This window comes from Desmodus rotundus, chromosome 1, assembly GCF_022682495.2.
Source record: "Desmodus rotundus isolate HL8 chromosome 1, HLdesRot8A.1, whole genome shotgun sequence".
Classification (NCBI taxonomy): Eukaryota; Metazoa; Chordata; class Mammalia; order Chiroptera; family Phyllostomidae; genus Desmodus; species Desmodus rotundus.
The window spans coordinates 169,606,063-169,894,420 of record NC_071387.1 but is presented as its reverse complement, the minus strand read 5'-3'; the positions used below and the strand labels follow the sequence as shown (position 1 = coordinate 169,894,420).

General features: G+C 38.8%; 10 protein-coding genes, 1 non-coding gene and 2 pseudogenes across 32 annotated transcripts; 9 read left to right on the top strand and 4 right to left on the bottom strand.

Moving 5' to 3' along the window:
- Positions 1 to 35,677: 35,677 nt before the first annotated feature.
- On the top strand, positions 35,678 to 71,236 carry SLC30A5 (solute carrier family 30 member 5). Its single transcript, XM_053913066.2, has 16 exons — positions 35,678 to 36,051; positions 42,225 to 42,347; positions 43,453 to 43,519; positions 48,444 to 48,529; positions 51,427 to 51,514; positions 58,223 to 58,310; positions 59,412 to 59,488; positions 59,731 to 59,901; positions 60,410 to 60,698; positions 60,870 to 61,078; positions 61,789 to 61,946; positions 62,764 to 62,893; positions 65,955 to 66,156; positions 66,825 to 67,051; positions 68,594 to 68,722; positions 69,555 to 71,236. Exons 1-16 carry the CDS (start codon positions 35,960 to 35,962, stop codon positions 69,723 to 69,725), a joined length of 2,307 nt encoding a protein of 768 aa, XP_053769041.1. The 5' UTR covers positions 35,678 to 35,959; the 3' UTR covers positions 69,726 to 71,236.
- LOC112321236 (small nucleolar RNA SNORD115) lies at positions 52,592 to 52,663 on the top strand (annotated as a pseudogene).
- LOC112321204 (U2 spliceosomal RNA) lies at positions 64,654 to 64,834 on the top strand (annotated as a pseudogene).
- Positions 71,237 to 86,233: 14,997 nt separating the features above from the next.
- Positions 86,234 to 93,119, top strand: CCNB1 (cyclin B1). Its single transcript, XM_024578517.3, has 9 exons — positions 86,234 to 86,391; positions 87,001 to 87,171; positions 87,268 to 87,438; positions 89,297 to 89,479; positions 90,997 to 91,155; positions 91,362 to 91,598; positions 91,872 to 92,012; positions 92,602 to 92,712; positions 92,889 to 93,119. The coding sequence occupies exons 1-9, from the start codon at positions 86,371 to 86,373 to the stop codon at positions 92,994 to 92,996; spliced, it is 1,302 nt and encodes a 433-aa protein (XP_024434285.2). The 5' UTR covers positions 86,234 to 86,370; the 3' UTR covers positions 92,997 to 93,119.
- Positions 93,120 to 98,120: 5,001 nt separating this feature from the next.
- On the top strand, positions 98,121 to 115,350 carry CENPH (centromere protein H). The gene is made up of 9 exons (XM_024578598.4): positions 98,121 to 98,322; positions 100,563 to 100,618; positions 105,625 to 105,673; positions 106,064 to 106,138; positions 107,649 to 107,705; positions 109,590 to 109,653; positions 110,215 to 110,266; positions 111,690 to 111,853; positions 113,861 to 115,350. Exons 1-9 carry the CDS (start codon positions 98,201 to 98,203, stop codon positions 113,951 to 113,953), a joined length of 732 nt encoding a protein of 243 aa, XP_024434366.1. The 5' UTR covers positions 98,121 to 98,200; the 3' UTR covers positions 113,954 to 115,350.
- On the bottom strand, positions 107,103 to 107,203 carry LOC112321243 (small nucleolar RNA SNORA13). The gene has a single exon (XR_002976518.1). It is a non-coding gene; the product is annotated as a small nucleolar RNA SNORA13 (small nucleolar RNA).
- A 6,810-nt stretch (positions 115,351 to 122,160) lies between the features above and the next one.
- Positions 122,161 to 130,992, top strand: KGD4 (alpha-ketoglutarate dehydrogenase subunit 4). The gene is made up of 4 exons (XM_024578527.3): positions 122,161 to 122,277; positions 126,128 to 126,191; positions 127,590 to 127,777; positions 130,728 to 130,992. The coding sequence occupies exons 1-4, from the start codon at positions 122,236 to 122,238 to the stop codon at positions 130,743 to 130,745; spliced, it is 312 nt and encodes a 103-aa protein (XP_024434295.2). The 5' UTR covers positions 122,161 to 122,235; the 3' UTR covers positions 130,746 to 130,992.
- A 4,375-nt stretch (positions 130,993 to 135,367) lies between these two features.
- On the top strand, positions 135,368 to 157,459 carry CDK7 (cyclin dependent kinase 7). 5 transcript variants are annotated; one of them, XM_024578498.3, is made up of 12 exons: positions 135,368 to 135,550; positions 135,875 to 135,934; positions 139,022 to 139,055; positions 139,883 to 139,950; positions 140,704 to 140,772; positions 143,299 to 143,409; positions 144,483 to 144,601; positions 146,728 to 146,827; positions 149,378 to 149,464; positions 150,492 to 150,641; positions 154,051 to 154,198; positions 155,598 to 157,459. In XM_024578498.3, exons 1-12 carry the CDS (start codon positions 135,485 to 135,487, stop codon positions 155,723 to 155,725), a joined length of 1,140 nt encoding a protein of 379 aa, XP_024434266.3. In that variant the 5' UTR covers positions 135,368 to 135,484; the 3' UTR covers positions 155,726 to 157,459. The 5 variants fall into 5 exon arrangements, with proteins under 5 accessions (XP_024434266.3, XP_024434267.1, XP_053769018.1 ...); XM_024578499.3 differs by lacking the exon at positions 155,598 to 157,459 and adding an exon at positions 154,637 to 154,829; XM_053913043.2 differs by lacking the exon at positions 139,883 to 139,950 and having other exon boundaries at positions 135,369 to 135,550.
- A 1,901-nt stretch (positions 157,460 to 159,360) lies between these two features.
- Positions 159,361 to 193,722, bottom strand: CCDC125 (coiled-coil domain containing 125). Of its 6 annotated transcripts, none has more exons than XM_071219603.1 (14): positions 191,878 to 193,463; positions 190,930 to 191,125; positions 189,889 to 189,932; positions 186,002 to 186,348; positions 183,274 to 183,332; positions 181,753 to 181,839; positions 180,415 to 180,492; positions 179,618 to 179,703; positions 173,465 to 173,547; positions 170,812 to 170,927; positions 169,932 to 170,039; positions 168,173 to 168,347; positions 162,384 to 162,514; positions 159,361 to 161,342 (listed from the first exon to the last, which is right to left on the bottom strand). In XM_071219603.1, exons 4-14 carry the CDS (start codon positions 186,306 to 186,308, stop codon positions 161,052 to 161,054), a joined length of 1,521 nt encoding a protein of 506 aa, XP_071075704.1. In that variant the 5' UTR covers positions 186,309 to 186,348; positions 189,889 to 189,932; positions 190,930 to 191,125; positions 191,878 to 193,463; the 3' UTR covers positions 159,361 to 161,051. The 6 variants fall into 6 exon arrangements, with proteins under 6 accessions (XP_071075704.1, XP_053769011.1, XP_053769003.1 ...); XM_053913036.1 differs by having other exon boundaries at positions 191,043 to 191,125; XM_053913028.2 differs by having other exon boundaries at positions 189,889 to 191,125; positions 191,878 to 193,462.
- Positions 193,723 to 201,819: 8,097 nt separating this feature from the next.
- On the bottom strand, positions 201,820 to 216,293 carry AK6 (adenylate kinase 6). 2 transcript variants are annotated; one of them, XM_024578491.3, is made up of 5 exons: positions 216,176 to 216,293; positions 214,214 to 214,306; positions 204,734 to 204,792; positions 204,481 to 204,626; positions 201,820 to 202,121 (listed from the first exon to the last, which is right to left on the bottom strand). In XM_024578491.3, the coding sequence occupies exons 1-5, from the start codon at positions 216,198 to 216,200 to the stop codon at positions 201,929 to 201,931; spliced, it is 516 nt and encodes a 171-aa protein (XP_024434259.1). In that variant the 5' UTR covers positions 216,201 to 216,293; the 3' UTR covers positions 201,820 to 201,928. The 2 variants fall into 2 exon arrangements, with proteins under 2 accessions (XP_024434259.1, XP_024434258.1); XM_024578490.4 differs by lacking the exon at positions 216,176 to 216,293 and adding an exon at positions 215,996 to 216,128.
- TAF9 (TATA-box binding protein associated factor 9) lies at positions 212,144 to 216,041 on the bottom strand. 2 transcript variants are annotated; one of them, XM_024578489.3, is made up of 3 exons: positions 215,996 to 216,041; positions 214,214 to 214,306; positions 212,144 to 213,183 (listed from the first exon to the last, which is right to left on the bottom strand). In XM_024578489.3, exon 3 carries the CDS (start codon positions 213,164 to 213,166, stop codon positions 212,372 to 212,374), a length of 795 nt encoding a protein of 264 aa, XP_024434257.2. In that variant the 5' UTR covers positions 213,167 to 213,183; positions 214,214 to 214,306; positions 215,996 to 216,041; the 3' UTR covers positions 212,144 to 212,371. The 2 variants fall into 2 exon arrangements, with proteins under 2 accessions (XP_024434257.2, XP_053768984.1); XM_053913009.1 differs by lacking the exon at positions 215,996 to 216,041 and adding an exon at positions 215,699 to 215,744.
- Positions 216,217 to 248,226, top strand: RAD17 (RAD17 checkpoint clamp loader component). 7 transcript variants are annotated; one of them, XM_045186247.2, is made up of 17 exons: positions 216,217 to 216,343; positions 217,832 to 217,935; positions 219,615 to 219,872; positions 220,346 to 220,429; positions 222,235 to 222,394; positions 224,173 to 224,309; positions 224,766 to 224,818; positions 224,903 to 225,028; positions 225,119 to 225,188; positions 231,263 to 231,374; positions 231,751 to 231,936; positions 235,787 to 235,872; positions 235,990 to 236,136; positions 237,643 to 237,792; positions 239,473 to 239,593; positions 245,940 to 245,997; positions 247,474 to 248,226. In XM_045186247.2, the coding sequence occupies exons 2-17, from the start codon at positions 217,894 to 217,896 to the stop codon at positions 247,736 to 247,738; spliced, it is 2,055 nt and encodes a 684-aa protein (XP_045042182.2). In that variant the 5' UTR covers positions 216,217 to 216,343; positions 217,832 to 217,893; the 3' UTR covers positions 247,739 to 248,226. The 7 variants fall into 7 exon arrangements, with proteins under 7 accessions (XP_045042182.2, XP_053768953.1, XP_045042183.2 ...); XM_053912978.1 differs by lacking the exon at positions 216,217 to 216,343 and adding an exon at positions 216,350 to 216,468; XM_045186248.2 differs by lacking the exon at positions 216,217 to 216,343 and adding an exon at positions 216,350 to 216,517.
- Positions 248,227 to 248,536: 310 nt separating this feature from the next.
- On the top strand, positions 248,537 to 271,788 carry MARVELD2 (MARVEL domain containing 2). Of its 5 annotated transcripts, XM_024578548.4 has the most exons (8): positions 248,537 to 249,011; positions 252,409 to 253,075; positions 253,343 to 253,566; positions 254,752 to 254,787; positions 262,054 to 262,202; positions 262,447 to 262,618; positions 267,974 to 268,024; positions 268,846 to 271,788. In XM_024578548.4, exons 2-8 carry the CDS (start codon positions 252,424 to 252,426, stop codon positions 268,966 to 268,968), a joined length of 1,407 nt encoding a protein of 468 aa, XP_024434316.1. In that variant the 5' UTR covers positions 248,537 to 249,011; positions 252,409 to 252,423; the 3' UTR covers positions 268,969 to 271,788. The 5 variants fall into 5 exon arrangements, with proteins under 5 accessions (XP_024434316.1, XP_024434314.1, XP_024434315.1 ...); XM_024578546.4 differs by having other exon boundaries at positions 252,409 to 253,566; XM_053912958.2 differs by lacking the exon at positions 248,537 to 249,011 and adding an exon at positions 249,071 to 249,399 and having other exon boundaries at positions 252,409 to 253,566.
- Positions 271,789 to 288,358: the final 16,570 nt, after the last annotated feature.

The following is a 288,358-nucleotide window of genomic DNA, read 5'->3' as shown; positions in this document are numbered from 1 at the left end:
ACTCTGTGATCATGACTCCTCCACAGTGGCCATGGAATGGGTGACACCTGCTCTGTTAACATCCATGTGACAGGTGCCCACCTGGCAGGGTCCTCATCTATGAAACTATAACAATTAAGCAGCTCATTGTATGGGCTGGTTTTAAATAATGTTTTTGCCAGTAAAGTTATCTTCAGTATTCAGAGATCAAAGGGAAGCTCCCCAGTGGGATGGGCAGCTAAGTGCTGGATGTAAAGCTGCCAAACCATCAGGCCCAAGGGAGGTGCTCTGAGAAGACCATTTCCTAAAAACTCAGCGTTTAAAATGACACATCTTGACATCCCATTCCCAGAACCCAGCACCTCACCTCCTAGGGGTTTCATTGGTTGAAATAAACAATGAGCTCTCGATTCTAGGTGATGTTAGCAAAAACCCTACTCCCCAGATCTGGCCCTCTACCAAATACACAAGAGCAGAGGTATAAGCTATTTTATGTCTTACTCACCCTTCTATTTGCTGTTGCCCAGCATATAAGCTCCTGAGATTTTATAGTGTGATTAGTATTGAGAAATTTAGGCTAGCAGTGATCTTCAACCCCAGAACATTAAAATCACTTAGAGAGGTTTGTTTTGTTTTGTTTTTAATATGAATATTTAGACCCCTTTCCCAAAAGTTTTTATTTAACTGGTCTGGTGGGGGATGGGTGTTCCCATCAGTCCTTTTTAAATCAATCCCCAGGTGATCCTAACATGAGGCCAGGATAAGACCCACTGGGCTGAGGGAATACAGTGTTTCCAAAGGGTTTGGGGTAGCAGGGTGTGCCTCAGATTCACTTGCTTTACATTCCCAATTTTTTTAGCCAAGAATTCCTAACCAAGGGGAAGTCTACCCACAATAGCAGTAAATGCTGTGTATTCTGATCTGGCTTTTCTCTTTGCCTTATACAGCTTGCAGCTGGGACAGACATTCCCCAAGCAAGCCAGGGTTCTACCAAAGGAAATAAAAAACAAGCTCTTGCCAAATGAGTGTCCCTTTAAACCTGGGGCTTATTTACATCACCATATCAGAACCTACACTAATAATCCATGTACCCCCATCTAGGGGAATGTGTTCCAATGCCAAGCTCTTCCAGTTCTACAATATACTGTTCGTCAGCAAAGCCACAGCTTCCCACAACTTGGAAAGTGGAGAAAGTAGAGTCAATGTCCATATGTTCCTGAATATTAAACTTTCTCCAGCATTCAAAAAAGTCTGTCTCTCCATGAAGTTTAAAAGAATTATATCCATTTTTCCTAAGCACTATCTCAGCTTGTAGTAAATTATCTGGCTTCTGTGGCCATCAATTTTCATTTTTTCAAATTTGGCAATAATAATCCTCACTATAACCTATTGCATATATTTAGCCCTTACAATATATCAGGCACTACATTAGGCACTATAAATATAGTATCTCTAATGCACAGGACAACTCTGGGGAAAAAAAAAAAAAGCACTATTTTCCCAAGTTCTCAGATGAGAGACCTCATATCTAGTAACTGTTAGAGGTGGGATTCAAATTCAGGTCTGTCTGGCTCCAAAAATAATAATCTTTGCACAATGCTCTACTGCTTGGAAAGTCAGTAACTGTAACAAAACAATAAAAATAGGTATTTGTATAGCAAAGAGCAGAATTTCCCCAATGTTCCCTCCTAACGCCCTGAACCATTGAAAGGCATCCTTAAGCCCCAGCTTCCACATCCCTAACTATGTTTAAGAAAAGTCTTTAGAACTTCCAACTCCTATGAGAATGGGAATACTTCCTAATTAACTCGTGTGTTGTGTTGTAAGGTCATTTCTAACCCATGCATAATCAGATCCTATAGATGTTTAATCAGTATGGCTGGTAGAATCGGAACCAGAAAGTCCAAGAAACAAATGGACAGCTTTTTGAGTCAACTAGAAAAGACTTTCTAACAAGGCAAGCAAGTTCTTATGCAGGTCAGGCTCCTTAAGAAAAAAGAGACTTTGGGCAAACTCCAGGAATATTTATTTAACCACATTTGAAGCACAACAGGGAAGAAAAAGGGCACATGCCTTCGGTCCCTGCCCTCACAAACTTTCAGTCTAATGGTGGAGAGACAAGTATTAATCAAAGAATCCCACAAGCATGATCGTGTGAAAAGTACTATGAAGGAAAAGCACAGGGTTCTTTGACAGTGCATAGACTACAGGGCCTGGTCTAATTGGGGATGGAAAGAAGTCATGTGCAGTGAAGAAAGGCTACCCTGAGAAATTTTTATTTTCCCAGCAAGAGGTTACTGTTCCCAAGTTAGCTGCTGGCATGTCCTAGGTTATGAAACAATGACAGCTAGACGTGTTCTACTCTCCAATCTTCATCTTCAAAGCCACCAACCAAGCCCATGAGATAATGGATATGAGCCATTAAAATTGTAGGCACCTACCACCTCACACCTGTTAGAGTGGCCATCATCAAAAAGACAAGAGATAAATGTTGGCAGGGATGTGGAGATAAAGAAACCCTTGTGCATTGTTGGCGTAGCTATTATGGAAAACAGTGTGTAAAATCCTCAAAAAAAAAAAAATAGAATTACCACACGATCCAGTAATTCCACTTGTGGTAATATGTTGAAAGGAAATTAAAACACCCTGGCTGGTGTAGCTCAGTGGATTGAGCGCGGACTGCAAGCCAAAGTGTCGCCGGTTCGATTCCCAGTCAGGACACATGCCTGGGTTGCAGGTCAGGTCCCCCCAGTATAGGGTGCACGAGAAGCAACCACACATTGACCAACCACACATTGACGTTTATTTCCCTCTCTTTCTCATCTCCTCTCTCCCTGAAGATGAATAAATAAAATCTTTAAAAAAAAAAAGGAAATTAAAACAATAACTCAAAAACATATCTGACCTCCATGTTCATTGCAGCATTATTCACAATAGCCAAGACATGGAAATAATCTAAGAATTTAAGTATCCATTGATGGATCAATGGATAAAAAAAAAGTTGTGGTATATATAATTGTGATGTATACATATATATTTCAGTGATAAATAATGAGGAAATACTACCATTTGCAACAACATGGATGGACCTTGAAGACATTATGCTAAGTGAAATGTCAGAGAGAGAAAGACAAATACTGTGTGATCTCATTTATATAAGAAATCTGAAAAAAAAAAAAAAACCTTGTAGAAAAAGAGATCAGACTTGTGATTACCAGAGGCAGATGATGGGGGAAGGTGAAATTGGAGGAATGTAGTCAAAACATACAAACTTTCAGTCATGAGATAAATAAGTACTGGGGATATAACATACTGCATGACGACTGTAGTTAACATTGCTGTATGATATACAGATACATAGAAAAATTGTGAAGCGAGTAAATTGTAAGAGTTCTCATCATAAGGAAATTTTTTCTTTTCTTTTTATTGTACCTATATAAGATGATTAATGTTAGCCAAACTTATTATAGTAATCATTTCACAACCTATGTAAATCAAACCATCATTTTTAGTCCTTAAACTTATATAGTGATGCATAACAATTATTTCTCAATAAAACTGGTGGGGGAGGTGGAGTTATAGCACCTGCTGACTCTCCTGGGTGCCTTATTTTCCAGGGTTTGCATTTCCAAATTTTAGGCCTAACATCATGGCTTCCTTTTCCCGCCCACAATGTTCTTCTCTTCCCCACTCTTTACACCTAGACTAACAACTATACATCCATGAGGCAATGATAATTCTCCTATATCTTCAAAGAGAAGGAAATGAAGAAATTATGATCCTTGCCAGCCTTTTTAAATTAGAAAAAAAACAGTTCCCCTCAGTGCCTTACAGGCCAAATAAATTAATGACCGGTCTGTAATGTTTGGTCAGCTACATTCTCCCAAGGTTGTCTGAAGGGCGTCAGGCAGAGCAGGACTGTAATAGACAAGCTCCTACCTTACTCATTATAGGTTGGTCATGCAAAAGATGGTAGAATGTTGTAGTCTGAATATGAGTATTTGGATCCGAACAGAGTTGGCCCTTCTGTTTGAGACCATTTGGTCTTAAAGGACTCTCCCCACTTCTCTGATATTAGTAGGCAGCGGCTGTGTCTTGCCATCCCCTCCAGAGTCAGGAAAGGCTATTATCTATCTCCTGGATTTAGTGAATCAAATAGAAGTCTGATTTCTTTTCTGATAAAAGAGATGATGCAAATTAGAGTTTTATCTTGCATGGAGGAGTGACAAAGTAGGAAAATGAATCCTACTTGATTACTATCTTCCATCATTCTGATTTTATAATTACTGAATAGAATCAATCAGCTTTCAATTGTTACCTTGGTGAAAGATTAAAACTTCATTACTTGTCCTACATATTTCACACTTTAGCAAATTTTAATAAACTGAACGCAAGAGAAATGGTTATACTATCTTTCATGATATTGGGATGCTAATGATATTTCTATTGATTTTAATTCACATTTGTTGGTCAAAAAGAGTCAGATTCCAATGAGGCATGGAATTATATAATCAACACTAACAAATGAAGACCACTGAACACTAAAATGGCCCAAATGAAATCATTAATCAAAAATATAAAATAATTGCTAAAAAAGCTAGGGAGGTCTTATCTTCCTAATGAACATTTTTTATGGTATATTGATTCATTTGTAACTCTTGCACATTAGTGATTTCTCCATTAGAATATTTTAAGTAAGCATATAAAAACACTTTGAAAAAACAAAATTGGAAGAGGACCAAGTTATCAATAGAGGTGGTCATAGATCCTCTCCTTAAAAGGTGAGAAAGCTCCTGAAGATCAGAGAAACACACAACTCTTCCTTAAACCACTTGAGTTTGAGAAATTCTTCACTCAGTGGTGGGAAAGACCATACAGAGTTATCAATAACATCAAACAGAATGATATTTAAAGGTGAAGCTTTTGTAGTTAGACATCATCGCTTCAAATAGCTTTGTCTACTGCTTCACTGAACCTTAGTCCCCTCATCTGCAAAATAAGGATTAATAATAGTATTCACTTCACAGTGCCGGTCTCAGGATGAAATGAGAAAATCTATATAGAGCATATTTCAGCATACTCCAGTCAAACTTCATTTCCATGGTCAAAAACACTATTAAACTTTATATAGGCAAAGACTTTATTTTAATTCTCCCAAATTTTCTGTCAAAATTTTTTCTTACTTATTCTCTCTAGTTAACAAATTGGACCAAGCCTCCTAGGATGGTTAAACATCTGGGAGGGCATGGTATCTAGAGTTCAGATTTTTAGGAGGTAAAAAGTAAGGGATCAAGAAGAGGCAAGAAAGCACAGGCTCTTAAATGTTCTGCAATCTAAACCTCTTCCCCCACAGCCCAAGTCCTTAATAGACCTGTAAAAATCATGATAAATGTCCTCAGTGGGATTCAATTTCTTGTAAAAGCTAGAAAAGGCAATGTTTTGTTCCAAAAGGCTGTAGAAAGTTAAATACAGATGGCTCTGGGAAAACATGCAAATGGAGAGTAGGGAGCCCAGCCTCATAAGAACACGGACATGCAGAGACTCATGGGAAGAGTGCTAGATATGCCTGAACCAAGAGGTGGGAGGTGAAGAAATGAAAACAGAGGTCCCAGGTGATACCACTGGGGAATCCAATATCAAACCAACTCTTCAAAGTGCCATTTTCTCAAGGTGTTTCAATGGACTTCCTTTCCATTCGAGCTTTGCAAGAACCTCATGACACCCGTTCAACATACTACTCTTCAACTTCCAGTTAAATTCATTCTGCCACCATTTTTAATCAGATTTTTATTATCCCACATTTTACTTTAAGGCTATTTGAAATTTTAAAACAAGGCGATATTGAGATTTCTTGTTACCAAAGCACTAGGTCAAGGCACCCCTCACATTTCATTAGCTGTGGGGAAAATGATACAGGCCACCCATGCCTTCACTACAATGATGACAACAGCAGCGGCTATAGTTTATGGAGTGCTCACTATGAACCAGGCATCGTACCAACTGCTTTATTTTGCACTAATGTACTGAACCTTTACAACAGCCCAATGAAGTAGACTCTCTTATTACAGATGAAGAGGCTGAAGTTGAGAGGTCACTTGACCTAAGTCATAAAGTTGATGATAAAACCAGAATTAGTTCATTCTTTCAGCAGCGATTTTTTAGGCCAAAATATATCCAAAAAAGCTACAATTTGTTTAATCTAGATAAAAGAAAGGTATGGTTATATTTTTAAGTATACAGGGTGGGGCAAAAGTAGGTTTACAGTTGTTTGCAAGGAAAATAATACAATAATCAGTCCTGGCCGGTGTGGCTCAGTTGATTGGAGCATCATCCCATAGCCTAAAAGTTGCAGGTTTGATTACAGTCAGAGCACATGCCTGGGCTGTGTGTTCATTCCCCAGTCCGGGTGAGTATGGGCGGAAACCAGTCAGTGCTTCTCTTTCACACTGATGTTCCTCTCTCTCCTTTCCCTTTTTTTTTTTAAGCAATAAAAAAGTGTCCTTGCATGAGGATTAATTTTTTTAATACAATAACTAATAAATAATAATACAAGAATAAACCCTGTGTTTCACATACTCACAACTGTAAACTACTTTTGCCCCATACAGTATTTATTCACAAGAGCTGTGAAAGCAAACTGAGAGCAATCACAAATAAATGGAGAGCTTTACTTCAAGGACCTTGTGGCAGTTTTTATTTTTCAAAACTAACCACAGCGATAACTCTCATCCTACATGCCCTCAGTGTGACTTTAACTCTCCTCAAGATATGAAGGTCTAGTTTCCCTCCATTGATCCCTAGTAGGACTTCTGACTAATGGTGGAACTGACACTATGTACTTCCAAGACAAGTTCATAAAAGGGTCACAGCTTCTGCCTGGTCCTGTTGGGATGCTTGCTCTTGGAACTCAGCCACCAGGCTATGGAGAAGTCCAAGTATGAAGAAGCCAGCTCTCAATGTTCCAGCCAAGGTTCCAGCTGAGATCTCAGCCAACAGTCAGCATCAACCCATAGACATGTGAGTGAAAGAGGCTTTGGGTGATTTCAGACCTTCATCAAGCTGAACCCTAATCTCCAAATCTTCCCAGCTGAGGGCCCAGACATGATGGAGCAGAAATAAGCTGTGCCCACTCTGCTGATTATACCCTTTCTGAACTCCTGACCTACGATATCCATTAACATAATGAAACAGTTACTGTTTTACAGCAAGTTTGGAGTGCAGTGATATGTAGCAATAGTAACTGGAAGAGCTTTCTACAAATATCATTGGTGTTTGCTAATTAAGCACCAAAGCACAAGAAATATAATATTGCAGGAGACCTGCAGAGTCATGTGAACCTCTTTCTCAAGTTTAGCCAAATTAGTCTTAAATTGTCCCAAAGAGAAAAACCTCTAAACTAAAGCTCCTGAAATATTCATTAAAATGATCACAGCAGATATTACATTAAGACAAGGAAAAGACTTCACATATGATATTAAATGGAAAGAAAACAAAATGTCAATTTTTATATGTTATTATTATCCTAGCTAGAGATTATTTATGAAAAAGAAAAAAGTTGGAACTTGGGGCAGGCATAATGGCTCCTGCAAAGGAGGGTGGCAAGAAGAAGGCCTTTCTGCCATCAGCAAGGTAGTGACCAGAGAAAACATCATCAACATTCACAAGTGCATCCATGGAGTGGATTTCAAGAAGCATGTCCCTCGGGCACTCAAAGAGATCCGGAAATTTGCCAGAAGGAGATGGGAACTACAGATGTGTGCATTGACACCAGGTTCAACAAAGCTGTCTGGGCTAAAGGAATAAGAAATGTCCCATACTGTATCTGGGTGTGGTTGTCCAGAAAATATAATGAGGATGAAGATTCACCAAACAAGCTCTATACATTAGCCACCTATGTACCTGTCACCACTTTCAAAAATCTGCAAACAGTTAATGGGAATGAGAACTAATGGCTTATTGTCAAATGAAGTTATAAAACTGCAGGAAAAAAAGAAAGAAAGAAAAAGTCTGAAAGGCAGTGTAGAAACATTAAAATAATTGATCTGGTATTGTGGTAAAATCTCCTAAGAACTCATTCACATAGCTGTAAACACTTCCTTAGTTACATAATCTGTGTGTCTCACTCTTCTTTCCTATGACATGGGAATAATAATAGTATTTATTTCATAGAGATCTTATAAAAATAAATGAGAGCCCTGGCTGGTGTGGCTCAGAGGACCGAGTGTTAGCCTGAGAACCAAAGGGTCACCAGTTTGATTCCCAGTCTGGGCACATGCCTGAGTTGCCAACCAGGTCCCCAGTAGGGGGTGTGCAAGAGGCCACCACACATTGATGTTTCTCTCCCTCTCTTTCTCCCTCCATTCCCCTCTCTCAAAAAATAAATAAATAAGTCTTTAATAAAATAAAAAATAATAATTTTTATAAATGAATGAGGTAAAGTCTGAAATAGCACCTGACACATGGAGATTAGCAAACATTATCTCTTTGTTATTATCTAATTCAACTCCTGATAATGTAGATTAGATGATCTCTGTTAATACTGCCTTTGATTCTCAAACCCTCCCAGTAATAAACACAAGAGGACTAGACTTCTTTGTCCCAGTGTCAACTAAGGAAAGGAGCTGAGTCTCTCAGTCTCCATTAACTTATATGTACAACGAAGATTATGCCTAGTTTTCTGAGTTCTTATGAAAATCAGCTGATGTAATACATTAGCAGAGTCTGGTCAAAATCCTGAACAAATGCCATTTGTCTATCTTTTCATCATACCAATTGTATTGGTTTGCTAGGTCAGCTATAACAAAGTACCACACACTGAGTGGTTTAAACAAGAGAAGTTCATCATCTCACAGTTCCAGAGATTAGAAGTCTGAGACCGAGGTGTCAGCGGGGTCAGCTCTTTTTGGCTACCTGTGAGGAAGAATCTATTCCGGACCTCTTCCCCGGCTCCTACTGGTCTGCAGGCAATCTTTGGCATTCCTTGACTTGCAGACATATCACCCTGATCTCTGCCTTGATGTGTGCATATGCTGTTCTCCCAGTGCACATAGCTGTATCCAAACTTCCCCTTTTTATAAGGACACTAGTCATATTGCATTGGGACCCACCCTAATGACTTCATTTTAACTTGATTAGCTCTGTAAAAACCAATCTCCAAATGAGGTCACATTCTGACACCAGGGGTCAGGGCTTCAACATATAAATTGGAGTGGGGGACACAATTCCACCCATAAGATCAATGAAGAGATGAAGATCCAACGCAGGTAGTCCATTCATTTAGGGAAAGCAGGACATAAATCCAGCAGACAATGACAACTTGCTCAATGTGTATACAAAGTAATGTGCAAAAACACTTCTTTTGAAATCCCAGACTAAGGCAGCTCTGGCTGGGCCCTTTTATGAGCCTCAAACTCAAGCCAGGTTCATAAATCTTTGAAGAAAACCCAAGCCAATTTTGGAGTTTCTGACAAGATCCAGAGGCTAAATGGATCAGACAGAATTCCACTTGGTATTTAGGGTTATTGAGTCTAACTTGAAACTTAATGCAAATTCATAGAATACAAACTCCCTACAAACTGAATAGAAGCAAAGAGTAAGGGCTCATGAGCCATCTGGAATGCACACGCTCAGTGTTGAGGTTTTCCATCTCAATAAGTGGGGGTGGGAGGGAAAGTCCAGGTTGGCAAGGTCTCACCATCACCAACACTATAATATTTGCCTCTCATGTGAATGTGAATTATTTCAAAAAGTGTGATACACATATAACAATAAAGTCTCAGTTTTGAGCAAAATTTGAAACAATGTGAATCTCCTTAGATGTAAAAATTTGTCAAAACTTGCAAAATTTCAAGATGGGCAAACTGAATGACTTGCAAACTGTATTTTTGTTAATGCCATAGGACAGTGTTACCTAACTGGTTAACAGAAATGCCTGCCATCTTTGATCAGCAGGCACCATTTCACCTGTACCTCCAGACTCACACCAGTGATTTTAGTACCCATTGTGCGCACTTTAAATTTGACAGCTATTAATAATTAAAATCATTTGAATAGTCAGTCTATAACAATGTCATCCAGGTGTTCATTTAAGTGATCACTCTACTACTGAACAATACACTGGAAAATACACTGGAACTGGAAGTTAGATGCGATAAAAAGCAATGGACAAAGTCCAGATACCAACCTCAATACAGTCTTTGTTAAATTAGGAGAGAATACTATGTAAAAGATAGAAGGCTAAGAAAATAAAAAGCAGTTAAAGCAAAAATAGTCTGCAATAGGTGTAGGATTTTATATTTTGAGAATAAATCCCCTCTACTTTACAATTATTCTTATGGGAAAATTAGCCTCAAATTGTAAAGTGTTGAATTATGCAATGCTTTCAGAAACATATCTCTTGCCCTGGCTGATGTGGCTCAGTGGAGTGAGCACCAGCCTGTGAACTAAAGGGTCACGGTTTGATTCCCAGTCAGGACACATGCCTGGGTTGTGAGTCAGGTCAGGCCCCCAGTAGGGGGTGCGAGAGAGGCAAACACACATTGATGTTTCTCTCCCTCTCTTTCTCCTTCCCTTCCCCTCTCTCTAAAAATAAATAAATAAAATATTTTTTTTAAAAAGAAACCTGTTTCTTGAATTATAGCCACCATCTTGTACTTCCTTCACAATGTTATTGAAACACAATTTCTATACCATGAATTTCACTCCTCCTAAGTATACAATTCATTGATTTCTAGTAAATTTATTGGATTGTGTCACTATCACCATAACCTAATTTTAGAGCATTTTTATCACCCCAATAAGATTTCTCATACCACAATTAATCCCCACTCCTCCCACCAGCCCCAGAAAACCAGTAATCTACTTTTTGTCTTCTTAGAGTTGACTTCTCTGGACATTTCATGCAAATGGAATTATATAATGTGTGGTCCTTTGTGTCTGGCTTCTTTCACTTAGCATGATGCTTTTGAGGAGCATCCATGTTTTAGAATGTATAGGTATTTTATTCCTCTTTGTTGCTCAGTAGCATTTCATTGTGTGGAGTCTGTTGTTTGGGAGCTTAAGTTTAGATGGCCCAAAGGTATGGCTGCTTCCTAGTGTGTGTACCAGATGTAACTATGAATTTCGGTGATAGATAGCACCGAAATATGGTCACCAACACCCCCTCCACTCCCTATGCACTCTCTTTACACTGAGAGGTGGGGTCTCTTTCCCCTCCTTATCCCCGTTGAATCTGGGCTGGCCCTGTCACTTGTCTTGTCCAATATATGTAGCAGCAGTGACATCCTGAGACTTCTCCGCCCAGTTAAGAGAATGATCAGCTTCTGCTTCCTCCACTTGGAAGCCAACCATCTTGCTGTAAAGAAGTTAGGGCTGGACTACTAGACAATGAGATGTCACAAGGAGAAAGGCCTTCTCTTAGTGTTCCAGCCTCAGGCAGGCTCCCAGCTGAATGCAGCTGTGTGAGTTACTGAAGTTACACCACATGGAGCTGAGAAACCACCCAGCTCAGCCAAAGCAACCCATATGATCATGAGAAATAAGAAATTATTTTCATTTTAAGCCTCTCAGTTTGAGAGAGATTTGTTATTCAGCTATAGATAGCTGAAACATGATTTAACCAAAGTCTTTTCTTTGGCTGTCTGTGGTACACTGAAGGGTTTTATGTCCATCAACCTGCTTCCAGCTATATGCTGAAACCTTGGGACAAAATTTTTAAATGCTCTGAAAAGAATCTCCTGGAAACCTTTATAGATTTATGGATTCTCCATCCTCCCCCTCACTCCCTCACCATGATGGATAAAGAATCTGTATCCAGCTGTTCCCATAACAGTGTATAAGTTAATTTAATAATCTCACCAGGAAAGCTATTTCAATAACTCAATTAAATACATCTTCTGAATTTTGATTAAAGGAAAATCAACATGATAAACACTGTGCATAAGGACACAAAAACTATCATAATATAATCCTTATCTTGAAAAAGTTTAGAATACCGTTACCAAAAAATCATGTGAATATTAAATTAATATGTAATCAGCCTGCTCTCCAGGTTGCACAACACCAGGGGGCACCATTCATGTAGAAAATAATGGGAACAAAGTCTCCCTGGAGTTACTTAACTGACTGCCCTGAAGATCCAAAACTAGGTAATTTTAACATATACAGTGTTATGTTTCAGTTATATGTCAGTAAAGCTGGGGGAGGGAAATGCCCCCTTTACCTGTGGAAGGCCGTCCCTGCCCCTTCTCCATGCTTTCAGTCTGGAGTCATTGTCTGCAGCCGAGCTAATCAGAGGACCTCATCCTTCTGGCCACAGTGATTGGTTCTGGGCTGAACACATGACCCAATCTGAGTCAATGAGACACAATCTAGACTTTTCCTAGTTCTGTAAGAAACAGGTACTCTTTTTTTCTACTGGATTTAGAGTTGAAGATGCAAGCTTGGAGCTGTTAACAACAATCCTGCCACTTCACAGGGAAACCCTGTCTTAGAAGCAAACCACGTATTAAGAAAACAGAACTGGGAGTTGTCAAGAGAAATTGGGCCCTCTGGTATCAATTGATACAATTGAGCATCTCTTTCAGGGCACAGTGAAAACTACTTCCTGCCTTGGACTTTTCAGTTCTGAGGAGAGAGGAGGGAGAAAAGGAGAGAGAGAACTTATATTATTTAAGCCAGTTTGAGTTGAAACTTCTGTCAATTTTAACACATCTTAGAAGTGGATTTTTAATCAGTAAAATGAGGATAAAAGTTGCAAACAAACTTAGGTGGCATCTGAGTATTTTGGAAAGTATAAAGCCTATTCAAATATATATTTCTACTTTTTCTTTTCTGCTCTTGCTGAGTTTCTTGCATAGTAATACTTTTAAGAACAAAATACTATAGCAAAAGAACATTTTCATTACCAGTTACTCCTGTTCTGTGTTCGGGGACTTCTGATCCCATCTACTCCATAGAATTTTTCAAATCATAGAATTCCTTGAAACCAGATTAGCAAAGTCCTGTTTCAATGAACCATTTGTTCCCTAAGCCAGGAAAATAGTTTCTGTAAATAAAATCCTATATTAAAAATGATGTTTGCAAAAGCATCATTTTACCTGTGATCATATGCAAACGTGCTTTGGAAATGAAATTGCCTTCTTAATTTTTGGTTAATGTGTAGTAAATTTTCACTGCTACCAATCAGTTAAGGTTTAAGTTTTTCCTGGTTTCTTGATCTTGAGACTTGCTGCTCAAAAAAGACACAGCCAAGTGGGGGGTCAAAAATGAAAGCTCTTTGGTTTTTATTAAAATAGCATAAGATTTCTTTTCAATAATCAATTTCTCATATTACTTCTGTAATTCTCTTGTTCCTTCATTTCAGTTTCCCCCTCCTTTTCATGCCTCTTTACTCTGGCTTTGAAATTTGATTCTTTGATTTGATCCATCTGCAATATTTATCCCTCATAGCCATTATCAATGTCTTTGCAGAAATTCATCTGATGCCTGTGAACATTAGAAGACAGGGAGATGCTAGGCGTTTTGGTTGCAGCCTAAAAGATTAGCTAACAAAAGCAATATTTGATATGCAAATTCTATCTTGATAAAGCTGTTACTCAAAAAGAAAACAAACCAAAACAATGACGTCATACTGATCCAGCCCCTCTAGAACTAACAAAGTCACAGACTGACCTCCCCAGAAACAAACTGCATCCAGGGTTCATCAGCATGAGGACGATGACACACCTCTTGTGCCTAAATAAAACCCCCGAAACCTTCCTGCAAGTGTTACCAGCAAGGCATGTGGAATCACAGTGAGTGGATTCAACTGATAAAGGTATTTTATCTGCCAGCATTTAAATGTGCCCTTTAAAGACTAAAATCAACTCCAGCATCCCTATTCATACTCTGGTGGTGCACACGTGTATATATAGCAAACCAGCCATTAGGAAAGAAGCTTGGCATCTTTCCACATAATCCAAAAAGGTGGCACATTATGATGTGGTAATTGAATCAAAACCTTCCATAAGAAAAAATATATTATGAACTCTATATATTCAAAACTGCCCTCTTTCTAAATTTTATTTTCCATTTTTTATGTTTTACCCCACCTTGCCAGTGTGCTCTCCTTGTAATTCATTCTCTAGCTAAGCTGAATGCTTAGGGTGGCAGATATGACAGAAAAAAGATGATGTCACCCTTTAGCCAAATCGCACTGTTATTACAGAACCGCATGTACTCTCCTCATTCATTTATCTTTGCTGACATTGCTCCACAGGAAGATTTTCCAGGGCAGCTGTGAGCTCCCTTGGCAACAAAAGTGGTGGAGAGTGTACATTCATTTTAAAATCCCAAGAGGTAGAATTTAGTAAATCTTGACTTTTTAGAAATGTATTATGAATAAGGAGACATCAAATGCCTTAAACCTGTTCTGATTAAAAAGCTCAAAGAATCTTGAGCATGAAAAAAACCCCAACATTTATTCTCATTACAGAAATATTTTCTTCATTTAAAGGCATGCGTTTGACCCACAAAAATATCATGCAGATTAAAGTAATGTATTTTGCAAGTATATGCATATATGCTAAGAAATGACTTTACACTTTAGTTATCCTTTGATTAAGAGTTGGGCAAAAATTTGTAAAAGGTAATTATGCAGGCTTCCATCCAAGAAGGTAAAAACAGCTTCAGAATCAAATGCAGTAGGAAGGTAAAAAGGGACTTTTTGAAGAGAAAAACAGGTAATCAAAGAAATGGTATTAAAAGCAACCTGGGAAATGAGAGTAAAAAGAAAACCCAGGAAAAATCAGTTTCATTTGAGGGATACTTTCTCCCATATCCATCCATCCTCTTTCTTTCTTCCCTGGTTCTTTCAAGTAGTAAGTAACTTTTAATATATACCTTAAATTGTGTCTATATATTTATATATAATATGTATATTATATATATATACATATTCCATGCACATAGAGAAAATTCCAATGGTACAAAAGAATATACAAAGACTAGAAAATCTCTCTCCCACTCCTGACCTGGCCCTCTAGTATCCACTTCGCCCTCACCCACCCAGGCAAGCACTCATCACTTTCTTGTATCACTTTATTTTTATGAGTGTACCATGGCCCCTTGGCTACCTGATGAAGCCTATGGATGCTCCTCTCAGAATAATGCTTGAAAACATGCAAAATAAAACACAAAGAATTACAAAGAAAACCAATTGTATTCACATACGGTTCTGTCCATGAAGCCTTTAGTGATCCATGGACTCCAGCATAAGAACCTCTGCTCTTATAGTTCCCATGCATGCGCAAGCACATACATGTGCATGCACACACATGTGCACTTCTATCCTTTCCCACAAATGGAAGCATGCCTTCTGCAGCAGGTGCTGCTGGAGCTCTACCCAGATCTCCTGCACAGCCAGTGCACCCACCCCCAGCTGTTGGGGGTGCTGGCTAATAATGGCTCACAGTAGCCCCCTTCTACAGAGAACCCTTATTGCCACTATCCAATCAGGTGGCACACTGCAGCCAACACAGGGGTACAAAATGATGGATGACTCTGTGGTGCAATTCACACTCCAGAGCTGCCAGTGGGATCAGACGAAAGCAAACGTCCACTGAGACCATCCCCTTGCTAGCTCTTCCCTCTCTCCCCTGCTCCTGGGAGCAATCTCTCCCAAAAGCACAGGAACCCCCGTCTCAGTCTTTGCTTCCAGAAGTACTGATGTAAGACACTTAACCATCCCTTACCTTCACTTTTCCACTTATTGATTTCTTGGAAAAGATTCCATATCTAGACATATGGAGCTGTTACATTCTTTTAACAGCCTAAACTCTTCCATTAAATGTATTTACCATCATTAATTGAGCACAGTCATTTCCAATAGATCCTCTCTGAAAACTTAAAAATCTAATTTTTACCCATTTAAATATTATTACTGCCTTACCACATTTTAAGTATCTAGTTAGTTGCTGAGGAGGTTTTCTTCAACCTCATTAGCTTCAAGACTTTAGTACCTTGCTACATATCTTAAAGCAATTTATCTTTAAATGTGACAGACTATCAAAAGATGCAGCTGCCGCCTTGCCCACAGCCTAAGCCTGTTAACACCAGATCAAGAACCAACCTCGGTTCTAAACAGGAGGAAAACAAGGACTTGCAAATGCTAAACGTGGGCCCTCAATTCACTACTGGGCCTCACCGTTTGCCTCCCTCCCTGCTGGTGAGAAGAGTAGATGTGACTCTTGATTCTAACAGGAGACAGCTGGAGCTCCTGCTCTCTCACACTCCCCTTCCAACAGCAAGCGCGTACGTATTTCCAAAGACAGCACAGCCTAAACCCCAAGGGGAAGGGAAGCCTGCTCCTCTCTGTCCTCCCCCTCAAGTTGAAAGGTGGTTTCACCCCACAAGGTAACTGCGTTTGAAGCTGACCCCGCACCTTTTGAGGAGCCTTCTTCTGGACGAGAATTTGCTGCAATCAGTTCCACCTCCCCAGGATTGAAACCAGAACTCACTTTTCCCACCTAGAAGCTGCTCACAGTGTACATAATGACAACCCGTGATCTGTAGAGCAATGCCAAGAAGCAAGCGTTGCTCAGAATCCATTTTCTAGCCAAGAAGGAAGTGATGGAGAGACCTGGGATCGCCACGCTGGCGCGTGCAGTAGGGCCTCTGCTGAATCCGTTTAGCGGGGTTAAATTCTGTACGAGTGTAAAAATTAAGACCCGATAATTTACTTCGTATTCATTTGTCTTTCTCTCATAGGCTCCACCCTCCCCCAACCATAAAAAGATGCTCAATTTCACTCAAAATCAGAGAAATGCAAAACAAATTAAGGTAAATATTGTTTTCTATCAGACTGGTGAAGATGAAAGGGTTCAATGAACTCTGTTGGGGAGAACATGGGCGAGGGAGAATGCTGCCAGTGGGAGAATAAACCAGTATAATCTCTACAAAGACAACTGGACCACTATCAAGTGCGAAATGCAAAACCCTTGGCCCGGCAATTTCCCGAATGGGAATCTGTCCTGTAGATCTGAGGCAAGCACAATTTCTCTTTAAAGGACCAGACAGTAAATATTTTAGGCATCCGGGACATATATCACTGTTGCAACTACTCAGCTCTGCTGCTTTAGCATAAAAACAGCCACAGAAAATATGTAAACAAGTGGGCATAGCTGTGTTCTAATAAAACTTTATTTACAAAAACAAAGGGCAGGTTTAATTTAGCCCACAAGCTATATAGTTTACCAACCCCTGCTAGGTAGCCTAGCACATATGTACAAAAACTTATGCTGTTCACTGTATTCTTCACAGCAGTATCCTAAGACTGGAAACCACCTGATATACAAAAAGAGAGGACAGGCTAAGTAAAATGTGACATATCCATTCAATGGAGTACTTGCAGCCACTAAAAAGGAGGAAGCACCTCTATGTGCACTAATAAGGGTTGACATCCAAAATACATCAAATTTTTTTAATGCAAGGTACAGAACAGGGGAAAGTATGTTTCCATTTTTTATTAAAAATTTGTCTATGTATATGTATGTATGTTATCTAAGCATAGTACATATCTGAAGAAGGAGAACTAGATGGCTAGCAGACAGGCACATGAGGGAGACTTTTTTCACCCTATGCCCTTTTGTACCCCCTTGAATTTTATACCATGTGCTTTACTGATGAAGAACAAGTAAACACCATTTGACTTTTTAATGCATGTGATTTTTTAGTGGTGCATTGGATCAGCAAGTATAGACAGACAAAGTGTGGTTCCGGACAGCTGACCTAGCTAATTCCAAAGTCCCCTCCCATGGCCAGAGACTGCATTGTGTCCATCAAAAACCATCATTGTGGGAATCAGGAGACCTGGCTTCGAGTCCAGCCTCTGCTTCCAACTCACTATGCTGCCCTGGGCCATTCACCTCATCTCTCTGATCATCCCTTTCCTCTTCTGAAAAATGGAATTGATAGTGCTTTTGAGTTATGTTATCTAAAATAATATTACTGTTGCCTGACCAGGTGGCTCAGTTGGTTGGAACATCATCCCATATACCAAAAGGTTGTAGGCCCAATTCCCAGTCAGGACATGTACCTAGGTTGTGGTCAGACCCCCAGTTGGAGCATGATCAGGAAGCAACTTATTGATGTTTCTCTCTCACATCAATGTCTCTCTCTCTCTCTCTCCATTCTTCTCTAAAATCAATAACCATATCCTCAGGTGACGATTAAAAATAATAATAGTAATAATAATACTGATATTGGGGAAATTTGTTAATGTCTCTGAGCCTCTTTCCTCAACTGGAAAATCAAAAAGTTAGACAAAAAGAGCCTTTCAGATTTCAATTGCATGATTTCATTCACAAAATTTTCATTTACAAAAGTTTAGGCAAAATCATGAACTTGGCAAGCCAGTGAGGATCCCTTTTTGTCTATCTCAAGAGAGTGACCTCCAAGTCCAAAAAGAAAATAAGATATATGTTTGCACTTAGAAATCCAGTCCAAACTGGAGTGGAAAAGGGCTGCCTTCTTCCAAGGTCGCCACATTTTCTTGGTCAGGTCAACCCACCAGCAGTTGTCAGCAAGCAACTTTTTTTTTCTTTTTCTTTTCTTTTCTTTTTTCTTTCTTTTTTTTTTTTTTTTGAGCTGCCACTGGGTATAGAACAGGCCCTGTTGGGGGATAAAAAGTAGTAAACGTCACTTATCAAGAGGATACACTAATAGTATCAAATAATAGACTTGTCAGGGCTGACAGGACAAAGAAATGGAAGGATCTAGGTCAAGGAGGGCAATGCAGGAGGGCCTCCTGTCCCATCCTGACTTCTGGCCTCTGCTAAGAGCCATCAGTTGTATTGTTTCAGGAACTCCAGGGAGATGACAGGATGGTGACAAGGAAGAGCAGTGTTGCACTATCGTCCTATTTCTGAGAATTTCTGGTTATTGTTAAACAAAAGTTTGGAGAAGTTAAACCGACAGGAAATCACACACATGTTGAGTTATAAGGTGGCAAATGTTGTGAAATCCGTTTTCAGAAAAGGCCAACTGGGTGAGAGTGTGCTGAGGTGATAAGGAGCAGAGCTCTCAACACCATCTCAGCCAGTGGAAGACTCTTTCCTTTCCTTTCCTTCCTCATTTCCATGAGATTGGGAGCAACTACCCAGATGCTTTGAAAAGAATGTCACAAAGACTCTTCATGTCTGGGGCTCTAAAGAATGTTTTACTCTGGAGTAAACCATTTTTGCCCTTTTAGTCTTAGCACCAAGGCAGCCAGTCTAATCTAAGAGGTTTTAACAAATCACAGACTTTCCCCAGAAATGCAGAGAGCATGGTAGGGGATACATCCCAAAAAATGATGGGCGGGGACAAAGGAAAGGGAATATGGTGCAGAGAAAAAGGAGGGTAGGACTTCAAATGTGAATTAGAGAATTGCACTTTCTCATTGAGAGGTAGACCCTATAGTGTGCTTGCTTTCAACTTTACCAAATAGTACTAAATTATTTTTCAAAGTGGTCACACCAACGTATCCTCACACCCACTCCACACAGGATATTATATGACCTTTTTTTCATTTTTTGCCATTCTAATACATATGAAGTGCTTTCTTGTTTTAGTTGCAATTTCTAGTTACTAATGAGGTTATGCACCTTTTTATATGCATTTGTAACCTGTGACTTTACCCATTTTTCTACTTGTTTTGGTTTGTTTCACATAGATTTGTAGGAGTCTCATATATCTGGGATGAGTGTGTGTGTGTGTGTGTATTCTTGAAAATATATATATATTCTGAGAAATATATAGTTGTATATGTAGCTGAGCAGATTTTTTATCTTTTTTATTTTTTACCCAAGAATTTGGAAACAAAAATATCAGTAATCAGTTCTATAATGTAAAATTTAATTAATGGGTTTCTTATGAGAAAATAATCTCACTTGATTTTCTGATCTAAAAAATTTATAAAATATTTTATATCTTTGAGTATGATGCAAAAAAACAAAAACTCTACAAAGGGCCAGTTCCTAGGATGTCCAAAATATTTCATCATAGGATCCAATAAAATCTGATACAACAGAAGAAATTTCTCACAGCGTTGTTTTAAACTTTCTATATCAGCCAAAACAAAATCAGAAAACCAATGGTACACTCAAGTTAGGAAAATCTGAGGGACTGATTACAAAGGGTGCGTGGATACTGAGAAGCCATGAGAGATAGCAGTGGTGAGGCTATCTCTGCCCTCCAAGTGTAGGGGAAGGAGAGCTGGCCAGAACGGAACTTAGGAGAGAGTAGTATGGAGTGGGCTACCTAGACAAGAGCAGTGACCTTCTGTTGAGAGACACAGCAGCCTGTGGCAACCTTCCAGGAAAGAACCATGGAAATAAATACCCCTCCCCCATGTTCCGCTCTCCCTCCCTCCCATCTCCTGCAGAAAGCCAGAGAACATAGGTGTCTTCGATGTAATCCATGCTGGACAGCCCCGCAGGGCAAAGAATGGTATGAAGAAAGGTGGAGAATGGGTGTCGAGGGGCACACTGAAGAAATCCAACACCCTTGCACAGCCAAATCACGTCGGATTCTACCCCATGTGTGTGAGAGTCAGATAACCTAATGAAGCTATGAGGAATTTTGAAACATTTTCCTTCATTCCTGCATATGAGTTTAAATCATGAGTTGCTAAGCTGAGATATCCACTTGAAACCCTGTACAAGGCATAGGCTACAACCAATAAAAAGTCATTTAATAAAAATCAGAAATGTTAAATAACTCAGAATTTCCTGTAAACCTAGGTGCTCTACTTGTTCTTTTTACTTAAATGTTCAGGATAACTTTTTGAAATTATATAGGAGTAATAAGAATGAGGTGAAAGACTGATAATAGAGGCAGATACATAGTTCATGGAACACGTCGTCTCCTATTTTCCATCTTCCATCTCTGCCAAGGAGAAAGATGATTGGACAGAAAATAGTAGAACACTCATTCAGATAAGAGACCTAAAAATCCAAACTGGGGGAGAGATTACAAAAGAGCCCCTGGGTTCACTACATCAGTGCCAACCTCCTGGTCCCGACAAACTCCATCCCTGCCTACTACTGGAAGGACTTGGTAATAAAAAGAGCTTCTATTTATTATCGAAAATTGATCTCAGAAACTGAGGCAGGAATGGACAAGCAATTCTCAGACAGGTTTTCAAACATCACTTTAGGCAGAAAGAGAATAACAGAGAGTACTTAAATATGCCTAGGAGTCAGGAAGGACAAGTCATGATTTAATGAACTAACAGCACTTCCCTTCTTATCCACACTCTGCCAGACTGGTAAATCAGAGGAAGCTGTCAACACTCTGCTGCAGCATTTGATCCCAGCAGCTGACAGAGACTCTCACATTGTGAACAAGATCACGAAGATAGATGCTAATTATGAATCAGTGTCAGCCCAGAGTCTCCAATGCCCCGGGATTCTGTCTTCAGAGTTGTCCTGTTCACTGAGTAAGTATCTGAGTGTACAGCTGGCTTGCTTTTCCATTTCTCTAATGGCTAGGAGAGGTAGCCAATATATTGAATGGCAGAGTGAAGATCCAAAGGTCACAACAAAAATCTTAATTAAAATAAATGTAAAACCCTACACTTACTACCTCTCCCAAAATCTACTGCAATGACAGTAGATAAGTTTTTCTTTAAACAAAAGTGTAAGTCCACAAGAACGAGGGGAATGAGTAGTTAGGAAATGTGCACAATAATTTGAAAGATGGAAAGCAAAGAGTAACTAATTTGGCAGGACCCACCACCAAAGTGCCTGCAAAGAGGGATGCCAATAAGAATTAAACCAATTCACCTGGAAGCATCCTGGAAAGGCCTAAGATTAGGAGGCCCAGATTCTGCAGAAGGGAGTGGTGAAGTATGCAGTGAAAAGCTGACATCTGTGAAAATATTAATAGAACGAATTGCTGAGTGAGAGTGTGTTTCCATTCAGTGAAGAGGTTCAACAGAAGTTATACAAATGCTAATCAAATGGCATAAGAGAGGTTCAAGCATTGAGTAGAAACTTGGCTCAATGACTTTTAAAGTCCCACCATCTCTGAAATCCTATGATTCTAATCACCGAACTCAAAAAGACTTCGGTAACTTCTGCATGTAGTTCCTACAGGCTTCCTATAGGTGGCGCTGTGGTACAAGGCGAGCCTCTGCAAAGGGAGGGCTACTCCTACCTGATTCTCCTGGGCTATACTCAAGTGTCAATGGTAACACGTAATAACGAGAATGTTTCTGAATTATTAAAATAAGAAACCTGAACCCATAGATTCAGAACATCTAGGTACAGTAGTTCTAATGACGCATGAGCCTTTGTATGCATTAATTTGTCATCCTTCTCAGTTCTGGCCTTCTGTTTTACTCATATCTCAGCTGTGACCCTTCAGTGTATCTGTCATTCCTGGACAGCAAATGAGTCATTTGCCAAAGCAACTGCTCCTTCACATCCCAGGCGTCCTGCCTCATTATGCATATGCTTTACCCCAGGGCTTGTGAAAGCATGGAGCCTTATCTTCCTTGAGTTTAATAATAATAATAATAATAATAATAATAATAATAAAATGAGAACAAAACAACTTTTTCCCTGCACAACTTTAGGCCAGTATCTCAGATATGATTGTCTCTAGCTCTAAGGAGATTTGTATTTTGCTTCTTAAAAGCTATTACTTGATATCTAGCTCTTCCTGACAAATTTTGCCATTCACCAAGGAAGGCCTGTATCAAGTCCATAGATTCAGATAACTCTGCTTTCAATTCCAGGAAAACTTTCTAACATTAGGAATCTATAAAACTGTCAAATCCGCCCACTTTTTGCATAACTTCCCTCTTTCAACACACTGATTTTTTTCCCTAATGCTATTAGTCCACCCAAAAACTTGGGTGCCTTTTTTTATGCTGAGTTTGGTCTAATTGACAAAAAATTGTGAGTTGAATGGGGAAAAAACCCATACTCCTTCTTCCAGTGTCTAGATTTTCAATAGTAATGGCATACTTGTGCCTGATTCCAAGTACATATCCTAACTTGGTTCATTATATGCTGTTAAAGAGCAAAAAAATCAACTGAGTAAATTTACTAAACAATTCATGACTCAGGATAGCTCTAGTAGGGTCCAATAACTTGCATTCTTGACAAATCTCCAGGTGATTCTGAAGGTTTTGACTTTGAGATCACATTTTGAAAACAACTGCTTTAGCTCTAGGTTGATGGTCCTTAGATAAGATAATAAGTTACATGATTTAGAATATAGCATCTATGAATAAGGAACTTTCCAGTTCCATTATTCCCCACAGCAAGAGGCCCTGGGCACAAAATGTTTAATATGGGATGTGAGCAGGCAAGCCATACCCTGATATTTTTCCTGTCTAACCTTTTTCGAAGTGAGGTTCAACAGCATGCACTGAGAGCCTACCATGTGCCCAGACTTCAATGTACTAAGCCCTGAAGATACAAAACCAGGTAATTTTACTTGTAATAATCAAGAATTCAACTAAATGATTTTAATAGCTTGTGAAAATCAAGGAATACATTTTGGTTCTCTTTTGAATATAAAGACACAGTAAAAGAAAACTACAGAAATTCTCAAAATTCTCCATTCAAATCATACTGTGGTGGAAACAGAAGAGTGAGAGGTACATAAGCAAGAAGAGCATATCTAAAAAAATTAATATAAAAGAATTAGTTACAAACTACTCAGAATTTCTAACTCTGAATAAACCAAAAGGTATTATGATGAAACACACTAGGCTCTGTGCTTTCAAAACCCAGCTGTATACAAAGGAGTAAAGTTGAGTTTACCTGAAAAGGAGGAGGTATTCAGCAGATCTGTAAAAGACAGGGAAAAGCCAAATACAGGGTCCGGCACAAGTAACATCCCTTTTTATTACAAAATCATAAGCTTGTAATTGTATAACATAACAATATCACACTCAAGCACACCATATGACATTTTAGGTGAAATGTTCTAATTAAAACTATAAACTGTTACCCTACCAACCACACTCAAGCAGGCCTTACATCTGCCGGACCTTGTATATCATGGCTTTAGAAAAGGTGACATATAACCAGCCTGTGAAGGGGGTTCTGTGATGAATAGCATGCACTACTTTTCCTTGACTGGAGAACCCCAGAAGAAAGGGCTAAAGTCTGCTCTTTCCCTCTTCATCCCAGGTTGCAGCACTCTGCCTTCCCTTTTCTGGCTTTGGCCTCATGCTCTGCCCAAATTCACAGTGGATTGTGTTGTATTATATCGTCCTCTAGTGGTTTCAAAAATGTCTTATCTTCCTTTCCTAAAGGCAGTATTCATCAGAGGGCCGCACAAACAGGTGGTGCTTAACATCTGTCTGTTAAGTGGACTGGAATGAATGACAGAGATGATATGGGATAATTGTGACTAGACAAGGTGACCCAGCTCAGCTTGCCTGGGAGAATGGGTAGTTATCTTAGGCTCAGCCTCCTTAGGCCATCACTGAATTTCCTTTTAAGCAGGTAATGCAATCCAGGTTGCCGTTGCTTCTTGTACAGTTTCAGGAAATCCAATGTAACGTTTTTGGGTACCATACCCTGGGAGTGCAAAAGTTCTAAAAATGATAACTACAGGTTCTCTATTGACAAGGACAAACACAGTGGGTTGAAGTGTTTAAAGTTGGTCTCTTTTCTGGAGTATTGTATGTAGTCACAATCTCAGTCATGTCCGAAACAGGAACACCTCACGTACTGAGTAAGAAAACTGTGTAAGCTTATGGTTCATTATCTTTCTTTTGTATTAGCTTAGTCTATTGTGTGATGGGGTTTGGGGTATTTTTTCTTCTATGGATCCATTCAACAAGTTTTTGTTGCTTCTGCTGTGTGCAAGGTACCTCAATGGTCAGTTTGGGAAAGGGTCGGGGTAGAGGGTGGAGGTGCAAATGAGGCATACCTATACTCTCAAAGTGCTCGCCAGGTAGGGAGAAACCAGAATACACACAGTTTTTTAAAATACCTGAATGTAGAAAAAAAAAGTGTAAATGCTACAGAAACATGTATAGTGAAAATCAAACCTCCTTCATCTTTCTTTGACTTTGTTGCTTCTTTCTGTTGCTTTCTTTGACTCACTGTTGCTTCTTTCCTTTCATCCTTTCAGACAGGTTCTCCATATACACATAAATCAATAAATCCTTATTTCCTTTTTGCACAAAAAGGAAGCATAAAACAACACATTGTTCTGCCTCTTGTATTTCATTAACTACAAGTAGAACTACCTCATTTAACTGCATAGTATTTCATTAAATGAATATACCATTATTTATCAGGAGTAATGTCACTAGCTGTGTAACACTACGCAAGTTATTTAAACTTTCTGTGCCTTAGTTTCCTTATCAGTACAGAAAGGACAATAATAGTACTAATTCATAGAGTTGTTGTGAGGATTGAATTGTTACATTAAAAGTTGCTTAAAAGAGTGCTTTAGACCCTATAAAAGCTAAATAAATATTTTTATTATTATTAGCAAATATTACAGTCTTTTGCTAACAATTGTTGCTACACTTAATATCCCTATAATTATGTCTTTGCACAGCTGTGCAATGTATAGGTTAAATTCCTAGATCATGTACATATTAAATTTTGATAGATTTTGCCAAGTTGCCCTTGGAAGAGTCAATATGAATTTATAATCCTACCAACAATACAAGAATCCCTGTTTCCTCACACGCCTGACCACAGTCTATTATGAATTTTATCAGACATATAATTAAATAGGTGACATTAACTTTTGTGGGTAGATGTGTCAAGAACTGTGAAGAGACTGAGATTTTCCCCTGCTTGCAAGCTCACAACTAGCCTGCCACGGTTTCCTGGAAGCTGACAGAAGGCCCAAGATGCCTGGCTCAGAGACAAAGGACTTTGTCTGTCATTAGGCAGCGTGAACCTCATGCTTGTGTTACTTTGCCTTCTCTCCCCCACCCCCAAATCAGGCATCCCATGATGATGGCAACCCAAGTACAATAGATGCTAAGCATGCAATTGAGTTTAAGAGACTCCAGTCTTTTAAAGAGGCTGCTGACAAACCTGCCCGACCTTTGTTATAGAGGGAGGCATTATACAGAGAGAGACCTAGCCTTTCCCATGGATAACCAGCAACCACCAAGACAGCAGAAGACAGTAGCCCCGAACTGATTAATGGTCATGCGGTCCGGACCTCTGCAGGCTAAACATAACATCTTGACCTAAGTTATGTTCCACCTGAGCCCTAAAGTAGGATGACCTTGGGCTACTTTCCCATGAAACCAGACAAAGGGACGTAAGAAAGGACCTCAGAGCTGTCCTCAAGATGTGAAGCAATGATTCATTACCTTTACCTCGCCTCCAACCCAATCACCTCTCAGCATGACCCCAGCCCCTACCCATGATGTCCTGTGATTTTGCCCTGTATAATCTGCAACCTACCAACCATCAGAGAGCTCGGGCTTTTGAGAATCAGTTTCCCATTCTCCTGGGTGGCACCATCCATAATAAAATGGCCAATATTTCTCCACTGCAATCCTTGGTGTCTAGAGTTTGGCTCTGCTAGCTCTAGGTGGACAAACTTTCTGTTCTATAACATGATGAGTCTGGTGTAGCTTTCTCCATTGAGGTGCAACATGTTAGATGATTTTTATGAGCATTGTACTGCTCCTCAGTCTGAAATAAAATACATTTATGAAATCTATGAGCCACTTATTGTTATTCAAGGTTTAGTACCATTTTACCAGTACCATTCAGTGTTCTTAATTACAAACGATCTTCATTCTGACTACTTCATGCAGAAATGTATTAAGAGAATTCACAGAATCTCTTGGAAGACAGAGAGTCCCACTCTGAAGCTAGACAGTCAGAAACAAGGCCCAAACACACAATGGAGGGAGGTCACTCTGCCCAAAACACAGTTGCCACCACCACTTGGCACCAGTGATGCTTAGGAATGGACACCAGAAGCTTGGCCACTGCTATTTCCAAAGTCCTCGCTGCCTCCTTCACACTAGAAAATCAGTGTCCCCACTTGCTGCCTCCTTAGCTGAAGTCACATCTGGATATGGCTGATTGGTGAAACCCAGGTCATACCTCAGAACTCTAGCTACAAGGAGGTCTGGGAATGTGAGCTTTCTGGTTTCAGCCTTGAGAAGGTAGAAAACATAATGCGGGAAATGATCAAAATATATGCAGCCTTGTAGTGACACTGTCAGTAAGTCCTTTGCCCAAATCCCCTTGGATCCATTTCCTATTTTTACCCATGCCAGGAGCACTACTAACAGCCGGCATCTTCTTCTCTTTGTCACAGAACTTCTCCCAAATATCCAAATTCCCTTCTGCTATGTTCTGAATGTTTGTGCCCCCTCCAAGATTCATGTTGTTGAGATCCTACCCTCCAAAATGATGGTATTAAGTGACAGGCCTTAGGAAGATCACCAGGTCATGCAGACAGAGCCCTCATGATGGGGATTAGTGCCCTTATAAAAGAAGACCCCAGAAAGCTAGCTTTCCCCTTCTGCCATGTGAAGACAGCAAAGAGGTGCCATCTAAGAACCAGAAAGCAGGTCTTCACCAGACACCAAATCTGCCAGCACCTTGATCTTAGACTTCCCAGCCTCCAGAGTTGTGAGAAATAAATGTGTATTTTTTATAAGCCACCAGTTCACAGGACTTTTTTATAGCAGCTCAGATGGACTAAGACACCTTGCTACCCCCTTACTTGTCTTTCTTTCCTACCCCATTTTTCCACTCTCTTACCAGTTTTTCATGGGAACATTTACTAATAAATCACTTTCACACAAATCCTCATTTCAGAGTTTGCTTCTGGGAAACACAAGTATCTAGAACTGGACCTAGCACATAGTAAGCACTTGATAAATATTCATTGGAAGGAAGGAAGCCAGCACTCAACTGCCACCCATGACAATGTCCACCATACTCTCTGATCCAGATGCCTGAGGTGGCTTAAAAAACGGGTCCTCCCCATCTGGTTCACTTACATCATTGGAATCAATTGTTATTTATGCAATCAGGAAGAAAGTCACAAAAAAATTGACACTGAAGTGCACTTTGCCCAAATACAGGGTAACCTTGCCTTACTAGTTACATAATAGATAATATAACCCTTTGGGGGTTGAACTCTGTAACAGAAAATAATGCCAACCTTGAAAGTGTTTTCTAAAAATTAAACAAGAGAATTCCTGGTACATAGTGGCCTCCCCAAAAAGGTAGTTCCTTTTCTTGCTCCTTCCAGCTGCCTGAAAGCTAAGTTGAGAGAAAATGTTTCATCTCCATACTTGTCACTGGATGCAAATGAGTCAAAACTAGATTTTTAAAAATTAATAACTGGGCATCAGGAGAAGGTTCATCCAGCACAGACCAGTATGATTTGGCAGTGCTGAAGAGAAAAGGATGGCCCACGTAGTCAGGAGATTGGATATATACAAGAGGACTAAACAAGTAAGTCAATACATTGAGGATAATGGGAGTCAGGTGTCTCACTATCAGAGCAGAGAGGTAAACATACAGAAAGGGGAAAGGCTAGGATAAAACATTAAGGTTGGATTATAATTGGGAGTATCAACATGAACTCCTAGTTTCTGCCAGATAAATGATAAATAGAAAGATGTATCTATGTATCTAATATACATACATACGCATACACACTTCGATGTGTATTTGTGTACAGACACAATTCCTAACTCTGTCCAGTGATGGGTCAAAGAAGTAGTGAGAACACCAGCAGCAATGAGCACACCCAACATCCCACACCTGGTACACAGCAGCTCCTTGGAGAAATGGCTAATTCCAGAGAAAAGGAAGGGAAAGTATATAATGAATCTGGAACATCTTGTACCAAAAACAGGGACATTCTCAAAGAATGATAAAGATATGTCAAAATGACACAGGAGCCAGCCATGATGCTCCCACTGGCTAAATCTGGAAGAATTTGGGGCATCAGAATAATGACAGCAATTGATTACATTCCACTGAATAAAATAGGAACATATGAGCTCATACTGATACAAATAAGTAGATAAATAAATCAAGAGACAGGAAAGTTTTACCTGACAGTAAAAGGTCAACTAATAAATGTAAAAGGGATGATTACCATTTGGAAACCTTTACAGTAGTAATTGTTTTGGTCAACATGCAGAATAGGAGAACCAAGATGGCGGCGTAGGTAGACACACTGCGCCTCCTCGCACAACCAGAACTGACAGAGAATCGAACAGCAAGGGGGACCAACACCAAGGAAACAGAAAATAATCATTCATCCAGACTGGTAGGAGGGGCAGAGACGGCACTGGGGTGGAGAGGACTCGCGTGGCTGTGGCGGGACTGAGACTGGCGGAGTGTGGGACAAATGGCGCAGGCAGTCCGAGCACTAGCAGACCCTGCGGCCCCACATTTGCACAGATAAACCCAGAGGGCCGGACTCAGAGTGGCGGAGAGTGGGGCAGGCAGAGTGGCAGGTAGCACCTTGCGGCACCACATTCGCCCAGCCCACAGATAAACCGGACGAACGGCGGGCAGAGAAGCAGACCGCTGCGCAACCTAGGGCTCCAGCTCGGGGAAATAAAGCCTCAAACCTCTGATTGAAAGCGCCCCTGGGGGTTGGGGCAGCAGGAGAGATTCCCAGCCTCACAGGAGAGGTTGTTGGAGAGACCCACAGGGGCCTAGAGTGTGCACAGGCCCACTTACTCAGGAACCAGCACCAGAGGGGCCCAGTTTGATTGTGGGTAGCGGAGTAAAAGACTGAAATCCGGAGGAGAGTGAAGCGGGCGCCATTGCTCCCTCTCGGCCCCTCCCCCACATACAGCGTCACAGCGCTGCAACCAGCATTACCCCGCCCTGGGAACACCTAAGGCTCCGCCCCTTAAAGTAACAGACGCGCCAAGACAAACAAAAAAAAAAAATGGCCCAAATGACAGAACACTTCAAAGCTCCTGAAAAAATACAACTAAGCGACGAAGAGATAGCCAACCTATCGGATGCACAGTTCAAAGCACTGGTTATCAATATGCTCACAGACTTGGTTGAATCTGTTCGAAAAACAGATGAAAAAATGAAGCCTATGCTAAGAGAAACAAAGGAAAATGTACAGGGAACCAATAGTGATGAGAAAGAAACTGGGACTCAAATCAATGGTATGGACCAGAAGGAAGAAACAAACATCCAACCAGAAAAGAATGAAAAAACAAGAACTTGGAAAAATGAGGAGAGGCTTAGGAACCTCCAGGACACCTTGAAACGTTCCAACATCCGAATAATAGGGGTGCCAGAAGGAGAAGAGGAAGAACAAAAAACTGAAAACTTATTTGAACAAATAATGGAGAACTTCCCCGATCTGGCAAAGGAAATAGACTTCCGGGAAGTCCAGGAAGCTCAGAGAGTCCCAAAGAAGCTGGACCCAAGGAGGAACACAACAAGGCACATCATAATTACATTACCCAAGATTAAACACAAGGACCTACATCCAAGATTACTGTATCCAGCAAAGCTATCATTTAGAATGGAAGGGAGGATAAAGTGCTTCTCAGATAAGGTCAAGTTGAAGAGGCTCATCATCACCAAGCCCTTATTATATGAAATGTTAAAGGGAGTTACCTAAGAAAAAGAAGATCACAAAATAGGAACAGTAAAAATGACAGCAAACTCACAGTTATTAACGACCATACATAAAACAAAAACGAGAGCAAACTTGGCAAACAACTAGAACATGAGGGTTGTCAATAAGGGAGTGGGAGCGGGAGAGGGGGGTAAAGGTAGAGAGAATAAGTAGCATAGATGATAGGTAGAAAATAGACAGGGGGAGGGTAAAAATAGTGTAGGAAATGTAGAAGCCAAAGAACTTATAAGTATGACCCATGGACATGAACTATGGGGGGGGAATGTGGGAGGGAGGGGGGTGGGCAGGATGGAGTGGAGTGGGGGGGAAATGGGACAACTGTAATAGCATAATCAATAAATATATTAAAAAAAAACATGCAGAATAGATACTAACATAAATGAGTTAAAGTTTAATCGCAAAAGAATCTTTAGTATCTTTAGAATCTCAAAGTATCTCTAGATAAAATACTTATTCATTAACATTAGATTAGAAAATCTGGTAGACGTTATCTTACCAAATGATAAAAGTTAACTTCACCAGTAATGAAACAAATCAGCATCATGTGCCTTCTGATGTGATGCACTGAAAGGAACAGAGATTCACTTCTGTGATATTCCTGCCAAAAATGCATATCCTAAATTCAACAATGAGGAAACATCAGACAAATCCAAACTGATGAACATTCTGCAAAAACTGTCCCGTCCTCTGCAAATATGTCAACATTGTGAAAAAAGGAGAGACCTAGAAAAAAGAAATCCAACAAGACACGACAATTAAATGCAATGCATCATCCTAGACTGGATCCTGGAACTACACAAGGTCTGACTGGAAAAAGTCCAACCATTGTTAATGTAACGAGAACGGTTTGGGCAACATCGATGTAACCTGGCAGCCAGGGAGAGTGGACTGGAATGTGCATGTGTTCTGTGCTCCACATGCATCTGTGCATGGAAAATAAGCTGAGCAATGTTTTTTATTTGAAGATAAGCAGAACTATTGAAGGCGATGAGAGTGACTGTAACCCAGAGAACAAAAGGCAGCCTGATGTGAGATGAAGCTAAAAAGATAAGTTGCAGCAATCCCATATGGGATGCTGTTGGCCATGTTAATGATTTGAGTTTGCCTTAAGCATAACGGAGAGCCACTGGAAGGCTACAGGGTGGCGCACGGAGCATTGTAAGATCTGCATTTGGAAAATATCACTATTACTGTGGTGCATGTGAAAAACAGATTAGAGGACTTCGGCCAAGATGGAGGCATGGGTAGATGTACCGTACCTCCACACACAACCAAAACAAGGACAACAACATTTTAAAACCAAAAAACAACCAGAGATGACAGAAAATCGAACTGTATAGAAGTCCGACAACCAAGGAAATAAAGAAACACTCATCCAGACTGGTAGGAGGGACAGAGACGGGCAGCTGGGCGGAGAGGACTCACGGCAAGGTGGTGGCTGGCAGACCCAGCAAGGTGGTGCATTGTGGAGCCAGGGGGGCAAAGCTGCAGCTGGCCTGCAAGGCAGCAGCTGGTGGACAGGGCGACAGACCTCGCAACCCAGAGTTCCAGCACAGGGAAATAAAGCCTCAAACCATTGATTGAAAACACCTGTGGGGGTTGAAGCATCAGCAGGAGAAACTCCCAGCCTCACAGGAGAGTTCATTGGAGAGACCCACAGGGGCCTAGAACGTACACAAACTCACCCACTCGGGAACCAGCACCAGAGGGGCCCAATTTGATTGTGGGTAGCGGAGGGAGTGACTAAAATCCGGCAGAAAGTGGAGAAAGCACCATTACTCCCTCTCAGACCCCTCCCCCACATACAGCATCACAGAGCAGCGACCAGTGTTACCCCACCCTGGTGAATACTAAGGCTCTGCCCCTTTACGTAATAGGCGCGCCAAGACAAACAAAAAATGGCCCAAATGGAAAAACAGATCAAAGCTCCAGAAAAAATACAACTAAGCAAAGAAGAGATAGACAACCTATCAGATGCACAGTTCAAAACACTGGTAATCAGGAAGCTCACAGAATTGGTTGAATTTGGTCACAAATTAGATGAAAAAAATGAAGGCTATGCTAAGAGAAACAAAGGAAAATGTACAGGGAACCAATAGTGACGGGAAGGAAACTGGAACTTAAATCAACAGTGTGGACCAGAAGGAAGAAAGAAACATCCAACCAGAAAAGAATGAAGAAACAAGAATTCGGAAAAATGAGGAGAGGCTTAGGAACCTCCAGGACATCTTGAAACGTTCCAACATCCGAATTATAGGGGTGCCAGAAGGCGAAGAGGAAGAGCAACAAATTGAAAACTTATTTGAACAAATAATGAAGGAGAACTTCCCTAATCTGGGAAAGGAAATAGACTTCCAGGAAGTCCAGGAAGCTCAGAGAGTCCCAAAGAAGCTGGACCCAAGGAAGAGCACACCAAGGCACATCATCATTACATTAGCCAAGATGAAACAGAAGGAGAGAATCTTAGAAGCAACAAGAGAAAAGGACACAGTCACCTACAAGGGAGTTCCCATAAGACTGTCACCTGATTTCTCCAAAGAGACCTTACAGGCAAGAAGGGGCTGCAAAGAAGTATTCCAAGTCATGAAAGGCAAGGACCTACATCCAAGATTGCTCTATCCAGCAAAGCTTTCATTTAGAATGGAAGGGCAGACAAAGTGCTTCTCAGATAAGGTCAAGTTAAAGGAGGTCATCATCACCAAGCCCTTATTATATGAAATGTTAAAGGGATTTATCTAAGAAAAAGAAGATAAAAAATAGGGACAGTAAAAATGACAGCAAACTCACAGTTATTAACAACTACACCTAAAACAAAAACAAAAGCAAACAACTGGAACAGGAAGAGAACCATAGAGATGGAGATCACATGGAGGGTTGTCAATAGGGGAGTGGGAGGGAAAGAGGAGGGAAAGGTAGGTAGTAAATAGACAGAGGGAGGGTAAGAATAATATGGGAAATGTAGAAGCCAAAGAACTTATAAGTATGACCCATGGACATGAACTATAGTGGGGGAATGTGGGAGGGAGGGGGTGTGCAGGATGGAGTGGAGTGAAGGGGGAGAAATGGGACAACTGTAATAGCATAATCAACAAAATATATTTTTTTAATTTTAAAAATATAAAATAAAAAGGTGCAATAAATAAATACTTCTTTCCAAAAAAAAAAAAAAACAACAGATTAGAGAAGGAAAAGAGTGAACTTGGAAAACCTAGTAAGGAGGTTTCTGTAGTGGTCTAAACAAAAGATGATAGTAACCTAGACTTTATGGTAGTGATGGAGGAGGAAAATTTTGGATTGATTTAAGAAATATTGAGAAGGTAAAAAATTGACATGACTTGGTAATGGGCTGGATATAAAGCATAAGAGGAGGTGTTAAGGATGATGCCTAAGTTTTTGGTTTGCTTAACTGAATGAGTGGTGCCAAACAATGAGGTAGAGAGTATTTGAAGAGGATCAGGTTTAGGGGAAGATCATACATATACTTTTGGACATAAAGAACTTGAGCTTCCTTTGAGACAAGAAAATGTGGAGTACTGGAAACCAAGGAAAGACAATGCTTCAAGAAAAAGGGAGAGATCAACTATGTTGAAAGCTATAGAGAGATGAGGTAACATACTGAAGAAAAATATCCATGAGAGAGCTGCTTCAGAGGGGTGATGACTGCAGAAGCTAAGCTGGAATAGGTTGAAAAATAAGAGTAAAGAAAATGGAGACACTTTTCCTTTCACCAGCCCCCCCCCCAAAAAAAACCCCACCACAGTTGTAGGAAACCAGGAAATGTACTTATGTCAGCCTAAACAACAAGTGTAATGATTCTAACCAAATCAGAAATATTGAATTAATTCAAGCTCCGCCTGGGATGAAATTTAACTTCAATTTATACATGTCATTTTATCTTATGCTCTGTAGAACTAGGAATGGAATTAGCTCTAGAAAAACATAATTATTAGTTGTTGCCACTGTCATTCTGGTTGGAATATAAGAATTCTACAAAGAAATAGCTACCCCAAAAAAATGCTACAAAAAAAGTCACTTGGACACAGTGAAGCAAGAACGTCACTCTTTGGTTGGCTTCACTTGCCCCATCCCTCTCTGGACCAATGAGTATCACCTGGTGCCGGCAAAAGATATGAACATTTTTGTGCAAAATCAATAAACAAATAATACTATAAAACATTCTGAATTTAAAACCTCAATATAGCTGAGGAGTATTGTATATTTGAGCTCTCATTTGCCTCAAATAGAAAAATACACATCTTTTGCTTTTAAAGGTCAGACCTTCCCGTGTGTCCTACACATAGGATTTGTCTTCCCACAACATCTTTCTCCCATACCCAGAATCAATCCGAGTTCCAGGTCAGGTTCTATCATTGAGTCTTTTCTGGTTATATCCACATCACGCCTTATTTGGGAAACGTCAGCATTTGCTCCTTTAACATGAAACGTTGCCGACCAGGCCCACTCTAAAATTGCTAAATATTTTCCAGAATAGATTATGAAGCTCCAGTAGGTAGAGACTATGATTCCTCATTCTTTTTTGTTATTAAGACTCTTTATTTATATTCAAATTAAGGACAGTACTGTAAACTATTCATTATTTACACTGCTCCAAATCCCATTTTCTTTTCCAAATCCCAGTCCTCCAATTTCCTGAGTAAAAATAATTTATTGATTACTATATACCACTCACTGCTATACCATTAACACATATCCTCCCAAGAAAACTAAGATACAGATATTACTATTTCCATTTTACAGATAAGAAAATTGAGGTACAGAAAGTACCAAGTGACACAAATATTATTAAGTGGCAGGGTTGGGAGTCAAACCAAGACAGTCACAGGAAACCACGTTCCTAACTTTTTAGCACCAGAAAAAATCCCTTTGCTCCACAAGAATCCGCCGGCCTCCCGAAGGCCCACAGGCGGCGCTGCAGGGACAGGTAAGCGCGCCGGCGGGGTCGGTGGGCGAGGCGGATAGGAAACGGGGACGCGATTCGTCCCCCCGCAGTGGGAGGAGCCTCAGGCTCCGCAGAGGAGGCGAAAGTTCTGTTGTACGCAGGCGCGGCGCTGAGCACTCCCCCGGGAGTGAGGGCTGCTGGGCCCGATGACGTGTCCTGGCAACGTCCGCTCCGGTGCGCCTCCCGGGAACCCCGGGCCTCCGGAACTACCCGCGGCCTAGTCCCGACGTGGTTGTGCTTGTGAGCTGCTTCCGGGGGCGGCGGCGGCGGTCGGGCCTGCGGGGAACCCCAGCGGCCACTGTCATGGGAGAGTGACACGCCTGCGCCCGCGGTTCCGCGGCAGCGACCAGAAATGAGGAGGCCCCGCGGCAGGAGCAGCGGCGGCGGCTCCTGAGCCCCGGAATGGAGGAGAAATACGGAGGGGACGTGCTATCCGGCCCCGGCGGCGGCGGCGGCGGCAGCGGCCTCGGGCCGGTGGACGTGCCCAGCGCTCGGTAAGGGATTGATCCGCCTCCGCCTCCAGAGCCTCTCTCCCGACGTCTGCGCTCGCGGCCTCGCTCCCTCGCGGACCTGGACGGCGGCTGCCCCGGACTCCACCCGGGCGCGCGCGGGGACCGGCGTCCCTCTCGGCCCCTGGCAGCCCGGGACGCCCTCCTTGGTGGGGCGCGCGCCCTGGAGCCTCCGTCCTCGCTCGCTCGCTTCCAGGCTGCTCCTGGCTTCCGTTGGCTCCTCCGTTCGCGCTGCAGAATGAATGCTCTAAAACCCGGGAAGGTCCCGCTGGAACCGCCGGCTTTCAGGGCAGACCGTTAACCTTGGCACTGCCAAGCTCACGTGAGAGGTTTAAGGGGCGCGTTGGGGAGGCAACCCATTGATGCGTCTCTCTTCCTCCCTTACTCTCTGTAAAATCAATAAGCATGTCCTCGGGTGATGATAAAAAATATATTTATTGGACTATGGACAGTAGATTAAAGCATCATATTAAAGTTCTGGAGCTGGTAACCGACTTCGTAAGAGAAAGTCTATATGCTTAGTTCAGTTCACCTGAGAGGTTTTTCTGATTGAAGAGAAGTATTCCTGTTGGCTCTTTCTCCCTAAAATAGTAGTTCAGGGACTGCTTAACCCTTCTGACCTCTTCCTGCGTCAATTAGGGGAAGTCGTCACCTGTCTTCAGGCGAGCAAACCAGAGGACAGACCGAGGAACTGCGGTGTTCAGGTTAACTCCGCCCATCAAGAATCCAGCCGGTCATCTAGTCTTCTTTTCCTTCCTCGGATTGTTTTGTTAAATAAGAAATGTGTGCTCATTGTCCAGAAAGTTCAAACACTACAGAAATTCCGAGTAAAGAGCGCAAATTCCTCTTTAACCTCCAGCCAGTTGTCAGTGGACCTGGTACTGTCCTTTACTAGGCAATACCCCCATTGTCTCCCCCGCTCCAAGAGGTCAGTACAGCGACCACTTTCGAGTGTGCCCTTGACCTGCCCTGAGTTCTGAGGTGGTGTCAGAGATGCATGAAATATAGCCCAACAATTTGGCTGGAACTGGATTTCATTGCCTTCATTTTTTAATGAGGTTAAGGTTTCTCTTTCTTGAATACTTCCTTTGAGACTTAAGGGTTGTTTTGATAAATACTTTAAATATCGTATAAATAGCATTACTAACAACTAATTTGTGTGTGAATAAGAAAGAACACAGAATGCTGGAACAGACTTTAAATCAATTGCATTTTTGTAGTACAAATTTAATTTTCTCATCTACTTTGAGTAACTCATTGTAAATGACATACTGGATATTTACTGCGACATGACAATTAAGTGCAATAGGCAATTCTGGTCTGGATTTGGTGCTAGAGGGAGAAAATGCTGTAAAGGACAGTCTAGGTCAACTGACAAAACTGGACTATGGGCCTGGCCTGGTGGCTCAGTGGGTTAGAGCGTCATCCCATGCACAAAAGGTGTCAGGTTTGATTCCCGATCAGGACCACACCTCGGTGGCGGGCTCCTTCCCCTGTGGGGGTGCATTGGGAAGGCAACCCGTTGATGTTTCTCTCTTCCTCCCTTACCCTCTCTGTAAAATCAATAAGAATGTCCTCGGATGAAGATAAAAAACTGTATTTTTTGGACTATGGACAGTAAATTAAAAGTATCATTAAAGTTCCTGGAGCTGGTAACTGATGATTTTATAAGAGAATGTCTGTATGCTTAGAAAATACAGGTATTTAAGGGTAAAGGAGCATAATGTATGTACCTTAAATAAATAGTTCAGAAAAAAATTAAGTCTGTGTGTATTTAGAGAGAGATAAGGCAAATGGGACAATACATTAACAATTAGGGAATCTAGGTAAAGGGTATACTATTCCTGCAACTTTTCTGTAAACCTGAGGTTATTTTTGAATAAACAGTTTAAAATTATTATTTGCTCAAGAGCTTATTGTCTTAGATAGATGTGAGAAACAGTCCTTTGCTATCTTATTTGCATTATTTACTTAGCAGAACTGCCCTTCTATTGTAATTCATTGCACAATCCAATTCAACTCAGGACTGGTTGAATTTTTAATAGATTCCAGGTTGCAAGAGTTTTCCTTTATAAAGACTAAAAATCAATACTGCTTACAATCTGCAACAAAAGCTAATTGGAAAATCTTTTACTTGTGGATTTTTTATACATGAATTCACACATATGAATTGTTTTAAATGTTTCTGGTTTGGCATCTCTAATCCTCTGTAGAAAAAGGCAGAGGGTGACAGCCAGCATTTGTTGAGCTACTCTCATGTTCCAAATGCTTTGAGTATAGCATCTTACTTAACCTTTACCACAGAGCCACATACTAAATAGCAGTAATCTTGCTTCACAGATCATGAAACTAAGAATTGGAAAACTTAGGTAAGTTTCCCACAGTCACACACCTAATACCTGAACTGGGAGTCATTTATCCCAAACTCATGCATAGTACCTTCTGCATAATAAACACTTGAATATTTATTGAATTAATTGTATTTGAATTACATGGGGAAGGTTGGGGGTTTGGGTTTTTTTTTTTTTTTTTAATTTTTATTTTAGAGAGAGGAAGAAAGAGAAACATCAATCGTGCCCCAATTGGGGACTGAACCTGCAACCCAGGCATGTGTCCTGACTGGGAGTCGAACCGAAGACATTTCAGTTTGCATGATGATACCCAACCAACTGAGCCACACCAGCCGGGGCTCTTTGTTTGTTTGTTTTTTAAACTAGACAACTGAGCTGTTTCAAGTGGGCAAAGCCCAAGAAACAGGTTTGAACCCAAACCCAAATTTCAGTAATTCCAGGTTTACAGAGACCAGTGATAACCTTTGATGAGAGAGTTAATAGAAAATAAGGATTTTTAAGTTGGATTGAGGTGGATTAAGTTGGATTAAGGTGGATTGGTTCCCATCAGTTGCCCAGAGAGTTAATAAGTGGCTCAAGGGCCACTGCTCCTGTTCAAGAGCCTCCCTTTTCTCCCCCGCCCATTCCTTTTAGTAAATTAAGTTATTCATTGTTTCCCTCTGCAGTATGAACTAGGAATGTCTAGTTAGTGGTGTGTGTATGGTTACTTAGCCTTAGCTAGCATATCATTTTCAGCCCAATAGGAAGACTTCATTAATTGAGACTTTAAAAGTCAAAGTATCACCTTGACTGGTGTGGCTCAGTGGATTGAGCACTGGCCTGTGAACGAAAGGGTAGCTGGTTGGATTCCCAATCAGGTCACATGCCTGGTTTGTGGGTCAGGTCCCCTGTAGGGGATGCACAAAAAGCAACCACACATTGATGTTTCTCTCCCTCTCTCTCCCCCTCCCTCTCTCCCGCTCTGTGGACAAATAAATAAATAAAATCTTTTTTAAAAAAAATCAAAGTATCCAACTTTTGAAATTAAAAAGTAAATTTTCTAATTTAATATAGTAACAAAAGATCTTCAATATACATTATGTTAAAAGTCACATAACAATATCAAAATGTATACAATGTGAGTACATCCAAAGTATGTGTGTCCGTTCATAGAGACACAAAAGAAAAGCTTTGGAAGGATGTATATACCCAGTTAGTTACCAATGAGAGGAAATTGGGAATTATTTTATTTAAAACTTTGTAACAACTAGCTGCTTAGGAATTACTTTTGTAATCTCTTTCTTTTTAATTAAAAAGAGAATAAAGAAAATTGATGTCAGAAAGATTATTTTTTAGAGAGGGAGAGAAACATCAGTGTGTGGTTGCCTCTCGTGCGCCCCCTACTGGGGACCTGGCCTGCAACTCAGGCATGTGCCTTGACTGGTTCGCAGGCCCATGCTCAACCACTGAGCCACACCAGCCAGGCCTTGCTCCCATCTTGTTAAAACAAGTATAGTAAATATAATTTACCATTTCCTTAGTGACTTCTGGTCATATTGAACATAATCTGGTAAACTGGTCTTAAATACATCATTTCTTCAGTGGCTACTTTCTGGTGCTAGAGTTTTGCATATGCTGCTCTCTGTACTTTGAAACACCCTTTCCTTTTCCTTGCTTCAGAATTTCTAGTTAGTCCTTGTGTACACACTTACACATCTCAAACTTTAAAGGAAATCTTTGTTTTCCTAGTTAACAGTTACATAGTTGCTCCCATATCTAGTCCTTTAACACTGTTACTTACTTGGGCCACATAAATATTTCTTTTCCTGCCTATCTTTCTAAGACCTCAAGTCCTTGAGGACGGGGTCTCCTTAATGTATCTAATATCATATCTTGAATAGCACCTAGAAATGTGTTTAGTTGTAAGTAACCAAACTAAGAAAGCTTTAAACAGATAGGGACATATCCTTACATCAAAGAAACCAGGGTTTCCTGGTTTTGTTCAGCCTCTCAGTGGTACCATCTGGGACCAGATTCTTTACCTTTGCTCTCTGCCATCCTAAGTAGGGCTTTCATATTCAGGCTTGTAAAGTGTATAACATTTTTTAGATAACATTTTTTAGATAAGTTTTAGACAAAAGCCCTCCCTTGAAGGTAGGGGGACAAAGGGTGAAGGAAGTCGTTCTAGCTATATCTTGCCCTTTATCAGGAAGACGGAAGGCTATACCTGAAGGCATTCTGTCAGGCTTCCCTTGGGTCTCATTGGCCACATATGGTATCTAGCAGATAGTAAAGTATGCAAGGAATATTTGAAGAATGGCTAAATAGTCCCATGAGGGAAGTACAAGGCTCTTGGTGACATAAGATTTCCCAGACCGTTGTGATTTTTTAATGTACCTTTATTTTTCCTGGTCTATTTTTTCTTCCCTACCTCGTCGACAGTGTTGTTGTTCCCTGTATCCGTGTTTCTATACTGCTGCCTTATTTTTACACCTAGTCAGGAGCTTAAGGAGGTTTTGAGCTTTCCTCTACTTGATTTCATTCTTTTCTTTAGTTTGAATTTATGGCTGAGTTGCTGGTACTTCAAATTGCCAGAAGCTTGACAGCCTCTTATGTACTAACTTACTGTACAATATACAGGGTCCAGCAGAAGTAAGGCCTGCTTAAGTGTGGTTGGCAGGGTACTAATATGGTTGTAATAATTTATCGTTTTAATTTGAACATTTCACCTAACATGTCATATGGTGTGCTTGAGCATAATATTGTTATATTACAGAATTACATGCTTATGATTTTGTATAAAGATTTTGTAATAAAAAAGTGTTATTTGTGCTGGACCCTATATATTATTGTACTATATGTTACAGTATCACATAAGTATAATTGTAGACTTATTCTTTCATTTGGTAAATATTTGCTGCCACGACCAGTGTAGAGTGGGGGTTCCTGAGTGGGTCAGTGGGAGATGAAGAAAAGACACAGATAGTTTAAGGAAAAATGGGGACCAGGTGGGACATTGTCCTCTGATGGAGAGACAATGAGCCCTGAACATGGTTTTAGTGTTTATTTTATAGGGGTTGGTTAGATAAAGCTGAAGGACCTTTTACAAACCCATGGAGACGCTGCAGGCACAGATTGTTCCGTTCCCAGGCTATCTAACCGATAAATATGTCTTCTGCAAAAGTTACAGCACATTCAGCTGAAGCTTGCGGTTATCTATCTCCTGTTTAACCCCCTTAGGTTCCAGCTGTATGACGCCAGCCTTCACCGTCCTCCACAATTTGCTGAACACATTATGTCAGTCCCTGTGTTAGAAGCTGAATAAACAAAGGACTGCTAGCTCAACTGTTATTTGTATTGGCTAATTATGAATTGCTACCATGACCAGAGTATTTAATTAGCATTAATATAGTTAATTTACTTACATCTGTCTATATGACCTTTCTCTAGTTTAAATGGGCCAATATCTAAATCTTAGATTTTAATATACATTTTGTCTTTTGTATTTAAGATGATTTTATTCTTCATGTGGGACAATGTGCATGTGTAATTGGGAACAGTTTAGAAGATGGGAACCTTCAAAGCCTTTTGGGTGAACTTTGATTTTCTATGTGACATACTAAAAAGAGCATACTTGAGAGACATGGCCTTGACCCTAGCTAATTCTGTGGACTTCAACTTGCCTTGTTTGGGTTTGCTTCATTTTTGGTTTATGAATATTTATGGTTTGTATAATGACCCCACTACTTACATAATAAGAAAAAAAAGATTACAGAATTTCTTGTGATTTCAGTGATACCAAAACTTGTTTCTGCTTTTATTTTTCAGGTTAACAAAATACATTGTGTTACTGTGTTTCACTAAATTTTTGAAGGCAGTAGGACTTTTTGAATCATATGATCTCCTAAAAGCAGTTCACATTGTTCAGTTCATTTTTATATTAAAACTTGGGTGAGTGTGCATGGTTCTTTTTTTCTTACTGTTTTTTATTTCTTTGAAAATCCTTTTTAAACTGAGTATCTTTAGGAAATTTTACATAGAATATTAGAATATTCAATGTTAGCAGTACAAAGTGGTTGATTTTTTTAAAAGGGAAAAAAATTGTATTCTAATAGTTTGCCAAAACATAGATTTTACCTTAATTTGTGTTAATGAGGTTTTTACAAATTTCTGGTTTAATTGAAGACAGCTAGATTCTCATTCTGCTAAAGCAACAATCTGTTACAGTATCTCACATCAACTAGCCTCTGGAAAGCTCCATTGCACATGCCAGAGGGAATAAGAAGCAAGCAAATAATGTCTTAGTTTTTTTATAAAAATAGTTATGGCCTCACAGACTCCCGAAAAGGGTCACAGGGACTCTAGGGATTCCCAGGTCATAACCACTGGTGTAGTCCAACCTTCTGGCAGACACAGAATATTACCGGAGACTTGTCTTAGCAGGGACATTCCCTATTTTCTAAGTTAAACCATGCTGAGTTATGTTCACTGCATGTTGCCCTCATAGTACAGCACGCTCATATGGTATAAATTTTATATTATTCTTCATATAATAAGAAATTCTCTCCAAATAGAGAGTCTCTGGACCTTGACATTGATAGTGATCATCTTCTGTGTTAACAAAAATCTGTTAAAGTGCTGGGAAGTGTAATTTTAGTAATAATTATGGAAAGTGATACTTGACTAGGAAATTTTAAGCACTATTTGCATGCATTTTTATATAACTATTTTGGGAGTGTGAAAGGTGAGAACATATAATCAGTACTTTATTCATTTCTATTATTTCAAGATTTGTTATTACTAAATATCAGAGAAGATTAAGATTATTTTCTTTGGTATTTCAAAGTATAAAAAAAAATTGAGACTCCTTTTCTTTCATGGCTTGTGAACTGTTCAGAAGGCAATTACAAAAGAAGAGGTCCCAAAGTGTTCTCTAGTATAATTTCTTTAGAGGTTAACACTTTCAAGTGCTATTATTTTTGTCTAAATAAGTGTCTTTACTTAAATACACCTTGTATATAAGTTTGATTTAATATTAATTTTTCAATATTCACAGGACTGCATTTCTTATGGTTTTGTTTCAAAAGCCATTTTCTTCTGGAAAAAGTATTACCAAACACCAGGTGAGTTTTTAGCAAAGAGTTTTTTTCCTAGGTGCTTCCCATTTAGTGAGCCAGATGGTAGTCCTCTTTCCTTGATCAGGGTTATGTAACAAATAATTTACGTGCAAAGCAGAACATTTCCAGATTAGCTTGTCTATTCAGAATTTCAGCTTCAAGAATGAACTGTAGGAGACTTCTGGTCAAGATGGAGGTGTAAGTAGACATGCTTTGCCTTCTTGCACAACCACAGAGAGAATTACAACTAAACCTCAAAACAACACCCATAACTGTCAGAAAATCAAACTGTATGGAAGTCCAACAACTATGGATATAAAGAAGCCAAATGCATCCATACGGGTAGGAGGAGCAGAGATGCAGAGAGTCAGGGAGACACAATGTGGCATGGAGAGACAGCAGTGGAAGGGGTGTTCCCTCATTCATGTGTGGTGGATAAAAATTGGAAGGGATACCTTGGGAGTGAGCAATCCCAGCAAGACTGCATAGCCCAGGATTCCAGTGCCAGGAAGATAAATCCCTATAACTTCTGGCTGTAAAAATCAGTAGGAGTTGGGGCAGTGAAAGAAACTGCTGGATTTTCAGGAGACTCTGCTTAAAGGGCCCACACGGTCTTAGAATGTACACACACCCACCCACTCTGGGATTTGGCACCAGGGCAATAGTTGGAAGGGCTCCAGTAGTGTAGGGGGAGTGGATGAAGTGACTGGAAACAGGGTGAGTACTGGGCAAACCTCCAGAAGCCAGGCAGTGGCACTCTCCCCTCTCCAAAGCCTCCCCCCACACAGAGCCACAAAGCAGTGATACGGGTTGTCCCACCCTGGCAGTTACCTAAGGCTTTGCCCCAAACAATTTACAGATGCCTTTTCTGAACAGGCTACTAAGACAGTGAGTCAAAGCAGCTCTACCTAATACATAGACAAACACAGGGAGGCTGTCAAATTGAGGAGACAAAAAATATGTCCTAAATGAACAGAATAAAACCCCAGAAAAAGAACTAAGTGAAATGGAACTAACCAACCCATCAGATGCAGAGTTCAAAACACTGGTGGTCAGGATGCTCAAAGAAGTCATTGAGTGCAGCAACAACACAAAGGAAGAAATGAAGGTTACACTAAGTGAAATAAAGAAAAATCTAGAGGGAACCAACAGTGAAGGGCACAAAGCCAGATTCAAATCAATGATTTGCAATATAAGAAAGAAATAAGCATTTCACCAGAACAGCAAGAAGAAACAAAAATTCAAAAAAACAAGGATAGTATAAGAAGCCTCTGGGACATTTCCAAATGTACCAACATCCAATTCATCAGGAAGCCAAAAGGAGGAGAAAAAGAGAAAGAAATTGAAAACTTATTTGAAAAAATAATGAAAGAAAACTTCCCTAATTTGGTGAAGGAAATAAACATACAAGTCCAGGAAGCACAGAGATTCCCAAACAAGTTGGAGCCAAAGGGGGCCACACCAAGACATGTCATAATTTAAAATACCAAAGGTTAAAGATAAAGAGAGAATCTTAAAAGCAGCAAGAGAAAAGCAGAGTTAACTCCAGAGGAGTTCCCATAAGACTCTCAGCTGATTTCTCAAAAGAAGCTTTGCAGGCAAAAGGGGCTGGAAAGAAGTATTCAACGTGATGGAAAGTGAGCACGTACATCCAAGATTACTCTGTCTAGCAAAACTATCATTTAGAATGGAAGGTCAGATAAAGTGCTTCACAGACAAGGTGAAGCAAAAGGAGTTCATCATCACAAAATCATTGCCACATGAAATGTTAAAGGGACTTATTTAAGAAAAAGAAGATCAAAACTAAGAACATCAAAATGACAACAAATTCACCACTATCAACAACTGAATCTGAAACAAAAACAAAAACTTGGGGACTTAACAGCCAAGATGGAGGCATAGGTAGATATTTGCTTCCTCACACAACCAAAGGAAGGGCAACAAATTTAAACATAAAAAGCAACCAGAACTGCCAGGAAATCAAACTGTATGGAAGTCCAACAACCAAGAAGTTAAAGAAGAAACGTTCCTCCAGACTGATAGGAGGGACAGGGACGAGCAGCCAGAGTGGAGGGGACATGTGGCAAGCCAGCAGCTGTAGGATGGGGAGGGCAAGGCAGCAGCTGGTGAAGTGGGCGGTCCCACATTCACATGTGGATAAGCCAGGAGGAACAACTGGGGAGCAAGACAGACCATGCAACCCAGGGTTCCAGTGCAAGGAAACTAAAGCCTCAAAACCTCTGGCTGTAAAAACCTGTGGGGGTTGCAGTGGCAGGAGAAATGACCAGCCTCACAGGGGAGTTCACTGGAGAGACCCACAGGGTCCTAAAACATAAACAAATTCACCCACCTGGGGAATCAGCACCAGAAGGTCCCAATTTGCTTGTGGCTAGTGGGGGAAGTGACTGAAAGCCAGTCGAGAGCCATGCAAGCTGCACTGTTCCCTCTCTGACCCTTCCCTCCTTATACAGCACCACAATTGCCCAGCCCCGGCAAATACCTAAAGCTCTGCCCCTTAAAATGTAACAGGTGCGCCAAGACAAAGAAAAGTGGCCCAAATGAAAGAAGAGATCAAAACTCCAGAAAAAGAACTAAGAGATGAGATAGACAACCTATCAGATGTAGAGTTCAAAACACTGGTAATCAGGATGCTTGCAGAAATGATTGAGTACGGATGCAAAATAGAGGAAGAAGTGAAGGCTATGCAAAGTGAAATATAGGAAAATATACAGGGAGCCAACAGTGACAGAAAGGAAACTGGGACTCAAATCAATGATTTGGAACAAAAGGAAGAAATAAACATTCAACCAGAACAGAATGAAGAAATAGGAATTCAAAAAAAATGAGGAAAGGCTTAGGAACCTCTGGGTCAACTTGCAATGTTCCAACATCCAAACCATAGGGGTGCCCAAATGAGAAGAGGAAGAGCAAGAAATTGAAAATTTACTTGAAAAAATAAGGAACACTTCCCAGTCTGGTGAAGGAAATGGTCTTCCAGGAAGTCCAGGAATCTCACAGAGTCCCAAAGAAATTGGATCCAAGCAAGAACACACCAAGACACATCATAATCATATTCTGCAAAATTAAAGATAAGGAGAGAATCTTAAAAACATTGGTAGGTACAAAATAGACAGGGGGAGGTTAAAAATAGTATAGGAAATGGGGAAGCCAAAGAACTTACATGTACGATCCATGGACATGAACTAAGGGGGAGGAATGCTGGTGGGAGGGTGCAGGGCAGAGGGGGACAAAGGGGAGAAAAAAATGGGACGACTGTAATAGTGTAATCTATAAAATATACTTGAAAAAACTAAGCAAACAATCAGAACAGGAACAGAATCGTAGATATGAAGATCATTTGGAGGATTATCAGCTGGGAGAGGGAAGGGGGAGAATGGGTGAAAAGGTACAGGGATTAAGAAGTATAATTGGTAGGTACAAAATAGACGGAGATGTTAAGAATAGAATAGGAAATGGAGACACCAAAGAACTTACATGCACGATTCATAAACATGAACTAAGGTGGAATTTGCTGGAGGGAAGAGCAGTACTTTGCAGAGAGGGGCAAAGAGAAAAAAAATTGGGACAACTGTAATAACATAATCAAAATAATTTTTTTTGAAAAAATGAACTATAAAGCGCTAAGATAATGGGATGTTTACAAATGCAAAAGAGGGTAGAAAATTTTTAAAGCATGCATATAATTATTTTCTTTAGTACAGGATCCTTATTCTGAAAGATTTACAAATCAGACATGTAGACATGCATGCCCCAGAGTGTAATACAAATGTCATCGGGAGGCAGATAGAGCATAGGGGTTAAAAATGAGGCCTCTGGAGTCAGATAAATTCATTTAGTGTCCTACTTACTAAATCTTTTTTTGAGCAATAATGTTCTCATCTGTTAAATGGAGATAATAATACCTCCTTTCCTTAGGAATAAATGAATTAATACATCTAAAGTTCTTAAAATAGTGCCTGGTATATAGTGAGTATGCAATACATATAATAGTAGCTGTCACCCTCATCATCATTATCATTATTATTTTTAGGTATCTGAGGTTCAAGATGCATACCGGAAATGTCCTTCATTCTGTGTAATCTTCTAACATCATCACCTGTTTGGATAGCAGCTATACTCTACTAGATGTTTGCTTTATGCCATAACTTGGAAACCTGTGCTGTTATTTTGTATTAGAATGACAAATTTAAGTACAATACCTCTGTTTTAGAGGCCAAAGACATTTTTAAAAGTATGATTAATATTTTGAACACCATCTCAACTTTTTTTCCTCTCTTTTCAAATAATTCAAGCACTAAATATTCCTGATGGAAAAGAATTTAAAGACCAGTCCTGGCCAGGTAGCTCAGTTTATTAGAGTGTTGTCCGGATGCACCAAAGTTGCAGGTTCAATCCCCAGTTAGCACACATACAAGAAACAACCAATAAATAAGTGGAACAACAAATTGATTCTCTCTCTCTCTCTCTCTCTCTCTCTCTCTCTCTCTCTCTCTCTCTCCCCCTCTCCCTCTCCCTCTCCCTCTCCCTCTCCCTCCCTCCCTCCCTACCCCATTCCTCTCTCAAGTCAATAATTTTTTTTTAATTTTTAAAGAATTTAAAGACTAAGACGTTAAATGTCCCTAGCAAACTAGTGAGAAACTAATGGAGGGAAAAAACAAAATTGTACTGTATAGAAAAAGATTTCAAGAGTTAACATACAGGAATACAGAAAGTGGAAAACAGAATGCTGCCTTGCAAATGCAAATTCAGTCAAGGGATCTTAACACTTTCTGTTTAATTTAAAAATATGTAATTATTTAGCCTCTAAAATTTTGTTACCATTATTTTCTTATGTGTATTATTTAAGATTTTCAGATATTTAGCAAAACATACATGACTGAAATTTTTAATATTTTGTTTTCATTTATAGTGGATCAAAATATTTAAACATGCAGTTGCTGGGTGTATCATTTCACTCTTGTGGTTTTTTGGCCTCACTCTTTGTGGACCACTAAGGTAAATAAAAATGCATGTTTTGAATGTTTGTTTATATTTCTTTTTAATATTAGTTTTGTTCCATTAGATTTTATGTCAGATATTTGTGTCAAATTATGTACAAATGCTTCTGTGATTTCCATAGCATTGGGTACAGCTCAACAAATTATATATAAATATATTGAGTACCTGTTTAGTTTGTAGGCTGATTTTTTGGTGAATGCCATTAACATATTATTCATGATCTGCAATAGATATTTCACTAGTTAGAATCCAGACAGTTTCAGAAAATATTTGGCATAAGTGGATTTTTTTTAATTTTTCATGGGTGATCCTTTTCAGCAGCTGATTTTAGTAATTAAAAGCTCTGAAGTGGTAAATAAAATCAACCAATAAGGAAGAGAGCAAAATCTTTAAAAACTTGTTTTAACACAAACTCTGAAAGTATTTTAGTGCCCACAGAAAATTCTTAAAAGATACGGTTGTAAACAAATGTCTTGGGAGTAGTGTGTCAATACTGAGATTAAAGATGAAGTAACTCTTATTTCATATTCCTCTAGATCAATATAGAGTAACCTTTTTATGTAAAGGGGCCAGTTTGGGGGGAAAGTGCTTAATTACAGGCCACTTAATAAGAATTGTAACATGGGCAACTGCATAAGCATTATTTTAATATTTCTCCATCTCTAAAGGGTTTTAGTTGTTGAATAAAAGCATAAGAAAAAGTACCTTGCCATTAATGAGGGGGAATATGAGGATGAGATGTAAGGAGTAAGGTGAAGGGTGTTCAAAAGAATCTGGCTTGGAAGAGTGGCATGACAGAGTAGAAAGTGATAGGTGGGAAATGCTTTGCGAAAAGTCCTTTCCCCTCTCCCAGCCAATAGAACTTCTGGGTTTGGGTCCCTTTGGGTTGTTCACACTAAACTTTGTCAGATGCGTAGTGTGCATAAATTTAATTGTCACATTCCTGTCCATGACAACACTGCATTCTGGAGTGGTGAGAAAGCTGGCTGCAATTTCTCAGCTTGGGGAGCACTTTTTCAGTTTATGCTTGAGTATGATTGGTGGTATTGCGTGTCTTCTCTAATTTTTTAAATTTCTTACTCATTATGTTTTTGTCTATACATTACTAAATCACTGTCCCTATGTGTTAGGATAGGGAAGGAAGGGGAAAAATTCTTAAATTCTACTTCTGCCCTTACAACCCCTCACACCAGTAGCTCCTCTGCCAGCACTGCCCCTCTCATTCTTTTACTGAAACCATCACACAATTTCTTGATTTAAGACTGCTTTGGTGTTTCATAGGCTGTCTTCATTTAGTACTATTCTACTGATATATTTATTTTCTTAAATTTTAATCTCTCAAATATTAATAGGACTAAAATTATCATTGTGTTATGTTCTCCTTACAGGTTTTAGGGTAAAGAGGAAAAAATGAAAAAATTTTAATAAGCAGCTGAAAATCTGTTACTATTTAAATCTTGCAGGCTCCCTTTGGCTGGTGATAATGTTTCTTAATTTTTTTTTAATTTATACTTATAAAAGAGTAAATAAAAATAAATATGTTCAAATAATAAAATAGCCCTTGCTGGTGAGGCTCAGTGGCTTGAGTGCTGGCCTGTAAATTGAAAGGTCGCCAGTCCAATTCCCAGTCAGGGCACAAGCCTGGGTTGGGGGCATGCAAGAGGCAACCAGTCTATGTTCCTCCCTCTCTCTTTCTTCCTCCCTTCCCCCCCATCTAAAATTAAATAAATCTAAATAATAATAAAATGAACATTCATCTATTTAACCCCCAAGCCCCAAAATAAAACCTCACCAGTCAGTACCTTTGAAGCTTCCTGATTGTATCCCCCCCTCCTCTTACCATTGGATGTAGTAACCAGCATTTTAAACTTTGGTTTTTATCCTCTTGATTTTCTTCATAGTGTTACCATATATGTACGTATTTCTTTTATTTAATGTTTAACTTTGCAAGCTTTTTACTTTATATAAATCCACTGCATGTATTTTTTATGGCATACCTTTTACATTCACTGTTACGCTTGAGATTTGCCCATTTTGATGCACATAGCTTGTGTGTGTCTGTGTGTGTGATTCATTCATTTTTATGGCAATTTTTTGAAATATAATTCACATACCATAAAATTCCCTTTTTGTTTTAGTCCATTGGGCCGCTGTAACCAAATACCATAGATTGTCTCATAAACGACACATTTATTTCTCAGTTATGGAGGCTGAGAAATTCAAGATCAAGGTCAGGCAGATTCAGTGTCTACTGATGGACTGCTTCCTGGTTCATAGACAGCTCTCTTTTTGCTGTAACCTCACATGGTGGAAGGAGCAAGGGAGCTCTCTTTTATAAGGACACTAATCCCATTCATGAGGGCTCTACCTTCATGACCTAAGCCCTCCCAAAGGCCCACCTCCAGGTACATTAGGGGTCAGATTCAACATATCATTGGGCAGTGGGAGGACCACACAGACATTTAGGCTATAACACTTTTAAAGTGTACAATTCTGTGCTTCTTAATATATTCATGGAATTTCATTCATTCTTACTGTTGTATAATAGTCCACTAAATCAATATATTCTAATTTATATCATCCACTGTCTTATCAGTGGGCAGATTATTTCAGTTTTATACTTATAAGACACTTGTATCTTACAAGTATTTCCTGGTTCACAAATACAAGAAATCTGTAAGTAGTATTGTTTGTTATTTGTAGTTTCGGTCTTTCTAAGATAGGTAGGTAGGTAGGTAGGTAGATAGATCGATCTCAACATATTTTCCAGAGCAGTTTACCTATTTATTTTTCTCATGAAATAAAGGAGAAATGTTTCTTTCCTTTTACTGTAGTTGAATTAATGCTTTTTGATAAGATCAGACTTCATGAATGATAATGTTTTATTTTTGTAGGACTTTGCTGCTATTTGAACACAGTGATATTGTTGTCGTCTCACTACTCAGTGTTTTGTTCACTGGTTCTGGAGGAGGACCAGCAAAGGTAGTATTTTCCATTATTGGCTACTCGAAAATTGAAAATATGCATGTGAAATGTTATCCAAAGCAATAAAATAGTATAGTATCTTTTATCATATGAAAGAATGCAGGGGCTTTTTCTACTAATTTTTAATTTTTCCTACAACTTTTTTGTTTTTTACTTTTTGACATCATTTTATATTCCTAGGCAGCTGCATAAATAGTGGAGTGGTCTTAGTGCCCTTCACTCAGTTTCAGTAGCAACTTCTTACCCAACTCAATTGAACCATCAAAACCAGGAAATTGACATTGGTACAATCCATAGACTTTATTCAGATTTCACCAATTTTAAATACGCCCGTTTGTGTGCACGTGTGTGTGTGTTTATGCACAGTCATGTAACCACCAGCAAAATCAAGATACAAAACATCTCCCTCATGCTGTACCTGAACCCGTTAACCACCTCATTTTTAATCCCCTTACATCATTTTTAGAAAATACCTAACAACTTATTATATTTAAAATCTCATGAACATTTTTTTGATGAATATCTATACAACATTTTGCCAACTAGGTATCCCTATTCATCTTAAATAATTTAAGTGTTATCCCTCTTTTGGTAAATGAGTCATCAATCTAATTCCAAACTCTTACGACGACAGTGTTTTTATTTACAAAATTAAATGTTTCCTGTGCATGGTGCATTATTCTAGGTATAGGGGAAAGGAAAAATAAAGACAGATAAAGTACAGTAGTCCTTTAGACTTTCAGACTGAGTAGTGGAGACAGATGAATAAAATAAAGTAAACAAAACAACATGCCAAGTAGAACAGAGTGAAAGACTGGATTTCACATTGGATCATTAGTACTAAAGCATATGGCACTATTTAAGCTTTTCCCCCTCACTCATAGAGTACTCCAAAATAAACATCAAGTGAATTGAAGAATTTGGTGGAAAATATTTATAAAAACATAGTATAAAATATAGATGGAGAAAAATATAATAAAGATTAAATAAAAATTAAAAATTAATTTAAAAGATACATATATATAAGTAAAACTAATCTATGGGCAGAGAAGAACTTTCTAAGCATAAAAGCAGTGGAAAAAAAAAACAGTCCTGAAGAGAGATGATGACTTAAAAATCATACTCAGTAGGATTAGGCTGAGGCCAAAAAAAAATCACAAAGTCACTTTGTAAGGTATATAAATGTCTAATCACTGTGTTATACACCTGAAACTAATATAATACTTTATGCCAACTGTAATTGAAAAATAAATTGAAAAAAAAAATTTTTTTAAATCATGAAGGGAAAATTCAATACATTGGACTTCATGATGATTACAAGCTTCTGTATGACAGAATTCATTGTGCAAACAACAAACTAATAGCAACAAATTGCCACACATAAAAGCTTTACATTTCATTAAAATATAAATCCATTAAGAGAAACAATTAAAATCTTCAATAGAAATGAGCCAACAGGGAAAAAACGTTCACAAAAGAAGTACAAAGGACTGAAGACATTTTGAAAAAACATACTTTGCCACCTACCTAGCTGCATGGGTCAGTTGGTTGAGTGTCCGTGCACAAAAAGGTTGTTGGTTTGGTTTTCTCCCAGGTTGGGGTGAGTGCAGGAGGTAACCAATCGATGTTTCTGTCTCTCTAAAAAATTAGAATGTGTCCTTGGGTGAGAATAAAACAACAACAAAAACTTTTGCTATACCAATAATCAGAAATGAGAGTATAGATTTTGCATATCCTCTCATTAGTGTCAATGATGAACCTCAGCATTTATCCAGGTATCTACGTTTTTTTCCTTTGGTTATGACTAAAGAACTACAAAACTCTCACTTGCCCTCTTTGTTAATAAAAGATTAGATTATAGTGTCCATATTTGAGTGATGTTGATGTTGCCATATCCTGATTCAATGAAAATTACAAAATTTTAAATTGTGTGGTTTATATATACTGACTTTTGTCAAAATATCTACCAAAATAATTGAGTAATGAATAGAATAGGATCCTCACTTTTCGTTTTAAATTTTTATTTAATGGAAGTATCTAGTATTATACCTATAAATTTGTAAATATAGAATGTATAATAATGCTATTTACATTGTTTTTGTACTCCAAATTCTGAAGTATTTGCATGAACTAAGCTAATATGTCCTTTCTACAATGTTCTTTTGTCAAAATCCTTCCCCTGGAATGAGAACATAAAAAGTTTATCAGCTTTTAAGTGCCTTACACCTTTCCTAGATACTAGAAATAACTTTGCTAATTTTCTTTTTTTCCCCCCCGTACACCAAAAGAAATTTTATTGAAGTATAGATTACTGGTTATTTAAAAATACATGGGAAAAGACAAAAATACAAAGAAATTATCATACAACTGATTTCTAAAGTCAATATTCTTGAAATACAAAACAGTGATCATTACCCCCAAAAGTCAGTTTATTGAAACATTGATTTTTAAGTTGGTCTATAACTCTTTTACTCAATTTTGTTTACAAATGTTACTGGGTTTTTTCAGTTTCTCCCCATAATCAGAATTTTGGTTTTTGGACATATTTATTTCTCAAAGTTGTATATATTTATTTCTTGTAATTGCAGCAACTATGGGAAGTTTCTCTAAGTCACAGGAATTCAGTATGGTTGCTGCTTTGGAAATAGTTACCATATTGGGTTATCTACACAAAGACTCATGTATTGAAAGTCAAAATACTATTGGGTAAAGTATGAAGATTGAGAGCAGGAGGACTAAGAAAAGATGCTATTATCTCTTACTGCAGATATGCTTAAAAAAAAAGCCTCCATTATTTACTTTGGTCAGTATGTACTATTTATGTACTATTATGCCTCCATTATGTACTATTGCTAGAAAAGCAGTTGCTGCCAGACCACAGGTTGGCTATATGGTTATCCATTTTACATTTACTTTTCTGAAGAGTGGCAGACTTTAAAAATTAGATTGCTCAATCAAAGAAGCAGAGACTTTTAAATTACCATATACTTTAACTGTGTAAAATAAATTATTTTCTGAAATAGTTTAGCAGCCTTGTGTCTGCAAAGGCATCAAAACCCACTTTGTTTCAAAATTAGAAGGCTGACTCAGAGACTGTTTGTAAGATGCCTAGCTGTCTTCTATCACCAAGCAGTCATGAAAGTGGATCTTCATAAACTCAGTAACTTTATAAATGTAAAAATAATCTTATCCATCAACATACAATGTTGAGCCAACAAAATGAAAAAAAGTACATTCATAAAGTAGAAATTGGTTTTTATAGAAAAAGATGGTACATATATCCTTTTATGTAACACAAGAGGAATATATATGTAGTAAAAGCAATCTACAATAAACTTGTAAAGAGGTGATTTTGATTTACGTATAAGTCAGCTTAAACTAACCAGACTGAATGATTGGAAAGTTTCTTCTAAAATAAAGCCCATTTGTTATAAGCTAAGGTGGTCTTAATTTCTTACAAATCTCCTATTTTCTTGGATTTATCTACTACACCCTCACTTTATAGCCATTTAATTTATAAGCTGGGCCTTCCCAGTCTGCCCATAAAGCCTTGTCAGAAATATACCAGATGCATTAAACACAGGCATCCTCTACTAAAAATCTGCACTTCAAAACAGCATATGACAAACCAGCAATAGGCTCTCCAATGTAAATACCTCTCATTTCAAACCATCAGAGAAACAGTGCAGTTTACTAACCACTCCTTCATTACAGGCAACTCAGTAGCTATAAAAGGTTTTCTTTAGTTTCAAAACCTGTCGATACTTGTTAATTCCAAAGATCCAAACACCATGTAGCTGTGGCATTTTGGGAATTAGCACTCAGGAGAGAAGCTGTGTTTAGGATGAAGTGAGTTTGATCATAGTTCGTATAGAAACTTGCCAGAAAAAATAGCATTATTGGAGAAATTGTGAAAAACTTCCATGAAGATGTAAACTGTACTCAATAATTAAGTTGTTCCCAATGAGTGAGGAGCCTGCCTTGCTTTTCCCTGGTCAGTAGTCTCAAAAGGTGTTTCTTTTACAGCATGCAAAAACATATACATACCCAGATTATGTATAACATTTCTTAAGTTCCAAACAACAGGAACACTGAAGAAGGGAATACTAAATAAGACAATATGGAGACTTCGGCCAAGATGGAGGTGTAGATAGACACACTGTGCCTCCTCGCACAACCAAAAGAAGGACAAAAACAACTTAAAAACAAAAAACAACCACAACTGACAGGAAATTGAACTGTTTGGAAGTCCAACAACCAGGGAGATAAAGAAGAAACATTCATCCAGACCGGTAGGAGGGGCAGAGACGGGCAGACGGGGCAGAGAGGACTCGTGGCAAGGCAGCAGCTGGAGGACCAGGTGATGTGGTGGATTGTGGAGCCGGGTGGGCAAAGCTGCAGCTGGCTGGCGAGGCAGCAGCCGGTAGACAGGGTGACAGACCCTGCAACCCAAAGTTCCAATACACGGAAATAGTCTCAAACCACTGACTGAAAACACCTGTGGGGGTTGAGACAGCAGCAGGAGAAACTCCCAGCCTCACAGGAGAGTTCATTGGAGAGACCCACAGGGGCCTAGAACATGCACAAGCCCACCCACTCGGGAAGCAGCACCAGAAGGGCCCAATTTGATTGTGGGTAGCGGAGGGAGTGACCGAAAACTGGCAGTGTGGAGCAAGCACCATTGCTCCCTCTCAGACCCCTCCCCCACATACAGCATCACAGAGCAGTGACCAGCGTTACCCTACCCTGGTGAATACTAAGGTTCTGCCCCTTTACATAACAGGCACACCAAGACAAAAAAATGGCCCAAATGAAAAAACAGATCAAAGCTCCAGAAAAAATACAACTAAGCAACAAAGAGATAGCCAACCTATCAGATACACAGTTCAAAACACTGGTAGTCAGGAAGCTCACAAAATTGGTTGAATTTGGTTGCAAATTAGATGAAAAAATGAAGGCTATACTGAGAGAAACAAAGGCAAATGTACAGGGAACCAATAGTGACGGGAAGGAAACTAGAACTCAAATCAACAGTGTGGACCAGAAGGAAGAAAGAAACATCCAACCAGAAAAGAATGAAGAAACAAGAATTCAAAAAAATGAGGAGAGGCTTAGGAACCTCCAGGACAACTTTAAACATTCCAACATCCAAATTATAAGGGTACCAGAAGGAGAAGAGGAAGAGCAACAAATTGAAAACTTATTTGAACAAATAATGAAGGAGAACTTCCCTAATCTGGGAAAGGAAATAGACTTCCAGGAAGTCCAGGAAGCTCAGAGAGTCCCAAAGAAGCTGGACCCAAGAAGGAACACACCAAGGCACATCATAATTACATTCCCCAAGATGAAACAGAAGGAGAGAATCTTAGAAGCAACAAGAGAAAAGGACACAGTCACCTACAAGGGAGTTCCCATAAGACTGTCAGCTGATTTCTCCAAAGAGACCTTACAGGCAAGAAGGGGCTGCAAAGAAGTATTCCAAGTCATGAAAGGCAAGGACCTACATCCAAGATTGCTCTATCCAGCAAAGCTTTCATTTAGAATGGAAGGGAAGATATAAAGTGCTTCTCAGATAAGGTCAAGTTAAAGGAGTTCATCATCACCAAGCTCTTATTATATGAAATGTTAAAGGGATTTATCTAAGAAAAAGAAGATAAAAAATATGAACAGTAAAATGACAGCAAACTCACAGTTATTAACAACTACACCTAAAACAAAAACAAAAGCAAACTAAGCAAACAACTAGAACAGGAACAGAATCACAGAAATGGAGATCCCATGGAGGGTTATTAACAGGGGAGGGGGAGAGAGGGGGAAAGGTACGGAAAATAAGTAGCATAAATGGTAGGTAGAAAATAGACAGGGAGAGGGTAAGAGTAGTACAGGAAATGTAGAAGCCAAAGGACTTCTATGTATGACCCATGGACATGAACTATAGTGGGGGAATGTGGGAGGGAGGGGGTGTGCAGGATGGAGTGGAGTGAAGGGGGAGAAATGGGACAACTGTAATAGCATAATCAATAAAATATATTTTTAAAAAGACAGTATGAAGCAAGCCAACTCCCAATGACACTCTCCCAATGTCAGCCACATACCCCAAGATTTGGACTCACCTCGCTGTAGGCAACCCCAACATTCATGTTTGTTCCAATGCCCCCACTCTGGGCAGCTGACTCAGAGGAAGACCCACTTGGTAGCCACGGTGTCTCCTCAAGACCAAATCACTTTGCTAATTGTCTTGACATGCCCTCTTAATTTTTTTCCCTGGAAGAGTGATAACTAGGATATTATTGTAAATTAATTGTCCTTTCTACCACTTACATGTTGTAGAATAAAATAAGTTCTTATTAATTATTCTTTACCTACTTGGGCTTTTCAACCAGAAGCACAGTAACATTAGCAAAGATAATTCTGTAAACAATAACCGTGTGTGCATGGTAGCAACATGGCTAGCCATATTATGAAGTAGGCAATGGAAGTTGTCATTATTATGTGTCTCAAATACCCTTAAAATATCCTGCAGAATTTATTAAAGCTCTTTTATCTTAGTGTTAATACTGCAAAGTTATATTGTAAGGGCTCTAATGTCATGTTGTTTTACTTTAAATGTTTATTTGCAAAAAAAAATTTCATCATTTGTATAATCGTAGTTCTAGAAATCAATTCTTGAAAAAGCCGTTCTTAGATTATTCTCTTCATTTTCAGACAAGAGGAGCCGCTTTTTTCATTATTGCTGTGATCTGCCTATTGCTTTTCGACAATGATGATCTCATGGCTAAAATGGCTGAACACCGTATCCTTTTGCAGTAGATCAGAGTTATCCAGTCTTGTAGAAAAATAAAAGAAGACTAGTAGAATGGGAAATGGAGTGACTGAACTAAACTGTCAGAAATTTAGGAACAGTAAAAGTATTTTAGGTATCCTCATCCAAAAAAAATTATTTGCTACTCAACAAAATCAATCTATTTGTTCCCTTGTAATTTATATGATTGTTTTAGAAGTCAGTGGCAGTTATTAATATAAACTTTTTTGAGATTAAATGAAAAATATTTGGTGTATTTTTGCCAGAAAAAAAAGCTCAAATTCCTTAATTTCCTATTCACTCTCTTGCTCTAAATCATTATTTCCAACTAAGCCCCTACTCTTCTCTTACGTAAACCCAACTTTTGAGTCAAATGTGTCTATTTATTTTTCTCTACAGATACAACTTGTTCTTTCTTATCATACCTCTTTCATTGCCCACTCCATCCAGCAGATGCAGAACAACATTTTTGCCCACTCTTCAAAGACTTCTTAGTTATCTCATTTAAATTTACTTTGTTAAAATGAAAGAGGGTGCCATGACTTTGAAGAACTACAGATTGCTTTTGAAAACTCCAGAATAGCTGGAAAACTCCAGCTATTCTCTCCTCCCCCAACCCCTGCACACACATCCTCTCATTTTTTTTTTGCTTGTGTTGCTGGGGATTATGTGGTCAATGACTTAGAAACAGATTTAGGACTGATTTTAAATGTCATTCTAAAAGAACAACCTTAATTCCATTTGATAGAGGTGGTCCAAGGAGGGTCCTTGCGCTTGTCCCTTTGTTCTGTAGGTATCCTCGTATGTCTTTTAGAGGTTAAGTACTAAAATTTAACAACTATATCTTAAGCACTATTATAATTGTTTTGGAGACAACAAAAGGAATGCAGACCATCCAACTTATTAATCGTATCACAAAATTAAATTTTAAATTGTTCTGTTTTTAAGGAAAACTTTATTGAGGGTAGTTAGGTTTTGGGCCCCCACACTAGTCTGTAGCCAATCTAAAATAATGTGCCAGATATTCCAGGAGAACTTCAGGGTTCAATGAATTAATACTTGCTATTTTTTCCTTGACTGCAACTCACTTAGCTGAAGGACGGCATGACAGTGCTCTAACTCACATGCTTTACACAGCCATTGCCTTCTTGGGTGTGGCCGATCACAAGGTACGTTCTTGTCTTTGTTGCTAATGTAATCAAAAGATTCTGAAAAGTTACAGCAACTATAACTATAAAAGTATGTTTAGGATAAGTTACCAGTAATTTACAGTACTGCCTGCCATTTAAGTAGTTCAGGAATTTGGCATATGGAAAAACATACTAGTTCACTTCTTCAAGTATTGTATATTTAAGGATTGAATATTGGGCTTTGTATATTTCTAATGAGACTTATCTAATTTTACTCATAGGGTGGAGTATTGTTGCTAGTACTGGCTTTGTGTTGTAAAGTGGGTTTTCATACAGCTTCCAGAAAGCTCTCTATAGATGTTGGTGGAGCCAAACGTCTTCAAGCTTTATCCCATCTTGTTTCTGTGCTTCTCTTGTGCCCTTGGGTCATTGTTCTTTCTGTGACAACTGAGGTAAGTAAGAAAGATTAGGATTTATTGGTAATAAGAAAAATGAATTGCTATTATAAATTTTAGTTTGGTACATTGTATTTTATTTCAATTTGAGGTTGCAAGTGGCTTAAATTATCTTTGCTTTTTTTCTTTGTAGTTTTTGATAATTTTTTAAAGTTAGTTGTATTGTTTATAGAAAAATCATATCAAGTACCATTACATTTATATATCCTTCCTCTGCCTAAGACTCAAAGGAATCAGTTGAAATAATTTATTATCTACTATGTGTTAGGCACAAGGATTATGGATCACCTAGTATTTATAAAATTATTAAACCATGCTTTTGTTTTTCATACTTTTGGGGAATATTGGGGAAATGTGCCAATATCTTATAGCTCTTATATTTTGGCGTTTTACAAATTGTATTGAATCATGAGAATATTTGTTTATATGTAACTTAAACATCTTAAAAGATATGAACTTTATACCTATATGATTTTGACAAAAAAATTTTTTTTTTAATTTTTAGAGTAAAGTCGAGTCTTGGTTTTCTCTTATTATGCCTTTCACTACGGTTATCTTCTTTGTCATGATCCTGGATTTCTATGTCGATTCCATTTGTTCAGTCAAAATGGAAGTTTCCAAATGTGCCCGCTATGGATCCTTCCCCATTTTTATTAGTGCTCTACTTTTTGGAAATTTTTGGACACATCCAATAACAGACCAGCTGCGGTCTATGAACAGAGCAGCGCACCAGGAGAGCACTGAACACGTCCTGTCTGGAGGAGTGGTAGTGAGCGCAGTGTTCTTCATTTTGTGTAAGCGTTTTTCTCCTTAGCAAATTTCTTCTTATGCATTCTGATGTTTACATCATTTACTTGATTTGGGAATTTGTTCAGTGCTTATATTCAGTGCTGACAGATACCGTGTTGGTTTCGGTAGCTAAACTTTTAAACTTTTGTAATATTCTTTTTTTTCTGTCTTTTTAGCTGCTAACATCTTATCATCTCCCTCTAAGAGAGGACAGAAAGGTACCCTAATTGGATATTCTCCCGAAGGAACACCCCTTTATAACTTCATGGGTGATGCTTTTCAGCATAGCTCCCAGTCGATCCCTAGGTTTATTAAGGAATCACTAAAACAAATTCTTGAGGAGAATGACTCTAGGCAGATCTTTTACTTCTTGTGTTTGAATCTGGTAAGATTTTTAAATATTATGGCATATCTTAAAAGCTTAATCTTTTAATTTTGACAGTTATAATTTTAGTAATTCCCAAATTTCTGGTAATTACAAAGGGGCTAAAATTACATTTTCTCTAAGTCATAGAAAGATTACAGTACCATATTCAGACTACTTAAACAAACAATTTTTTTTATTTTTATTGATTTGAGAGAGAGAGAGATGGGGGAGAGAGGGACAGGGAGACAGACATCGATTTGTTGTTCCACTTATTTATGCATTCACTGGCTGATAATTGTATGTGCCCTGACTGGGAATTGAACCAGCAACCTTGGCATACCGGGACAGCGCTCTAACCAAATGAGCTACCCAGCAAGGGCTTAAGCAAACAATTTTTGAAGCATTAGAAACATTGGCTTAGTGTGGTGTTTCAAATCAATAAATATAGTAGCTTCAAAAGATTTTAACTGTCTCCTTTTAAATAATTTATGAGATGGACATGTCTGAATAGCCTGGTTTCTTAAAATTTATATGAAATGCAGTTTTAATAGAAGTGCCAGTTAAATAACTAAGGAGGCAGTTATATATTCAAGTGAGGATTGGGTATAATTATGGTTATAATTTGGGCTAATTGGGTTAAAATCCTCATGACTAAATCTGGTAAGTCTCTCTTGAAATAGTATTTCCCAACACACTCCCTTATTTTTTTTCTTTTTAACATATTTTAGCTTTTTACCTTTGTGGAATTATTCTATGGAGTGTTGACCAACAGTCTGGGTCTGATCTCAGATGGATTTCACATGCTCTTTGACTGCTCTGCTTTAGTCATGGGTCTTTTTGCTGCTCTGATGAGTAGATGGAAAGCAACTCGGATTTTCTCGTATGGGTAGGTACACTGACTGTTGTCAAGGTGAGGTAGTACAGTGAAAAAGTCTTAGGTCCAGATCCCATCCTAGAGAATAAAATTTTATTGTTCTTAATGCAAATAGTTTTTCAGTTTTATTTTTCTTTCATTGAACTAGATATGAAGAAATAAACTAAATATTGAATAAATACTGATTGACAGTAAACTTAAGATTTTACTCCCTGACAAATCCCTCTTTATAGGCAGAGAGCAAAAATTAGTTAAATATTGAGCTGTTTGCTCAACCTGTTTCTTGGAATGGAATGTCCATGATCATTCACAGAGTATTCAAAAATGAAGGGGCTGTGCATGAAATATCCTTTCATTAAGTGAATAATTCAGTTTAACAAATATTAGAATCCCCTATTCATACAAGATATTTTGATAAGACCTACTCTAAATAGATTAATAAATTCAGCTCTTATTTTCAACTGTTTATATTTGAAAGATCATTGAGTGAAAAATACAAATTATTCTGGTATAAAGCAGATTCTATCAGACATACAGAGCACATTAAGGGCTTAAAGGAGAAATAACTTTTTGCTAAGAAATTAGAAAAGATGCGTGTAAAAGAAGGAACACTTATATACTGATAAATATATAAAATTTAAACAAACAGATATAAGTCCAGAAAGTACTTTGGAACATGTTAGTATGATGTTAAAGATCTTGGTAATTTTCTATCTTGCTATTTATGTATTGAAAATCTGGACTTGTTTCCTAATTTGTAAAGTCATAATGTTACACTTTTAAAATAGTTATCATTTTCCTTTTCTAAAAATATATTCTACATTTTTAGGTATGGCCGAATAGAAATTCTCTCTGGATTTATTAATGGACTTTTTCTAATGGTAATAGCCTTTTTTGTGTTTATGGAGTCAGTGGCTAGATTAATTGATCCTCCGGAATTAGACACACACATGCTAACAGTAAGTCTTTATTTTTCTATTTGAATTTCTGAATGCAGTCATACAGTTTTTTTCATGCTAAAGTATTACTAGTTGTACTTATTTATCTATGAAGGTTTTATTTCACTTTTTATTTAAATCAACATAACTTCCTGTTTTGGTATTTACCCTGCTGACTCTTAGAAATGCTTTCTCCCCCTCAGGCTGTGATGGGGCTCTGGGAGCCTGGCCAGTCCTTAGCAAATACACCATTCCCTGGTAAACACCCTGCTTCTCTTCCCTCCACTGCCTTAAGAAAGACCCAACTCTTTTGGCCCCACCCCCTGGGCTGCTGAGATAACTCTTCTGGGCCCCACCCCGCTCCAGTCCACCTTTCTCTTCTCTTCTTTCCACCCTCCAGGGCCCAGAAGCTTCGCTGGTAATTGGGTATAATTTTTTAATGTAATTTCTTTTTTTCTGACTTAAAATTAATCCTTTAACATTTCAGTAAGCAAAACATTAGATAGCATTCTAAAACACAAGATTTCTTTCTTATTCCTGTCTCAGAAACAGACTTATTAAATGTTTTTGTTTGAAGGTGAGTTCTTAAATACTTAATCAAATTTGTTAGAAATGGAATCAGAAAAATATTATTTTTAAGGCTTTACTCCATAGATTATAGTACTGCTATGGCAACTTTTAATGTTCTGCCTATTCCTTCAGACCTACCTTTACAGTTGCTGTTTCTTGTAGTTGGCCTGCCCTTCCCTTAATTCTAAAATTCAACCTCCCTCAAGATTTTGCTTACATGTCTCTTCTGGTGGCATACTTTCCCTTAATCTCTCTTTCCTCCTCAGAGTTTGTTAGATTTCCCTTTCTCAACATTCCCATTGTAGCTTGTGAATTCCTCCTTTAGCAACATTGAGTTATAATTTGTTTAATTTGTCGTTCTTCCACAATTAAGTTGTAAGTGAAGTGTCTTCAGGACCTGAATTGTGCATCATTAACTCTTTACGTGCTAGCACCTGGCTTGTAGGAACTCAGCAATTAATGGATGAATGACTCAGAGCTGTTATGAGTCTTGCTGGCGGAAGTATATATTAGTAAAATGTTTTTGGATTACAGTTTGAAAATTATTTTGCATTTTAAATGCTCGTATCTTTGACCTTTAATATTTAATACAGAAAAATTCACACAAGTGTGTAGAGGTTCATGATTCATTATACCATTGTTTATAATGGTGGTGGGGGGGAACAATGGCCACCAATGAAAGAACTAGTTTTAAAATTTTTTCATTCATAGAATACTATGCACGTATTAAAAAGAATGAGGTATACCTATAAATACTGGTGTGAAAAATACTTCCAAGATGTACTAAGTGAAAAAAATTACAAAACAGTATTAAAATGTAGTTCTATCCTTGGTTTAAAAAGGTGTGTATATATGTACATTAGTATGTTCATAGAAAATGTACCATTCTCTTAGGAGTAACTAACTTTTGGTGGTATAATTTATTGGGGGCTTTCATTTTCTATATTATTTTTATGATAAATTATATAAAGATGAAATAAGTATTTCCCAGTAGAAAATAAGTATTTATGAAGTGATAGGATCTCTTTAAGCAGTGTTTGGTTACATTCAAAATCCATTAACCTTCTTTATGCTCATAAAGCTAACTGAAATTTTTTAATCTGCTAGACAAATGGTCTGAGTCACAGGAAGATGTAAATAAATAAGCTCCTTCATATGTGTTTACTAAAGTAAATCCCTTCTCTTACTACCTTTGAAAATTAATTAAAATAATCACTTCTCCGCCTTTTGGCTCAGGTCAAGTATAGTATCTGTTCTTGTCAATTTCATATCTGATACGTCCTCTATCTGAGGACATTATATTAAATGGATTTTTGAAGCTGGGAGATGGAATAACATCCACTCTGCTTATCGGCCCGGTGTTGCAGTACTTCTGGGAATGGTGCACCAGAAAAAAAAGAAAGAAAAATAATTAAAATTATCTGTCCCCCTTATTTCAGGGGTAGGGAGAGAAATAGCCATTGCTTGCCTCTCAGGCCCCCAACCAGGGACCTAGCCTGCAGCCCAGGTATGTGCCCTGACCAGGAATTGAACTGGCAACCTTTTGGTTTACAGAACAACACCCAGCCCCATGAACCATACTAGTCAGGGCTATATGTTCTTTTTCTAAAACAAATGGACTTCTCTAAAGGAGAAACCGTAGACATCTGTAAATTAAGTAACACCCTGAGCAATTCAAAATCATTTTGTAAGAGGATAATCAAGGGTAAACAACCTAATTTATCCTTTGGAGTGTTATGTGGCATCATCAGATTAAGATAATTACATTCACTGTGTTTAAAAAAAAAAAAAAAGAGTTCTGGCTGGTATGACTCAGTGGATTGAGTGCCAGCCTGCAAACCAAAGGGTCGCTAGTTCGATCCCCAGTCAGGGCACATGCCTGGGTTGCAGGCCAGGTGCTCAGTGGGGGTGCGTGAGAAACAACCACACATTGTGTTTCTCTCCCTCTCTTTCTCCCACCCTTCCCCTCTAAAAATAAATGAATAAAATCTTTTAAATAAATAAATAGAGATTGCTATTAATGTTTGCTTTTTCATTGTACCTGTTTTTTACTTTGGGAAATTTTACTATAAGATTCACTGTACTATATTTATTTGGAATCCACCAGTTAGTAAATTATAATCATGACTTTATAAACTATTGAAATTTACCTAGTAATATAAACAAGATTCCTGGTATAACATATACTTGCTCTAGTAAGTAGTATTTTCATACTTTTTTTCAATAAAAGAAAACATATCATTTAGGTATTCATAAGTCATGAAACAAGTACATATTCTTAATCACTTAATTAAAACAATTCCAAATCCTTCTACTTGTCAGTACTTTGGTCTCTTTAAAAATATTCTAAATTTTTTTTAAGTGTGGATTTACTTAACTTACTGAGGTTTTACTATGAGTACTTTTAAAACTGTAAACAGAAAAACATACATAGCTGTACACTAACTTTTAAGTAACAAATTTATTTTTTTAAATTACAAATTTAAAGGTTTTCTTTTCTCCCTTTCTCTAGCCAGTCTCAGTCGGAGGACTAATAGTAAACCTTATTGGTATCTGTGCCTTTAGCCATGCCCATAACCATACCCATGGAGCTTCTCAAGGAAGCTGTCACTCATCTGATCACAGCCATTCACACCACATGCATGCACATGGTGACCATGGGCATGGTCATAGCCACGGATCTGCAGGCGGAGGCATGAATGCTAACATGAGGGGTGAGTCCTTGCCAAATATTGGCATACCTTTCAACCATGTTGTGAACTGACACTGTTTATTTAGATTAAGTATTGGGCTTCCGGTATAATTTTATTTTGGAAAAACAATCTGTAGCTAAGAAAAGGGGTATGAAATAATCTGCTGTGGAAAATGCTCATGTTTATTCATAAATGTAAATTGCTGTAATTATAGAGTCCTTTTCATCGTGACAGTCACATAAATATTATTTGCAAGAGAAACACTGAGTATGCCATTATGAACTTTCATTACAAAAGAACCAGGAGATTTTTATTGTGCTGTAAAAAAAAAAATGGGGGAAATATTTATCACTTACTACATTGAATTATTTATCCTCAGTGTTTAATATAAGTATTTGGGTAATGTTAGGGTTTGGCTCATGTACAATTTCTAGGAAGCCTCCCCAGATAAACCACACCATCATAAAACCCACCACACTGTTGTATAGTGGCCCACATCCTTACCTTTTTACCACTCACTCGGCTGTGAATTATTTGAGGATGGTGACAATGTTTTAGTCATTTTGAAGTACCAGCCCCTAGCAGAGTGACGGGTACCTAGTAGGGACCCAGTAATATTTACAGAATGGATAAAATAACTAAATTAGATGTAAATTAGTTTTTAATGTTTTTATATATTTTACTTCTAGGTGTGTTTCTACATGTTTTGGCAGACACACTGGGCAGTATTGGTGTGATCGTATCCACAATTCTCATAGAGCAGTTTGGATGGTTCATTGCTGATCCTCTCTGTTCTCTTTTTATTGCTATATTAATATTTCTCAGTGTTGTTCCATTGATTAAAGATGCCTGTCAGGTTCTACTTCTAAGACTGCCACCAGAATATGAAAAAGAATTACATCTTGCCTTAGAAAAGGTACTGTGTGTAATTTCTTCACTATTTTTTTCCTTTTAAAATAGCATTTGAATTAAGTTGACCTAACAAGAAATGTGCAAGATATGAATGAAGAACATACAGTTTATTTATGGCATTATTTAAAGGTCATAAAATAGGGACTGGATAGATTGAGAAAGATATTTTCCTGGATGGGAAACTGTATTGTGAAGATGCTGGTTTTCTTTCATTTAAATCCCAGTGTAGTCGTCTCTCATTTGGACTTTGTTTTTGTTTGGGGGGAGGATAGGTCATCCAGTATTACTTGGAAGCTTATTTGAAAGAGTTAATGCTTGAGAATAAACAAAAAAATGCATAAATTTACAGCATTAACTAATTAATTAAAAGGATCCTATCCTGTGATTATTAAGTTACAAAATTAACTAACAGAACTAATGGTTTTGTTCTTGCACAAGAATAAACACACAGATTAATTCTGATTTTTAAAATCAGAAACAGGCCCAGGAACTTATGAACTTCAGTATATACCAAAGATGACAATTCAGATCAGTGGGGGAAAAAAGGGTTGACCTAATTAACATTTCTACCTGGTGGAAAAGAAGAGCTGTATATATCTATACCACACTGTATAAAGATATATTTCCAGCCCTGACCAGTATGTGACTCAGTTGGTTAAACAGGCAATTCATAGTTTTTTCTATGAATTAGAAAAATAGAATGTTTTTCAGCTTGTAGTTTGCCTGATCATATTAAAGCAATTAGGATCTGCTGATGAAAAGTTAGCATGTAAAATATTTAAGGTATAGCACCTTAACCCACTCTTTTCATAAATATGTTTTTTTCATCTTCTCATAATTAGTGAATATACATCTTACTAAAAAAAAGTTTTTCATTTTAAAATAATATCTGTCTATTATGGAAAATACTGAAATATAGTACAAAAAAGGAGGATCTCATATAATTCTACCACCTAGAAAGAAACACTTTTTAAAAGTAATTTTTCTATATAAAAATAGGTTAAAAATAAAAGTGGCAATTACAAAAAATAAATATTTTGCACTGATTTTTAAATTTTCCTCATTCAATTATGTCATGTTGATAAATATTCTAATACATTTTTAATGACAATGGGTAGTCTTTATTTAACCAGCCCTCAATTGTTGATCATAGAAGATATCTTTCAAATGTGTAGTAACAAACAGTATGCCAATGTATATACCAGTTTAAAGAAAACCATGTAGTTTATTGAACATATCCACTGTTCAGAGTAGGCAGAGTGCATCTTATGTAGGTGAAGACTGATGTGCAACTATTAGTTACAAAGACACCTGTACTTCCTATTCAGAGTTACCTTCCTTGACATTATTACTAAATCAAAATATTTTTGGCACCCTTACCTTAAGCTAGTTGACTCTCCTGTTCCTTTCTCACTTCTGGGCTCTCCTTGTTATTTTTTTTTTTTTAATTAGCTTAGTAGTGGTTCCTGGACCAAAAACATTGCTTTGTTTTAAGTAAGTTATAGCCTTTAAGTCTATTTATATTACCTCTCCTTTTATTTGACAGATACAGAAAATTGAAGGATTAATATCATACCGAGACCCTCATTTTTGGCGTCATTCTGCCAGTATTGTGGCAGGAACAATTCATATACAGGTGACAGCTGACGTGCTGGAACAAAGAATAGTACAGCAGGTAATAATCTTTTTTTATAGTAATTTCATTGAGGTAATTCATGCACAAAATGCATACATTATAACTTATACAGTTCAATAGTAATTTAACTGTTTGAAAATGTCAGTTTTTCAGCTAAGGATAACGTAACATTTCTTTCCATCTAGGTTTTTTTTATATCCAAAACTGGTTAAAATAAAATCAGCTTTTAGTATTTAGAGGATCAGCTTAAGTTAATGTAAAATAAAATTTATTTATGATCCACCTTGATTCATTCCCAGTAGATTATCAAGAAATAAATTATTATAAAAGTAGTCCTATATTTATAATAAGAATGTTGGTAGGATATATGCGTATGCTGTGGTTGGAGATAGGAATCAAAACAGTCCCTGTATCCCTGTCCTAGACATTTTGCAATGGAAACAGTAGCTATTTTCCTATACTACTTTGAATGTGAGATCAGAATTTACTGGTTGTCTAAAATCGTATCTAACATTTGGCCATATAAGTAATAAACACTATTTTGAGGATTTATCTCTGACTCTCTGTAGCTATAAAACAATGGGATATCAACCCCAGCTGGTGTGGCTTAGAGGATTGAGTGCCTGCCTTCAAACCAAAGAGTTGCCAGTCAATTCCCACCCAGGGCACATGCCTGGGTTGCAGGCCAGGTCCCCTGTAGGGGCACATGAGAGACAACCACACATTGACGTTTCTCTCCCTCTCTTTCTCCCTCCCTTCCTCTAAAAATAAAATAAATAAAATCTTTTTTAAAAAATAGGTATCAGTTATTTAAGACATGTATTAAACGCATTAATCTAAATGCTTTAAAATATATGGATTTTTATAACAGGTTACAGGAATACTTAAAGATGCTGGAGTAAACAATTTAACAATTCAAGTGGAAAAAGAAGCGTACTTTCAACATATGTCTGGCCTAAGTACTGGATTTCATGATGTCTTGGCTATGACAAAACAAATGGAGTCCATGAAATACTACAAAGATGGTACTTACATCATGTGAAATAGCCCAGGAGTGTGAACAATGGAGATTAAATGACTGAGTATTTATAATGTTGCCAGAAGGAATAAAATTGCACACAGTTGTACAGAAACGTTTTGCCATATTTGAAAAAAAAATGTTTAATGTTCCCTACTATTGGATCAAGGAATCTTTCTTAAAGGAAATTTAAATACAGAATGAAGCATTCATTGTTCAAGGAAAATCATCATTTGAATTATGTGTATAATAAGAATTTGAGTGAACATGATATATCACATCATCTTTGAAAATGAACATATAATGATGGAATCACGTGAAGACCAAAATTACTTCTGTGTTTACTTTTCTGTCAGAAAGCATCTCCATTGTAAATAATGTAATTACATGTTTATTACAAAGACCCAGATGAAAAATTTTTAGTCAATTTTTTGCATAGCCCTAGATAAAATAGGAATGAAAGTTCTATATTTATGGATTTTCTGTAAATAAAACTGATTTCTAATTATAACTTAAATTCATTAAGTAAAATCTGTATTGCCACTTTAAATGTAAAGTAAATTATTTGGGAAAACCAACCACTGGTGTGAGACAAGCAGTGAGAATAGAAAAGTATAATATTACAGTTTTTCGTGTATTACAAAAACCAACCACTGTGTAAAATAAATTTTTTTACTTTTGGTAATAGTTTCAAATGAATAATTACTTTATTAGGGTAAAGAACTTATACTAAGTTTTGTCCATGTTATTCATTCACCTGTCTTCTGCTTCTAAAGTAGAATATTCCATTTCTTATTATGCATCTGGCATTCCTAATTGCTTACCAAGCTGGTATCCAAGCAATGCTAGGCTTTTCATCTTTCATTTAGCTCCATATGTTGTAGAATAGCCAGTTGAGAGAATCACAAATAATTAACAACTCAGAGTTGAATTTTCTGCCTACGGATGTAATTTTTTTTTTAATTTCTGGTAAAGGTAAATATATAAGAAATATCAAAGCATAGGTAGTTTATTTTAAATTTTTAATAAGTAAATCTTGTCCATCAACACTTGGGCATCATGAAATCAAAATACTCTAACTATTTTCTATAGTTAATATCTAATTTATATTTTTAATTTCCAATTTAAGCTAAATGTACAGTCTGAAAAGACTGTATGATAGATATGTAGTAATATATGCAGTTTTATAAACACCAAAGAATGTTGTCCAAAAGAAACTTGAATACCTGTCTATTTATAAAGAATCTGAATATTTTTCATTCGTATAGTACAAATTTTGATAAGGGGGATGAATTAATTTTACAAAGACCCAGATGAAAAATTTAAGTACTATAATAGTATGGGTACTATTATCTATAACATAATGGCAAATGTGTACTGTAAATCATATTTTTGTCTTAATAATTTCAATATACAAGAGGTTTAGAAATTTCTTATAAGTTATTTGGATATTCCTTGTCTTCTCTTTATACAGTATCTGGTCCAGAATCTTCAATACATATTAAAATTTTTTCAGTGATGGGAAAATAATTACATATTGATGTTTCAGTGCAATTTTTATACATTAAAAAAATGTTTAAGTAGATAGGTACAGTGAATACTGCACCATTATTAAAATTATTATTTCCCTTAGAAGGCATATAAACAGCAAGAAAATATAAAATTGACTGAGAGAAAAGGTAGAGGCTGAAGGTTAAGGGGGTGCAGGTGGAAAGTAGGTAAACTCCCAATTTTGAGAAGCACCTGGGTACTGGTTCCAGCACATACAAATCATGTGACTCTAAGCAAATCAACTTCTCTGGGTATCTTTATTCTCATACATAAAAGAATAAAATCTCAAATTCACAGGGTTATGAAGAGCATGAATTGAAAGTTGAACAGGGCTAAATAAAGTTACAGAATTATTAATATTTTAAACTTCAGAGGTAGCTTTTATTTTCTTTTTTTCCTATTGAAATCAGCATCTAAGAAATTAATTAGATACTAAGTGACTAATCAAGCATAAAATAATACCCAAAACAGCAGTCTATTCATAGTTTGTTTGCCTTAAGAAGGATAGTGGTGGTTGCTTGACACACCTATTAATTTCTCTCCCTTTTCTTTCTTTTCAATTATTTTTTTCCCTTATTACCAGTTTAGGTGCTCACAATTTCCACTTAGAATAAACTTTACATCTTTTATGATATGGATTTATTGTTCCTATTACATAATGATCAAACTTTAAGATTTTCTAATTACCACAGAAAAATAATGAAGCTATAAATAATTAAATATCACTAAAGGATTCTGGTTTTACTTTAAATTTAGATTATGATTCTCCCCTAAAATACCCACTATATTAATGCAGAGATGCATGTTTACTAGTTAATGGGCACATGGTGAAAATCAAGAGTAAATGACAAAATCCTCTGAAGTCTGTCACTCAGATACACAGTTCTATCTAAAAATTACTACACTTGTTCCCTGGCTGGTGTGGCTCAATGGACTGATCACCAGCCTGTGAACCAAGGGGTTGCTGGTTCAATTCCCAATCGGGGCACATGCCTGGGTTGCAGGACAGGTCCCCGGTAGGGTACACGCAAGAGGCAACCACACATTAATGTTTCTCTCCCTCTTTCTCTAAAAAATATTATTATTATTATTATTATTATTATTATTATTATTACACTTGTCAGTTTCTAGTATACCCTTCTAGATATTTTGTGAATATCCAAGCAAATACATGTATGTATTATTTTTTACTTAGAAATTATTCCATAGTTGAAACATTAAAAAAATCCTTATTCTTTTTCTTAGCTGTAAAGTATTGATGGATTTTTTAAGGTTGATTCCACTATTTTGTTACTATAATGCTGATACAAATAGCCTTGTACACACATTTTGCATATGTGCAAATATGTGGAATAAACTCCAACAAGCAGCATTTCAGAAGCAAAGGGTTTAGAGCAGGGGCGTCAAACTCATTTTCACCAAGGGCCACATTAGCCTTGGGGTTGCCTTCAAAGGTCCGAAATACTTTTAGAACTGTATAAATGTAACTTCTCCTTAACTGTTAAGGAATTGAAGTTACATTCGGCCCTTCAAAGACCACTGTGAGGCTAACATGGCCCCCGGTGGAAATGAGTTTGACACCCCTGGTTTAGAGCATTTATAAATCTGAAAAATATTGCTAAATGCACTCCATAGAGATTTGTCCCAGTTTGTCATCCATCAGCACTGTTAGATGTCTTAAAATAGAAATTTTATGGCAAACACTTCTTATGGCCTTAATTTGTATGAAGGTTAGATATGCAAAGAGATTACATATAGATGCCAAACTAAGTTCATTTTAAAACCACTAACATTTATTTCACTTTTGGAGTGATTTTTCAGAGGTAAAATGTTCTAGTAAATTATAAATCAATTAAAAAAGTAAAGTTGGATTTTTTCATCTTTTTTTTTACATGTTCTTTCTACCCACAGCCCAGTTTGACAAAGATGGTTATTATATTTTGTTCATATACAAACAGTGTCTTGTTACATTTTTTTCTTTTGTGATGTTTTTAGAGGTATACTAACATACAATAAAATACACAGATTTGAAGTGCCCAGTTCAGCCCTGGCTGTTGTGGCTCAGTGGATTGAGTGCTGGCCTGCGAACCAAAAGGTTACAGGTTTGATTCCCAGTGTAGTGCACATACTTGGCTTGCAAGCCAGGTCCCTGGTGGGGAGAGCATGAGAGGCAACCACACATCGATGTTTCCCTCTTCCCCCCCTTCGCTCTAAACAATCTTTATTTAAAAAAATAAATAAAGTGCTCAGTTCAGTGAAGTGGTGAAGGTGTGAAGCAACTACAACTCAACACAGTGCTAGTTTGGCAAGTTAAATGTAACATCCACCCATGACCTAGCAGTTCTACTCCCAAGAAAAGTGTGTCCAGGCGGGGAGGGGACAATGGGGGAAAGGGTTTTCAGGAACTACTATAAAGGACACATGGGCAAAAGCAAGGGAGGGCGGGAGGTTTGGCTGGGGTGGGGGGAGTGGTAGGAGGTGGGGAAGTGCAGACAACTGTAATTGAAGAACAATAAAATAATTTTTTAAAAAAGAAAAAGCGTGTCCATAAAAGACTTGTACAAGAATGTATGTGTTCACAAGAGGCAAAAACTGGAAAAAACCCAAATGTCCATCAGGCGAATGGGTAAATTGTGGTGTATTCATAATGGAATACTGCTCAGCAATTTTTTTAGATTTCTGTTACAATATATGTTAATCTCAAAAACATTGTTAAGTGAAAGGCACAGCAGTTCATACTGTATGATTCCATGTATATATAGTCCAAGAACAGAGACTATAGATAGAGCACAGAAAGTCATTTTTTAAATTTTCTGTTGCTGTCATAACTACCACAAATTTAGTGGCTTAACACAAACTTAGAGTTCTGCAGGTCAGAAGTCCAGTATGGGTCTCCCTAGGCTAAAATCAAGGTGCTGCAGGGCTGGGGAGAATCCATTTTCTTGTTCATTCAGGTTGGTTAAATTCAGTCCTTGTGGTTGTAGGCCCGAGGTCCCTGTTTCTTTACTGGTGTTCCCAGTTTATAGTGGCCACCTGCAGTCTTTGGGTTGTGGCAACGCCCCCCCCCCCTTCCTCTGTCTTCAAAGCCAGGAACTGTGGGTGATAGGCTTCTCCTGCTTCAGATCGCACCTGCCTCTTCTTCCACTGTTGCATCTTTCACCAACCACCTCTTTCGCCTTCTTCCTCTACATTCAAGGACTCATGTAGCTACAGTGGACCCACACAGGCAATCAGGATAATTCCTATTTTAAGGTCTTCAAAGTCCCTTTTGCCATGTAACTTAGTCACAGGTCTGTTCATGTTCACAGGTCTGGGCATTAGGACAAGGACATCTGCTGAAAACATGGTTGCTTGGGGAGATGGAGTTTCTTGAAAAGGGGTAGAGGGAATCTTTTTGGAGTGATGGAAATGTTCTAAATCAGGTGGTTGCACAGGTGTATACAGCTGTCAAAATATTTATTTAACTTCTATATTTTAAGTGTCTTTTCAAAGTGTTTTTAGTTTGCTAGTATTTATTTAGTAGGTACTATGTGCTAGGCACTATATTAAGCACTTTACATAATCATCTCATGCTTTTTTCTCCTTGTTCTGGTGTTATCACATATTAAGTTTACTTTAACATCTATATCAATAATGCACACTAGATTTTTTTTCAGGTGTATATTGTTCCTCTTCCTATGGCTCTTTTTCAATTCAATTTAAAGACCAAACGGGTTTTCCCCTACAACAAAGTACAGTACATACATAGATCTGTCAATATTCACACAGTTATAGAAAGGCCATTTAAGGAAATACTACAATTCAATAGTTAATTTGTTTTTAAGCATTCAATAAATTTGTTCACATTGTACAAACATTTCTTGAAGGCCTTTATTCCAAGACACTGTATTAGGAGCTAGGAATGAAATCATCAATAAAACGAGGTCCTGCCCTAATGGAGCTTACTTTCTAGTGGAGGAGATAGGCTAATATGTAAAAATGTCAGATTGTGATAAGTATTATGAAGAAAATAATTTAATGAACCCTCACCATGTGTCAAATAAGCACTGTTCTAAGCAATAAATGTGTATAATTATTATCACATTGATGGATTTTCAAAGTCTTGGGAATTCCCTTAACCTTTCTCCTGTGTTGGAACTACTGTTTTTTAGATCCCACGCCTTCCTCTTTCTTAATTTTAATTTTTGTTATGGGAGATTACAAACTCCAATAACTACTAATACAGGGTACATAGGAGATAATTTTTTAGATTTTGTAAATCTAAAATGCTTTTATTCTACTACATGGTGGTTTGATGGTTTAGCTGGGTACAAAATTATAGGTTGAAAATCATTTTCCCACATAATCTTGTAGCTTTCAACATTGCTGTTGAAAGTCCAATTTGAACCTGATTCTAGATCCTTTGTATGCTATCTGTTTGGGTTCCTTATAGGGTCATCTTTTTATTCTTAATGTTATATGCCAGCACACTGTGCCATGGGATAAGTCTTTGCTCACTTATTATGCGGAGCACTCAGACATGAATTCATGAAATTCACATCCTTCAGCTCTGGGAAATTTGGTTTTGTTTTGTTTTGTTTTGTATTATTTCTGTAATAATTTCCTTCCTCCATTTTCACTAGTCTCCTTTTTCCTCTTTATTTTTTTATACTTTTTTTATTTTCAATTACAGCTGACATACAGTATTAGTTTCAGTTGTACAAGATAGTGACTAGGCATTTATATAACTTACAAAGTAATTACCCAATAAATCTGTTACGCATCTGACACCATATGTAGTTATTAAAATATTATTGACTATATTCCCTATTCTGTACTATCCATCTCCATATTTTTATAACTGGCAATTTGTATATCTTACTCCCTTCCTCTTTCACTCTTCCTCTCAACTCCCCTCCCATTTAGCAACTATCAATTTGTTCTCTGATTCTGTAAGTTTGTTCCAGTTTGGTTTGTCCATTTACTTTGTTTTTTAGATGCCACTTATAAGTGAAATCATATGGTATTTGTCTTTCTCTATCTGACTTACTTCACTTAGCATAATACCCTTTACATTATTCCTGTTGTCACAAATGGCAAGATTTCATTCTTCTTATCACTGAGTAATGTTCCATTGTGTATTTGTACATATACACATCTTCTTAATCCACTTGTCTATCAATAAAAGATAGACACATAGGCTGCTTCCATGTCTTAGCTATTGTAAATCATCCTGCAATGAACATAAGGATACATATTTATTTTTGAATTAGTGTTTTGGGTTTCTTCAGATAAATACCCAGAAGTGGAAGTGCTGGGTCCTTCTTTATTTCTTATTATAGTTTTTTAAGTCTTTTTTTTTAATTTTTATTTATTGATTTTAGAGAGGATGAGGAAGGGGGAAAGAGAGAAGAGAGACAGAGAAACATTGATTTGTTGTTCCGCTCATTTATGCATTCATTGGTTGCTTCTGACCAGGGATTGGATTGGCAACCTTGGTGTATCAGGATGACACTCTAGCCAACTAGGCTGCCCAGCCAGGGCTAAAGTCTTTTGTCTGATGCCTGGGTATTGCTATCCCAGCTTTTTTTTGTTAGCATTTGCATGAAATATCTTTTTCTATTCCTTTTCTTTCAGTCCATGTGTGGCTCTCTAGCTGAAGTGAGTCTCTTGTCAGCAACATATGCATGGGTCTTCTTTTCTTACTCATTCAACTACCCTATGTCTGATTGGAGCATTTAATCCATTTATATTAAAGTGATTATTATAGGTATGTAGTTATTGCTATTTTATTATTCATATTGTACTTTTGATTTTTTTTTCTTAAAGAAGTCCCTTCAACATTTATTGTAATACTGGTTTGGTTGTGATGAACTCCTTTAGATTTTTCTTGTCTGGGATCTGGTCTTTTGTTCTGGAACTCCTATTAAGTTACATGTAGACCTTGTGGAATGATCCTCTAATTTTCTTCTTTTCCATAGTCCCATCTCTTGTCAGTTAGCCATTTTTATGGGAAATATTTTTAAATTTTTCTTCCAAACATGTTACTGCATTTTTAAATTGTTGCTATCATATTTTTTCCTTCTTTTTTAATTGAATTTATTGGGATGACATTGGTTAATAAAATTATATAGGTTTCAGGTGTACAATTCTACAATACATCATCTGTGTGTTTTGTGTTCACCACCCTAAGTCAAATCTCCTTCCATCGCCACTTAACCCTGCTTTGCCCTCATCTATCTCACCCTACCCCGCTTTCCTCTGGTAATCGCCATACTGTTGTCTGTGCCTATGAGGTTTTCTCCCTCCCTCCCTCCCTCCCTCCCTCCCTCCCTCCCTCCCTCCCTCCCTCCCTCCCTCCCTCCCTCCCTCCCTCCCTCCCTTCTCTTTTTCTTTCTTTTTTTAAGATTTTATTTATTTCTTTATTTTTAGAGAGAGGGGAAAGGAGGGAGAGAGAGAGAGGGAGAGAAACACCAATGTGTGCATGCGCCCCGACCAGGAATCAAACCATCAACCCTTTTGTTCGCAGGCTGGCACTCAAACCACCAAGCCACATCAGCCAGGCTTCTTTTTCTTCTTCCTTTCTTTCTCTTCTTTCTTTCATTCTCTTCCTTCCCTCCTTCCTTTCTTCCTTCCTTCCTTTCTTTTTGCTTGATCATTATCTTCACCCTTTTCACCCAGCCCCCAACTTCCCTCCTCTGACAGGCATCAGTCCATTCTCTATCTATGAATCTGTTTCTATTTTATTTATTAGTTTATTTTGTTCATTAGATTCCACATATAAATGAAATCATGTGGTACTAGTCTTTCTCTGGCTGGTTTATTTCCCTTAGCATAATATTCTCCAGGTCCAACCATGCTGTCACACAAGGTAAGATTTCCTTTTTTATGGCTGAGCAGTACTCCATTGTGTAAATATACCACAGCTTTTTTATCCACTCATCTACTAATGAGCACTTAGGCTGCTTCCAAATCTTAGTTATTGCTACAATGAACAAGGTGTGTATATATTCTTTCTAATAAGTGTTTCAGGTTTCTTTGGATGAACTGCTAGAAGTGGAATCTCTGGGTCATAAGGCAGTTTCGTATTTAATTTTTTGAGGTGACTCCATACTGCTTTCCACAGAGGCTGCACCAGTCCGCATTCCCACCAACAGTGTAAAAGAGTTCCCTTTTCTCCATATCCTTGCCAGCACTTGTTTGTTGATTTATTGATGATAGTCATTCTGACAGGTGTGAGATGGTATCTCATTGTGGTTTTAATTTGCTTTCTCTGATGATTAGTGACATCGAGCATCTTTTCATATGTCTATTGGCCATCTGTATATCCTCTTTGGAGAAGTGTCTACTCAGGTCCTTAGCCCATTCTTTTAATTGGATGTTTTGTTTTTTGGTGTTGAGTTGTATAGCTCTTTTTTTTTTTTCTTCATTGATTTCAGAGACAGAGGAAGGGAGAGAGAGAAGAAAGAGACATTAATGTGGGAGAGAAACATCGATTAGTTGCCTTGATACATGCCCTGATTGGGGACTGAATCCACAACGTAGGTATGTGCCCTGAGTGAGGATCGACTCTACAACCTTTCTGGTCCATGGGAGGGCCAATCAACTTAGCCACCTGGCCACAGCTGTTGTATAAGTTTTTAATAAATTTTGGATATCAACCCCTTATTTGATGTATCATTAGTGAATAGGTTTCTCTTGTTCAGTAGATTGTCTTTTCATTTGGTTTCCTTTGCTGTGCAGAAACTTTTTTGTTTTGATGCAATCCCATTTGTTTATTTTTTCTTTTGTTTCCCTTGCCTGAGGAGATACATCAGAAAAAATATTGCTACAAGAAATGTCTGAGATTTTGCCCTAGCTATTGCTGCTCAGCAGATTGAGTGCCGGCCTGCAAACCAAAAGGTCGCCAGTTCGATTCCTAGTCAGGGCACATGCCTGGGTTGCGGGCCAGGTCCCCAGTTGGAGCCATTCAAGAGGCAACTGATCAACGTATATCTCACACATCAACATTTCTCTCACCTTCTCCCTCCCTTCCCCTCTCTCTAAAAGTAAATAAGTAAAATCTTAAAAAAAAAAAAAAAGAAAGAAAAGGAAGAAAGAAAAGAAATGCCAGAGATTTTACTGCCCATGTTTTCTCATAAGATTTTTATGGTCGCAAGTCTTACATTCAAGTCCTTAATCCATTTTGACTTTATTCCTTTGTTTGGTGTAAGAAAGTGATCTACTTTCTTTTTTATTTCACAGGTATCTGTCCAGTTTTCCCAATACAATTTATTGAATTGTATTCCCAATATAATTTATTGAATAGACGATCTTTACCCCATTGTATGTTCTTGCCTCCTTTGTTAAATATTAATTGACCATAAAGGCATAGGCTCACTTCTGGGCTCTCTATTCTATTCCATTGATCTATATGTTTTTGTGCCAGTACTTTTGATTACTATGGCCTTGTAGTATAGTTTGATATCAGGTAGTGTGGTTTCTCCAACTTTGTTCTTTCTCAAGATTGCTGTGGCTATTTGGGGGTATTTTGTGGTTCCATATAGGTTTTAGGAATATTTCTTCTAGTTCTGTGAAATATGCTATTGGTATAAAGACTGTTTTACTTCTTCCTTTCCAATTTGGATACCTTTTATGTCTTCTTCTTATCTGGTTGCTGTGACTAGGACTTCCAGTACTATGTTGAATGAGGGAGGTAAAAGTGGACATCCCTGTCTTGTTCCCGATCTTAAGAGGAAAGCTTGCAGTTTTTGCCCATTGAGTGTGATGCTGGCAGTGGGTTTATCATTACAGCCTTTATTATGTCTAGGTATGTTCCATCTATTCCGACTTTGTTGAGAGTTTTTACCATAAATGACTGCTGGGCTTTATCAAAAGCTTTTTCTGCATCTATTGATATGATCATGTGCTTTTTTCCCTTCATTTTGTTTATGTGGTATATCACATTTATTGATTTGCAGATATCGTATCAACCCTGTATCCCCAGAACAAATTCCACTTGGTCATGGTGTACGATCTTTGTAATGTATTGCTGGATCTGGTTTGCTACATTTTATTGAGGATTTTAGCTCCTACGTTGATCAGGGATATTGACCTATAATTTTCTTTCTTTGCAGTGACTTTATCTGGTTTTGGAACTAGGATAATGCTGGCCTCATAAAAAAGAATTTGGGAGTCTTCCCTCGTCTTAAATTTTTTGGAGTAGTTTGAGAAGGATAGGAATGTTTTGTAAAGTTCACTTGTGAAGCCATCTGGTCCAGGACTTTTGTTAGGAGTTTTTGGATTACTGCTTCAATTTCATTAGGTATAATTTGTCTATTCACATTTTCTGATTCTTTCTGATTCAGTTTTGAAAGATTGTATGTTTCTAGAAATTTATCCATTTCATCCAGATTGTCCAATTGGTTGGCATACAGTTCGTAATATTTGCTTATAATCCTTCGCATTTCTTTGGTGTCAGTTGTTACTTCTATTTCTGATTTTATTTATTTGGGTCTTCTCTCTTTTTTTCTTGATGAGACTGGTTAAAGGTTTGTCAATCTTGTTTATTGTTTCAAAGAACCAGCTCTTGGTTCCATTTATTTTTTTGTAGTTCTTTTTCACTCTGCTTCATTTATTTCTGCTCAGATCTTTATTATGTCCTTTCTCCTACTCACTTTGGGCTTTGTTTGTTGGGTTTTTTCCTAGTTCCTTTAAGTGTAAAGTTAGATTGTTTATTTGAGATGTTTCTCGTGGTAGACCTGTAATGCTATGAATTTCCCTCAGGACTGCTTTTGCTGTCTCCTATAGATTTGGGGTTATTGTGTCCTCATTTTCATTTCTTTCAACATATCTTTTGATTTATTCCTTGATCTCATTGTTAACATATTCATTGTTTAATGTTATTAAGCCTCCATGTATTTTTTAGTTTTTTTCTTGTAATTGATTTTTACTTTCATACCCTTACTGTCAGAGAAGACGCTTGATATGATTTCAAACTCCTTAAATTTATTGAGACTTTTATTGTGTCCTAACGTGTTGTCTATCCTAGAAAATGTTTCATGTGCACTTGAAAAGAAGTTGTATTCTGCTTTGGATGACATTTTCTGAAGATATCAATTAAATCCATCTGGTCCAGTGTGTTATTTAAGGCTGTGCTATCACAGTTTTAATTTCCCAGATATCTTTTTAAAACTTGCTTGTGGGTGCATTATCTCTTATTTCTCTGATGATATAAATAACTATTATTTTTATTTCTTGGCTTCCTTCTCCTTGAATTGCCTATTCACTTGGAATTTCTCTGTTTGTGTAGGCCTGTTTCTTTCAAGTCAGAGATTTCCTCAGATGCCTGGTGTTCTTTGGCTGGCTGTTAATAGTTAAGAGTAGGACATTCAAATATTGATTAGAAGCTCTGTGTCAGTACGCAAGCATGTCAAGTGGTGAGCAAAACTTTAAGGGTGACCCAGTCATTTTTTAGCCACCCTTCCTAACCATCAATATATTTAAGACTTTTCTCTTGCACTCGTCCATTTGCCAGCGAATCATGCTTTTATCTCATTTATGAGGGTATAAATACAGCTTCCTGCATTTAGGGGACTGAGTGGAAGAAGGGAACTAAAGGTATCGCCATTTGGTATGAAGAATTTCACTTCATGTCCATATGCTTTCCTGGCATCTGAAATCCAGAGTTCCTTTAGTTCAGCCTCTCTAAAACATAAACCTCCAGTCATCTGCCAGGAACAGGAAGAGGTTGCACTCTCACTGTGCTCAGGTTTGCAGGAGGGAATCAACCAACCCTGTTTTCAGCTCCACTTATACCACCGATTTTATGTGCTCCTGGTACCTCCAATTCCTGCAACCTGGTGAAGTCTATAGCATGAATCGGTTTGCTTCTTGGCTTTCCACTGCCAGCTTAAATTGCAACTGTCTTAGTCTGGTTCCATTACCACTCTTCCAGGTGCTTTCCTATTTCCAAAATAGTGTCATTATTGCTCTTCCCCCATCTTTGAGAATTTATGAGTTTTTAAAAATAATCCCCTTGGTATCTTCAGGAAGCAACAAAGAAATGTATATGTATATTCAATCTGCCATGCTAAACCACTGTTTCTCCTCTGTGAAGCACTGCCTCCTCTTCTCACCTACCACTATTTGGTCTCCTACCTCTCTGGTGCTCTTGCCCAGTTTTCTTCACTGGCTTCTCCCCGTCTGTTCAATCTTTAAATGTGGAGGGCCCTGGAACTTGCTCCTGGACATCTACTCTTCTTTACATTCCTTCTCCAGATGACCTCACTTGTGTCAGGATTTATCTACAGCAAGGGAGACTTTACTTCTGCCTAATGGACCTCTCCTTTTTATATCTCTGAGCATTTCAAATGTAGCAGAGTTCTTTTTTTAAATGTATTGATTTTTTTAGAGAGAGACATCGATTTGTTGTTACATTATTTATGCATTCATTGGTTGCTTCTTGTATGTGCCCTGATCAGAGATTGAACCCGCATTGTTGGCATATCAGGGTGACACTGTAACCAACTGACCTACCCCGCCAGGTCTCCAAATGTAGCAGAATTCTTGATCTTCTGCCCCAAACCTGCTACCCTTTAAAGGCTGCTCAACTTTCCATCTTCCTGTTCCAGTTACTCAGGCCAAAACCTGAGTCATCCTTGATTCCTTTTCTCTTAATCTAAACATGCAAGCCATCAAGACCCATCAAGTCTACCTCCAAAATATTTCTAGAAACCATCCCTTTCTGTCTAACACTAGCAGAACTGCCCAAGCCATCATCTTTTGCCTGGCCTCCTACAATAGCCTCTTCATGGCTCCCTTGCCTCACTTTCCCTTCTGCTTCCCCCTCCTCCTTCTCACCTGCATACATTATCTCCACAGCGATGAAGACTATCTTTCTGAAAGATAGATTACACCACACCTCGGTTTAAAACCCTCCAAAGGTCTCCACTTCACAAAAAGCCCAGACAGACTCCTTATCTTGGTTTACAAGGACTTGTATAATTTCACCCTTCCAAACTTATTTAATTTCATCTGCACTACCTGCCTCCCCCAAACTCTAGCCACACTGACTCTTCTGAACATGAGAAATTCCATCCTATCATTGGGTTTTCACAGCCTATTTTCTCTATCTGGAATGTTCTTCTTGTCACTTAAGCCTCAGCTTAAATGTCACCTTCTCAGACTATCCCTGACCACCATGTCTAAAGTACGAATAGCTACCAAGTCACACTATTTGCATCATTTTCTTTTCATTCTCTGCCTACCACTTAGTACTAGCTGAAATTTTTTTTTTACTTTATTTACTTATTTACTTGTTTTGTCTCTCTCCTACTGGAATATAAGCTTTATGAGAGCAGGGATCTTTTCTATTTTGTTCAGAGCTGTATTCCTTACACCTAGAACAGGGTCTGGCATGTATTGTTGACACTATTAACTTAGCCAAGGGAGAAAACACTGAGTAGTTTACTGAGGACGAAAGTCAGAAATCTGTAAGTGTTATAAAGAAAGGAGGTGATCCATGGAACTTAAGCTAATTAAGTAAGCATAACTAGCATTCTGAATAGAAACGAGTCTATGTACATAATTGTACATAATTGGCAAGATTTCTTAAGCTTCACACTATCAAACTATTGACAGTTGGTGCTGGAGAATTCTTTGTGTGGGGGGTGTGGGGCATGGCTGTCTTGTGTATTATAGCATGTTTAGCAACACTTCTCTGGTCTTTGCCCATCAGATGCCACTAGCACCTTCCCAGCTGTAACAACTGAAAATGCCTCCAGACATTGCCAAAAGTCCCCTGAGGGATAAAATGCCCTCCAGTTGAGAACTACTGGGTTAAAAGAATTTCCATGGCACAATGGTCAGGAAGGGGTCTCCCACTAGGTCTGGTAAGGGCTTGGGATCACAGAGTCATTCAAAATTTGTTTTTAATCAGCTTCAGCTAGTTGGAGCGCATGGCAATGAAACACCAGTTTCAACAGTTCCTAAGCAAATGCTGCGGTGAGGGAATGTGCAATCTAGGGAGAAATTTAATGAGAAGCATGGTCTTAAATTTATTAGGAAACAATTAATTAGCTGCAATAAAAAACAGTAAATATACAGTTAAGAAGTCAGGCAACACCTTAACCAAGTGACCAAATTTAATCTCATTTATGGTGGACAAACATCCTGCATCTGCAGAGCTGATCCCCTAAGAACATGTTATGGTATAATAGCTAAGAATGCACAGCCTCTATTTCAATCACAAGAAACCACCAAACACACACAAAAATGAGATAGTTCTATTTTTGGAAAGTAGCCCTAACTGGTATGGCTCAGTTGGTTGGGCGTCGTCCCACAAGGTGAAAGGTTGTCAGTTCAATTCCCTGTTAGGGCACATGCCTAGGTTGAGAGTTTGGTCCCAGTAGAGGCGAATACGAGAGGCAACTGATCGATGTTTCTCTCTCACATCTATGTTGCTCTCCCTCTCTTCTCTCTCCCTCCCCCTCTCTCTGAAAATAAATAAATAAAATCTTTTTTTAAAAAGCAGCAGGGGCCTTGGCTGGTGTGACTCAGTGGATTGAGCACTGGCCTGAGAATCAAAGGGTCACCGGTTCGATTTCTAGTCAGGGCACATGTCTGGGTTGCAGACCAGGTCCCCAGCTCTGGGAGAGCTCTGGGAGAGGGAACCACACATTGATGTTTATCTCCTCTTTCTCCCTCCCTTTCTCTAAAAAATAAATAAATAAATAAAATTTAAAAAAAACAGTACAGGGGGTGCTGTATTCTTTTAAAACATCAATGTTATAAAAGACAAAGAAAAGCTGTGGGAACTGTTCCGAATCAAAGGAGCCTAAAGAGACATGACAACTAAATGTAACATCTAACCCTAGACGGCATCATGTACTGGGGGAGGGCGGGGGAGTTCTGTAAAGGATATTATTATTAGGTCAACTGACAAAAAGGAATATAAAAACCAGGGTGAATAAATTATTATAATAAAGTAAAGCAAAAAGGAAAAAGGACTCATGGACATGAAAAAATTATAATAAAATAAAATTTTGAAGTTATTAACTGTATGTGGTTTTGTAACAGAACATCTTTTCTTAGGCAAGACACACTGCAGAATTAAAGGATAAAAGGCCATGATATATATACATATCTTACCCTCAAATGTTTTAAGAAAAATACATATACAGTTTATACACAGAAAGAAAGAGGGAGAGTAAGTAAACAATGAAGTAAATGAGGTAAAATGTTAAGGATAGTTGAATCTGGGTAAAGGGTATAAATGTGTTCATAATATTTTTGTTTGAAATTTTTTGAAGTTTGAAATTATTCTCAAAAAGCTAAAACAAAAAGATTGGCTTTGGAAAACAATTTGATTGAAGGAATCTAGCAGGTTAAGAAAATAACAATATTCTTATGATACAATTAGCCTGGTGGAAATATCACAGAAACCCCCTCCCACAGGCTACCCCCCACCCCCCCCAAAAAAAGGAGAAAAACTACATTCAGTACCCTCGTTACTAGTTTGTGATCCTGGAAAAGTTACCTAAAGTTTCTCTGGGCTTCAGTTCCTCCAGAGTGCTGTAGGAAAGATCAAATGAAAGAATGCATATCAAAGCCTTTCTGGCTACATATCACCATATACATTTCCATATATACGGAAAGTGTGAAACAATAACTAGGACTAGAGCCATAAGTGCTTCTTTTGCCATTCAGCTTGTGGCTGCTCCACTGTCACTTTTCCAAGGCCACTTTTCCCTGGTTTACATCAAGTGACACACAAGTTCGCTTGGCCTGGCGCGGCCTGGCTTGACCTCTCCTGACCTCTCCAGGTGACTGCCTCAAATGCCGTAGAGCGCAGGCGCGGAGCCAGACCAAGTTTGGGCTTCTCGCTCTGGCCCCGCCCCCTCTCGAATTCCGTCGCGGGATCGCCGTGGAAACGCATTCTCGGGGGAATGGACAGCCGCCAATGGGAAGGGAGCGAGTGCCACGAACCAGCCAATAAGGAGGGAGATGTGCGGGGTTTAAATCTGAGGCTGGGCCTGCAGCTCCCAGCGTGCTGCGGAGGAACGGTTGTTGGTCAGTGTTGGATTCAGGTCCCTGGCTCGTCTGGGGCTCTCGTTTTCTGCTTCTTTCCACTGAGCTGCAACCTGGTGAAGAGGAAGCCATGGCGCTCCGGGTCACCAGGGTGAGCTGCTGCGGACGGTGAACAAACGCGGTCATTCTCGCTGAGTGTTCTCATCTCGCCTGCCGGAGCCCCCCGGGCGGGAGCAGACCAGGGCAGAAACTTGGGGAGGAAGATAGGGGTGTCGGTGGGCCCCTGGCATTGTGGGAGAGTTTGGAGGTTTTACCGACGAAAACAGGAAGGTGACAAAGAGAGCTGGATGGGCCTTGGATTAATATGGGGGGGTGTTGCGGGGGGACGGAGGAGGGTCGACGGGAAACCTTTTCTAAAAGGTAATGGAGGCCCCCTGTGTGGGCTCCCACCGACTACGTTAACTCCCTTCCGGAAGGAAAAGAAAGTGCCGGCAATTGGAAACATTTTTTATTTACTTTCAAATATAAGTTCGTGGTGTTTTAGTACCAGCGGCTATAAATGGGCAGGTCCCTCTGTATGTGAGTGAAGAGGTTCAGGGAGGAAACTGACTTGTCACGGTCTTAGCGTAGACCCTGCAACCCGTGTCTCCCGTGGTTCCCAGCCGACTTCCCTCCGGAACCTCTCTTTTGGTTCATTTTAACCCCTGACTTAGTCTAACCTAGCTGGGCTAGCTCTCAAAAGTGGCCTCGCTTCTTTCAGAACACAAAAATTAATGCCGAAAATAAGACGAAAATCAGTATGGCAGGCGCAAAGCGTGTGCCTTTGGCCACTGCTGCAGCCTCCAAGGTCGGACTGCGTCCAAGAACCGCACTTGGAGACATCGGAAACAACGTCAGTGAACAGCCACAGACCAAATTGCCTCTGAAAAAGGTAACTATCTTCCTGATCCAACGTTTCTGTAAAAGTCCACCTTCCAACTGTGACCCCGGATTGAGAAACATTACATTCTCTCCCATTCATCCACAGGAGGCAAAACCTTTAACTGCTGGAAAAGTTACCGCTAAAAAACTACCAAAACCTCTGGGAAAGGCACTGGAGCCTGAGCCTGAGCCTGAGCCTGAGCCTGTGCCTGTACTGGAACCGGCGCCAGAACCTGAGACTGTTAAAGAAGAAAAGCTTTCCCCGGAGCCTATTTTGGTAAACTTATGTTACTATTTTAGAGTCTGTTGTTTGTTTGTTTACAAATCTCATTTTACTCTAATGCATGGAATAGCATTTCAATAAATAGTAATAATAGTAACATTTATAGAGTACTCTGCTAAGCACTTTAAATGCATTAACTCACATCATCTTACTCTCTTAGCTAATACTCTCTTAGCTAGTATTATTACTTCTACTTTGTAAATAGTGACTTAGAGAAGTATTAATTATGGTCTAGAGAGATCAAATCAGTGGCACATATTGCTTTCAAACCCAGGCTTGTCTGGCTTAGAACCTATACTTTTTTTTTCTTTTTTTTTTTTAATCCTCACTTGAGGATGTGTTCTTACTGATTTTAGAGAGAAGAAGGGAGGGAGGGAGGGAGGGAGGGAGAGAGAGAGAGAAAGAAAAGAAAGGAATATTGGTGTGAGAGAGAAACAGTGATCAGTTGTTTTCCCTACATGCCCCAACCAGGGCTCGAACCAGCAACCTAGGTATGTGCTCTGACCATAATTGAGCCCACAACCTTTTGATTTACAGGACAATGCTCCAACCAACTGACCCACTCAGCCAGGGCCCGAACCTATGCTTTTAATCATTTTGTTGATGGTATTAAGTAGTAGCTGCCTGGTCCAAATTAAGCTGTCTTTGGTACGAGCCATGTTTGACCAGAATTTATTGACTGAAACATAGATTGTTCTCTTGAATCCTTTTTTAACTCATTAATGTAGCCACTGAGTAATTAATAAGCCTGTAACATATAACGGGTATAAAGCAGAAAGAAAATGTAGCTCTTCAGAGATTAGGTAAGATGAGTTAGTTAACAGCCTCAAAACCCGAGTATTTCCATTAAGTATTAGGTAAATGTATCTACTGTGAAGTAAAAACAGGCCATCTGGAAGAGGCTGCTTTGTGAAATTACACTGAAATGTGTTCTGAAGCTCTAGTTTTAAAAATTTAATAAAACCAGTTGGGGAAATCTGTAAAAGTCATTCAGCCTGGCTTCTTATATATAAGATTTAAGGCTATTGCTTTAGCATTGGCCTTCTGGACATAGCACAGGAAACCTGCAGCGTGGACATAGCACAGTCTTTAACTGGCCATTCCAAACTACCTGAGCTTTCCTTGAAAGTCCCATATTGATTTTTGCCTTTGCTTTCACACTAATTTAAAATGCCTTCCCCACTCTCTTTTATTTAGCTAATAATCTTTTCATCCTTCAAAACATCTTGGATATCAACTCCTGAAGATTTGCCTAACTTCCTGCATCCCAACCATTGTTCCTAGAATCACTCTCCTTATTCACTTACCTCAAGTTCAAAACCCCTTGAGAACATCATAAAGTTAGTGGCTAGCACAGAGCTTGGCTTGAAGAAAGTACTCAATTAGTGAACAATGGGGTAACTGAGTTTGAAGGAAATGGTTAATGAAACCAGATAATAATTAATAGGACAGAACTTGGATTGTCTTCAGCAAAGTCAAGTGGTCCATGTTTTGAAATAAAGATGAAAGACTGACTTGCCATTCATTTGGATTAACTTCACGTGACACTGATAAAGACATTTATTACTTTATCAGTCTCCTTTGGAGGAATGTCCAGAATCTGAATTTATTTACTTCTCTGTTTTCCTGTTAGCATTTAGGTTCTGCTGACTTTGAGTTGGCATTTCACTTTTCATGTTAATCACTTCCTAAAGAGAAACTGAATAAATTTAAAAGATGATACTTGATCTTTAAGGAAATGAATTGCATGATTATTCAGCAAATGGTCTCTTGAGCTGGTACCAATCTGATCTTTATTCTTAGACTGTATGCTCCTCTTTGCTATTAGCTCAAAAGGTCTCTCTGTTTCAAGGTTGATACTCCCTCTCCAAGCCCAATGGAAACATCTGGCTGTGCCCCTGCAGAAGAATATCTGTGTCAGGCTTTCTCTGATGTAATTCTTGCAGTGAATGATGTGGATGCAGAAGACGGAGCAGATCCAAACCTTTGTAGTGAATATGTGAAAGATATCTATACTTATCTGAGACAACTTGAGGTCAGTATTGTGATTAGAATCTGCTTTTTCTAAACTGCGTCTAGATTTATTAAAGATATTTGCCACTAACAGTTTACAATAATTCAAGCAGGATGTGAGAAAAACATTTCTTAACAGTAAACTCCACTGGCAAATTCTCTTTCATGGAATACAAAAAAAAAAAAACAGCCCTGGCTGGTGTGGCTCAGTGGATTGAGTGCCAGCCTGCAAACCAAAGGGGCTTTTTAAAAAAAGATTTAAAAATTAAAAAAAAAAAAATTACTACACAAACCAATAAAGTCCTAATTTCCCATTTTTTAGAAGACTTTATTTATTTATTTTTAGAAAGAGGGGAAGGGAAGGAGAAAGAGAGGGAGAGAAACATTGATCAATGTGTGGTTCTCACTCACGTGCCTCCAACTAGGGACCTGCCCCACGATCCAGGCGTGTGCACTGACTGGGAATCAAACCAGAGACCCTTTGGTTCACAGGCCAGCACTCAATCCATTGAGCCACACCCGCCCCGGCTTAATTTGCCATTTTGAATGGGGAAATTTCAAAGTGAAAGTAGATAGTACCGTGGCTCTTTCTAAAGAATGGAAAGCCCACAGATTGAATGATATATTTATATCCATCACAGTTAGAAGCTGGCAAGTCCCAAACTCTGGAAAAACTATAATCACTCCAACATAAAACATTTTGGTTCAGTGTGGCTGTGAAACTTTTTTTGTGTCCAAGAAGAATATACTCAAAAACTAAAGTTTTTGGTTTTATTTCATCCCACTTCTGGAACTTTTCATTAGTGGCATTTGTCCTCTTCCCCAACCCCCCCAAAAGGAAGCATTCTATATGCTAACAACATAAGCTATACAGTTGTCAGATTTACCCAACTTTTTATAATGCATGCTTTAACTCCCGGCATCATTAACATTTTCAGTCTCTTGCCAGTTTCTTTGGGGCATCTCTATTTTCTACACAGTTGTCCTCTAAGATGACTTCCTAGCCGGGAACAGCCTTCTGCTTTGAGTTTCTTATCCCTTTTTAAAGTTTGTATTCCGATTTTGGAGGAGTGGATTTAGCAGATGTATGTGCTGGTCCTTGATCATTCACTCTCCTTATGCATGGTGTTTTGGGGGTTTAAACCCCTGGGCAAGAGAATAGTAGCTCATGGGTTCGAGCTGATCTGAGAGCTGCTGCTATTCTTCTCTAGTTCATAAAGCTCAGATTCTGGGTTTAGAGCCTTAGGTAAAAAGATGGAAGATGATAGTAGGGTGTCTTTAGGGATAGTAGGGAGTAAGTGGGTACAGAGTGTGGGCCAGTAGGGGGTAATGGTGAGTTGAACATAAGATCTGCCAATATGAAAAACCTGTCCCACTGTCATACTTAATGTTTGCATACCTTTTGTAGTGACCACATGATTAATTAAGTTAAGGACTATTAGAGATTCTAAATGCTCCAGAACTAGTCTGGTAACTAATATTTCTAATCAGAAATGTCACATGGAGTCTTGCTTCTGAAAATCACCATTTCTGTTGCAGGAAGAGCAGGCAGTCAGACCAAAATACCTTCTGGGTCGTGAAGTCACTGGAAACATGAGAGCCATCCTAATTGATTGGCTGGTGCAGGTTCAAATGAAATTCAGATTACTGCAGGAGACCATGTATATGACTGTTTCCATTATTGATCGGTTCATGCAGGTGAGCATAATTCAGTAATTGAGAGTTCTCTCTTCCAGGGTCCTAGCTGAGTCATCAAAAACAGACCTTTTCAGCTAAAATCTGTTTTGGGGGATAGAGTGTCCTAGAGATTTTGCTCTGGGAATATGTCTTCCCTACCTCTTTCATAGCTCAGTGTCTCCTTTTTCAAATACATATTATTCATCCAGTTGAAATTCCCATTGCAGAATAATTTGGTGCCCAAGAAGATGCTGCAGCTGGTTGGTGTCACTGCCATGTTTATTGCGAGCAAATATGAAGAAATGTACCCTCCAGAAATTGGTGACTTTGCCTTTGTAACTGACAACACCTACACTAAGCTCCAAATCAGACAAATGGAAATGAAGATTCTGAGAGCTTTAAATTTTAGTCTGGGTCGCCCTCTTCCCCTGCATTTCCTTCGGAGAGCATCTAAGATTGGAGAGGTATAGATATCTTGAGAAACCTTTGATGTGGTACATCAGAGAATACTGCTGACCAAGCAGATATAATTCAACAGACATACCTAACTACAGGGGGAAGGGATAAACATATTTTTTCCAGTCAGGCTGTATATTAATATTATTAAGGCCTTCCATGGGCAATTGCACTTGAGAATTTATAGATAAACATTTATAGCTACAGTTATGGGCATACTGGTTATTGCCAAGGCAAAATTTTCTGACAGCTCAGTGACCTGCGTGTGGACTTTTTTCCAGGTTGATGTGGAGCAACATACTTTGGCTAAATACCTGATGGAACTAAGTATGTTAGACTATGATATGGTGCACTTTCCTCCTTCTCAGATTGCAGCGGGAGCCTTTTGTTTAGCACTGAAAATTCTCAATAATGGTGAATGGGTAAGTTCTGTCTCGCAGATCTAGGTTGCCTGAAGCTTGTAAATTGTAAATAGTATTTGCCTGAGTACAGAACTGTTTTCACTAAAGGACAGTTCAAATGGTTCCTAAATGTGGCCTCTACAGAGGGAATGATTAAAGATGATATCCTGTTTGTGATGTCTTCATAGAATGCTTTCATTCCATTACCTGAATCTTTCTGTATCCCTTTGAGAAAGGCAGAGCAACTGGTACTCCTTATAGATGGAGAAGTTCGAGCAGGTCAAATGACATACTAGAAGTTCATTCATATTCATTGATTCAACAAGAATTTCTGTGTGCCATGTGCTACTCTAGGCCTAGGAATAGAAAAAGTGGGCTTCAAGAAATCAGATCTGGGTTTGGAGTGGACAAGTCAGCAATTACAAAAGTGTATTGGTTTGAGCACAGGATATGAGAGAAGCATGAAGGAAGAGTGTCTAGGGAAAGAAGAGTCTCAAATTTCAATTATAATCAGTCACACAGTATCTCCCTACCTTCTTGAATAACATCTAGAAATTTTATGAAAGCCATTGTTGATGAGCATTTTTAACATTAGCTTTTGTTGTCTTAGACACCAATTCTACAGCATTACCTGTCATACACTGAAGAATCCCTTCTTGTTGTTATGCAACACCTCGCTAAGAATATAGTCATGGTGAATCGTGGGCTTACAAAGCACATGGTGAGTCCATCAGTGACACTTCAGGAGGCTATGGGGAAAGTGAAAATAATTAAGACTTCATGCCTGCAAATGCATAGCTTATTTTTAAGAACTTGATGTTTTACATGAATATCTGTACCACTGAATCTTATGTTTTCCTCCTTTCCTTCATTAATTACTATGCTTTTCTCTTGCAGACCATCAAGAACAAGTATGCCGCATCTAAGCATGCTAAGATCAGCACTCTAGCACAGCTGAATTCTGCACCAGTTCAAGATTTAGCCAAGGCTGTGACAAAGGTGTAACTTGTGAACTTGAGTTGGAGTACAGTAATATCTACAAATACAATTGGCACCATGTGCTATCTGTATATATTATATGTTACATTTACTTACTTTTAATAAAGCTATTGTCCTTTTTAATTCTTACACTTTAGTTCATTTGAATGTGGCTACTTCCTACTGTAGGATACCTTAAAAGGTGTCTTAAAGATATGGTGGGGAATATAGGATACGAGAAGTGCTTTCAGTTAACCTGGAAACCCAACTAATATATATAATTGTTGCTTATGTAGTTCTTGTTTTATGTACCTGACTTTTCCTTTATTAATAGGAATTACTATTAGTAAGAGGTCGTGAAGGCATTCAAAACTCTTTATTTCCACAGAACATACTGCATATAAGCCCAGTTATCTTGGAGAATTTGCTGCCTTGCTCTACTTAAGTAAAAGTCTGCTTCATACCTAGTCCCCCTGTTTTCTATTTCTTCTGATGGTTGCTGCCATAATTCTAGTAACCTACTTTTACCACTGTTCTTAAGTTACCAAGTTTAGTATCAACTTTTAACTTGGAAAACCTACATTCTAAACCTATATATATATTCTATATTCTAAACCTACTTTTTGTTTTATTGGTTAAGAAAATAAAAGAGGCTCCTTACTAAACATACAAAAGTATCTAAAAGTTTATTTTACCCCTCCCCCAACTTTCCTATATCTCAATCCCACCCACCTGAACTTTGGGATATATCTTTTCCTGACTTCTATAAACATAGGCATGCATGTAAATTGTTGTGATTTTTAAAAATGCAGTTGTTCTATTTACTCAGCAATTCCTTTCAACTTGTATAGGCCTTACCTGTATGTCAGTATTACATTCCATATAGTCAGTCATTCTGTTGATATTCAGATTGCTTATTTTCTTCACCACTGCTATTTAAATAGCATTAAATACCATGTCATTTTTTAACGCATACTGGGTTCTCCCAAGAGTGTGTGTTCTCACTACTAGCAGGTGCTGCCAGATGACTCTCAGTGTCATCAGCAATGTACAAAAGTGCTTGTTTTCTCTGCAAGCTTGCCAGAACTAATGGTAATAATTCTCTTCAATTTCTGTGAATTTGGCAAAAAAATACTCTGTTAGTTTAATTTATACTTCTAATGGCTACTTGAATAAATTTTTGTTGTCTACTAACTTTATCAATATGCAAGGCTCTCCTGGCTTGTTATTTTATTTGCCCTTTCATTGTTAATGCTGTCATTTGCCATGTAGACATTTACAGTTTTTATATTATCAAATCTATTTTTCTGCTTTTGGATTTTCATCGTTAAGGTAATCTCCATCCCAAAACCATAAATATCTTCTAAAATTAATGAGGTAGGATTCTTTCTTCCAGATGGGTGCCTATTCATGCCAGCACCATATGACTAAAATCATCCTGTCCAGCTGAACTGAAACATCTGACCATCGACTGCTCCCTGGTCTACTTGTTTTTTTCTGTGATAAACTTAATGTAAAACTATTATCTGATAAGATGAGGATATACTATTTCAAATATGAAGGGGCAATTTTCAAACACATACGAACTTTAAAATTATGTTTTTACCAAAAAGCTTTTGAAATTTTGACTGTATATTATGTATATGGTACATTATGTCCTAGGTTGAAATGGACTTACATTGTCCCTACCCAGAAGCATTTTTCTCCATCAAGTCTTGTTGCATATCCCTGAATAGAGTGTTAGGATTTAATTATATAATTGCTGCATGTTTCCTGTCAAGTTTTGGGGGATTTTGTCTGTTGGTCTAGGAATGGTTTAGTACCAGGTTCCCCACAAATGTGTGTTGCATGACAGGCTGTCAAACTTATTGTCTGGGGCGGGGGGAGGATTTAAGTTATATTATTGTTTATGCTATTACAGTTGTCCCAATTTTTCTTCCTTTGCCCCGCTACCTAAAGTTTATTATTGGGTTTAAGTTTTTTGCCACTATTATGAGTAGAATCTAATTTATACTTTACTTTTTATTACTCTCTATTTTTCTTATCCAGCTGACATCAATTTTCTTACTTGATTTGTTTTTAGTGGCATTTTCTAGGCCTTAAATTCAACGATTTTATTTTTCAACATCTATAATAGGTAGGTCTCTGACTTGTTCCTTGATTGGGCATCTCAGGTATTTTTACCATTTAATATTTTTGCTGTTAGTCTTTAAGTGATCTTTATATTTTAAGTATTTTTCTATTCATTTAGAATTATAGGCAAAGCTGTGGAATTTCATTTACTTTTTCAGCTTATGATATCATTAGGGTTTTTCTCTTTTAATTTGATATAATAATCCTTGTTACAGGTTTCCTAAAGTGAAATGAATTCTTACTCATGATACATAGATTTGATCTGTTAATGTTTCATTTTTAAAATTTTGCATCATTTGGGAAATTGGCTCGGTTTTTGTTGCTACCATTTTTGGGGTTTTATTTTACTAACTTAGAGGTGGATTAAAGAGATTTTCATCTTCAAGTCTTTATAATTTGAAATCCTTATTCATTCATTGAAAACTAACTAAATTAACTATGAAGTTATTTGACCTGGAACTGTTTAAATGGTAGTTTTCCATGGCCTTTTGGTCGATTAGGGATCTTTTTTCCATTTCTGTTATCCATCCTAGATTTTTACAATTATAACTGTAGAGTGCGTGATATAATTAATCTTTACTGTACTATAGTTTATTTTCTTTCTCATTCCTGATATTAAATAGTCTATTTCCTAATCAGACTTGGCCACCGTCTTGGTCTTTATCAGTGTTTTGAAAGAATCAGCCCTGGCTGGTGTGGCTCAGTGAATTGAGCCAGTAGCCTGAGAACTAAAGGATAGCTGGTGCAATTCCCAGTGAGGGCACATTCCTGGGATGGGGGCTAGGTCCCCAGTAGGGGGCGCTCGGGAAGTAACCACACATTGATGTTTTTCTCCCTTTCTCCTTCCCTTCCCCTCTCTAAAAAGAAATAAAATCATTTTTAAAAAGAATCAGTGTTTGGTGTTAAAAATTTCTACCATCTTTGTTTCAGTTTTAGCTTTTATATTCATTCTCACCATCTGTTTTTCTATTGGTTATTTTCTAATTTAACTTAAATACTTAATAAATTTTTAATAATAAAAGCATTTACATTTTCCTCTGAAAGAAACAGCTTTTTTTCTGAAGTAGTCCTTTTCATCAGTTTCTTGTTAACTTATAATTTCTTTTGGGGTTCTTTTTGGGAGATTAAGTGCTTGTTTTCTAAGTATCTTCTTAAAATTTGTCAGGCCCTTCCCTGGTGGCTCAGTTGGAAAATCTTCCCATGCACCAAAAGGTTATGGATTCAATTCAGGTCAGGGCACATACCTAGGTTGTGGGTTCAATCCCTAATTGGGGCAAGTATGGGAACTGGTCAATGTCTGTGTCTGTCTCTCCCCCCACTCCTCCTTCCATACCCCTCCCTCTAAAATCAATAAACATAGAAGATTTAAAAAATTATTGTCAGACACCTTTATGTTGGTGGTTTTTAATTGCATTGGAGATAAGGTTTGTAAAAAGCTTTATTTTTGTTTTTATTTTTGTAATTTCGCTTTTTAAAGTGGCCCCCAAATATAGTACTGAAGTGCTGTCTGGTGTTCCTAAAGCAGAGAAGGCTGTGAAGAGCACTTCTGTTTACTCTGAATTTTCTTTAGAGAAGTTATTGGGGTTTTTTGTTTGTTTTTAAATATTTTATTTAGGGGAAGGGATGGAGAAAAGGAGAAACAATGTGCGGTGGCCTCTCACGCGCCCCCTACTGGGGATGTGGCCATGCAACCCAGGCATGTGCCCTGAGTGGGAATTGAACTTGGGACCCTTTGGTTCACAGGCCTGTGCTCAAATCTACTGAGCCACACTAACTAGGGCAGAAGTTAACGTTAAAACCCAATTACTGCAGTGGTTCTCAAAAAAGTGTTGCCCCCAACCAAGCAATATCAGTATCACCTAGAACTTGTTAGAAATGCAACTCAGTGATTTAGGGGCCTAACAATCTGTTTTAACCAGCGATTCTGATGTATACTCAGATTGGGGAGCTACTACATTGTCTTTGTCCCAAATTTGGCCAGTGGACACCTGATAGCCAACTGCTTAAAAGGATGAGATTGATTTTGGATGACACCCCGGGTAAATTACAGTAGGGTCACTTTTGTGTAAAAAAAATTAAAGGAAACAAAATGTTCTTTCAGGAATTTGGGTGTTCCAGTGGCGAAGTTAACATATTTATATCCCACGGTGCCTTTTGAATCTTTTGCCAGGAGCCGTACTTAATAAAGGAGAGAAAAAAAGGGGAGCCATGTGAGCAAGTACAACTCGGGAAACTAGCTATGGAAGGGTGAAGAGATCCGTATTGCTGGGCTTGTGCCACGAGGACAGTGTCCCCGAACACCGCCGTCCCTAATGAAAAACTATAGCTGGACCAGGCATTTATAGGTCCTGCACACGCTCACTGGCCAGCTAAGAAAGCTCAATTGTAAACTGTCGAATCGACAAGCTGACACTAAGGGGCACCTAACTCTGTTACGAGTACGAATTTTACTAATAAGGGAGATTCACGCTAGATGTCTGAGGTTCAAGTCATCTGCTCTGCCTCGTAGTGGGGCGTGGGTATCTCTGAACTTGGGCCACTCGTTTCTCCGCCAAACGAGGGGCCTGGACCTTATGAGCTCAGCTCAAAGTCTCCTTAAACATCTAATATTTCTTCCCCAGCCTACCGTTTTCCAAGGCCGCGGGTGGACAGGGAGTGCCAACATAGGTTTAAACACCCCACAAACAAAACCGGCTGTCCCGCAGATCCTATGTCCCAGACCAACGGCTGAATAAGCAATTTATGTCGGGGTTTTACCATCTAGGTTGCGGTTCTCGACAGCGCCCGCGAGTGTCCCAAACGGCTATAACCCAGCCTCTAGCCAAGTAGTCGGAAGAGATGGCGCTTAATTAAAGTTCTTCAAACTTGAACTAGTCGTTTGTATCGATGTTAAAACACTAGAGCCAGGATAAAACGGAAAATGGCAACTGAGGCAACCGAAAAACAAGACGGAAGGGGCGGGCCCGTAGGGCGGAAGAGGCAGGGCGGGACGCGCCGGCTTTCCGGCCCCTTCCCGGCGTCAATTCGGTGGCGGGAAAAGCGGCCCCTTCGGAGAACCTCCCCCGGCTCCTACGCAGTACCACTTCGTGGGAGCCAGGATGGAAAAGCAACTGGAGCAGCAAGCTGCCGCCGCGCCCGCGGACTCCGGAGAGGAGGGCGGACTGCGGCCAGGCGCCCACGCCCAGAAGCATCCAGAGGACCAGATGACCCTGCTGCTCAGGTGGTTCGTTCCCTCTGGCCCACTGCGGGCCCTGGCCAAAGAGCTCCACCTTTCGCGCTGAATGGCTAAAAGTTTCGAATTCAGATTCGGTCCCTGAATGGCTGTGTGACTGCATCATTCCATAATAGTTCCTTAAGCTCCGTTCTTGGTCTTCGAAAAGAAGGGGGGGGGGGGGGAAATGACACCCTCCTATCGCAGTTGCTAAAGAGGTTAAATGAGATAGTTTGGGGCAAGCGTTCAGCATAGTGCTCTTAGAGCTTTCGCAGTTTTATTTTCCCCTCCCTTTCTTATCCCTTTACCCCCTAGGGGCCGCGATTTTCGAGCGGCTCGTGGGGTGCATCCAAGCCCTGAGCTGCTGGGGGAGGTTGCCCCGCCCCTTTCTTTTAGCGCTACAGCCCTTTTCAATCCAAAGGCTTTTTTTATATTTTTATTTGTTATATTTTCTATTAACAGGGTGACTTTTATACCTTTTCACTAAGCATTTGCTAGGGGGGATTTTGTGTGACCCCCTCAAGCTAAGAATAGTTTTTATGTCTTTAAGGATTGGGAGGAAATTTACAAGAAGAATATTTAATAACACGTGAAAATTATATGAAATTCAAGTTTCATTGCCGTTAAGTAAAATCTTATTTTTACTTAACACGGATTTCCTGCCACGAGGAATGAATTCAGTAATTACAACACAGACCGTATGACTCACAAATCCTAAAATATTTGCTACTTGGTCCTTTACAAAAAGAAGTTTGCTGATCATTCTAAATCATAACAAGGGGATTTTTTAAAAATAAGCACTGTAACTGTTTGTCAGGTTTACCACCGCTTTGGCGAATAAAGATCAGAAGCTCACCTTAAAAATCCCTCATGACCTGGCCGGTGTGGGGGCATAGTCCTGTAAACCGAAAGGTCGTCAGCTGGATTCCGGTGAGGGCATGCCTAGGTTGCGGTTAGGTCTCTGGCTGGGGCATGTACAAGAGCAACCCATCAATGTTTCCCTCCCTCCCTTCCCGTCTCTCAAAAATCAATAAGCATGACCTCGGTTGAGGGTTAAAAGGTAATAAATAAATAAATAAATAATCCCTCTACTTGCAATATAAAATACTAAAACATTAAAGATATAAGGGAACTAATCTTTCAGTTGTCTTATAAAATGCTAGCCTAATTAACCTCTAACAAATGGCTCTTTTCATTTGGAATTTTAAAACACAGAAACTGCCATGGAGCTTTAGAAATTTGTCTAATGCTTCTTAGCTTCTTTTTTATTTTTAAGATTTTATTTATTTTTAGAGAGATGGGAAGGGAGAAAGAGGGAGAGAAACGTGTGAGAGATACAATGATTCAGCCTCTCGAATGCCCCTGCTGGGGATCTGGACCTCAATCCAGGCATGTGCCCTGACCAGGAGTCCAACCTGCAACCTTTCGGTTTGCAGGCCAGCGCTCAATCCACTGAGCCATAGCAGCCAGGGCTCTTCTCTAAAAGGTCTCAAAGTCACAAAGCAACAGTTTCAATTTTATGAAACTACCATGTAAGTGTGGAACATCTTGTAAGTAGAGCTTAACTAATTACCATTAGCCATCACTTTTCTACTTATTTTATGTATGATTTTAAATTAAGTAGAATCATAGGACAACTAAGAAACTATGTTTTACTTATCTATCCAAGAATTAGTATCTTTGTTATTTTTCTGGATATCCTGTGCATTTTACAATCTGGTTGTAAACTCATCAGTGTTTACAGACTTTCCCATTTTGATCTAGTTTTTTGTGTAGCATTTCTCATTAAGCCCCACTTCAGTGTGGCCTATTAAGAATAAATTTAAATATGTATAATTTTATTAACCAATGTCACCCCAATACATTCAAATAAAAAGAAAAAAAATTTAAGTATACAAGTGGTGTATTGTAGAGTTGTATGCCTGAAACCTCTATGTTATTAATCAGTATCACCCCGATGAATTCAATACAAAATAAAGCAAAAAGAATACATTTAAAAATCAAATTTTTAACTTTTCCTCACAGATGCTGTTTTCTACTATATTCCATTTTGTTGTCATCCCCTTGAGGCCTTAAAATTTTTTATGCCCATTTTAAATAAAATGAGGCAAAACTAGAAGACTTTAATGCTGTTTATTTATACTTATTTTGCTGTATTAGCTTCCAAAAAATGAGTTACTTTATCATACAGTAAGGAGTAAAACCTCAATAAACATAAGGCTTTCTCCTTTTTTTTTATCTGTTTTCAGACTGAGAGCACAGACAAAACAACAGCTCTTGGAATATAAATCAATGGTTGGTGCAAGTAAGTATTTGCATTTCATTTTTTTTAAGGTTTTATTTTTATTTATTTATTTTTTAATTTATTTATATATCTATCTATTTTGAATCTTTATGGGTGCTTTATTCCGATGGCCAGTGATCTGAAAAGATGGTGAGTTTGTATACTTCCAGACCATCTTAAATCCCATTTTCAACCAACACTTTTTATAAGAAGAAAAATATAGGTAAGGGGTTTGGAACTCAGGGAAAAAGTTAATCAGATGAAAAAAAAGCTGCAGCATTCTTTAATCTGCGCCCTGGGCAGTGGTCTTTATCTGTGTCTTGTGTGGTGGTGGTGGGCTTCTGTCTCTGGATCACAATGGCTCAGGTACCATCTTGATGGCCTGCAGTCCTCCTGAGGCACTAAAGTGGAGCTGCTTATGGTCTCCTGGTGTCAAGGTGGGTTATACCTCCAGTTCCTGAAACAATAGGTGATAACATGCTTTTGCAAAAATAATTTCTCTTTTTCTGGACCCCTCAAACAATAGGCACCACCCTCTTCTCTTTTGATTGTAATGTATAAAATAATGTACATGACTGCCATTCTCTGGAGCATTTTCTCAACTCATTAAGGTTGTTTCCTGGAACTTGTCATCAGTTTGTCTCAAATAAACTCATAAAAATTCTCTATGGGTTTGAACGTTTCTTACATTGGTATAACCTAATCTAAATTATGTTTCAGCTCCTGAGCGCTAAGGCAGGTCAACCCTCTTGGCATCTCTCTTTGAAACCGGTTCTGAAAATCAATTGATTTATTTTTAGAGAGAGGGAAAGAGGGCAAAAGAGGGAGAGAAACATCAGTTGCCTTCTGTGCACACAGCGACCCGGGACTGAACCAGCAAAGCAGGCATGTGCCCCAACCGAGAATCTTAACTGAGGGCCTTTCGCTCTGTGGGATGACACCCAGGCAACTGAGCCACATTGTCAGGGCATATTTGCATTTGCAAATAAGGTTGTGTGAGTTTGATGAGTACTCTAGGGAAAAGGCAGTCAACTTTACAAAGAGTTACTTAGGAAATAGGAGTGGCAGCATAATGCTGTATTATACCATGTAAGAAGGCAAAAAGCAGGCTTTCCCTGGCCTTCCAGAACTAGTTAGGGATTCAGGAAATATATTGTTATATCTAAATAACAATGCAAGGCAATTAAGTTCTATTGATCAGGGAACTGAGAGATCACGGTGGGCTTAAGGAATCATAGAACTTGCTACCATCAACTTGAAGATTGAATTAACAGGTCATATAACTATGAAGCAAGTGACTTATACTTTGAGAAACACTGGGTAGTAGGAATGAGAGGCAAAGGGGGATCAGCTTAAAGGCATGAATGACAATTTTTTATTCTAAACACAAAAACTTATCATTTATCTTTTTAAATTATTAATTCAGAAGTCTCTGGGACCAAGAGGGTAGTACAATGATGGGTTTCGCCCTCCAGAAGCAATAATCCCCTATTGCCACCTGACTCATGAGCCCTTGGCTCACAAAGGTAGGCTTGGTGAACCTTGTTTTCTCTATGACATAGGATTAAAGAATAAAATCAAATAATACATTAGGTTGACTCAAGAATTGTTGTTCAATGCTATTGAAATAAGGGGTCTCATAGATGTCTGAGTCACTTCTGAATCCATGTTTGAACTTAGGTAATTTTCAGACTCTGCTCAAATTTTATTTCAAAGCCATAGAACAGCAGCAGTTCTGTTGTGTTTTCCATTGGATATTCTTGGGTTTCTAAAGTCTTTTTATGCAAAAAAAACAAACAAAACTAACTGTAAAAATGAGGCCCGTAGCTTCTTTTCTGCTTACTACAACTAAAAAATTAGGAACTAGGATATGAACTAGGCCTTCTTGCCTCCAAAACCATGACCCTTCCATTATATCAGTAATGCTTACCTCAAAGATGGCCAGTAGGTCACAGTCCATCCCCTTACAGAGTGCATGGTCCCCTTATTTCCAGGCCTCATGCTTTTTGAATTAAACCTATGATGTTTACCTTAGAAATGAGCTAATGTTTTTGCACGAAAGCCCACATAATCAAAAAGGATAATCTATCTTAGAGGACAGGGTGTAGGGGAAAAACTATTCAAAATTTGGACCATTGAATATTTATCTCTGTAGGTATTCCTGCATTCATTTTATTCCCTTTAAGTCTCCGATGTGTCCCTGCCACCATGCTAGGCATGGAGATACAGTGTTGAACAAGACAGACTTTGCCCTCAGGAATCTTAAATTCTCTGTAGCAAAACAGGTAAGCAAAGAAACATGAGATAGTTGTGAAGTGTGGTCAGTGTGATGGAGTTAATAATGGTGCAGTGACAGATAGGGTGATCGAGATGGCTCCTCTGAGAAGGTGCCATAAGAGCTAAAATCAAATGATAAGAGTCTCCCTTCTCAAACAGTCAGTCCTGGTTTTCCCTCTAATAGATAATTCCATTTTTAAGGGATTGTGACATCTGAAAACTTGAGTAGATTTAGTAGTCCATACTATAGAGTGTCTACGACTAAAGAAGACAAATTTAAAGCAAGCCATGAAAAGTTAGGTTATAGTCTTTGAATGAAGATATTTATCTAAAAATGATTATTTTACCATTAAAAAAACTACAGTTAACATTCCCATCAACGCAGAAAGTTGTATTGAATAGCAGTGTTCTAGAATTTGATGTAAATGGAATTATATGATATGTATTTTTTGTGTCAAATCTTTTCATTAACAATTCACATAACATAAAATTCATTTTTAAATGTATATTTCAGTAGTTTTTACTATATTCACAATGTCGCCCTGGCTGGTGTGCCTCAGTGGATTGAGTGCTGGCCTACAAACCAAAGGGTTACCAGTTCGATTCCCAGTCAGGGCACATGCCTGGGTTGTGGGTCATGTGCCCAGTAGGAGGCACGCGAGAGGCAACCACACATTGATGTTTCTCTTTCTTTCTTCCCCTCTCTAAAAAAAAAATCAATAAAATCTTCTAAAAATACACACACACACACAACTTTTTTCCCCACAATGTTGTGCAACCATTACAACTAATTTCTACCTCCCTAAAGAGACACCTAGTACCTGTTAGTGTCATTCCCAGTGTGTCTGGCTACTTTTACACAGCATAGTATTTTTATGATTCATCCATGTTGTTTGTTTCAGTAATTCATTTCTTTTTATTGTGGAGTATGTTCCATGATGACTATATCGCTGTTTGTTTATCCATTCACCTGCTGATGGACATTGAATTGTTTGCAGTTTCTGCTCATTTTAAGTAAAGCTGCTATGGACATTTGTCATTTGTACTTGTTTTTTTGTGGACATTTGTTTTCATTTCTCTTGGTTAATACCTGAAAGTGAAGTTGGAGTTCACATGATAAGCATATGTTTAACTTTTTAAGAAACTGCCAAATAGCTGAGATGATTATAGTGTTACGGTACATTCCCCTCAGCAGCGTATGAGATTTCTAGTTACTCAATGTCCTCTTCAAAACTTGGTACTGACAATCTTTTTAAATGTTATCCATTCTAATAAGTATGTAGTGGTATCTCCGGTGGCTTTACCTTATATTTCCTACTAACTAATTATTGCTAAGTATCTTTTCATGTGCTTGTTGGCAATTTATATATGAATCTACTTTTATGAAGTGTCTGTTCAAATCTTTGCCCATTTTTTAATTGGATTGTTGAGCTCTCTGAGTTTGAGTTTTTATCTAAGAAATCTGTGACTACCTCATGGTCAGAAAGATTTTCTCCTATGTTTTGATCTAGAAGTTTTATGGTTTTAGGTTCAACATTCAGGTCTGGTTTTCTAGTTCATTTTTATGTATGGTGTGAGCTGAGGGGGTCAAGGTTCATTTTTTTCCATACGGAAATCCAGTTATTCCAGGACTATTTGTTGAAAAGACGTTTCAGTCTCCATCGTACATGTGTGGGTCTATATCTGGCCTCTTTCCTGTGTTCCCATGAGGCATTTGTGCTTACAATAGCACCACACTGCCTTGATTACTGCAGCTATATAGTAAATCTCGGTATCAGCTACCGTAAGGCCCCTGATTTTGTTCTTTGTCAAAATGGTTTTGACTGTTCTAGGTCCTTTGCATTTCTATGCATTTTAAAATCAGCTTTTTTTTTTTTCTGTAGAACAATTTCTAGAAATTGATGGAATTCTGAATGGGATTTGATTATGATCTTTAGATCAATATGGGGGAAATTTTTACCTTAGCAATATTGGCTCTCCCAATACATGTACGTGGTATGTCTTTCCCATTAAACATTCCCATTTCCTATGGGAGTGTTCAATGTAGAGGTCATACACATATTTTGTTGAACTGATTCTTAAGTATTTCATGTTTTTGATGCAATTGTACATGGTATTGTTAATTTTAACTTCCAATTTGTATAAACATACAAGTCAATTTTTTGTGTTGATCTTGTTCAGTTTTTACTCCCTTTTATTTTCTGTAATTCTAAAACTGTTCTGTCCAATGTGGTAGACACTAGCTCTGTGGCTGTTGAACACTTGTAATGTGATTAGCCTTCATTGAGAAGGGCTATAAGTGTAAAACGTGCACAGAAGAAAAGATTGTGAAATATTTCATTGGTAACTTTAAATTCACTACATGTTGAAATGATACTGTTTTGGATCTATTGGGTTAAATAAGCTATATTAAAATCATTTTGACTTGTTTCTTTAGTAATGTAGAAACTAGAAAATAAAATTACATATTTGGTTTGTATTTGTGGCTTACATTATATTTCTGGACAGCACTGTTCTAAAATGTTGCTAGCTTCAAAAAATTACCCTGGCCAGATAGCTCAGTTGGTTAGAGCATTGTCCTGATATGCCAACGTCGTAGGTTCAACTGCTGGTCAGGGCACATATAAGAATAAACCAGAGAATGCATAAATAAGTGGAACAACAAATCAGTGTTTTTTTCTCTCTCCCCCTTTCTCTCTCTAGAATCAATCAACAAAAAAAATTTAAATAAAAAATTTATTTATTTGTAGATGAAGAAAAAACTCCAGAAGAAATCATTCCAGAAAAGCAAATTGAAACGTATGTCATATTTTTAATTTGTGGTTTTTACTAAAGATTTAATAATAATATCCATCTTATAACATTGTCTTTCTTTTTTTCCCCGTTTACTTCCCAAGTAATTTGTCATGCATGTATTGAGAACTTGTTGATATGGGATGTAGACTTACATATGTATACATGAGTGATCCTATTAGCACTTTTGGCATTGTCCCTTAACAAGACATTTATCAGAATGTCTCAGGAGGCATCAGTTTGCCAAATCTGTAAGTGCATTGGTGTGGTGAGCCTATAAAATACTTTTATTTAGATAGAGGCATTTTTCTTTTTTCAAAAGTTTACTTTATACATTTATTCCAATAGTGACTTCTTGATATTGCTGAAATTCTTTTATTCATGCTTCTTTGATAGTAAAATTGAAGACCTGGAAAATGAAATTGAAGAGGTGAAAATGACTTTTGAAATGAAAAAGCTTGCGTTAGACAGGTAATTACTACATTTCATGAATAGGCATTGTGAATGGAATGCAAAATGGGTATGGCTGGGGGTGGAAAAAATGTTTAAGTCTAAATGAATTAAGCAAAATGGTCACACAAATTTTGAACCATGAGAGAAAAGTTATATCATTCACTTAAAGAAGTTACATGATATAGGGTTAATAAGGAAATGTCGATCAAAACAATAGAAATGTGAAGTTAAATCCCATTCATCATTTGAAAGGATCGTGTGGATTTGTTTATTCCAGTAACTGTTAATTGTGTAAAAGAATTGTCATCGAGTTTAAAGTATATCTTAAATTAGGTTTTACATCTGTAGTTTAAAATTTATTCAACAAATATTTGAGCCCTTGCTATGTCCTAAGCTTTGTGCTAGGTGTTGGTATACAGTTGTTAATAAGAAACATGGTCTCTTATTGACTTTGTGACCTGAATTAATTATCTCAATTAAGTTAATGAGTTTTAAAAATTAGTCTTATATTCCTGGCCTTCCTAGATGAATTTCTTCATACGTTTAATTGAAAAGTAGTCAGTGCTTTTCACTGTCTTTATCTTTTTTAAGATTTTATTTATTTATTTTTAGAGGGGGAAGGGAGGAGAAAGGAGAGGGAGAGAAACATCAGTGTGATAGACAAATATTGATCGATTGCCTCTTGTACTCACTCCAACTGGGCCACTGAACTGGTAACCCAGGCTTGTGCCCTGACTGGGAACTGAACTGGCCACCTTTTGCTTTGCACAATGACATCCACCCAACCAACTAAGCCATAATTGGTCAGAGCTAAAGTGCATTTAATTGCTTCTGACAGTGAGCTTTCCCCCTCGTCTCATATGCTGGCTCGTTATATAGATCATATTTTTTAACTGAGGTGACTTCAGATGTATTAAGGTATCTCCTTTTAATAAAAAGGAAGGGCCCTAATATTGCTGAGTTGATTGACTTTTTTTTTTTACACTGTTACTTATGCAGCTCCTACACCAAAGATATCATATTCAAGGGCAGGAAAAGGCTGCAAACTGTTTAGTTTACACCTTTTTTCACACCACATTGACTTTTTATTATTACTTATTTATTAGCTATTTGAATTTAACAGTGACCTATGGAGCTTGTTTGTATGTAGGCATATTTCAAAGTTTACAGTTAAGTATGGGTCTGTATTCCCTAACTCTTTCCCTTTCGGGCCCTCTTGATCTCTGTAGTGCCTGCATGCATGTTGCTTCCCCAGGCACCAAGGTAGATGGCTTGGAAAACGAAGCTCAGGCTGGATTTCAGCCTGGCAGTGCACAACCACTTGCAACCGCCCCATCCATCTTAGTGTCAGTTCATATATCTGTGACTTACAAATATTTCCCATACAATACTCTTTTAAAACCTACTTATGTTTTCTGTTATATGTAAACAGAAATCAGTCTTTAACTTGTCGTATTTTTTCATTTTCTTTTCAGTGTACCATAAATGCTATCCATGTTTTATAATGCCAGCTTTTTTCCTCTCGTAGGATGCAACTTTCAACGGCCCTTAGAAAAAACCTGGAAGGAAGTAACATTCAGAATAGGTACTTTATTCTTTCTGGATTTGGTTAAGGATGGGAATAAGAAGGGAGATCTGCATAATGGCTTTAGTTTCTTGATTTTTAAAAAAATTAACCGTCACTGCCAACCACTTTTATCTGGGGAATAAGAAAAGTGATGGAAGTTTTGTGGGCCTTGCTCAGTATTACAACAACTTTTATAGTCCCACTGACATCTTGTTTACATTCCAATGTTAAGAAGCAATTCAGGTTTTAACCAGATAGTCTGAAAATTTTGAAGGAAGGTTTGAAAGTTAATTTTGTGCATTATTCACTGAAAACCAGGAACAGTTGCTATTTCATTTAATCAACAACAACCCAATGATAGAAGGTAAACTATTTTTCATTGTCAGAAATGAGCTTGTACACATTAAACAATTTGTCAAGGAATATAAAATACAGACTCTGGCAGTCAGGGTCCCCTACAGTCTGGTTCTAAATGTCTGGCCTCAGGAGCCTTACCTGTGATCTTATCTGCCAAGGCTCTAAAAATCTTGTAATATAAAAATCCTCTCCTATAAGCAGTAGAAAAATCCTAAGATAGAGTTGGGCACTTCTCCTATCTTGTTGGTTCAGACTCAAACACATTCTCCCCATATTCCGTATAAATCCAGGGTTACATAAACCATAAAGTCTGAATTTGAGCTAACTATTGCTCCTTCATAACATGAGAGCTTAAAACATTCTTGAGTTAAAGGAGTATAGGACAGATTCATCATAAACTTTACAACCAAATAAAGCTGTAACGAGTAGAAAATGAGTTCAGTTCTTCCATGTCTGTGTAGATTCCCCCTTTTCAGCCTCTCCACTACATTCCTTCAACAATACCAGAGTAATTGGTATTATCACAGTGTCCACATTGCTGGTCCCATCCCAAACGTGCTGACTCTGAATCTAAAAACCAAGGTGTGGGGTTGGAGGGGGGTGGAGTGGGCAGCTGGCAACCCGCCTCATTGAACATCCCTCCCAAGGGACTATGGCACTTTGAAATATGAGAACTGTTTTCACCAAGTCCTATTTCACACCCTTTGGCTCCATCCATTCCAAACTACTTGACCTAGAGAATCACTTCATGTCCTTTAAGATTTAAGGGTACCCCTTGCCCCACTCCTCACAACTCTTGGAGTGGTTCATATCCATTACTGGTTGTAATGAAACCATACTACGGTTGTGGATTTATTTTTCTCCCCCACCAGGTTATTTCCTCTGTGGTTGGCACAGTTCTTGGTATGTAGCAGGCACTCAGAAATATTTGTTGAAGAAATGGGGATAAAAAGCAGCTTATTCAGTGAAACTATTCTGTATGATACTGTGGTAGTGGATTCATGTCATTATACATTTGTCAAACCCATAGATGTACAAGGGTGAATTCTAATGTAAACGGTGGGCTTCGGGTGATTACGATGTGTCAGATAAAGGTTTATCACTTGTAACAGACGGACCTGTGTGCAGGATGTTGGTAGTAGGGAAGGCTGTGCGTGTGTAGGGGCAGAGGGTACAACGACTTACATTCTGCTGAGTTTGGGTATGCATCTAAAATTGCTTTAAAAAATAAAGTATTTTTTTAAAAGCAACTTATTAGCAAATTGTTAGTTTTTTCTCCCTAAATATGAGATTTTTAGAAATGTTCCTACATGCTTGAATTTGATATTTTTTGTTGTCTGTGACCAAAAATTTTTCTAGGGAAATGCATCTCTACTTTTAAACAGAAATTTAGTTTACATCAAACTTTTCCAGATTTATTGTTAGATGATGATTTTCTGTTGAAGTGTACAGTTAATTTAATGAAAGTATATAATACTAATTGATTCCTTCATTAATGAGACATTGCTTTTAACTAAGGTTAACATATTTTTTATTCCTTTTCAGTGAGCTCATGGAAAACATGAAACACATATTAAAGCTAAATAAAATAATAATGAAATCACAGCAGGTAACTTTGCACATTAGGCTGCTTATGCATTCTCAATGATTTCAGTAACACTTTCTTGCTGGTAACTATTATATATGATTAAATAGGATTGCCCAAAGGGACTGGTATGGTTGGAACTCAGTGTCCTTAAGTTTTCTTTCTTTTTTTTTAAATCTTCACCCAAGGATATATTTACTGATTTTGGAGAGAGAGGGGAGAGAGAGAGAGAAACATCAGTCAGTTGCCTCCTCCTGCATGCACCCTGGGATGGAACCCATAACCTAGGTGTGTGACCTGACCGAGGATCAAACCAACAACCTTTTGTTGTATGGGATGATGCTCCAAACAATTAAACCACCTGGCCAGGGCTTTTCTCTCTCTTTTTCATAACTCAATTATTTTTCATTAATGTTGCTAAATGTCTATTTATAATTTATGCTACTGTCTCCTCTCGTTGTGTAGAAATGAAGTAATTAAAAACTGGAGTTTTAGAAATAATAAACTAAGATAAAATTCAGTGATTGAAGTATTACATGTTTGTTCTTAGGTAATGTGCCTTAATCTTTTTATTTCTAATAACAGGAATCTTGGGATTTGGAGGAAAAACTGCTTAATGTTAAAAAGAAGAGATTTGGTATGTAGAACAGTTCTTGGGGGGGTGTATAATGTATTTTCACTGCATATGGGGATTGATAGGGCCACATATCTCAGCTACTGAGAAATTTCTTAATTTTCAAATTTTCTTAAAATTTTAGGCATGGCAACTTAAAAAGTAGTATATGAAATGTATTTTGCTTGATATATTTTTGTTGTTTTAGAACATTAAATCATGAAACGAGTACATTCTCAGTGAGGGGAAATCAAATGATACAGAAAAGTATGATGTGAAAGTCATGCCTCCTTCCTGTGTGACCGTAGTTAGACGTGTTTGCATAGTATATGCATAATTCTTATGTGGTCAGTTAATACATGCGGTTCTACAGCCTTTTAACTTAATGAACATGAGATGGCTTTTTGCATTGAAATTATTGAAATGTTTATTTCCAAAGTAGTACACATTCTCTGTAGAAAATTTGGAAGCAGAAAAATACATGCAGGAAAAGTTAAATTTTTTATTTTACCATCAAGAGATAATCAATCTTCAGTGCCTATTTTTTTAATAAAATTGGCATCACTTTATTCTGTGTTGTAAACTGCTTTCTTCACTCAGCAGCATAGTTTATTATTTTTAAATATGTAGATTTGCCTTATTTTAAGTAATGTAAGGGTGAGAAATAGTCTTGATCATCTGATCTAATTATCCTTCGAATATGTAATATTTTTCCATTGCATTCTAACCTACTTTCAATACATTAATGTCAAGGAACCAAGCTCCTAAGACATACCCCTTTATATTTTCAAATAGTTTAATTCTTAGAACATTTCAGGAACTACAATAAATGGTTGATGTTTATATGTTGAGAAGGGAACCTTTTCATTGAAAGTTCTTCTTGGTGATACGTCATTTTATAAATAAAAGAGGGAAAACTGTTTGCTGACATATAACTCCTGTCTATTTTGGTACCCAGAGTAGGTCCTCTTTGACACTATGTCACTTTAAACATTTGTGAACAGCTATCATTGTCATATATACAAACCTTCAACATTTGCATTGCTAAGTGTAAGATTCAGATATTGGTGTTTTGCACCAGGGAAGTCATATTTTGATCAAAATAGAACTACAACGTAAAATGCTCCTTATTAAAAATTTTATCTTGCCCTAACTGGTGTGGCTCAGTGGGTTGGACGTCATCCTGCAAACCAAAAAGGTTGCAGGTTCAATTCCCAGTCAGGGCATATGCCTGGGTTGAGGGCCAGGTCCCAGGTTGGGGATGTGCAACAGACAACTGATCGATGTTTCTCTTCCTCTCTTCCTCCCTCCCTTACCCTCTCTCTAAAAATAAAGAAATAAAATCTTTAAAAATGTTTTCTCTTGACTGAAATAACCATAAATTTTTAAGATTCTTGTTTGTAGGAATTGCTATATATAGCATATTGTTTTATTTTTAACCTCACAGAATTAAAACGAGCTTCAGAACATAAATTTTTAGAAATACAGACTGAAAAGAACAAACAGAAAGATGATTTGGACAGTATGGAAAATTCAGACAAGATAAAGAGCTTAAAACAAAAGCTACAGATGGAGATACAAATTACTACAGTTATTCAACATGTGTTCCAGGTAACATGTATATAAATAAATAAAGGGAGGTAAAGAGCATTTTTTTTTGTTAATAAAAATGGTAGATTTTATTACTTTTAGAATTACAGTTAGTCTTTGATCTTGGCAAAATAACTCAGTACTGAAAATTTGTCTGTTTACGTATATCTGGAATTCATGTATATTTAATGTCTATGGCTTTGATTTTTCATTATGGCATTTATAAATTGAATGATTTTTAGTAGCCCCGTGGATGCAGAAGGATGCAATGGTGGAGAGCATTAGATTCCAAGTTGGGAATTTGGGGAAAACATGGGTAGAGGTGATGGAATCTAGAGTCAAGATCCTGACTGCTACTTAATAGTGTCTGACCTTGAGCGAATTAACTTTCTTCAATTTCAGTGTTCTTATTTAGAGAGAGTTATGAAAACTAAAGAATATAATTCGTACTAATTTCCTTAGTATAGTGTGGTCCAACTAAATTCTCAATAAATGTTGGTAGTTATAATCATGTCAAGTTTTAAATTTCAAGTGTCCACTTCTTTATTCTGAGGGTTTTTTAAGTACTTTTTGAATTATAAAATGTCTCTGGAACTGTGGAAATACTTAAATTGCCAGTTTCCAATTTTGAAGATGCACAGTTAAAACTATTTTATGTAAAGCAAATGCCTATTATGTGTAAAGCACAGCCTTGTAGAATGTGACGCCTTATTGTTTCACCATAAGAAATTCTTCCCCAGGTCTTACACCAACTGTTTAGTAGCAGTAGGTTTTTCAGTTAGAACTAATCAAATCCCCTAGGTTAACCTTAAGAGGAGGATTACATCATGAGTAAAGAATCATTTTCATTTTCTTTGGCACATGTTCCTGTCTACTATTTTGAGTCTGCATTTCTTTTTCTTTCTTTCTTTCTTTTCATTTTTTTATTATAAGAGAGTTTATTTAGAAAGTCACAGAAGTAGAAAAGGAGAGCCAACTGCGCTGTATGGACTCAGGAAATAAGGTACAGAGGCAAAAGGAGGGCTAGAGCTTAAGAGACAAAAGGCAAAGGTAATACGCCTGGTGGGGAGGACAGGGAGTGGGGACAAGCGCCAGGAATGTTCCAGAGCAAGTGCAGCCAGGGAAATAGAGGCAGAAGGCATTATCTGCATTTCCTAATTTTTATTTACATTCTCTAAATTAGTGTTAATTTTGAGTTAATGAACTCATTGCTTTGTTAAACAGAATATAGATTTGGCCAAGTTAGGAGCTCTCTGTGTTCCTAATGGAATGGGTCTTCAGGGGTTCAGTCATGTTTGAGTGCTTACTTTTATCTGCTTTTGCAAATTTGACTGAATTTGTATACACTGGCCCTTTTATTAACTTACAGCAAGAACATGCCTTATATAGGCCAAAGTTTTATGTTTTATGTGTAATAATATACCATTATACTCTAAAATGGATTTTACTAATATTTCAATTAGTAATTTGGTATCATTGAGCTATATAATTTTTCAGGGCATAATGACCAGAAATTTCATTAATTATGACCCTAATTATCCCTCCATTGTCTACTACAAAACTGTTCTTCATTTTTTTCAGGGTCTTAAAACTTGGCAAGAGCTGAGAACTAAGCTCTTCTTTTACTTCTTTTTAAAAATAGGACATATTAGTGAGGCTCAAATTGATGTTCACCATAGAAGTACAAAGTGAACTCTGAAACAACTGCAATCTTTTCCCTTTAGTCTAGGATACCACTGCAAGCATCCTTAATGGGAAAAACTACCCACAAAAACTGATGCAGCATAAAAAATTGTTAGCATTGTAAATCTTCCCTAGCAGCACGGGGATCAAGCCTGAAGCCTCAGTGAAAGTGGAAATGAGTATATAATAATGTAACACTGTGTTTTTCTCATGATCACAGTAAATGTTCACACTTAGTTTGGTAATTATTTGATAAGATCAGTGAAATAGGATATTTTGAAAGCTTGTTAAATTTTAAAGTACTTATAACTTTAATTTGAAAAAAAATTTTTGTGTGTGTTACAGAACCTCATTTTGGGGAGTAAAGTCAATTGGGCACAGGATTCTGCTCTTAAGGAAACTGTTCTGCAGCTTGAGAAGAATCTCACCATGATCTAATAAGAATTCTATGTTGGCATTATTTGTTTTTTATCTTCGACGTATCAGTTAAATAGGAAATTTTAGGTGCAATACGTTTTTTGGTGTTGTTGGAACTATTCTTATATTGCAAATTTGTTTTTAGCTTAACACTGTAACATGGAATTTATTGTTTTAAATATGATAATTAAAGTGACTGGCATACTCTAAAAGATTCTAAAAATCTTGGCCTTGCAAGGGGGTTCAGGAAGACATCATCTAGTCAGCTTTCCGCTCAATGTGGACATTTTTCTACAATGTTCCTGGAAGTCCCAATTCTCATTTGTAATATGTCTATGCATTTCTTTGTCAACCAAAATACTAGAAAAATTAGAAAAGCATATCTACATCTTTATTTTTTTAAGTCAGTTGTATTTTATTCAAATAAATCTTATTTTAGATTTATCTCATGACAGATTTTTTTTAATTTGTTATATATTTTTTATTTATTTATTTTTAGATAGAGGGGATGGATGGAGAAAGAGAGGGAGAGATACATCAATGTATAGGTTTCTCTGCACACTCTCCACTGGGGACCTGGCCCACGACCCAGACACGTTCCCTGACTGGGAATCAAACCAGCAACCGCTCGGTCTTAGGCTGGGACTCAGTCCACTGGGCTCAGTCCACAACAGCCAGAGCTACAGAGTATTTCTTTTATAGAGATATAATTGACATGTAACATTGTGTAAATTTAAGGTATACAGCGTGGTGAATTGACCACCATGGCATTAGCAAACATCTCTATTATGTCATAATTATTTCTTTTTCATGGTGAAAACATTTAACATCTAGTCTCTTAAAAACTTTGAAGTATATAATACAGTATTGTTAAAATTGTGTGTTAAATCTCTAAACTTTAATCATCATCTTTTTTTTTTAATTTTTAAAATATTTTTAGAGAGAAGGGAAGGGAGGAAGAAAGAGAAAAACATCAATCATGGTTGCCGTTCGCATGCCCCACACTGGGGACCTGGCCTACAACACAGGCATGTGCCCTAGACTGGGAATCGAACCGGCAACCCTTTGGTTCCCAGGCCAGCACGCAATCCACTGAGCCACATTAGCCAGGAATAATCATCTTCTAACTAAGTTTGTACCCTTTGACCAACATCTCAGTTCCCCCGACTCACACCCACATCTTTAATCAGAGACCCAAATAAAGCCTTAGCCTTGAAAAAGAAAAAGATATCGAAAGGGTTAACAGTTGTGGTTATTGTGGAGGAATTGTGACTTTTTTTCTTTGTACATCTATATTTATCATTCATCACTTTTACAAGTTAAAAAATAAAAACAATAAATGTTGCTCTTCTAATTAAAAGACCATGCTACTTTTTATACATCCCATCCCATCTTTTGAAAACTCTAACTTGAGCTCTTTATTAATTTGTAGCCATTGTTCATTTTTATGGATACTGTGATGTTTTCAGCACTCTTTAAGACTTTAAACAACTTGAGACACACTGTGCCTCCTCACACAACCAAACCAAGGACACCAACCAATTTAAAAACAAAAAACAACCAGAACTGACAGACAATCGAACTGTATGGAAGTCCAACAACAAAGGAATTAAAGAAGAAACATTCATCCAGACCAGTAGGAGGAGTGGAGACAGGCAGACAGGACTCGCAGCAAGGTGGTGGCTGGAGGACCAAGCGAGGCAGCGCATTGCAGACTGGGCAGTCCCACATTCGTGGACAGATAAACTAGGAGGAACAACTGGGGAGCAAGGCAGACCTCGCAACCCAGGGCTCCAGCGCAGGGAAATGAAGCCTCAAACCTCTGACTGCAAACTTCTGTGGGGGTTGCAGCAGCAGGAGAAACTTCCAGCCTCACAGAAGAGTTCGTTGGAGAGACCCACAGGGTCCTAGACCATTCACAAACCCACCCACCCAGGAATCAGCACCAGAAGGACCCAATTTGATAGTGGGTAGTGGGGGAAGTGACTGAAAACTGGCAGAGACTGGAGCAAGCACCATTGTTCCCTCTTGGACCCCTTCCCCACAGTACAGCAAGGAGGGTTACCTTGCCCTGGTGAATACCTAAGGCTCCTCCCCTTACTACATAACAGGTGCGCCAAGACAAAAAATGGCCCAAATGAAAGAACAGCTCCAGAGAAAATACAACTAAGCAATGAACAGATAGCCAACCTATCAGATGCACAGTTCAAAACACTGGGAATCAGGATGCTCACAGAATTGGTCGCAAGTTAGATGAAAAAATGAAGGCTATGCTCAGTGAAATAAAAATGTTCAGGGAATCAACAGTGGTGGGAAGGAAACTGGGTCTCAAATCCACAGTGTGGACCAGAAGGAAGAAAGAAACACTCAACGAGAACAGAATGAAGAAACAAGAATTCAAAAAAATGAGAGGCTTAGGAACCTCCAGGACATCTTGAAACATTCCAACATCTGAATCATAGGGGTGCCAGAAGGAGAAGAGGAAGAGCAAGAAATGGAAAACTTACTGGAACAAATAATGAAGGAGAATTTCCCTAATCTGGCAAAAGAAATAGACTTCCAGGAAGTCCAGGAAGCTCAGAGAGTCCCAAAGAAGTTGGACCCAAGGAGAAACACACCAAGGCACGTCATAATTACATTAGCCAAGATTAAAGATAAGGAAAGAATCTTGAAAACAGCAAGAGAGAAGGAGATAGTTACCTACAAAGGAGTTCCCATTAGACTGTCACCTGATTCCTCAAAAGAGACCTTACAGGCAAGAAGGAGCTGCAAAGAAGTATTCCAAGTCATGAAAGGCAAGGGCCTACATCCAAGATTACTCTATCCAGCAAAGCTTTCATTTAGAATGGAAGGGCAGATAAAGTGCTTCCCAGATAAGGTCAAGTTAAAGGAGTTCATCATCACCAAGCCCTTATTGTATGAAATGTTAAAGGGACTTATCTAAGAAAAAGACAATCAAAAATATGAACAGTAAAATGACAACAAACTCACAGCTATTAAAAACCCAACCTAAGAAAAACAAACAAACTAGGCAAACAACTAAAACAGTAACAGAATCACAGAAATGGAGAGTTATCAGTGGGGGAGTAGGCGGGTAGAAGAGGGGGAAAAGGTACAGAGAATAGTAGCATAAATGGTAGGTAGAAAATAGGGGAAGTTAAGAATAGTATAGGAATAGTATAGTGTAGGAGCCAAAGAACTTACATGTACGACCCATGGATGTGAACTAAAGGGGGGAATGTGAGTGGGAGGGGGTGTGCAGAACAGAGGGGAATAAAGGAGGGAAAATGGGACAACTGTAATAGCATAATCAATAAAATATATTTTAAAAAAGACTTTGAACAACTTGAAAAGATGCACTACAGTTGGTAATAGCATTTGAAATATGCTCTTTAGATCAATAATAAAATTACCAAGACATGCCTAAATTTGTATGCTAACTGCTTTTCTTTGGAAGATTTATAGTTTTCATTTGTTCTGATAAATCATAATTCATTTTTAATTTTATTCTTTTTGTACAGTGAATTCTTGGAAATTCTCTACATAAATTATAAAACTAGTCATATTTTTCTTCTAGAAAATCATTCTGTAAAATGCCTTTCTGATCCAAAAATACAGCATTAAATAAATCACAGATGCATACTATGTTAGTGAATCCCAACTTAACAGATTATCAGTATCATATGAAAAACTTTTTGCATTTTTCTGGGACTCTATTATCCTGTGTGCCACATCCAGTTCCAGTACGGTCAACCATGTTGTTTGACAAGGTCCAGACATGGGGGATATGTCTTCAAGGAAGCATATCCTGGCCTGGAGGACGTGGCATTACTTGGGATTTGTGTGTTCTTTCTCTTTCTTGGAATCTGTATTTTTACTGCTTTAATCATCTGGAATCTCCTGGTAATGATCACCACTCTTAGAATTGACCAGCAGCTGACACAAACAGGATATAATCAGGCCATTACGTTTCTAGTCAACAAGCCCCTGAATGTCTAAAAGTCATTAGAGTAACAGCCCCTCCTTTACCTTAAATAAGAATATATATCAATTAGACAGCCATAGAAATAAGAAAAGCTGGTTAGCTATTAGGTATACAGAAACAGTTACTATGAAGCTAGAGTTTATAGTACACAGAGAAACATTTTAGACAGAAAAGATAGATAGCTAAGTTAGATATCACAAAAGCCTTATTGCCTCTGCTCAATCTACTGTATACTTTTGCCCTATGAACAATTTCTGAAAATGTCTAATCGTCTGATTTATAACTCTCCTAGTTAAAATAATCTTTGTTCACTATAACTGAATCTATGGAAACTTTGGTCAAAACAATCCTTGTTTAATATACTTAAATCCATGGAAACTTTCATACTTTTCCTGGTTACCTTTGTATTGATTTTTCTGCTTAACTGATCATGCTATACACTTGCAAATGTTAATCTATGCCAAAAAAGAAAATATAAAAATCCACTTGTACTTGCAATAAACGAATCAGTGCTTCACCTGCCTCTGATCTCCACGCGCCGACGCCTCATAGCACCTTCGGGACGCCCTGGACTCTGCTGCGGCTGGACCGCGGCACCTGTATGTTCCCTCTTAAAGTCCAACTCTTGAGAAACTGTGTTAGTCAGCTTTGCCTGAAATCCTGCTGGATAACAACCTCAAATCTCAGTGGATTATAACAAACAGTTATATCTGTGTTTTATTCATGGGTTGGCTGATCATTCTAGGACCCAGGCTTGAAGGAGCAGCCACTATCTGCAACATGTTGTCATGGCTTATGAGGCCAAGTCAAATTCCATACACAAGCACACTTAAAGTTTGTGTTTGGAAGAGGGGTACATTATTTCCACCCACGTTTCATTGACCAACCCAATATCAGTGGGGCAGGAAAGGATAATTCTTCAACAGCAGGTGCATTCTGGGTTCTAGAGTGGTGGATAGAAATTGGGTATTTGTTGAAAAGACTACAGTTTCCCAGTCTGCATCTTGGTCTTAAATATTAACCTCTCTTCTGTGTGTAAAAGACACCTCCCAAAGAAGATAACCTAACAATAGCATGCAATAACAGTTCAAAGTTGAGAATCTCAATAGTCCACATCACATCCAGATGTGGCTCTTGATCTGGGGACCTAGGAACTGAGAAGACAAGTTATATTGCTGCAGACAATAGTGGACAAGGTCTGTAGCAATTCTGAACTATAACTTGGTAAGTTATAGGAAGTGCCCCTTCCTGGGACTAGGGAACACTTTTGGATTTGGCTCTTTGCTCTCTGAAAGCAGTTCTTCATCCATGGTTCTTTGTTCTGCCCTTTGGGAGGTTCTCCCCTACCATTACCTTGGCCATATCCAAAGAGGGTATTAGAGAGTATGCCCTTCTGAGCAGCTTTCTCATTTGGGGACCCAAAGATATTTTATATCTCAGTCTTAAAATTCAAGCTAGGGAGGGGGGCATAAGGGGACTAAATAGTAATGGAAAAAATTAAGATTGTATATTTTTTTTTAATTCAAGCTAATGGTGCTTTTGTAAATATATCTTTCTCAAAAGTGGTGGTGGTAATGATGGTTGCTTTGGTTGCTCATTTCATCAATATCAGAGTCAGCAAACTATGGCTTACCAGTTGCCTGTTTTTACAAATAAAATTTTATTGGAACAAAGCCACACCCATACATTTACATAGTAGCTATGGCTACTTCACAATAGCATAGCTGGGTTGAACTGAAGGGCTCTAACAGAGATGAGAAAGCCCCTCCACCCCACTTTTCTTACAGTAAAACTGGCTTGAAGTAACACTTGTCCTGTAGGAAGTTCTCTGTTCCGATTTGTCTATAAGTTTATGTACCTTGTTCCACCTCTGATTTCCTGTAAACTAGAAGTTAGATCTAACTGCTTTTTGTTTTAGATTTTGTTTATTCATTTTTGGGGGGAGGTGGGAAGGAAGGAAGAAAAAGAGGGGGAGAAACATCACTTGGTTGCCTCTCAAACACACCCCAACCCGGGACCAGGCCCACAACCAAGGCTTGTGCCCTGACAGGGAGTTGGACCAGTGACGCTTTGCTTTGCAGAACAATGCACAACCAACTGAGCCCCATCAGTCAGACTAACTACTTTGGTTTTTTTTTTAATTCTGTTACAGTTGACAGATATGTTTTATAAAATGTAGTTTCATATTTTTTCATCAAAAAAATCTACAAGTTGTACTGGGTACTTGATATTGCATCACATCAGGAGGCTGTGATGCATGCTGAGTACTGCCGAACAGCTCTACAGCCAGTGTCAGCAACAGGGCACATGGAACAAGGAAGGAGTCAAAGGCTAGGTAAGATAGGGACTTTAAGAAGACAAAATACAAGAGGTAGAATCAGATGATGTGTTCCAGGTGCATGAAAATAGCCAAATAGCCCTGGCTGGTGTGGCTCAATGGATTTCCAGCCTGCAAGCCAGAAGGTTGTAGGTTCCAATCCCTGTCAGTGCACATGCCTGGGTTGTGGGCTGGGTCTCCATTTGGGGGCGAACAGGGAGCAGCCAAATGATGTTTCCCTCCCTCTCTTTCACCCTCCCTTCTCCTCTCTCTGAAAATAAATACAAATATTTTTAAAGAAAATTTTAAAAAAGAAAATAGCTAAATAATAGCCTTGAGATTACATAAAAAATAAGGATGTGAATGGGGTGAGTAATCAAATGATCTGATGACAGTCAGGAGGCTAATTGAAACTGAGCAACAGGAAGAGAAGGTAGAATTTAGGTATTGGCTCAGCTTCAGCTTTTTAAAAAAGTTTTCTTTTTAATTTATTGATTTCAGACAGAGAGAGAGAGAGAAATATCACTTTGCTGTTCTACTCATTCATACATTCATTGGCTGCTTCTTGGAGGTGTCCTGACAGGGGAATGAACCTATCATCTTGGTGTATCAGAACAATGCCTTGACCAACAGAGCATTGACCAATAAAATGAGTTATTTTAAAAATAAAAATAAAAATGTCCTTTGCACATCTAATCACTTTATCAATCTGATTTTAGAATATGTGCTGCTAAAACAAGCTTTGAAAGCTTTTTAAAAAATAGATTTCTGGCCCTGGCTTGTGTGGCTCAGTGGATTGAGTGCTGGGTCACTGGTTTGATTCCTGAGCAGAGCACATGCCTGGGTTGCAGGACAGGTCAGGCCCCCAGTAGGGGGCACTCGAGAGACAACCACACATTGATGTCTCTCTCCCTCTCTTTCTCCTTCCCTTCCCCTCCCTCTAAAAATAAGTAAATAAAATTTAAAAATATATAGATTTCTGGCCTCCTCCACAGACTTATTGAATCAGAAGGGCCCACATTTGGGCTCCGTAACTTTTTTTTTTGTTCGTTTTTAATTTTTTTATTGATTTTACAGAGAAAGAGAGGGGGGGTGAGAGAGAGAGAGAGAAACATGGATTTGTTGTTGCATTTTATGCATTCATTGGTTGCTTCATGTCTGTGCCTTGCCTGGAGATTGAACTGCAACATTGGGATGATGCTCTAACCAACTGACACCGGGCCAGGGCAACTTACATTTCTAGAAATCACCTAGATCAAAACAAATTTGTCACTTTAAATGATAACAATGGCTTAAGGCTACATTAGCCACAAAGTTATGTTGAATAACATGTTGTGTATACTGTGTATTAAAAATTATAACAATGTCAACACTAACTTTTACCATAGAATTTAATATCACTTTGGGGGATGATATACAATAGATGGCTTATATTTCAAAAAGAAAAACTTGCACTTTTGCATTCTCTCAAATTTGATGCAGGCAGCAGTTTAGTATCAAGACAAATAGTGGAAAAAAACAGAAACAGAAGACCAAATTAAGCAAAGCCAATAACCAAGGGCATACGAAATGGCTTTGTATAAACCCAGAATTGACTACTCGTCCTGAGTTTGCCATTAACTCCCAAGTTTTAACGAAATCGTTTGTCTTAGGAGACCGCAAGAGATTGTATTTGCTTTCAGATTAAATTTGGACTATACTGAAATGAGAAACGGGTTTTTTTGGAGAGGAAAAGGTCCTAGATCACTCATGGCTAACAAGCAAAATAAACCCAACATCTCAAAACTTCATCTACAAAAGGAAACAATGGGAAACACATGGGATCCAGGCGAGAGGGGGCGGGGTCACGCAAAGAAGGGTGGTGCTAACGTCACATTGGAGGATCCTGCCCGCTTGCCCCTCCTCCGTGACGTCACAGGCAGAGCCCGCCCCCAGCTGCCCAAGACTCCAGTAACCGCTGCGGCTCGCTATCGCCCCGGAAGCTACCCCTTCTCGGGGGTCATGATGGGCAGTAAGATGGCGTCTGCTAGCAGGGTCGTTCAGGTAAAGAGATTCGGTCGCCTTTCCGCACCAAGGGCGGTAGGGATGGTGCTGACTATAGCTAAAGCGCTGGGGAGGAAAGGCGGTGGCGGAGACTGCGCGGCGCCCGCAGCTCTGAGTACAGGGCCAGCGGCGCCGCGTGGGGTTGTGTGAGAATTGGACCTTGAGCCCGTTAGGTCGGGTAGTAAGCCGATGACCGGAGCTGAGGGTTCGAGCCAGGCCGCGGGCGTGTCGCAACTTAGCAGGTAGGCACATAGCTGCTTTGTGGGGTCTCCAGACTGTCCTCCGCGAGGACCTCCTTTGCTCCCCTAGGTGTCTGCAGCTAGGCTGCCCAGGCTTTATTCTGGCCAATCGGCGTCTAGTATAGTCTGTGATGTCCCGTCTACTATAACCTGATCAACCAATCAGCAGAGAGGCGGTAGCGGTGAGAGAAAGCAAGCAAACTCTGCATTGACCCAGTGTGTCCCTTCAAGGACTTGGGAATGGCCGGAGAACTGGCTGCACCCTCGCCCCACCAATTCAAGTGTCTGGTTACAGGCCAGATGGGAGGGAATTAAAAAGGGGAAAAAAAAGATTTAAGATTAACTGTGATGTATGTTTTAGTTTTGGCCTCCCGAGCTTTCCGCCCCCCTAAATTTAGATTGGCAGTTAGAGGAATTTAGTTAATCCACTCATTAGTTAATAACTCCTAATAGCTTTTGTAGTGCTTCTCCAGCTGTGGTCTCGAACTTAATTAAATAGGAGAGGTAAAATTGGATATAAAGGAACACAACTTCCACTTTTGTGGTTGGTTTAAAAGATCTTTTTCAACTCTTGAGAGTGTATTATTGTATTACTAATTTTGATACGAGAAGTGCATTCCCCTTTGCACAAGTATATCTTTAAAAGACCTTTTCTAAGTTGTGTCAGTCTAAAATAAAATCCTAGATCCTAGGCTTGGTCTCATTGCAATGAATGATTCTCACTTATACATTCACTGGGTATTTGAGTATTAATTAAAGATTCTGTGAGAATAAGTTGAACATCTAACAAAGAACTGGTATCCGTAGTATATAGCCCAATTTAAAAATGGATTACAAAAATGATACTGCACAAAGATATCCAAATGAGCAATAAGCCCGTGAAAAGATGCTCAATATCATTACTTGCCAGGAAAATAAATGAAAACCCGAAAGTTCTGCTACACCCACTTAATGATTGAAATTAAAATAACTGACAGTACCAAGTGATGATAATGGGAAGCACCTGAAATCCTCATTTGTTGCTAGTAGGAGCATAAAATGGTACAGCCACTTTGAGAAACTGTTTTGTCAGTCTCTAGTAGTTCAACATACCTTCCCTTTGACCCAGCAATTCTATTCATAGTTTACACCCAAGAGAAATGAATGCATATTCTAAAGACTCGTATAAAAGTGTTCATAGCCACTTTATCCATAATAACGGCCAAACCAGAAACAATCCAAATGTCCATTAGCAGGATAAACAAATTGTGGCAGATCTGTTAAAATGGAATAGTACACAGTAATAATAAAGAACTAACTACTGATACTTGAAAAAAAAAGGAAGGTACTGTGAGGTATACGATAAGGAATGGTCTGTCTCCTAACAGAGCTGCAATGACTTTGACCAAGATATTAATAATACAAAGCAGAATGTGCTAACATGAAATAATTACATATTATGTTAGCAAATTACATTAAGTACTTCTGTTCCAAGACTATGTTCAGTGCTGGGGACTACAGTGCCAGCAAAACAGACGTGGTATCTCTGTAGAGCTTACAATTTGGCTGTAGACGCATACCTTGGAGAAAGGGTAGTATTTCGACACTCTGGCACAAATTCATGGGAATTCACAAAGCATGGTGTCAACATTAAGTACAGAAATTTGTCTGGACTACAGGATATTCAGAAACAATTTTAGAAGAGTAAGTTACAGTTATTACGTGCCTGCTGAATGCCAAGCAGTATATATTTGATGTGTTTGGGCTGATGTAAGAGCAGAAAGGTGAGTTTGTCATTTAGGAAATCATTTGGCTGCAGGAGGCACAGGGGAAGAAGATGGGTGGTTGGATTAATACAGGGATTGAGATTTACAGGTGAAAATAAGCCTCCAGCAAGGAAGTAGAGTGCTGGTAAGAGGACGTTGAATGAACTGTAGCTTCTAGGCTTATTTTCCCCTCGCAGAGGTTATTCTATTTTGCCTTCCTATAGCAACGAGTGAGTGCCTGCTTCCCTCCCTACAGCCTTCCCAACAGATTCTGTTACCAATTTGTACATTAAAATCTAGTAAAATCGAATCGATGAAAAATATTAATCTCCATGCATTTCAATTCTCTTATATGTGAGGCTGACCATCTTTTCATATGGTTAAAGAACTATTTTCATTTCTTTACCTCTGGAGGATATCCTACCCATTTTTCTATGTTTTCAAATTCTACAGTATAGCTATTAACCTTTGGCCTGTTGCAAAATTTTTTTACTTAGTTGGTTTATTAAATTTTGGGGAAAAAGGCTTTTTTTTTCTTTACTAGTACAGTCCAAATTATCAATTTTTTTCCCCTCATAGGGGAAAGGTAGATAAAATAAGATTGACTATATTACTGTTGAAGTTGTGTAATGCGTTTATCAGGGTTTATTTTACTACTAACTCTACTTTTATGTATTTTTAAAATTTTTCTGTTAAAAAAGGGGAAGCCTAAATAGTGTGGCAATTTCATCGATAAGGGCATATTACATCATAGTTTTAAGTGTACAAAAACAATGTTGAAATGGATTCTTTCCAGTGTACATGCATATGTATGTATTGTGTGTATACATACTCACAGACTTATATACTTAGTCTTACCATACAAATAGCCTATTCACTCACTTGGCAGATGTTTTCTGAGCATTTACTGTATACCAGGCACTGCTGCAGAAGTGCATAATTCTCTGACTGCCTTTGTAGGAGCTTAGTGTCCTGTAAAAAATCATTGGCTCATTTATCTGTCTGCTACACAGTATTCTTAAGGTGTTCAGGATACTGTGGAAACACAAAGGAGGAGAATCAGATTTTGGAATCGGGATGTTTCTTAAAGAGCAGTGATATTTGAGCAGTTTTAAAAGATAAGCAATCTGCTGAATCTGGTGTAAGGGGAAGCATGCAAATGGGTGGGATTGGGGAGACATTTCCTGGTAGAGGATATAAACTCTAGATTGAATGGGGATTGAAATGGCATGGTGAATTAGGCAAGGAAAAGTATGTATTCTATGGGTACAGGAACAAGCCTTAAAAGGGCTATCAGATGTTTAAACCTATTTAATTTGGGTTTGGGGATCATAGATAGTGTTTCTTCTTTGTCCTTTTCTGCATTTTTTTCCAAATTTTTCACACAGAACACATAATACTTCTGTAGTCAGAAAATATATTTTTTTAATTACCTAATTTTCAGTATACTTTTTATCCTATTCTTAACTGCTACATATTAACAATAGGGAAACAACACTGGACTCAAGTCAGGAAACTTCAATGGCTACCAATTAACAGCACAATGTATAAGTCACACAACATAAAATCGATGTCATCTTTTTCTTAGTGTTGTCTTTGAGGTCAGTTGGTAGTACAGTGAAATGAATAATGTATAAAGTACACAGTTATTATGACTTGCAAGTAAGATAAACAAGTTAATAATTCATAGGCCAGCTTTCCAGTTTGAGGAGGAGTAAAGTAGTAAAATTTAAAATTGATGTCAAATACTAAGTTATTTTATTTTAATGAAGATCTGTGTGGTTCAGTAGATTATCTTGTGTATATATAGCTAATGACCTTATTTTAGTGTTTCATCTTTTTTTATGCATTTTATTTTTCCTTTAGGTAGTCAAGCCACATACTCCATTAATAAGGTTCCCTAACAGAAGAGACCATCCTAAACCCAATGGTAAGTTGTACTTTAGATGTTTTTTTAAGTGTACATATATATATTTATATATGAATTTCCTATCGTAGGCAATATTTTTCATTGTAAAATCAGGTAGACTTTGTAGCTTAGATGAAAATGGTACCTTAGGTTGCATGCAGTTAAAAATTAACTGATTACCTCCATTTAAAAAGGAAATGACTCAACAATAGATACCTCTGAATTTTTAATGATACTGAGTTTATATAGGGGAATTTTTGTTCTACCTTTCTTTCCTTCTATCTTTTAGAATAATCTCCCATACTTACATTTGCAGATATTGTGAGGAATAATAACCATTTCTATATTTCTCTGCCAGATACCCTTTTTTTCATTTACTCATTTATCTATTTATTCAATCAGTTAATATTTCTTAGATTGCTGTAGACCTTAGCAGTCATTGCCTAGAAAGTAACTGAAGATTCTGAACAAGTCCTGTTTTTCTCTGACCCCTCCTTTTTTACGAGATCCTCTGCTCCATCTTCATTATAAGATATTTGATCCTTAATTCAGGGAAAATTTTAACATATTTTATACAGATATTTTTAACTTATTGTAACTCTTGAAGAAGTAAGATATAGTTGATAAGTAAGTATAAAGGTATTGAGAAAACAGCCCTGGTTGGTGTGGTTCAGTGGATTGAGTGCCTGCCTCTGAACAGAGGGTGACTGGTTCGATTCCCAGTTGGGGCACATGCCTGGGTGGCAGGCCAGGTCCCCAGTGGGGGGTATGAGAGAGGCAGCCCCACATTGTTTCTTTCCCTCCTTCCCTTTCCCTCTCTCTAAAAAATAAATAAATAAAATCTTTAATTTAAAAAAATGTATTGAGAAAACAAATCTCATTTATATTTGGCAGAATTCTCATTCCCCATTGTAAGATATCTCACTACCTGTGAACGCCACCGTATGACAAAACTTAAGTAACTTAGGTTATCCCTGTGGGCTGAACTCCACTACCTAGAAATTTCACTTTACAAACTTGTTTACAAATACCCTCAGTATTTGTTTAAGAACTTTATAAAATATATTTTTTAAGATTTTATATATTTATTTTTAGGGAGACGGTTAGGGAGGGAGAGAAATATCAATGGGTACCTTCTATATGACCAGGAAACCAACCTATAACCCAGCCATGTACCCTTATTGGTATTCGAATCGGTGACCTTTAGCTTTGCAGGAGGACGCCCAACCAACTGAGCCACACCAGTAACGGCCTTTATGAAATTTTATATAGCTACCCAACTAAGTTGCTCTCCAAAACTTACCTCTCAGAATTATAATACTTATTTCAAGAATGACTAGATTACTCAGAAATAGATTATGCAAAATAGTATTTTAAGACATCTGAACAATTTCTCTAATTATATTTTTTTAATTTCAGTATCAGAAGTTCTGAGATCAGCAGGACTACCATCTCACTCTTCTTCAATTTCACAGCATTTTAAGGGAAGTAAATCACCAGATTGGCTGACGCATCAGGGTCCACCAGACACTGCAGAAATAATAAAAACATTACCTCAGAAATATAGAAGGAAACCTATGTCTCAAGAAGAAATCGAATTTATCCAGGTATGTTGTTGATCTTTATCCCAATATTGTGCAAAACACCTTAACATTTTTGGCTGTTGGAATTTCTTGTCCTGATTTACATGCCTCTCGCATTGTCTTGTCACGGTGTGTCCATAGCTAAGACACAGATGGTCTGATAGGCCAGGACTATGAGAAATAAACTGTGTCCAAGCCCTCAATTAATGTGCATGAAAGAATATATGTATAGACTTCCAGCCAAGATGGAGGCGTAGGTAGACACACTGAGCCTCCTCACACAACCAAAAGGAAAACGACAATTTAAAAACAAAAAACAACCAGGACTGACAGAAAATCAAACTATGGAAGTCCAACAACCAAGGAATTAAAGAAGAAATATTCATCCAGACCGGTAGGAGAGGCAGAAACAGGCAGCCAGGCAGAGAGGACTCATGGCACGGCGGCAGCTGGAGGACTGGGGCAGGCATGGCCGTGTCTGGCAGACCCAGCGAGGCAGCGGATTGTTGACTGGGAAGTCCCACATTCGCGGGCAGATAAATGGGAACAACTGGGGAGCAAGACAGACTGTGCAACCCAGGGTTCCAACACAGGGAAATAAAGCCTCAAACCTCTGACTACAAACTGCTGTGGGGGGTTGCTGCAGTAGGAGAAACTTCCAGCCTCACAGGACAGCTCATTGTAGAGACCCATAGGGTCCTAGACCACACATAAAACCACCCACCCAGGAATCAGCACCAAAAGGGCCCAATTTGATTGTGGATAGTGGGGGAAGTGACTGAAAACTGGCAGAGAGTGGAGCAAGTGCCATTGCTCCCTCTCGGACCCCTTACTACATAACAGGTGCATGCCAAGACAAAAAAAAATGGCCCAAATGAAAGAATAGATCAAAGCTCCAGAGAAAATACAACTAAGCAATGAACAGATAGCCAACCTATCAGATGCACAGTTCAAAACACTGGTAATCAGGATGCTCACAGAATTGGTTGAATATGGTCACAAGTTAGATGAAAAAATGAAGGCTATGCTCAGTGAAATAAATAAAAATGTTCAGGGAACCAACAGTGACGGGAAGGAAACTGGGTCTCAAATCCACAGTGTGGACCAGAAGGAAGAAAGAAACACTCAACCACAACAGAATGAAACAAGAATTCAAAAAAATGAGGAGAGGCTTAGGAACCTCCAGGACATCTTGAAATATTCCAACATCTGAATCATAGGGGTGCCAGAAGGAGAAGAGGAAGAGCAAGAAATGGAAAACTTACTGGAACAAATAATGAAGGAGAACTTCCCTAATCTGGCAAAAGAAATAGACTTTCAGGAAGTCCAGGAAGCTCAGAGAGTCCCAAAGAAGCTGGACCCAAGGAGGAACACACCAAGGCACATCATAATTACATTACCCAAGATGAAACAGAAGGAGAGAATCCTAGAAGCAGCAAGAGAAAAGGACAGTTACCTACAAAGGGGTTCCCATAAGACTGTCAGCTGATTTCTCAAAAGAGACCTTACAGGCAAGAAGGGGCTGCAAAGAAGTATTCCAAGTCATGAAAGGCAAGGGCCTACATCCAAGATTGCTCCATCCAGCAAAGCTTTCATTTAGAATGGAAGGGCAGATAAAGTGCTTCCCAGATAAGGTCAAGTTAAAGGAACTTAGCTAAGAAAAAGAAGATCAAAAATATGAACAGTAAAGTGACAGCAAATTCCCAGTTATTAACAAGCACACCTAAAACAAAAACAAACTAAGCAAACAACTAAAACAGTAACAGAATCACAGAAATGGAGATCACATGGAGGGTTATCTGATACAGACTCTGGCCAGCAGTGTTCACGGTGTTGTGGATGAGATGAGACAAATTTACACAGATTACCGAAGTCCTGTGGAGAAAAAGGGACGGCACGGCCACTCCCTCAAGGGGCGAGTGCCTGAACCCTTGCCTTGACAGGCTTTTACTGGCTTTCTAATAGCATACGTCAAAAAAGGTTCTCATTCATTATGCTCAGGTTTGCTTTAGGTAATTACTTTTTACAGATAGCAAAGGAAAGGATCTTACTGATTCCTACAGATTAACAAGGAAAAAATTTTGCAAATGCAAGGGAACAATAAGAGTAATTAGTCTGGTTACACTTCAGTCCTTGGGAGAATTAGCACAGACTTCAAGAAGTTACTTTAAAGATACACAGTAAGCAGTTGCTGCTTCAACTCAGGGTGAGGGAGTTTTAGCAAGAGCAAGCCTGATAGCAGGCTAGGTATAATGCAGGCCTGATTTCCCACGGGAGAACTGATCTGTGGGTTTGGCATCCTGCATGCCAACACGCGCCTATCGGCTTTCCAATAGGGCTGGGCTACATTTGCCATTCCACAGGGATAGGTTCCCTATAGTTAGCAGCCGGGGAGTGGGAGGGGGATAGAGGGGGAAAAGATACAGAGAATAAGTAGCATAAATGGTAGGTAGAAAATAGACAGGGGGAGGTTAAGAATAGTATGGGAAATGTAGAAGCCAAAGAACTTACATGTATGACCCATGGACATGAACTAAAGGGGGGGAATGTGTGTGGGAGGGGATATGCAGGGCGTAGGGGAATGAAGGAGGGAAAATGGGACAACTGTAATAGCATAATCAGTAACATTTTCATAAATAAAAATATATGTATAGAAGTATGATGTTTAGAAGCAAGAGAGATAACCACATGAAAAAAGCGCTTTAGAGTTCTCAGTAATTTTTGAGAGTATAAAGGACTTCTGAGACCACGAAATTGAGGACCACTGATGTAGGTCAACCTTGAGTCTCTTCCAGATCTGAAATTATTTGTAACACTTCTATGAATACCCACAAGCAATGGAAAAATCCTGAAATTATTTTTAAAAAACTAAAGATCATTTGCTTAAAATAGTGTAAATTTGTATAGTGGCCATGAAAACATTTTTTCTGTGAATGTAATAGCTAATCTTACTGTTTTGTTTTTCCCCTTTCAGCGTGGAGGTCCAGAATAATCACTGACACTGGCTGCTGTTTGTCATCAAACAACAGAATAGTCTTTACAATAAAGGACTTCCAACATGACAAATGAGAAATTGTACACTAAACAACCTTAATAAATATTCTGTAAACAAACTATATGGAAAATTTAGACGGACACTTACAACATCTCATAATTTATGTATCTTGGTCAGCTCCTCCACAAGCTTGCCTAATTGTTTATATACTTTATACTTATTAAAGTACACATTTAAAATGTTAGCCTATTATTTTACTCTTTATTATTAAGTATTATTAGTGCTGAACTATTAAAAGCACACAATGTCTAGGAAACCATCATAGATTTCCCATAATTTTTCTTTCAATTTCTGTTTAGATATGAATTTATCAGGCAGAATTGCTGCTTTTTGGAAGTGATTTTCCTAAAATTGGATGAGTATCGGTGAAATAATGGCTCCATTATTTATTCTTAATTCTCTAAATATTTTTTCATTTACAAAGTTACTGGAGTATAACTGGTTTAATAAGCACATCCTATTCTGAATGATAAAAATATAGCCAAAGTAAAAATATAGCCAGTAAAATATAGACTTTGTGGTAGTAAGATAGGGGAGTTAACACAAAAGATTATTTGTCACCTATTTTAGGGGGAAAAAAAGTCAGTATAAAATCAGAGATCAAAATGAATACAATATAGGTATAAATGTTTGACCAAAAATGGCAATTTCTTATGTTTTGAGGGGTAGTAAGAAAGTGGTGTTCTTTGGTTTATTTTATTGTTTTGATTGTAATAATGTATGCAAGTCCTGGTAACCATTAATTTTCTCAAATTTAATGTCTGAAAGCTTCATAAAATCAACCTAACTATTTACCTTGTTAAGGTAATTTATGAAACTTTAAAAAGGTCTTCCTGTGCCAATAGTATATATTGTTGTGAAAGTACAGTCTCATAAAGTGAAATAAATTTTCTTCCATACCTTTACAGATTGCTAGAATATGCTTTAAAGAAGTATTTAAGCCCTGGCCAGGTAGCTTAGTTGGTTAGAGCATCGTCCCGATACACCAGGGTTGCAGGTTCAGTCTCCAGTTAGGACACACATAAGAAGCAACCAATGAATGCATAACTAAGTGGAACAACAAATTAATGTTTCTCTCTCTTTCTCTCCCCCCTCCTTCCTCCCTCTCTAAAATCAATAAACATCTTTGGATGAGGATTAAAAAAAAACAAAAACTAGAACTATTCTCCTTAGCTTTTGCATTTCAGTGAAAATCCCAGGTGATTGTTTTTTCTTTCTTTGAGAAACTGGGTTCAGGTAATAAAGTGGCCTGCAGTTTGAAACCCTAAGCCTAACACTGGAACTGTCTGAGGGCCACCTTTACTAATGCTATGATAGTAATGAAAAAATACGACTTTTGCAGAATTTTAAGTATAGGTATGACAAAAAGGCATGTAGGTGTAAATTGCTGTCAAAGGGATAAACTCCAAAGGAGGATGGTGTCATAAAAAGAATTCTGGGTTGCCCTGCCCAAGTAGCTCAGCTAGAGCGCCATCATGTCCACCAAAAGGTTGCATGTTTGATTCCCAGTCAGGGCACATACGTAAGTTGAGGGTTCGATCCCCCATCCGGGCACGTGGGGGGACAACTGATTAACATTTCTTACATGAGTGTTTTCCCCTTCCCCCCTTTGTTTCTAAAATAATAAACATATCCTCAAGTGAGGATTAAAACAAAAAGAATTCTAAGTTGGCTTAGAGTAAATAGCCTGTATTTTCACTTACGAGTTAAGCACTTAAATATATGTAAGATCAGCCAAATTACTTACTTGGTCCAATTTTAGGTTTTCCTTTCCAGTACTATATAGTATGATAGGATCAAGTTAGTATTTTGACTTTGTAACAAGATACCCCAAAACTTAAGGGCTAAAAACAATAATCACGTAATACCTTATGTTTTCTCTGGGTCAGGAATTCCTGTGATTCCTGTGCTGGTTGGCTGGATAGTTCCGCTTAGTCAGTGCCTCTCAAGAAGTTGCAATCAAATGCTGCCCAGGGCTGCACTTATCTGAAGGCTTGACTGACATGGCTGGCGAGTTGATGCTGGCTGTTAGCAGGAGGCCTCAGTTCCTTTCCACAAGGCTGCCTGAGTGAATTCATGACATGATGGCTGACTTCCCCCAGAATAAATCAGCCAAGCATACAAGGCAGAAGCAGTAATGCCTTTTGTAACCTAGACTTGGAAATTACACTTCTGCCATATTTTACTGGTCACACATAACAGCCTGTTTGTGAGAGAAAAGTACACAGTTCATTAATACCAGAAGGCAAGAATCACTGGGACTGTCTTGGAAGCAGGCCACTAAAGTGCACGAAAGTGCTTTGTAAGTTATAAAAGGCTATACAAATGCTGAGTGGTATTTTATACATACAATGACCTAATGAACCCAGAATATCACCTAAACACCTTTGTTACCCTGTTGAAAATAAATTCCCCATATAGGAATTTACTTGTCAGCAACATGGCATAATGCTGCTGATCATGTTGTATGCCGTAGCACACTTGGAAACCTCAAGCCTCACAGATGTACCGTCAAATTTAGCTCACTACTTAGCTTATTTTTACTACAAGTGAAGTTATATTGTTAACAGTGATGTCTTTCAGAAGGAACTTTGGTCTAAGTCATGTGACACCATGGATCATTAGGTATGACTTGTCACAGTTAAGAAATTTAAGAAGTAAATGGTAAGCATGGTGAGTTTTCTGCAATGTATGAGAATTTTGTCTATGAATGTATCAGAGCTCAGTAAAGACCCAAGCAGCAAAAAGAGCTAGGAAGTGACCAATAATGATTATGTAATGGCTAACAAATTGAGTACTGTCAGACACTTTTCTCAGGGCTCTTGAAATATAAGATTATTTAAGCTTTGCAGCAACCCAATGAGTTGATCCTATTACAGAGGAGGAAACTAGGGACAGAGAAGTTAAAGGATTTTCCCAAATCATAAATCTAGTGAGTGAACATTTGGGCCAGTAGTCAACGCAGGTCCAGATTCGAGCAGGGACTCAGCCTTCACACTGTATTGCCTTTACTAAATTATAAGCCTTGGTATCCTTGCTGCCTTCTTCTACATACCTCTGAAAATCTGATTCTCAACTCAGAAACATCAGATGATCCATTTCAAAACCTTAGAATTATGCTTCCCTTGCCCTACCCCCCAACTCCACCCAACACATATCCAGTCTGTCAGCAAATCCTATTGACTAGAAGCCAAACTGGTAACGCCTAATACAGCCATCGGATTACTGCAATAAATCTTTAACTGGTCTTCTTATTTTGCCTTGCTCCCCCACCCCCATTCCCCACCCCCCACCCCATAAGTCAGTAGTTTGGTTTCTCACAACAGCCAGAGTGAACCTTTTAAAACATGTCCAGATCATATCATTTGTCTGCTCAAAACTCTGCAGAGGCTTTTCAGTGATGTCTTTCTTGTACCCCTATTTACTTGTTTTTAAGATTTTATTTACTTATTTTTAGAGAGGAGAAGGGAGGGAGAAAGAGGGAGGAAAAATGGGGAGAAACAATGTGTGGCTGCCTCTTCAGCACCCCTACTGGGGACCTGGCCTGCAACCCAGGCAGATGCCCTGCCTGGGAATCAAACCAGCGACCTTTTAGTTCACAGGCCTGTGCTCAATCCACTGAGCCACACCAGGGCTGTCCCACCCTATTTAAAATTGAAAACCCTAATATCTCTATACCCTTTCCCTGCTCAATTATCCCTATAGCACTTACCACTATGTATCAATACATATTTTTTTTTATCATAACATATTTTACTTGTTTGTTATCCAGTCCCATTTGAAGGCAAGGATGTTTGTCTTTTTTTTCCGGTTGATTTCCCGGTCTACAACAGAGCCTGGCACACAGTAAGCCCTCATTAAATATTCATTGAATAAATGAATTAACATGTTTGTTGATTTAGACGAAAATTCATGAGAAAGCTGGGTACTCATCACAGTTAACACTTAATTGAGCATTTACTATGTCTAACCTTTCTGTTGTCTCATTTAATCCTCACAACTACCTATGATATAGTCTACTACTATTTCCACTTTACAGAGTAAAGAAAACTGATGACCGTTAAGTCTGTTGCACAACACGAAATTCTTCAGCTGACTTGACTTTTGTTTCCCTGGGCGTGCTTCGTCATAAAGGTACTAATAAGTAAGAATCCCTCTTGACCAGCCTTTAAGAAGTGGGCACGCATCTAAGTAACGTGAGATTGCGGGGCAAGGCGTCCATAGCAACCGTAGCGACAGAATGCCCACGACCAAGAACCAGAAAGGGAGATCTGGGACAAAGGCCGACACTTCCACACTCATACACGCCGATTAAGTCCCGAACTCAGAATCGTAACAGAACGCTGAGTCGTCACCGGTAGTTAAGAAAATGTCTAGGTTACAATGGTAACTGGGTGACACAGATGGGGACCGCCCAAAACCACCAGCTTCCAGCTTCACGTGGTCACGTGAGAGGGCGGGCTGCTCCGCGGAAAAGCCCACGAGCTCTACCTTGCGTAACATCCGTGGGGCCGGACCTATTTAACAGCACCACGCCCATCCCGGAAGAGGGGCGGAGCTAGTAAAGCGTCGGACCCTGGTGGACGGAAGTGGCTGTTGGAGGCTTTAAGGTAGCTTTAAATTCCTGCTGGCTCCGGACACAGTTCTTTCCCGCTGGTGTCGGGCTTCGCGTGCGGATGGCTGTGGACGTGAAGTCGCGAGCAAAGCGTTATGAAAAACTGGACTTCCTTGGGGAGGGACAGGTGAGGCTCTCCTGGATTCGGGGGATCCTGAGGGGATGGCGCCGGGTCGCCTCTCCTCTTCACAGAATTATTGGAAAAGTGCAAGCCAGAGGACCGGCCTTTGGCGGAGGCTGCCCCGACGCAGCTGCTGCCCCGGTGTCCACCCTGAGCGGCCCTCTCCTTTCTGAATTACAGACAGGAACGGGACGTGGACTGCCCGACTACATTTCCAGCTGCCTCGAGCCCGCTCCAAGAACCCTTGATTCTTCGCTTCTCAAAATCTAAAGTAAAAAGGCAAACAGAAAATTTCCCACAAACGTATGTTATTTTTGTTTTTCTCTCTAGTTTGCCACGGTTTACAAGGCCAGAGACAAGAACACCAACCAGATTGTCGCCATTAAAAAAGTGAGTTTGTTTTTAGTTTCTTGGAAGATGCAGGTGTGTGTGAGCAGGTAGATGTTGGATTAATCTTGACCGTGCTCTGCTGATGAGGTCATTTTCAAAGAAAGCGAAATTTGTGAGTACCTTGTGTCCTAAGATTGAACTCGGGTTGCACTAGATCTTTGTTTCACTAGTTGAACAAAACTAATTGAAGTGAAGTGAAGATGAAGCTGTACGTTTGCTTTATAAACTCAGACGTTAGCGAAGGGGGTAAAGACTGCCAGTCCGTTGGGTTCTCAGAACTATTTAATGTCATCATCTTCCCGGATCACTGTTTCCTCCTCACCTGCACACACTCTGTGCATCATTTCTGTGTTTTCTGTGTACAGATTTACCATGAAGGGCTTTCACCAACATTAACAACATTGATGTGCATGCGTTTTAAAAAATGATTTAACTAGCTTTTTTATATACATGCATTCAAGAAACTTAGGTTATATTTAAATGACTTTCTATATGCCAGGCACGTTCACCTACATTTTTTCATTTAACCCCCAAAACAGCCTTGCGAAATAGGTAAAGTGTTTCTGCTTTACACTTGAGGTACCTGAAGCTAAGAGAGATTAGGTGACTTGTCAAGGTGATGCACAGGTAGTAATTGCTAAAGCTGGGATGTAAGTCCAGGTGTCCTGCTGCCAGGTTGATTGCCCTTTCCCATACTACTGCAATCAATAACCCTCTCAAGGAGGGGCTGTTTTGCTCATATCTCAAGGCCTATTGATGGGGTAAGTGACCTCCACCTTCCTATTACTCCTGTTGCTGCTTTTTGCTACTTTGAATCTCTTTCTCCTTCAAAATCCCTAACTCCTTTGAGGCATATTTTCCTCATTAATTTAACACCTGGCTCCCTCTCCACTGTTATCTTTTTTACTTTTTTTTTTTTTAATTCTCACCCAAGGATATGTTTATTGATTTTGAGAGAGAGAATATCAGTGTGAGAGAGAAATCTCAACAGGTTGCCTCTAGTAGGCACCCGGAGTGGGGACGGACCCCGCAACCTAGGTACGTGCCCTTCTGGGACCGAACCCGGAACCTTTGGTGTATAGACAATGCTCCAACCAACTGAGCCACCCAACCAGGGCTCTCTTTTACTTTCTCTGACTTTTTTAATCTAGTTTTCCAGTTTATGTTCTATAATCCAGCACTCCAGCTACTCCTTTGTAAAATCCTTAACTCTCCTTACCCTTTCTAAAGTTATCTTTTCAGTTTTACTCCTTGTTCTCTATACTGTAAGCCACACTGACCTTTCTGTTCTTTAAACACATTAAATTCATTCCAGTCCCAGGATCTCTTCATTTGCTCTGCGTTCTGGCTGATATGTTTTTCTTCTAAAACTTGGCATGGAAGACTCATTATCACTTACAGATTACACTCAAATGTCTCTTCCCCTAGACACCTTTGATGGCCACTCAAACGAAAACGGGCATGCCTCCCTCCTTCCCTACTGTTTGTTGCCATATTTCTCTATTATCTTCACAGCATTTATCAAATGTTACATCCTCTTATCTATGAGTTTATTGTCTTATTTACTTCCACTGAATTACACTCACAACTCTGACTAGTACATTGCAGACGCTCATTAAAAATGTATTCACTTGCCCTGGCCGGGTTGCTCTCATTTGGAGTGTTGTCCTGTACACCAGAAGGTTTCAGGTTCCATCCTGGTCGGGGCACATATTGGAGGCAGCCTATTGATATTTCTGTCTCTCTCCCTCTCTCCCTCTATTCCCCCCTCCCTCTCTCCCCCTCTATTCCCCCCTCCCTCTCCTCCTCCCTCTCCCTTCCTCCCTCCCTCCCTCCCTTCATCTCTCTAAAATCAATAAATCATATCCTAAAATGAGGATTTTTTGAAAAATGTAGTCACTTGCCTGACTGATAGAATCTTTTCAAACTGTTGCCATATATGCAGTTCTGTAGTTGTCTGAAAGTCCTAGTGGGTTCTTTTGTGTGCTTGCTTTGAACATAAATTAGGGTAGAAGCCATCCTGTTGCTCTGTGATAAACTTTTACCCTTTGAAGGTGACTCAGTGAGACCAGTGGTCCTAATTTAATATATGGTTTTGATTAAATATGTAGCCCCGGCACCTTACTCAGATTCTTCACTGCATGCCCTGTAGCCTTAGCCCTTGCCCTCCCTAGTCATTAACCCCCTGAGGCAGCCAGAAAAAATGGCCGTACCTTGACTAAGGGTTACAGGTATGGGTTTCTGTTAAACTGAAGATAATATCTTGACCTAGATTGTTTTAGCTCCTGAGACCTAAGGTGGAACAACCCGCTGGCTACTTTTCCATGAAACCAGGCAGAGTGACTCCAGAGCAGACCTCAGAGCTGTCCTCGACACCTGAAAAAATGATTTATTAACCTTTACTTCACCCCTGACCAATCAGCTTCCAACACAACCCTTAACCCGTAACCCACTGTATCTTGTGATTTCGCCCTATATAATATGAAAGCTATGTGCCACTGGGGAGTTTGGGCTTTTGAGCCATTAGCTTCCCATTCTCCTGGGTGGTGCCATTTATAATAAAACAGTTTTTCTCCACTGCAATTCTTAATGTTTGCTGTTTGGTTCTGCTAGTGCTGAGTGGACAAACTTTCTGCTCGATAACAATAATAGAATCTTCTTTTACAGTTTATTTTATTTCAAATAATACATCTTTGTGGTTCGAAAAGTTAATTAGTAGGTCGAGGCTTTTTAACATACCTAACTCCTGTACCCCTGTTTTACACTCCTTGGAGTAATCAGTTTCAACTCCTATAACTTTTCCTCCATTTCTTTAAATAATTTGCTTATGTCATTATTTCTTGAGTGGTTTTAATATGTAATTCAAAAACTTAAGGGGTAACAAATGGTAGGTGCTTGATCCTTTCCTATATTACTTTTGTCTTTCTGATTCATGATTCCCATTCCCTTCTTGCCTACTAAGACTAATTATATATGAGTTGCTATGTTTTTGCTGTAGCTAAGTTTTTTGAAGTGTATATGTCTGTGTGTGTATTCATTAAGTCTAAATAACTTAACATATTTTTAATGTTTTTTTTCCTCTACCAGATTAAACTTGGACATAGATCAGAAGCTAAAGATGGTAAGTTATTTCGATCAAGAAAGGTTTTTATTTCCACTGAGGAAATGAGTGAAATATTAATTAGAGTTAACAGTGGTCCTGGATAGAGTTATTGCAGGGTCCCAGAAGAGTAAAGGTAGACTCAGGGGAGAGGCGGGATATTTGTGACTTCACCCTTTGGATGTAGAGAACATTCAAGTCGCCATAGTAAATGGAAGGCAGCAAGGTTATTAGTATCTTGCCTTGCTGTCTTCATGTTTCAAGCCATTGTTTCTTCATTTTCTGAACTTCTAATTACTTTGAAAATTCGGGGTGTACACAAAGCTCACTGTAGAACTCTCATCCTTCTTCCAAAGCTGTGTTTGCTAGAGTGCTAAGTCCCCTTTAGACATCCAGAAATAGTTCCTATAAAAAAGGACCCATCGTCTATGTAACACCTAGTACCAGATCTTATTTTTTATTTTGAGTTGTATCCTATGAATTAGGAAAGATACTATGTTATAACTAGCCTGCTGTTAGCATGAAGAATCTGCTGCTATTATTGGTAGGGCAGAGAAGGGAAGCTATACCTTAGTGTCTATATGCTGGACATGTTTTATTCCATCTTTAGAACTGATATGCCACAGATAAAATGAGTACAGTTTTCACCATTTATCATGGTCTATGTAAGCGATTTTTAAAATAAAGCAATGTAAGAGAAAAACAGATGTCATTGAAATTGTCAAAATAGCCCTTATTTTTCTGTCGAATATTCACTGCTATTTCCTGAGAGTCTAACCTTTCTCCAAAAATATTTGTAAGGAGATTTGAGAATTATTTTTCACTTTTTGCTTTGCCTTTTTATATAGGTATAAATAGAACAGCCTTAAGAGAGATAAAATTATTACAGGAGCTAAGTCATCCAAATATAATTGGTGTGAGTATGATCTAAGTTGTTTTCGGGATTCGGGACCCTGCCTTTTCTAGTATGTTGGCTGAAGGCTCAGCAAAATGAATTTTTCTAAGCAAGCCTCTTAAAAAAAAAGCTTAAAAGCTTATCAGGCTGAAATGTATTTTCTATCCCAATTGTTACTATAGACAGTGTCTTTAAAACTATACAACTGATGAAATAAATTAAATATTGGCATACAGGCTAATTTGTCAAATCATTTTGAAGCCTAGAGAGCTCTTGCACGTGTAAGACCTTGAGCGCATGCCCTCACAGCTCTGTGCCGTAGTCCCTCCCTTATAGGGCTGTTGGGAGACTAGCTAACAGTACATGTACAGGACCTGGGGAAGTGCCTGGCATAGAGCATGCACTCATTCAGTGAATGATAGCTGCTCTTGCAACTTACAGGATTTTCTTAGGTAGGAATTTCTCGGAAGTGGAGACTGAGGTGAGGTTTTCATTGATTCATTTCTTAATTATAAGTCCCAAAATTGGGGGGGAGAGGTTAAGTATTTAGTGATTTTTAAAAAAATAATAAAGTTTAATATTTTTGTCCCTTAAAGTACTGATTCCTAGCAAAGAGAGAGTCAAATTTAATAAAATTGCTTCAACTCTACAGTGAATTATCAATTGCCCAAATGCTTGTTTAAATTTTTAAAAAATTATTTAGTTGGTATAATACTGCGAAGTATTTAATAAAGAATCACATCTTGATTTTTTTTTTGAAATTTTGTTTTGCAGCTCCTTGATGCTTTTGGACATAAATCTAATATTAGTCTTGTCTTTGATTTTATGGAAACTGATCTAGAGGTAAGGTTAAGATTCCTAGAGGTATGTTTTTTTTCCTACTATTTTCCCTTTTTTTTTTTTAATTTATTAAAATTTTTTACCCTTTTTTTTTCTTACAGCATAGGAACCTTACAGACTGAGGTCAGACTCCACAGTTGATTTTTTTTTCAGATTTTATTTATTTATTTTTAGAGAGAAGGGAAGTGAGGGAGAAAGAGAGGGAGAGAAACATCAATGTGTGGTTGCCGCTCATGTGTCCCCTACTGGGGACCTGGCCTGCAACTCAGGCATGTGCCCTGAGTGGGAATCGAACCAGCAACCCTTTGCTTCACAGGCCCTTGCTCAGTCCACTGAGCTACAGCAGCCAGGGCCTTTTTCTCTGTTTTTCAAAAGAACCTAAGTGTTTATTTTCTATTTATGAAGATAGTGGTAGTCAAAAGAATGCTTAATTTTGAAAACTGGATATATCTAGGATCTTCTGAATTGTTTAGCCATATTCTCAATGTTAAATACAAAGGTTTGGATTTTTATTAGCATTTGTCTACCAGGTTATCCTATACCTTATTGACATTTTTATTTTTGTGTCTTTTTAATTGATATTTTTAGAGAAATGAGTGTTATGCCTGTGAAAATTTAGTGCTTCCTTTACATATTATCACAGAATATCAGTCAACCTTTTGAAAGCCAAGTTTCTTTTTGAGAAAAATAAGATCTTAGGCTTTTCATTAATATTAATTGAATCTCAAAAACTGACAAGCCATGGGTATGAAGCAACTGAAATTCTCATGCATTTCTGGTGAGACTACAAAATGGTACAGCTACTTTGGCCTTGGCCAGGTAGCTCAGTTGGTAAGAGCATCATCCCAATACACCAGTTGCGAGTTCGATCCCCAGTCAGGGCACACACAGGAAGCAACCAATGAATGCATAAATAAGTGGAACAACAAATCATGTTTCTCTCTCTTTTCCTTCCTCCCTCTATCTCTGAAATCAATAAATTAAAAAAATTTTTTTTTAAATAGTACAGCTACTTTGGAAAATAGTTTGGCAGTTTCTTTTTTTTTTAATCAAATATTTTATTATTGTTTTATTACAGTTGTCCCAGTTTTTCCCCTTTTGCTCTCCTGCACCCAACCACGCCCCACCCCCCCACCCCGCCCTGGTCTCACAGTCATCCTTGCCCTGTTGCCATGGGTCATTCACACATGTTCCTTGACTAGTCCCTTCCCCTTCTTTCCACCCTTATCCCTCTCCCCCTCATCTGGTTGCTGTCAGTCTGTTCCTTGTTTCCATTCCTCTGGTTCTATATTGCTTGTTTGTTTGGCAGTTTCTTATACAGTAAACTATACATTTAAAGTATGTTCTAGCAATACTACTCCTAGGTATTTATCGAAAAGAAACAAAAACACACCTACACAGAAATAAATTGGTACACAGATGTTTAGGTTTACATAATTGCCCAAGAGAAAACAGTCCCAAGAGATTTCACCCAGTGAATGTATAAACAAACTGTGGTATATCCATCAAATGGCATACTATTTGGGAATAAAAGGAAATGAACTAATATATGCAACAATATAACAAATCTCAAATACATTATACTAAATAAAAGAAGCCAGGGATAAAAGGCTCTATGTTGTATGATTCCATTTGTATAAAAAGGCAAAAGTAAAGGGACAGAAATCAGATCAGTGGTTGCTGGGGTACAAGGAAGGATTGAGTATAGAGGGGCCTGAGGGAATTTGGGGGGATTATGAAAGTATTCCCTGATTGTACTGGTGGTTTTAGAACTGGCTGTGTTCATTAAAACTCATGGAACTGCGCTCTGAAAAAGGTGCATTTTACCTAAATTTGATCTTAAAAAAATAAAATGGGAATTTTTAGCTCATGTAATTCATAAGTCTAGGAATAAACTGGTTTTAGGCATAATTCACAAATAATGCCATCAGAACTCAGTCTTACACTTTATTTTCTTTTCTGTTGCCTTCATTCATGGGCATAATTTCTCAATATAGTGGCTCAGTCCCTTAGCTAGGCGTATATCCTTAGAGTTTAATAATCCCTGAGGAAAGGAAGTCCTTTGTTCCCTTTGATTCTAGCACAAGTACATGGTCCAGGTGATTGGCTTGACCTGGATCACATGTCTACCCCTGAACCAATCTGGACAGCAGGCTGTGGTAGTCTTTGACTGTGCGTGGGCCATGAGCCTACTTTTAGAGGCCACAGGCAGTGGTCAGTTCATTTTTCACCATGTGGATTGAGCTGGGCACAGGTAGTTTCCTAAAGCAATGTTGAATGCTCTTATCAGAAGGAGCTATAATCCTGGGGCAGGTGGAAGAACAAAGCAGTAGGAGAAAAAGTACTGCTTTCTCTCCAAACCAAAGATACTTTCCTTGATTACATGATGGAGAAATCTGACAGTACTTCCTAAGGAGAGTTAGGCAACCTTTCTTGAGATTCACCTGTATGAATACATTCTTTTATATGTGTCAATGATTTTATATGGTGGCATTTATTTGTACTGTGCATTGTGTACCTGCTTTACAGGTTATAATAAAGGATAATAGTCTTGTGCTGACACCATCACACATCAAAGCCTACATGTTGATGACACTTCAAGGGTTAGAGTATTTACATCAACATTGGATTCTGCATAGGGTAAGGTTTTAACCCAGCATGGCACCTTCTCCCTGTTAAGTTTTATGGCACTAGTTTATTACCTGAATGGTCTGAATATGCAAATTGTTAAAGAAAGATGTAGCTGGACTATCTTAGCCCACCTTCTTCCTCGGTGTGTTCCCTCCAGTCCTTCTACCAGGTGGTGCTGTGAGGACTGTAAATTACTATTTGAAATTTAGAATGGAAGAGACCCATCCTTAATATTTTTCAAAAATGAAGAATTAAATTGCTAAGTTACTTGACCAAGGTTATATCTATTTTTCAAGGTCAGTAGCTGCTGACAGTATTAAAACCTAGATTTTTGGTTTTAAGTCTACTATTCTTTGTGCTATACCATTGTTATCAGGGAAAAAACACAGAATCTGGATTGAATTATACAATGCTAAAATTCCTTTAGAAAAATAATATTTCTGGTAGTCTAAAATTCTATAAAGTAATGAAATAAAATTTCTGAAATGGTTGAGTCATTCTTCTGAATATTCAACTATTGGAACAAGACTGATACTTTAGATAGGTATAGATATTCTTAGGCACCCTGTTTAGGTAAATAGCTAAGAGTATATAATTTATAGTTGGTAACTCTCATACCTTAAACTTGGAATCCCATTTAGGTTATTGCTGATATCTTCTTAGCATAGATTTTGAGGCTATGTTCCTCATCCTTTTTAAATGTATAATGTTTTAATTTACTAAATTCACATACATTATTGTTACTAAATTAGTGGCAGCAGCCATTTATTGAGTACTCACTGTAAGCCCGTCATTACACTAGGCTTTTTGCAGAAAATATTGAATATAATTCTCATAGCAACCCTGTAAAGTAGGTAAATTTAAGTTCGGAGAAATTAGGTCCCTTGACCAAGGTCTCACATGGTGACATGACCAATTTTGTTTTGCTTTGATATTTAACATCAATGAAAGAATATTGATTCTTGTTTAAGTTGGGGTGTTACCCTGCTTTTGCTAAGTTTAAAGTTAAGCTGGCTAAATGTTTTGTTATGGTAGTCTCACATACCCTTCTTTCTTGTTTGTTTAAAACCTCCATAATGTAGGATCTGAAACCAAACAACTTGTTGCTAGATGAACATGGAGTTCTAAAGCTGGCAGATTTTGGCCTGGCCAAATCATTTGGGAGCCCCAATAGAGCTTATACACATCAGGTTGTAACCAGGTAAGAATCCCTTAAATAACTCAAAGTTTATATTGTACAGGCTGTTAATCACAAGTGAGCATCATTTGGCTTCTCGTGGCAGAATTCAGGAATCGTTGTTGATGTTTTGTTGAAAATACAGCCATTTTGTGTTATGTCTATCCTACCACAGTGAGAAAAAATATAGTCCTTCATTCATACAAGAGTTGCATTAAATCTGTCCTCAGACTTTTATCTAGTAACTTTTGAGAGTAATTTATATTTCTTTTTTTCTTTTTATAATGAAGACCATATCAACTTTTTAAAGAGGTGGGGGGGTAGGGAGGGAGAAAGAAAGGGAGAGAAACATTGATCAGTTGCCTCTCGCACATACCCCGACCAGGACAGAACCTGCAGCCTAGCCGTGTGCCCTGACCTGGAATAAAACCAGTGACCTTTCACTTTACAGGATGATGCCCAACCAACTGAGCCATATTGATCGGGGCTAATTTATGCCGCTTTTACATTTTAGTTAGGTAGTCTGTAACTTTAGTGATTATTTTACATAATTACCTGATTTGGAGGGCCTGTGTTTACTTTATTAGTCAGTCGCAATTCCATATCTTATATCATTCAGTGTGAATGAAAATTCTAAACAAAGAAGTGCATTGATGTTTTGATTTTTCATATTATTATACTTGGACTTTTTTTTACCTTTTTGTTTTTATCCTCCCTCAAGGACGTGCTTACTTACTTTAGAGAGGGCGGAATGGAGGGAAAAAGAGAGGGAGAGAAACATCAATGTGAGAGAGAAATACTGATTGGTTTTTTCTCATATGGGCCCCAACCAGGGACTGAATCCGCAACCCAGGTGTGTGCCCTGACCTTGGGAATTGAGCCCTTGACCTTTTGGTTTACAGGATGACACTCCAACCAACCAAGCCATACCAGCCAAGGATATACCTGTAATATTTTATGTTTGTATTTTTGGTGTATACAAATTAAAAATCATATTAAGTAAATAGGGACAGTAGATTTTATCATTTTATCAGAGTGGCACTTTTTAATTTCCAAGGCTTTTTTAAGAATCTGAGAAGATCTTCATTTTCTCCATCTATTCCTTTAAATTACTTTGTCAACTTCTTCCAAATAGATCTCAGCGTAAATCACCTGAACCTTAGTAAGACATAAGGGATATAAATAGTTATTCATGTAATTGCTGGAAAGATTAAGCCGATGAGATTAATGTCAGGAATTTAGGAAAACAGGACCCACATACAAAGCACTGTATGCAGGGCTTTTTATCTGTCAGTTTCTCGTGTTTTCTTTTCATGCAAATCAAATGCTAGTAGCAGGTCAAGTTAAAATGAGGACTGAGAATTGACAGATTAATGATGTGGGTATCATTGTTGACCTTGACAATAGCCATTTTAGTGGAGTGGTAGGAATGAAAGGCTGATTGGAAAGAGTCTAAGAGTATGAGAGAAGAGGACTTAGAGACAATAAGAGCAGATAGCTCCCCAGACTAACCAGAGAATGAGGAGGTAGCTGTTAGGGGAAGTAGGGCCTAAAGAAGTTTTTGTTGTTTCTTTGGTTTTAAGTTTATTTTTTAAAGCCATAGAAAAAATGGTACATTTGTATATTGGTGGTAATGGTTTAGTAGAGAACAAAAAGTTGATGTAAAAGAAAGAGGAGAGAATCACAGGAGCAATATCCTTGAAAACAAGCAAGAGAGCATGTGGTATCTAGTGCTCAAATTGGAAGACTGACTTTAAAACCAGTCAAGGATAATTACGGATAGGAAGGCAGATTGTGTGAGTACAAAGGACTATAGGTGAGTCTGTAGAAAACTAAATTTCACCCTGGCTGGTGTTGGCTCAGTGGATTGAGCACCAGCCTGCGAACCAAAGGGTCACTGGTTTGATTCCCGGTCAGGGCACATGCCTCAGTTGTGAGTCAAGGCAGGCCCCCAGTAAAGGGGCGCATGAGAGGCGACCACACATTGATGTTTCTCTCCCTCTTTCTCCTTTCCCCTCTGTCTAAATATAAATATTTTTTTAAAAAAGAAAAATGAATGTCATCGGTGAGATGATGTTTCACTGAGTTTTCACTAAGAAATACTTTAATAACTTTATTTTAACATGACTGTATTTCTTTTTGTTCTTCAGGTGGTATCGGGCCCCTGAGTTACTATTTGGTGCGAGAATGTATGGTGTAGGTGTGGACATGTGGGCTGTTGGCTGTATATTAGCAGAGTTGCTTCTAAGGGTAAGTCTTGAATTGCTGTACACACTTCAATATTGTTATAGGTATTTGTTCTTAAAATTTGTGGAGGAGTTAATCTTTCCAGAGAGAAGAGCACCATCCTTACAACCAGCCAACAAACAGATTAATTTAAAAAAAAAAAAAACCCTACCCTAATACAACCTTTTTATTGATGCTAATATGAGATGAGAATACCTCCCATTCAGGACAATAAAGGTTTTATTGTTGATCATTTCTGTGTTCTGAAATATAACTATAATAAAACCCTCACTGGGCTGTAATACGGCAGTATCTCTACAGTAATTAAATGTGTTCGGATGAACCTTTGAATTCCTGGGATTTTGTTTGGGGCTGTTTAAGTGTACAATTTAAAGTTGGGGTGTCCAACCTTTTGGCATCTCTGGGCCACACATTAAATACATTGCAACATGTAATCACAAAAAAAATCTCATAATGTTTTAAGTAAATTTACGATTTTGTGTTGTGCTGCATTCACAAGCATCCTGGGCTGCATGTGGCTCGTGGGCTACAGGTTGGACACTCCTGCAGGCTATGTAATACCAACCACTGCAGCGGCAACTCTATAGCTAATGTTAAACCTTGTGTGAGAGAATCATTTTAGCTCGCTTCAAGCAGAGCAGACGTGGTGGTCCTACTGACATCATTTTACAGTAAAGCATCCTTGCTCTGCCCTTATTGGATGGAAAGATGCTAGCTCAGAAACTTTTCTTTAAAGTTCAGGTTAGCCCTTCAGAATGATGTAGAGTAAGGAATATTAGGGAATCCTTCTGAAGCTGATTTTTTCTCCCTACATTCCAGATTCCAGTCCCTACTCTCTCTCTCCTCAAGCCATATTTAAAGAAATGTGAACTCAAGACATAAAAATATAGCTGTTTATTTCCTTGAACACAGAAAGCAGCTTCTGTACACCAGAGAGAAAAATTACCTTCTTAAACTTCTTTTTTTCCCCCCCAGTTTAATGTCAGTTCTGTTCATCATTTTGCGCTCATCCCTCTGGGTGCTTGCAGAAAAAACCCTCACATTTAGGCTTGAGGATGACATAGTGTCTGTTGCTATACTGGGTCCTATGAATTAGCTGGCATGGCATCTCTGCTGCTACAAGAACACAGTTTACCACAAGCCCACATTTGACAGTTTGTTAGTAACCAAAAGCACAGTGCATTCATGACCAAGAAAGAGAACAGTTACCTAGCCTCTAATGTTATGACTTACTACTCCACTGAGAAAGTAAGAGGAGAAAGTTTAGAAATTGAGGATATGAATAAAATCATAGTGGGAGTCTTATCCTTTGGCATTCTTGCTGGAATCGTTACTAAGGTTATGAGGAAATGGATGGGTAGCCCTAATTAGTGAAGAATTGAACCATTTGCCATATTTTTGCCCTGCACAATTAAGAAAAATGTTTCTTATTTTTAAACTGTCCATTTGCTTATTGGAAAATATCTATGGAAATGCTTTCCATAAAGTTCTAGATCTGTGGTGAGATTCTGTAGTCCAAACATAATAACTGAAAGTAGAATGGTTATATAACATTACTATATATATATATATATATATACACACACACACACACACACACACACATATATATATAATTATATATTTTAATTACCTTATATAACTGTGGTAATTATATGTCATATTATAGTATTATATAATATTGATAGTTATATAACATTGAAAGCAGTATAGTTAATAGAAAGATTTACTATTAGGATTGTTCATCCCTTTTCTGTAGTGTTGTTTTTTTATGTGAATTTTATAAAAGTATGATTAGGCGTTGGCCGTGTAGCTCAGTTAGAGTGTCCTCCAGATATGCCAAGGTTGCTGGTTCGATTCTCAGTCAGGCCACATACAAGAATCAACCAAAAGCCCTGTCTGGTGTGGCTCAGTGGATTGAGCACCAGCATGAGAACCAAAGGATCACCGGTTCAATTCCCATTCAGGGCACATGCCTGGGTTGTGGGCCAGGTCCCCACTGTGGGGCACACAAGACACAACCACACATTGATGTTTTTGTTTTTGTTTTTTTTTAAATATCAACCAACAAATGCATAAATAAATGGAACAACAAATCGATCTCTCCCTTCTCTCTCTCTAAAGTCACTAAGTAAAATAAATACTGTTTTTAAAAAGTAGGATTAAAAAGCTACTTAAAATAGAAAACACAGGAGCAATAAGCAGCCTATATCCAACCGAAGTAGTCAGTACAGTTTAAATCATTTTAGAAGAAAATTGATTACATTCTGAGGCTTCTATATTATTGTTAAATGAAAAGACACATAGAAATATTTTTAGCAGTGATAAGTGTTCATTAAAGATTTGTGGAGTGAATAAAGTGGGCAGTGTGTTATTAGGTGGGCAGTGCTGTGTATTAGGTTATCAATGACAAGATCTAATGCCACATCCAGGATACCTCAACTACAGTTTAATTTTTGTCACAGTTTAGTTTTTATTATTAAATTTATAGTCTTACTTGCATAACAGCTATTACAAACAACCTTGAATTATCTGCCTCTTACTTTCATTCAGGTTCCTTTTTTGCCAGGAGATTCAGACCTTGATCAACTAACAAGAATTTTTGAAACTTTGGGCACACCAACTGAGGAACAGTGGCCTGTAAGCCTTTATACATTTTCTGTACATAGTGCTGCCATGTAAATATTGGACTTAAAGAAATATATTCATTGTCTTAATTTACTAGTAATTTAAGTTGCTAAATTTTATGGATACAGTTTGGTAAAATATCCTCACTTGTTTACTCTTAAATGAAAATTATAGACCTTTTGATTTTTTTCCTATTCTAGCCCCATCTCCTGGGGGGTATTAGAAAAGAGACATTTTAATTAGACCACCTTCTGGTTAAAACTGCAGTTAAATCTAAGGAATTAACTGAAATTAAGTCTAAGGAATTTCTTTCATGTTATTACTTCCTCAGCTTTCTAATTAAAAGTTTGCTCTTGTTCTAATTGTAAAATAGGCCCTAGTAGCTGTTACTTACTGGCATTTATTTATAGCTGTGATCTTTTTTGAGTTAATTTTTGTATGAGGTGTGAGACTTAGGTCAGGGTGAAGTTTTAAGTCTTGAAATTAGGTAGACTGATTCCTCTCACTGTTTTCAGGGGTTTTTTGTTTTGTTTTTTAGCTATTTTAGTTCCTTTGGCTTCCATATAAATTTCAGGATAATCTTATATAATTTCCCAGAATTTTGGTAAGAACTGCATTAAAAATATGTGTAAGTTAGAGGAGAATTAACATCTTTATGCTGATGAATCTTCCAGTCCATGAACATGACAGGCCTCGCCATTTGTTTAGAGCACTGGCTATCTCATCGGTGTTGTGTAGCTTTCAGTATAGGAGTGCGGCACACGCTTTGTTAGACTGTTACCTATTTCACTGTTCTTTTGAGTGACTCTAAATGGCATTTTTAAAATTTCAGTGTTCACATGTCCACTGCTAGTATATAGAACTGCAATTGATTTTTGTGTATTTTATATTGTGCAACTTTGCTCTACTCATTAATGCTAGTTTTTAAATAGATTTCTTTGCATTTTCTACATATTATTCCTATGACAGTTTTATGTCTTCATTCGAGATCTATATGCCTTTTAATTCTTAAGTTTGAATTATAAAAATGTTTTTACAGGACATGTGTAGTCTTCCAGATTTCGTGACATTTAAGAGTTTCCCTGGAATCCCATTACAGCACATCTTCATTGCAGCAGGAGACGACTTGCTGGCTCTCATACAGGGCTTATTCTTATTTAACCCGTGTGCTCGAATTACAGCCACTCAGGTATTTTAGCATGTCTGTCTTACAGTACAAGGGTAGTCTTAACTGTAGCATGGATAAGATAAAAATACAATTCCATAAGATTTTCTGACATTCTTTAAATACGGGAAAGGTGTGTTTTTGTTTTAAGGAATAACAAATTTTATCTTCAGGCTACTAGCACTATTTTGACTGGTATTAAATCACATAATGCATGTACTACTATAGGAGAGTTTATTGGGAGTGTAAATACATAACAATTTCCTTCTTTTTTTAAGATTTTTACTTATTTATTTTGAGAGAGGGAGGAAGGGGGGGATAAAGAGAGGGAGAGAAGCATTGATGTGAGGGAAACATCCATCAGTCATCAGTCGCCTCTTGTAAGCACCCCGACCAAGACCTGGCCCACAACCCAGGCATTTGTCCTAATAAGGAATCAAACCAGCAACATTTTGGTTCACAGGCTGGTACCCAAACCACTGAGCTATACCAACTAGGGCTCAATTTCATAATTAATTGGCTCTCAAGTGGTCTACTTAAAGAGGAAAAAATAAGGTTTATATTTGTTAAGACATTAGTATATTTAAATTAGATATTTTGTATTAATATAAATCTCGCGCCAAGCCTAATGCCTAAAGTCTTTTGTTCTTTCCCATAAAATGCACTCCGGATACGCACACTGGTGTTGTCACAGTCCAAAAGTGATAATGGGGAGAAAGTGGTCTAGTCTGACGTAACTGTGTGCTTACAAGAGATTGGATGATAGTCCAAGTAGAACAGACACTGGTATTACAGTTGTTTAAGGGAAATAAGAATCAAACTCAAGAAAAATTTGCAAGACCAAGTACGTCTGCTCTTATAAAAGAAGAGAAAAATATCATCCAAGACAAGAATGTAAGAGCTATAGATTTGAAGTAAAAATTTTCTTTGTTTTAAAAACAAGCACACAGACCCCGGCTGGGTAGCTCAGTTGGTTAGAACATAGTCCTGATACACCAAAGTTGCGGGTTTGATCTCTGTTCTGGGCACATACAAGAATCAACCAATGAGTGCATACATAAGTGGAACAATTCATCCAAGTTCCTCTCTCCGTGGCCCCTTTCTCTCTCTAAAATCAATACATTAAATTTTTTTTTTTAAAAAAACAAGCACACAAACCAAAAAAGGGTAGACTCACAAACACTTAAAACCAGTTCAGAGATATATAATCTGCACCACTTTTTTATTATAGCCTACCAAATCATTGTTCAAAGCATTTACGTCTATAAGCCTTCTCTTTTTATGTAAAAGCTACATTAATATATACCTGCTAGATATTTTACCATTAGAATTACTCTTCTAATTTCAAACAAGTAACTCGCTATCTTTTCACCCATACATGCATATATGTATGTTATCCCCATCATAAGAAACTTGAGACCAGCTCAGATTATCTAGAAAGTTGTTTTCATTAATAGTAAAACTCAAAACTTACAGAAAAATAGTAGCTGTGATAACTGATTTAAGTGGTATTTTGACAAAATGAATTATTTAAAATGGGTTTTGCTTTTTGCTCAGTCCCTCCACCCCTCATGGACAAGGACAACGGTGTAATGATGGCTAGGGGAGGGAGGTATAGGGGGATAAATGGTATGGAAAAAAATGTAATAAAGGTTAAATTTAAAAAAGAAGATACTAAATAGCACAGAGAATTTCGTGAGAAAAAAGAATGGGTTTTGGCTCTGTCTTAAAGTTGGAATGAGGTACTCTTCGATTTTTAGATCCTGTGTAGCTCAGAATTAGCTCAATTAACTTAGGGAACTGCTATGATTTGGAAGTAACACTTTAGAAAGGCAACTCTGGAAGTAAGAAATCTCTAAATCATTACTTCAAAATAATGCAATTTTGGTGTGGGGAATGCTTGAAGAGTTTATGTGGACCTCTTTTTGACTCTAAGAGGATTATACAAAAGGAAATATTTTAAATTACTGTGGATGTTAAACAGTACTATGGTGCAAATAAAGCATGAACTTGACAAAATACGTCTTTTAGAAAGAAGTATTTTTATTTGAATTTTGGCCTGCAGTAAAATATCTTATCATAGACCATAGGACTTGTAGTAAATAGAAATAACCTTGGGCAAGTCCTTTCAAGCATCATTTCATCAATTTGCAGTGGCTTGTGGGATTTTAATCCCTTGTTGCCAACCTACTGCATCTTTTTAAAAGCTTTACTTTTAAGAATTTATATTTACATAATTTGGAATTTGAATACAGGGTGGAACAAAAGTAGGTTTACAGTTGTATGTGAAACAGAATTTTTTTTAACTTTTCATTTTAATTTTCCCATTACCATTTATGCCCCTATACCTTCTTCTACCTCCACTCATCCCACTCCCCCAGAATTTATTCTTGAATTATTTATTATTGTATTTTTTATATGAACAACTGTAAACTTACTTTTGCCCCACACTGTTCTTATAGATGTTATGATAAGTAAATTTGGATTTTCTTTTTAAGCAAGTTTCTCTCTTTGTGTTTTGAACTATAGAGCCCATAATATATAGAGAGCTGAATTACACAATATGAGGGGGGGACCCCCCAAAAAACACCAGAATTTATTTATAAAAAATTGTGTATTTATTCGTACATTTAAACTTTAGTCACCTTCAAAGTACTCTCCATTTGATACAATAAACCTATTGAGACATTTTTCCTGCTGCTTCAAATAGTTTTCTAACTCACTGATTTTGATGCCTTTTAGTGCTTCTGCTATTTTTTGTTTCACCTCTTGCACACTGGCAAAACGTTTGTCTTTGAGGACTTTTTTCATCTGGGGAAACAAAAAAAAAATTGCTTGGGGTGAGATTGGGTGAATAGGGAGGGTGGGGCTTGGGGGTCATGCCATTTTTGGTCAAAAACTGCTGAACACTCAAGTTCTGTGTGGGCAGTTGCACTTGTAAATCACCCATCATGAAATGGGCAAAAGTGTTGACAAGAGTCTTCAAAAAAAAAAATCACTGAAGTGGAACACAGCCTCTCACAACAGTGCCAGCTGTACACTGATGCAGATGGGTTCCTAGAACACTCATCTAGTGGGGGAAGCCTGTACTACAAGAGGCCCATGCTCCAGAAGATAATTTTGTTTTTTTTGGGTCCCCTTCATATCTTACTAAGGATATTTCATATTTAGTATAGACTATTTAATTGTGGAAAAACTGGAAGGTAGTGTCTTTTTTACAGTAATGAATTTATCAGCCAATCTTAGGCTGCTAGATGTTTGTTTATTCATAGTAATTTGCTTGTCCAAATACTTGAAATTAATTTCATTTTGGGAGCAGGGGTATTCACATAGTATTTTTAATGTTCCCAACAATTTTGGAGGTCAGATTTTTCTTAAACACAGTTCAGATATTCACTTAAAAGTTTACTTTCTTTGGTATCTATTTTAAAAGGCATTGAAAACTAAATATTTCAGTAATCGGCCAGGGCCCACACCTGGATGTCATTTGCCGAGACCAAACTGTCCAGTGGAGGCATTAAAGGAGCAGACTAATCCATCTTTGGCAACAAAACGAAAAAGAACAGAGGCCTTAGAGCAAGGTGAGACTCTCATTTGTATAAGAAATGCAGTGGATTCAGAAAACTCCAAATGGTTAATGCGTAGCTAGTGATGGAGGACAGGTAAGGAATGTAGATTGTGAGTTATTTACTTTTTATAAACTTAAATTGTATAAAGTAGATAGAATGTGGTGTTTTAGTATTAGTTGCATTTGTTCCCGTTGAAAATACTTACATCATACTCTTTAAAAGGACAAGGGCACTTTTGAATACCTCAGAGCTATGAGAACTATCAATGTGTACCTTATTCTCTTCATAAACTCTTACTGGTACACTGTATGCTTAATGTTTAACAAATGCTATTGGAAAAATCGAAGCAAGGAAAGTAAATATGGGAATGCAATGACTGGTTAAAATTGCACAAATAAAACTGTATAAATATAAGATTAAATGTGAACAACCTTTTTTTTTTCCACCTAGGAGGATTGCCCAAGAAGCTAATCTTTTAGTTACAGACAACACTGGATAGTATTTTACTACTGAAGAAAATAGTCAAAAGGCAAATAATGAAAAAATAGTAAACCTTAAATAAATGCTGTAGAAGGAACTTGTAAATATTCTACACATGTAAAATATGTAAAACTGAGTTATTTTTATTAAATGTATTTTAAAACAAACTTAATTTTGAGTTTTCTGATTAGAATGCAAAAGTAAGATAAGTTCAGTTTTCTGAAATGTAGAATCAGAATAAAAAATGCGATCAGTTATTTTGATCATCTGGTCCATATAGCATCACAAATTTGTAGTAGCAAGGGTAGTATTTAAAAGCCAAACAATAGGAGTAGTAATATAGCAAAATGTACAAATGTTAATATACTAAATAGGAAAAGAAGAAAAAATACTACAGATAAAATTGAGGTCCCTTTAATGTGTCATTCCATTCTGTTTCTTCCTTATCGCCCTTCCCAGGGGGACTGACTCTCAGGAAGCGAGTGTGTCCTCCAGTGGTTTTACACGGCTATTTTATAATCACATAGTAGTGCACGGCATTCTTTTGGGTCTCGGAAGTTTACATTAGTGATAAACTGTACATCTCATACTGCAATTTTTTTCCACTGAAAACTTTTAAATTCCGTATTCCTTCCATGTTAATATATGTATTTATAAATCTACTTACCCATGCTTGATTATGGACTGTTATTTTTCTTTTGCTTAATAAAAATTGCCATAAATGTAGCAGCTTAAATTAAAACAAATTTACTAGCTCACAGTTCTATAAGTCAGATAGATATCTGGCATGGCTCAACCATGTTTAGTGCACAGGCCAAAATCAAGGTATGTCAGACTGTGGTCTTAATCTTCTGAGGCCTTAGGGAAGAGTCTGCTTCCAAGCTCATTTAATTCATGCTGTTTTAATGCATGTTCCACCTACCCTTCCTAGCTGCCGGCCAGGGTTCCCGCCAGGGCAGCGCACACGCCTCATCACATGGCACTCTCCATCTGCAAGCCAGCGGCAGTGCTTGTTTGTCTGCCTTATCTGCTACCAAGAGAGAACTCTCTGCTCTTTAAAAAATGGGAGAGGGGTGCGCACCTGATTGGGTTTTCCATTTATTAAGGTCAACTCTGTTGGATTTTAAATACATCTCAAAAATCTCTTCACGGCAGTTACCTAGCCCATCCCTAGATGGGAAGGGTCATCTTTAGTGTATTGCCACATGGACATTTAGGTTATTTTCATTTTTTCACAATTATTAAAAAACAAGAACATTTATATGCATTTTTAATTAGTGTTGATTGCCGTATTTCTCCAAAGTAGTTGTATCAGTTTGCACTCCCAGTAACTGTTCAGTGATTCTTAAAAATGAAGCACTTAACCTTATACCATATACAAAAGTTAATTCAAAATGGATCAAAGACCTAAACATAAGACTTAAAACTATAAAAACTCCTCAAAGAAAACATAAGAGGAAAGCTTCATGACCTTAGATTTGACAAGGCCTTCCTGGATATGACCCCAAAAGAACAGGCAACAAAAGTAAAAATAAACAAATTGGAATATATCAGGTAAGGAGTTAATATCTGGGATATATAAACCATTCATAGCTCAGTAATAAAATCCAATTAAAATTTGGGCAAAGGACTTAAATAGACATTTCACCAGAGGTAATATGGAAATGGCAAATAAACGTATGAATAAATGCTCGACATCACTAATGACTAGGAAAATACAATTCAAAACCACAATGAGCTCTGGCCAGGTGTCATTCCCATACACAAAAGGGTGTGGGTTCAATTCCCAATCACGGCACACACTTAGGTTGCTGTTTGATCCCTGGTCAGGGCATGTGCAGGAGGCAAGTGATTGATGTTTCTCTCCCATCCTCTCTCTCTGGAATCAGTGAACAAACTTGTTCCTGGGCAAGGATAAAAGTAATTAAATAAAAATAAATACAAAAACCACAATGAGATATTACCTCATACCTATTAGGATGGCTACTACTTAAAAAAGCCTGATGTTAACAAGTGTTGGTGAGGAAGTGGAGAAATTGGGACCCTTATGCACTGTTGGTGGGAAGGTAAAACAGTGTAGTTGGCTATGGAAAACAGGTGTTCCTCAGAAAAATTAAAAATGGAATTACCATATAATCCAGCAATTTCTCTTCTTAATAGAGACCCCCCAAAATCGAATACAGGGTCTCAAATACACATTCATCAACACTGCATTCAAGTAGCTGGTTTACCTCATCATCTCTACCACTCACATGATCTTTGTGATCTTTTGCTAACTTGATATCATAATTTATCTTTCTTTGATTTCTGTGTAATTAATTCCTCTTGTGAACTGCTGATTCAGATTCTTTGCCCACCTACCAATTGGAGTGTTACGAATATCAGTTTATATAAATTTGTTTTATAAAGATACACACATATACACACATTTAAAAATAACCTTTCTAGTTTTTGTAATTTGCCTTGTTTTCAATTCTAATTTTAATTAGATAATCCCAGATCCTTCCTTTCCTTACCTTTTAATTTTTTATTGACTTTAGAGAGAGAAAGAAACATCAATTTGTTGTTCCACTTATTTATGCCTACATTGGTTGTTTCTTCTATGTGCCCTGACCAAGGATCAAATCCATAAGCTTGGTGTATCAGGACAACTGGCTATTGGCCAGGGCCCTTAACTTTTATTTTATATGAAATTCTTATATATACTAGATCTATGTATGGTCTTTTTCCTATTCCATTGACCTGCTGGTACCATACTGCTTTAAATAATATAGCTTTATATTATTATCAGGACTTTTTAAAAAAATATATTTATTGACTATGCTATTACAGTTGTCTCATTCCCCCCCCACTCCACTCCATCCTGCCCACCCCCTCCCTCCCACATTCCCCCCACTATAGTTCATGTCCATGGGTCATTCTTATAAGTTCTTTGGCTTCTACATTTCCTACACTATTTTCACTATTTTTACCATCCCCTGTCTATTTTCCACCTATCATCTATGCTACTTATTCTCTATACCTTTCCCCTCCTCTCCTCCTCCCACTCCCTTATTGACAACCCTCCATGTGATCTCCATCTCTATGGTTCTGTTCCTGTTCTAGTTGTTTGACTAGTTTGCTCTTGTTTTTGTTTTAGGTGTGGTCGTTAATAACTGTGAGTTTGCTGTCATTTTTACTGTTCATATTTTTGATCTTCTTTTTCTTAGGTAACTCCCTTTAACATTTCATATAATAAGGGCTTGATGATGATGAACTTCTTTAACTTGACCTTATCTGAGAAGCACTTTATCTTCCCTTCCATTCTAAATGATAGCTTTGCTGGATACAGTAATCTTGGATGTAGGTCCTTGCGTTTAATCTTGGGTAATTATGATGTGCCTTGGTGTGTTCCTCCTTGGGTCCAGCTTCTTTGGGACTCTCTGAGCTTCCTGGACTTCCTGGAAGTCTATTTCCTTTGCCAGATGAGGGAAGTTCTCCTTCATTATTTGTTCAAATAAGTTTTCAATTTTTTGTTCTTCCTCTTCTCCTTCTGGCACCCCTATAATTCGGATGTTGGAACGTTTCAAGATGTCCTGGAGGTTCCTAAGCCTCTCCTTATTTTTCTGAGTTCTTGTTTCTTCATTCTTTTCTGGTTGGATGTTTCTTTCTTCCTTCTGGTCCACACCATTGATTTGAGTCCCAGTTTCCTTTGCATCACTATTGGTTCCCTGTACATTTTCCTTTGTTTCTCTTAGCATAGGCTTCATTTTTTCATCTGGTTTTCGACCAAATTCAACCAATTCTGTGAGTGTCTTAATAACCAGTGTTTTGAACTGTGCATCTGATAGGTTGGCTATCTCTTCCTCGCTTAGTTGTATTTTTTCTGGAGCTTTGAAGTGTTCTGTCATTTGGGCCTTTTTTTTGTCTTGGCATGTCTGTTACTTTAAGGGGCGGAGCCTTAGGTGTTCACAGAGGTGGGGTGAGGCTGGTTGCTGTGCTGTGTGCTGTGATGCTGTATGTGGGGGAGGGGCTGAGAGGGAGCAATGGTGCCCGCTTCACTCTCCTCCGGATTTCAATCTTTCACTCCCGCTACCCACAATCAAACTGGGCCCCTCTGGTGCTGGTTCCCGAGTGGGTGGGCCTGTGCACACTCTAGACCCCTGTGGGTCTCTCCAACGACCTCTCCCGTGAGGCTGGGAGTCTCTCCTGCTGCCGCCCCAACCCCCACGGGCGTTTTCAGTCAGAGGTTTGAGGCTTTATTTCCCCGAGCTGGAGCCCTGGGTTGGGCGGTCTGCTTTGCTCCCCGCCGTTCTTCCGGTTTATCTATACGCGAATGTGAGGCCGTGGGGTGCTACCCGCTGCTCTGCCTGCCCCGTTCTCTGCCACTCTGAGTTCGGCCCTCTCGGTTTATCTGCTCGAATGTGGGGCCACAGGGTCTGCTAGTGCTCGGACTGCCTGCGCCATTGTCCCACTCTCCGCCAGTCTAGGTCCCACCACAGCCAAGCGAGTCCTCTCCACCCCGTGCCCGTCTCCGCCCCTCCTACCGGTCTGGATGAATGTTTATTTTTTATTTCCTTGGTGTCGGACCCCCTTGCCATTCGATTCTCTGTCAGCTCTGGTTGTGCGAGGAGGCGCAGTGTGTCTACCTACGCCGCCATCTTGGTTCTCCATCAGGACATTTTTTTTTTAAAGATTTTAATTTATTTTTAGAGAGAGGGGAAGGGAGAAAGAAAGAGGGAGAGAAACATCAATGTGAAAGAGATACATCGTTTGCCTCTCGCATACCCGCAACTGAGGACCTGGCCCACAGCCCAGGCATGTGCCCTAACTGGAATCGAACCAGCAACCTTTTGGTCCAAATGACGGCACTCAATCCATTGAGCCACACCAGTCAGGGCAGAACAATATACTTTAATATCTGATAACAATAGCTCTTCATCATTCCTCCTTTTTTAAACATTTATTTGCCAAGGTTTCAGCTTTTATTATTTACTAATGCCAATTAAATGCTGTCCCTTTAATACAACTATAATTTATTTATATTGTTACCTTCTACGCTGTTACTTAAGTAGTTTTTAGTTGTAGCCATATACCTTTTCATCAGAGATCTTAAATTAGATGAGTTTTATTATAACTGCTGATAATGTAATACATTTCCTTCAACATAATTGTAATGATACTAATATAGCAATATTCCCAAAAGGTATTAAAGATTATTACTATGTAATATTTATAGAAAAAGAAAATTAAATGATCTAAAATTTAGCATCAGAACCAAGAAGTTAATTCAGACTGGTTTAAGTATCAGGATTTTGTGTAGATCTGGCTACAAAATGTCACCACTTTGGAAGAAAAACAAAACTATGAAGGGAAGTAGCTATGATTTTGAATATACTTCTATCAAAGTCCCACCATAGTAACTTTTAACTGAGGTTAACTTAAGGAAAATATTTTAAAATTTTGTGACAAATGAAAAATCCTGAAAAACAAATAAGTGTATTTCAAAAATTAACATATGTTCACTCCTAGGTATTGTTATTTCTTAGAGCATTAATTTACATTATATTGCTTGAGCCAAAGATTTCCATATTCAATCTAAATAGTTAAATAATTTTTTGTTTTTCTCAAAATACTGGTTTGGCCAAAAAGTTTTAGTTTTTTTCCATAAAATAAAAAGATTCAGTTATAACCTTATTGATTTGCATATTTTGAGTATGTCAGCTGTTTCCTATGATGCATAACATTGATTTTTTTCAATTAATGTCTCAATTTGATTGCTATCAACTTCAACTGTGAAGCATCATCCAGAAAGAAATCTCCAGCAAGAAACTTCGGAAACCACTTTTGACACATTCGATCAGTCACAGCACCTTCTCCATACACTGCACAAATCTTTGTTTACATTTCAGTTGCCGTTTTACCTTTTTTCAAATAATAAAGCATAATATGTCAAAAATGTTGCATATTTTCTTCCATCTTCAATATTAAAATGGCTACACATAAATTCACCATTTTGATAAATTTTTTTAAACACACATTATGACAGCTGTCACAACACAATCTAACAAATTGTTTCGAATGAAGTTGAAAACAGCTAAGCACTACTAGAGCCATCTTATGGAAAAATACCAAGCTTTTTGGCCAACCCAATACAATAATATTTTTGTTTTTAAGTTGTTGGTAAATACTGGAAATTTTATAAAATATAGTGATGCATTTTATAAATAAAGTGTCTACACAGAATACTAATTTCTTGTAGAAAACATCTGATTAGGATGCCTCCTAAAATTTAGAAATAACCAGAAAGCATACAACTCTTGAATATGCAACAATATTTACACAACGCTTTTTCAAAGTCTCTTGATATAAACAGTTCTTGGTTCTAATTTCAACTGGTTTGTCTTCAAAACATGATATTTGATGGCAAAGAATGGGATCTTTTCAGAGTTCTTGTGCCGTTTTGACCTGTACGAAGATGCCGGGGTGGACAAATACAGCCCAGAGAATTAAAAATTTGAACACTTGAAGGTACAGGATCTTGCAAAACAGAGAACTCTGTAGTTTTCTGCTGGGGGGTGTTTAATGGAAAATTGTCTTTATTCCCTTTTGAGCCTGTGTCTTTGTTGTCCAATGCTCGAGCAAGCATGTAACTAACTTTTCTTTGATGAGCCAAAGCCTCTTCTTTATCATTCAGCTGCATGCACAGAGATTTAAAAAATGCCAGTTAGTCAATAAATGATACAGAGCTACAGTCAGAAGTAATTTATCAAAATGTTCATTCTCCAATCTGTCAAGTCAATCAATATGAATAAATTAATTAGGTGTCCACTGATTCCCAAGCATTATGCTATATGTTATGGAGGATATTTTTTTCTAAAGATTTTATTTAGTTTTAGAGAGAAGGGAAGGGAGAAGGAGAGGGAGAGAAACATCAATGTGTGGTTGCTTCTTGCATGCCCCCTACTGGGGACCTGGCCTGCAACCCAGGCATGTTCCCCGACTGGGAATTGAACCTGTGACCCTTTGTTTCCCAGACAGGCACTCAATCCACTGAGCCATACCAGCCAGGGCTTTTTTAAGGGAAGAACAAAAAAACTGCTGAAAATGTTGTCATCTGAAGAGGAGGCAGAAATACATATACATGTGTATGTGTATATGTATATAAATATATACATGTGTAAATAAATATGTATATATTTATATATGTATATATAAAGTCAACCTGTACTTACCTCTGTAAAAGAATGTTGAAATTACCTATATTTAAAATTGTGTTTATACATTTACATGTAAATAAATAACTTTAACACTCTCCTATAGATAAGTATGTTCATATAATGTGAGTCTCTGGTCACCTGTGAAATGGGGATAACAGGACTGAGTTTAAGCCTGAGGTCACGATTAAAGGATATAGTGTGTCAGGAAGTGGATGGCTCCTTTAAAACTTCCTGAGTAAAGAGAAGGTCTTGTCATGAACTACGGATTTAAGTGCAGATGACAGATGCCGGGAGTTAATTACAGGGAGCCCCCTTTTTCAGAGGTAGAGCTTTAAACTTGCACAGGAAGAACATGGAGGGGGAAGAGCATGCTGAGAGTTTAAGGAAATCAACATTGTAACTCTGGAGGAAGGTCTGGGAAAAAGGCGTAAAAGGCAAGTGTAGAGTGGTAAAGTTGAATTAATAGGAAGCAGGAAGATTGGTTTAACCACTAACAAGAAGAAAGCAAAGATACCAACCAAATCTATTAGCATCTTAAAGACTTCCCGAGGATTATCCTGGTCTTCAGTCCTCTTAGAACTGTTTTCTGAAGGCAGGATCCCCAACAGTCTCTGCCCTAAGGTCTTCTTAGTGCTTTGTGATAGTAATCCTAGAAGTGAACACGAAAATCCAGCTGAGACATAAAAAAGACACTCACTGATGTGAACTTCCAGGAAAAGAGGTAAGTATGAACCAAGGCTACTTGCATTCCTCAGTCAGGAGGCTGTCTTCAGACCTCAAGCACAAGTGAGTCCAGCAGCACAGTGGAGTGGGGAGAGCTCAGGCTTCAGAGCTAGGATGGCAAATGCAAGGAGAGAGCCACAGCGAGAAGCCAGAGCAATGCCCCGCCATTCTGTCCATCTCTGCTCCTCAGCTCACAACAATGGCTGCCCCACGAAAAGGAATGCAGCCCATGCTACCAGATCGTCTAAGTCTTCCACAGGAAGCAGAGCAATCCAGATTCCAGAGCAATCCAGATTTGTATGTGGTATCTCCCAATTTTAAACGTCAGCCACTTGACTCCCATTATATGAGAATTATATGAGAATATGACATTATGAGAATACTATGAAGACCCCAAAAAACATCTACAGGCCAGTGGCCTCTGATCCATGCAAACTGCTTCAGAAAGAACTGCACTTGAATCCTTATTGCCATTTACTAACTGCATGACCTTGGACAAGTGCTCTGAGCTTCATTTCCTCAGCTCTAGAATAACAGTACCAGTACCTATGACTCAGGTTGCCGTGCCATTAAATCACAGAGCACCTGCTGAGGGAGGAGAGTGGGCAGTTAGCGGTTAATGGGTACAGAGTTTCTGTTTGGGATGAAAAAGTTCTGGAGATGGATGGTGGTGATGTTACACAGCATTGTAAATGTGCTTAACAAATAGTTAAGTGGTTCCATTTACTTACAAATAGTTAAAGTAGTAATTAATCTCCCTACCCCTAAAAAAAAAAAAAAAAAAAAAAAGCCTTGTGAAAACACCTAGCCCAAAGTCCACATCCTGAAATGTGTACATTAATGTTCTGCTTCATCCATAGAAAGGATGCAATTTATACTACAAGGTGCAAAATTTGTACATTTATACAAAGAAAATGTCAAGATTGTTTTCGAAATGCTTTGTAAATGGTCTCATGGAGAATGGAGAGCAGATCAACCGCAGTGACTGGGCCTCACACCTCACCTCTTCCACTAGCAGCTATGGCAAAAGGGAAGCAAATGCCAGACAAGTGATGCCCTTGGCAGCTTTGATGAGAGGATGAACTGTCTCTATTTGCAGTTTCAAAAAAGGAATGAGGAACCTGTCACTCAGAACTTGGCTAAGCTGCCATTCAAGAAGAAAAGTTGATGGCTTAAGTGTTAACCTCACATAAGAGAATAAGCTGTAATACTCATCCTATACTGGTTCAGATTATTGGAAATACACTAGTAAATCAAAATCTTGTCACTAAGAAATTCAGTCAAGAGTTACTGAAACTTTTAAGGACTTGTAAAGGCTTTTCAGAGATGAATCAATTCTTTAAATTCTGCTTCTAAGTCTGTCAGTGCTTTAACAGAAAACAAAGATTGGGAGGTATACCTCTCAAATTGTATTTTCTATGGAAAAGTCTCTGTTTTATCCCTCGCCAAGAAAGGTGGAAATTCTAGAGGATAAAATGAGTACAAACTCAAGTGCTGAAATGAATACAAATCTACCTCTTAAAAACCCAGCTTTGTCTGCATAGCAGTATCCTTATTGCCAACCTCCATGCATAGCAGAGTGGTCAGGGGTGGGGAGGCTTCTATGTAGGTGACAATGTGATAAACTTTCATAAGATCACTTTCACCATTCTTTTCCCTCCTTCTTTCTCTCATCACTCTTCTCCCTACATTGCATCAAAACAAACAAGGTAGATTTCCAAATGGACTTGCCTTCAATTAACAACACAGAATGCCAAGGCTGTTGTCAAAGAGGATGCCTTGGAAGCAGACCGGCTACTGTGAAGGGTGTAGCTGAGAGAAGGGATGCCAGAGGGAGGCCACCTACACATTTGTTGTCCATGTAGAACTAGACACTCTTCATGTTTTCCACTGATTTCTAAAAGGCTAAATGCATGGACTGAATTTTACTTCCCTGGCAAAATAACCTTCCTTGAGTTGGACACTGAGGTTATACCTTACATTTTTGTCAAGGAATTATTATAGAAAACAGCCATATAATATTGATTTTGTATTTACCATAAATTACTGTTGAGGAATTAGCCATTATTTTGCTTAATGACCTCTGTAAGTTTCATGTCACAAAAACTTTTATAAGTTAACTTCAGGACAAAGTGGAATGCCTCTTTAAGGATGAGAGTTGAGGAACACATTTTCCTTTTTTGCCCTGACTTCCACCTGGTGAACATTAAATGTATAGCTTTTATAATCTTTTTTAACCTATGTTCATGGTGCTTCTTTACTGCCATTCTTATTATCCCTTCTTACCATTTCAACAAAGGGATGAGTAAGGTTTAGTCAATGAGTCTAAAATTCACAACACTTCACCATATACTATTACTAATATGTACTATTTGAAAAGAAAAAATTTTAAGTAAAATAGGTATCTACTATTAAAAGTTTCACATTTAATATTACAAGATGCTTACTAGTCCTGAAGTTCATCTTTTTTTAATTTTATTTTTATTTTTTATTTTTAAAGATTTTATTTATTTATTTTTTAGACAAAGTGGAAGGGAGGGAGAAAGAGAGGGAGAGAAACATCAGTGTGTGGTTGCCTCTCACATGCTCCCCACTGGGGACCTGGCCCACAACCCAAGCGTGAGCCCTGACTGGGAATAGAACTGGTGACCCTTCGGTTCACAAGCCAGCACTCAATCCACTGAGCCACACCAGCCAGGGCTGAAGTTCATCTTAAAATGAGATATATTGGACTAGGGATTATAGATATTAACATATTAGAAAATATTTGGAAATATAGTCATCTCAGTACCAAAACATTTAAATTTCTTATGAACTTCACTTTAATCTTTCCAGACTGAAATGGTTTCAAATTGATATTTTAAATTGAAGCAATATGAATTCTGAATAATATTGATAAATGAAAACTGATACTGACCTTTTAAAATAAAATTTCTTTTAAAACAGCTACTTTGTGTATATTGGATAACCTACTTCAACTGTAATTTTACTCTCTCATATCATTTGCATGTATTTTGTTTACACTAACACAGAAATGCTTAAAAATGCTTAAAAGTTCATAGCCATGAACTTTTGATAGGCTTGTGAACCTAAACCTTAACTTGTTTCATTATAAGAATATTTTATTAATTTGTCCAACTTAAGATATTTCCTCTATTCCAAAATGTCTCCCCCAGAATCATGCATGTCAAGAGAGTTTAATTAGATACATTTAATGTGAGTTTCACTGTCATTTTCTTTTTAAAAATTTTTTTTGATATATTTATTGATTATGCTATTACAGTTGTTCCATTTCCACCCCTTCACTCAACTCCATCCTGCCCACCCCCCTCCCTCCCACATTCCCCTCCTATAGTTCATGTCCGTGGGTCATACTTAGAAGTTCTTTGGCTTCTACATTTCCTACACTATTCTTACCCTCCCCATGTCTATTTTCTACCTATCATTTATGCTATTTATTCTCTGTACCTTTCCCCCCTCTCTCCTCCTCCCAATCCCCTATTGATAACCCTCCATGTGATCTCCATTTGTGTGGTTCTGTTTCTGTTCTAGTTGTTTGCTTAGTTTTGTTTTGGTTTTAGGTGTGGTTGTTAATAACTGTGAGTTTGCTGTCATTTTACTGTTCATATTTTTTATCTTCTTTTTCTTAGATAAGTCCCTTTAACATTTCATATAATAATGGCTTGGTGATGATGAACTCCTTTAACTTGACCTTATCTGAGAAGCACTTTATCTGCCTTTCATTCTAAATGATAGCTTTGCTGGATACAGTAATCTTGAATGTAGGCCCTTGCCTTTCCTGACTTGGAATACTTCTTGCCAGCCCCTTCTTGCCTGTAAGGTCTCTTTTGAGAAATCAGCTGACAGTCTTATGGGAACCCCTTTGTAGGTAACTGTGTCCTTTTCTCTCGCTGCTTCTAAGATTCTCTTCTTCTGTGTAATCTTAGGTAATGTAATTATGATGTGCCTTGGTGTGTTCCTCCTTGGGTCCAGCTTCTTTGGGACTCTCTGAGCTTCCTGGACTTCCTGGAAGTCTATTTCCTTTGCCAGATGAGGGAAGTTCTCCTTCATTATTTGTTCAAATAAGTTTTCAATTTTTTGTTCTTCCTCTTCTCCTTCTGGCACCCCTATAATTCGGATGTTGGAACGTTTCAAGATGTCCTGGAGGTTCCTAAGCCTCTCCTCATTTTTCTGAGTTCTTGTTTCTTCATTCTTTTCTGGTTGGATGTTTCTTTCTTCCTTCTGGTCCACACCATTGATTTGAGTCCCAGTTTCCTTTGCATCACTATTGGTTCCCTGTACATTTTCCTTTGTTTCTCTTAGCATAGGTTTCATTTTTTCATCTAGTTTTTGACCAAATTCAACCAATTCTGTGTCTTAATAACCAGTGTTTTGAACTGTGCATCCGATAGGTTGGCTATCTCTTCCTCGCTTAGTTGTATTTTTTCTGGAGCTTTGAAGTGTTCTGTCATTTGGGCCATTTTTTTTTTTTTTTGTCTTGGCGTGTCTGTTACTTTAAGGGGCGGAGCCTTAGGTGTTCACAGGGGCGGGGTGAGGCTGGTTGCTGTGCTGTGATGCTGTAAGTGGGGGAGGGGCCCAGAGGGAGCAATGGCGCCCGCTCCACTCTCCACCGAATTTCAGCCACTCCCTCCGCTACCCACAATCAAACTGGGCCCCTCTGGTGCTGGTTCACGAGTGGGTGGGCTTGTGCACACTCCAGACCCCTGTGGGTCTCTCCAGCAACCTCTCCTGTGAAGCTGGCAGTCTCTCCTGCTGCCGCCCCAACCCCCACGGGCGTTTTCAGTCAGAGGTTTGAGGCTTTATTTCCCCAAGCTGGAGCCCTGGGTTGGGCGGTCTGCTTTGCTCCCCGCCGTTCTTCCCGGTTTATCTGTGCGTGAGTGTGGGGCCGCGGGGTGCTACCCGCCGCTCTGCCTGCCCCGTTCTCCGCCACTCTGAGTTCGGCCCTCTCGGTTTATCTGCTCGAATGTGGGGCCGCAGGGTCTGCTAGTGGTCAGACTGCCTGCCCTGTTCGTCCCACACTCCGCCAGTCTCGGTCCCGCCACGGCCAAGCGAGTCCTCTCCGCCCAGGTGCCCGTCTCCACCCCTCCTACCGGTCTGGATGTATGTTTCTTTTTTATCTACTTGGTGTCGGACTTCCTTGCCATTCGATTTTCTGTCAGTTCTGGTTGTGAGAGGAGGCGCAGTGTGTCTACCTACGCTGCCATCTTGGTTCTCCTCAAGTTTCACTGTCATTTTCAATATTACTTCCCTCTTGACAGTTTCCCTTTAACCATCTAATACTCTTATTCTTTCCTCCACTAAATGTGGTATTGTTTCAATGAAACAGAAGAGCACTAAAAAAGATTTTCCTGTTATTTTATGGCTTTGCTGCTCCCAATAGCTCATCTGCATGTGTAACATCCAATGGCCCATTTCTTCCCATAGATACTAAATTTTAAAATAAATCACAACTATATGCAAAATTTCAATTACATTATCCATCGTAATAAATATGCATAATCAAATTATAACCAAAAGTAACTTAAATTACACCTGATTTATTGCCACTATAGTTCATATTTACCATCCTCTTTAACTTGCTTCCAATTTATCCACTTTGTTTCTTTTTTACACATTTTATCCATTTGTGTTAATCTTAGTGCCTGGTCATTTTTCCTCATTAATTGTTGCTCAAATGCAATTCTGAATGCGTCTGCCATTATGTATGCTTCTTCTTTACTCTTCTGCAAAAGTTCCAGCTGGTTTTGAAAGAAAGATTGAGAGATGTCAGAGGAAAAACCAGAATGATTCTTGCCTGAATGCTAAGTCAGATCAGCAAATGCAATCTTCCTACCTAGCATGGGTCTGGTAGTCTGTGTTTGGTCTATTTTATCTGCCTTAATTCTTGCCAGTTCTCTTTTGCAGCAACTGCCCACTCTGAACTAGAATACCAGAAATTTCCTTTGTGGTGCCCTCAATTCTCTGTTGATTCAACTCCTGGACCCCATTTCCCACACAGGCCCTGTGTGTGTTCTTCCCAACTAGGAAGAATGAAGGCTACCAAAGGCTACATTTCAGCACTGCCTTGGGCTGGCTATTCCAGACAATACCACTGAAAATAATTTTGAATATCATCTTTCAGATACATCCTACATACAGTTGACCCTGACTCTGATCTGTGTAATCTTATGCTTTTCCTACTGAATTGTTAATGTTTAGCTGTTAGCTTTTCTATATAGTCTGAAGACTTTAAATTCCATACCTTCAGTAAAGGTAAAATATTTTTTAAATTATGGTCCATGCACCGTATTTGTTATTAAAGCCTAATTATAATGGCAGCTATCATTTAACTAAATGCTGGGCATCACTAAACATATGTCTACTTCCTCTATTTTTTTTCAGACTGGTTATTATCCTTGCCATACAGCTAGAAAATGATGGCTCTCACATTCAAACCTACATCCGGCTAGTACAAACACTCCTTCCACAGTACCTTGCTGCTTTTCTAATAAGCCTCATGTTTATCTCCCCATTAATCACTGTTGAGGATTCTAGTAACTCTAAACATAAGTGCACATTTTCCTCTAATACAGCAATACTCAACCTTTTTCATCTCATGGCACATATAAGCTAATTATTAGAATTCTACAACACACCAAAAACTATATTTTTTGCAAATCTGACAAAAATAGGTATAATTTTGATTCTCTCACACTGTATGGCTATCGTTATGCTGGCTGTTGTAATTTTTATTTGACAGTCTGAGGGAAAAGAGGTCAGTGCCTCTGACTAAATAGTCAAGTATTGCATGTTTTAAAAATTCTTGTGGCACATTGGATGAAAATTGCTACTCTATAGTGATTTTAGGGCCGTGTATGAACAAAAGAAATAGAATTTAGGAAATATTAACTACAGTCTTAGGCAAACAATTTTATGTGGCTACAGTGTCATGCCAAGTAATATATGTATTCTGGAACCATGTAAATAGAATAGTTTATAAGTTCATGCTATTATATAAAATTAAGTGTAAGTTCTATCACCAATGACTACTAAAATGAAGCTAGTAATTGCAGATACTTCCATTTGTTCTACTATTAATAGAGGAAAAAAGCCCTGGGTCGTGTAGCTCAGTGTATTGAGTGCCGGTCTGCAAACCAAAGGGTCACTCTCCCAATCAGAGCACATACCTGGGTTGCGGGCCAGTTCTCCAGTAGGGGGTGCATGAGAGGCAACCACACATTGATGTTTCTCTCCCTCTCTCCCTCCCTTCCTCTCTCTCTAAATATAAATAAATAAAATCTTTAAAAAAAATAGAGAAACAAAACCAAAGCTTTTACCGTTACCTCTTGTTTGAGCTGAAGAAGCATTTTCTGAGCAGATGCTGCCATTTTGGCACAGGAACAGGGGCTCCCTCTGGGACCATGACAAAGGCAGGCTCCAAGGACCGCAAGCTTGAAATCCAAAAGCATTATCCCTTACTAAGTGTCACACAGTTTAGCTGGGCACAAATGCAGGGGCACGCCCATACATACTCTCCCACATTTCTAGTCAAGCATCTGATTCAAAGAAATTAGAGAGGTAAACAAAAACGGTAGGAAGCTGAGGCAAGGGTTTCAGGATCCAAGTGAAGATTAATTACATGCATATGAGGAAAGAATGTTACTTGGAACAAAAACATACTGGAATTCTACCTTCCTTCTTTTCACTCCCCTGCTTCACCTTTAACCTGGCACAGTTTCATATAGTTCTGAATCCTTGGTGGGAACTTGACCTAATGAAGTAAGTACTAACATCCACATGTGGACTTCCTGTGCCTGCACTTGGCCTTGCTAGCTGGCACTCATCACTGGCAGCCCCTGTCAGGGAGAGTTGCATTCTCAGAAATGACTAAATTTTAATGTTGATGAGAAAAACAATCATCTGTCCACTCAAAAAAAAAAAAGTCTATGATTATGTAATGTAAGACCCTACTAACAGATTCTGCTAAACCTATAAAATAAGGAATAAAAGGAAGGCGGTGGCTAGCATGTCCCTTAATGTCCAAGAATGTCATGCATGAAAGGTATGGTACCAGCAAGACAAGAACTGACCTGGGCAAACCATGGGTCTCTCAGTCTCAAACTGGTAGGTATGCTGCTGTCCTAGAACATGTAACAGATGGTGATGGCGGAAAGGAAAACAGGAAATTTCCATCCTGCTAAGCTTTCATACCTGCTTACCTACCTCAAGACCTGAAACCTCTGTAAAGTCACTTTTGTCATTGCATGTGGTTTCCTGAACCATATTCTGCTGTTGGATATCAAGCATAGCAAGGGCTTCCAAATACTGTTGATTCACACCTAGGAAGGGCAATATAAAAAAGCGTTAGTTGTGAGGGCCAACTATAGCCTCACCTAATGCTGTTACACCAACATCTATCCTCATTTCTTATAAGCAATGCATATACAACAGGCACTGCCCACAAAATTTGGCCCCATCCAGAAAATCTGATAGAATAGTGGGTATCTAAAATGTTATTATTTCTAATGTAGAAGTATCTTAATTTTGCAACAAAAGCCTGGTCTTCATTTACTCTTGGAAAATTTGTAGCATTTTCAAAGGGAGAGCATACAAAGGCAAATTATTCAGAGACTTTGTAGCTAGTGAGACAACCAGATGATGGGATCTCATACATTGTATTATGTCAAATATACCAGCTATCCAAACTCTGTAAGAGTATCCTATAGGGGACTGTTCTGTGTGGCATGGCGAATGTAGCCCAGCCCTATCAGAAAACCAACAGGCACGAGTTGGCACACAGGAAGCCAAACCCATGGATTGGCTTTCCTGTGGGAAACCTGCATTATACCCAGGCTGCTTTGAGGCTTGCTTTTGCTAAAACTCTCTCACCCTGAATTGAGGTAGCAGATGTTTACTGCATATCTTTAAAGTTACTTCCTAGAATCTGTGCTAAACCTCCCAAGTATGGAGCGTAACCAGTTCAACCAGTTTTCCCCTTGACTGCAACATCCTTCTCTTTGAAGTAATTGGCAACATTCTTTCCTTTGTTATCTGCAAAAGGTAATCACCTACAGTGAACCTGTGGGTAGTAAATGAGGACCATCCTCCATGTCATGTACCCAGAAAAGCAATAAAAGCCTGTCCAGCCAGGGGTCGCGGCCCTCTCTCTCTCTTAGAGAGTCATAATGCCGTCCCTTTTTCTCCACAGGACTTCTGTAGTCCATGTGAATTTCTTTGTTGCAGCCACAACACAGTGACCCTGGGGGCTGGAGTCCACATCAGTTTCCTATTGGGAATTGTCACAAGAGGACTGAAGACCATTTAGAGCAAGGGCCCAGGTATCTACTGGAGAGCAGGAAATGGTAACGTTTTCCCTCTTGCAGCGTTGCAGGGTTGGGGGGTAGGAAGGAAGGGGAGGAGTTGTGGTTATGAGCAGCTTCTGTCTGTAGAACTAGCTTCACAGAGAAATCTTCACCTGCTCTAATCCCTTGACACTGAGAAGCCCCATACGTGCGCAGATCCCACCAGGGGAACTGCCAGAGCTCACTCAACTACAGCATGTACAGAGCCTCTCTCAGGCCCAGGACCTGGTTTAGAGCTCATTTTGTCCCCTTCAAGCCACCACTTTAGTTTTTGCTTAGAAGGGAGAATCAACATCTCCTCAAAATTTCATAAAAAGTTGGTATCACCTTAATATTCTTTAAACACTTTAATATTCTTTTTAAATTTTTAAAATATTTTTTTAAAAATTTAAAATACTCTATTCTTACTTATTTTTAGAGAGAGGGGATAGGAGGGAGAAAGAGCAATTTTCATCCAATTGATGCCCCCACTGGGGACCTGTCCCGCAACCCAGGCATGTACCCTGATCGGCAATTGAACCAGTGACCCTTTGGTTTGCAGGCCAGCACTCAATCCACTGAGCCACACCAGCCACGGCTCAAATTTCAAAATCTTAAAGAGAAAAATAATATCTTGAAAAAATAAGAATAATTGTATTAGGGAAAAAGTCACAGAAAACACTTTCGAAGGTAAATAATGTTAAATAACCATACAATTATAAACTTTTCCTACTGGTGTCTCAATAAAACATACATCTACTCAGGTTCCTCAAATATCAGGGACTGTACCATTTTGTTTCACACTGAGTACAAAATCTATATGATAAAGGTTCAAAGTTTTATTTTGGAGGAATGGAAATGTTATCGAACTAGATGGTTGCACAACATTGTGAATGTTACGGATTGTTCGCTTTTTTAAAGTTATTTTTTTGTTACGTATTGGTTTTGGGTGTGCAGCTTAATGGTTAAACAATCATATACGCTACATAACACTCCCCATGACATTTCCAGTACCCCAACTAGTACCAAACATAATTATTATGATGTTATTGACTATATTTCCTATGCTTTACTTACTTTCCTGTGACTATTTTATAATTACCAATTGAATTGTTCACTTTTTAAAATGTATTGATTTAGAGAGAGGGGGGATGGGGGAGAAGGAGAGCAAGAAATATCAATTTGTTGTTCCACTTATGTATGCACTCATTGGTTGATTCTGGTATGGGCCCTGACTGGGGATCAAATCCGCAACCTTGGTGTATCAGGACGATGTTCTAATCAACTGCTACCAAGCCAGGGCTAAATTGTTCACTTTTAAATAGCAATTTTGTTATGTGAATTTCATCTTTAAAAAAGTTTTTTTAATTAAAAAAACCTAAATGATGCATTTTTTCTATTCACCTCAAAATATGTTACTTAGAAATACTAATGCTTTCTCTCCGTTGACATGTGTGTTCTAAGCATAGTCTGTATAAATGAACCTTCTAACGTAATATTTTAAAAGGGCCATTAAAATACCACTCTTTACTTACTTGCATTTTCAGACTTCAGCATTTTAATCTCTTCTGTTTTTAGTTTCAAAGTTTCCTTGAGGACTGCGCTTTCACATTTCAGCCTGGAAAAAAGTACCCTCCACATAACCAAAACATAAGCACTTTGTACTTAACTAAGAAGTACACTTTAATTCCATAATTCAAGCACAAAAACTTAAATATAATTTTTCCTATTTCAAAGAAGTCTAGAATTTATATGTGTCATAAAATAAAGACAATTTAAAGGAATGTGGAAAGGTTTTGAACATACTCTAAACTTTTCTGTCTAGCTCAGGAAGAATCAAACCCAAAAATACCTGTCAGGCATCCATTTAAATACTCATTCTCTTTACTTAAGTCTTCATTTAACTTAGTAACCATTTGACTACCAACATATGAAGGCTTCCTTTAAAAACCAGCATAAAAGACACATATGAAGCTTTGTCTATTGACTAAAAATTGGAATTACGAGAGTTCCTAAATTGCCCAACATCAAAGTCTTAAACAATTTTTTTTTAATTTAAAGATTTTTTATCTATTTTGTTTTTAGAGAGAGAGGAAGTCAGAAAGGGAAGGAGAGAAACATTGTTGTACAAGAGATACATGGATCAGCTGCCTCCCGCACACCCACAATTTGGAACTGGCTGCAACCCAGGCATGTGCCCTGACTGGGATTCAAACCGGTGACCTTTCGGTTCACAGTCTGGTGCTCAATCCACTGAGTCACACCAGCCAAGGTACAAAATTTTTTTTGTAATTAAAACGAGCAGACAGATTGGTCATTTTATGACTAAATAAAATACTTATTAAAACATTTTGTAGCGATGTTTGGGCAAGATGTTATATGCTGTGCTCAGGACTGGCCGCAGATCATTAAAACTGTGGTCATGAAGTTAAAGTTTCCCCATTAAAACTAAATGCAAATCTCAGGCATTTTGTTTCTATGATTAACAAGTGCATACAATATGAAATCAGGCTCTAACACAGGATGCCTATAGCCCTTGAGAAATAAAGCAACTTTGTTAACACAACCACTTCTTAGTAACTCTAGATGAGTTTCCAAATGAATCCTAATTGGCTCTAATGTTATGAGAGGACATTCTTCAGACGCTTGCAAACATTTTATTAGACTCACTTAAATTACTTTATTAATTACTTTATAAACTGTAATTTAAAAAAAAAAACTACTCCGTCAAATGCATTAACTTTGGCCTTGGATATGTGGCTCAGTGGATTGAGTGCCGGCCTGTGAACCAAGGGTTTGCTGGTTTGATTCCCAGTTGGGGAGCATGCCTGGGTTGTGGGCCCGGTCTCCAGTCCAGGACATGCAGGAGGCAACCGTATATTGATGTTTCTCTCCCTCCCTCTCTCCCCTCCTTCCTCTCTCTCTAAAAATAAATAAATAAAATCTTTAAAAAGTGTATTAACTTTGCTATCTGGCTAACTAATTTTGTGCAGACCTCATAATAAATTATCTTCTGCCAACTCTGCTTAATTGATGAGTATCTGAAAAGGTAACGTATCAACAAATTAGGTAAACAACACTATCAAAAAACCATATACAAACATTTCAGAAATTTATAGGGAACCATAAACGACCCCAAATAGCTATAGCAATTTTGAGAAAGAAGAACAAAGCAGGAGGGATCACAATACCTGATATCAAACTGTATTACAAGGCCACTCTGTAATCAAAACAGCCTGGTACTGGCATAAAAACAGGCACATAGACCAATGGAACAGAACAGAGAGCCCAGAAATAAACCCAAGTCTCTCTGGTCAGTTAATATTTGACAAAGGGGGAAGAAGCATAAAATGGAGCAAAAATAGCCTCTTAAACAAATGGTGTTGGGAGATCTGGACAGCTACATGCAAAAAAATGAAACTCGATCACCAATTTACACCATACACAAAAATAAATTCAAGGTGGATAAAAGACTTAAATATAAGTCGTAACACCACAAAAGTCCTAGAGGAAAACTTTGGCAGGAAAATCTCAGACATTCCATGCAGCAACATCTTCACAGACATGTCCCCTAAAGCAAGGGACATAAAGGAAAGAATAAACAAATGGGACCTCATCAAATTAAAAAGCTTCTGCATGGCTAAAGAAAACAGCATTAAAATGAAAAGAGAACCACCCATATGGGAAAACATATTTGCCAATGATACCTCAGACAAGGGTTTGATCTCCAAAATATATAAAGAATTCACACGACTCCACTCCAGGAAGACAAACAACCCAATTAAAAAATGGGTAAAGGACTTGAACAGACACTTCTCCAAGGAGGACATACAGAGGGTCCAGAGACACATGAAAAGATACTCAGCATCACTAGCCATCAGAGAGATGCAAATTAAAACCACGATGAGATACCACCTCACACTGGTCAGAATGGCCAACATAAACAAATCAACAAACAAATGTTGGAGAGGATGTGGAGAAAATGGAACCCTAGTGCACTGTTGGTGGGAATGCAGTCTGGTGCAGCCACTGTGGAAACAGGATGGAATTTACTCAAAAAACTAAAAATGGAACTGCCTTTTGACCCAGCGATTCCACTGCTGGGTTTATACCCTAAGAGCCCTGAAACACCAATCCAAAAGAACCTATGCACCCCAATGTTCATAGCAGCACAATTTACAATAGCCAAGTGCTGGAAGCAACCTAAGTGCCCATCAGCAAATGAGTGGATCAAAACACTACGGTACATTTACACAATGGAATTATACGCAGCAGAGAGAAAGAAGGAGCTTATACCCTTTGTGACAGCATGGATGGAACTAGAGAGCATTATGCTGAGTGAAATAAGCCAGGCGGTGAGGGACAAATACCACATGATCTCACCTTTAACTAGAACATAATCAACAAAAGAAAAAAGCAAACAAAATATAACCAGAGTCACTGAAATTAAGAACAATCTAACAGCCAGAGGGGAGGGGGGTAGGGATAGTAGGGAGAAGGGTTTTCAGAAACTACCATAAAGGACACATGGACAAAACCAAGGGGGATGGTGGAAGCAAGGGAGGGACGTGGCTTTGGATGGGGTGGGGGGTAAGGGTGGGGAGAAAATGTAATTACAGACAACTGTAATTGAACAACAATAAAATAATTTTTAAAAACATTAAAAAATTAAACCATATAATATATCCTCTTCATGAAGCTGTGGGGAAACAGACACTCTCCTGGGTGGCTGGTCGGAATGCAAAGTGCTAGAAGCCTTATAGAGAGGGGTTTGGCAACATCTAATAAATCTATACATTCATTTACTTCTGACCCAGCAATTATACTTCTAAGAAATCATTCTGAAAAAAATACATCTCCAACAACACAATGTATACATGTCAAGGTTATTGACTGCGGTATTGTGTATACTTGCAAAAATGCAGAAACAGTCTAAGTGCCTACATGTAGGAGAATGGCTGAGTTCACTACACATGGCACATCTACACATTGGAGGGATTTCCAGGATATATTATTAAATGGAAAAACCAAAGTGCAAAAGAATATTTACAGTAAATTATCTTTTGTATAAGAAAGAAGGGAAAATAAGAAAACATAAATATCTGCCCCTTTGTGCGAACAGAAGCACAGGAAGGATAAATCAGAAAGTAGTAAGAGTGGGCATCTGCAGATGGAGAGGGGAATGAAGGCCGGCAGGAGGTTGGGAATGGGGGAGAGCGGGGAATGGGGGAGAGCGGGTGGTGGGGAGAATGACACCTCTCTGAATATAGCCTTCTGATGACTTCTGACTTTTGAAAGCATGTCATTGTTTCACAAAGTCAAAAATAAATAAAATATCCCTAGCCAGGTGGTTCAGTTGGCTGGAGCACTGTCCCATACACCGAAAGGTTGCGGGTTTGATTCCTGGTCAGGGCATGTACCTAGGTTGCGGGTTCAATCCCTAGTTGGGGTGCATACAGGAGACAGCCAATTGATGTTCTTCTCTCACATCAAAGTTTCTCTCCCTCTCCCTCGCTCTCTCTCTCCTTCCTCTCTCTCTAAAATCAATAAACATATCCTTAGGTAAGGATTAAAAACAAAAACAAAAGAAGTAAATCAACAAGCATGGTAAAAAAAAAAAAAACCCTTAAAATAGCATACAAACTGAAATAAATTATCTTAAATGAATAGCATGACCATATTAAAGAGAAAAAAGAAAAAACAGTCACATAACTTTTGAACACAGGATTTTTATTCCCTTAGGCTAGGAAAAAACTATATACAAGTATTGGACTCTGGTTAGTAGGTTTGATTTTACAATGGCATGTATAGCATTCTAAAGCTACTTTCTGCATAGTTTATGATGGAAAAATAAGTAAATATATTGGGTAATGGGAGCCAGGTTTCTCACTGTGGGAGTTACAAATGTGGAAAGGGGCAAAGCTAACATGATGGTGGCCTGGAATTGGAAAAACAGGTATGAACTCAGGGTTTTTAATAGATTGGCAGACGAGATACTAAACAGACAGATGGCAGAGGGATGACAGATAGAAGAGGTGTGTGTGTGTGTTTTCCAGCTCTGTTCCCTGAAAGGACCTTCTAGCAGTGACTCCCCGGTAGCAATGAGCTTACCTAGTGCTCAGACGTTGACTTCCAAAAACCATTCCCCACTAAAAGGATCAAGGGCTCCTTGAAGAAATGCCTAATATTATATGCATTCTGGACTAGAATGTCTTGCACCAGAAAGCAAGAAAGTGCTAAAGGAATGATAGAAGGGTGTCAAAAAGCCACAAAAACCAGTTTGATGGTACTCCCATTGACCAAAGTTGAAAAATTGTAGGCATCAGAAGAAATTAAGATAGTAATAGCTTTAATCCACTGAATAATGCAAGAATCCATGAGTTCATATTCATATACACACAAAAAAAAAAGGAAAAGAAAAACTTTATTACAGTAAGATGCCAACAGTTGTAGAAGGAATGATGGAGTTCCCAAGTTGCCATTTGGCAACCATCACGATAACAACTGCTTCAGGCAGAATGATCAGTGGATGTAAAAACCAGTGGGTGAGAATCTGATGAGTAACAGTATATTTATATAAAGTGCCTCCCCACAAAATGCTCAGTAATCACAAGGGAGAAATTGTGACTGCGGTATAGAACGAGGGCAGATGCCACACCCACACCAAGTGATGGAAATTCACCCCCTAGGAATGGGACAAAGCAACATCTCATGCCTCCCGAACTTACGCACCGAGAATACAACATTGCGTCGGTGGTAATCCTGCCCAAAACACCTAACCTGCATTTGATCCGGAAGCACAGACATCCCCACTGTAGGTCCTTCTACAAAATAACTGGCCTATCCTCCTCAAAAACTACCAAAGTTATAAAGGACAAAGAAACACTGAAGAATTGTTTCGTAGAAAAGGACACTAAAGCTTAGACTTGACAACCAAATGCAATGTATCATTCGGCATTAGATCCTGAACAGGGGCAATTTTTTTCTTCTCTTTTGCTATGGGGCATTATTAGGATAATTAGCAAATATAAATAAGGTCTATAAATTAATAAACTGTTGGTTTTCATAATTATTTTATGGTTTTAAAAGAGAATGTCCCTGCAACTTACTCTTATGGTTCAGAAAAAATTCTGTCTATATATTCAACTACAAAGAGAAAGAACGATAAAGCAAATGTGGTAAAGGATCAAAATGTGGGCAATCTTTGTGGAAGTTATATAAGAATTCTTTGTATTGTTCTTAAAAGTCTTCTGTAAACCTTCCATTGTCTCAAATGAGAAGTCAGGAAATAATAAATTTAAAATTTAGGTAATAAAGCCGTGTATAACCCAAGGTATCAAATCAATTTCCGAATGACCGATCTTATAAAAAGCACATGTTAAAATTTAAAGTTATTAAAATCACACTAATGAAAGAGTTGCTCAAAAGATTTTGTTTGAAAAAATAGTGTCAATGCTAAGATAACTTGGAAAGCAATGACTCTTATACTGTATTTGAAAATACTGTTTATATTTTATATTTTTAAGAAGAAAATTACAACTAGCAAAGACATGGAGCTGGCAAGCGGATAAGCAATAAGAGTGTTATAGTATTTACAGTTAGCTCAAAGAAGAAAGTCTAAGCTACATTTGAATTACACACACTTGAAAGATTTGCAAAGAAAAATGATGGAATAATAATATACAAACCTGTCATACTTTTGGGTCCAAGATTCCTCTATATTTTTAAATCTATTCTGATCAAATTCCATTTTCCACTGTAAGGCATTCAGTTCCTATAGAGAGAAAATAGCACTTTCATGGAAAATTTTACAAAATTACTTCAGGACAGTGTGAATAGCTGAAATAAATCATTTCATATCATTTCATAGAAATAGAATAAAGAGGGAAAAAGACAAAAAGTCTGTGACATTTGTAAGCCCATATAGCATGCCTCTTTAGCACTCAAAAGGGCTTTGCCAAAGCTTACTTATTATAGGAGAAATTTCAAATTGTTTAGCTTAAAAATTTGCTGGTCCAAACCTAGGTTTCTCATCATCCCCACCCTCAACCCATGCAGACTCCACGAGCAAAATACACTCCTGGAAGTCTGGAGCCAGGGCCGTCCCAGCAAGGGAGGGTACGACAGGCACAGAAGGCACGTGACCTTCGAGGTGATTCCTAACTGCCTTTTCAGTGAAGATGAGGCGGTCAGAACTCAGAGGCAGTCTCTGGAAGCAGAGGAAGAAAAGAAGAAAAATAGGAAGTATCAACTTGGCAGGCTTCCTACTACCTTAAAATAGGGAAATAAAAGAAACCTTAATTCTTTGCCCATTTGACAACCTGTTTTGGATTATAAACTTCAAAAGGGAAGGAACCGTATAAAGTTGAAGGACACCTAGCAGGCGGTATGTACAAATGACAAATCCTTTAGTAAGGTGACCTTTAAGGAAATTCTATTTGAAAGATTATTGGATTAAATAAGTCTAAGCTAAAAATGCAAATACCTTCTCCAAGGATCTCTTTTGTTCCATAGTTTTTTGAAGTAACACCTGGGTATGACTTGTGGCTTTGCCAAATATTGCCTAAGAAAAATAAAAATCATATCAGTATAAATTAATTTTCTAATCACTCCTATGTGCACAATGAAGTTCACATTTTTTTAAATCCTCACTCAAGGATACATTTATTAATTTGGGAGAAGAAGGAAGGGAGAGGGAAGGGGAAGGGAGAGGAATGAAGGAAGGAGAGGGCAGGGAAGGGGAGGAGAGGGAAGGGAAAAGAGAAGAGACATCAATATGAGAGAAAAACATCTATAGGTTGCCTCCCTTATGCACCCCTGGGGACCAAACCTGCAACCTAGGTGTATGCCCTGATCGGGAGTCAAACTTACAGGCCCTGGCCCCCAAGGCTCAGTTAGTTGGAGTGTCCTCCTCTACGCCAAAAGGTTGCAGGTTCAATTCCTGGTCAGAGCCCATTGGAGAAGCAACTAATTAATGTTTTTTCTCTCTCCCAAATTATATATATATGTATTTTTTTTTAAACCCATGACCTTTCGGTGCACAGGATGACACTCCAACCAACTGAGCCACACCAGACAGGGTTCAAGTTCACATTTTTATTTTAAGGCAATAGAAAATTAATTTGAGGTCAGAATTTCCAGAGACCACTTTTTTGTGGAGCATTCGATAGTTCAAAAGTCAGAAGATCTTGGTTTGGCTCCTTCCCAATGAAGGTGAGAATGCATGAAAGGGTTTTCTATACAAAGACTTGTACAAAAACATTCATAGTACTATTATTCAGAACGGCCAAAAAGTGGAAACCCAAATGCCCATCAACTGGTGAACAGATAAACAAAATAAACAAAAAAAGTGCTACATTTGTACAATGGAACATGAGTTGTCAATAAAAAGGAAGAAAGTGCTGACATGCAGCACCATGCTCGAACCTCAAAAACACGTGAACTAAAAGAATCTGGACACATTGTATGATTCTATCTACATGAAATAGAAAAGGCAAATCTATAACACAGAAAGTAGATCAGAGATGGGAATGGGGAGTGACTTGCTAATGTGTAAGAGGTTCCTTTCTGGAGTGTTGAAAACATTCTAAAATTAGATTGTGGCGATGGTTGCACAACTCTAAGTTTAGTAAAAATGAATTGCATGCTCAAAACGAGTGAGTTTTGTAGCATGGAAATTATACCTCAATAAAGCTATTAGAAAATCTAAATCTCAAAAAGAAATGGAATTATATCAAGCATTGCTGCTTTTGTTTTAAAAGCTAAACCATACGAATCAGTATTGGAATGTGAAAGTGATGGAAGTTTTCAAACAACTTCTTACCATGCTTTGAAGGATTTTCAGTGCTTCCTCTTTACCTTCAAGCTGTCTTTGAGATGCCTCAAGCTCAGTTTTTAAAATTTCTACCTCCTGAGGAAAGAAATAAAATCAGTCTTCTTATCTGCAAGATATGCAATGCCAAAGGATCAATTTGGTGAGCAGTCTTCACGTAAGTTCAAAATGCAGTTTGACTCAAAGCACTCTGACCTTATAAAAGAGGTTGGGAATTCCTACAGGCTCTATAAGTGGACCAGACAGGCCACAACTGAGAGCCTCACTATCAGGTGCTATTTGTAACTCGAAGCCCAAATCTTTTGCTTTTACCCTCCTAGGCCACACAGCTAAGGATCTGCCAAAAAAAGAAAAAAGTCCTTAGGGCACATAAAATAAGCACATGGTCATTCACACAGCTCCAATAATTATTATGGGCTGAATTGTGTCCCCCCAAAAGAAATGTTTAGATTCTAACTCCTGGGACTGTGAATGTGACCTTATTTGGCAATAGGGTCTTTACAGATTTAATGAAGTTAAAATGAGATCAGACTGGGTTAAGCTAAGTCCCAATTCAATCACTGGTGTCCTTATAAAATGAGAACTACTTGGACACAGACACATAGGGGAGAAGGCCAGATGACGCCAGAGACTGGAGTGATGCAGCCACAAGCCAAGGAATGCCAAGGACAAGGATTGTTGGGGACAACTACCAGAGGCTAGGAAGAGGCAAAGAGTCCTTCTCAAGTCCTCTCAGGGAATATGGACCCCCAATACCTTGATTTCCGACTTCTAGTCTCCAGAACTGAGAGAATACATCTCCGTTGTTTTAAGCCCCCAGTGTGTGGTAATTTGTTACAGCAGCTTTCAAAGAGTCACAGACAGCCCTGGCTAGCTCAGTGGATTGAGTGCTGGCCTGCAAACCAAAGGGTTGCCAGTTTGATTCCCAGTCAGGGCACATGCCTGGGTTGTGGGCCAAGTCCCCAGTAGGGGGCGCATGAGAAGCAACCTCACACTAATGTTTCCCTCTCTTTCTCCTTTCCTTCTGCTGTATCTAAAAATAAATAAATAAAATATTTAAAAAAACCAAAGTCCCAAATACACACGAGGGACATACACTAAGATGGGCTTCCTGTTTCCCACAGGACAGGTGTCCCTCACAGAAACACCCACTCCCAACAGGCTGGACCACCTGGGATACTTTCTGGCCTTTTGACCTCAAAGAGGTTAAATTAAGTCAGGTTCTTTCTGGCTATGTATACAGGGGAGACAGATGGAAGGAAGTGATGACTATTTCTCCAGGAGATTAGAGAAGTGAATGGGGTAAAAGGAGAACCGGGGGGCATGTTTACATAGAGAGATGAGGAGGATACACACCTGAGGAGGGTAGCCCATACGTTTACCCTGTGGCTCGTCGAGAATACCTGGACAGCCAACATTTGCCTTCCATACAATTTTAGTACTACTTAAACCAAATACCTACCAATGGACTTCTGCTCACAAGAGAATTTTTATATTTGCCAGAGTACCTACCTCTAATGTTTCGTCAAGACGTTGCTTTAATTCTACGCTTGATAATTCTGAATTAGAATCTATTAAGGAAAAAAACATATTTTCTTTAACTAGTTAAATAATTTGTTTACAAATTATCAAATATCAACTTCCACTAAATTGCAAAGCAAAAAGAATTGTAATAAACCAAATAATGACAAAAATAGGTAGCTTAAAATATTTCACAAATGAAGACACATATACGTTGAGTAGAAAGACTTTTAAAAAGGACTCTAAAATAAAACTTGTTAAAAAATTGGTTAGTTACATACAAACACAATACAAGAAAAGAGAACAATACATGAATGTTGGTGAGTGAAATAAATAAATTTTGGTGTTTGGCTTAAGTGTGATCAGTACAGTGATATGAATAACTAAGAAATAACCTGAATTTATTTTCTTCTCAAAGAGAATGACTAGAAGTCTCCTGTTGAGACATGAAACCGAGCTCTCCAGGGCTTCACTTTCACTGTGGTCTCAGAGGCCATAACAATCCTAAAGTGCTAAATTACAAGCAAGACAAAAAGAAGTAAATGAATATAAAGGACACATGGACAAAACCAAGAGGGAGGGTGGAGGTGGGTTCAGCTGGGGTGGGGTGGAGGGATGGGGAGAAAAGGCATACAACTGTAATTGAATAACAATAAAAATTTTTAAAAAAAGTAAATGAAGAAAAAAATTAGAAAGAATATTTTGAAGGATGTTAAAATTTTCTGAAAACAATTTCTTTGCTATTTTGAACTTTCCTCAACATGCCAGTATCCAAGGCAAATCTAAATCATGGTTTTACTCTGATGATACAGCATTCCAAAGAGGGACAAAGTGACACTGTATGGACAATGACGAGTTCTGTTTAATTAGTACTTGTGGTAGGCAGAATAATGGCTCTCAAAGATGTCCACATCTTAATCCCCCTAACCTGTGAATACACGGCAAAAAGGACTTTACAGATGGGATTAAATTACTATTTAGAGATGAAGATTATCCTGGATTACCCAGGTGGGTCCAAGGTACTCAGAGGTCCTTATAAATGAAAGAAGAGGCAAGAGAGTCAGTGTCAGACTGATGCAGCACAAGAAGACCGGCCATTGCTGGCTTTGAGGATGGAGGAAGGGGACCACAGGCGGCAACTTCTCTCTGAGAGCCTCCAGGAGTGTGGCCCTGCTGGCACCCTGATTTTAGCTCAGTGAGCCCTGTTTACGATGTCTGATCTATAGAGCTGTAAGATAATAAATTTGTGTTGTTTTAAACCATTAAATTTCTGGTAATTTGGAAATCACCTATTAGGAAATTTGCACAATATTCTTATCTATGGTCAGGTCAACTTTGATAAAAAGACACAAGTGCACAAGACAACAAAACAAGAGCTCATTCTATTACTGTTACATCTTGTTTCCATCCCAGTGTTTTCCCCATGTTTTTACAAAGGCACCTGAGCATCGTGTTCAGTTTTCAACATCTTGCTTCCAAAACAGTGTATACTCTCTAAGGCACAGGTGGCAAACACAAGGCCCGCAGGCCGAATCCGGCCCTCCACCTTGTTTTGTCCGACGGGCACCTTGTTTTCTACCTGGCGGCAGCGCCGAGCTCCTGTCCCTAGTTGAGGGATAGTTACATTTATACAGTCCTAAAATTACATTCAGCCCTTTGAAGGCAATGGGGAGGTTGATGTGGCCCCCAGTGAAAATGAGTTTGACACCCCTGCTCTAAGGACTTGGAAGAAAAATGTATAATTTATCCCACCCTAACTTGAAGGATTTTGAGGGATGAGGGTAGATTCCCCAGCTACCACAGTTGTTTGTAAATCTGAAACCAGGTTTCTTAAACCATTTTTGCGCTGTTCTAATTTGTGTTTGCTGCACTTTGGTGGGGATGTTTTACAACGTGGATTACAGAAGACTCAGCCTCGGGACAGCTGTGCCACAGCACAGACACGCACTCACCCACGGGTCCCCAGTCCCCTCCGACTTGCGTCATTCTACCACAGGATGATTCTGAGCTTTACTCTTTCCTTAATGTAAGGGATAATCTGTTTTTAATTATAATAAATTGAGGTTAATTTCGTTTTGATAATTTTTGAGAATTTCGTAACATCCCTATGATAAACAGAAGTATGTGTGTTTGGCCGGTGACACTCCTTCCCCAGATAAGCACCAGGCTTGGGGTGCTCAAATGTCACCTCCTTCCAGAGGCCTCCCTGACCCTTGCCTAAAATAGTGGTGCCCCGGCCCTCCAATCACTCACTATCCCTTCACTTACCACCGCTTGATGTTATATAGCTGCTGATTTGTGGGTTTATTTTCTGTCTCCTCTACTAGAGTGCAAACTCCATGACATTAGGGCCTTTGGCTATCTTTTCAGTGATGTTACTCTCAGAGCTTAGAACTGTCCCAGACCCAATAAATATGTGTTGCATAAGAAATAAAGGATAAATGAAGTGTACCACTATGTCACCAAAAAGGCAAGGTAGGTAATTGTGTACTGATATCACTATGTATTAACACAGAATAACTAGTGTACTTCACAATTTGAACAATTCTTGGAAATAGAAGCATCGATTACTTTTGAACCATCACCAATCTCCAGAGATGAAGAAAGATAAAGTTCTCAAATCCACTCTGCTGACCCATTTCCATGTGCTGGAAGGGTGGAAGCACTAAAATTCACAGGAGAGGAGGAGAAGGAGGAAGAGAGCACCAGGCATCCTTACCGGGGCTGCTCTGTCGTCTGTGACGGGAGGTTCTGGGCCTGAAGGGGTGTGTATCTTGCAAGCCCTTAGGCCTGGAATATTGAGAAACAGCACCACTTCTTTCTTCCCCTTTTCCTGGAAATGGGGGAGGGCTAAAGTTCCTTTCATCTGGTCTTTTTCTAGATGTAAATAAAGGTGAAATTTGCACTTCATAAACACCACCGGGCCTTCTTCCAAGGCCGTACCCTAAATCGCCTTCGGCCATATCATCGTCCTCCAGTTCCCAGGTCTGCGCCTGCGCCCCCGCGGGCCTCTCCACCCTGCTCATCAGCCAGATGCTTTATTGACCATAAGGAAAAACCGGTTACCTGTAGTAAAGAAGAAGAGTAGTTAAAACACTGTCAGTGAAAGTAAGTTGGGTTTTCCCGGGAAGAAAAGGTTCATTTTTGTGTTATTCAGGCATGACTATCCCAGACACGCACCAACACACAGATGCAATCCAATTCGACATTGCAGGCCTTGTTAGGTGAGAAAAATTCCAACTTCTTATTTCAAAGATGCAGTGAATTGAAAGGAAGCAGGAAAGGCTTTTACTTAACGCAGTAATCTACTGATCAGGATAAAGCAGATCAGTCTTTGCTAAGGAAACAGGACATTCTTGATACACAAGCTTATAAAGGAAAAGTTTCCGTTTTCACAAGCCTAAGAGCTATAGAAAATTCAGAAAAGTCTGAAAAATGAGACTTCCAATGACTAAGACCACTCTGCTCTGCCCCTTCACAGCCCTTTATCCAGTTCAGGTGCTGGGGGCTCTTCCCCTTTCTCCTACAGCCGTACTCACTCATATGCTATTTCTGTGCAGATGCTGTCAGTAAAGGTTCTGTATCTGGGACAGTGATGGGTGGGAGGGAGGAAGGTGCCTCACTTCTCTTTATAAAATCAGATTGCAGTTGTGTTCACAACCTATTTCACAATGCAACCAGAGCAAATACCAAAGCCTTTCATTGGCTAAATGCCCTAAGCTCCCCTCTGCCCCAGCCCTTCAGGCTGATGGCCCTGGCCTCCCAGGTGCTCTGGACCATGCCAAGCATTCCTGCCCCAGAGCTCTGTGTTCGCCCTGCCCCGGGGGGAAGGGGGGGTGGGGGTGGGAGTGAATGCTCTTTCCCAGGACAGTTGTACAGCTATTCCTCAGCGCCTTCAGTCTTACCTTCTCAGTGGGGCCTTTCCTGACACACTATTTAAAATTGCAAACTTCTCCCTGTCCCACTCACCTGCTTTATCTTTCACCTTCACACTTATGACCTAACAGGGCTGTCCAACCTTTTGAAGTCTCTGTGCCGCACTGAAAGAAGAAGAGTTTTCTTGGGCCGCACATTAAATAAATTGTGACATGTAATCACAAAAAATATATAATGTTTTAAATAAATTTATGATTTTGTGTTGGGCTGCATTGACAGCCATCCTGGGCTACATGTGGCTCTCGGGTGGCAGCTTGGACACCCCTATTAGGACAAAAGCCACTTTCTCAGGCTCTCTTTTCCAGAGCTGGCTAGGCCACAAGCATGACTGACCCTCACCGTTTTATGAGCCTTTATCCTCAGGACTAGAAAATTACTGGAAGCGCCCTGAAGGCGCAGAGTCTCCAGGAACCCAGGAAACAGGGCACACCAGACCACAACAACAGACGGGACCCTGCACCCAAAGATGGCATGGAAACAAGCTGCAGCCTAACGTCCTGCTCTAAACCACCCCATTTCCGGATAAACAGTCAGAGCCCTAACCCCTCGGGGCTGGTGCTGGTGCACATCTTCACACCCAGCCCTTTCCCTCCCTTGGGATAGTGAAAATAAAAACCTTTACTCACTGCAGTTTCTTCTCCTTGTGAATTCTTTCACAGCCCGCATCAGCAATCACCCTAACGCCTTCTAACATACTCCTCCATATTTTACTCATTTTTCAAATCATGCCACTAAAAGGGGGAAGGTAGTGCAAAAGAGGGAGCCCGGTGAAGCTGCGGATGGCTCCAGCCGGCCTTGGATGCCTCTCAAGAGGTAGGGCACCCTGAAAATTTTCCCCCACCAGAGTCCAAACCCACTCTAGACGGCTCTAAGACAAATGTGAGCTCCACGAGGGCACAAGTTTTTATCTGTTCGGGTCCCCACTGCATTCCCAGTGCCTAATACTGAGACATAATTGGTGCTCAAGCACTTGTTTAATGAAAGAATAAAGCAAGGAAGAACCATAAACCAAAACCAACTTGCCTCTAGGGTAGAAAAACAAAAGCAGTCACCTCAGCAAGGCTCCACACTGGATACCTTGGGGCTCACTGCCTGCCCTTCTTCCTAGAAGAAAATATCTCCAAGTAAAAATCTACAGAGAAATCATAACCGAGCCTTCCTGCTCCGAGGACCATTGTTGGCACCTACCTGGTGACAGTGGCCTACCTGGTAGCTGGAAGGTACCTGAAATGCTCAGCTTAGTATACACAGTGCAGTTAAGAGGGACTTTCACCACCAGATGTTTCAAAACAGCTACTTTGCTGTACTCATTTAGAAATATTTCATCCTTTTCACAAGACTCATTAAAAATACAAAGGAGCCCTGGCTAGTGTGGCTTAGTGGATTGAGTGCCGGCCTGCAAACCAAAAGGTAGCTGGTTAGGGCACATGCCTGGGATGTGGGACATGTCCCCAGTTGGGGTCATGCAAGAGGCAACCGATCGATGTATCTCTCATACATTGATGTTTCTCTCCCTCTCTTTCTCCTTCCCTTCCCCTCTCTCTAAAATTAAATGCATAAAATCTAAAAAACAAATACAAAGGAAAGGAAGAAATGAAACACATCTGACATATTTTTCTAAATATCCTATTTATAAGGACTTTCAAAAATCTCAGTTCTTCAAAAATAATTAAATCTCATTTTTTTGCTTCAATCTCCCTTATTCTTCCACTATTAAAATCAGATATGGGTGCCACGTAAATTTAATCATGTATGAAGGGTTTTCTGTTGCTTTAAGTCAAAGTACCAAATATTTTCAATGTTTAAAAAGAAAGGCTCTTAAAAGATTTGAAGTAATTCATCATAAAAAAAGATACAAAGATGGAGAGACACTCAACATCATTAGTCATCAGGGAATTGTAGATTTAAACTACAATGACATTCCATCACCTACTACTGCCAATTCCAAGTGCTGCTGGGATATGGACACCTACGTACACTGTTGGTGGGAGTATAAAATGGTACAAACACTGTGAAAAGTTTGGCAGTTTCTTTCCAATGGTGACCCAGCAATTGCATTCCTGGTATTTACCCAAGAGAAATAAAAACATGTTCATATAGAGATGTGGGCATGAATATTCATAGCATTATTCAAATTAGCCCCAATCTGGAAACAGCCCAAATGTCCATCATCAGGAAAACAAATTATAGCACATCTATCTAATAGAATATATTCACCAATAGATATTGAATTCTGATAAATGCAATAACACGGGTGAATCTTACAGATATCACGCTAACCAAAGATTCACAGTGCTGTATGAAATCCTGGAAGATCTAATATTCATAACAGACAATAGATCAATGGTTGCCTGGGGTGGGAAGGTGAACTTCAAAGGGCATGAGGGAACTTTTCTGGGTGATGGAAAAGTCTTACATCTTGACTGGAATGATGATTGTCAAAACTAATCCAACTGTACACTCACAATGATGCATTTTATTTTATGTAAATTTTTAAATTAAATTTATTGGGGTGACATTGGTTAATAAGATCACACATGTTTCAAGTGTACATTTCTGTGATACATGGTCTGTTCATTGCACTGTGTGCCCACCACTCAAAGGCAGATCATATTCCATCACCATATGTTTGGCCCCCTATACCCTCCACCATTATAGGCTGAGTTTTACCTTTAGTGCAGCAGAATCCTGTTTATAATTGCAACTTCACATCTCTGTTAAGGAAGGTGTGGTCACGGTTAGGCAGCCAGCAGTGAAGAAAATGGAATTGGTCAACACAAAGAAGAAAGCAATTAAGAGGAAAGAATATGCAATCACAGGATTAGCTAAGAATATTTTTTAATGTATCGCAGATGAGATCTGTCCGGAAAAAGTCCAGCCATTGTTAATATAATGACAACAGTTTGCATGACACCCATGCAACCTGGCAGCCAAGGACAGTGGACTAGAATGTACATGCATGAACAATGATGACTTCACTGTACTAGTCAGTGGGGGCGGTAGACACCATTAAGTGAGCATGTGTACTGTGTGGCCATCACGTTCAAAATGACTGAGCAAGTAGAGTGGTGAATCTGCATCGAATTTTGCATTAAGCTTGAACATTCCTCTGCAGAAAGTATTCAGATGGTTCAGAAGGCTGTAGCTATGGGCAACTGGTGATTGGCAGCTTCATCACAACAATGCACCCACTCATGCATCACGTCTCGTGCAGAGTTTTTTGACTCAGCCCCCCTCCAGCCCAGATTTGGTGCCCTGTGACTTCTGGCTTTTCCCTGAACTAAAATCACCTTTGAAAGGAAAGAGATTTCAGACTATCAATGAGATTCAGGAAAATATGACAGGGCAGCTGGTGGCAATTGGGAGCAACTGTGTGAGGTCCCAAAGTGCCTACTTTGAAGGGGACTGAGGTGTCATTGTCCTATGTACAGTGATTCTTGTATCTTGTACCTTCTTCAATAAATGTCTCTGTTTTTCATATTACATGGCTGGGTATTTTCTGGACAGACCTTTTAATAGGTGTCATGGGAACACCTTTCCACTATTCAGAACTGAACATAATACTAAGCTTTCACACAATCTTATGCTTTACTGATTTTTAAAACGTAACTTTAGGAATTGTTGGCTGTGTACCCTCCCACTTTTTATAGACTAATAGTAATATTAATATGGAATGCAGTCAAATCAAACCTGACTTTCGGAACACATTACCAACATTCCACTGGACTAGTTTAAAACGCACTCAGTGTTGACAACAAGGGAGGCAGCAGGATGTGCAGCAGAGAAGACCGGACTTCAGAGGGCTGGGTTCAAATTTCACCCACCACTTGCTGCTCTGTGATCCTGGGCTAGTCATTTAATTTCTTGGAGTCTGTTTTCTTTCTTTCTTTTTTAACACTTAATTTTTCTAGAGAGAGAGGAAAGGAGGGAGAAAGAGAAGGAGAGAAACAGATTGGTTGCCTCTCGCATGCCCCCAACCAGCGACCTAGCCCGCAACCCAGGCATGTGACCTGACCGGGAATCGAACTGGCGAATTTTCAGTCTGCAGGCCAGCACTCAATCCACCAAGCCACACCAGCCAGAGGTTGGAGCCTGTCTTCAAACCTCCAAAATGGGTTTAAGCATAACTACTTTATAGGGCTATATAAACTCTACATTTGGGCCCCATTGATATATTTGAAATCAATTTTAGTGAATTAGAATTTGAGTATTAGTTTCCTCATTTATCAAATGAGGGGATTGGATAAGATTTTTTTTGGTTTTTTAGAGCTCTAAAATCTTGGTTCTATATCAGCACTTTCCAAATTGTGCCACATAAAACTCTAGTTATATGAACTATGAGGTGGTGTTAGGAATAAAAGGGCCCTTCTGGTTTTATTAAGAGGTGTATTTTCCTACGCCAGTCTAGGTATACATGACTAGCCCAAAATTATACAGATAGTGGCAGAGCCAGAACTAGACACCACTTCTCTGGCTCCTTGTTCTGTAGTCTGGCCACTTGGGAAAGGCCACAGAATGATCAGATTGCAGACTGAGCAATCCTACTTCTGCACTAACAACTCTGAAAAGTGACTGATGACTTCCTAATCGCTAAATCCAAGACCTAGTCTCGATCCTCAGCCACCTCCACTTCTGCAGAAGCTGTGCCTACTGACTCACCACACCCAGGCACCTGGTCCACCAAGGCTCTTCAACCTCACAGGCATCCCCCACTCTGTTATCTGCCCGCCCAGGCTCCTTTTCCTCTTCCTGTCCATTCTGTATATGTTTGGCTTCCATTCCAGCAGGATATCCTGGCAGCAAGTCGAACACAGCTTGTTCAAAAACAAATTCACACCCTTCCCCCACTACAGCCATGTCTCCTCTTGAGTCCTCTATTTCTGCAAATGCATCAACCATGCTCTAAAACAGCCAGGTCCAAAATTTAGGAATAGGATTTTTTCTTTCCCCTTCTTCTTTTTTATCTCTGGTACTTTCAGATTTAAGTCCTTTAGATCCACAGACTCTCCCAATGCCATGATCTTCTTTGCACATTAACTTCACAGACCTGGCTGGATATCTTGTACTCCTCCTGGGCTAAACCAATAGTTCCCTAACTGATCTACTCCAAGTTATCCTACATAGTTGCCAAGCACAGTCCAAAGATGCCCATCACATTCCATAACTCCCATGATATATAAATATATAATAAAAGTGTCGTCCTGTTTTCTACAAGAAGAATCCTGTTTTCACCACCTGTTTCAACTTTTAGTACTCCTTGGGGATGATATGTGCTTCCTCGTAAAAGGGACTGCAACCTCTTCCAGGTGGCCTCAGCTTGGTCACCTTCAATCCTCACCTGGGGCCATTCTCCACCCTACGAGTGCTTTCTCCTCAAGCCCCCCTCAGTTCGTGACAGCCACTCCCTCCAGTAGCCTTCCAGACTACCTTGAGCCAGATGTGATTTCTCCTACCTCTGAGCCCTCCTATCTCTATATTGTCACTTTCAGTAGTCATTCTTACCTAATGTTTTTACTGTATACACTCCTAGCTCAGGGAGGGTACGTGTCTCGTTTGCTTGTGCATACATAACAGGTGTTCCAAAGGTGTTTAATTCTGATGGATAGAATTAAAAGAGAAAACAGATTCCTTCCTGGAAAACACAGACCCGAAGCATCCACACCCAGTGGCCTAACAACTCTTGCCTTAGCAAACAAGTTGACCAAACGCCTGTCAGGCCTGGAAAAGAGGAATGAACTGGACCCCCGCCTGGTGAATGCCGGCTGGTTGCACAGCACCATAGAATTTTGTTTTGTAATTTTTCCATGTTAAAACAATTTTAGACTTACAGTTAATTGCAAAGATAATTCAGAGAACTCCTATATATACTTTACCTAGATCCCTCTAATGTCAGTATTAGGGTACCTTTATCGAAATTAAGAAGTTAACATTAGCTAAACCACAGACTTTATTACAATTTCCCTAGTTTTTCTCCTGATATCCTTTTGCTGCTCCAGCAGCCAATCCAAGATTCTACATTGCATTTAGTACGCTTTAATTGTTAAGGCTCAAAATTAACAGAAAGAAGAAAAGTCAAGAGGAGGAGAGAGGCAGAAAGTCTTGCAAACCCATTCCTTATACTTTCAATCCCGGACCAGGCCATTAAACTAGCATAAGGGGGAAAGGCGCCAGTTTGCCAGCTCGTCCACAACCTGCGGAGTTCCGCCCACGCGCGCGGCCTCGACCCGCCGCACCGCCCCTGCCCCCACTCGCGGTTCCACCTGCAGGCTCTGCCCCGCCCCCCCAAGCCCCATAGCCAGAAAGGGTTAGGGAATCAGGACTCCCGCAGGCGATCGCGCTCCCCACCGCCCTCGCGCCATCAGCGCGCTCACCTGGCGCCTGGCCGCCGCGTCCTCCCGCCACGTGACCACGCGGCGCAGCCCCGAGCGGGAAGGCGCCGCCGGGCGGGACCTTGGCTTAACCCGCTGTGCTCCTCCGAGAGAGCCACGGGCGGTGTGCTCTGTCTAGCTCCAAAGCCCGTGCTTTCCCCGCTGCGGGCAACCGAATGCACGGAACAGGACCGTGTGTGCATCAATAAAGGTAGCATTAGACTGTTCAGAACTTTGTTTCTACATGTCCCAGTAAGGGAAGGGTGGAGCAGAGCTGAAGTTGGGCGGTGGAGGCGGACCTTGAAATGCAGGCTCAGCCCTAGGAAAGGGTGAGGGCATTACAGCCCTGGGGCCAAAGCTTGGCACTGGGAAGGGACAGAGGGGTGGCCGGCCTTGAGGGCCTAGCAAGCAGCTTTTCTGGTCCCTCTATCCCTGTGAGTTTCCGGAAATGGACCCTGCCTTTTCAAACCTCACCAAAACTTCTTAGGTCGTCAGATTGATTACCTTGGTGAAATGATTTTGGTATTATTTCCTAATACCCAATGTCGATGTAAAAAAATGTCCAAACCTATAGAGAATTTTTATGAGTTTATTTGAGCCAAACTGATTACAATTGCCCAGAAGCAAAGTCTCAAGGGACTGAGAAAATACTCCAGAGAATGGCAGTTTTTGCAGCTTAGTTTATACATTAGATTAGAATAAAAGGAGGAGAGTAAGGAGGGTTACATGAAGTCCGTTGGTGGTAGATTAAGGGGGTAGGAGAAAGCAAATCTGGGAAATTTCTGGGATTGGATAAAAAAGCAAAATAGAGAAACACATGGTTCTTTTACATTGGTGGGTATGAAACTGGAGAAACCAGCATTCGTGCTGCCTGTCACCTACCAGACCCAATACGCAGAGACAGGGGTTGAATCTTCTTGGGCGCTTTATTTGGGATCTGAGAAGACAGTGGGTTTTCACACTAACCGTTTTACATTCCATTTTCAACCCACCCTTTTTATAAGGAGAAGAAAAGTGTAAGTAAGGGGTTTGGAATTCAGGGGGAAAGTTAATCAGATAAAAAGCTGCAGCATTCTTTAATCTGTGAGGTGGGCAGTGGTCTTTATCTGTGTCCTGGGCTGTGGGCGAGAGACAGGAGTCTCACCCTGGAGCACATTGTCTCAGATACCATCTTGATTGCTTGCAGTCCTCCTGGGGCACAAAGGTGGAGCTGCTTACAGTCTGCTGGAGTCAGGGTGGGTCAAACCTTCAGTTCCTGGAACAACAGCTTTTTACATACATTGATTAGCAAGCTTATTAGCTATTACCTGAAACTAAATATTTTCAACATTTGAGTCCCCCATCAGGTACAGGGTACTTAATAACTAACATACCACAGAGATGATATTTGGGGAACAAGATAACATTGAGGGGTTCTGAGGTCTCTGCTCTGGTGCAGCTGTTGTGCCCTGAGGGGTCTGGAAAAGGAGATTACTCTTCCATTCCGTAAGTGTGTTATTTTAGATGAAAAAGACAATAGACCGCCTCACTTAAGATTGACATTTACCAAAGAAGCTACAGACCTACGACCTGACTACCCATCATGACTTGCCTTTGGTTATGAGTTTTTATGTTCAGACCATCCTATGCAGTTACTTTCAGTCTCTGAGTTTGTAAGGCCCACAGTCTGGGTCTCCCCTGAGCTTGTCAGGTTTAGTACGTGACCCCTGTTTTGTCCACACCAACATCTATGAAATAACTGAAGGGATTTTGTAGTGGTCAAAAAACTTGGCTGTGGAAATCTCCAAGCCCGGCACAAGGTAGCAACAATCTCAGATTGCTTTACAGCTCAGGCACAGTGCCCCAGGCAAAACACAGGTGGGGGCTGACCTTGGCCTGCACCACCTGGCAGCCCCCAGGGGGAGGTTCACCCAGTGAACAGCTACAGACCCTGTCAGAGCACCACCACCCTGCCCCTGCACAGCTAATCCTCCATGGAGGCCTGTGGTTAGTGGTCAGTGGTCAAAGCCAGTGCTTGCAGCTGACTGGCCTGGGCAAATCCTTCCCATTGATCTGCCAACAGCACCCAAGACTCAATTACAAGAGGAGGTGTACTCAGCCCACACAAAGGGCACACCTCAAGTACCCAGCTTGGGTGATAGAGAAGGCTGTGCCACTGGACCCTACAGGACACCTACTACATTAGGCCACACTACCAAGATGTGGAGTCAAAGCAGCTCTACCTAATTCATAGATACAAACACAGGGAGGCTGCCAAGATGAGGAGACAAAGAAACATGGCCCAAGTGAAAGATAGATCAAAACTCCAGAAAAACAGCTAAATGAAAATGGAGATAAGAATATTCAGATACTGAATTCAAAACGCTGATTATAAGGTTGCTCAAGGAACTTAGGGAGGACCTCACCAGCATATGTAAGACCCAGTCAGAAACAAAGGATACACTAATTGAAACAAAGAACAATTTACAGGGAAACAACAGTAGAGTGAATGAAGCTGAGAATCAATTCAATGATTTGGAACATGAGGAAGCAAAAAACAACCACACAGAACAAGAAGAAAAAAGAACCCCCCAAAAATGAGGATAGTATAAACAGTCTCTGGGACAACTTCAAGAATTCCAACATTCACATCATAGGGGTGCCAGAGGAGAAGAAAAAGACCAAGAAATTGGAAATCTATCTGAAAAAAATAGTGAGAGAAAAGTTCCCCAATTTGGTGAAGGAAATAGACATACAAGTCCAGGAAGCAAGAAAGTCCCAAGTATGATGGATGCAAAGAGACCCACTCCAAGACACATCATAATTAAAAGGCCAAAAGTTAAAGATAAAGAGAGACTCTTAAAGCAGCAAGAGAAAAGAAGTTCGTTACCAGATGGTTGCCAGATGGGAAGGAGGAGGGGGAGAATGGGTGAAGAGGTAAGGGGATTAAGAAGTACAAATAGGTAGTTACAGAATAGCCAAGGGGATGTGAAGGACAGTATAGGAAATAGAGAAGCCAAAGAACTTACACATGTGACCCATGGACATGAACAATGGTGGGGGGATTGCCTGAGGGAGTAGGGGCATTGGGAGGAGGGGGGCAAATGGGGGAAAAATCAGGACAACTGTAATAGCATAATCAGTAAAAAATATATAATAAAAAAAAACTTGGTTGGATTTATAGATTACTCTGGATTGGAAATAAACAAACCCTTACCTGTCAGTAGCTAGTTTCTCTCAGTCTTCTTCTTCCCCAGATCCCACCCACATTTCTCTTAATCAGCTGCTTTTCAAAAGCAAACACACCTAGACATGTGGAAAACTAGATAGAACCAAGGCTCTAAAATTTCTCCTGATAATAAAACAAGATCAATGCTATGTGCTGATTAGATGCTTAGGGATTTAAATTTATCATGGATTAATATATTCATAACTGTAAAGTCAGTTGTGTATTATCTCATTTAGTATGATAAACATATTCAATAGCTTTGCAAGCCAAAAATAATTTTTCTTAAAACTTTATTATAGCAAATCTTGAAATGAGGTACTATAAATCTTTTAACTTTTTCAAGTCTTTTTTTAAGCCCTGGCCAGTGTGGTTCAGTTGGTTGGAGCATCGCCCCATACGTCAAGAGGCTGGGGGTTTGATTCCCTGCCAGGGCACATACTTAGGTTGTAGGTTCAATCCCTGGTCAGGGAGCATATGGGTAGCAAGCAACTAATGTTTCTCTCTCTCTCTGTCCCTTACTCTGTCTAAAATCAATAAACATTTAAAAAATTTTTAAAGTTCTTTTTCAGCATTGTCTATTCTAGTTCCTATGTTTCCATATACATTTTAGAATCAGCTTATCATTTTTTATGCTGGGATTTTTATTGAGATTGAATTTATAGATCGGTTTGGGGAAAACTGGCAAGTTAATAATGTGGACTCTTGAAATTCATGAACATGGTATGTCCTTCTAATTGGATCTTTTTCTCCTTTGAATTTTCAGCATGCAGATATGGTACATATTTTGTTAGACATATACCTCAATACATCATGCCTTTTGGTACTACAGTAAATGATATTATTGTTTTAATTTTAATTTCCTGTTGTCTGTCACTAATATATGGAAATGCAATTGACTTTTGTGTATTGGTCTTGTGTTCTGTAACCTTGCTGCAAGTCACTTATTAGTTCAAGTAGCTTTTGTGTGGATTCTGTTTGGAATTTCTACATAGTAACCATGTTGACTGAGAATAGTTTATTTCTTCTAGCTCTGCAAGTCTTTATTTTCTTGAATACACTGGCTAGAACCTCCAGGATGACCAATATACTTTTTATTCACTAGTCTTTTTCCATAAATGATTTTTTTAATCTTCTTCCCATAAAAACAAACCCTTTAAACAATGAGCCTCTGGATGGATTTCAGGAGCCGGTGAATCTTTGAAAAATCTAAGCAACATTTTGTATTAATACATATGTGTATATTTCCTTGAAGGAAGTGGATGTATAGCTTATGTCAGAATGTCAATAGGGTTTATGTCATTAAAAGTAGTTAAGGAACTAAATTTTAAGTAAAAGCCTTGGTAGAGAACGACAAATACCATATGACTTCACTCATATGTGGGATCTAATAAACAAACTCAACTAACAAGCAAAATAAAGACAGAGTCATAGATAGAGAGCAGGCTGACAGCTCCAGGGAGTGGGGAGCGGGTTGAGGGATGGCAGGATCAAGCAGATAAGATAAAGAACTCATGGACAAGGACAACAGTGTGGTGACTGGGGAGAGGAGGATGGGCAGAGGTGGAACAGGGTATAAGGGTAATAAATGGTAATGGGAAAAAATACAATGAAAAGTAAACTATTATTTTAAAAAAGTAAAAGCCTAGATATATATAAAGAATTTTCATGATGTTTTTCACATGTACAGCAATGAAGATGATCAAAAACAGTGATTTTTTTTTCTCTCCCTCTTCCCACTTCATAGGAAAAAATAAACGGTTCTAAGCAGTTTTGACCCCTATTACTATTGTGGTAAAGACAGCTTTAAATGTTGGTAAGGATTGATGGTAGGACATGCTTAGAATGCAGAAGGAATATAGCTGAAGGCCAAACCTCTATTTCAGCCTCCCTAAATAAAAATGTAAAAGAAGGGCATAAGGGGAAAAATCATTGGTTATGCATATACCAAAGATCATCTTAAGGCACTCTTGAGAAGCCAAATAAATCATACTAAAAAGTCTCATTTACAGAATTATAAAATGATTAAAATTTTGGCACATTTCTTTTACAATTTCTTTTTGCCCTCATGCAAGGACATTTTTTCACTGTTTTTAGATAAAGAGGAAGGGAGAAAGGAAAGAGACAGAAGCACCCATGCAGGAGAGAAGTATCGATTGGTTGCTTCCTGGACACACCCTGAATGGGGATCGTACATGGTCAGACTGGGACAGAACTCTGCAAACCAGGCATGTGCCCTGACCACAACCTTCCTGTTATGGGTTGATGCTCCAACCAACTGAGCCACACTGGCCAGGGCAGCACACTTATCTTCTTAAGTTTCACTTAAATCGTCCTATTTAAACAAAAAGTTAACAAGTAGATTTGAATAAAACCAGAGACAAACAGTAAATGAGGTTATTTTTAAGCCCTTTTCCAAACAACTGTAAGATGTTAAAGCATTGTCACTAGTTTTATATAAAAACCTAGGACTGAAACTAGTGAGTGTATTTACAAAATTTCAAAAAGTTGTGTAGCTGTGTTAGACTTCATTATCTCCCATCTGTTGAAGGAAAATCTCATTTATTATTATGAGTCAATGTTAGTGTTAAGATAACAAGCAATTACTTGAATAGCAAGAGAATTTAGTGAATCCCAGTAGTGAAAATGCAAGAATCTCAAAACAGCCATTCACACTACTGAAAACAGTAACAAGCATATATATGGTGCTTAGTATGTGCTAACCACTGTTTATACTTAATACTTACAATAGCCCTGTGAAGTAATTATTGCCATTTTATATGACTGGTATGACTGGTAGTACTGGGTAGTACTTTGTCATAATAACCTAGGGCAAGTAATCTTTTAAGGTTGGAAGACACTATTTTTTTTTCCTTTTTTTTATTATTGTTCCAGTAGTCTCCATTCCCCGACCCCATCACTCCCCAACCTCCCCAGCCATCCCAAGTAATCTTCTTTCTTTATCTCCACACCGTCTTCAAGGCCCTGCATCCTACATCATTTATCCTTTTCTGATACTCATAGTAGAAAATAATTCTTCTCTCTTCTATTCTCTCATTATAATCTCCAATAGGGCACTTGTCACATTCTACCTTATTGGTCTAACGTGTCCATTTGTGTGTATGTCTTTTTTGTATACTAGGTTAAGGTCATCTAGAGGCTAAGAACTCATTTTGGGAGGCCTTCCCTACCACAGTGATTTTCATGGAGGCTTGCACATACATAATAGGCAATCTATTAAAAAGTATTTACCAAATGTTATGTTTGCATACGATTTATCTTTCAGGAATTTACTTGACAGAAAAACTTGTTCATGTGCAAAGTTACATAAGCATTAGGTAGCACAACTTAGTGGGTAAAAGCCTGCTAAGAATGGAGTCCTGACTCTCACACTTTCCTCGCTCTGATCTTGGGTTACTTAACTCTGCTGTGCCGTCCCCTGTCCCCTGTCCCCTGTAATGGAAACAATACTTGCCTCAGGCAGTAGTCATGTGAATTAAGAGGGCTCACTTTTGAACCGTGTTTAAGAGTGCTGGGCACTTGTTAACATATGTGTTATCCTTTCTTACATCATTGTTTGTAACAGTAAAAAGCTGGAATCAACTTAATTGTCCAACAATAGGGGACTGATTAAACCAATCATGGCACATCCTTAATGGAATTCTATGCAAACATTACAAAGATTAGAGGTCCAAAGAAGTTGTACAAACGACTAATAGGTACATGTAAAGAGGTTCAACATCATTAGTCATTAGGGAAATATAAATCAAAACAAAAATAAAATATGACTGCATATGCACAGGATGGCTATTATGAACAGTAGCAAATGTTGGCAAGGATGTAGAGAAATTAGATCCCTAGTACATGGAATGTACTGTAATGTAAAGTAATGCAGCTACTTTGGAAAACAGTTTGGCATTTCTTCAAAAAGTTAAACTCAGTTGCAGTATAACCCAGCAATTTCCCTCCTAGATATATACCCAAGAAAATTGAAAGAGTAAATCCAGAAAAGACTTTTACACAAATATCCATAATTCACAAGTGGATACAATCCAATTGTGGAACTCATGAATGGATAAACAAAATGTGGTATAGCCATACAGTGGAATATTATTCCACCATAACAAGGAATGGGGTACTGATACAGGCTGTACCATGGGTGGCCTTAAAAACATTATGCTAAGTAATAGAAGCCAGACACAAAAGGCCTCACACTGCATAATTCTATCTATATGTGATGCCCAGAATATGCAAATATATACAGACCAAGATTAGTAAGAGCAAGGGGTTAGGAGAAGGGAAGAATGGAAAGTGACTGCTAATGGGTACAGGACTTCTTTTGGGTGGGGTGATGAAAATGTTACAGAATTAGTGGTGATGGTTGCAGTCTTTTGAATATGATAAAAAAAAAAACAGTGGGTCGTCCCCTTTAAAATGGTCAGTTTTATGATTTGTGAACTATATCTGAATTTTTAAAAAAGGATAGGGAGGTGGGTAGACTCTGAGATGGTATAATCTCCAAATATATTAAGTGAAAAGATACAGAATAGTGTACATGGTATGCTAGCACAGGCTTAAGAAAATATGTAACACACACAGTATGCAGACATAAAATACCTGAAAAGAAATATAGGAAACAGTATTTCCTAAAGGGAAGGAATGTGCAGTAATTGAAGAACAAGGGTGGCCTAGAAGGGAAACTTACCTTTTCAGTGTAACCTTTTGTACATTTTGAGTTTTATAGAGTGTATTACCACTCTCCCCAGCCTTTTTTAGAGGAAATGGAAACTCTGATGTTTTATTTTGAGACTTCAGTTCTAAGGGATCATGTTCATTTTCTCCTGTAATAAGCTTAAAATACATCCATCCACACATTTGTTCAGGTTTATTTATTCTTTAGCAACTGAAGCATTAAATGATGATAGTTTTTATTGTTTTTAATATCATTATATTCATTGTACTTGAGATTGTTTAACTTTCTCAAAGAAAAAAGAAACCCAAACATAAAGCTTTATACTATCCACCTACTAGTTCTGCAGCACAATTTTAATTAAAAAGTTTTACTGATAATTGGACAATTTATATGATGTGGGCAGAGAAATATTAAGAGTGATTCTAAAGTGGCCAGACTTGTAAGTCAAGAGCTCTGATCTTTGATCCATTGCTCAACCCACTTCAATATCTCATTGATATTATTCTCTAGATCTTCTGGCTTATCGCTGCGCAGCTGATGCACTATTTCATTCTTGTAGGATGCTAATGCTTCTTCATAAAGAACTTGAAAAATTTCACACTGAATATTATTTGTCAGTTTCTTCTCATTGTAACCCCTAGAAGGCAGAGAGGAGATAAGCAAACAAATTGGAGTTTTAGGAAACATGCCAGAAACTGGAGACTGAGGAATACACAAAAAGTCAGGCAAAAATACTTCTTGTGTTCTCTTAACCTGTAGAAATGGACTAGCACCTATAAATGAGGGGCTTGACAAGAGGGTTAAACCAAGGATCAATGTTTAGGTTTGTCTGAAATTTTTCCTCCTGACATTTTTGTTAGGCTCTCAGTTAGCAAACATATCTACCTATCTCAAGCCAGATTCTGAGCTATGAGATAAAATAAGAAGTCTATAGTTATAGTCCTAAATTTTAAAAAGAATTAGAGCAGTTATAATATAAACAGATAAAACAAGTAGATAGCATATAAAATGAAATGCATATAATTGAAATAATATACACTAATTGAGTACTTGATCACCTACATGTATCTCTACCAATTCCAAAGACATTGAAAAAAATAAACAAGTAATCTTTAGGCAGATATGTAAATTAGCCAATGAATTAGCTAGTAAAAATATTTTAAAATTCTGCCCTGGTTGGGTAGCTCAGTCGATTTACAGCGTTGTCCCAATATACCAAGATTGCGGGTTCAATCTCTAGTCAGGGCACAAAAATGAAGCAACCAATGAATGCATAAATAAATGGAAGAGCAATCTGATTTCTCTCTCTCTCAAATCAATAAACATATCCTCAGGTGAGGAGAAAAAAAAATCAAAATTAAATGAAACTACTTAAAAGGTGATTAATTTTATGAAAAGACAACCTACAGAATGGGAGAAAATGTTTGCAAATCACATATCTGATAAATAATATATAGTCCATGCAATGAAATTTTATTTGGCAATAAAAAAACAAATGAAGTACTGGTACGTGCTGATATCCTACATGAACTTTGAAAACATCACACTAAGTAAAAAAAGCCAGACACAAAAGGCTACATATTGTATGATTTAATTTATATGAAATGGCCAGAATAGGCAAATTTACAGGGATAGAAAGTAAATTAAATTACTGGTTGCCTAGGGCTGGGAGAGTGACAGAAAATGGAGAGTGACTGCTAATGGGTATGGATTTTCTTTGGGTGGGTGGGGGGATGATGAACATTTTCGAAAACTAGTAGTAGTAATGGGTGCACACCTCTGTGAATATACTAAAAATCATTGAATTATAAACTTCAGATGAGTGAATTGGATGGTATGTGAATTTATCACAATAGAGCTGTTTTTTAAAAAGTAGTTACTTTATTATAACTTTTTCAATGGCTACAAATAAAAAAGACTACCTCTCATCATTTTTTCAAACCTTAGTCTTTGGCTATTTACAAAAAACTAATTTTTTCTTTGCCCTGGCTGGTGTGACTCAGTGGATTGAGCAGCGGCCTGTGAACCAAAGGGTCGCCAGTAGGGGGTGTGTGATGGGCAACCACACACTGACGTTTCTCTCCCTCTCTCTCCCTCCCTTCCCCTCTGTCTAAAAGTAAAATAAATAAAATCTTTAAAAAGAAAACAAAAAAACAGTAGTTTTTAAATAGAATTCTAAAAAATTGTCTTGTTTGGGAAAAAAGCCTATGTATTATATGGCTCTTTATTACTTCTTTGTTCAAATACTTTTAATGGCTTTGCACTGCCTAGAGAAAAATGATGAAAGTCTCAGGTCTTGTCCCAACCTCACCTTCCCTATATGTCCGCTACTGTACTCCTTCGTGCAAGGATTTTGCAAGTATCCCATCCGATGGTAGTTAGTCAGAGCTGACTTGGTGAGAACCACAAATTCTGAATCTGACCTTAGGCAAATTTCTGGAGTTTTCTTTCCTGAGACTGCCCTCTAAATTCCTCCTAGCACCCACATCTTCCCACAGCTTGAATCAAAAGGCAGTGGAAAAATGCTTCCTCAAAAATCTATCTTTTTTGGTTATTCTGGAGTGTGACACTCTCTTGGAGGCACTAACTCAAATATATTTTAAAGATTGTGAAATGTTGATTTATCTTGTTAGTTTTTCATAAGCTTTCCCATTCCTCTTATAAGGATAATTTGGGTAATGTTCACTCAATAGCAAAGACTATGTTATTGGTTTGGCTGTTTTCCTAGCAAGATTTTACTTTAAGGAAAAAGCATATTAAATAGGGTTGCTCTATAGTACATTTTACTTAAACTCTCAGTTGAGATATTTATTTACACTGTTATACAAATGCCTGTGTCATACAAAATACACCTTTTTCTTTTAGATTCAGAATGTCAGTCCATGCAGACTTGGTTCTTAAGTAGAGACCAAATAAAGTAGTCACAATGGCCAATATCTGAATCTGAAAACAAGTTTATATGATACTTTAAGAATTCATTGTATTTCCTTTCTTACCTGGTTTCAAGTCTTTTGTACAATATACTGTTATCTGTTTGCAGTACAAAAACTCTATGAAACCAGCGTTCAGGGAAGAAGTTACAACCATGGTAATCAACAATAATTCCACCTTCACTCATTTGGTTTTCTAACTCATCCACTACCTATAAGAAAGGTGGAGAGAAGAAAAAGATGAATGATTTTTTAAAAAATATCAACTTTCCTATTAAATTTTTTAAAATTTATACTTTATTTAAAAAATTGTACTTACTCTATCTTCATCTAAAACAGGGCAATTATACTCTTCATCATAGCCATCATATAACTGCCCTGAAAAAGATATACATTGGCGTGTTAAAGTAGTATTTTCAAAGTAACTTTCCGTAATAGTCAATTAATTCTAGGCTTTAGGAAGGGAAATAAATCATCAATGACTCTTTTAGAGACAAGGGAGGGCACTAACACAATAGATGTCACATGGATACAGTGAACAATACTAGTAAGTTAGAATTTTGTCTAGAGGGAAGCTTGGATGGCCACATATATGAAACTGTTTTAGCTATCAAAATAGAAATCAACTAAAGAATTAATAATAGCTAATTTTTGAATTTGTGGACTACTAGAAGAGAACAGTATTAATTTTGGTGACCTACAGATTAGTGGGAAGAGGTGACACATGGATAGAAACTCTCATACACATTAACAGAAGATTGTTTCAAACTTATTAGACAAAGGATATGGAACTTATTAAAGATAACAAGTTCTCAATTCCAGGAGTGAACCCTCTTGTCACTGAGGTCACATCTTCATGGGGTGTGGGGAAGGAGAGGCAGTATCAAGATGCTCCTGAACAGCATCTTTATTTCTAGATTACCAACATCTCCATAATCAAGGGTTAATTGTCCTATTTCATAAGGCAAAACAAGAATGATGGGCAGTTCTCCTGGCTGGTGTGGCTCAGTAGATTGAGTGCCAGCCTGTGAACCAAAAGGTTGCTGGTTCGATTCCCAATCAGGGCACTTGCCTGGGTTGTAGGCCAGGTCTCCGGTAAGGGGCACACAAGAGGCAACCACACATTGATGTTTCCCACCCTCTCTTTCTCCCTCCTTTTCCCTCTGTCTAAAATAAATAAATAAAATCTTTAAAAAAAAAAGAATGATGGACAGTTCTAAATAAGGCAGATTTAAATCTAACATAAGCCCTGGCTGGGTAGCTCGGTTGGTTAGAGCTGTCTCCACACAACAAGGTTGAGGGTTCACCTCCCAGTCAGGGCACGTACAAGAATCAACCAATAAATGCATAAATAAATGGAACAACAAATTGATGTTTCTTTCTCTGTAAAATCAATAAATAAAAATTAAAAGAAAAAGAAATAAGCCCTAGCCGGTGTGTCTCAGTTGGTTGGGCATCGTCCCACAAACAAAAGGTTACAGTTTTGATTCCCAGTCAGGGCCCATGTCGTTCGGGGTGCTTACAAGAGGCAACTGATCTATGATTCTCTCTCTCTTTCTCCCTCCCCCTTTCTCTACAAAGAAATAAAATATTTTAAAAATAAAATAACTAATTAAAATGTTAAACCTCTGTTCAATGAAAAATTACATAAGTTATAAAAAATAAAAATAAGACTGGGAGAAATATTTTGTAGTAGGACAAAGGATTGAAATGTAGATTATATAAAGACCATAAAAATCAAGATAAAAATAAGTAGCTTAACAAAGAGTAAGACCTCATACAGGACGCAAAAGATAAAACATACATGAAAAAAATGTACTTTCCCAGTTGTTAAAGGGGTACAAAGTAAAGTGAGCCTTTATATGCCTGTTATGATACTTAGGTATGTACATAGAAAGTAAATCAACTCTGAACATGTATGTTAAAAATAATTTTAAAAATTTTTTAAAGAAAAATACACTCATTCAGATTTCCTCTATCATTTAATTTCTAATCAGAAAAAGACTGTAATGATTAAAAATGTTCAACAAAAGGGAAAGTTAAATCTTGATATAACAACTTGATGAAATACTACATAATTAAATAAAGTTCAAGAAATAAATATTAGGCAGTCTGCCCTGGCTGGTATGGCTCAGTTGGTTGGAGCGTCATCCCATAACCAAAAAGCTGCGGGTTTGATATCTGGTCAGAGAACATACTTAGGTTGTAGATTCGACCCTGGGTCCGGGTATGTACAGAAGGCAACAAATCAATGCTTCTTTCTCACATTGATATTTCTCTCTCCCTTCCTCTCTCTAAAAGCAAGGGAAAAGCCCTGGCTAGTGTGGCTCAGTGACTTGAGCACTGGCCTAGGAACCAAAGGGTTGCTGGCTTGATTCCCAGTTAGGGCACATGCCTGGGTTGTGGCATGTTTATTTTATTTAATGAAATAAAATAAAATAAAATAATAGCAAGGGAAAAAATGTCCTTGAGTGAGGATAAAAACAATTATTTTTAAAAAGATTTTATTTATTTTTAGAGAGGGGAAGGGAGGGAGAGAGAGAGAGAAACATCAATGTGTGGTTGCCTCTCGTGCACCCCCTTCTGGGGACCTGGCCTGCACCCCAGGCGTGTGCCCTGACTGGGAATCGAACTGGCAACCCTTTGGTTTGCAGGCCGGCACTCAAGCCACTGAGCCATACCAGCCAGAGCAAAAAAGTTAAAGAAACCTATATAATTTTATTAATCAATGTCACCTTAATAATTTCAGTTAAAAATCATTTTGATTTGTAAAAAAGAGTTGGAAGGAAGCAAATCTCCAGCAGCATGGATACCACATCAAAGCTACTGCAGAATTTTGGGTGACTGATGATTATAACTTGTACCATAGGAAATGAAGAGACATGAATGGATTCTAAACTTTATTCTAAATTTCCAAAAAACAGAAAAATGTATACTTCAGAAAAGTTTCAACCAGAGATCAAATTTATAGTTGTCTATACATAGAATCTTTATCTAGCAAACATGAAAAGGCTTGCTTTGATTAAATTACCAAAGCTTAAAAAATTATTGAATTTTCTAAACAAAGTTTTATAACTTACTTAAAGATGTATTTCTTGCAGAAAAAAAAAATACTGATTGTGGAGCTAGAGTTGAAGGGCTAAGTTCTTACCTTAAAAGATCTTCCTAGCTGTCATTTGTCAAGCTATAAAATCATGTTTACTTTTACTGCCATTCTATACACTACATTTTACTACATTTATACACTATGTGAAAGGTGTTTTTTGAAGATATTGGGATGCTAGTTATCTATTTTGATACTATTGCCAATATTTAAGACATTTCCAGACATCTTCCCTTTGGGAACATATTTACCTCAATCCAGGAAACTTATTAAGTACAAGACATTAATTGGTTTAGAAGGATAGAGTGTTTTGAAACTTGGCCTTTTATGTAGAGAAGAGAGCAATAAATTCTGCTTAGAGAAGTTTACACCAAAGATGTGACATTTGAGTTGGGCTTTTTAAAGAGTTGTTTTTAAGGCAGGTAAGGGCATCTACATGTAAGGAAATGACATTTTTGAAGCCATGGAGGTGGAAAATTCCTAGTGTGATGAGAAAGAGTAGTGCACTGTGGGCAGACTGAAGGGAACATAGCGGACAGTGGCTGCAGGTAAGGCTGAGGGTAGAGAGGCGAGTTCATAATCTCCTATACTTAAGGAGGGTGGATGACCTTTATCAGTAACAAGCAAGTCATGTTATTCCCAGTCCTCATTTTTAAGAAATTTACTTATTTGAAAGAGAAACATTCATTTATTGTTCCACTTATTTATGCATTCACTGGTTGGTTCTTGTATGTGCCCTGACTGGAGATCAAACCTGCCACCTGGGCACATCGGAATGATGGTCTAACCAACTGAGCTACTCAGCCAGGGTCCCACTGTCTGTTTTTTAAAGGACATGATGGCATAGAGGAGGAAGGTAAGAGATACTGAAGGAGATTCGGCACAAATGGTCTTGAGAATGGATTAGGGGCACCACAGGAACCCACCAGGTGTTTCAGGAATAGGATAGTAGTCTACAGGGATTTTTCAAACTATCAAGATTTAAAGGCCAAATGATCCATGTAGTGTGTTGGTGTGTTTGTATATGTGGGGGATAGGAATCAGGAATGGGCAAGGAGAGTCAGGGATAACTTCAGAGCATGTGCTTTTTAAACATGCTAATTTGGAAATGTCTGGGTACTATCCAGATGGCTACCTTTAGGTGTCTAGAAATTGGGCTGTTAGTCATAAAGAGTCATCAGTAAAAGGGAGTGGCCAGTCCTGAGTGAATGAGATTACTAGAGAGGAGAATTACTAGATTTCTGCTGTGAAATCATGAAGGAAAGAGGTCTGTGGTGGGAGGGAGAGGATCAGATGCAAAGACTGGGAGAGAACAGTATTGCAGAGCAAATGGAGAGTCGTTTCAAAGGCTTTCAGTGGAAGAAAAAGATGGAACACAAAAGAGATTAGAGCAAGGATGGTAAACTTCTGGAAAGGACAAGACAATAAATACTTCAGGCTTTGTAAGTCAATCTTCAGCTAGTGGGTGGATCCTATAAAAACAGCAGCAGTTTGCCCACTGCTAGGTTAGAAACAGATCAAGATAACAAGTGTTGAGGGTTCAGCTATGCTTTACAACTTCTATTTGAAATGGATCCAATGTCAACATAATATTACTTTGTCTGGACCTACAGAGGCTAGGAACCTTGAGGCTTCAGACTAAAAAAATGGTGGCAGGAAAATTAAGGATGCTGGTAAATGTAATTAAATGATTGCATATTGGAAAGGATTATCAAGTGAGGAGGAATCTGAGACTGGAAGAATAGGGATTGTTGGGAACCACCCTGCCTGATTTCAGAAGCTGTAACTGCCACCCCCCCCCCCGGCCCCCCCATGGCTAAGGCTGAGTGAGAGACCTTGGGACCATAAGCCACCTAGGAAACAAAGCTTAACTCCCTGGCAGTGGCACATCTCTGTCCCTTTTTACTTCACCCTGCTTGGCCTTGGGTGGATGACTGGTCAGCCAATGATGGGTAAGATTCCTCAAGGGAGGGACAGCCTAAGACGGGCATGGTCACAAAGGGGCCCTCAGGGAAGGGCTTGGGGGGCTATAGAAAAAGGGGTGATGGACCCTCGCCTCTCAGCTTTGACATAGCCTGAGCCCTCATTTTGTCTGCAAGAAGTCTCCTAATCTCTTGGCTGCCTTACTTCCTCTGCCTGGTATAAGCCTGAAACAATGACAGAGGGTGGTGCAGTCCTGTGCTGGAAAGGGCAGATTCCCTGGGGCGATCAGGCCTAAGAAAGAATGCGTAATATCCTGTGAAACCTGCTTTGCTAAGAATGTCCTCAGTTTTCTGATAAGGGTCCAAGCATGAAATGAGTTTGTTTCCCAAAGTTTAAAGCCCTTTAGCTAACAGACCCTGACTCAGAATAAGCCCTCCTAGATCTTTGAATATTATCTATTGTTTGATCCTTACTGCCTGACAATGATCAATGAGCTTTACATATATTCCTGTGCAAATTGAACCCAATAAAAGCCCACTGAGGAAAAGGCTGGGGTGGGTGTGGGGGGCTCTGCAGGCAAAGCTGCCCCATAAGGGATAAGAAAAGCATTCTTAGTCACAGAATGTTTAGGACTCCCGACAGTTTTGTTAACGTTAATTTCCCAACTAATTTTTTCTGCCTGGGTTCCAAGTGACATAAGGGTCTCTAAAATACAGCTGGTGCTTGAACAATGCAGGGATTAGGGGGACTAACCTCCCACAAACTCAAAAATCCATGTATAACTAGTCAGCCCTCCACATAAACTGATTTCCAACCACGGAGTTGAAATGTGCATGTCAATAGAAAAACCCATGTATAAAGGAACCTGTGTAATTCAAACCCATGTTGTTCAAGGGTCAACTACAATACAGCAATTCAATATGATTATTAGGATGGCTACAGACACCCATTTAGACATTTGTTTAAAAACCATTTTTCTTTAAAGTCTCATTTGTAGCAGAGCTTCTCAACCTCAACTACTACCAACATTTTAAGCTTGATAATTCTGTTATGGGAGTGGAAGGTGTAAACTGTGGGATGTTCAGAATCACTGCCCTCTACACATCAGATGTCACTAGCAATTCCCCAAACCTGAGCTGTGACAATGAAAAATGTCCCCAGAAATTGTCAAATGTCCCCTAAAGGGCATAATCACCCTTACCTGAGAACCACTACTTTATAGATGACTGCGTGGTTTTCCTTATATCACCATTTGAAAAAAAATAAGAGGCTGGATGTCTCAGAATATTTTCTAATGAGAATCTCAGATACATTCAAGTGGCATTAAGAAAAAAATCTAGTACATTATGAGAAATCTTACAAGGTACCTCATCTAACACCACATCAAGTCAGACCAGACATCTTTTATGTGGCATTATACGAGGGAAACATACTTTCCCTTTAAGGATTAAATTTTATCATATCAATAAAATGGTTGAGACCACACACCATTAGGTGGACACACAACTGGCTAAAATGGTGTGAATACAAGTAGGAGAGGACCCAATGGTTCTAGCGTTACCGTTCCTCGAAATGCTATTCATGATAGATTATATAGCAACTTCATGAAGTTTAGACATGTTAAATTGAGTAGGTGAGATTAGAACTGGAAGACAGGACTGAAAATGACTATTGTGACTCTGAAATCACTTGCCAAAAACTGTCAAGTTCAACAGGCAAAGAAACAAAACCAGATGTCACATTAAGTATAAAATGAAGACTTTCTAGCTATGTACAATAGCAAATAACAAACTGAGTTTTATTAACTATAATTTAAATGCCAGACCTGGATTAAAAATAAAAGTGAGAGAGTGACTTATATGAAGAATATGGCATGTTGTCCTGGCTGGTGTAGCTCTGTGGACTGAGTGTGGGCCTCGAAACCAAAGGGTTGCCTGTTCAATTCCAAGTCAGGGCACATGCCAGGGTTGTGGGCCAGGTCCCCAGTAGGGGATGCATGAGAGGCAACCACACATTGATGTTTCTCTCCCTCCCCTTCTCTCTGAAGAATGTGTGTGTGTGTATGAGGGATATATACACATACATATGGCAAGCAAAAATGCAGAGAACTGGCCTGCAAAAGGGATACTGAAAAAAATTTTCTTTAATTTATTTGAGACAAAGGGAGGAAGGGACAAACAGCAATTTGTTGTTCACTTATTTATGCATTCATTGGTTGATTCTTTCATGTTCCCTGACCAGGGACTGAACCGGGGAGGGAACTCAACCTTGGCATATTGGGACAACACGCTAAGAAAGTTACCTGCCCAGAACTAAAAATTTTAAAGTGTAGAGATACTGGGAGACACATAAGGGTTCATAAATAAAACTAAAGGGATAGAAAAACTGGACCTAGGAAGAACTTGGGCAATTGAGGAAGATAAATCCAAACAGATGAGGATTCACTATGAATAAAAGTCCTGATCCACTGCTCTCTCCAAAAAGGAAACATGGTTATACTTCAGTAATTTGAGAGAATGGCCCGTAAGAATGACTTACACACCAGAGATGACACTATGATTTAAATATCTGAAGACATTAGAGATAACATTCTACTGGTAATGAATAGACTGCAACAATTGAAGTTGTTACAATATTATTCCTGTTGGTGATGAGGGGTAAAATAGCTTCTAAAATGTAATTGCCAAAGTACAAACAATCAAATCAATGAATAGCAACTTTATTTCTTACACTGAAAGGCTAATGAAAAACCATTAGGAATTCTATTAAAGAAAATACAATATCTCAATTAAAAACTATGATAACTATATTTACTCATTAAATACTATTTAAGTTTTCTAAAACACAACTTGAAAACACCCAGCATGCATGTTTAATCTTAGTACAGTGGATTCAATATCAAGTATACATGGTATATGCATCAAAGCTGGATTACAAATTATCATAATCATCATCATCATCATCGTCATCATCATCTTCTTCACGTTTTCGTTTCAATGCATTTGATGATTCACTGGCAGTATTTTGTGATGACACCATATTAGTGGTAATAAGAATGTTTTTGGACCCAATTAATGATGGATTAATCAGAACATTCTGAACTGCTGATGTTGCAGGAATTGATGCTTTTACAGCTGGGGACTGCGAAGTAGGCATCTGTACCGTAAACCTTTGCCCTGTGAGGGACATTGGAGTCCCTACTTTAGTTGAAACTGACATGGTTTGTGGGGTTGGTGTGCCAAGTGTGGGAGTACTTGGTCTGCTAGTAACTGAACCAACACTTAACCGTGGAACTGTTATTCTTCCTGCAGAAGTAGCTGCCTTTTTTTGTAAGGACTTAAGTCTATAGTTTGGAGCAGTCAAGCAATATCTATCAGGTGGCAATCTAGGGCCTGAATATGGCTTGATCAATGGCAAAGGAGTTTGATTTCTTTGCCTTGCAATATCTAATAAAAAATCTCTTGGGGGAGGAGAGGTGAAAGACTGGTCAGCACGGCACTGGATTGCCAAACGCACATCGTCTGCATCAACAGTGGCTTTTTTAGCATGGCTTGAATAAATTTTCGCATCATCTAGAATTGTGGTCACATATCGGAAGGCAAACTCCAACATCTGATTTATAACTCTTGGTTCGTATTCTGTAATCCCCATATCCTTCAGGATTTGTGCCATCATCTGTGCATCTTTCGGCATGCTCTTGGGAGAAGCCATCTTGCCAGACTCCATGATATCCGGTGATCAGACTTTAGGTTATTTAAAAAAAATATGTACATTAGATCAAACCTGAAATAGTTACTTTAGTAGCAACTGTCAGGAACTTAAAAAAAATTTTTTTAATGTTGATTTAAAAAAATATTTCAACTTAGAAAAATGTTAAATGTTTTTAATTTTAATGAGGCATACTTAAAGTTCCCTTTACCTAAATTTATTGAGTTTCTACCCTGTACAAATCATTATAGAATATAAACAGTTGAAGACACAATAAGGGAATGATACAGACTGGGGTAAACAAGGTAAAGTAAGAAAGAACATGTATCATTTCAGAATATGTGCAATTTCATACAGACATGCAACTATTAAATTAATCTAGGAAAATATCGTAAGATAATCATGTCCTACTACCTGAGTTCAGAATACTCTTTCCTTCCAGTGAGATCAATATAAGCAGTTCCATAGACAGGCCTGGACTCACCTGAACCTTTACGTGTTCACCCATCTCAAAACATTCCTCCCTCTTCCTAATATTCAAATTCTACCTATCTTAAGTCCAATCAATCTCTTCATGAAAACCTCCCAATTATTATTATCCACAAGAACTGCTAGCCAATTGGGGGGCAATGTAATGGTCAAAATAACTAGGACACAGCTTTAGACACTTACTATAGTGGCACCTTGGTACTCATTGTTACTGGTAATTTGTTGTGGAACTTGTGATGAGTGCCAAAAATGACGAGTACCAAACGACAAAGCATTTTCTTCTGCAGGTTGGCATCGTGACTCATACAAGTTCTAGCAAGTGCAATGAGTCCCAAGCAGGCAATGAGTGCCGCAACATTTTTTTCGGGTTAAAATGCAACGAGTACAGGGTTTGATGAGTTCTGAAACTGACAAGCACTGAGGTATGACTGTACTTTCTATTATTCTGGGTCCCCAACACAGCATAAATTCCTTAACGGCAATCTTCCTCTGCTTTTTGTACCCTCTCACAGTATAGTACTAACACTCCATTATCTCTCTCTCTCTTTTTAAAAACAACCCCAAAATGTTCCTTACCTTCTTGAGCTAAATCCCCCACATTAACGTATTTCAGTCCTGATCTTGATGCAAGTTCTTTGCCCAGTGTTGTTTTTCCAACCCCTGGTGTACCTGTAAGACAAGCCACAAAAAATACTGTTCATGAAATACTTACTGGGATTTAGTCACCTGCCTGCCCTGCTTAATATTTCTTAACAATTGAAATGAAAAGTTTTGTAATTAGCGACACTATTTGAATTAACATACCCAAAGCCTGTTGGATGTCAGACTCTTACCCAGTGTATCTGATTCTGCCAGAAGTGGGGCTTGGGCAATTCTGATACCAATTCACAGACCTCTTGCCACCACTATGGAGATTCCCAGAGTAAAACTATCTCAAATTATTATTATCTAATTTAAAAAAAATTAATAAACTGTTCATGGAAAAGATTAAGCAGTATAAAAAACAAATCTCATTTCCTCTAAGGACTCCCCATAGTCTTCCTTATAAACAAGATTCTTGAAGTCCTATGCATATGTGTTTGTGTAAATGTTCACACATATGTACATCCCATAGCATACTGTGTATCGATATATAATGTGCATATATACATATGTACACATACTGTACATTCCCTTGTACATAAATGGCAGTACTACACAGTTCACTTTCCCTTTTTAATATCTACTGGATTTCAAGATCATCAAATGCATAATTTTCAGCTGCTCAAGTTTAATGCCACTGAATAAAACTCAATCATTATGACCCACGATAACAAGAATAAATCATCTCTATACACAAGACAATAACATCTACCTTAAGTTTCCCTATAACACACCACGTTTGAATCCTGGACACACCATTATTTTCAATAAAATACTCACAAATTTTTGACAACATGGCTTAATATTAAAAAAACCAAGACATTGACTACCCCAGTCAATTTCGATGTACAATTTTCCCCTTAAGGAATCTTAAAGGCTAAATATTAATTTGTTGGAATTAATTTGCAGCTCTCAGACACAGACAAAAATTGTGCGCGACCAACAAGCTTATGTTTTCTTAAACGATAAAAACTTTATAGCTCTCCCCCCCAAAATAGCATCTCCGTTATGCGGCATTTTAGTGCCCCTCACACATAACAGGCTCCCCTGAGTGTGGAGCCAAAGAACCAGAAGGACCCCACGGGAACTTCACATCTCTGTACGAGAAATGGCCAGATGTACATAGGAAATAGGCTTGTTTTCTTCTTGGAACAAAAAAAGTCTCTAATACTAACTCAACAAACAAACATTGCAAATTAATCACCGTACGCCACAAACAACCGAACTCTCACCGAAAGCTGACTCTCACATACAAAGGAAAAATGAAAGACCGCCCACTAAGGCCTAAAAAACAGGCGTCCGCGGGTAACAGATCTACTAATGTGACCTCTCTAAAACCCAAAGACAAGCCAGCAAGATAAAGAAGTCAACATCCACGTTGCAAACAAAAACCTGGTTTAAAAAGATTAGTCAGCTTGCCAGAAAGGGGAGCCGGGCGGGTCTGCGCCTCTCCACCGCGCCGAGCAGCCGCCAGCAGGACGGAGTTTCGCAGCCCCGCCCCTCCCCCCTCCCCCTCCCCCCCTCCCCCTCCCCCCTCCCCCACGGTCGCAAGGGCCTGGTCTGGGGACCTGAGAACTGCCACTCCACGCGGCCCTCGACTGGCCTCGGAACAAAGCACTGAGCGCTCCCCGTTAGGACGTATGCTCTAGGGTCCAGACAACTCGGCGCCCAGACGGGACCCACTGTCCAGCCCCGCCCCAGCGCGCCCGCCCTAACCGGTGAGGAGGATGTTCGGCAGCAACATGGTCGTCACCGGGACGGCTCTGCAAACCAAGGGCTCTAAACACAACCGGAAGGGGCCGGATGGGACGGACCATGGCAAGCGCCTTTGGCCTCAGAGGCCGCGCACCACGCTCTTGACCCATCTTTGCTTTCCAGTCACTAACCCTTGGTTACCTGGCCTAGTATGACGCACTTTCATTACAGGGTCTGAGGCAGGGAAATGGAGGGGAAACCACGATTCGAGTCAGGCAATGCGCTGGACGCCTAAGTCATCCTCTCTTTTGGTTGCCCCCGCCCTTCGGGCTGTGTCGCGGAAGCGCCGATGAGTGTGGAAAGTCCCAGGTAGGTGGGACCTCCGGGAGGCTCGGCGCTGAGCCCAGGTAGGGCCTGGTGGCTGCGTTTCCACCTGTGGCAGAGCCTGTGCTCCTCCGTCCTCTCCGCCCACGAGGGCACGCAGCTCTCGGCAAGTAAGGCCGCTGCGGTTGTGGCTGTGATGTCTGTATCTGTCCTATTGACGTGAGTGCATTTCTGCGGCCACGCCTTCCCGGGCTGCGGTTGCTCTTCCTCCCCACCTGCCCTAGCCATTTGGAAATGAGAAGGGTGGGGGCGCAGACCTCTGGCCTGGAGCGGGGGCACGCGAGCCTATCTCGGCTCTCCGCTGATTAGCCGCCCGACATTGCACGACTGTCTGAGCTCATACCCTGTGCAGTGTGCAGGGTGCTGTGGGTCTGCTAGAAATATTCTCGAAGTTCTCTTCTGACGTCTCATTTCTGGAACGTGGCATCATCAGGGGCCGTTACCTGCTTTCTCAAGGAGGTAATTGTCATTGTCTAAGAATGACTTGGGAGTTCTTACCCTAACAGCCTGCGCCTTTTATTTTGACCTGCCAGCTATATTTACTCAAATAGGTGTTTTTTCCACCTATGTACCTCTTTGAAACTCCAAACAAAGACTTCCTTAATCGCAAACGATTTGTATGTGTACGATTTTTTTCTAGTGTGTGGAAGTACACATTGTGTGTGCTTCCAAACTGTAAGAGTCCAATGTACGTTCTAATTTATGCGTTTGTAGACGGTTCCCTCTGGCTAACTTAAAATCGGTGAATTTACTTGTTTGTATAAACACTGAAGAATTTTGAAAGTCAGGAAAGAGTGCTGTCAAAAATTTCCTAATATGTTTAAATAAGGAAACCAGTTATAGGAAAAATTTACAGTAAGATTAAAGTCTTCAGAGTCAGTGATAAATTTGAATTCATTGTATAGAGGGTACATTTTTTTTTTAATTTTGGCAATGAAAAGCTTCACCTGATTTAAAATGAGGGAATTTTAATTTTCCATATAAAAACTGCACAAATAATATTGTCTAATTTTTCTTAATAACAAAAGGTACAAAAATATGTGGTTTTTCTGTTTAATTGAGTTGGTATGAAATATTTTATAATACCATGAATCAGATTACTTGACACAGGTTATAGTCATTAAAATTAAATTTATTTTAGCATTTTGATACTTGCATCTATGTTTATTATGTTCTTTCTCACAGGTCTTGAGTGTTAACATTATGCTTTTGATTATATCATAAATATTAATTGCTAGCCTTATCACAGTTTTTTTCCTTAAAAATTGTTTTTTATTGATTTGCTAGCTAGAAACATCGATTTGTTTGTTGTTCCACTCAGTTATGCATTCGTTGGTTGATACTTGTATGTACCCTTATGGGAGATCAGGCCCGCAACCTTGGCTATCAGGGAGATGCTGTAACGCGCTGACCTACCTGGCCAGGGTCTCAGTTTTTTCTTAATTGAGAATTTTTTTCCTTTTTGTTTCCTAGGTGAATTATACTTTAACATACTACAGGTTGTATGCTATGGATGGGAACTATTAAAGTTTATAATGTCAAAAACTTTTCTTAGACGAAAGGTATCTTCCACAAAGGTATGATACACTAAAATGGTCATATAATTGCCCCAAAAGATTTACATTTTTGTACATGTTCTTAATGATTTATTACTGCTATCAGTGTAATGGTGCCCAATATCTGTTGTAATTAGTGATCTAAAAAGTCTAATAATATGTTGTCAAACAACTATACTGAAAGTACAACCTTAATTTTGAAAAAATATTTACAATCCAGTCACAAAGAAAAGACTGAACACTCTAGAATTAAAGAGCAATAGAAGAAAAGAAATGTGATTTGTAGTGGTGTTAAACTTTATCAACAAGCCCTGCCTCTTAGAAATCATAAGGTTCAGTGAAGTAGTTCTCAGCAAGGTTAGGAGCCAAAGTAGGATGAAGGTCAGACTGTATCATATTCATATTCAAAGAGCTGCTTTCCTAGTGGTTGATGTGGTTTTAAAAAAAAATTAATTTATTATTTTTATTTTTTAGATTTTATTTATTTACTTTTAGGTGGGGGAGGAAAGGGGAGAGAGAGAGAAACATCAGTGTGTGGTTACCTCTTGTACACCCCCAACTGGGGACCTGGCCAGCACCCCAGGCATGTGCCCTGACTGGGAATCCAACTGGCGACCTTTCTGTTCTCATGAGCCACACCAGCCAGAGCTGATTTATCTTTGATCTTAAGTATGTGATTTAACTTTGCTGTTTCTCTCTCTCTTTTTTTCAGTAAATGGGAGTCTACATTTATGTCAGCATTAATGCCATAAAATGTGTATGTAACATGTAAATCAGAATTGCTATCAAAAGGATTACTATAACATAATTTGTATGTACTCTTAAAAATAGAGGAAAGGGACCAAAATTATAGTAATAGTGACAGTCTTTTGAAGAGGAGGAAATGAGTCAGGTAGCTATGACTGAAATTTTTTCCCAGAGCTTTCATTTCTTCATCCATGCTGATAACATTTCTAACTCTCTGTGCTTAAAAGAGGAGTGAATATTATCAAGTCATAATTACAAATTATTCATAGTATCAGGATTCTTAAATTATATCCTCACAAAATCTTAAAGCTAATAGGGATTGTTTTGCTGTATGAAAAGTAGTGTGTTAAACTGGTTAAGGTTGAAGTATTACTCTTCTCACTGTTGTACATGGTTAAAGTAATATTTCTCTATTTTGTTTTGCTTTTTTTGATAGGTACTTTAAATATTTATGTTTCAGTCCTATATGAGTTTTAAAATAATCAGACTACTCTTTATCCTGGGAAGATTACATTAATAAAAACAATTAAATTTGTATTCTATATTCCTTTATATGGTATTCATCATTACCATGGTCAAGTAGACAAGTATGCATTGAACTTACTGTAAAGTACAAAAATAACTAATACATATGGAGTCATTTTTTTTCTTTTTTATTCTCACCCAAGGATATATTTTTTAATTGATTTTTAGAGAGAAAGAGAGACATCTATGGGTTGCTTCCTGTATGTGCCCCAACTGGGGATGGAACCCGCAACCTTTTCGGTGTATGGAACAATGCTCCAACTAACTGAGCCACCTGGCCAGGGCTGGAATCAGTTTTACTTAAAGAGCTAACTTTTGAGATTTTTATTTTAAATATTACAAATATGCAATTTTTTTTTAACAAGAGTAATTAAATAGGGAATGGATGCAAAAAATGTAATAGTATTTATGTGATTTTTTTTTTTCAGGTAACAGATTGGGTAGACCCATCATTTGATGACTTTTCAGAGAGTACAAGCATCTCTGCTATTGCTGCCACATCATTAAGTGTGAATAACTCCAGTCGTAGAAGAAAGAACGTGCCTTCCACAGTAGAAAGTAGCACATTTCCAACTAGGAAAAGAGGAACACTGTCTTCCTCACAACAGATATATGCTCTAGAAAATTCAAAAAAATACCTGTCTGAAAATGAACCATGGGTGGATAAATACAAACCAGAAACTCAGGTACTAAATAGCATGCAAACATAATTTTATTTCAGGAAGGAGAAGGATGTGCATTTTTAGGTTATTATTCATAAAATCTTTCCAAATGAATTGGAAAAAAACAATAATTTCAGGGTTTTTATTTTATATCCCAAGGCTCAGAGTTTTCTCAACAGTTACTCTGAAGTGGTACCATTGGTTGCCTTAGATTAAATTTAACATGAATGTAGAATTGATCTGTTTATTTTATCTATTTATTTATTTGTTGCTAAATGTAATCCCCTTCCCATTTATTCCACTCCCAAAATATATTACAAGATTTTTAAAAATTTTATAATTCCAAACCTCAAATTTTCAAATAATGGCATCAGTTCTTAAGTGTAATCAGCCTTTTTTATCAGGTTCATTGTTTGCTAGTTTTAAAATGTTTAGTTTAATCTGTGCTGATAAAACCATTGAGTTAAAATGTTTTATTTTAAACTTGAAATTTTTAGCATGAACTTGCCGTGCACAAAAAGAAAATTGAAGAAGTTGAAACATGGTTAAAAGCTGAAGTCTTAGAGAGGCAAACAAAACAGGTAAATAAAATAATTTTAAACATTTAACACCAAATATTTCTCTGTCTTATCAGTGGTTATGAGAAGTTAAACTTTTATGATGATTTTATTCAAATAAATCCAGGTCACTAGCCATGGAAAGCTTTCTTATCTTACGACTTTTGGCCACGCTAAAAGGTTCTGAGACTTTTGAGTTTTCCCTGTACTTTTATACTCCTTTTCACTCTTATGTACTGTCATTAACATAAAGCACAGTAAACCAGTTCAGGTGTTGGTATATCTCACACTGAAGTAAACAGGCAAATTACATATTAGTTTTTGTACTAAATATAGCCTAAAACAGTCATTATGCATTTTTGTTGATGTTTTTTGTTTCACTTCCTAATACCACAATTACTCTCAGCCCCCAAGCTAGAATATTATTCTCTCTCTTTTTAAAAATTTTTCTAATTTTGACATTCTTCAAACATAAACATAGAGTGGTAAATTAATATATGGAGTCGAATTGAACAGTTTTGTAAGAATACTTTGTAAGTCATGGTGTGTATTTTATATTGTATCACATCAGGAAATATGTCTGGTTCTGTTTTTGACGTGAAGTTTGATCACTAGATTAAGGAAGTGTTAGTCAAAAATCTTCATTATAAAGCAGTTTTTTGTCTCAACTGGCACATAATCTATGGGGAGGTACTTTGGCAACAGGTAAGTGTCCAGCTCCCTAGCAATCTTTCACCTAAGTACTTTAGAATCCATTTTCTGTCTGTCTTGTATGTGTTTTAACACTAAACCAAAGGGTTAGATCCAAAAGCTAGACATGAATCAAAAGAGCATCTGTTGCCATTGGAAGCAACTGAAACACTAACTGTTTCATCTCAATTAAAGGGCATGATTTTTTTTTAAGAATTTATTTATTTATTTTTAGAGAGGTGGGAGGGGTGGAGAGTGAAAGAAACATCAATATGTGGCTGCCTCTCGCGTGCCCCCTGGGGACCTGGCCTGCACCCAACTGGGAATCAAACAGGCAACCCCTTGGTTTGCAGACTCATGTTCAATCCACTGAGCTACACCAGCCAGGGCAGGCATGATTTTTTAAAATCAGATTTACTGTGTGAGGGAATATTATTGGGACCTACAATCTCTAGTTTCTTTAGAGTCCTGTCTTCTAAATATGTTTCTTAGTGTACATTTAAAAAAAATTTTTCTTTGTTACTCAATTACAGTTGTGTGCCTTTTCTCCCCATCCCTCCACCCCACCCCAGCTGAACCCCCCTCCCTCCCCCACTTAGTGTACATTTAAAAAAAAATTAATATCCAAACTTTTTCCCATTTGAATATTATACTTGTATAACATTAAAATATATAATCCAAAGAGTTCTGTGTTAAGATCGAATTTTATGAGTTCAAGTAACCTCAAAATATTTGTTTCAAATGTTACCTCCTTAATCCAACTGAGGTTTAGTTGTTTTAATTTGGCTACTAAGTAGTCCTTGGGAGGGGCGTAATGTAAAAATTGAAGAATTAGTAGAAGCTACACTTCAAGGTCAGGAAATAAGATTATTTTATTTTATCTAAAGCTGGTTTGCTCCAGCTAGCATTATTGTGAAATGTAGTCTGCTTATATCCAACATTCAGTAAATATTTATAGAATTAATTGGCATTTAGAAAGATTCTAACATAATGATTTTGTTAGAATTCCAATGATTTTGATTCTTAATGTTTGTGTTTGGTTTTAGAATGGATCTATTTTATTAATAACAGGGCCTCCTGGGTGTGGAAATGATTTCAAATGATTTTGATTCTTAATTGATGTTTGTGTTTGGTTTTAGGGTGGATCTATTTTATTAATAACAGGGCCTCCTGGGTGTGGAAAAACAACAACTATAAAAATACTATCAAAGGAGCATGGTATTCAAGTACAAGAGTGGATTAATCCGGCTTTACCACAGTTCCAAAAAGATGATTTCAAGGAGATCATGTTTAATTATGGTAAGGTTTGTTATGAAGGTAATGGAAATACTGGAAAAGCCTGTGCTTAATTCAAGGACATTTGAAACAAACTCCCCAACCATATCCTTAAGATTCCTTTTTGGTATATGTTTTATAGACAAAGGTGTATATTGACTCTCCTATACTAGATTGGCATCTGCTCACTGCCAGCTGCTTTACAAAGTCACAGTAGCGATCAAATGAAACTATATGAGAGCATTTTCTCCCATATGTCCTAGTTTTCAGAGAGAAGTAATTTCAGGAGAAGGAAAGGAACCAGGTCTCCAGTAAAAGAGAAGGGATTCTTTGAGGATTACGTCTTAACTGTTTTGTTAGATAACAAGCTAATCTCTTTCTATTACTTATGTATTTTTTTTCAGGCGCAGGCTAGAAAATTAAACTGTATAAATAAAATCTTTTTGTTCTAAATAAATCAAGCTTTAAGAAATATTAAAGGAGTTTGTCTCCAAACAAGAGGGGAGCTTAGATCAGACCTGTGTGAATCAAATCTAATCAAAGCAAAAGGCAAGACTGTCTTTGGAATTGGGAAGGAGGCCTTAAGACAAAAACCCAAAGATAATAATGGTACCACCCCTTGCTGGTGTGGCTCTGGATTGAGCTCCAGCCTGTGAACCAAAAGGTTGCTGGTTCGATTCCCAGTTAGGACACATGCCTGGGTTGTGTGAGAGGCAACCACACATTGATGTTTCTCTCCCTGTCTTTCTCCCTCTCTCTAAAAATAAGTAAAATCTTCAAAAGTATTACTGTTTTAAAAAAAAATAATGTACCAATTTAAAGATGTGGTATATAATCATTTCACATGTTTTCTTGAATACTCTAGCACAATCATTTTTAGCTTTCATAGTTTTCTTATTGTTACTATAACTAAATTAGGGGTAGCCAAATCCCTTAGGCCACTTTGAAGTGAAAGGAGTTCTATAGAAGGAAAATTTTATTGTTTTTTAATTTTTTAATTTTTTTATTTTAAAGATTTTATGTATTTATTTTTAGAGAGAAAGGAGGGAGAGAGGGAGAGAAACAGCAGTGTGGTTTACTCTCATGCACCCCCTACTGGGGACCTGGCCTACAACCCAGGCATGTGTCCCAACTGGGAATCGAACCAGCAACCTTTTGGTTCATAGGCCAGCACTCAATCCACTGAGCCACACCAGCCAGAGGAAGGACAGTTTTATTTTAATGTGGAATATTCTTCAAGAATCCCTTCTCTGGGATTTTCTTTAATGTGCTCTGTGCATATTATATCCTTAATATGCACAGTCTTTATGTTACTAGTATCCTGAATTCCTAAAATTGTACTGCTTTTTAAACAGGAACATTACATTTGAAAATATTTAGCAAGTCTTCTATATGAAAAAACAGGTCTTCTGTATGGAGAATTTCCCTTATCCCCAAGTTCACTAATCAGTCATTCTACTTTTGTTGTTAAACTTTTATTATTGAAAATATTCTATTTATATAGTCACACACTCATTAGGAGAGTCTTCATTGTGTACGCAAAGTCCTAAGTACTTTTACCATTTGTGTGGAATGACAGCTGTGTTCTCAAGTGCGTTGACTCCACAGCGCATTCACTGGTGTGCAACAACTCCTGATGTTTGTGACTCTTGCCTTTTGAAATGGATATCCTGTTTTAGATTTGAACAGTCTGTAGTATTGTGAGCTCTTCTTGCATGGGTATTCATTGATGTATATGTATATATGTGTAACATTGATGTATATATAAGTTGTTGAAAAAGGTTAAATATGTTACCTTCCAGAATCAAGCTTCCATGTATTTCCCTATCAGTCTCAGATAGCAGTTTTTAAAGAGTTTCTACTGAGAGCAACAAAATATAACAAACTACAAATGGTTGGAGATGATCTGAGAACTGATAAGAAGATAATTCTGGTTGAGGTAGGTACAACTTTTGAAAACCTCCAGTAGTAACTGTAGAGTAAACAATTGTAAGATATATTTTGTATTAATACTGGTAAAACATAACATAAAGCTTTAAGATAGCAGAAACCTAAAAACCTATTCAGTTAACTTGAATAGAGTAGCTTTAGGTTAATGGCCTTTAAAAATTTAATGGCTTAAGTATAGAAAAGCAAAGTAAATAATTGGAAAATGATGTCTTAGTGAAAATACTCTCAACTAGTAATCAACCTAGGAAGTTAATGTGAAAATTGGGTTTCCCATTGTTGGATATTACTGTTGAGGATATCAGCTATTTCATATTCCCTTTCTATAAAAGTTTTGGCTACAATACATTGAATAGATAGCATTTTTCCTGTCTTGGTAAATATAAATCTGAAAATAAATTTACATGGGAATAAAACTGAACAGGTACTTATCATGTATTTTCAATAGGATTTACCTAACCAGTTTTATCGAGATTCTCATACTTTACATGAAGTTCTAAGGTGAGTTTCAGTGAAGCTTTCTAAAATTTCAAATTAAATGGTAAGTGGCTTAAATTTTAACATTGCTATATTTTGTTATTTTAGGACATATGTACAGATTGGTCGATGTCCTCTAATATTTATAATCTCTGACAGTCTCAGTGGAGATAATAATCAAAGGTTACTGTTTCCCAAAGAAATTCAAGAAGAGTGTGCTATATCAAATATTAGGTAAGAATGAACTTTCTGCTTAAAATGTTAATGTACACATTATATTTTTAGTTAATCATTTAACCATTTTCTTGTATAAAACTTCGACAGTTTCAACCCTGTGGCACCAACAATTATGATGAAATTTCTTAATCGAATAGTGACAATAGAAGCTAATAAGGTAAGTTTCTTATGAACTCATTAATTTGAATCTTTTTAAAGAGTTTATTTATTTTTAGAGAGAGGAGAAAGGAAGGAGAAAGAGAGAGAGAGAGAAACATCAATGTGAGAAAGAAACATAGATTGGTTATTTCTCGTATGCACCCTGACCTGCGACCAAACTCGCAATCCAGGCACGTGCCCTGACTGGGAATCAAACTGGCAACCTTTTGCTTTGCTGGACGACAGCCAGCCAACTGAGCCACACTGGTCAGGGCTTGAATCTTACATTGTAATTATACAAAACCAAACTTAAGAGGTATTATGTAAACTTGAGTTGGAGACACATACTATTTCAGTTTTTAGAATTAAAAAATTTTATTACACTTATAAGGGATGTCATTTTGGAAAATGTAGGAACTACCAGTTTTAAAAATCCTTCACCTTTTCTACTATTAAACTTAGCTTTCTCTTTAACATTGAGGGCAATTTCCCTTTGTTTACCTTAGTGTTCTAAGTAGTGTCTACAATCAAGAAATTGTTTCCTGGCATCTAGGTACATTAGTCATCAACATTCCAACTCTGCTTTTATCCTGTTGACACTTTTTTTTGTGTGTGTGGTTAAAAAACACATAACAGCCCTGGCTGGGTAGCTCAGTTGGTTGGATGGTCATCTAGGTATGCCAAGGTTGGGGGTTTGATCTCCCACCAGGGCACAGCCAATGCATGCATAAATAAGGGAACAAATCAGTGTTTCTCTATCTCTCTCTCTCTCCCCCTTCCCCTCTCTCTCTAAAATCAATACATTTTTTAAAAAAATCACGTAATAAAGTTTACCGCGTCAATACTTTTTTTTCTAGCTTTATTAAGATATAATTGATAAAACATTACATAAGTTTAAGGTTATACACATGTTGATTTGATACACTTATTGTATTGCAAAATGATTGCTACTGTGGCATTATTTAACAACTCCATCCCATTATGTAATTACCTTTTTTTTTTTTTGTAGTGAGAGCATTTTCCAATATATAATACATTGTTATATTGTTGTTAACTATACCATCTTACGCATTTTTAAGTGTATATAGTTCAGTAGTGTGGGCATACTAGCATTGTTGTGAAACAGCTGCTGTCACTTTTAATACGTCATTTTTTCTATCTTTCACATCAAGGTGATGTTGAAATAAATAGCTGGAACTTCTCCTACCGGCATGGTTCTAGATCTTACATGAAACATTGTTTTTTTTCCACTGCTGGGGTCAAAGGCATTGAAGGAAATCTCTAAGGGAGGGGTTGTTTTGAAGATTAAACAAAATAATATGTGTGTGTAGAGCACTTAGCTGAATAAATAATAACTTTTAATATTGAAAAATTAGAAACAAAGTCCAATAATGATGCAGTTACATGGGTGAGCTATTATATGTTAGTGTTTTGAGAATATTTGGTGATATTGGAAAATACAATTTAATGTCAAGTTAAAAATGACAAGGTGTAAACTTATATGATAATGCTAACAGTAGAAATGACTTCAGCCCTGTCAGGGACTATGCAAAGTATTTATATACTTGATCTTATTAAACCTCACCACAACCATACAAAATTGGTACCTTATCCCTATTTTACAGGTAAGGAAACTGAGCTTTGGTGGAAATAACTTGCATAATATCCTGCAACTGTTAAGTATCAGATGGGTTTGAAATTTTGCTCTGACTCCAATTTATTGTGCTAAAACAAAACAGTTGTCAGTAACAACAAAGTGTGTGTGTGTGTGTGTGTGTGTATGTATGTATACATACATATATATATAAATATATACATTCTAGAAGAAAGTACATAAAAGTGCTAAATGTGATTAGTTCTAGTCATTAGTGGTTATGATTTTTTTTAAAGTATATATTCTCTATGAGCATGATAACTGCAAATTACAGTTTTAAACATTTTATTTTTAAGATTTTATGTATTTATTTAAAGAGAGGGGAAGGGAGAAAGAAAGAGAGGGAGAGAAACATCAATGTGTGGTTGCCTCTCACATGGCCCCCACTTAGGACCTGGCCCACAGCCCAGGCATGTGCCGTGACTGGGAATCAATCAGCAACCCATTGGTTTGTAGCCCGCGCTCAGTCCACTGAGCTACACCAGCTAGGCCAAATATTTTATGTAGTAAACATTAAGAAATAATAAAAATAATATACTACTTTATCACCTTTACTGAAGACTTTCTATTTTAAGACTAACTTATTAAATTGCAAAAGGCAATTTAGCAAGATGTGTCATATTAGTAAAAAGAGATAACTTCTTTGTTGTGGAGATAATGTGTTAATGTGTTCTGTCTTAAGTAGTGGACCTGCAAGAATGTTAGAACTGTCACAGGAACAAGAACACTATTCAAGTCCTGCAAGCTTTTACAAAATCAGATTGTTAGGATATTGTTTTGGGGTCTCCAAGATGAAAATGATAATATAGGAAGATGTAAAGAAGACTTCCATCTCTTGCATCCTATAGCTTAATTATATTTATATATATATTTAAACATTTTATTTCTTTATTTTTTTAATATTTTTTATTTTATTTCCTTATTTTTTAGAGAGAGGAAGGGAATGAGAAAGAGAGGGAGAGAAATGTCAATGTGTGGTTGCCTCTCGCACTACCCCTACTGGGGACCTGGCCTACAACCCAGGCAGGTGCCCTGACTGGGAATTGAACTGTCAAGTGACCCTTTGGTTCATAGGCCTGTGCTCAATCCACTGTCCACTGAGCTACACCAGCCAGGTTTATTTCTTTATTTTTTTAGAGAGATGACTGGGAATAGAACTGGCAGGTGACCCTTTGGTTCGTAGGCCTGTGCTCAATCCACTATCCACTGAACTACACCAGCCAGGGCGATTTCTTTATTTTTTTAGAGAGAGGGGAAGAGAGGGAGAAAGAAAGGTAGAGAAACATCGATGTGTGAGAGATCGATCAGTTGTCTCCCACACCCCCAACAGGGGACCCAGTCCATAACCCAAGCACACGTCCCAGCTGGGAATCGAACCTGCAACCTTTAGATTTGCAGGCCAGCACTCAGTCCACTGAGCCACACCAGCCAGGGCTTAGGTAATTATGTTAAGAAAGACGGTTGACATCTTAAGTGAACTTAGTTGTACGGTCGTGTTCCTCCTTATCTGGGGGGGATACATTTCAAGACCCCCAATGGATTCCAGAACTGCAGATAGTACCGAACCCTATATATACTGCTTTATCCTTGTACATATATACCTATGATAAAGTTTAATATATAAATTAGGCACTGTAAGAAATAAGAATAACTAATAATAAAATAGAACAATTAAGACAATAAAAAAGGGTTAATTGAACACAAGCATCGTGATACTGCAACAGTCAATCTGATAACTGAGATGGCTGCTGAGTGACTAACAGGCGGGCAGCTACCCAGTGTGGACATGCAGGACAGGGGAGTGATTCGCATCCCAGGCAGAGTGGAGCCGTGGTTCAAGGTGCTGTCATGCTACTCAGAATGACATACAACTTAAAACTTACAAACTGTTTATTTTTGGAATTTCCCATTTAGTATTTTCAGGCTGCAGTTGACCACAGGTGACTGAAACAATGGAAAATGAAACCCCAGATGAGGAGGGACTACTGTAATAAGAGAGAGTATTGAGTATCTCAAGGTTTTTTTGTTTGTTTAAGTAGAGGTTTTTCTGTTTTTATAGGAAAAATAGCCTTTAGTCTTTCCTGATACCATTAGGTATATCAAGTATGGAAAGAACTGCTGTTCACACGCTTTAGCCACGTTTACATTTTCATAGTAATTAACATTTATGGTATTTTCTCCAAGGATCATGATTTCAAATTACATTTCCATTTTGGCAAGTAGTCCATATCTAGAATTTTTCAAAAACAAGTACTCTAACAATTTTTAAATTCTATGTTTTTGCAATAAAAATAAAGTTAATATGGAAGATAAATTCACAGGCATGAGCAAGAAAAGTTTGTAAAAGAATGATGAGGAGAGACTTGCTATCTAGGTATTGGAACATAATATGAAATCATAGAAATCTCAACTGTGGTATTGGCCCAGTAATAGACAAATAGAAGAATTGAAACGAGAAGACAGAAGTCAATGTATGTAAATGCGAATTTTCTATACGAAGTGGCTTTTCACATCGCTGGGGAAAGAGTAGACTGTTATAGTTAATAAATGGTGTTGGAACAACTGGATATCCATACGGAAAAGCATAAGGTTGTATCTTTATAGTATGTGCAAAAATAATATCCAGGCTGATTAAATGTTAAAATGCAAAAATCAAAATTAGGAAAGTATGAGAAGAGTAAATAGTGACTTTCTTTTGGGGGAAAGCCTTTCTAAGCAAGAAACAAAAGCCTGAAAGCCATGGATTTATTTCAAAAAAGTGAGAAACTTAGGAAATGACAAGGCATGGTAAGGAAAATTAAAAGACTGGCATAACACCTAAATATATAAAAATGTGCCTACCAAAAAGGCTAAGAATAGAAGCCAGTATATAAAGAAATACAAATGGCTAGGAAACATGAGGAGTGTTCAGCTCTACTAGTAATCAGAGAAAATCGTTATCATTCAGATACCATTTTTCACATATCAGATAGAACAGTTAAACGATTGATAAACAGGATGTCAAAGATACAGAAACATGGGCAATCTCACACACCATTGGTAGGAAAAATAAAACTGGTAATTTTGGACACTTTGAAAGCATTCTACAGAAATATTCACACATATTGGCAAAGATACATATATGTCTGTAATGGTGAAAAATTGGAAACAATGTAAATATACCTTAATTGGGGGAAATATTAAATTGTGGTACACCCATAACACTTTTCAAAAAATGAAATAGATTTAAAGAGCACCAAAAATGTATTAAATAAGTAAAAATCAAGTTATATGGTAATGCATACATAATAGTATCCTAGTTATGTCTACATATAGACACTGTATATACTTATAGATATTTGTGCACAGAGTGGTCTGGAAAGGTACTCACTAGAATATTAACAGTTGTGACAAAGCTTAGGATTTGAGGAGACCAACAGAAGAAAGACAATAACTTTTTTATAAAGGCTTTGAGACAGCTCAAGTTAATAAACTTAAAAATACTTATTGAAGGCCCTGGCTGTTGTGGCTCAGTGGATTGAGTTGCCTGCCTGTGAACCAACAGATCGCCAGTTCGATTCCCAGTCAGGGCACATGCCTGCGTAGCAGGCTAGGTCCCCAACTGGGGATGTGCAAGAGGCAACCAATCACCATCTCTTGCACCAATGTTTCCCTCTCACCCTTCCCCACTCTCTAAAAATAAGTAAGTAAAATCTTTAAAAATATATATACATATAGAAGGATTGTAGCATTAGTACTTTTTTCTGTTTTAGTCAGTTTTTACAAGATCTAAAATGTGATGATCTGTGAACAGTCACATGAATTCAATTTAAGTCATACTAGTAAACCATCAGGAGGTTCTGAATGGAGAGAGGGGACACATTTTTTCTTGCCTTATATTTGAACTACCAATGTTGTAATACCTAGTTTTTAAATTTGCATGTATGTTTTTGAAATACATGTGTATTTTATATATCTTAAATGTCTGTATGAAACTTGGGCTTTAAAGATGAGTCAATGCAGTTCTGGCTTTTTAATCCTCAACAGACTGTATTATTATGTTGAAAACCCCAGTGTAGAGATTTTCATGTAAATTTGTCAAAATTTTTGTACTTAATTTTACTACATTATATTGTGATTTGAAGTCTCTCTATGTGGGTATGTGTGTGTGCGTGTGTGTGTGTATGTGTGTATATATATGGATTTGTGTATGGAGAGATAGAAAACTTCCCTATGTAATTTTTTCAAAGCAAAAGAATATTTTATATTCTTGAACTTTTACTTTAAACTATGTCAAGTCATTGACACTTGTACCTTCATAGGCAGGCTGGGGTTTAACACAGAGGCTTTTTAGCATTCAAATTTAAGATTCTAATATACTTCCATTAAGTTTATAAAATCAAGTTTTAATTTTATTGTTTTAGGAAAACATACAAAAATTTTTAATTTTCTCATTTTAGAATGGAGGAAATATTACTGTCCCTGATAAAACTTCTCTAGAGTTGCTCTGTCAAGGGTGTTCTGGTGATATCAGAAGTGCAATAAATAGTCTCCAGTTTTCTTCTTCAAAAGGTAACTATGGAAGATACATTCTTATAACATTATGTATAACATAACTATTCATGAAATGAAATCAAACTAAACATTTTAATTTATAATTGAAATATACCTATCTCCACTTACTAATATTTTATTGAGACAGTGTCATAAAATTACATTTGTACACATGCATGAAAACTCCCTAATGAATATGTCATCGTATATATCTGTATATATGGGACAAAACCTGATTGGTTTTTGTGGTTTGCTGCTTTACCTTTCAAAGTTAATTTGACTTACTGGGTGAAAATCCTGGCTCTGCCACTTAGCAGTGACTAAATCGTACAAGTTTTAGCTTTCATATTTTAAATTTATTTTAAATACTACCACTTGGGTGTATATTATTTAGGAAGAAACAATTTATGCCCAAGGAAAAAAGGAATGTCTTCGTTAAAATCAGATGCTGCGCTGTCAAAATCAAGACGAAGAAAAAAACCTGATAAGGTTTTTGAAAATCAAGAGGTCCAAGCTATTGGTGGAAAAGATGTGTCTCTCTTTCTCTTCAGAGCTTTGGGGAAAATACTATATTGCAAAAGTAAGGAAACCTTATACATTAAAAAAATTATTATATATTAGTCTTACAACTGATGTAAAGTACCCACAATTTTTAAATGTCATGTATTTGGTTCTGTTACAAGAAGGAACTAGGGCTAAGTCAGATACTGTTTGGCAAGGCCTAAGCAGGAAAATGTATTTATCTAGATAGAGTATTTTGGGAATATGAGTGATTAAACATAAAAACTAACTACTATAGGCCATACTCATGTTTGTAAGTCTTACACAATTACAGTTTGCCAAAGGTAAGACGGCAGTCCATCTAGATTTTTAGTCACAAGTGTTGCTGCCCAAGCCCTCTTAGCACTGAGCTGTGGCCACCAGGGCGCTAGGCAGATTGCCCAATGGCTTTAGGTTTCTTTGGATTCTCTTACATTTCTCTGGTCTCTTCACTTAGCTGCCTGTCCCTAACCAGAGATGTTCTTCCTTTTTCCTCTTCTGTTTTTTTTTTTTTTTAATATATTTATTGATTATGCTATTACAGTTGTCCCATTCCCCCCCCTACTCCACTCCATCCTGCCCACCCCCCTCCCACCCACATTCCCCCCCTATAGTTCATGTCCATGGGTCACACTTATAAGTTCTTTGGCTTCTACATTTCCTACACTATTTTTACCCTCCCCCTGTCTATTTTCCACCTATCATCTATGCTACTTATTCTCTGTACCTTCCCCCCCCTCCCCCTCCCACTCCCTTAATGACAACCCTCATGTTCTAGTTGTTTGCCTAGTTTGCTCTCGTTTTTGTTTTATGTGTGGCCGTTAATAACTGTGAGTTTGCTGTCATTTTTACTGTTCCTATTTTTGATCTTCTTTTTCTTAGGTAACTCCCTTTAACATTTCATATAATAAGGGCTTGGTGATGATGAACTTCTTTAACTTGACCTCATCTGAGAAGCACTTTATCTGCCCTTCCATTCTAAATGATAGCTTTGCTGGATACAGTAATCTTGGATGTAGGTCCTTGCGTTTAATCTTGGGTAATGTAATTATGATGTGCCTTGGCGTGTTCCTCCTTGGGTCCAGCTTCTTTGGGACTCCCTGAGCTTCCTGGACTTCCCGGAAGTCTATTTCCTTTGCCAGATTAGGGAAGTTCTCCTTCATTATTTGTTCAAATAAGTTTTCAATTTTTTGTTCTTCCTCTTCTCCTTCTGGCACCCCTATAATTTGGATGTTGGAATGTTTCAAGGCGTCCTGGAGGTTCCTAAGCCTCTCCTCATTTTTCCAAGTTCTTGTTTCTTCATTCTTTTTTGGTTGGATGTTTGTTTCTTCCTTCTGGTCCACACCATTGATTTGAGTCCCAGTTTCCTTCTCGTCACTATTGGTTCCCTGTATATTTTCCTTTGTTTCTCTTAGCATAGGCTCCATTTTTTCATCTGTTTTTCGAACAGATTCAACCAAGTCTGTGAGCATATTGATAACCAGTGCTTTGAATTGTGCATCCGATAGGTTGGCTATCTCTTCCTCGCTTAGTTGTATTTTTTCTGGAGCTTTGAAGTGTTCTGTCATTTGGGCCTTTTTTTTTTTTTTTTTTTTTTTTGTCTTGGTGTGTCTGTTACTTTAAGGGGCGGAGCCTTAGGTGTTCACCGGGGCGGGGTTGCGCTGGTTGCTATGCTGTGACACTGTACATGGGGGAGGGGCCGAGTGGGAGCAATGGCGCCTGCCTCACTCTCCTCCAGCTTTCAATCTTTCACTCCCGCTACCCACCATCAAACTGGGCCACTCTGGTGCTGGTTCCCGAGTAAGAGGGCCTGTGCACACTCTAGGCCCCTGTGGGTCTCTCCAACAACCTCTCCTGTGAGGCTGGGAGTCTCTCCTGCTGCCGCCCCAACCCCCACGGGCGTTTTCAATCAGAGGTTTGAGGCTTTATTTCCCCGAGCTGGAGCCCTGGTTTGCGCGGTCTGCTTTGCTCCCCGCCGTTCGTCAGCTTTATCTGAGGGCGAATGTGGGGCCCCGGGGTGCTACCCGCCGCTCTGCCTGCCCCGTTCTCCGCCACTCTGAGTCCGGCCCTCTGGGTTTATCTGTGCAAATGTGGGGCCGCAGGGTCTGCTAGCGCTTGGACTGCCTGCGCCATTTGTCCCACACTCCGCCAGTCTCAGTCCCGCCACAGCCACGCGAGTCCTCTCCACCCCGGTGCCCGTCTCCGCCCCTCCTACCAGTCTGGATGAATGTTTATTTTCTATTTCCTTGGTGTTGGTCCCCCTTGCTGTTCGATTCTCTGTCAGTTCTGGTTGTGCGAGGAGGCGCAGTGTGTCTACCTACGCCGCCATCTTGGTTCTCCTCCTCTTCTGTTTTTAATGACTTTTTCTTCAGCCCCTTTACCTTCATCACCTATTTCTAAGCTCCCAAATTGTCTCTGCTTTCAATAAAATCAGTTTTCAGTCTCATGGTCCAGAAGGAAGAAAATTGAGATTCCTTTTTTTTTTTTAATTGGTCTGATGTGATTTTTATAAAGAATAAAACATTGCCCAGGCTGGTGTGACTCACTTAGTTGGAGTACCATGGCCCCATAACTGAAATGTCGCGGTTTGATTTCTGATCAGGGCACATACCTAGGTTGCAGGTTTGGGTGCATGTGATCTTCATTTGGGGTGCATTGAGGGGTAAACCAGTTGATCCTTCTTTCTGTCTCTCTGTCTGTTTCTCTCTCTTGCATCGATATTTCTTCCTCTCTCCCTTTCTTTCTAAAAGCAATGAAAAAATGTCCTTGAGTGAGGATTAAAAAATAAATAAAAGTTTACACAGATTTTTTTCAAAAGATTTTATTTTTAGAGAGAGGGGAAGGGAGGGAGAGAAACATCCTTGTATGGTTGCCTCTCGCACACCCCCTACTGGAGACTGGCTCACAACCCAGGCGTGTTCCCTGACTGGGAATCAGACCAGCGTTCCTTTGGTTCTCGAAGGTTAGCCCTTAGGCCACTGAGCCACACCAGCCAGGGCTACACAGATTTCTGAAGGAAAGTCATTGCTATAGTTTAGAATAGTTTTAGATGTCAGAACAAAAAGCAAGTCATCATGATTAAAAGGAAAAACATCTTATGCGTACAGTATCCTCAGTACTCTCTGTTTTTCAGATCTCTTGTAAAATAGCTGTATCAATGAGTCACAAATAGTCTGAGCAGACATTCACTGGAGCCTCATGCGTATTACATCTGTGACTGTCTGAGACTGTTCCCTGGTTGCCAAAAACCCAGTTGTTTGAAACTACTTTTTATCTTCCTATAAAACTCTGTGAATGCTTCTTATACCTGCTTTCCATCTGTGTTCCTTGTTGAAAATTGAGATTTCTAAATAGAAACCTTCGTGCCACCTGAGGAAAATGAAACAGACATCTCTTAGGTGGAAATGAAGACACTCCTCTGTCTCGGGCTCCTCTGACCTCTGAAGCTCAGTGCCCATGCCACTGATTGTTTTCCTTCTGCCCTTTCTTTTTCCTCCTCAACTTTCTTCTGTATCCTCCTGCATTAGGGGATGGGGTTTCCTATTCTCTCCAGCAGAGAGCAGCATCTGCCTACATACTGAATTAAGCAGTAGAGACCCCTGTATTGAGATGAGACTCTAAAGAAGAAAGCAACCCACAGCTGGAAAGATGAAATGCGGAGTGCTTTAAGAAGTGGAATATTTTAATTCCAGAAATGCCATAATCAAAGCATAAGAATTCTAAATCTTTCTTGCTAGTAGGCAACTCACATAAGCTTCCAGTTATTTTTTTTAATTTTAATGGCTCACTTAGTATTTTTTTGGAATTGTGTGCCTAAGGTGTTGAAAAACCTTCAAATGAGGGGTGTTATATAATTATAAAGATGTTTTTAATCCAGAAATTTTTTATAGGAGCATCTTTAACAGAATTAGAATCACCTCGATTGCCCTCCCATTTATCAGAGCATGAACGGGACACATTGCTTGTTCATCCTGAGGTAAAGTGTAAAGTCTTTAATACCACTTAGTACTGTTTACAAGACATATATTATTTACATTTGTAGACGTATAGATCTGACCACCAAAATTATTATGTATGCTTTTTTATATTATAGGAAGTAGTAGAAATGTCACACATGCCAGAAGAGTTATTTAATTTGTATCTTCACCAAAACTACGTAGATTTCTTCAAGGAAGTAGATGATCTTGTGAGAGCCAGTGAATTTCTGAGTTTTGCGGATGTCATCAGTGGTGACTGGAATGTAAGACCATTTGACTTCATTCAATGTTTTTGTGTTTGAATATTTCCTCAGAATTGAGAAAGAAATTTTACTTTTATTCTTTATTATTTGACATGATTTTCTATAACTTCTTGATAACTATGAGAAAATTAATTTCTCCAACTCAGTGTTTATAATGAAGCTTCAGCAGTTAATCTGGTGATAATATAACTAATTTTTTTCTAAAGTTTTCTGATTATAAAATTAATATATACTCAGAAATTTTGACAGCCATTGAAAAGTGGATAGAAAGAAAATAACTGTGCTTCTTTACTTTCTGCTAATATTTAAATGTTTGGGTTTTTTTTACACATTGGAAATTATTCACAACATAAATTTGTGTTTTTTCTTAATATTTGAACACTTCTCTGACCAGTACAGTAGCCACTAGCCACATGTAGCTAATTAAATTAAATTAAAATTCAGTTCCTTAGTCACACTAGCCACATTTCCAATATTTGATAGTTATATGTGGCTAGTAGCTGCTATATTGAACAGCCCATTTCAATATAACTGATATTTCTATCATAAGCAAAACATTTCTGTCATAGAAAGTTCCATTGGTTAACACTGTTCTGATATGTTAACATTTCTCTGTTATAAATGTTGAAATATCATTAATAATTAAAATTAGGAAAACTACAATGAAAACAGTTTTGATATAGTGTGTCATATTTAGAGTTTCATTATTCAGCAGTTGTATTTGCTTGATTTTTTAAAATATTTTTTTTTAAATTTACTTTTAGAGAGAGGAAAGACAGGGAGAGAAACATCATTGTGTGGGAGATACCTACATTGATTGGTTGCCTCTTGCATGCCCCCAACTGGGGACCTGGCCTGCAACCCAGGCATGTGCCCTGACTAGGAATTGAACCAGCAACCTTTTGGTTCACAGGCTGGCGCTCAATCCATTGAGCCAGCTACACCAGCCAAGGCTATTTGCTTGGTTTTTTTATACTGCTTTTTTATTTTGAAATTTTTCAACCTATCGACAATTTGAAAGAATAGTACAATGAATATCTGTATACCTTTACTTTGTTCACCAGTTTTTCACATTTGCCACATTTGTTTAATAATGTATTTACAGACTTGTTTTGACTGAATAATTGGAAAGTAATTGCAAGCATCATGACACTTAATATTTAAGCATGCGTAATAACATTACTCTATTACAAGCCTAACAGCATCACACCTAAGAAAATTAACATACTGTGATTGCCCAGTTATCTCAAAAAATGTATTTAAAGTTGTTCCTCCCACTCACATCCAAGATCCAATCAAGTTTACAAGTAGCATTTGATTATTATTTCTTAGTTGGATTTGCTTAAATAATCTTGTAGCATATTATTTTTAGGGCTGCAGTGATACTCAAAAAAGTGAACATATAGTGACTAAATATGGTTAATTTGTGTGTGTGTGTGTGTGCCAGTGGTACCAATGATACTGTGTTATAAATTTCTTATTTCATATTTTGTCTTCTTTATTTAGACACGCCCTTTACTCAGGGAATATAGTACATCTGTAGCTACAAGAGGTGTGATTCATTCCAACAGAGCCCGAGGATTTGCTCATTGCCAAGGAGGAGGATCAAGTTTTCGACCGTTGCACAAACCCCAGTGGATTTTAATAAATAGAAAGGTAAAAAAAAAAAATTGTGCCCTTTCCATAGGTGAACTTCATGGCATGTGAATTACATGTCAATAAAGCTGTCTTTTTTTTTTAAGTTAAAGAAGAAGAATATTCTTAGTGAGAAATACTTGATAGGCATTTTCTTTAAATTATGACAAAACATAAAAGGACAGTCTTCTTAAGTGCTTAGTCATTTTTTAGGGGGAAAAAACACTCAAAATTTGAAGGCTCATACCTATTTTGTTAGCTAATAATTATTATTGGAATCAAAGTATAATTATATTTTAGTATTAATTGAAAATAAATCCTGGCTTTGCCTCTAACCACTTGGACAAGTTATTTTACCTCACAACTAGTAAGTGTGTGCACTTAGTTTCCATAGCTATAAATGGAAAGGATTGAGCCCTGGCTGGTGTGGCTCAGTGGATTGCCAAACTGCGAACCACAGGGTTGCTAATTCGATCCCCACACAGGGCACGTGCCTGGGTTGCAGGCCAGGTCCCCAGTAGGGGGTGTGCAAGAGGCAGTCACACATTGATGTTTCTCTCCCTCTTCTTTCTCCTTCCCTTCCCCTCTCTAAAAATAAATAAAATCTAAAAAAAAAAAAACCCCGAGAGGATTTAATTAAAATAAAGGTCAAAAACAGGTGGCCCAACAGTTGAATATAACAGGGACAAATTTTTTTAAAAGATTTTATTTATGTAGTTTTTAGATAGGAAGGGAGGGAGAAAGAGTGTGAGAGAAACACTGATCTGTTGCCTCTCGCACGCCCCCTACCCACAATCCAGGCATGTGCCAGATCAGGAATGAACCCGGGGATGCCCAGCCCACTGAGCCACACCAATCAGGGTGCATACACAGGGGGTTTTTTAAAGAATTTTGCCTGTCTTTAAAAATTAGTATAATAATTAAAATTCAGACATGGATTTCTGGCTTCAGAATTTCAGGCATCCCCTAGGGGGAATAAAAAGGAAAGTAAGGCAACATTGGCCCATATTTTTTCATGACAGCAATCTGCTAAAGCCAAGTGGAATCTGCCTCCTGAAGATGGGAGTGGTAGGTACCACTGTTTGCTGCTGTTCCTCCTGCCCGGCTCCTGTAGCATCTGAATCTTTGACCCCCTGGGTAAAAATCATAAGACTAAATATAATTCATAATCTAAGAAATTTCAACAGATTTCTGTGAAGAATTTTATGACTTTTAAACAATTTATAATCCCTTATCGACTTGCTTTGCCCATACAGAACAAATACTAATTTTGCATTATAGTTACATGTGAATTATCTCTGCAAGACATGCTTCTCTCCTTATCAGCCTAACATTGTACTTATGTTAACTGAAGAAAATAAGTTCTTTCATTGAGAAACAATGTCCTCAAAAAATCTGTGATATATCTTTGTTCATAAAAAATTATTTTGATTTGTAAGTGTTTTTTCTTCTACCTTAGGTCTTTTTTTTTAAAATTTTTACTGCTGTTATAATAAATGTGAATTAACTGTGTAGGTAAAATGCTTTGTTAGATAATGGTAGGATAGTTATAAAAGGATAATTAGATAAACTCTTAAAAGTATATTTGTAGTATGTAAGCACACACACTTTTATACTATATTATTTTATAATATAATAAACTTAGCATGTGTAGGAATACGTATCCATATATTTCACTTTATTTTTCATTCTTCTATACAGTATCGGGAAAATTGCCTGGCAGCAAAAGCACTTTTTTCTGACTTCTGTTTACCAGCTTTATGCCTGCAAACTCAGCTGTTGCCATACCTTGCTTTGTTAACCATTCCAATGAGAAATCAAGGTAATAACATGGGTTTTTATTCTCCCTGAGAAGTAGAGTTTCATAACATTATCTTTCTATAGGTCTACTCATTGCTCAATACGAGTGAGACTAATTTTTCTCTTTATTTATTTATTGATCTAGAATTAATATGCTTTTTGATTAAAAAAGAAATAAAATAGCATTGGCTGGTGTAGCTCAGTGAATTGAGTGTGGACATGTAAACCAAAGAGTTGCTGGTTTGATTCCCAGTCAGGCACATGCCTGGGTTGCGGTCCAGAGCCCCAGTAGGAGGCATGAGAGAGGCAACCACACACTGATGTTTCTCTCCCTCTCTTTCTCCTTCCTTTCTCCTCTCTCTAAAAATAAAATGAAATCTTTAAAAAAAAAAAAAAGAAAATACAGAATTATATCAAGTAAAAATTGAAAGTCCCCTATAACCACAGGTAATTCCTTTTGATAGATTGGTGTAAATTCCTCCAGACATTTTTCTGTGCGTATACAAATATTAGATATAAGCTTTAATTTGCTATGTCACTTACCATGGATAGTGTTTCCATATTTTATAAGCTAGTGATAAAGCAGCTCTGGAGGCTGGGAATTCCAAAATTAAGGCACTGGCAGAGACATTTTCTGGTGAGCACCTGCTTCCTAGTTCGCAGATGTTCATCTTTTCATATTCTCACATGGTTGAGAGGAGAGCAAGAGAGAGCTGTGTTCTAGGATCCCTTTTATAAGGACACTGATCCCATTTATGAGGGCTCTAGCCTCATTACCTAATTACCTCACCTCCTAAAGCCATCACATTATGGGTCAGGATTTCAGTACATGAATTTGAGGTGACACCAACATTCAATATGTAAAGCAGTAGTGTTAAAGTATATTCAAGTCTAACTACTATTTTTTCAAAATTTATAATTTTAACCTTATTGATAGATACTTTGATTTCAATATTACAGTGTCTGTTAATAATATATTTATATTTTTCTAAGTTTTTAAACTATAAATAATGCTGAAAAAATTAGTATACTTAAGGCAATGCACACTTGTACAATTTATGTCTACTGAGGTTTGCCTTTTTCTAAACTTTACCAATTTTTTCATCATTTGTTTCTTTTTTTTTTACTGTGTATTTTAAGGGCCACATTTCATTAACAGGACTAGGTCATAAACCTGTGTTGTTGATCTTCAAGGTAGAACAGGGAATTTGTGTAATATTTAAAATAGTAATCTACCATAAAACTCAGAAATTTTAAAGATAGGGTTTGCCTAATGACTGATCAGAGGAAAGGATTATAGAGTAAATATCTGCCCTCATACAGTAAGAGTCTCATCTTGTGGTTTTTAAGAGGATTAATACTAAAAGATTTAAAATATTCTATTACACATTCACAGGCAGAAGTGGATGACTTTTGTTGTTGTTGTTGTTGTTGTTGCTGTTTTAAAGATTTTATGTATTTATTTCGAGAGAGGGGGAGGAAAGGAGAAAGAGAGGGAGAGAAACATCAATGTGTGGTTGCCCCTCCCATGTCCCCAACTGGGGACCTGGCCCGCAACCCAGGCATGTGCCCTGACTGGGAATCAAACTGTTAACCCTTTGGTTTGCAGACCTGCGTTCAATCCACTGAGCTGTTCCAGCCAGGGCAGAAGTGGATGATTTTTGAACAATGGACGTGATTAATCTGTGGGTCAGAATCCAGAGATTTCTCTATTCTTGCCTATTATTTTGAAGATAATAATTTCAATTATTTCAAGAAAATAATTTTAAACTTACAGAAAAGTTACAATAAAAGTATGAAAGAATTCTTGTATATCCTTCACCATGATTCCTCAGTGGTCAATTTTTACTGTTCTTACCTTTCATTTTTTCTCTTTCTTTATACCTACATGCCCACACATATATGAGCGTATTTTTTTCTAAACCATGTTTGAGTAAATTGCAGACATGCCCACTGTTCTTACACACTTCAGCAGGTACTTCCTGAAAACAAGGACACTCCTACATAACCACAGTGTACACATCAAAATCAGGAAATTAACTTTTATACACTACTACCATCTAATTTATACACACCATTCAAATTTTGCCAGTTGTCCTAAATAACGTCCTTTGTAAAATAAGAACAAAAACTTGTTCTCATTCTTGTCCAGAATCCAGTGCAAGATCACATGATGTATTTAGTTACAATGTCCCTTTAGTCTCCTTTGATCTGGAACAGTGCCTTAGTCTTTCTTAGCTGATGAAGTTTTTGAAGCATATGGGACAGTCACAGTGTAGAGGCCGTTCCTCAGTTTAGGTTTGTCTGATAATCCCTCAGGAGTGGATTCAGGATATGTGCTTTTGGCAGGTGATACTCTGTTCTCAGTGCATCATATCAAGAGAATATGATGTCTATTTACAGTGTTACTGGTGAAGTTAACTTTTGTTATTTGAGAAGATGGTATCTCAGATTTTGTAATGTAAAGATTTTAAGTGTATATGGGGAGATACTTTGAGATTATATAAACATCCTATTTCTCATTAAAATTTCACTTACTAATTAAAGCATCTGTTATTTCCTAAATCTGTGATGGTTGGCAAATGGTGATTTTCTACATTATTCCTTCCACATTGGTGTCAGTGAATTGTACAGTAGATATTGCTTTGCCTTCTCCCACATTTGTTTGTTTGTTAATATTAGTATGGACTCCAATTTTTATTTCCTCAGTTATAGTTCCTTGCTCTCATTATTTATTTTGGTCTCAAATTGCCCAGATTTGGCCAGTGCAAGCTGCTTTAAGGTAACTGTCTGCCTTTTGATGTGTATCCATTACTCTTTGAGTACTTCCTGATACAAAATGTTCCAATATCATTTTAGACTTTCCCTGCCCTAGTCCCAGAACCAGGAATTTCATGGAGCCCTGGTTCCTCTTACTGGAAATGGTATTTAAAAATGAGGATCTGGCACTAAGCATGCTCATTGCTTCAGGGGTATCATTGTTTCTAGGCTTTTCTAGTGGAACAAAGCTAGGAAGCGTGTGTGTATAATATGAGTTCACACTGATACCTTCAATTTTAGTCTAACACAAGGACAACCTTTCCCCTCTTAGCATCTATACCTCCCTTATAGAGCAGTGAAAAACCTATCTCCCATTTTGCTGAATATATTCACGTATTTACTCTGTCATTCTACTTACAGCATCTCCTAACAATGCAGGCTGTTCCTTCAGTTTCAGCCCTACTGCCACCAACTCACATTGGTACAACTGGCCACATCCCATGTCCCCCCTCCAGCTGTGGGATCAAGAATCTGTGTAATTAGCAAGAGCCTCCTTGGACAAGGAGCATCAGCATCACCTGGAAGCTTGAGAGAAATGTAAACTGTCAGGCCTCACCCAATACTTACTGAATAAGTGTGCATTTTAACAAAATTCTCCAGGTGATTCTTCATGGCAGATGTTTGAGGAGTTTGAGAAGTATGGGTTTAGATTACTTACATTGGGATCATATGGAAAATCATTCATTCACTACTTTAAAAAATTCAGCCTCCAGGAAAACTCTAAGTTTACCATATCAAAAAGCTATTTTTAAAAAATTGTGATTGTATTGTGTAGTGGAATTTTTTTAAAAGTAAAGCATCCAGGAGCCTTGAGTGGTAGATTCGCAGACTTTAAGAGGTTTAAAAAATTAAGAATGTGGCTTTTCTTTGTATTATCAACTTTTATCCCATTTCTTGCATCATATGTACTATGTCATTTCAGACATTATTGCTTTAATATTTTTTATGCTCCTTTCTCCCTTCTCCTTTCTATATTTCAACCAGTGGTTATTGGAATGTTCTTAAGGCAGCCCGGATTCCTGATATCTTGTTCATTTTTCTTCGTTTAATTTTCTCTCTTCAGTTGCACAGTCTCTGTCAATCTGTGTTCAAATTAACTGACTCTTCTGCCAGTTCAAATCTACTGCTGAGCCCCTCTGGTGAATTTTTCATTTTTGTTACTAGAATTTTAAAACTCCAGAATTTCCATTTGATTTTTTTTCTGTAATTTCTGTCTCTTTATTGATATTCTCTATTCAATGAGGCATTGTCATTATAGCTGCCTCTGCTTTTTAAAAAAATTTAAAATTTATATATATATATTTTTAAAGGATTCACTTTTTTAAAAAAGATTTTTTTAGTTTATTTTTAGAGAGAGGGGAAGGGAAGGAGGAAGAGAGGGAGAGGAACATCAGTGTGTGGTTGCCTCTTGTGCACCCCCTACTGGGGACCTGGCCTGCAACCCAGGCTTGTGCCCCGACCAGGAGTTGAACCAGCAACCCTTTGGTTCCCAGGCCGACGCTCAATCCACCAGACAGGTGCTAACTTTATATATTTTTTAATTGAGTTTATTGGGCTGACATTGGTTAATAAAATTATATAGGTTTCAGTTGTACAGTTCTATAATACATCATCTGTATATTATATTGTGTGTTTACCACCCAAAGTCAAGTCTCCTTCCATCACCATTTATCCCCCCTCTTTCTTCTACCTCCCCTCTCCCTTTGCTCCCTTAAGCATGGTTTCCTTTTGTTCTTTGAGCATGTTTGTAATGGCTCTTTTGAAGTCTTTTTCTGTTACATTTAAATCTGGACTCTCTCACTTTCTGTTGCCTGCCCTTTTCCTGTGCAGGAGTCACACTTCCTTGTTTCTTTGCATAGTCTTATAACATTTTGTTAAAAATTGGACATTTTAGGTAGTACAATATAGCAGGTCTGGATACTGATTTTCCTCTACCTTCTGGGGCTTGTTTCTTTATTGTTGCTTATGTATTTGTTTAGTGACTTGGCTAAACTATTTTAAGGAAGTCTGTTTCCCCCTGTAGTATGAAGCCTTTATCACTCCTCAAAGAGCTCAGCCTTGGGCATGCTCAGTCACCTTGTGTTGACAGTGGTTTTAGCAGGGCCCTCTTTGACTTTATTTCTCCTTGCTTCATTTCTTGGTTAAACTGTCTGCCTTGTTTGGCATCCAACCCATCTATTGATGATCTCCACTAATTCCTAGCGGATTGGTCTGTTGTTTTCAACAGTGCCAGGGGCATAAATTATTTCAAGTCTGATTGAATTAAATTTGAGCAGGTGTAGACTTTGAGGCATGTCTCTGAGATTTGTTCTGACTCCAAGAGGGCTTTCTTAGCTGTCTCTTTCTCTGGGTCTTCCCAGTGAAGTAGCTGGCTTATGTTTGTTGCTCTTAAGAGGAGGTGTTGATTTTAAGATGTCCCTTAAGCTTGCGCTTCCCCACACTCTGTTTTAAATAAAGTCATTTCCTTTGGGTCGAGCTTCGACTGGAGCCCTGATCATCTTGGCTCTGCCTCTTCTGCCGTGGACCCTGTGCCCTAAGAATGCACTGGGGCATGGGCCATTGCAGTGTGAGGAGGAGGGAGTATTCTCTGCCTTCTGTGCCACTGGAGTAGAGCTTCCATTTTATGGGTACAGAAAGAGAGCCCCTAAGTCTTGGCTGGCCACATTGACCAGGAGAAAGCCCTATGTTCTTGGATGCATCCAACTGAAGTGAGCTCTCCCTGAAGCTGAGCAAGGGAAGAAACAGGTCAGGGCTCAAATGCTGCAGTCCCTTGTTTGATTTTTCTTGAATAAATGTTTCCTCATAATGTAAAATTAAACCATTTTTAAGTATACAGTTCAGTAGAGCTAAACAAATTCACTGTGTTGTGCAGTCTTCAGAATTTGTCATCTTGCCAAACTGACTATACAGGTTACACACTAACCAACCCCCATCCCTACCAATACCACCTACCTCACAGAAGTGTAATCGTACAATATTTTCTTATGATTGGTTTATTTCATTTAGCATGTCATCAAAGTGTATTCTTGGACAGCATGTGTCAGAATTTTATTTTCAAGGCTGAATAATAATGTATGTATATTCCACATTTTGTTTATCCATTCATCTGGACACTTAAGTTGTTTCCACCTGTTGGCTATTGTGAATAGTGCTGCTGTGAACATAGGTGTGCAAATAACTCTTTAAGTTCCTACTTTTAGTTCTTTGATGTATACCCAAAAGTGGAATTGTGAGGTGACATAGTAATTCTGGTTTTAGTTTTTTGAGAAAGAGCCTTACCGTTTTCCACATCAGCTACACCATCATTCTATATTACCAGCAGCAATGCAAAAGGATCCCAGTTCTTCTACATTCTTACTGACCTTTTTGTTTTTTTTTTTTTTTAAATAATAGTCACCTTAAGGAGTATGAAATGATATATCATGATTTTGATTTACATTTTCCTAATGATCAGTAATTTTGAGCATCTTTTCATGTGTTTATTGCCCATTTATGTATCTTGTTTGGAGAAATGTCTGTTTAAAGCTTTTTAAAAATCTCTGTTTCAGCTCAGATTTCTTTTATCCAAGATATTGGAAGGCTTCCTCTGAAGCGACAGTTTGGAAGGTAAGCTGATGATCTTAATTTTCAAAGAGCTGTTGCTGAAATGCCCACTGAGTATGTTACCTGTTTTTTCAATATACAATCAATAAATGTTATCTGTAAAGTCCAAGAAATACATGTTGGGTCCAGCGATTAAAGACCATGTGATTGCATTATAGACTCATTATTTTATTACATAAAGAAGCATAGTTCCACCAGTTTACCATAGAGTATCAGGCTAAGTAGAATCATGGAATCACGATGGCAAGGGGATCTGTAAAACCATCTAGTTCAACAACTCTTACATATCTGGAAACTCCTTTTCAGCTTTCCTAGCAAGAGATTTTCTTAGCCTATATTTGAAGCCTGCAATGAATGACCAGGAACTACCTCACCATAAAAAATTCAGACAAGTGAGAAAATACAGATACTACAGATAGATAAACCTATATCTATACTGTACATTTTATCGCAGAATTGTTTCTGGGCTAATATCAGTGATTAACACAATAATTATATTTCATTTCTGTTCTGCTTATTTGTAAGGTCAAATTATGCCCTCAGGCATTTAAAAAGGATTAAAAAGGGTTAATTGCTGTTATTGGTTCAACTACTTGATCTGACTTGGGAGGCAGGATTTGTCAGTAATACTTAACTACACTGACTAGTACTGTTCTCTTTCATTTATGATGACCACATTTAACATTATCTTTGATTCATATTGATAATATTAAATATGAATATTTAGCTTATATTTAATATTTTAATAGCTGTGTAATTTCCTATAATTCAACCTATACCTTATTTTAGTACATTTAGTTTACCTCCAACTTTTATCACAGCCTTTCTTATAGCTAAATCATCATGCACATCAAATACTATTTACATAGGATGAATTCCTAAAAAATGAAATTGCTGAATCAGTGATAGTACATCTTTCTGAGGCCTTTGCACTATATTGCCAGATTGCTTCCAAGAGTATGTTGACAATTTTATGTCCTTTTTACAGTGTATTGGCATGTTCTTTTCTTCTAATCCTTGCCACCACTGGGTTTTATTATTTTAAAAGGTCTTTGCCAGTTTAAAAGATGACAATAGTAGCTTATTAATTTTTAAGTAGCTTATTTTAATTTCCATTTTAAAATTACAAATCAGGTTGAACAATTTAGTTAACATTGGCATTTTTTTCTGTGAGTTTATGTTTTATGCCCATTTTCTCTTCTATTTATTTTTTCTTTTTATTTTGTAAGAACTCTGCTAACAACATTAGTCAACTCATTTGTGTCATAAGTTGTAATGGTTTATTCACAATTTGTCATTTACCTTGTACTTTTGTTTATATTGTTCAGTAAATTAAAGGGCCTGGCTAAGTAGTGAGTAGAATGAAGGTAAAAGAAGGAAAGCTTCAGGAGATGGCTTCATAGTCTTCGCACTCACGGTATAATTTAAAGGAGCCCCCTCCCTTAGTTGTTATTAATGCATGCATTATGAATCTGGCAGATTAAAAATGGAAGCCCTGACTGACAGGGAGCATGGAATGATAGACACAGAAAGTGGATACGAAGCCCAGCTTGATGGAGGACAGCTCGCAGAGGAAGCTCTGGATAAACCCACTCAAACCACCCAACCTGAATCCTGGTCTCTTCCTTTGAGTCAGAATAGTGGGAACGAACTGCCCGCCAGCCAGCCTCGGCCCTTTTCAACCCAGGGAGACCTGGAAGAAGAAGAGGTGGCAATAGAAGACTATGACAGCGATGGGACATAGAAAGCAGCCCACCAATCACATTGCTGCCTGGGAGATTCACATTAGCCTCATTCACTGGCACTTGAACAGGGATAGTACACTTTTCAAGTGAATTACAGGTTAAGTCTTCACTGTTGTATTTCAGCACAAGAAACTGTCTCGAAGTAAATGAAGATCAAGCCTTCAAATAGTATCTTCATTTTTTCTCTAGTATTTATTTAATCTTGTGAGTACTGTTAGGAGAGGTCAGTGTGTATGAAGTGTGTTTGAACATATGCCAAATATCAGAAAATGTGAAGGAATAATTAGGAATACAAAAAGCTTACAGGATTGTAAATATGAATTTTAAAAGTTTATGCAATTATGAGTGTAAATAAACTTTGTGCCTTAATGACACTTCATGGTCTCTAGCTTCTCGGATGCCTTTTAATAAGTTTGCACTGTGGAATATTCTAGATACTTTTTGGAAAGTATTACATAACTTATATAAAAATTAAAATGTTGAATTTCTTTGTGTTTCTCCTATCTTTTAACATTTCCTAACATGTACTGTCTGTGGTGTATCCCTGGGCATAGTACGTGAATCTCCTTCATCCAGAGTCAAACTTTTTTAAAACATGGGGAAGAGAGTGGCTGCCAGGCGCTGACTCTTCGGAGGCCTGAAGCCCACCCTTTCCCCCCGGCCTCGCGGTGGGCGGGGGGCGCGCCGACTGGCCGGAGCTCCCAGCCGGAGTCCTGACAAAGCCGGGCGGGGCCGGGCAGGGCCGGGCATGGCTCGCCCCGCCCCGAGAGCCCGATCCCGGTTTCGCCGTCCCGGGCTGCGCGCGCGCTCTTCCGGCGGCCGCCCAGGTGAAGTGGGTCCGAGCGGTGGGGCCCACGTGACCGAGACGCGGGCCGGGAGGGGCTGGCGCTTCCCCCGCAGGTGCGCGGGCGGTGTAGTGCTTCTTGGCGCCTCCGGGCCTCCTGGAGCTGCGGCGCTCGACGCCCAGCCCCGCCGTAACCTGCGGGCGGCCGCCGGCGCGGTGAGCGGCGAGGCGGAAGCGGGGCGGGGGGGTCCGGAGGGCCCGGTGTCCCGCCTCGTCTCACTTAGGAGACAGGTGCGCCAGACGCGTGCCGCGTCGCCTCTGTCCCTCCGGGCGCGGGGATCCTAGTAACTGGGAGTCGGGCATGGCCGAGCCGGCTTAGTGCCGGCCACTTTGCGGTGGAGCCTGGAAAGACCGAGCGAGGATTTTCGCCCGGAGACTCGGAGACGGAGCACGCACGCAGAGCGGGCGGAGCCCAGGGACCGTGCGTGGTAGGTGGCGCGCGCGCCGAGCGGCAGACTCGGGAAACACCGGAGCGAAGATGTTCCGTAGCCCTCGGCCACTCACTCGTGGGTGAAGTTGAAGCCCTCGGGACTTTTCCAGCCCTCTGGAAGCCCCCAAACATCCGAAATCTGCCCCTTTCATGGGCCCGGTAAACTTTTACAGCCTGCTAAAGCGGTGGCTCTGTTTGTGTAAAGGTGACCAAACTCGATTCCTGGGACACTTTGCGGGCAGAGCCGGGGGTGTGGGCACTTCTCTCACCGCAGTGGCTTTCCCAGATGTGTGCCCCAGAGAACGCAGTGACGGTTCGGGCCTGGACGAAGCGAAGACCCACGGGGCCTCTGCGTGCCGAGTGGCTCCCAGTGTCGCCCTGTATCCGTAGGTTTACGATGTGCTAAAATACAGCGGACCGTTCCCTTCTGGCGTCACATATTTCGTTCTTCCACAAATCTTCAGATTTATATATTTTTGGCTTTTAATTTAAACATTGATAGGGTGATCTAATTCAAATAAGCCACCTTTCACAGGTGCAGATACATCCATTACAATTAGAAGCACATTTTTTTTATACCAGTGAGTTAAATTAAGCCATGGGGTATCCTTTAAATGTATATACTTTATAATATAGATATTGAGGATTGTTATGTAAAATTTGCTAAAGTTATTTGTTGTGGTTTTCTTCTCTTCTTAGGAAAATGTATTTTAAAACTACAGTAGTACTTTGCATTCTAGAATTTAAACTTTTCAGATAAAGAAACAGAGACAACAATTAATTCCTATCAATTATAGAGCTCCTACTTTGCTTTGGGCACCGTGCTGGGACTATCCTAGTTAACTCTTTAAAACCGGAGTGTCCCATTTAGAAGACCTCCGAATGTAAACTTCTCCATCTCTACCCATTTCCTGGATGATTCTATCTAGCCTGTGGCAGCCTGTGCCCTTCTGTATATAGATTGCCTACTTACTATCTCCACCTGGATTTCAAACTCTGAGGCTGCTGCTTGCCATGGCTACGCTGGAGGGGTGAAGAAATGTTGCAGGTGAAATGATCTGATGTTGGGTCTGCTTCAAAGTATTGTATTGACAGAGGGAATAAGGTAGGGGATATAGATGCAACAAGATTGCTCATAAATTGATAATCACTGAAGTTGAAGTTAATGGGTATATAAGGAGTTCATAATACTGTTCTTTCCACTTTTATTAAGTTTGAAAATCTCTATTAAAAAAAGATTATCTCCATCGCCACCACCATGACCCACTGGATTATTTCACTGGCCTCCTAGCAAGTCTCCCTGTTTTCACGCTTGTCTCCTGTAGTGTACTCTCAACACAGCAGCTAGAGCGATCCTATTAAAACATGGCCAGTGTGGCTCTGTTGGTTGGAGCGACGTTGTTGTGGATTCAATCCCAGGTCATGGCACATACCTAGGTTGTGGGTTTGGGGGTGCATACAGGAGGCAGCCGATCAATGGTTCTCTCCCACATTGATGTCTCTCTCCCCTCACTCCCCCCCAGAAAAAGTCAGATGTGTCACTTCTCTACTCAGAATCCTCCAGTGGCTCCTTATCTCACTCCCAAGTAAAAGCCAAAATCCTTTCCAGTGGTTTTCAAGGCCCTCATGACTCAGATGGCCTCAATTCTACAGTCTCTCTCATTCTGATGCTTCCACACTGGCCTCCATGCCTTAATAGTTCAACATGCCAGGCACTCTTTCAAGTCTTTTGCACTAGTTGCTCCATCTACCTGGAATACTTCCCCCTGGAATACCTGCCTGGCTTCCTCCTTTATCTCCTTCATTTCTATATTCATATGTCACATTCTCTATGAAAACTTCCTCGGTCATTCTATTTAACACCCTGTTAAACAGGAACCTAGGGAATACATGTAACACCCTGCCCACGATGCACTTCCTATCCCCTTTCTTAACTTTGTTCCTTAGAGCTCCCTGTACTTCATTCCCCTTATCTATCATCTGCCACCCGCCCCCCACCCCCGGAATATAAGCTCCATGAAGACAGATTTTAGTCGGCTTCATTCACTGATACGCTTTCAGCATGGTACACAGTGCTGATACACCTGGTATGTGGCAGGTTTCAGTAAATATTTATAGAATGCTCAGCCTCCATTTTACGAAGTAAAACAAGCTGTAGGAATTTCTAAACAGTTCAATATCAGAAGATGGAATTATCCTCCTAAATTGTGACACCGCCCGCATAGTGTCAAGTACAATGCCATGTGCCCAGTGAGCACACTCAAGCAATTTGAGGGAGAAGTTCATGTGCTGTGAACCTAGTAGTTACAGGAGCAAATGCTTCCCTTCTTCTTGTATTTGTGTCCACATTATTGATTTCATGAAGGAAATCAACAAGTTTAATAAAAGTGCTTTTTCTATGCTTTATTTTTTTAGGTGGATTGAGTACCCTCTAGGGTGACTTCTGGGTCTCCGTGGCAACAGCAGTCGCCTTTAGATTGCTCTGGAAAGAGTGATATATATATATGGTCATTGCTGCTACTCTGCGTTGTACTTTTGGGGACTTTTTACCTTTGGTGATTTTTTTTCTCTGAGAAACCAGTTTTTAAAATCTAGTATCAAGTGTTCCTATTTTAGAGTGGGAGGAGCAATGCCCCTAGGCTGACTTTCCTGACTTAGGAAGGAAAGAGTCTCTTCACTCGCAGTGTTTAACAGGCTGCTTCTCCTGGGCCATTCATTCCAAAGCAAATTTGAGTTAATGAAAATGAGGAGTTATTTGCTGACCTATCACATTTTGGTATGCTTAAACTCTTAAATATTTTGATTCAGCTGTTTGAGGAAAGGACTCCACTTGGAATGTGGTAGCATCCTGTCTTGTTAAAATTTAGTCTTATTTTTTTTTTTTTGTCTTTGGTTCTTTGCAGAGCTTGTACATAAGGTAGACTTTTAAGTGTTTTAATTTAGAGCTAATATTTAAAATTTTGATTGCCCTTAAAATTTATAGAATGATGACTATATCCCTAACAATTGTTACATATGTTTAAAATATATATATTTATGTTATCATTTTTTAAAAGATTTTATTTATTTATTTTTAGAGCGGGGAAGGGAGGGAGAAAGAGAGGGAGAGAAACATCAATATGTGGTTGCCTCTTGTGTGCCCCCTACTAGGGACCTGGCCCACAACAAAGGCATGTGCCCTGACTAGGAATCGAACCAGTGACCCTTTGGTTTGCAGGCCAGCGCTCCATCCACTGAGCCACACCAGCCAGGGCTATGTTATTATTTTATATATCATAATAGACATGGTCATATTGGTTTCCTAAATGTGATCATTCTCTACTAAGTGAATTAAATCAGCCTTGTTGAAATAATAAAAAACTAAGTATAAATGATAACTTTAATCTTGGCCACAGGTCTAGAAATCACAAATGTCGTCAAATGATAGAAGATCCAGGAATAGGCACTACGATGAGGTCCCAGGGGAGTTGGCCCATGGAGATGGCACCATAAGAACCCTCCAGACTCTTCGTGACAGCGAGCTGGCTGTGAGTGCTGATCCTTTGCCACCACCCCCTCTCCCGTTACAGCCACCATTCGGCCCTGACTTCTACTCAAGTGACACAGAGGAACCGGCCATAGCACCGGATCTCAAACCTGTAAGGCGCTTTGTCCCTGAGTCCTGGAAGAACTTCTTCAGAGGGAAGAAAAAGGACCCAGAATGGGATAAGCCGGTGTCAGACATCAGATACATCTCCGATGGAGTGGAGTGTTCACCTCCAGCGTCTCCAGGGAGAGCAAACCACCGTTCACCCCCCGACTCCTGCAAAGATCCTTACGGAGGGTCAGAAGGAACCTTTAATTCCCTGAAGGAGGCTGAAGCGATGCTTCCCCAGGATCCCTATGGATCTGTAGGCCGACACACACAAACAGCTCTAACATACAGTGAGAAGGTGGAGGCTTATAACCTGAGGTATTCCTACATGAAGTCGTGGCCTGGCCTGCTGAGAATTCTGGGTGTGGTGGAGCTACTTCTGGGGGCCGGCGTCTTCGCTTGTGTCACAGCTTACATTCACAAGGACAGTGAGTGGTATAACATGTTTGGCTATTCCCCGCCCACTGCCATGGGAGGCATTGGTGGCCTGGGCAGTATATATGGGGGCTATTACTATAGTGGCCCCAAAACTCCTTTTGTACTCGTGGTTGCTGGATTAGCTTGGGTCACCACCATTATTATTCTGGTTCTTGGCATGTCCATGTATTATCAGACCATTCTTTTGGACTCTAACTGGTGGCCCCTAACTGAATTTGGAATTAACGTGGCCTTGTTTATTTTGTATATGGCCGCAGCCATAGTCTACGTGAATGATATCAACCGAGGTGGACTCTGCTACTACCCGTTATTTAACACGCCAGTGAATGCAGTGTTCTGCCGGGTGGAAGGCGGACAGGTAGCAGCGATGGTGTTCCTGTTTGTCACCATGATTGTTTACCTCATCAGTGCTTTGGTGTGCCTCAAGCTGTGGAGGCACGAGGCAGCTCGGAGACATAGGGAGTACATGGAACAACAGGAGGTAAGGAATTTCCCAGTCTTTCATTTGTTTTTAATGTTTTTTCCTGTTCACTCCCTTGTTGAATATGTATCGTTCTCAAAACAAAGATTTTTACAGACGCCTTTTTAAAAAACATGATGTGAAGTTCAAAAGCCCTAGTGCAGCACCTGACAGGCTGTGACTGGACAGCCCACTCTGGTGGGTCACTTTGCACAGCCTTGCAGGTGGACACCAGATACGTAATGTAATTTAGAGTTTGTTGGCTGCATTAGTATGTCCTTCTGAAGCTTAAGATGGCTACTGAATTCCTGCAAAGAAGAAGAATAACATATTCAGTAATAAAATGTCTCATCATTAAAGTAAGTTTGAGAATAATCCTGATTTTTTAGCATGGTAAGACAATGAAAAACATAATTTTTCAGTTAGAGGAGGAACATGTTAAATCATTTAAATCTGTTACGATGAGTTCCACTTTCTCGCAGTGAGTTAAATGAAGTCAAGTAAGAATGTGGTGAACCACATGTGATTTTTCTTAAATTTACATCTGTGTATATAAAGTAAAGAACTTTAAATTCTAGTCAGTGTGAAATCTAGGTAGTGAAACATACACATCCTCCTATAATTTTATGTAAATTTAATAACAATAGAGTTCTTGATGTCATTTCAAAATTCTACATTATCTGTAATTATCAACATAATACTTTCATTTTTTTCCCTTTGTCAACAAAAAACTTGTTTCTATCAGACTTTTCATCATGGCTGATTAGACCTGAATCTCCTCTGACGCTGGAGGTTGTGCCTGTTTGTGTTGCTGTATCTTCCTGAAAGTTAGAAGATGTGATGGCTAGTGGCTTTTTTCTATTAATTTTATAATGTAACTGTCTGAGACTCTTTAAACGGGCAAGGTAATGGGAGCCAAGAATACAGAAAATCTAGGTGACTCAGAACAACTTACCTGACAGTCTCTACCGTCTCCAGGTTTCCCTCTGCTCTTTGTTCCTGACTGACAGGGAATTGCAGTTATCCCATCCCCTCTGGTTCTCCACCGGCCCATGGAAACCTGGCCAACAGGGTAGGAGGAACATCTGAAATGTAGAGAATCAGCCTCTCTAGAATGGAGATTGGACTATAAATGCAGGTGATGACAGTGTCTGCAAAGGAACTTCACATGCCTTTGAAAAATCATTTTAACTCTCTTTGTTCCAGATAAGTGAGCCATCATTTCCATCAAAAAGGAAAATGGTAAGGAAAAAAACCTCACATTATATTTTATCTCTAGATTCGGTAAATATTTTCTCTCTTGTCCGTAAATCTACAGAGTAGGTCGTCTATCTGTGAAAGTGTATCTATTACATTGAGTACCTAAAAGGACTTTCAGCTTTTTTCTAATACAAAAAGGACCAAATTAGATACGGTTATTAATAGCTTCTTTAAATTTTGTTAGATGAAAAGTTATAAAAGTAAATGTTGGTTCTCTTTATATGTTTAAATTTTAATCTTTTTTAAGTGAAGATAATTCTCCCAAACTTTCTGGAGTCTCTTTAAAGTTCTTTCAGATGCCAAATTTTGTGTCAGGAAAGAAATTTCTATTCCACCACTGATTAACTGTATGGTGGTAAGCAAGTTTTTAACCTTCTAATGCCTTGGTTTCTTCATCTGTAAAATTGGAATAATAATACTTCCTACTCACAAGATTGCTGAGATGACTAAATGAGGTGCTATTATTATCGTTATTTACATATATATAATAATTTAATATATTTTAATCACAATTCTACCTCATTGAAAAGTTCTCTCATTTTTTTTTAAATCCTGACCCGAGTATATGTTTATTGAATTTAGAGAGAGAGGAGGGGAAGGAGAGAGAGAGAGAGAGAAACATCAATGTGGGAAACATCAATCAGTTGCCTCCTGTGCATGCCCCATCTGGGGATCCATCCCACAACCTAGGTATGTGCTCTGACTGGGGATTGAACCTGCAATCTTTTGGTGTACAGGACGATGCTCCAACCAATTGAGCCACCCAGCCAGAGGAAAAAGTTCTTTTTAAGATGTGGGTATTATTTCCAAGCAAAGGTTGAGAATCCAAATCATTGGTTTGTTTCTCTCTTTAAAAAGATAGTATATTTACTTGGTTCAAAATTCAAAAGAAGCTTTAATACAAAGCCTTCTCTCACTCCTCTACCTTGACTTTCCAATTCTCCTGCTTGGAGTCAACCAGTGTCATTAGTGTCTTGTGTTTCCTTTCAGAAATGTGTTATGTATATTCACTCTCCTCCCCTGTTTATGCAAATGGTAGCATCCCATACACACTGTTATGTTCCTTCTTTTTTCCACAGTACATTTCTAAGATGTTTGCTTATTAGTACATAAAGACCTTCTGCTTTCTCTTTTTACAGCTGCATGGTATTGCATTATGTGGACGAATCATAGTTTAATAAACTATTAATAAACTATTAATAAATAAATAGTTTATTTTACCACAAATGAACATTTAGGTTATTTCCAATCTTTCACTATTAAAAACAATGTTATAGTGAACAACCTTATACATACAAGAATATGCTTGTGCAAACTTCCTGTCATATATGTTGATTGTCAGATTGTCCAATAAAAATTTTACCAATTCCCACTCCTACAGTGTGACAGGCCTCCTCACCCCCTAACCAACACAGTGTGTTTGGAAATTTGTTGACGTCAGTATGATAGCGGAAAACCAGTATCTCGTGTAGTTATAATTTCATTTCTCTTGTCAGGAGTGAGGTTCAGCATTTTCCCTGTGATAAACATTTCCTTTGTTATTAACTGTCACACTCTGTCCAGTTTTTTTTGTTGGATTGCCAATTCGTTCAAGCCCTTTGTTAAGTACATCCATTTTGAAAATACCTTTTATTGGTTCTTCTCAACTTTATTCTCTATAACACAGAAATACTCCTTGAAAATGTTCTCTTGATACGGTGCACTGAGAAAAACACAGCATCACTTCTGTGGTGTTCCTGCCAAAAATACTTTGTTCATGCTGAAATAGGGGATTTTATGAAGTGGGTGAACAGTCTGCCCAAGGAAGGGATCGTGATTAATACATCAGTGTCATCATTAATTAATTCATTGAACAAACACGTGCCAGTTTCGCTTTGGGCCAGTGGAATGAGTACTACAAAGAGTGTCGTCGTATATACATACATACATACATACATACATAAGTGTGTGTATGTAATTGGGCTAAAAAAGAGTGAGTATTACCTCCGTTTTCCAGGGGCTTACAAATCTAGTGAAAAAGACAAACATGGACACAAGATTATAGAGTATGATTGTGTGAGTGTTTATGTGTGTGTCTGTGAGAGAGGGGTCACAAGCATCAAGAACTATAAAATTTAAATAATTTGCTTAGAGATTTATATTTCTCTGACATCTCCTGGGAAAGTCAATTTATGGATGATAGTGTCAAATTTGTCATTACTAATTGGTCATCATTGGGGGTCTGTAACGAGCAACATTTTTTAAAGAGTCAGTTGCATTATTTCTGACATATATGTAAAGTCATCTGAATTGCAGCTGACAGGGCTCAACAGCTTTCCTGGATTATTTTGGATATTCATCAGTCTTTAGAAATGAAGAGCTATCTGACCCATGCTGACTGGGCAGGCATGGTACACGTGAAACTGGTATCGCAGTTTCTCTCGCAAGGCCGTGTGGGCCCAGTGCTACAAACCTGTGCGCCTAAACATTGTTCAGAGCATTGGAGAGATGCCGCTGTACTTTGTGTGCGTACAGGTGCCTTTTCATTTGTTGTATTTTTGTTTTGACTGCCTGGTTCCCCTGTGTTTTAGTTTTGTGTTCATTTATTCAACATTTATTGCTGTCAGGATATACATTTCAATTAGACTTGTTCTAACTCAGAGCTAAATGGATGCTCACTTTTAAGCTGTCTAAAATGTATGTATCACATGTGCCTGAAAGTGATTATAGTAGTGATGAAAGGAGACTTTTCATCATGTACCCTTTTGGACCCTTTGAACTGAATATCATGTGTATATATTATCTATTAATTTTTCTTTAAGTTTTTAAAAAATTAGATTAATACTCATTTCAGATATTGAGATAAGCAAAAAAGGCTGATGTTTAAATATTATTAATGTTGGCCCTTTTTTTTTTGCAATTTAAATGCAACTTCCCTAGCTAATCCTATGGGCTGCCTTCCAGCGTTAGTCCAGAGATGTATGAGAGTCTGACCAGCTGGGAGTCATCGTGAGGCTGGTTTTGGCAGATCGTTGCCAGTACTCTCCTTCAAGACTGCCAGCATTGCCCTAACCCACTGGTAACTCCTACTGCCCCAGAGGGACCGACTAGGAAAGTCATAAATTCCACCCCAGCCAGGAGCGTGTCACAGCCTTGTAAGAGTCCTAAAATAATGTTGGCTGTGTAACATGTCGAGTTCAAAGGGACTTTGGTTTAGAAGATGAATCAGGATTAGAAAGACTTTATAAAGGAAAGGGGGCCTAAAAGCTTACATATGCAGAAATTCACTTTCTAAAAGCCGACTCTCGTTAATAGGTGATGTCAGAATCTGATATCTGAGTTGGCAAATTAGAGTGTGAACATTAGGAAATGTGTTTCAGAACATCCTCAGGGGCAGAAGAGAAGACTCTGTTTGCTTTGTGGGGTTAAAGGTGACCGCTCTGCAGATGTTGACTGCTCAGCAGCAGACTGGATTGTCTCACTGAGCTGTAGTGTGGCACTGCTGGTCATTCTTGGCCAGGGCGGAATTTATGGGCTTCCTGCTCAGTCTCTTGCAGGTAGTGGGATTTACCAATGGGATTAAGTGCAGAACAGAGTAAAAGGCTTGTCTGAATTGGAGGAGCGTACCCCAGATGACAGAGTGTCCAGTGTCATTGGTGAGAATGTGGCTGAAACAGGTTTCACATGTGGGACAGGATTAGGAAGATCTGCCAGGGAGTTCAGGGGAGCTCTTTCGGGCCACCCTAGGGGGTTGGTGCCCAGCATGTCCAGGGTGTGCTGTGGTTCCAGATCCTGACAGGTCCTGGAATAGTCAGCAATAACCATAGAGATGGAGCCCTCATTCCAGGGACTCCTTTTAAAATGATATCAATCCAGTACATCCTTTCGAAGGCATCTTTTCCCGGGAGATGGATCGCTGTGAATCAGCATACGTAGGTGTATTTTACAGGCAGCCCTCCATAAGAGAGAATCTCATGACTTACTGAGGGATCTCCATTGGACTTACCAGTGAGAAACCTTGTAGAAGAGCTTGGGTCTCCAGCTTCTCATTGGATATGATTTTTACCTGCTTCCTCCCTAGTCCCTAGCAGGGAAGAATCAGCAGACTGCCCTAGGAGAGGCATGCAGTGTGATGAAGGGAAAATAAGCTTTGGGATCAGGCAAGTCTGACTTTGAGTACAAGATCAGCTACTTACTAGCTCTGTGACCCTGGGTATATTACTTACTGTGTCTCTGAACTTCAGTTTTCTGTCACTTGTTTGGAACTATCTACAAGGCTATCCCTTCTTTGGTATTTTAACAAATACAATTGATAAAAAGAAAGCAAGATTATTTTTAAAAGAAATATATACAGACATAAAGTAAGATCAAATAAAGACAGAAATAAGTTCTAATAAGTCCCTAAGTGCTGAGCAGAGTTCTTTCTCAAGCAGGGGAAAAAAAAAGCCAAAATCTAATCCAGGCATCAAAAGTAATGGTGTGGGTTTTGGATCAGGGGCCATCATTACATTATACACTCCAAGGGAGAAAGAATCCGAAATTGGGGAAATGGACACTGAAACACATATCTAGCTCTCCCTGTTTTGTTTTGTTTTTAAGATTTTATTTATTTACTTTAAAGAGGGGAGAAAGGGAGAGAAATGTCAATCAGCTGCCTCTTGCATGCTGCCCAAGCGGGGACCTGGCCTGCAGCACAGGCGTGTGCCCTGGCTGGGAACTGAACCAGTGATCCGATGGTTTGGGGGACGATGCCCAACCCACTGAGCCACACCAGTCAGGGCTAGCTTTCCCTATTTCTAACCTAACAGGATATTCATCAGCCCCTTTTTAATTTGAAAGACTTAGTAGTTATATACAAAGCATTACTTATCCCATTGCTTAATTACTTTCTCTTGCCTCACAGTAAAGCTCCTCTGATATTTGCTGACAAAACTAGTTTTTACTAGAAGCAAAGAAAGGTTGTTTCGGGGGCTATGTTCATAATCAGGAATGCTGCTTGAGAGTGGTCAGGCCCAGGGCTAGAGCCCAGAACTTCCTTCCCATAGAAGCTTAAAGTAATTTTGATTCTTTGTCTCATATCGAGTTTCAGATTCCCCCCGCCACCCCAATAGGGTTTTCTGAACTGATGATCAGTGAGGCTCACCATAAAAGTGTGGAAGAATATGTTAAGGGCATAAAAACAAAACAAAAAACAAAGCAGATGAAATAGTTTTTTTGAAATATTCTGGCTTCTTAAAACTCCCACTTTATATTAAAGGTTATATCTTGGAAATAGAGGTGGACAAGAAAGGGAAATGAATAGTTCCTGCTTGAAAAAAGCTTTAACTGAAAGAAAACCCAAACCCCTTATGGACTCTCACGTGGACTGTCGTGCCCACTGTGAGGACCTGGGCTGATGTCGTGACTCCGACGAGGAAGCATGAGCTTGCTGCCCGGGGCTGCTGCTGAGGCTGCAGGGCCAGCGGTGTTCATGGCCGCTCCCTCGGCCAGCAGTGGGAGAAATGGGTTGTTCAGTAGTTAGAAGCTGAAAAAGGAATGCCATGAAGTAGAACTCTTTTACGTAAGCCACAATGTTCAACATCATAATTCATTTTCAAGATTAAACATATCAGCACTCTTTAGGATGAAGAAATGGCATCCTCACCGGCGGAGAAAAAAAAGACTTTTCCCCAGAGTATTCTGTTCCCACTCGAATTCTTGATGTTTCGGGCCCAGTGGCTGGGTGTGCCTTTCTGCATGGAGGCAATCTGGTTCCCCTTCACCTAGCACCACGTCTGGGCGCTTCTCCTTTTCATACCCCTCCCTTCCCCCCCCCCCCACACACCTTAGGGCTGGTGAGCATGTCTGATCCTCTAATCTGGGCTGTTCTGTGTGGTGAGTTAAGAGGTAGTGGTTTTTAGAATGAGCTAATGTTAGACCAAACCTCAAAGGCAGTCCCAGAGATAGAAAATCAGGAAACAAGGGATTTTTAAAGCTGCCTGGCAAGGTTTTAAAATCTCATTTTATATTTGTTTTCAGTGGAGTAGGGGCTACTGTCAGTTTAGTTTGTGTTTCAGTGAACAAGCCTGAGGCGAGGGCCCACGGGGCAGTGGAGGGGTGCTGGCTGCCCCAAGGAGATGGTAGTGCCTTCCCCACCTGGCACAAATTCACTTCTAGCATGCTACCAGAACTTCAGGGAACTTCAGTATTGAGCAATATACAGCTAACTACACCTGTTTCCTCCTGTTACTCACTGAAAGTATCAATGAACCAAAAAGTTCCAGGTTTTAATCATGGCTTTTCCACTCGTGGCTGTGAGACCTTGGAGGAGGTACTAAACCTCTCTGAACCTGGTTCTTCCAGGTGTAAAACGGAAACCTCTTCCCTGGCATCCAGCAGCCTTCCCAACTCAACTGGTATTCTGGGCGCTGCTTAGAGGGTCCCGAACACTCTTCCCAGCCCCAAAGCTGCGCATATGTCTTAGCCTGCCTGTTCTAGGGCAGGTTCTCCAGGCCTTTCACTCCTACTGCCCTTCTTTTGGCTGCTTTAGCTCTTAAGGTCTGTCCCCCATACTTCCTCTCTAGGCTTTTTCATCTGTGTTCTTTTCCTTTCTTTCGAATGTACCATTTTTTACTAAAAAGGCCTTTAGGAGCTCTCTCCAATGTAGAAACCAGAGTGACTTAAACCACCACCTCCAGGGTCCTTATGGCCTCTTCAGGGAATCTCAGGTTAGGGACACGTGGGCGTGTTAAAGACATCCACTGTCTCTCTTCTGGATTCTTTGCTTTCCTTTCAGATAATGAAAACCACGCAGCTCATACCCCTCTGTGTCCCACTCAGTGGCTACTTGCAATTGCTTCATCTCAGGTTCTGGTGTCATTTTTTTCTTATTCCACTTCAGTAGATTTGTTCCGTTTTTGTTCCCTGAATTTATTTTGAACTACACATTTTATTCTTTTACAATTAGTTGGGGTATAAATCCAAAATAAATAAGGTACTTAGACCCCGCACTCACCATTTCATCACCCATCTTTGACATATACATGATGGGGGTTGGAGGGTGTTCTGCCTATTTTATGCTCGCCCATATCTCAACGTGAGTCCCTTTAGCTGTTACAGAAAGAGTCAGAGCAACTTTGTCAGTATGAAACATGTAATTCTGAAATGAGATGTTAACTGCTGTTTCTACTTTGCTCCTTCTCGACCCTCCATTTTCTAATAAGAATAAATTCCAGTTTGTTTTTCTTCTGCCTCTGTTTGTAAACAACCTCTTTTTCTCCCAAACTGCAGTGTGAAATGGCCATCGGTGGTGATAGACAGAGAGACCAAGAAGTTAATTTCAAAGAATCGAGAGCAACAAAAATGAAACCTGAAGTACTGAGTAGACACATTCCTGCAGGCCACATTCCTAAACCTGTCGTGTTGCCTGACTATGTGGCGTGAGTATCTAAATCTTCAGGATAGGAACTGAGAGATTCCATTTGGGCTTTTCATTTTCCTGTTTGTCTCCAAGTTAATCCTCTCTGCCTAAATTCATTTATATTTGAATTGTTTGCTTGTTACCTGTGAGATAGTGTATTGAATTGAAGGTACAACATGGTCAGTGAGAAATAAGCTAAGCTGATTTTCCATTCAGTTTGTAGTGAAAAGTTATAACTTTGGTTAATTTCCCCCCCCCCCCAGAAAGTACCCTGTGATTCAGACAGATGATGAACGAGAACGCTATAAAGCTGTGTTCCAAGACCAGTTTTCCGAGTACAAAGAGCTCTCTGCAGAAGTTCAAGCCGTCTTGAGGAAGTTTGATGAGCTGGATGCAGTGATGAGCAGGTTGCCCCATCATTCGGGAAACCAACAGGTCAGTGTCTACAGCTGCCTGGGAAGACTGAGAGTTAGAAAAGGAAAGATCTGACCTTTTTTAAAATGCAGACAAACCATAACCACATGCGTCTGCTGTCTGTCTAGGAAAGTCACTCAGAGTCTTCAGGGTGACTAGTCAAGGTTACAATTCAAATTATATAATTTAACATTTTAGGCCTTCCATTGTTAAACAGTATTTTGTTTTCTTATCTAAATAAAGTATGAATTTAACAAAGATACATACTGAGTCAATCAGGGTCCCAATGGAGACAGATGGCACATGCAAACTAAGATATTTTGAGGAAGTTTTATTCACAAAGGAGTGGGCAGTGTGTCTTGGAGGCCCGAGAGGCCCTGCATTCTCCAGCAGCCAGTGATAGCTGATCAGGAGCCAGTCCAAGGCCAGAGAGCACAGTGCTGGAGGGCGCAGAGTGTGTCTAAAGCTGCAGACATGAGCTCCCAGGCGCCTGCATCAGTCTGAGAAAGCTGATCGTGGCAGAGAGGAAAGCCAGGTGGGGAAGGCAGTGCTTTCTGTAATGTTCTTTTTCATTTCCTGTAAATGCCTTCTTATTTCATTTTTTACCTAATGTACAAACTTTCTTCTTGAAATACATTCATGTGCCATAAAATTCACCCTTTTTAACTGTATAATTAGAGGATTTCAGTGTATTCACCAAGTCAAAGTCATACAACCATCACCACTCTCTAATTCCAGAACACTTTCATCACCCCATGAATAAGTAGCACTTATTCCCATTACCTCCTGTCTCCAGCCTTTGGCAACTACCAGTGTGCTTTCTGTCTGGATTTGCTTCTTTTGAACCTTTCATATGAATGCAGTGATACAACGTGGCCTTTTGTGTCTGCCTTCTTTCACTTGGTGTAATGTTTTCAAGGTTCATCTATATTGCATTGTGGCAAGAATCCATACCTCATTCTTTTTTGTGGTGGGTCAGTAACATTCTGTTATTTGGGTATATGGCTTATCAGTTGATGGACATTTGGATTGTTTCCACTTTTTGACCATTAGAATAATGCTGCTATGAACATTTGCATGTACTATCCTGTCCTTTTTAAAGAGGGTGTATTAATTTAATCTATTAGTTGTATAATTAAAATTTTAAGAATTCACACAGCATTTTAAAATAATTTTTAAAAGATTAATGTATGGGTATATAATAGATACATGTTTTATATTATACACACACACACACACACACATATTCCTTTAGGTCCATATAAGTTGAGCATCCTTATTTTAACCACAGACTTTTTTTTTTTTTTTTTAATATATTTATTGATTATGCTATTACAGTTGTCCCATTCCCCTCTCCACTCCACTCCATCCTGCCCACCCCCCTCCCTCCCACATTCCCCCCCTATAGTTCATGTCCATGGGTCATACTTATAAGTTCTTTGGCTTCTACATTTCCTACACTATTCTTACCCTCCCCCTGTCTATTTTCCACCTATCATCTATGCTACTTATTCTCTGTACCTTTCCCCCTCTCTCCCCCTCCCACTCCCTTAATGACAACCCTCATGTTCTAGTTGTTTGCCTAGTTTGCTCTCGTTTTTGTTTTATGTGTGGCCGTTAATAACTGTGAGTTTGCTGTCATTTTTACTGTTCCAATTTTTGATCTTCTTTTACTTAGGTAACTCCCTTTAACATTTCATATAGTAAGGGCTTGGTGATGATGAGCCTCTTCAACTTGACCTTATCTGAAAAGCACTTTATCTTCCCTTCCATTCTAAGTGATAGCTTTGCTGGATACAGTAATCTTGGATGTAGGTCCTTGCATTTAATCTTGGGTAATGTAATTATGATGTGCCTTGGCGTGTTCCTCCTTGGGTCCAGCTTCTTTGGGACTCTCTGAGCTTCCTGGACTTCCCAGATGTCTATTTCCTTTGCCAGATTAGGGAAGTTCTCCTTCATTATTTGTTCAAATAAGTTTTCAATTTTTTGTTCTTCCTCTTCTCCTTCTGGCACCCCTATAATTCGGATGTTGGAACGTTTCAAGGCGTCCGGGAGGTTCCTAAGCCTCTCCTCATTTTTCCAAGTTCTTGTTTCTTCATTCTTTTCTGGTTGGATGTTTGTTTCTTCCTTCTGGTCCACACCATTGATTTGAGTCCCAGTTTCCTTCTCATCACTATTGGTTCCCTGTACATTTTCCTTTGTTTCTCTTAGCATAGGCTTCATTTTTTCATCTGTTTTTCGAATAGATTCAACCAAGTCTGTGAGCATATTGATAACCAGTGCTTTGAACTTTGCATCCGATAGGTTGACTATCTCTTCCTCGCTTAGTTGTATTTTTTCTGGAGCTTTGAAGTGTTCTGTCATTTGGGCCATTTTTTTTTTTTTTGTCTTGGTGCGTCTGTTACTTTAAGGGGCGGAGCCTTAGGTGTTCACCGGGGCGGGGTAATGCTGGTCGCTGCGCTGTGACGCTGTATGTGGGGGAGGGGCCGAGTGGGAGCAATGGCGCCCGCCTCACTCTCGTCTGGATTTCAATCTTTCACTCCGCTACCCACAATCAAACTGGGCCACTCTGGTGCTGGTTCCCGAGTAAGTGGGCCTGTGCACACTCTAGGCCCCTGTGGGTCTCTCCAACAACCTCTCCTGTGAGGCTGGGAGTCTCTCCTGCTGCCGCCCCAACCCCCACGGGCGTTTTCAATCAGAGGTTTGAGGCTTTATTTCCCTGAGCTGGAGCCCTGGGTTACGTGGTCTGCTTCGCTCCCTGCCGTTTGTCCGGTTTATCTGTGGGCAAAAGTGGTGCCGTGGGGTGCTACCCGCCACTCTGCCTGCCCCACTCTCCGCCACTCTGAGTCCGGCCCTCTGGGTTTATCTGTGCAAATGTCGGTCCGCAGGGTCTGCTAGTGCTCGGACTGCCTGCGCCATTTGTCCCACACTCCGCCAGTCTCAGTCCCGCCACAGCCAGGCGAGTCCTCTCCACCCCGGTGCCCGTCTCCGCCCCTCCTACCAGTCTGGATGAATGGTTATTTTCTATTTTCTTGGTGTTGGTCCCCCTTGCTGTTCGATTCTCTGTCAGTTCTGGTTGTGCGAGGAGGCGCAGTGTGTCTACCTACGCCGCCATCTTGGTTCTCCTTAACCACAGACTTTTAAGTGTGCCTTTAAGTCAGTTACGATTATGAGCTAGCTAAGCCAAGCGTGTAGAGTAGTGATATTTTCCCAATCCTGGAGCGATGGGATAATGTTGGCTAAGTGACACTAGTACCAGGAAGCAGGAAAAATCCAGCAACTACTACAGGTCAAGGGTCAATTAGTACCATTTGGAGAACAAGCAAGGTCCACACGTCCACAAAGTGCAACCACATTTATAGGCACTCCAGGGAGTGCAGGACGGAACAGGCAGCCCCAGGAATCTGGATTAGTATAGGGTGGGAAGCTCAAGCTGGTTGACAGACAGGATGCTGAGAAACCCAACTGAGACAGGTAGCTCTGAGCCTAGACTCCGTGGTCTCTGGTTTTAGGGCTTGGTATGACTGGGCAAGGGCTCGAGCATGAGGGTCTGCAGTTGGCGCTGAGAGACTGAGTCCTCCCGTGACATTTCCACACAGTACCTGTAGTAGTCCTGTCCTCTGGTTTGTAACATGGTGTGGCAAGTAAGCCCAGTGACAGGGCCATACTTGGTCTTGGTGTCTCCTCCAGTCCTTATCTAAAGTAGAAATATTAATTGTATCACAAATGTTCACTTCTCTTTGGCCACAGGCGGAGCTTTGCTGTGGGCAGGAGTCTGCCAGTAAGGCTCATTCATTCCCCAGCACGTCCCCAGGGAGCCACGTCAAAGCCCAGTGGGCTCGCTTAAAGGCACAGGTTCTCCCACAAACCTGGTTGTAGCCCTTGAAAAATGAAACAATCGCATGGCTTTTTTAAGCCCGTAAAATACTGATATTGTTCAAAATCATTCCTCTGGTCCTCCCCGTCTTAAATTCAATTTCTCTAGAATAGGTTTTACCAGTCTCATATCTGCGTGTGTCTCTGGCACAGCAGCCCTGGCCCCAGGTGGCTAGTTTGCTCCCAGTCCAGGACCTGTTAATATAGATGACAGCTGCTTCTCCAGATTCATCTCTCTGCAGGCAGACTGCACAACACAAATGCTACTCATGATTGTAGGATGTAAAAGACATTAAGGAATTAAAATGTACTGGAAGAAGGATGTGGGTGAGTGATAGAAAATATTCTCAGGGGTCTCCGGCTGGTGTGGCCCAGTGGAGTGAGTGCCGGCCTGTGAACCAAAGGGTTGCCAGTTTGATTCCCAGTCCAGGTGCATGCCTGGGTTTCAGGCCAGTCCCCAGTAGGGGATACATGAGAGGCAACCACACATTAATGTTTCTCTCCCTCTCTTCCTCCCTTCCTCTCTCTCTCAAAATAAATAAATAAATCTTTAAAAAAGAAAAAGAAAATGTTCTCGGGAAGCTTTTAGAATATAAATTATAACATTTTATTTTTATTTATTAGGTTTATAGCAGGGGTGTCAAACTCATTTTCACCAGGGGCCACATCAGCCTTGAAGTTGCCTTCAAAGGGCCGAATGTAATTTAGGACTGTATAAATGTAACTACTCCTTAACTAGGGGCAAAGAGCTCAATGCTGCCGCTGCTAGGTAGAAACAAGGAGGAGGGCCAGATTCAGCCTCTGGGCCTTGTGTTTGCCACCTGTGGTTTACAGCATCTAATGGTCTTTATAGCATAGGTTTCATGGATAAATGAAGGCATTGCTCTAGTCATCTGTTCTCTTTGGATAGGCTGTTCCTTCCCTTAACAAATTCCATATTTATTATAAAACTGAACTTAGAATAAAGTTCGAAGTAATACTATTAGCTATTTTCAAAAATTGAATAGTCTCAACCTCTGAATCCCAATACCTAATAACATGAAAAAGAACTTTCCAATGGAGGTGAAAATGATGCTCAATAATAGTTAATGTTATCGTTATGTGCCAAGTACTTTACAAGGCTCACTTCAGAGAAGTGAAACTTCTCACAACTCTATGAGGTGGTTACAGTTATTATTTCCATTTACCAGTAAGGAAGCCGAGGCTTGAGGAGAGTAAAGAGCTTGCTCAAGGTCACAGAGCTGGCAGGCAGTGGCACTGGGACTCGGTTCTGGTTTCGTGCAGGCGGGGCTTTTCTGCTCACCCCTCATCCCACTGCCTGGCCCATAGTAAGTCCTCAGGTGTTGTCCAGTGAATCAGATTCTTGCATATGAATACTGTCATTATAGTCTTAGGTAAAAATTGCTTTCTGTTCTAATTCCCAGTGTACTTTGAGACATTCTTCCGATATGTGAGTAAATGCAAGTGTTTTAATTCAAGTATACAATATACTTTTTTTAGGAACATGAGAGAATTTCAAGAATCCTTGAAGAGTTTAAGAAAAAAAAGAAGGTGAGTAAAGCCATTTTCTTCTTCAAAGTATATTCTTATCCAGGAGCAATGGAAACAACTGACAGACTTTAGATTCTTTTAGCTAAAGTACTTTTTTTGTGTTTCTTAAGATGCCCCTTGTTAGGGAACGGGGTGTGCCCACTGGGTACCTTTTCTTCTCATCTCTGTTCTGATTACATTCTGCTGTGTCCTGATCGAGCCACCTAGAGACATGAGCACTGATGAAGAACTTGCCACCCACATTTCCCTCACAAACACGATGTCGTTTTACACGTTTCCAACTTCATCCTTGATTACACAGATCGGTAGAGGCCCGAGAGAGCTTTTATTGAATATTTTTATGTATTTACTCACATTTTTATGGATTTTAAACTACTAAAGTTAGCCTTGGCTGGTGTAGCTCAGTGGATTGAGTGCCCTTCTGTGAACCAAAGGGTCGCCAGTTTGATTCCTAGTTGGGGCACATCCCTGGGTTGCAGGCCAGGTCCCCAGTAGAGGGCACGTGAGAGGCAACTACACATCGATGTTTCTCTCCTCTTTCTCCCTCCCTTCCCCTCTCTATAATAAATAAATAAAATATTTAGAAATAAATAAACTACTAAAGTTAAAGGTGCCTTTTTCAACTTTGCTGTGAACCTAAAACTATTCTAAAAAATAAAGTCTATTAAAAACTGGTTTTCTTACAAGGCAGATGTTGGAATCTGCAGCAGGAAGATCTTCCAGGAAGGGTCATTTTCTGGGTGATAATGTCTGTGTCTGTGTTTTGGGGTTTTTTTGTTGAGGAGGCAGAGGCTGACGGAACAATTGTGTTTCTTTTTTAGGATCCTACATTTCTGGAAAAAAAAGAACGCTGTGATTATCTAAAGAATAAACTTTCTCACATAAAGCAAAGAATTCAAGAATATGATAAAGTAATGAATTGGGATGTACAAAGTTATTCTTAAACCTTACTTGAAAACACTTTTTTATATGAAACTTCATATTTAAAAGACTTTACTGTCTTTTTATGTTAGTTTCTGTGCTAGAAAAGCAAGCTCTCCCTGAATCAGTTTCTACTTGGGTTAGCTGGTGTGCAATGTTATAATAGTATGATTTCACTTCAGCATTTCAGAAAAACAGATTTACTAAGGGCCTTTACTAAGCATGGAGGAAACCCTGTATTCATCTGTGTACAATTTATGTTGAAATTAAAAGTGATTTCGAGATCACATTGCCAGGTGTGAGAGCAAGTAGAGTATCGGTTCTGGTGCTGTAGAGTATTAATTTTACCTTTTTGACTCAGGTGGGTTCCTAAGGTTTTCTAGGACAAACTTCCCTTCCTGACCACAGCTGTCATTGTTTTCCCTTGAAAGGGGTTTGAATGCAAGATAAACATTCTCAAGCCTGATGATCTTGGGCAAGTTGCTTAATCTCTCTGTGCCTATTTCTTCATCTGTAAAACACAGCTGATAATAGTGCCTACCTCATAGGGTTGTTACGAGGATTGAATGAGCTAGTGTTTGTGAAGTACTTAGAACAGAGTCTGGCACCTTGTTTGCACTACGCTATTGTTTGTGAAATCTGTAGGAATGTATGTGAAGTGAATAAACCACCTAGAATGTCTCAAGAAAAGGTCCTTAATGAGCAAGCCCGACCAGCTAACCCGAAGGCTACGTGTCTCGTGACCTTCTCTCCTGTGCTGGTAATAACTAACCACAGGTAGCCGTAAGCAGATGCTTCCCTGTGTTTTTGTGCCCACTGGGGTCCGACACAGGCTTCCCATCTTTAACCACTATCGCTGTGCACACATGTCCCCAGCGCAGCCCTTCCTGTTCACGCCACATCGCACAGGACTGTGTGGATGCCGTCGCCTTTTCTCTCTTGTCTGGGTGTTTATCCTCAGGCCCCATGACATTGCCTGTACTTAGAACTCCCCTTTCGTTTATTGGGATGCTTCATCTTCCCAAGAATTGTCTTCGCTTTGGGGCTTTATTCAAGAGAAGTATTTTATTTTTATTAGTATGAACAATGAACTGCCTGAAGAAGCTTTTTTTTTTTTAAATCATTGCTACTGGATCATGTTCAGCAGCATCTATCTTGTAATTTCCCAGGGGTAGAAGTACAATTTCTGCTTAATATAGCTGCCATTCAAACAATTGACGTTCGAAGAACTTTCTAAAGTGAAACCACAGAAAAGAATGGACAAGCAGAGGGCTAAAGAGTGTGGGTTCCTGAATGAACCTCCTGGTTCTCCTTTCTCAGTGAAATCTTATGTGTGTCATTAGTGTTCTGATACCATGGTCCTCTGACTGCTTAGCTCCCTGGATTCTTAAGGGGTGAGACCTAGGGCAGTGTGAGGCCCCTCCTGGAAGCCCACCTGTGTTAGAACAGCTTCACTTTCTGTTTTATGCATTGCGCCCCTTGCTCAAATTTCACTTAAGAATACCAATGCTTAAAAAAAATAATAATAAAATAATTCCATTTTGGTAGACTGTAAAGAGTTAGATTAATATCAAAATGAACTGTTAAGGAAACTTAACTCTGCAAAACTTGATTCTGTTATAATTGCAAATGCCCTTTTTCCAAAACCAGTGTTGTAACACTGAACTTAAAATTCTTTTATGTCAGTACCTAGGCATATTAAAATTTTACTTGTTTTGCCGTTCTAGCATTCCTGTGTTGACTGGTCGTGTTCTTGCAAATATTTAACATTATCATAAAATAAACTGGAAAATCAGTGAGAACCTGTAGGCCACGACATTCAGGTGGCTATTTTCCCCTCCCCCATTACTTGTAAGAATTCAAAGTTAAGGCCACTGTGTTGCTTTCCACAGGCTGCCGTCACAAAGTACCACAAGCCGAGTGGCTTAAAACCACAGCCGTGTACTGTCTTTCAGTTTTGCAGGCTAGAAGTCTGAACCACGGTGTCAGCAGGGCCAGGTTCCCTGGGGAGGATCCTGCCTAGCCTCCGGTGGTTTCCTGGCAGTCTTTGGTGTGCCGTGGCTCGTATATGCACCACCTAAATCCTCTGTCTTCACACAGCTGTCTGGTAGGGACACCAGTCATACTGGATTAGTGACTCACCCTCAGTAGGATGACCTCATCTTTTTTTCAAGTCAGCAAGTATTTATTCAGTTCACTATAACAAGCGAAATGGTTAAGAACCATTATTATTTTTCAAATGCCTCAAATATACTGGAATTTTTTTTAAAAGATTTATTTATTTTTAGAGAGGGGAAGGGAAGGAGAAAGAGGAGAGAAGTATCAATGTGTGGTTGTATCTCGTGTGCCCCCTACTGGGGGCCTGGCCCACAACCCAGGCATGTACCCTGACTGGGGATTGAACCAGTGACCCTTTGGTTCACAGGCCCGTGCTCAATGCAGTGAGCTACACCAGCCAGGGCATATACTGGAATTTTTTTTTTTTTAATTTCTAAATACAAAAGTACTACATGCAAATTGTAGGATCTTTTGGAAAAGCAGGGTGTAAAGAAAAATTTTAAGTACCAATAATCTTACTGCTTAGAGGTGGCTACTGTTAATATTTGATATATTTCCTTCTTCTCTTTGTCTATGCAATTTTTTCCCCTCACCATTTATCCCTCCTATACCCTCTTCCACCTCCACCCACCTTCCTCCGCCAGATGACCTCATCGTAACTGACTACACCTGCAAAGACCCTGTTTCCAAATAATGTCACATTCTGAGGTACCAGAGATTAGGATTCAACATACCTTTTGGGGGTGAGGAGACACAGTCCAACCCATAACAGCCACATTTGACAAGGTGCGATTCAAAAGCAAAGATAATTCCCTATACATTTTTTGTCTCCTCCTGACTTTGACATATATTCTAATTTGAAACGAAAAAAAGAGAATATGTCAGTATGTCTAAAACTTGGAAAGAAGAAAGTATATATTCTTCACTTGTTCACCTGGTTTGCCAGTTCTGTGCCAGATGCTTTCATCGAACAGGTGGTATTGTATAGCATTGAAGACATAGTGGTAAACAGACAGAAACCTCGCAGTTACCGTCTAACAGGAGGTCTGAAGGGGGAGACGAGATGTGCACATTTTTTGTGCGTTTCTACAAATGGTTTGCGTGACAAACCTGATACTGAGATGCACCAGTGGTCAAAAGATAAACAATGTAAGAAAAATCTGTAATTTTTTCTGACTCTTGTCTATCTAAAAGAAAAAATTATTGTGGAAAAAACTTTGAAAGGGAAAAAAAAAGAAAAATGAGTATAAAAGCTTAGAAAATAAAAGTCCTGCCTTATCAGTTTCATTCCCTGGTGATATATCCTGTTTGGAGCATAGCTTTCCGGTCTGTGTATGGTACATACAATTATTTTTTAAATTGTCTGCTTTAATACTTTAAATGTGTTTTTTTCTAAAAAGAGGGCCAGGGAAGCTGCACCAGCATGTGGTGGGGAAGCAGGGGAGAGTCACAGGTGGGAAGGATGGTCAGCCCTGTGGACAGAGAATGTGGGCTCCCAGGCTCACTGCTACCAAGGCTCCAGCTCCTGCTGAGAGAGCTTGACAGATGAACTTCTTCGAGCATCAGCTTCCTTATCTGGGGATAAATAATACGGCCTGATGAAATTGTTGTGAAAATCAAATGCAATAATGTACATAAAATACCAGGAAGATTCTTGCTCAATAAGTAGTGGCTGGATATTCAAATACTGTTTTCATTGAGTTAGATAACGAGTTGATTACTTTAAAGGTAGAATATCAGAATGATTATTTAATAATAACAATGACAAAAGGCTTTTTCAGAAAGGATATAGGTAATGCATTTATTATAGAAAATGAAGATGAGCTTATAGTCTTCCAAATACACACAAATAAAGTTACCCATTATTCTACAACCCCCCACCTGAGATAGCCACTATTAATATTTTGGAACATAGTCATCCATTCTTACCTTAGGTTTATACAGGGTAGGGCAAAAGTAGGTTTACAGTTTGTATGGGACATAATACAATAATAATATAAGAATAAACTTCTGAGTACTCACAACTGTAAACCTACTTTTGCCCCACCTTATGTTTATATAAGCATGTTAGAGATAGAAAGTCTTGGAATTAACAAAATATTTTTTTAATTATATAGTATGGTGTGTTTTGTGTTTTAAATGAGAAATAATAAAATGATTGTGGTTTTTCTGAATTTAGAGCTTTCTATTTGTTTCATTTTAATGCAGTTTAGTTACTGTATTTTTCGGACTATAAGACGCACCGGACCATAAGATGCACCTAGGTTTTAGAGGAGGAAAAGGGGGGGGGGAACCCGCTCCACCACTGCGCCCCACCCCCCTGCTGCAGCAAGCCAGGTAAACTACATTCGGACTATAAGATGCACCCCCATTTCCCTTCCCAAATTTGGGGGTGCGTCTTATAGTCCGAAAAACACGGTACATTACTGTTTTAAAGTTGTGATGTTCCTGTCATGGTGGAAACAGCAAGGAGTAGATGTAGGTTTAAGCCTCCCTCAGCTCCCCTGAGCAGTGGGAGCAGATGAGATAAAAGTATCTGAAGTCATACTGTAAACCACAAAGCTCTATTAAAATCCTTACATTTAGTTCCACATGCTTTGTTTGTTCTGATGTTATGACTAAGAACTTTTCACTAGTTGAAGTAGAGTTCATTATTAGTAACTTGAGCTGTTAATGAGTGTCTGTTACATAATCAGGGCTTCCTTGGGGTCTCTATTCTGGTACAGCCTACTTGCTACACAATGGCATCGACACATTCTGATTGCATTTCCATCTGCATTTCAACTGATTGACTTGCGCCAGCCATGAGGTCCTGTGCCAGTGTGAAAGCAGGAAACAGAGGAGAAGCCTTGGGATCAGCATTTTCCAATTAACAGGACACAGATTTGGCGCCTTACTTTCTTTATTAAGGAGCAGGGAAAGGTCCCCAGTTATAAGGAGCTTATTGTGCATTCTACCTCCAGGTATTTAAAGACTTAATTCTGTTTGCCCTGTAAAGTGTTTTGTTTAGTGGATGTACTTGCTTTGGAAGAACTAATGTTATTAAACTTACCAACACAGTAAAAATTGTAAGTAGCATACAAGGTTGCTCTTTTTACACACAAAAAAACCTTTTTGTGTTACCAGTGAAAACAATAAGTATTTGTAATCATTGTTTTGTAGGAAATTTGGGGAGGAGAGTTTAGCAGTCAGGATTCTTAGTTATAAGCCACAGAAAACTGAGCTGTTTGATTTAAAAAGAATTTGTTACCATGTACTGTCTAGATTGCAGAATTGCTGGGTGGGCTAGAGAACTGAACTAGAGGCTTTGCAGCAGGAGCAGTGTCCTAAATAGCACCTGAAATCCCGTCTGATGAGAACAGCTCTCCTGCCGCCCTCCGTGCACCGAATACATCACCAGCCCTGCCATCCTGTGTTGCTGGTGCCCTCATGACTCAGATTCAGGTGACTCAGTGAGAAGTGTATTGATGGACCCCTAGGTCGCTTGCCAGAATCATCGCTTGGGGAATTCCCAAAAGAGATTTAGATGCTGACAACCAGAAAGAAAACAAATAGCACCTACAGAACAGTGGTTGTCCTGATGGTAAGTGCCCTCAGGAATTTATCCTGTTCAGTTGTAAATAGGCCAGATATACAAATGACAGCCAAAGACAGAATATCCTTAACCTTAGTGGTTCTGGTGCTAAGAAAGAAGGCAGGAAAGATCCCCACTAATGTCCTGGACACAGGAAATGGGTTCCTGTCTCCAGGTTTGAGATTCAGAAACCATCATCACCCTAAAGCAATGCAATAAAATAATTTCCTATATCTCTAAATGTTTATCAAAAGGCATGTACAAGGCAGTTTCCAGCAGCTTTACTCATAATAGCCCAAAATGGGCAATAACCCAAATGATCATCAACAGTGGAGTTGTAGAAATGAGAAATGGTGGTAAAGTCATAAATACTATAGAGCAATAAAAAAAAGAGAGATGAACTGCTGTTAACAAAACCTAACAGTGCTAACAAAAGCCAGATGAGAGAGCATACAGGCAAAGTGATGGTGACTAAGAACAGCAGCTACTTTGGGAGAGCCGGTGATTGACAAGGAAGGGGCACAAGGCAGCCTTCTGGGGTGTGGAAATGTCCTGTGCACTGCGCCGGATGGTAGTTACATGAGTATATACATATTTCAGTACTTACTTCACTCTGCCCTTGAGATTAGCTCACTTTATGCACTTAAATGTGTCTGTTCTGTATCCATAGAAAAGTTCATTTCTGATGGTAGAATTCAGAATAGAGGTTATTTCTGAGAGATGGTTATTGGGTAGGAAGGGGCATGAATGAGGTTTTTTAGGTGGTTTTCCTTGATCTGGTTGATTACCTGGGTATACTCACCAAGACAAACACAAAATTAGTGCCTTTTACTGTACATATGTGATACCTCAATTTTTAATAATCATAGGTATATTTTAAGGAAAGTATGTCCCCAGTTTAAAACGATGTAAACTTAGGAACACAGTCCTTTCAGAAATTGAGAACTGCCTTGTGTGCTAGTGGTCTTTAGGAAAAAATTACAAAGTCGTGGCTAGGGTGGCACAAGAGTCTTACAACTGTTGGTTTAATGGCTCATATTTGAAACCCAAGATTGTGTGTGTGTGTGACTTTGAACCAAACCCTCATCTAAGATGGCAGATTGTAACCATTTTCCTCCCAAACATAAAGTCTACAAGAGAATGAACCTGCCCTGGCTGGTGTGGCTCAGTGGGCTGAGTGCTGGCCTGCAAACTTCAAGTTCACCTGTTTGATTCCCAGGGCACATGCCTGGGTGGCAGGCCAGGTCCCCAGCTGGAGGTGTACAGGAGGCAACCGATCACACTGGTGTTTCTCTCCCTTTCTTCCTCCCTTTCCTGCTCTCTAAAAATAAATAAAGATCTTAAAAAAAAAAAAAAACAACCCCACGAACCTGAAGATTATTTATACCTGTTCAAACGCATTTACTCTAATGTATTCATGCCTATGACTTTTCTTTGTGCATAGGGCAGGAGGCTGCAGGATGTGTGACAGATGAGGAAAATTTTGTCAGTGTGAAAAACACCAGCCCTGCTCTATTTAAATCTTGTTTGTGATCTGGAAGCCTGCCAATGTTGTTAAGAGTCAAGAGTATTCTGGGGATTGTTACTGCCGAAGGGCAAACCTGAGTGAAACCTGGGACAAAGCTATGCTGAACCACCTTTGCAAGTATTTGGAAGGTGCCTGTCATGTGATTCAGCTGAAACAAGCTGGTGGAAATGGTCTGTTGCTCTTTATATAAACAATGGTGATATCCAGGAGTTTCTTAGAAACCCTTGGGATTAAGGGTTTAAAATCAGACTATGGAGAAAGGACATATTGCAAGAATGTTGTTATAGGCATCTGATGTCAACACGCCCTATGTGAATGAGTAATTCTTCATGAGTCACTTTCATAGTGTCACTGTTTCCCTATGGGTTGCACCTTGATGCTCTTCTATTCTCATGATGAGGAATGATTAGCCTACAGTGCTTCCTCTTTGTCTTTGTGACATTCAGGTCCTCAGCAGCTCACATCTAAGCTGGAATGGCTGCCCAGCTGGTCTTCCCATCTCCATTTTTTTCGCATTTTGTGATGTAAGCTGAACACAGACGGGCCCCTCCTATGTGCAAAGCAGATGCTTTGCTTATACTACTTATGAGACCTAGCCATGCTTTTTTCTTTCATAGAAGTCGTTGGTGTGCCAGAGGCCCATGAGCTTTGTTAGAAGCAGTGGAGTGGAGTGGTTAGGAGTACTGCTTCTGGAACCAGACTGTCTGAGTGCAAATCCTGCCCATGCTACTTCCTAGCTGTGTAACCTTAAACTACTTCCTCCACCTCTTTGTGCCTTAGGTTCCTATTCTATAATGCAAAATATATCACCTCCCCCTAAAGTTTTTGTGAAGATTTAAGTGAGCTAAAACATGTTAAACATTTAAAGCTGTATCTTAGTACACAGTGTCATAGCAAACATTCACAAATTATTCATAAAACACGAGGTCTGTCCACAAGGTATCCAGCCATGTAATGTGAAAAACAGGGACATTTATTGAAGAAGACACAAGATACCAGAAACACTATGCATAGGACAACGATGCCTCAGTCCCCTTCACAGTAGGCACCTTGGATCTTCACACTGTTCTCCTAATCGCTATCAGCTGCCCCTTCGTACTTTCCTGAATCTCATGGACAGTCTGAAATCGTTTCCCTTTCAAAGGTGATTTTAGTTTTGGAAAAAAGCTGAAGTCACAAGGTGCCAAATCTGGGCTGTAGGGAGGCCGAGTCACCTGGGTGATTTGATGTTTTGCCAAAAAACTTTGCATGAGACGTGATGCATGAGTGGGTGCATTGTTGTGATGAAGCTGCCAACCACCTGTTGCCCATAGCTACAGGCTTCTGAACCATCTGAATAGTTTCTATGGAGGAATGTTCAAGGTTAATGCAAAATTCGATGCAGATTCATTGCTGTGCTCACTCAGAGATTTTGAATGTGACGGCCACACAGTACACATGCTCACTCAATGGTGTCTACTGCCCCCACTGACTAGTACAGTGAAGTCATTGTTCACACATGTGCATTCCAGTCCACTCTCCTTGGCTGCCAGGTTACATCGGTGTCACACAAATTGTTCTTGTTACGTTGACAATGATTGCACTTTTTCCAGAGAAACCTCATATGCTTTTATTCTAACAGTGTGGTGTTTATACCATTGAATTCCTTTTGCCTGTGCTAGGGTGCGAGGCTGAAGAATATGTGACAGGTGAGGAAAATACTGGGTTCTTTTTTCCTAATTTAAGTATTTTATTGTTTATGCTATTACTAGTTGTCCCAATTTTTTCCCACTTTGCCCACCTCCAACCAGCCCACCTCCCCCACTCTCTCAGTCAATCCCCACACCATTGTCCATGTCCATGGGTCATTCATATATGTTCTGTGACTAATGCCTTCACCTTCTCCACCTCCCCCCACTCCTCTTACAGCTGTCAGTCTATTCCATATTTCTACGCTTCTAGTCCTATTTTGCTTGTTAGTTTATTTTGTTCGTTAGATTCCACTTATGCATAAAAGTAAGATCATATGGTATTTGTCTTTCACTGACTGGCTTGTTTCCCGTAGCATAATAGTCTCCAGTTCCATCCACACTGTCACAAAAGGTAAGAATGCCTTCATTTTTACTGCTGCATAATATTCCATTGTGTGAATGTACCACAGAGCTAGTAATGTGGGAGAGACACCAGCCCTTCCCTATTTTATGGCATAGTCATATAGCAGAATGCTACAGAGCAATGAGAAAGAATGAATCACTGCCACCAGGACATAATGCAGAATAAAAGCCAGGCAAGGGTAAATATTAGACAATCCATTTATATAACGCCCCCAAACAGGCCAAACAAAGCAATGGTGATACAAGTCAGAAGAGGACTATTTTTCTTTCTCTTCCCTGAAGCCCACTGCCTTTAATTCTAAACTACCAGAGTAGAGAGCATGACTCATTCATTTCCGTGAGTCAGCTTGGGCCTTTGAAGTGGTTGACCTGGTGATCAGAATCACCGAGGACACTGTTATTAAATTTCTGATTCTCTCTCTGGGATTTTTTCACCAATCTGGAGTGGGGGCAAGGAATTTGTATTTATGTCCAGTCCATGGGATGCCCAGGGAAAAGACCCAGGGATATTCCAACCTCCTTCTCCTTCCATGTCCCGCTGGTATCTGCCATTGGCTGAACCCAATCAGAAGGCAGAGGTAAGGAGCCTGGTGAAGTAACCTACCCAGGTCAGCTTCTTGGGTCAGAGTAGACCTAGGGGAAGACATCCAGCACCCGTGTTAACTCACTGACTCCCAACCAACATCTACGCTATGAAAGCTATTCTTAGCCCATATTACAATTGAGGAAACTGGGGCCCAGAGGCAGGTCCTCAATTTCCCACACAAACAATGCTCACTTCTTCCTACAGGGCATTAGTCTTAACAGGATTTGCATGGAAGCTCTTATAGTCTGGATGCCTCTCCTCTGAATGCCCAGCTTATTTAAATCCTCACCCTTCACATCTTCACCCTTTCTTCTCCTGTACCACTTATGTAGTCAGAGCTGCAGAGGTCACAATTCATTACTCTCCTGGTTCCATGAATGTATGGAGTGCTGGAGTCAGAGACTTAAAGAAGATGTCATCCAGCTGTCTCACGTTACAGAATGATTGGCAGCCCAAATCTACTTCATGTATTCATTTTCCATTCCCTGGCTACGCTGTAAGGTGCAGGAGGGCTGAAATCAAGTCTCTCACACTGTCTTCCACACACCTCAGCAGAGGGGAACACAGTGCCAATACTCAACAAACTCATGTTAGTTTGTTCGGTTAATTATTATTATTTGAATAACAGATGGATTATTTTAGCATTGAAATTATCTTGCTGAATATAAGAGAGAAAAACAAACATCCCCATCCATAGCTGTTGAGAATAGAAGTTGGTAAACCATGTAACTGTCCATTGCCAAAATGTCAAAATTCAATACAACTCTTTAAAAAAGCAGTATATTCTCACTTGGCATTCTCGCTTCTAGGAGTTCATCCCAAGGACAAATTCATAGGTATGTGCAATGATATTTACGGATACATGTTCTTCTCGGTGTTTATAATAATGCGCGTATGAATACGCACGCATTGTGCAAAACCAATATACAATTGTCCTATAGGGAGTCCAGAAAAACAAGCGGCAACCCCTGTAAGAAATCAGCCCCAAACAGTGAGGACCTGATGAATAACAGCCAGCTTTGGCTGAATACCAGTTTTTAACCTTCTCCCATACCTTCCAATTTAGGACCAGAGAGAGCCAAATATGCTCCCCTAACCACTTACATAATGCCCATGTCTAGTTAGCCCCCCTCCCCCTCCCCTGCCAACAGCCCCCACTCAGGCCGTGCCTGCAGCCTTTCTTTTCTTTCCACTAAAGCCTTTCAAAACCCTCCCTCCCTGCCTTTGAGCCTGCCAAATGCGCGCTTCCTTCTCAGAGCCAGCGTTGCATAAATAACTTTTGCTTGTTCTCATGTGGGTGGTCTGCATTTATTTCTACAACTGCAAACAACCAAAAGGTTTGAGAACAGAAAATTTAAATAACTTATGGCATATCTATATGATGGAATGTCATACAGTGATTAAAAATCAAGTTCTGCCTTGACCCATGTGGCTCAATTGGTTGGGCATTGTCCCGCAAAGCAAAAGGTCACCAGTTTGATTCCAGGTCAGGGCACATGCCTGGGTTGTTGGTTCTGTCCCTGGCCAGGTGCATACGAGAGGCAACCAATCAATGTTTCTCTCTCACATCAATGTTCTCTCCCTCTCTTTCTCCCTGCCTTCCCCTCTATAAATATTAATAAATAAAATGTTTTTTAAAAATCAAGTTCTTTTAAGAAAAGTCAATTGGTAAAATGCTTATGAAATAACATTGGGTGAAAAAAGAAGGAAGCCTAGTTACAGATACAGTATGATCTACACACAATTATACATTGCTTGTATATATTATATATATTAGAGATACACATATTTTTTGTGTACACCACAAGAAAATAACGTAAGGAAATCCACCAAAGTGCTAACAGTTGTTTTCTCTGGGTTGGTGACACTATGTATTATTTTTCCACATTGATTACATACTTATTTTGTAATAATTAAAAATTTAGGTTAAAAAATATACCTTCAGTTTTAACATGCTTATGCAGAATTTGTGATTACAAACTAGGCAAGTAGCATCTTTCCTACCCCTTCCCTGGTTGGTTCCCCAGTTATAGAACTTTTATATCTCTTAAAAAAAAAAAAACCAAATTGCAAATTGGGTTTCAGATTTTCTTCTACCATTCAAGTTGGTCAAGGAATTTTACCTTCTAACATGGGTGGAGCCAAAGAACTGATATTGAGCTGACTGCCTGTGGCCATGCCCTGGTGCCAAGAATCCACTCAAGAATGGGTCTATCCCATTTGAAATGTGGTAAGATATCTGACAGAAAACTCCCAGATCTTGTCTGTTTTTTTCTTTTTCTTTTTTTAAGGAAGATTTTATTTATTTATTTTTAGAGGGGAAAGCAGTTATAAAGAAAGGGAGGGAAACATCAGTGTGTGGTTGCCTCTTGCACACCCCCTACTGGGGACTGGCCCACAACCCAGGCGTGTTCCCTGACTGGGAATCCAACCAGCAACCCTCTGGTTCACGGGCTGGCACTCAGTCCACTGAGCCACACCAGCCAGGGTGTTTTTTATTTTTTATATATTTTTTATTGTGAAATACACATAAATTTACAAATTTACACATAAATACACACATTTGCGATTTAAAGTGTATAATTCATTGACATTAAGTCTGTTCACAATGCTGTGCAACAATCACAACTATTCATTTTCAGAATTTTTTCATCGTCCAAAACAGAAGCTCTGTACCCATTAAACTACAACTCCTCATTCATGCTTCCCCCACAGTCCGTGGTTATTTCTATTCTACTTTGTCCTGTAGGTGTGAATTCTATATGCCTCATACAAGTAGAATCATACAATACTTGCCCTTTTGTGTCTGGCTTATCTCACTTGGCATAATGTTTTCAAGATTCACCCCTGTTGTAGCATGTGTCTGTACTGACTTCCTTTTTATGGCTGAATAATATTACATTAGATATATGTATCTTACTTTTCTTATCCACTAATCTTTTGCTGGGCACTTGGGTTGTCTCCATCTTTGGAATATTGTGAATAATGCTGCTGTTGAGACGGCATGGGAGACTAGGCCCGGGAACCCAAGGATGCCAGGGGTCAGAAGAAACACCAGATAAGCTACCCACAAGGGAGTCACTACCCCAAACACAGTACAGTGTATGGATGATGTGTTGTAAAGTTGTGCACTTGAAGCCTGTATAATTTTGTTAACCAGTGTCACCCCAATAAATTCGGCAAAAAGGAAAAAAAAGAATGTTACCACTCTTCCACTCCTTGTCCAAGAGTGCAGAAGTAGCCTTTCTTATCTCCCTTCTAACTGCTTACTTTCTCAAAGATGTCAAAATCAATAGTTGCTAAGCAACGTGACAGAAGGAAAAAGGTAGCTCAACCCTGACATGGAAAATTCAGAAAGCCCTCCTTTTCCAAAATGCCTGCCTTGTCCCCAGCTTATGAAAGCAGCCAAGCAGAACCTTGGCTGGTGTGGCTCAGTGGATTGAGTGCCGGCCTGTGAACCAAAAGTTTGCTGGTTCAATTCCCAGTCAGGGTCCATGCCTGGGTTGTGGGCCAGGTCCCTGGTTGGGAACATATGAGAGGCAACTGATGGATGTTTCTCCCCTCTTGCATATTGGTGTTCTTTCCCTTTCTATCTCCCTCCCTTCCTCTCTCTAAAAAATAAATAAAATCTTTAAAAAAATAAAAGCAGCCAAGTAGAGCCAGCCTCCAAGTCAGAGTCAGTTCACAAGACCTTCCTTTCCTTTGTGCTGCCTCCATTGTGCTCAAGCATAAGCTTAATAAAATCTGTCTGGAACTTTCTCTTGAGTTTCCTCTTGATTTTTATCTTGGGGAACCCAAGAACCCCAATGCCAGTACCATTATGAATATTGATACCTGTTTGAGTCTCTGCTTTGGATTCTTTGGAGTATATACTAAGGAGTGAAATTTCTGGGTCATATGGTAATTCTACACTGAACTTCTTGAGGAACCCCCAAACTGTTTTTGACAGTAGCTATACCATTTTACATTCCCATCAGCAATGCATGACGGTTTCGATTTCTCGACATTCTCACCAATGCTTGTCATTTTCTCTCTGTCTTTTTTGAAAAGAGCCATCCTAATGAGTGTGAAGTGATTGTCTCATTATGGTTTTGATTGGTGTTTCCCTAATGATTATTGGTGTTGAGCATCCTTTCATTGCTCATTGCTCATATGTATGTCTTCTGCAGAAAAGTGTCTATTCAAGTACTTTGCCCACATTTTAATTGGGTTGTTTTTTGTTGTTGAGTTGTAAGAGTTCTTTATATATTCTGTATTTGATTTAGTTTTGGCTAACTTCATCTCTTTATCCATCAGAAGACATATAAATATAGGCTCCAGAATAATCTGAACTAAATTTTCTTCAGAAGAAAAACTAATATGAACCCTGGTCAGGGTACATACAAGAATCAATCAATGGCTCTGGCTTGTGTGGCTCAAGATTGAGTGCTGGCCTGTGAACCAGAAGGTCGTAGGTTGGATTCCCATTCAAGGCACATGCCCCAATTGGGGGCATGCAAGAGGCAACCAATCAATGTTTCTCTTTCTCTCTTCCTCCCTCCCTTCCCCCTCTGTAAAAAAATAAATGAATGAAAAGTTTTAAAAAGAGTCAATCCATGAATGCATAAGTAAGTGGAACAAATCTACACCTCTCTCTCTCTCAAATCAGTAAAAAATTTTAAATTAAAACAACCCCCCAGCCCTGGCTGCTGTGGCTCAGTGGACTGAGCACCGGACTATGAATCAAAAGGTCACCAGTTTGATTCCCCTGTCAGGGCACATGCCTGGGTTGCAGGCCAGGTTCTGGTTGGGGGCGTGAGAGAGGCAACGTTGGTCAATGTATCTCTCACACATCAATGTTTCTTTCCCTTTCTTTCTCCATCTCTTCCCATCTCTCTAAAAATAAATAAATAAAATCTTTAAAACAAGACTTTAAAAAATTTAAAAGAAAATATAAAACAAGTCACCCAATTATGCTTTTCACCCCCAGAGCTGGTTTTGGGAACACTGTTTTGTGGAAATACTGCAGCTGGCAGAGTTATTTTAAGAGGCTTTCTAAATATTTACTTTCATGTTGTAACCTTCGCCTTACTTGTAGTCTAGTTTAAACCTTTAGACTGAAGAGAAGATACAAGCATTTAAGTTTTGAGATAGTTATGTAAATATAGCAAGTAACTGAAGCCCCATGCTAACAAAATCGACCTTTTCAAAATAGCAACATAAAAATTGGTTATATCTAATTTTAGGAATAAGTAGAAAATTAAATAAATAGAAATCACTTTTTATCTAGTATATAATTATAATTATTCAACATATATTACAAATAAGAGGAGGAAACATTATTTAAAAATTCTACCAAAGCCAGCTAGTAAGTCCTTTAGAAATATGAATAAATAACTTTTAAATTTCTGGGTTTTATTAATCAATAAAATGGCTTTTTTAAAAAAAGACCTAAATCATATTATATATTTTTAAATATTTTTTAAAATTTATTTTTAGAGAGCAGGGAATGGAAGGAGAGTGGGAAACATCAGTGTGTGGTTGCTTCTCATGCACCCCCTACTGGGGACCTGGCCTGCACCTGGGCATGTTCCCTGACTGGGAATCGAACCAGCAACCCTTTGGTTTGCAGGCCCATGCTCAATCCACTGAGCTACACCAGCCAGGGCCATATTATATATTTTAAAATTATATGTATGTGTATATGTAATATGTAGATTCAATTTACTATATTATATTGTATAGGATATACAATTTAATAGAAAAGTGGTGTAGGGGGTTTTCTTATCAAAAAAATAGAAGACAGAGAGTAAATATTTTCTTATGAAATCATTGCCTGGAGTTAAGCTGAGCAGTTGAAAGAGGTTTGTAAATGTTTGTTTTTTTTTCCATTGAAAAATCCAAACTTTGTTATTTTGCCAGCTCTGAAAGTCTGACTTTTCTTTTCTGAGGGGCTAGGGTGGAGCCCATTGGCGGGTATGGCCTACCAGTTCAAAAGACCCAGAGGGGTGTTATTTCCTTTTCTTTACAAGTTTTAAAATCTGTGGACGGCTAAAACCAGTCCCCAAGGATAAGGAGAGGATGTGGCCTCCTGACTCTTAGTAACCAGATCAATTGAAGTCCTAGATTAAGTTCATCATTACTTTTAATCTGGGAAGTGGGGGGGCAGTAAAGAGTCTGTGCTCTGATTTGTAACTCAATTTCTAAGGACACGGCCTATGAACCCACTCTGAGGTGCTCTTTACCAGGAAATGACTCTGGAGTGGGGTCAGATCCATTTTTCTTCCTAAAGCTTGCATCTAGATTTTGGAATTGCCCTCCCGGGGAGAAGGTTCTAAATTAGGGAGGGTGCCCCACCCACGTGAAGAAAACACTTGTGTAGAAACAATCTCCTGTTTTCCTCTCAGAAACCTGTGCTCATCGTTGACTCTCCCCAACATCCAATTCATTACCAGGTTTTACATCCTACATATTTCTCAGAACCCCTGTGTGCGGAGCCCTTCCATCCATTCCCACGACAGATTTATCAGCCATCTACTGTGTGTCAGTCTGTGCTGGCTACTGGAGATAGAGCAGTAAACCCAACTCCAGTCCTGTTTGAGTAGCAAACCATACACATCTTAAAATCCAGTTCCTTGAAATTATGGCTGAAAAATCCTGTTGATGTAAATAAGCAGCATTAAAACTACATGGTTAGCAAAGCAAAAAATCAAATTAATAATAGTGAAGCTAAACTAACAATGAGATTCAAAAGAAAGATTAGCCAACCTAATACTTAAAGACCAACCTGAGTCAACATTGATAATGCACCCCCAACAAAGCCTTTTGAGCTGGAAAACAGAGGAATTCCAACTATCTGGGTATTTGCACAGTGGGAACCTGGCAAGTTTGCTGACACCTCAACTTCTCAAGACAATGCTGAACCAATTCCTGTGTAAACCTGAGCTAAGGGCCAGTACTCTGGTTTATGAAAAGCAAAGATGAGTTACCCTTGATAACCTCCAGAAGGTTATTAGTAGTCTTTAGTGTTATATAAAAATTTACTCCTTGAAAAGAAAAAAAGAGCTCCTGTATTTTGGAACATAGAAACCAAGGGAAGGACTTCCCATTTGGATTAGTGGACACTCCCTAAGCGGAACACTTGCAGAACAAAAGCCAATCCGAGTGGCTGTGAGACGTGGGGAGTGGGGAGGGAGTGAGGATGACAGAGGAGAGATGACTCCAGATACCCTCTGACAAAGATGAAAGCGGCTGAGGTTTCCTCAGTAAAAGCACAGCTCTGGAGCCAAGCTTGAAAGAATGTGAGGGCTAAGCAGGGCTTGAAAATTATGAAATGCGCTGGTATTAGTAAGTACAGGGCTCTTTAGAATTCAAGAAAGTCTGAAAAGAATTTTTTGCCCTTCAGGAATTTTCCACTGAGCTGAGTATGGGAGAATATGTTTATGTTACAGTAACGACTTAAGATACACTATACTTGAACATTTATGTAGTCCTTATCCTTTCTTCATCACTTTTACCTAGTTTATCTCAGATTGACAGACCCTAATAGTCAGGAATTCTGGAGAGGGGGCGTTCTGCAGAGGCTGAAATAGGTTGGAATGGCTAGACAATGTTTGATAAAGAGGTAAGGCTGGAGTTGAACCCCGAGCTGCGTTTGCAAAACAGGGTGTATTAAGAGGCCCTGAGAAGGGGAGCTTGACTGAATTGGAGATGAGCCACAGTGAACACACAGGCCCCGATGGAAGAGAGCTTGACAAGCTAAGCTTGATGTTACTCAGAACTTTTGAGGATTTTGGAAGTCAGGAAAATGCCAGGTTTTAGAAAAAACACACAGTAGTAATCTCAATCACCCATCTGAAGCCACAGTCTTCCCCAATCCAATTTTCTCCATAGTTACCAGGGGTCTTTTGTCTTAACATAGTTTTGTTTGTGCAATTTCCTTGCCTACACCATAAAATTGAAAATTCCAGCATAGGCAGGACTCTGCATGGTCTCCCTTGCATCCTTATTTCGGTGTGTAAGGGTGGGACGGGTGAGAGGTTGTGCACTCCGGGAAGCAGGCTTTTGCATATACTCTTTCTCATTTCCAGAATGCCCCCTTTACCATAGCTAGGTTTCTTTAAATAGTCTGATGCATTCTCCTCTTCAGTGCCTGCATGTGATGTCATATATTGTAGAATAGTGTATTTTATAAATATTACATAGTATGAAGTATTAAATATTTCATATGTATACACACACAATAACAGGTTTGGGTTTAACACAACTGTTGCTAGCCAGCAACTCCGCTGTGGGCAGAGGGGGAGGAGGCTGCACTGGGAAGTTGCCCTCGAACTGTGAGAGTCCAGGGCACTGGGGGCCTTACAAAACACCTAAACTTAGCTGGCATGTTTTTAAATTAACTGGTATGTTTTTTTAGAAGTCCCTATTTGATTATTAAATAAATGATTATACAGTTCATAAGAAATGAATTATTTGAGGACTGAGGCTAGACTGATCAGATTTCTTTTGGTTGTGACAGAAACTGAACTCAAGGGAATCTATTGAATTAGCAAACTGAAAAGTCCAGGAATTCACTTGGCTTCAGGGCCCCCTCGCAGTCCACCTTGCTTCTCACAGTTCGTGTTCTTGTATTTACGCTTCCTCTGCATAATGGTGGAAGACGGCTGGACTCTAGTATGCAGGGTGGTTCATCTCGGGATTACCGGAGAGACTCTGTTCCAGCAACCTCTACCACATCTCTGGGAGGCATCTGATAGGCCTTGATCTGGGTCATGTGTCCATCTTTGAACCAATCACCACATCTAATTAGCCACCCTGGATCTCATACCCACTCCTGTGGGGACAGAGCATTGTACTTGACAACAACCCCATCAGGCCTCGTGAAGTAGGGGGTTGGACACATCTTCAATGGAAAAGCTTTCTGCTCTTAATAGAAGCTAGACCTGCAAAGACAACAGATTCCCACAGCATAGACCATGCCTAAATTATTATTGTATTTCTCCTAAGACCAAGCACATAAAACATGCTTGGGGTTAAATATTGAACAAACAACTACTTGTAGCACTTTAGCACTTTATGCTTTCAAAACATTTTCACAGACGTTATTTTACTATCAGTAGTAAAGACATTATGTGACGCGCTTAAAGTCACACAGCTGGTCTCCGATAGAGCGGAGTTCATAACTGGGTCTCCTGGCTTCTAGTTCAGTTCTCTTAGGAAGTCTTCCCCTCTTTTGTTCTCTCTTGCTGCCAGGACAGATGTCAAAGGGGAACAAAGAGGGGAAGAGATATTTTGGTGATGCTTTCACTACTTCTTAGAAGGCTTGATACAATTTTGCGCCTAGAAGGCCATGATGGTGGTAGGTGACTAGTAGGCTTCTCTCTTTCAACCTAATTATAGGTATATACAAGGATGGCTGCCATCACTACTTAGATTATTAATTTATTAAGTTGCGGAATCTGCCGAGGAAAGCTCACTTATTGTTTGTTTCCAAGGCTAATATTGTGTGTTGGACAGTACTTTGGTGTGCAGGCATTCCTTCATGAAGACAGTTCCCAAGGGTAGCGTAGTATGCTGGCAGTAATGTAGGTCC

Coding starts and splice junctions, on each gene's coding strand:
- TAF9 (XM_024578489.3), bottom strand. CDS start 213,166: ATGGAGTCTGGCAAGATGGCTTCTCCCAAGAGCATGCCGAAAGATGCA.
- RAD17 (XM_045186247.2), top strand. CDS start 217,894: ATGTCAAAAACTTTTCTTAGACGAAAGGTATCTTCCACAAAG. Junction 219,873..220,345: donor AATACAAACCAGAAACTCAG/GTACTAAATAGC, acceptor TGAAATTTTTAG/CATGAACTTGCCGTGCACAA. Junction 220,430..222,234: donor TAGAGAGGCAAACAAAACAG/GTAAATAAAATA, acceptor GTTTGGTTTTAG/GGTGGATCTATTTTATTAAT.
- CENPH (XM_024578598.4), top strand. CDS start 98,201: ATGGAAAAGCAACTGGAGCAGCAAGCTGCCGCCGCGCCCGCGGACTCC. Junction 100,619..105,624: donor TAAATCAATGGTTGGTGCAA/GTAAGTATTTGC, acceptor ATTTATTTGTAG/ATGAAGAAAAAACTCCAGAA. Junction 106,139..107,648: donor AAAAAGCTTGCGTTAGACAG/GTAATTACTACA, acceptor TTCCTCTCGTAG/GATGCAACTTTCAACGGCCC.
- CCNB1 (XM_024578517.3), top strand. CDS start 86,371: ATGGCGCTCCGGGTCACCAGG. Junction 87,172..87,267: donor CCAAATTGCCTCTGAAAAAG/GTAACTATCTTC, acceptor ATTCATCCACAG/GAGGCAAAACCTTTAACTGC. Junction 92,713..92,888: donor GTGGGCTTACAAAGCACATG/GTGAGTCCATCA, acceptor TTTCTCTTGCAG/ACCATCAAGAACAAGTATGC.
- MARVELD2 (XM_024578546.4), top strand. CDS start 252,424: ATGTCGTCAAATGATAGAAGATCCAGGAATAGGCACTACGATGAGGTC. Junction 253,567..254,751: donor AGTACATGGAACAACAGGAG/GTAAGGAATTTC, acceptor TCTTTGTTCCAG/ATAAGTGAGCCATCATTTCC. Junction 268,025..268,845: donor AGTTTAAGAAAAAAAAGAAG/GTGAGTAAAGCC, acceptor TTTCTTTTTTAG/GATCCTACATTTCTGGAAAA.
- CDK7 (XM_024578498.3), top strand. CDS start 135,485: ATGGCTGTGGACGTGAAGTCGCGAGCAAAGCGTTATGAAAAACTGGAC. Junction 144,602..146,727: donor ACACATCAGGTTGTAACCAG/GTAAGAATCCCT, acceptor TTTGTTCTTCAG/GTGGTATCGGGCCCCTGAGT. Junction 150,642..154,050: donor CTCGAATTACAGCCACTCAG/GTATTTTAGCAT, acceptor CTATTTTAAAAG/GCATTGAAAACTAAATATTT.
- SLC30A5 (XM_053913066.2), top strand. CDS start 35,960: ATGGAGGAGAAATACGGAGGGGACGTGCTATCCGGCCCCGGCGGCGGC. Junction 66,157..66,824: donor CATGAATGCTAACATGAGGG/GTGAGTCCTTGC, acceptor TTTTACTTCTAG/GTGTGTTTCTACATGTTTTG. Junction 68,723..69,554: donor AACAAAGAATAGTACAGCAG/GTAATAATCTTT, acceptor TTTTTATAACAG/GTTACAGGAATACTTAAAGA.
- CCDC125 (XM_053913024.2), bottom strand. CDS start 186,308: ATGAGCAGGGTGGAGAGGCCCGCGGGGGCGCAGGCGCAGACCTGGGAA. Junction 180,493..181,752: donor TGAAAATCCTTCAAAGCATG/GTAAGAAGTTGT, acceptor TATTTTTCTTAG/GCAATATTTGGCAAAGCCAC. Junction 170,928..173,464: donor GCTGAAGTCTGAAAATGCAA/GTAAGTAAAGAG, acceptor TGCCCTTCCTAG/GTGTGAATCAACAGTATTTG.
- KGD4 (XM_024578527.3), top strand. CDS start 122,236: ATGATGGGCAGTAAGATGGCGTCTGCTAGCAGGGTCGTTCAG. Junction 122,278..126,127: donor CTGCTAGCAGGGTCGTTCAG/GTAAAGAGATTC, acceptor TTTTTCCTTTAG/GTAGTCAAGCCACATACTCC. Junction 126,192..127,589: donor AGACCATCCTAAACCCAATG/GTAAGTTGTACT, acceptor TTTTAATTTCAG/TATCAGAAGTTCTGAGATCA.
- AK6 (XM_024578490.4), bottom strand. CDS start 216,023: ATGTTGCTGCCGAACATCCTCCTCACCG. Junction 204,793..214,213: donor GGGGGATTTAGCTCAAGAAG/GTAAGGAACATT, acceptor TATCTTTTTCAG/GGCAGTTATATGATGGCTAT. Junction 202,122..204,480: donor TACAAAAGACTTGAAACCAG/GTAAGAAAGGAA, acceptor TCTGCCTTCTAG/GGGTTACAATGAGAAGAAAC.